Below are 288,358 nucleotides of genomic sequence, written 5' to 3'. Positions count from 1 at the left end.
GATTTACCCGTGGATCTGATCTCAGCTAGTTGAATCCAGTTCACACAATTACATGTTGTTTATGTAAACAGAAGTAATCTACTCACTGGTGATAAGTGTGGTTATATATTAAGGGTCGTTTAATAGTAATTCCAGTATCTAAGTACGCCTGTACTTGTGTTATACACGTTGTACAGGCAAGTCCCATTACAGCGTCCCCCTGTTTTCTGTCACCCTCGCATTGCGCCTATAAAAACTTTCAGAGTAGATACTCCGTATGTAATTAATAAAATCAGGATGGGGTAGGCATGCAGCATGGAAGAAAATATTATAAATTCATACAAAATTTCAGTTTGAAAAACTAAATGGAAGAAATCTCTGGAAAGACTTAGTCGAAGATGGAAGTAAATATTAAATCAGACGTGGGCTGGATTTAGCTGTATCAGGATAGGGTCCAGTAACAGGATTTTCTGAACACGATAACATAATTTAACGAGTTGCATACAAGGACGTAGAATTTTTTAACAAATGAGTAACTATCAGATTCGCAATCACGAGTGTTTAATGGATTTCATTAATCACCACAGGAGACTTGTTACTCTACGTAGGATTCAGTCATGAGATGGATGCAGTGCATCCGTGGCAGCCCAACGTCCCCACCTTGCCCGTGACCTTGCAGCCCGACCTTCAACGAACAACCGGCTGATCTGGATACAAGCGGGAGCTACCGCAGGTGCAACGCTCTATTTGAAATGAAAAAACTGCACACAAAATTACGTACCATGAAATGAACGATTTGAAAGGAGGGCATAACAGTGAGAACGCAGCACTGGAGGCGTGTTGAGGTTACAGGATAGCCATCAGGGCCACAGCTGCTTACTTACTACCACTACAGATACTACACAGCGTGTCCCGGAAGTGCACAGCCACAGGAGAAATAGGTTATTTGGCAAAATACAGAATATAAAGAGGGAAAAAGTTGCTGAAAATCACGTATGTCCAATCTCAAATGTTGGAACTTATTCGTTTAAAATTACATGAAAATATATTCTAATTTTGAAACCAACTTTTGGTGACGAAGTGACATCTGAAGATGGCCGTCTACTGGGTTGTAGCACCGTAAAGTCTCGAAGAAGTTTACCAACGTTTCAGAGGTCCTTGCTGCGTTGGTAAATTTCTACCAGAACAACCCAGAAGACAGCCATCTTCGTACTCACCGCAACTCCTACTATCATTTGCATCAACAGCTTATGATGCGATGTTTTTACAAAAGCGATTTCTCTTTGTCATTTTTCTTGAAACCCCCCTCCCCGCATTTAATCTTGGGCACTATACCTCAACTTCTCACATCTTATTTATAAGGCCAAACACACGCGTTGGGACAGACACGAAGTACAAGAAGCACTGTGGAGTAAAACACGTGTCCTTTCCCACCACGAGCTGTAAGTAACGGATCTCAGATGACCCGTACTCAGTCATGGGTCACCTGCCTTCATCTTGCATTCATCATTTTTAAAGCCGCTTATTTTTTATTTATTTTCTCTTATGCACCTTGTCTTTAATCCTCTAAAGGATAGAGAAACAACACGAAAACCAGGATGGGAGATTCCACGACTCGGATATTACAAGTGATGTCTTTTGGGAAAACAATCGAGGAACCCAGACACATGAAAATAAAATATTTGCGCTTACTGTACTTGTCTCCTTCCGCCCCTACAAGGCAACTAACTAACGTTTCCATCATAATCAATCTAACCTGCACCAAGTTACAATGTCCCATCGACAAACGTCAACAGGTAGATATTTCGGGTAGTTACAGTGCCATTCCAGGACTCAGACGCATGAAAATGGAATGTCTGTGTTTGCTATAATCTAATCTAATTTAATTTTAAGAATTTCTGGTTTTTACATATCCATCACAACACCAAATGTTCACGTCCTATATTTTATTGTACACATTTTGATCTACTTTAACCATCTACCGACGACTGAATTGCTCGTAGTGTTGACGCAAAACTGTTCAAGTGTAGAAATGTGAAGTGACATCCAACTGCATATGTCCCTACCGAGTTTCACGACAACACTGAATTATCTAATTCTGATATGAGATTTAATCGAAGGGAATAAACAGCTTGTTAAGAGTCATTTCAGATCACTAATAAATCACAGGGTGTCAATAAAAATGGACAGCATCTGCAACGTCAGGCAATCACCCCAACAACTTCGTACTTTCTAACTCAAGTCGACCAGAAAAACACGGGAGTCACTTTTGGCCGACCCAACTCCCCTGAAGCCGCCCTCGGCCACCCACACAACACACGCTACCAACTGTCATTCTATTTCGGACCAGTTATAAGTATACAGCACGGTTTACAACCCGTGGGTCGCACGGGACCCCACCAATGAGCTTTCCGAGATCCGTTCACATTTTGTAATATTTTATCGCCCTGTGCGACGAAAAATAATATCAGCCTGAATTAAATATTTAAACTTACGTGAAGCTATTAATATAAACAGCACAAAATAAAAATCGATCACTATTGCCTTATTTGGTGCAAGGAAAGATGTAACGGTACACGGAAGGTAAATTACTACCGAATAAATTACAATGAATATTAGAAGACCAATCGTTGAAGAAAAATATTGAATAAAATGTAAACCAGTAGGATTTGAGGTTTTCGCAGCAATGTAAGTGAAGATGGTCTTCAAGGTTGTAGCGCCGTATAGACCTTTGAGAGTATATCGATGTTTCTTCGAAGTGCCATGAGGATAAAGGCATCAGGTGATCCGAAACTAAAATATACAATAAAAAATAATACACTACACTACAACCCAGAAGACGACAGTCTGTAAAATGTGAACATGTTTGTAACAGTCAGTCAGTACCATTTGTAGCAAATGACTTTGGAAGTTTCAATAAATTGTCAGTTTAGAACGCCGCCACTCGTGAGTCAATTAGAAATGTTAAAAGTAGTCCTAGAACGTGAAAGTTTGCGAACACTTAGTCCATGATTTGTTACCATATAAGAGTTCGATACCATTTTTGGATATTGCGGGGTAATTAATTTAGTCAGTGAGGCGAGAAATTTAAGGCCAACGTCCTTATATTCAAGGTCAATGCCATCAGCAATAGTGCAACTAGTAAGGAGATAACACTGCTCAAATGTTTAGCTATAGGCAAATCAAGCAGAACCAACATTACTACGTAACTCGAGGAATAAAATCTTATAACTAACCGACCCCACGAAGCACAGTCCTTAAGAAGCTGATGGTCACTCAGGTAATCAATAACTTACAATTTATTTATATATAATTCATTTACTACGTATACATGCATAAATATTTTTGTATCTCTATCGCTTTTACTGTAAGTTACATTTTTGTTGGTATCGTCATGAAGCCGGCACCAGTTAGACGTTTTACGTCTAGGGCTCTATCTTCGGGAGAACCACCCACTCTCATCGGTACTACCTGGATATTATGCTGGGTAGACCACAATGCCGGTACGGACCGGTATGGACAGACTGGCATATAATAATAATAATAATCATCCACTGCTTTAACGGTCTACTACTCGCTCCATCTGCATGTAGGTCTCCAGAATGACTCTTTGCTTCAAATTTTAGGCCTACGCTCAACCCATATTCTTTCATTTGAATAGAATTATGATTTTCCTTCTTGTTTCTTAGATCCAAACACAGTAATCGCTGTCCAACCGCGGCGGATTGCGTTCTTATAAAACATCACAACTGGCTAGTCCAAGGCCTTGTGTAAAATTATCGGTTAGGAAAATCGCGACTCATCAAAGCCTAAGTTGTGTGTTCCTTCACTACGCACAAACATATGTAATAATATTAGATACAAAATTTAAAAAAGTGTCACAAAAAGACAGACCGAAATCATAATCTGCTTAGCCAGAAACCGGTTTCGAATGTCAATACAGGTCTCTCCGGAGCACATGCAGATTTTTGGTACGGAAGCGCTCTCTCTCTCTCTCTCTCTCTCTCTCTCTCTCTTTTGTGTGTACACGAATAAAATCCGAAATGACATGAAACCAAATACTGCAAATGGCCAAAATGGACACAAATGAAGACCAGGTTTGGCAGGCCAGAACCGTGTTCTCAATACACGCCCTTCACACCCAAGTTTTACACGTAGGAAAGAAATAAAAAAATGTCTCAATGGGAGACACGACTTTTCTTACGATGCGTTATGCCTAGGACACCAGAACGAAAACCTCCGATGTTTCTGATTAGGCAGTTGAGGAGACACATCTCTTTCAATAGCATACTAATGAACCTAACAGCTGATTTAAAACCCGTCCAATCACCTGTGAACACACGACCAGTCACGAAGCAGCTTCATGACGTCATCAGCCTCCACAGGGCAAGGAGAATGGAGCGCAGTTGCCTTATTTTTGCTGATAATTGTTTTTGAATTTAGTAACGGTTACTGTATCAACTGAAGAGCTTGGGTAGTTCAGAATGATAAAATATATTAGCAAAAATAAGGAGGTAGTCTTGAACTCTTAAAAGGATTTTCCCCGAATTTTCTCGAAGGAAAACCACGAAAAACCTCAGTCAGGATACAGTGGGTTTTTTTTCTGGATCCACTGAACAAAACAGGGTGGACAGGTGTGTGTAGTGCGCAATTCTATGACACATTTAAAGTTAATCTTCTTTCTTATTACGTCTAACTATAGAGAAACAGATTCAAAGTCATATGTTGGGAAACCAGATCGAGTTGAAACACATTGCTTCGTTCGAGTTCACTGACACTCAATAACCCATGAACCAATATAGGCCTCTACGTGATAATCAATTAACTGTGTTCAGAAAAACTGGAATTTCTTTGTTCCTTTATGGTCTACCCTATCTGCCAAGTGAGTGAAGACAGCTCAGAACTAGCAGCGTAGCACAGCTAGCAACGTTGTATTGGTGACTTTGAGCCACGCAGATGAGGGCGGGGACGTGAGGTCCCTCCGTGACCTTGAAGCATGCAATTTGGTGACAGCACAGAACACTTCAAAAAACTCTACTACAGAAAATGTATTAATGATGAATTTCATTCTGCAAACAAGTCGCATTTTTTCTGTATGTCTGTTAGATTACGCTATCCACTCCACGAAAGGATGTTTCCACTTATGTAACAAAATCCTGTTGTCCAAAGTTGAAATGGACGATATTTCTTAAAGATGTACCGAGAACACAGCATGAAAAGGGTTAGTGATAACTTGTGAAAACACCTAAATAGTACCAAAGTTACTTCAAAAGAGAAAAGTGTTAAGTCATGCCGAAATAAAGTCTCTGGACTTGCAAGGTAGGCCTACAGAGTTTGAAATTTTATACCTGAACCGTACTTCTATGAAATGTATTCAATTAACTATCGAAAACATGTGATATTCATTCAGTTACCTTCCTTATTTGGGAAGTTGTTAAAATTCCACCTAACAGCACCAAGGTTTTTCAATGGAATAAAATAGACCGACGTAAAAGACGGATAGCCTTCAATTATCTGTAAGCTTACTTACAACCGTAACACAAAACGAATCGTGATCAACACATATTAAAGACTATTTATGCCCCGAGTCTGTAGGTTAGAACGCCATCTGCAACCTATTATAACGGTAAGGCATAAAGAGATCTTAGACTATCAATTTATATTCCACATATAAATTTCTCCGTGTTCGTGGCATGCCACTTCAAGCAGTCGATTGTCAACTAGAATCATAATATGCGCTAAGCGGTTTAGAACAAGTAAAGCGGTTGGCATTCATTCGGACGATACGTGGTTCGATTCTCAATTGTGTAATGGGCATGTAACTAAAGCCATTCCAACGGCCACAGACAACGTGAAATATAATACGAACACATGAACAACATTCACAAACATTAAACATACTTTCAACAGTAATGTGGTTGTTGTAACACAGTGACAGCGGGAAGAAGTTGTGATCCGCCACGCTCCTGAACTTTCAGTTTACTTTTAATACCAAGAATTTAGTGATTTTTCCACATTCTATTGCCCCACTCCCCGAATCGGACTTTGCCGAGTTCTGCGCACCTTCAATCGACGAGGTTGTTTGACGATCACTGTATTAAGTTCATGGTTTCAGAAAAATAAGTTAAAATCTGAAACACTTATGTCACCAAATGGATACAGGAACTTACGTACAAACCATTGCATCTAATAAATGGATTTCGCAGAAACAACCACAATCCCTCAGAATCGTTATAAAACAGACGTAAGGTAAATGAAGAGAAGGGTTGGTACTTACCTCATGCTACTGCCACAAACACTTAATGAACACACAAACACCTGCAAGCAAACAAAGTAGACGACATAAGTAAAGTTGTCCCGTAGACTAAACTCCAACATATTGCAGGAATAGGAATACATCTCCATGCAACCCTAATCCAGGCACTAGCTTCACGCATCGGTCAAAGCGACCGACAGGAATCACTGAGTCCCACTGAGGAGGAGACCAGTGACTTGTTATATTTTGAGACTAACTTACGTCATATAGACCTACAAGTTCCGTGTACGTTAAATTTGTTGGATACAACAGAAAACAATTGCCGTTTGAAGACATTCCAGACAATTTTTAGGTACGTTAATGGTATATTACTGAACAAAATTTTACATGTCAACCTTCAGTGTTTCAATAGTTACCGCTATTAAACTAGGAGCAAAAGAAAGTGTTTGCAAGGCCGCCCTGTTGTTTTAAATTCTACAAAAGGAAACTTTAATGAAAGCTACGTATTTTTCAATCATCATACATCATTTTCATGATCCTACATTATGTGGCCTTATGTCACTCCCACGTAACAAGTTCGCATATCTGCCATGTTACTGCTGATTTTTGGAAATAAACAAGATGTAATTATAGTGGCCTGAAATAGCACAGCGTCCATACCAAGTTTCGTGAGAATCAGTAAAGTGGTTGCAAAATGAAGTGGGAGACACAAGCACAGAGACGAACAGGATGATGATCTTAAAGCGTTTGTTTTCTTAAAAAAGCAAAATATCACAAAAGGAAAACTTTTTTTCTGAAAGGGTAAATGGACAAACCTGTATACAAGCGAATATGTGAAGTGTTTAAACAGCAAATTAACGTCAATGTTCAACTCCCCTTATAAGCGTCTCAATGAGATTAGACAGACTGTGCATTATCGTGGGAAAGGTCCTGATGCTGTGCGTTGTAGGGCCGGGCCTGAAGTGAAAGGATGTCAACCTCAAGGCAAAGACAATGCAGCAATTTACCATGGTCTTCTGTCGTGTGCATTGCAATGCACGGAGCCCAAATCATCTGAAGTGAACAACGAATTCACTGTTAAACAAGCCCCGAGGAACCGGTAATGTACGTTACGTCTAGGCTTACATTTTATTACGTGTTTCAGCTAGTAATATTGAATGTAGATTTTTTTCCATTGCAAAGGTTTTCTAAACCCTAATCAAGTTATTAAAACGCTTTCAGACTGAACAATTGGGTCTCATAAAACGTGCAGTATTTCCTGACAAGCTGAGCGACTGTAAGTTTCTCAATTAGGATTCTGCTCCATTCGGTTGGTAAAATCTGAGACAACAAAGATCGGGTCTTCAGAAACTCCACTGTTCTACGCGCCGGCAAACATCACTACTTCAGTTGTCTTGTCTGAATGGTTTTTGCAAGGGCATAATTGTCACCAGTAACATAAAACAATGCACGAAATGTAAGTGAGGAAATCCGTGGGTGTTGAAAAATGCCGGGGGTTTTGGGTGTGCCTTGACGCCAGTTGTCCCTGTCGGTACAGTCATCAGAAAAAATTGTTGCTCTTATACTGGAAAAAAACAAGACAATAATTATAGTCCGAATTTTATAACCCACTCCAGACTCTAAAAGAGTACGTACGCTCATGCAACTATCATCGCTGTAAACTCTACTAATAAACCACTAAAATTTTTCAAAGGTGTGCGTGGAAATAAAAAAACATCTAATTCTACATGGAAGACAGAATTCGTGAACTTGGAGAAGCCATGATATTCAAGATACACAGACGTGTCGACTTTAGTGATAGGTACATGGTTGTAAAATGGGTTTCACTGCCACAGAACAAAATATCAGTAAAACCAGTTTACTGGGAGCTTCCTCCTATATTCAGCATTAAATACGGAAATATCTCACTGAATAACCGTTTTCATCCGTACGATACCCCTTTAATTAAGCCTGGGGGTCGGATGTCGAGGTCTGTCAGTAGTTTTCCAGCCCCTAAAGTTTCGTTGCTAGAATATTAGTGAAACAACGGCTTTTAGAACAGAACACGCACGCAAACACAGACAACCAGACACGCATAGTTTAAATAATCCTCTGCAAATTCTTCAATAAGAGTTACATTCTTCTATCACGATGTTAAGAGCTGTAGATATCTGGTATTCTGTGTAGTAACGCTAAGTGAAAATGTAGGTAGATGGCCAACGTTTCTGACGAACATGCTGTTCCCATCTTCAGAACGTTCGTAATATCTACCTTGCAGCGAGCGTAAGCCTCGACTATCTGATTAACAATGCCTGGGTGGCTGAAGTTATCTAATTATGCACTTTATCTTATCGGCTATGCTATGTTACAGCGTATTGAGTACCACTGAACCACGACAGTAAGACGGAATTAATTAATTTTGCGTTTTTCAAAGTGTTAGCCGGGCTAACACGGTTAACGTAAACATTCCGCCCCTAATATTAAAATTGGTATCATTAATAAAACTATGGCGTGGAGGTGTCGAGTGTGTTCAACTGTCTATTATTATTTTCAAGGGTTCTGACGCCTTGTAGTTTTGCACGTGAAACTAACGTGAAGAAGAAATGCATCGCCTTTATCTTCAGGGTTGATTTCAACCCTGAAGATGAACATCCCTGGCATGGCAGAACTACTTTGCGGTCTGAAACTAATTTCATTTTCGTTTCCTTTAAAATTTGTAACTGTGTTGTGTTTCATGACAGAACTGAAACAAAAATTGTGATATAATACTTCCTTCAATAACTGAAACAAGATGGCTAAGTAATGTGGAAATAAACTTCCACGGAAATGCAAGAAGGTGGACGTATGTTGTAAAAGCAACAATAGTGGCGAAATGTGTCAAAGATGAAGATTGAGAAAACAGGATGAATCTGGAGACACCAAAGAACAAAGGGAAGTTGCGTGGAACACACTGATGCTGCAAGGATAACGGATATGTACCTGTTGCCCCAGTGACCTAGAAACTCAGCATCTCCTCTCGAGCTGAGCGCATGACCGCCACTCGCTGTAGGGAAGTTTTATGATCACAGGTTGAAATATTACCTTTTCACTGTACTTAACAAACATTCACTGACGGCGTCTCATAAGAGTGCATAGAATATCTGAACCTGAGGGGTATAAGGCGACAGGCGACGGAGACAGCTGCATAATGAGAAGCCCGACATAATTTGTACGCTTCTCGGTAGATTATTACGATGAAAAAATGAAGGATATCGAGATGGGTGGGACATATAACACTGATATGGTGATGAGAAACATGTACAACATTTTTGTTCAAAATCCTAAAGGGTAGCGATTACCCTGAAAACGCAGCGAAGATATGTGAGAGTAATATTAATATGGATCTTAATAGAGTGACAGGGTATGATCCGGATAGAGCAGGCCCAGGATAAGAACAGATTACGCTTTTGTGAACATGGTAGTGAACTTTGGATTCCAAGAAAGGGACAATTTACTGACAAAGACAAATCAGTTTATCAAGAAGGAATTGAATCCATGGAGTACTTTGTATTTTCAGCACTCTACCTTGCATGATTAAATATCTGTTGGCGTGTTCTTTCACGAAGCGTGTACAATTGCTTCATCTCTAACTACTTCAACGGATATTAACACAATTTAGTACGGAAAATGTACACAAAAAGCAATAAATATGACGAAGGCAGCAAGGACCTCTGAAAAGTCGGTAAACCTCTACCAGAATACAAGACGCAACAAGCCAGCAGACCGCCATCCGTATTCATTACCGTGACAATCTTAATTCTTACACACAAACTAATCAGCGGCATCAGAAACAGAGCTCGCGCCCATTCAGCAGAAGTTATTTCACGTACCTCGAAAGCCTTGAAGGTATCACAAGCAGTAATTCTGGGAGCAGAGCAGGAAGCCATAGAAACCACATAGACGTTGGACAATGAACTAAACGGTTCTTGAAGCCGCAAGACATGGCGGTTTAACCTTCCTGCCTTGTACTTGGCCACACAAGAAGCTTTTAACGGTAATAATAATAATAAAATACAGTTCAGAGTGGTTACCCCATAATTCACATATAAGACTTTGATGACGTTCAAATCTTCTTACAGAAAATCAATGCTCATCTGAATTAAGTCAAACCGTACAGCGGTACTGAGCTATTTCTGGCAACCCTCGGTTGGTTTCTGCTAATTACAATCCTGCTTATTAAAACTTTATAAGGAGCACAAGATGACGTAATCCAAGGCGTGCATGCAACAGTGACTTAAGTAACGCTGTGTATTCTTCACCAGATGCTAACAGAGTGATCATTTCAAGGTCGTACTACGGACAAGACATGAGACACACTGGAACGATGTTAAATGCATGCAAAATTGTATTTGTTGGAACTGAAGGGAGAAAACCTCTTCTGGGGATAAGCACAGGGGCTAACTATGCTAGCCCGCCTAACACTAAACAACCGTTCAGTGTACTCCATATACTGGAAGACAGCAGGACCCTTCTTACAAAATGCCAGATACAGACAGCCAGGCATTGTTGGTCAACTGTCTGAGGATTAGACTCGATATAAACTTAATCCGCAAGTAGCGGCCAAGAAGACAGGAGATTTTTTATTCTCCAAAATGCTACTTGAGATAAGACGACACACACGCTTGACATGAAATGACAAAACATTATTAAAATCTATCTTAAAGAAACAGTGTGTGAGGATGTGGATTGGTGTCGTATGGCTCAGGAAAGTATCCAATGACGGGTGAAGGCGGTAAAGAAACTTGACATCCTTAAAAAGTGGGATTTCTCGACTTGATTATCACAAATTACTATGGTCCACAACGTGCAGGATTATTATCCTGAAGCCTCCCCTCCAACACCTATCTCCTATCATTATCCCTGGTGACAAAATCGGTCTTTTACAATACAGAAAGCAGGTTCAGGAAATAACAAAAAATAACAAGAGTTCCTATTACGTGTTCTGTTGTGTGTAGCACCTGATATAAACATGCGGAATATGAGCAACTTTTTATTTTAATCTACATTCAAAACTGTCTCTTTTTATGTCGACTCGTTAAAGAAAGCGTTGTATAAAAACGTGTCATATGTCAGAATTACTCCAAATAAAACAGCTTTATAAGCTGGATGTTTTATCATCTAAAATATAAAACATGTGTGTTCACAACCTGTCTCTCACCCCAGCGTCTCAATAATGGATTCTGAAACCAGAAATGTGAGGTCTTCGATCAAGAATAGACATGCCACTGAAAAACTGTTAAGGTTAGTGAAATCACGTAGGATATGGCAGGATAATAACGAATGTTACGATAATCCTTGATGCAGGAGAAAGCGTTAGTAGCCTATTGTAACACACTAATATTTGTCTAAGTTATATTTTAATATTATACTCCAATTTAAATTTCGGTCTCCCAAATGGACTCCTATTATCTGGTGAAAATTTATAAATTATGAATATGTATACGTCAAATTGAAGACCTTCAACACAACACGTAGTTATACGACGTGCTTGTAATTTCACAATCATAATGTACGCAACAGGATGCACATATTTCTTGTTCTTGTTATCTCGCTACGGGATTCAAAGTAAAGATTACGAATTACGAAACTGCCCATCCTCCTTTCTCTTTCCCGGTTACAGTACTGTTTTTCCCCTCATAGGGAAAGAGACCAAGTTTCTCATTCATGTAACACAAAACGTAAAAATTATGTTTGTATTTTAATCTCTCGCGATTTAAACGTGAGGCGAAAAATAATTTCATAGGTACATACGCCAATGTCCTCATTCCATGTTTTAGCAGAAAGAATCCTCTCGTCTTACGCTGGTTGAATTTGGTATCGAATGGATTCCCATTTCAAACTCAAATTGTCATCGATTTTTACTGTTTGGCCTAGAAACACAGCCTCACAAAGCAGCAGCTTTTTCATTTGTATGTAAAACACCTTCGCACGCTCCGCCTATCAAAATACCTCTACTCAATTCATCCCTTCAATCTAGAATTGTTCTAAGAAACAAACATTCAAATTACAAAGATTAACAGAATACCCTTTCGGTTATAGTTGTGTGAAACTTCGGGTACCTGAATTCATTGTATATACATACAAATGATATTTACTTGACTTGGAGCGTGTGGATGCGAATCGTGACCGAATATAATAAATAAATTGCCGCATCCATTCCCTTCTAGGCTGCAGTTAGGCACCATTCCAGTTTTCCAACGCTGCCTAATCTAAATCAAACTGAAATATCTGAATCGTGCTTAAAAAGAACATGCTATAATCAATGTGTACTAAGGGCCGCTTTTAAAAACTGGTGAATATTTCGGGAGTTATCAAATGAATGGGGACAATCAAACCGCCTACTTTTACTAATTCTAGGCTTAGACGTGGTCGTTCCTTCGTCTTCCCACGTGCATACACAAATGTGGATTTCATTAACAAACATTTCTAACTTATTTAATTTAATATTAACAGCGGTAAACAAGAGGTTATTTGACACGCGTTTCAAACTTAGCTTACTAAAGTTGAGAAGCGAAAATCTGGAAAGGACAGCTAGAAACATCTAGAAGGGACCCATGCAAAACTTATTACCACGCAGCAACGGAATTTAATGAAAATTAAAAGAATACGCAGGGCGGGGATTCCATTTGTTTAGGATTTTTTGCCTATGTAACGAACCTTGGGTGAATGAAATTATGTAAATTAGATTACATCCATAAAGACATTAAAATCTGAATAAATTTTCATTCTCACTGATGTGAAAGCCCCAAATCTTACAAATTTTAGTAATGTTTGCTACCATTCAGTTCAAAATATTTTATTTTTGTTTCCTGTCTCCAAACAATGGCGGCATAGCCAAACGCGAGGCCCTGGGCAAGATGATTAGCAAGGCCCCTTAATAAAAATACTTAAACCAAAGAAGAATAAATCTGAAATTAATTTAAAGGCTTAATTCTAGGAAGATCTGTTCTTAACTGTGTATCATGAAATATTTCATTCAATAATACCCAAGGCTTGAAAAGAAGGATTCTGTATTTCCGGCATTTTAACAGGTGCCCATTTGTTTTAATTTAATATGGCCGTGTGTTGTAATGGACTTGATCTACGAAGCACGGACTTAAATAATTCTTCTATCTGATCTCTCTCTTTCTCTCTCAAGTAACAGTCTGAAATCTGGTTCTGACTGGCCGGACCTCTCACATGCTAATTAGAATTGGGCAACGATTCACTGCAAAATAAAAAAGTAATCAGTAAGCCGATTGCAACCACGCCTTGACTCCAGTAACATTTCCCTTAGAGGCGTATTCCTTCGGGCCGACCCTTGTTTCAGAGGAGGACTGAGTTTCTCAAGGCGGTTAGGATGAAGATGGCTGTCTTCTGGGTTGTAGCGCCGTGTAGTCTGATGAAGTTCAACGTTTCGAGACTCCTTGCTGCCTCCATTATCAGGGCGATGAGTCCATCTGAAATGTTGAAAAACTTCAACCAGAACACACAGCGCTGAAACCCAGAAGACAGCCATCTTCCTAATTCTTCGGCCATTTTACGAACAATTTATATGCCATTACACACTTGCGCTGTCGACTTAGTGTTTAAAACTTGTTAAATGGGGTCCAGACTATCCTCACGTTCCACAGATACTCATCCCTCTTTAAAGGACGAAAGAAGTCGAGACATCGTACTAGGCTCATTGATGAATCACCAAACGCTATTTACAGCAACTGGTTGGTCTCGATTATCTTTAGATCTTGAAAATTTTCCTGTGCATGCATTGTTCTGTGCTCTAAGAACGTCAAATCGTTACATGACAAGAACACAACCACATTATAAGCTGACCACAAACGACTTCCAAGCAGCGGAATGAACGTAAACACGCTTGGTCATGACGGAACATGACCGGACACGTTCATCTTAGCTGTGTCCCTGCATAGCGCAAAGTTATGAACAAGCATTGATTTTGAACTTCATTCCTCGCATACAGCACCTATGATCCGAGCACTGTAGGCATCTGAGGCGGCAGACAGAGTAATTTTGATCCTTTATGCCTCGTGGCAAATATATGTCCCATCTGATTCAACAATCAAAAAATCTGCATTTGTATTTACGCGTTTCATCTGATTCTTAGTGTAAACACGGATCAGTTCCTTAAACAGCGCCAATAAACTGATCTTTGATATGGTAAAGTGTAGTGTTTCCTTTACGGACTGAATTGTTTACCGTCTTAAAAGGGTTAAACGAGAATGTTATTTGAAACTCCATGTGTAGTAGAGATAAAGATAAGATATCGTTATCTGTAGCCAATAAGCATTTCCCCCCCAAGTTTTCCGTCAAAAAAAAAAAAAAAATTAACGAATGTCACATTTCATCGACGCGTGGTTGCATGCCTCGACGAAGCTGCATATCATTAAGAACTTGAAAATACGAAATCCACTCTGCTGATTAGACACAGGTATCAATAACACGTGTTTCTCGTGCATTTAATTATCGATAAATAAGGCACAGGTCTATACAAAAAGAAAGATGAATTATACACCAACGTGAGGCTACCTCAACCTACAAGCAGTAGGCGACCTCATGACATCCATCACCGTCACATTTGTGTCACAAAAAATTACCTCGCAACAAGCATTGTTTCGTGTATAATAAGACTGTTGTGGTCTGTCACCACCTCTGAGTAGGCGCAAGGCCTCCAACGTATTACAAGGCACAGTCTACATCGAAACATCCCAACCATTTTCCAGAAATAATCTGAAAATCGTACTTCCCGGATAAAAATTTTCTTTACGCTTTCTTAGCACGTATTAAAAGATGACACTTGCATGTTTATAAGCTCGTATGTCTCGTTTATAAAACCATGTAAGTAATTTCGTATGTGGATCTACATCAAGTATCAACAAATTCAATCCGCAGAAAAGCAACCAACGCGTATAACGACGGTCATCTGTAATTTTATTCGCTGTATTGCATATTAACCTTTTCAACATCTCAATTTATGACTGTGTACATTGTTTTATTACATTATAATCTGCTCGTAAACCTAAAAAGGAAGGGATCACTTGTGAGAACAAAGTATAAGATGGAGGATAATATTAAAATGGATCTTAAATACAGAGGACGCGATTCAGTTCACCTTGCTCAGGATAGAATCCAATTGCGGTCCTTGCAAACTGTAAAAACCTTCGAGCTTCATAGGAAGAGGAACACTTAACCAGCTACATTTAGCATCTAAAGGATTCTGATACAGGGAGTTAATGCGGTGTTTTATCTCTCATTCCGATCACAGTTTTAAACACACAATAAATTTACAGCAGGACTAATAATGGGCTCAAAATCAAAGATATAATAGTCAACACGGCATCACAAACCCAGAAAAATAACATCGACAAATTGGCGACATCATTAAGATCTTCAAACGACAGGTTACAGTTCTTTAAAAATAATGCTACGTAAGTTCAGATAGACTGTTCTACCATGCAGAGGCAACTTTATAATTTCTCAACCAAAATGTATAAACACTTCTTGATACGACTGTTAAAAGTGGCAATATTAATGAACGCTATTACAATAAGATACATCTTAAAGGATTTGAAAAGTTGAATGGGTTCTATTAGTTTGTCGCGTAGGTTTAGGTTAGGACAGGTCAAGCTAGGACTTGGCATAGTTTATTAAGTCCTGTGTATCTGCAACAAGTAAAACAAATGAATGCATAATAGCGAACATGTCTTGAAGCCCTGCACTGCAGACTGGAGTTCTAACTCATGACACAGGTTATATACCAATATTCGGATTTCGCACATCCCCTATAAGGCATTCTGCTTTGTACCAGGTCCAGTTTCAATAAGATCTGTCTCCTGTACACAGCACACACACCCTACAAATCACGCCAAATTACGATCCAGGCACCAGAATTACTTGTTAAAGTTAAAATTTATTGGGTAGGTGTAGCTTCTGCTATCCTGAAAGAAGTACTACAGATTATAAGTAAGATAGTGTGCTGGCATCCAATATAAATAATCGAACACGAAGCCTAAATCAAAGGCCCCGGCTGAACCAGAACGCTAACATAAACATTAAACAGGTAGAAACAACCTGACTGTATCGTGAAATAGTAAGTTCAAAACAACTCCTCTTCTCCTTTTGCACTCCACGGAACACGCACTTTGGCCAGCTCCAGGTTTACTTGTCAACAGATCGTTTTATTCGATAATTCAGAACCCTTCGCCATGCGATTCTGTATTTTGGATGAGCTGTCACCTCTACCAGAAGCTAGTGAAGTTTCTAGCACAGAAAAACGCAAAAAGGAACCAAGAACTGTAGTCGGGGCGAATCTGTGAACTCGAGATCCGTTAGAAGCAAAAGGCTAGGGGGTCAGAGGAAGCAACTACTGTCCTTACTACAAACATTTCCCAGCGGCAGTACTTTGTAGCTCGCTGTCTCAATTCCTACGTCGATAAATGTCTTCGGCTTACACAGTAAACGCGTTTGTTATCCTTCTACCAGCGAGCTAGTGACGCAAGCAAACTCATAGATTTTCCCCGACTACAGTATATGTGGAAATCTTGTAAACGCTAGTCAAGTCGGTATATAAAGATTATAATAAAGTTAAGATCATATTTTGAAAATACTTGCTACCATTCATTTAAGAATTGTCCTTTCGTTTCCAACGTAAAAACCTTTACTATTCCTTATTTTATATGAGTATGAAACTTGGTATCTAATCCTAAGAGAATATTGTAGATTTGATATCTTTCAAAACAGGATGTTCACGAAAATATCTGAACTTATACTTGTTAACTGCACTCGTCACCTATTAGCTATCATTCAACGCCTTACAGTTGTCAGGGTAAACACATGAACGATACACGTGGACTTATCATGCAAGTAGACATCAGAAATTTGCACAAACTTCATTTTCGCAAACTTAAGAACACCTAGAAGACAGGGACAGAAGGTAAGGTTACATAAAATAGATGCTGAAGATTTCTGTCTTCTGGGCTGTTTCGCTGTGTAGTCTGGTAGACGTTTACCGACGTTTCACAGTAGCTTACTTCATGTTTATGTCGCCCTGACGATGAAGGAGGTTAGCAGCTCTGAAACGTCGGCAAACTTCTACCAGACTATACGGCAAAAATCTCAGAAAAGTAAGTGCAATTTTACTAAATAAATTTTACTGAAAGTTCGGGCTAATTTCATTTGGATCAGTGTAGGATCCAGTGGTGGGCTTAAGGCTGGGAATTTTTTGGGGCAGCTTAGTGGCTATCAGCTTCTCAAGAACACTGCTCCATGGAGTTGTTTGGTATTATACTTTCACGAATTAATAATATTAATTTTCAGAAATAACCTGGTTATAACCTCTTCTCTGTTTGGTCCTGAAAACATGAAGATGTATGTTTCCTGACTTATGGTTCTGTCTGTACAAAGATCAGGGACTGCCACAGATCATTAAGTGACAACCATGCAGCCAAGATACGGTATTGTTCGCTTGATATCGTGACATTCTTTTCTTTCACATCGTTCCACCTACCCATATCACTGAACTTTCGTGGCTTGTTTAATGTCGCACTACAGTTATTGCAGATAAATTGTTAATCACGGGGCGCGCTGAACTATAAACAGACTACATGATTTTCATCTTGGGTAAACAAGCGAGACAACACGAAAATATTTCAAGCTTATGCTAGGATCAGCATGAAAAATAATTGTTGCATTTACTTTCTATTTTTGAATGTTAATTCTAATTACACATAGCTTTAAATTTGTATTTTAACTACGTCAATATGATAGAATCCTTGTTGAAAAGTCAAACAATCGATAAGAGAAAGAAAACCATTGCTGTTTATGGAACTCGATTCCGTCAGTGATTTTCATTCTGAGCCAGATGAATCCAATCCACATCAACACACTATCTCTCTAATACCAACAGACCCCTTTCCCTAAAATGTTGCAGTTTGATATAACTTTTACGATTAAAATAATACCGAATTTATGACAAAATGCAGGACCACCAAAACTCTCTGACGAGTTCTAACCTTGCCAAGGTTCACAACCAACCACAAATATTAGCGTTTTCCTTTGCGTCTATTCGTGAAGAATAATAAAGGAGGTGAATGTCATATGAAGAAATATACACAAGGTCTGACAATTAAGTTCCCAGAAGAGAAGTTCTAGAAATGTTTTGAACAGTTGAAACGCCTACTCACCAAGTGTATTTACGCACACGAAGACTACATCGAACATGACATAACCATTAGTGTGTAATTAAATACAGCTTTTATGGGGCTATTAAGTGAATTTGTCACACCTCGTACAATACCTTAAATTTTATAGCATTTCTCTCAGACTCTTCGACAACTTAGAATTATATATATCTACACAGATGACAAGAACATCCAATAAACAGAAGGGGCAATTTTAATTCTTGTAACCGGAACAAGCGTGGAGCTATATCCGCCACGCTGTTGAAAGATGTAACGTAAGCTGACCTGATCAATTATTATTCCTCGACTACTTGTCAAATTTGCAAACCTTTTACATGAACTTGGTAATTTATTATGTAAGCTCTACATCAAGTACTATGTAGGGTTCTAGCTGCAGTGTCTGACAATATTTAAACATCTTCGAAATATATTTGAGAATCCGTGTCGCTAATGCCGCCTTGTATTAGATTGTTCTTTAAAACCTCTTAATGGCGGGGCCCTGAAATGTCTCTGGTAAGATAGCAGAAGTGTTTTAAATCGGTGAGGATGGGGAATAGTTCTTTCAGGCAAAGTGGCCGGAGTCTGACAAACAATTTATCTTCCTGCCTCTTCCTAGTCGGACACCACTCGTCGCTTTGAGCCAGTCCTGAAACTCAGGTCAAGACCCGACCACTCTTTATCAATTTCCAAACTCAGACAGAAAGACTCACAGACAAATACATTTCACGTAAATATGACAGTCTTCTAGGATGGGGCGTGAGGTCTGTTGGACGTTCACTGACGTTTCAGAGACGCTTACTGCCTCCATCATCAAGGTGCAATAATCGTTCTCGTGACGAAGGCGGTAATCTCCTCTGAAACGTCGGTAAAATTCTAACAGACCATACGTCGCAACATCCCAGAAGACAACCATCTTCATTTTCGCAGCCGACAGAACCTGATATTTCACATTTTACGTACGATGTCCATGTGCCTACATGATGAATGGGATAGTAATCCCAGGGCTAAGAGCACCCCGGAACGCACTGGGGAGTAGGGTGGTTGTTAACCCAGAACCGATGCAACGGACAAATTCCATGCCTTGCCGGGAATCGAACCCCGTCGTCCAGCACGTACTCGCTCACTTTACTGACAAACTTAGCCTGGTCCATAGGTTATATTATATGTTGTCTTTTATTAGGACTGCTATCATAGAGGAAAAACAATTTCATTTTTTAAAACAACTGTTGACAAATTACAGGCCTGTATTACCATTCGCCGTGTCAGGGTAAGTTAAGTTCTCGCAAATCATTTTTACTGATATTTCAAAAAATTGTAGGGATATGATTATGCAATTTACACATGAACGTAAGGCTCAAGTGACAGTTCTGCTATTAAATATTGACGGTAAAATAGCAAACGTACTTCTATTGTAATTTTTGGACTGGCGAATCATTTACATTGGACAACGTTAACATTCATTTCATTCGCAAGTCCAACATAAGCATCAAACAGCGATATTTGGTTGTTTTCCCTATTCGATCAACTCAAAAGCGTTCTTTTTAAAGTAAACTGTTAACAACGGCAAACAAATCCTCCAACAGGCCAACTGAATTAGCTTGAGGCTGTTACTTCACTGTTTAACGAATTCGTAGAAATTCATTGCAAATAATTAATTAAAAACTACGCCAAAACTTACCTTCAACTTAATTCTTCTTCGATGTCTGAATACACTTCCCACATTAGAAAGAGATTCTATTTCAAAAATGTCAAATTCACTCAGGCTTTCAAATTTACTACTGAGTCATAAAGGAAATATCTCCGGTCAAAATCACGGAACAAGTTAATTCAGGCTTCCATAAATTCTTTCAACTCTTATTTGATACCAATATCTATTAACACGAAAACAGTCCTATTCAACACACACATAACCTCTTGTGTGTCTGTATGGACACACTAAGCACCACTCACTACTCACACCGGCAGGTCTATTCGCCATGCCTTGACCCCCTCCCCTCAACCAATGCATGCTTCTAGCTCGTGCCCATTCAGCGCCACCACACGGCAGGTGCTATAACTATCCCCCCAATTCGCCATTCAATAAAAACAATACCACATTCTCGGACTATCATTAATAATTTGAATGAGAACTAATTAATCATAACACTGCACTGCTGTGTGTTCAAAAATAATCTGCAAGATAAATAATAGTCTGTATCATTCAGTGCAGAAACTGCGTAATGAATAGCTTCATAATTTATTTCAAATCAAGAACGATGAGATGGGAGCAGCTTGTAGCAGGAATGAAGTCATGACATACGCAGACAGAAATTTAGTCCAAGAGTCCAAATTCTTCTGGCTCTGGATACAGATTAGCGGCAAGTTTTTGTGAATTTTGTAATGAACTTACGAATCCCATTGAAGGCAGGCAGTCCAGTAATTATTAACTTCTCAAAAAAAAAGAATGGATCTGTAGTTGGTCTCGAAGATCAACGGTTCAGAAGCAACAATTTGCCATGTCTGCATTCGTAGACGCTCCTACATACAGGCCTGTAAGATGCGTAAATCATAACATAACAAACTGGGAGCAAAGTGGTTAGCATTTCTGCTTCGCATTTGGAAGTTCTCCGGTTTAAATCTCGGTCCGAAAATAGAGTACCCTGACAGCTTTCTATGTGTGATCCGTAGACTTTATTTAACTGCTGTTAGACATTTCAATAAAAATGTGTTGTACGTTTTATTTCACATTTTCTCGTAATTCTTGACGGGCAATTTTCTTGTTTTTAATGTATTATCTCCTATGACTTATCAGGAGTTTATTAACTTAATTTTTTGGTATTTTAAACTGAGATATTCAGATATCAGAAGTTTAACTAAAATTTTCAACATGTGGAAATCGAAGTGTTGAAGAATTGGCAGTTTATGAAACATGGAATGGTGGATTTACGAACTTACATGGACTCCCCTTGTCGCAGCAACTCTTTGTTGCAACTGTACATAGCCCGCTAGAATACTGTGGGCTGGTATTTACTGGCTCGCTCCAATCATTTCGTTTTGGTCCAGCAGAGACTAGAGACAAGGTCATGAACGCTGATGCTCAAGATTTTAGTGATTTATGAGGCCGGAATAGGGGTTCCATTACTGCGTACAACAACAGGGGAAATGTCCACCTGAATTCCGACTAAATTTTATGAGTGTTTTCGTATTTGTTTTACTTATTCTTTGTTTTACACGTGTGAGAGTGTTTTTTATATATGATAAAATGGTAGGTTAATACAATACAACACAAAGGGAAGACTATGCCTAAAATGTATTACTGTCAATCAAAGTTTTATTAAGACGCTCCTCCCAAAGAGACAATACTGATGCAGTAACGGAACTTCTTCGTGACAGAAAATGTCAAAGATAAACCAAGAAGTGGAAGGCTATCAACAAGATTAGAACAGTGTGCAGAAGTCACTGCATTTGTGTGGACGTGACCATGAAAATCTCTACGAACACCAGAAGCAACATGAAAAATGACTATGGACTGAAAGCTTATCGATGACGTTTTTCAATTAGTTTTGAAGACGATGTTCTTCTTAACGCTCCCTGCTTGTTTGAGGTTGTCAAGGCGGTGAAGCAGTCGATGCTGGTAAAGGTTGCAAAGACGTGTTCAGATACACTCCAACGTTTCGGAGAAATATATTTCCTCCATCTTCAAGACTGAAGTCCACGACACAAATGGAACCCCTGAAAACTCTAGACGCGTAGCTACAACACGACACAGACACTGTGCTCGAGGAAACCTGAATGAGAGGCAATACCTAAAGAAGTCTTAATCTCTCACCATGGGACAATGCGATGTGGGAAATGATGTGTTCAAACTGTCAGCTTCTACATTTGTATTCTTTTCTAAAGAGTTAATTATGTTTCTCCCTTGTTGTACATAATTTTATGGTTGCAGATTTTAATTTTAGGACTCCTTCATTATTATGTTTAGCTTAAGGAGTTAGAATGACACAAAATAAATTTGGAAACACCGATAATGTGCTTAGAAACTTCCGCAAAATAAAGTTTGAAACTACTGGCAGTTGTAGAATTTGGAATTTTCGTAATAAGAAGAATATGTTCATAAGAAGCTGTCAATCACAGTTCGTACTGTTTAGTGACACATGTCACTGGTTACAGTAATTCTTGTAGATAGAGTAGGGCTCTCCGTGGATTAGATTTTCCGTATCTGGGGAATGTACTAAAAATTATTGAGCAAAATTAGTTTTGGTTCGTACTGGCCCCATATAACTTCTGCTTTTAAAAATTCATTTTTAATTACGCTTTTTCAGCAGCTCACACTAAATAACGTCGAATGAGATGACAGAAAGCGGTCGTGACCTAACTTGGGGTATTATCCCACCATCTTCCTGGAGTGACTGAGGAAAACCACAGTCAGGATAGCCGGTCTCCGGACCGAGATTTGAACCCGGGGCCTCCTGAATACGAAACAGGAGTGTCAACCACTCGATAACGAAGATCGGTACTTTAAATGAACCACAAATCGAATTTCTTTAATTTTTAAAGAAAAGTTTCTTGCAAGACATTTTCCGATATTTACACTGTTTTTCGTGGTTTTCCTCACTTATACCAAGCAAGTTCAGGGACAGTACCTCAAATTCGGAGACAACCTTTCGCATCCATTCCAAATCATTAATCACTAATCACCCTGTAATTCAGCGCCACATAATCTAAGCAACTAAAAGCGTTGTTAAATAAACCATAAATAAATTAAATAAAAGTTAGATTTTGATCATACACTTAATGAAGTATAACAAAATACAATTCGCAATATTATTCGTTTTAATGTCTGTAGAGTGATTAGCTTCACAATAATAAATTTGTTTCAGCAACAAATTAGCATCAAGATCAATTGAACGTTCCGACAGCAGACGTATCGTGATTAATTAATCCTTCATCAAAGACTCCCTGCCGCTTGTCTTAATAGGATCCAAGCATTTTAAAATCATTTGCAATTGACGGTACCTGAATCGGATCGTTGCACGAAGAAGATACGGAAGAAATGGCTAAACTGTTTTGTCTGCGATGCTATCTCGTTGAATGTTCGAAAGTAACTGTAATCTCTTCCTAATTTGGCCACAGCCAAACTGTACAGAGTCGCCAGTAGCATGCAATTACCAACCCGAACCGGGAAAATAAGACTCGTTGTTCTCTATTCAATTGAAATGAGACGTCATCAGTTCTGAGAAGCCGTTATTGCGATTTGATTAAGCGGTAAAAGAAGCTTTGCCTTCAACAGACAATTGTCATCAGAACTCCCTACTTCTAACGTAGAAATGGGATCCAAACAAACTGCAGATGTTTATTCACGTGGCATTTACGCACTGAACTGTAAAAGCTAATATTCTGAGTAAATGAATGAATATGTGACACACTTCGTACACTGCCATCTTCAGGACAGTAATACTTGCATGCGGATGTGTGTCACTGGTAACGAAAGAAATAATTCTGTACTACTCTTTGAATTGGAGACACGTTATGTCTTCTTTGAGGTAGGAGCGAAACTTAATACTTCCATCTCCAGTCTGTTAAGAGCAAAATACACTCAGGGTACGTATGAATGAATTCAGTTCGACATCCCTTTCCAGACATTCCAAATGTGCTCTTACCGCCACATCACGTTGGTCACTGCTGTACCAACATGGTCTGAGGTCACTTTTGCACCTGAGGTCATTCTAAGTTATCCAAAAGCACTATTGTGTCTTGGGCCATTTTTGCACTAAAGCGATCCAAGATGATTGTTGCGCAACGTTTTCCAACGATGATCCCCGGCCATGCAGGTTGCCTACACCGTACGAAAAACACGACAGACAGACACAGACGGGCCCACAAAGTGTTCCCCGCTCACGACAGAACGTGAAGAACATAAACTAACTCCATGGGACAGTCCTTGAGAAACTTCGGCAGTCAAGGACCCCCCCCCCCCCCGCCTTATATGGAATCAAAAAGTTCATTGCCGTATTCATAACAGTCCGCCACTGGGCTCTATACTCGGGCAGATGAATCCAATCCACACTCTCAGCACCTATAGGTTTGAGATCGTTTTAAATATTATCCTTTCATCAATGTCCAGTCTTCCAACTGTTCTCTTCTCTTCAGGCATATATCAAAGTTTCTGTATGAATTTCACTCCTCTCCATGCGTGCTACATGCCCAGTCCAACTTGTCCTTAGTTTGATCATCCTAATAATATCTGGTGAATAGTACGTACGATGATCAATCCTATATGGCAATTATTGTCTTTAAAGTACTGATGTTAGTATATGCGTTAGAACGGGTGCAAAGGAAAGCATGTAAATTTGCATATCACAGGAGCGATTCGAACTGGGAAACCCTGGCACAGCGTAGAAAGATAGCACGAATATGTGCTCTCTTCAAGGCGTACACGGGAGATCGGGCATGGAAAGCTATAGGTGTCAGATTGCAAAGGCCATACTACCTGAGCAGAGTCGATCATATTCGGAAAGTTAGGAGCAGAAAACAAAGAACAGATATCGGAAAATATTCCTTTGTAAATAGGACCATCCAACTCTGGAACCAGCTACCTGCTGAGGTTTTAGGGACTCTCTCCTGTAAACCAAGTACGTTTAGGAAGAAGGTTAGGAAAGTGATAAATGAGGTGAAGTAAAGGGAATAGATGGGTGGGTGCAGTGAAGGGGGGTAAATTGGGGTGAGGATGGGAAGGTTTCATAAGTGTAGTGAAGTGAAGAGAAGGTCCTGATGAAACGTGTGATTCATTACTGTTACTGACTTATGTCTAGTTGGTATTAATTTTTAAGTTATGTACTTTAGGTTATACGGTTTTGTAATATTATGAGCTGTTTTATTTTGAGTGTGGTGTGTTGTTTTGTTTTGTCTTATTGTTCTTGTTGTGCCTTATGCTTTTTGTGTCTCATTGTTTTTGTTGTGTCATGTCTTTTTGTCTTACTGTATTGTTGTGTCTCATTGCTTTGTTGTGTCTTACTGTTCTTGTTGTGCCTTATGTTTTTTGTGTCTCATTGTTTTGTTGTCTTATTGTTTTGTTGTGTCTTATGTCTTTTTGTCTTACTGTTTTGTTGTGTCTCATTGTTCTGTTGTTTCTTATTGTTATTGTTTGTGTTGTCTTATGTTTTTTGTGTTATTGTTTTGTTCTGTTTCATTGTTCTCTTGTTTCTTATTGTTTTTGTTGTCTTATGATTTTTGTGTCTTATTGTTTTGTTCTGTCTCATTGTTCTGTTGTTTCTTATTGTTTTTGTTGTCTTATGTTTTGTTGTGTCTTATTGTAGGACCACTGCCACCGGGTAAAAACCCATTTGCAGTCAAATAAATAATAATAATAAAAAAAAAAATAATATTAAATTTAGTACTGATAATTATCAGCCCCAAAATTATAATTTTTGGGCTTTGTACCATCGATCTATATTATGTAAACAGTGATTGGGATTTGCCCACTCTAACAGATCCATCCAATCAGATTACCCTCACCTGAAGAGGAGAACAGATTCACCACCATAAACGTGGTGATGGTGTATTTCTCTAATAAATGACAATGAATAAAGTTCGAAAACTATTAACAATAACGTACTATGAGGCTTCCCATTACGCAGTTTTCTCGTCTCCTATGCCCCTGTTCCCTCCTCATTTCCAGGTTCAAACATTACCTTCTAACACCTTCAGTCCAATTTTTTCCCTTAAAAATGAAAACCGCATAAAAGAAGAATGTGACATACGTTATATGAATGTAAAACTTTTCCTGGGATTCTGCGGGTCGCCGATGAAAGACAATTAACAAATGGGTATTGAAGAGAATATTTGGACGAAAGAGAAACAAAGTAACGCCAGGATGGAGACAATGACATAATTTGAAACTTCACAATTTGCACTGTATACCTAAAACTATCGCCATTACGGAGAACTTTGGGTTTTTCCCGTATCCTAGCAACGGCTTGGGTTTCCCCGAGCGTGACAGGAATAGCATATTATACAATGCAGGATGGATGGATGGATTAACAGCGTGATAAATCAAGAAGAATGATAAGATTCACACACCAGCCTTATATTTTTAGAATTGAGACAGAAAGACGAAATATTCTGTTAGATTTGAGGTTTTCACAGCGGTGAGTATAAAGATTTCTGTCTTCTGGGTTGTTGCGCTGTGTAGTCTGGTAGATTTCCACCAACGTTTCAGAGGTCATACTGCCTTCGTCATCAGGGCGATTCATCGCAACAACCCAGAAGACAGAAATATTTATACAAAATATTCTGCCGAAGAACAACTGTTTGTTTTCCCCCAAGATGAAGTGGCCGGTCCTCTCACCTCCTTCTAATGTCGAGATTAAGAATGCGTGGCACTTTACCTCCACTTTTCCATACGTCTTCATGGTGTGGTGCTAATTAACCACAGATTTGCCCTTGATCTTAAGGTCAATGATCCTTCTCTAATGCGTCTTCAATTGATGGTATCTTACAATGTAAAAGGCATTACTTGAAATAGGTTTCATGTGTACCCGTTTCAATGACAGGTAGACAGTAACTCAGTAATTCTCGTTGCTGTACTACTGTCACATAAACTACGTCCTACAAAGAGAAACCCAGGCAATTTTCCAACAACAAACAGGTAAACTGGTCTCTGATTGGTCGATACAATTTATGGTGCCATACTCTACCTACACGGACAACAACAAGACTCTGAACCTGTCTTCTGTGTGGACTGTGCCGAAACTTGATTCCAAGGTGGCACTAATATCTTCCAATACAGAAGAACGATATGGCAGATCATGCTTTATTCGGTTCAGAAAACATTTTTTCTATCTGTTCCCTTTGCATATTCTTTATAGCCTAACTCTCGTTATATTAGATTATTTTAATTCCATACAACGATATTTCAAAATCCAGTGTGTAAAAGATGTGGCAGGAATACACTTTCGTCAAAATCGCGTTTACTTCTCTGCCCCAAACTGAAGTTCTATGTAAAACTTTATTAAATCTAGTAGTGCTCTATAACCTCGGATACAGTGTATGAAATCTATTAAGCTGCGCTAAATCAAACATAACAGCAACAAACAACATTAATAGCAATATATAATGTCATATGACTATGTGTGTGTGTCTGTTTTATGATTCGCTGATCAAGTTCTATGTAATTATGCTTGAAGGCAAAATGTTCTACTGTGTAAATGCTGCAACCTTTAGCCTATTTTTATAAATTCTTCTAAATAAGATATAGGCACTTACGAAACTCAAAAAGGAAATAAATGAGGTACGTGATGATGCGAAAAAATAACATTTCCCTTTGAATTTCAAAAGACATTGAAAATTAGAAATAATTATGACAATGATTCAATTCAATTCATTTATTAGAGTGCTTGGCAACAGCCAAAAGAGGCCACTAACAGCCAAGCACTAACATCATTAGCTGTCGCACAAGTAGACATGATTGCGAAGCAAATTAGAGTCATTATCATTTAGATATGAAATACAAATCCAGAAATAAAACATCCCAAACGCACGTACCTAACCACAAGTACAAGCCAGAAGTGACCCTAACACGAAAGTATTAAAAAGCCCGTATAATAGAAACGTCTGTATGACACAAAGAACATACATAGAAATACCAACAAAAGGTAACACAGCATACGAACCTACCCATAACAGAACACAATGAAGAAATGTGGCACTAAACTTGAGTTTACACAGTTCCAATACTTTTATCATAACAAAGAATTCCAAATACATGGAGCTAGCAAAGAACATCTACATCTTGCTTCAGAATCACACTCCATTATCCCCGAATGCTTAAATCACAACATCCACACAATAAAGATAACTGCATTTTACTTAAAACCAATTCAACAGATTTTCTACACAACTTTTATAAACATATTGACATGTAAATAATTGCTGCAAGACGTACAGTCCATCCTGACAACATTTATCCAACCAACACGTAATGTAAAACCAATACTACTAATAATAACAATAATAACAATGGCGACACATTACATTCCTACAGCTGGCGTGTAATACAAGCCAATAACAAAATTTAAACTGAAAATGTCTTCAAATGGATTTATCACCTTTATACATCAACTCCGAAAATAAAAATTAAGCATAATAAAATAAACATAAAAATATAATTTCTTCAACCCATCCTCAGGGAGAAACATAGATAGCATTACCTTTTAAAGTGGTTAGCTGTTCAAGTCCCAGCCCGGGAGCAGCATATAAGGCTTTCATGTCGTGTTTTTATATTTTAAAACGAAAAGGTTTTCGAACGATTTTATGAAAGACGGAAAGAGTTAATCTATAAATTATCAACAGTTATCCACATGCAATCTAGTGGCCACAACTGAAACTAGCTAGTGCACACAAATTTGAAATCTTTATAAACTGAAGTGCCACCTAGGATTAATACCTTAAGATGCAGAATAATAATTGTACAATCGCGTCAACAGATGGCAGAACAGTTAGCCATGGTGTGCTGCTATTAGGTATCTGCCATTGTGGTACAGATTATATTTTGTCGATCAATACATCTTCATCTGAAACATTTTAAAATATGGCTCATACTTTGTAACCTCTCTGGTGTTTAACAGTTTAACTGTGTTCTGCATTAAAAACATATTCTTTACACAGCATAACAACTACAACATTTTGTTTTGAATAAATGGGCATGACTGCTAATTAGGGAAGCAATTTACCATCGAACGCATTTGAAAGTTGTGTACTGCGAAGTTGTATGTAAAAAGGAAACATTATTTAACTTCACATAATCTTCTAGTAATAACAATTTCAGGCTTCTTTCTCCAGACACGAAAAACTAATGTTGAAATTTTGTGAGAAAGAAAGGTATAATGATGAATAGGACGGCAATTATCCGAACTGCATAGCTGAATATATGAAATACAGCATTTGTTTTCAGTTCTTTAAAAACATCCCTCGAAATTAAGTTACGATACGTTACTACTACATTCTGCATATACAACCGGACTATTTTTTAATTTTAAAATAATTAATTTTAATAACAAAAGATCTTCTGCAACGGTAATTAAAAATTAAGGATGTAAACTTCCAAGATGTTCAGTGTAAAATAATATTCTGAAGACCACAAAATCAACCGAAAAAAATCCCGTAATACAAGAAAACGTCGTGTCATCACTTTAAGCATGCGTGAGAGACCCAGAAGGTACTTTCACGACAGCGTGGTAATATAACACACATTAAAGTTTTAAATTTTGAAGGTCTGAAATCGCAATGGCAGCGTTGAAGCAAAATTCTGACCCAATTTTAATTCCTTCCGGATTTTCAGAAACTTCAACATCACCTGAGTCATCACATGGACAACATTAAGGTAACCGGCACCACGTTCATTCAGGGCATAAAGAAAAGACAAAATACAGACTGGAACGAGGTTCGACGTCAAGCAGCTGGTCCACATCATCCGGAGAACTCGAAAGCGTAACCACCGCCGAAGGTGTGGGGCTCCTGCCTGCCTTCAGCGTCTGGTTGCGAACTTCCGCCGTAATGGGCCGGTGGCTGTGGGACGACGGGATGCGCGCGTCTCTGCTCCGTCGTCGGGAAGGACGCGGGTGCAGAGGCCTGATACACATTCTTGGCAGCGGATTTGCTCTCGTAGTCATCCTGCACCTTGTAGTACGGACTGCCTTCTTGACCACGGAACAGAACATTGCTTCCAGCTCCTTGGTAACCCGCCGTGTAGGATGGTGCAGCTTGGTAATGAGACTGTCTTGGTGCAAAGCCACCAGCAGGTGCAGCGGCTACAGGTGTTGGAGCTTTAGGAAGGTGATCACCCTCCAAGATTCGGAATCCCTCTTTTCCTGCAGTATATTTAACACTGATCTTTTTGCCGTTAGGATCAACGTAGGAGTAAGATCCTCTTCTGGTTCCATCTGGGCTGATGGATTCGCCCTGCTGAAGACCATTATCTGCCGCGAAGGCGTAATTGAAGGAGCCATCTTGAGCCAGGGACTGCTTGTGCATTAGAATGACTGGAAGTGGGCGCTGGGGTTGCTCATACTGAGGGGCGCGCTGCTGTGGTTCATAAGGATGTTCATACTGTGCGTTCACCGACAAAGCGATACACATCAGCAATGCAGACACTCCAACACACAACTGCAACCAATCACACTTCATTACAGACAGACGACAGCCCCTTCTTGAGAAGCAGATAATAGCTCAGCTGATCATAAGATCTCGAGGCTGAAAATCCATTACCGTGTTTACTGAACCCCAGGGGCGTAATGCCAACTTCTTAACAAGAATCTCGCATCAGCAAGCTATATTACTCGTATCTGGAAGCAGGGACAGGGAAGACGTATCGATATATGGATCGTACGTGTATCGATATACTGATACTGGTGTATCGCCTATATAATCTGGTATTTTCTGTGTCGATAACAAAGGGCTCGGATAAAAGTCAAAACTAACAAGAGGCCCGAGTTAACCAGTACAAGTCCCCGGCAACACGTCCTTTCTGAGCCCTGCCTTGAGCCGAATGAATCCACGTCATCCTTTTATAAGGTTCATTTAAATGCCGCGGACGAGTGGTTAACACTCATGCTTCATATCTCGGCCCAATGATCGAGATAATTGAAAATGATGGATAATCCAGAAGACTGATGAAAATGGCGAGAATAAATATCAATTTAATTTGCGATATTATCCAATTACGAAAAAAATGCAAAATGACATAACATTAAGAAACTCACAAACAAAAATTGTGCTTTCCACAAATTTTAAGTTAAAGAATTTATCTGTTATACATTAATAATGGGTATTTTCTTTTGAGCCTCCTTCCTTTTCTTTGACGCAAGGTCAGGCCAACACCGGAACTGTAGTCGAATTCCTTTGTTTTTCAACGTAAGCAAGCGGGGTCTCGATAGAATTATTTCCCTCGCTAAGACTAACGTCGGATAAAACGGATTTCGGATAACCGAAGGTCGGAAAGGATGACTTTACTGTAAAAAGTAACATTAAACTCCCACCGACGCACAAGCTCAAGGACTACCCCTTATCCGCTGTCCATTTACTCAACGTATTAACAGCTACTCTCGATATCTGCAGGCCGTGTTCTCCGTCCGGAATCTGACGACGCATTATGCAGCAGTGACGTAACATGACAATAAAAATGATTGAGCATACTGGAACCAAATAAAGACTTTGCTATGCATGAGACATCCATGCTATACCAATGAGATAAGCATGACAAGGAAGTGTCATCCGGAATTTAGAATTACTGTGATCACGTCACGAAGAAAATAGAAACTCTGTCATTAATAACTGAGCTCACTACGTGACATAACAAGGCAAACACACTCGGTGGACCTTTGGAGAAAGTTAACAGAAATCAGCGTACTGTAACAAGTAAATACTTGTTCACTGACCGTGTTAACACGTAATTTAGTAAAAACGCGAGCACATGTCTGGAATGCGTCGTGTCATGCCTCTCATGTCCCATACGACAGTAGTGCACTTATTAAAAGAAATGTACATTTTCATAAAATGTGGGCGTTTCTCAAACAGCTTCCTGTGATATTTTACGTCACAGATCAGAGTACGACCACGCACCACGAAAAGGTGGTTATTCGAAAGAAACTTGTAATAAATCAGAGCAAATTCGTTGCAGCCAAGATTAGACATTATCAAATTGTGAAACAAATTTTACGATGTCTACTTCGTTGTATGTTTTCACAAACGAGAAATACACGTTAAGTTTAATCTTGGAATTAGTAAAAGTAGACGATCATGTTTATCCTCAGCCATGTGATGGGTCTTTCAAGCGACCCTTAAAAGACAATCATGTGTACTGATGTGAAGAGGGTACGTTCACAGCTCTTCTGCTAGCTAGCGATCGCCCTGATAATGTAGTCAGCAGTGCCTCTGAAACGTCGGTAAACTTCTACCAGACTACACGGAGCAACATTCAAGAAAAGGGGTTTGAATGCATTTAAGCCCACAAAAATAAAGGAAACAACGTTCATGAGGAAATTCAACTCGACCAGAACAACGTACTTTCTAGTAAAAACAATGCTTTGGTATTCAGTGTAATATTGCGCAAAATCTCTCTTTTGTTTCTGTGCACACGTCAACCGTTACATAATTATGTTTTAATTTTCGTTTTTATCCACCACACTAAAGAAAACGTCTGGATGTGGTATTAAAAAACAGAAAACATCTGTTTTGGACATTATCAAAGGCCTGCTTTCGCGGTCAACTTTCATAATGTCTTTTGTAATTTGTCCATACGTCATGGTCGTTGCAGTGAAGGCTGAAGAAATCGAATGCATTGAACAACCTATGTTGGTTTTCATTTTGTATAGTGTTTTTACCCAATCATTGAAGCTACGTTTTGTTATGAACAGTTACAAAGTAATTTTACTGTGAATATATTTAACCGTACCCAAATATGCGGTGTGTAATTTTGCCTTGAAAATGAGAGTTTTGATGTCTATTCAGATATTTCAAGTAGAGTTTGAAAACTATGCATATCAAGAACAACAAACCATTTCAATTTCTAACATGGATTTACTGATTACGAATAAAGCAAGCTCAAATGCATACAACATTTTAATTGTAACACTTCGTGGGAAGAGATCACATGGAAAACTTAAACACAGAGAAATAATCGTGAAGATAAAACTTAAGTGAATACAGTCAAGTCCATCACCAGATAATTATAACCTCTACTTTACATAAAGATCATATTTAACTTTTATCAAAGTCTCAAAAAGAAATTCATCATTAAAAATATTAATAAGATACAGAAATAGACAATAACACACACACACACACACACACACTTAAAACGCAGTTTATACCGACATTCGCCAATATTTTCATGAAAAAACACGAAGGCTTCACTTATGGAGCCTGCATTTAGTCAAACGCGAACTAATTTGTCAACAAGCACATCATATGCAACGACAGTGCAATTAGCCTAATTACTTTAAATCTGTATTTTTTTTATTCAAACCAAATGCTATACTTAGCTCTAAACTGTTTATGTACTGTCTCTGAAGAACACCATAAAATACAAATTAAATAAAAGTATTAAAAAACCTGGCATCGAACGCCTCGATTAAATCCATATGGGCCTGAAAAGTCCTGTCCGCTTAATACAGTATAGCATTTCCCACAGAATACATTAAAAATGCGTACTATAAGCAGTGAGAGACAAGAAATACACAAAAATAAAACTACTTATAAGTCATTCGTAAGTAGACTACATTGTTTTAACAGAAAAGGATTGGAATTTTTAAAATTTTATATAGTCATAAAAAATCATTTAATTTAGTGTTCATATTCATCACGCTCTGCACCATCTAAACAGAAATAAAACTTGTGAAATTAATTTCTGATACAGAGTGAACAAAATGCCGACCAACAAATGCTGTGACATCCCTAAAAAATTGTACGGCGCGCACCGTTTAAAACGGAACAAAATTAAAGCAGAATCAGGTGCGGCCCCATGTAAGAGATTCTCTCAGACCTCCCGATGACATTCGAGTCAAGATCCTCTCTGTTGCTAGGCCGCTGCTCACGTCAATTTCTAAAATAGTTGAATGACGCTAACAAGGAAGTGCCGAATTAAAACAGTACATTGATTGGTAACAACATTTCGGAACACAAGAAGTGTTTGTTAATCACAAATGCTGATGGAGCTGGAATTACTGTGGTTCCTATTTCAAGCAATGCAGTTGCAACAACGGGATACGGCGACAAGAATTCAATATTGTCATTTGTTTAATCGTTTTGTGAGTAAAGGGGTTTGAGATGTAAACGAAATACTCTGTATGCATATTCATCGTACCATAAATGACTTTTAATAGTTATCATAAAGCATATCTGACAACATACATCAAAATCAGTATGATATATCTTAAAAACAACCAAATTCGCGGATATTCTATATTTATATGTAGCCAACAATTTTTATTTGTTAGACATTACTTAAATACAGGCTTACGTCAAATATTCATTCTAAGTTTCATGAACGACACTGCCTCTTCCACATCAGAATTACTCATGCTGTCACCTACAGAAATGCTAACACACTACTTACGTGGATCTCCATGTTCAGCGTCTAACGTGCAACAATGGAGTCAAGACATCCGTCTCGTAGCTTTATATTTCGTAGGTGAAATCATGTCTTTCTCCGTGTTCCAACTACGCCCTTGGACACGAACGAACGTAACAGAGAAAGCAGGAGGCATAAGTAATGTGTAAAAACCGATTCTAACAGTTTCAGCGATAAACCAGCCAAAAATTCTTCCACTGAGTGAAGAAACATTCGTTCAGGCGGTCTTACACAACGAAACCTGATAATATGTATGGCAATGCGCACCAAATTATGTTAAATATGTTGAGAAAAAGCTTCGTATTTTTCTTCCTTGACTTGGATTGGTTGCTATCAAGTCCGTCCGGGTTCAGAAGAGAAGAAAAAATGCTTTAAATAGAAATCGTTTCTCACATCAAAATACCAACATCCGTCGAGCACAGGACATGGAAAGATCTTCGAATTGGAGTGTAAAATTTATTAGCTGATTGTTCTTCTAAGGATTTCAACCACGTGTAAGTAGTGATTCTAACTGACACGACTCAGAGTCATTTTTGAGACTCTTCAGGACCCTAAGGTTCACTACCGTGTTCACAAAAGCCCGGCAACGAACACTATCCAATGAATCCGTCCCAGTCTGAAATCATGAAGAATACTTTGTTACTTTTTGAAGGTGAAGGGCTGTTAGCCTCTCCGCAAAAAAGTCCCAATCTGAAGGATAACCCCTTGTCGGATGTCTTTACAAAAACTGTCACGGCAACCGAAACATCAAACCGAGACTTTAATAAAGTCTTCTTGGGCTATCAGCCGTGTTAGTTGGTGATCAGTCGCCGACGTTTCGAGGACCATCTGCGATTGCTCACCAACTAACACGGCTGATAGCCCGAGAAGACTTTATTAATGAAAGCCGCCGTGAAAGCTTCACATCATATATTAGCGTCTGAGACTTGTTAACATCGTGAGTTAATTGTAACACGTGTTCCAATCTCGTTCAGGTTATACAGTGGAACGGCTATCATAACGTATTCATTATGATCTCCAGGAAGCGTTTCTACCACGTCTGTACTCAATTCGTGTGATATCAGTTTGGCTAATCTCCACTTTTAAAGAATTCTTTCGCGATAATTCGGTTCTACTACCTGAAGTATGAGAACGAATTATAAAGTTTAAGAGTTATTCCCGAACGCTAGTATTACTTGAATTGAACAGTAATTTCTCAGGAACGATTCATTCTATAGAATTCTTCCTTTTACATTTTCGTTTTGTTTTAAGGTTTTATATCCGTTCCCGGTGTTATTATACGCCAATTTTTCCATCATTCTATATTGGATAAGAAATAAATTTATATGGTAGGCCTGTTACTAATAGAATATAGTAGGCCTTCTGCCAGGAAAAGGGAACTATCAAACATGCTCAAACAAGGAAGATGGCAAGATCACTTGCAAATTCCACGCACTGTTACTGGAGAACGTGATGTTCTCACGGAATTTCGCAGTACCTAGAACGTAAAGGTCACACGGAAACAACTCTGTGACATAAAATGACAAAGAGAATTGTAAAAGCATATTTCAGTGACACTATAATCTGTGCTTGTCATTTTGTTTTGTGTTGTCATGGAAACAAGTAAGTACAACACGTATAAGTATGTGGTTCAATCATTGTGTGTGTATAGTATCAAACACGTTTTCTTATATACCTACGTGTGTTTAATGTTTATATTAGCATTTTACAATAATGAATGAAATGCAATGTAATTATGATTCTTCTAATATTAGTTTCTGTACTTCTCCAGAAGTGAGTGTAGATGTGAACTATAACCTAAACCTTAAAAAGAGGTCATTACAAAGACTCCGGAGTTGCTGACAGCTACTAAAATGAAAAGGGCATGGAGAATGATAAAAAGGAAATCAATTACAACTGTAATGCTCCGGATATTGACAGGCTAAGAATCAGGGATGGAAAAGTTGTATCAAGATCTGCTACTAGCATTCAAGATCCAGACAATGACATTACAAAAAACCTGGGGAAATGTTCAGCAATGGATAGAAGTCCACCAACATATCGGTATGTAGTCTTACTTTACAACAATCTATGTTTTAAAGAAAGAATTAAAATTTAATTGATTTATTACAGTAAGCTAGTCACATGTGATTTGGAGTTAAAGGTGTTGTTAACCATGCACAGATGGCACAGTGCCTATGAATCAGAAGAAAACCATAAATTCTCTAAGAAGAGGTCAGTTAGTAACACATCTGTGACCCCAAGAAGAAACAAGCCACCAGACAAGAATGTAAATAAAGATTACTTAATAAGTTTTCAACGCAGCTTAAAGTTACTTGGTATACAACCAAAAGACTTTGGCATTAACAACGAAATCATTACATCCAATCTGCATACATCACCAAGGTATTATGAACAAATCAATGATTGCTATATGTAAGTACATATTTATTTCAGTAATAACGAAACCAACTTATTACAGGGTCGGACCAACATTTCACACTCGTCTTACAAATCGAAGTTTCTCTCTAGAAAATCTGAAGTGTGTGATACAGGATCAAATTGGCGTTTCACAAAGGACCTCTAGAGGTGTGTTCTTGTGGTAAACAATGAATGTTAGATAGAGCATAGTAAATATATTCCAGATTCTGTTCTGACCAACTTCATGATATTTCCTGCAGGAAAAGATTTATAATCATTCTTTCGTCAGATTCAGTGCCATATAAATTCTGCAGTTGAGATGGTACCATTAAGTAAACCAGAAAAGAATTCCATGCAAGGAAGTCTCATGTAACTTGAAAGGATAAATTAAAAAATTACAGACTAATACCTCAGAAAATGCTTATAAAATTATAGACATAATATTTTTACGGGTCCGCAGTGGCCGCACGGTCTGAGGCGTGGGCCAGGCACTTGAAGAACGGGTTGTTCCCAGTATCCAGTATATTTTTACTGATTATCATATCATACTGGTAACATTAATGCACCAGATTTAATATGTTCTATGATTGGCTCAATGTTATAGAACACATAGATCATAAAATGCTATCCAATGCTGTGTATGAAGTATGGTATTTCCAGAAACTCGAAGAGGCACGCAGAAGAAAGAAAGCACAAGACATTAATGACCAGAGGAAAAAAGAACACTCTGAAAAGGTATGAGCAGTCTAATTCACATTCAGAAGGTACATAATTCAAATCCCAGCTGGGGACTGACGACTCAGACTGAAGTTTTTAATGGTATCCCTTTAGAAAAACATAATATATCATTCCTGATTTATCAATCAGTCACCTGATCATTATCTTATTGCTGTTACATAACCTCAAAGATTTATGCAGCCTTGTAAAGTGACCAAATACCAAATCGGTATAGAAAGCCAATTGCCACAGACTTTATTTTAATAATTTAATATTTTGCATATTTGCTACAATATTTAAGAAGTAGTGCATGTTAAGAAAATGTGGTTTTCTAACAAGGTATCATTCCCCCAATGGGATAATAGCATATGTGCATCTCAAGAACACGAGTAAAACTGCAAACATCCTTAGCAGCCCCTGGGATTTATATGTTTATATATTTATTTATTTGTGGTTATTTAATGACATCAGTAACTCACACTATATAACAGGTTGATTAATGAATAATGAATTGGTAAGGTTATGAAAGGAAGCAGTCATGTCCTAAATTATGTGTAATCCTGGCATTACCAAGGCGGGTCTGAGTAGATGAAAAATCTCGGTCAAGATAACCAATCTACAGGCTGAGATTTGAATACAACCTCCCAAATAAAGAGCAGGAGTGAACTTGGCCAAAATATTCAATGCCTGGTATTCAACCCAGGAATCTTCCAAATGTAAAGGAAACACAACAGATATGTAGACTAAATTTATGACTTGTGATTTTGTTCATAAATACTGTATGTACTGTACAATATTTTGTATCTGTGTTAAATGAATGGGGAACATATTCAAGTATCTTGGAACCCTATTAAAAGCAGGTTTTACTGCATGAATATAAATGTATGATTTGGCCTCTTTACTCTTAACTTATCATGAATATAAACATGAATAATGTAAATGTTTGTATATTGACTTCAATATATAATATTTATTTTAAGGTTAAAACAGAGCAAAAACAGAAAGCTGAAGAAAACTTCATTGAATGGAAGACATTAAAAAATAAACAGAAACAACAGCAACAAAAGAAGAAGACCGAAAGTGAATCTGGAAGAGATTTCAGGTTATAAATTCTAATGATGTTTAACAAACTATATTTTAGAAACAACATTTATCCTTTAATAACAACTTGTCTGGCAGGGAGAGGGTTAAAATTTATCTACCATAATCTCTCCATATCAAACCCTTGGAACAGGGGTGTGCAAAATTTTCAGAGCATGGACCACATTAGTAAATATAAAGGTCATTGTAAATCAGTTTAAAATTTTGGTACTCAGTGGCATAATTTATGATTACATTGTTAATTTTTCATTTATTTAAATTAAAACAATGTATTTAAATAATAAGCCTGTATTAGGACAGTTTTAATCTGCTCAAAATTCATGTATATCTAACGCTGTTTGTTTTCATGAGCTCTGCTCTGACATAGGAAAAGACTCGTAATTCTATTTACAAACATTCATGTAAGTCTGCTGCTCAGTTCTGTTCCAGAAACAATTTTAGAAATTAGTTATTCACCAATATGCGTGTGTCTCGTCTGTAAGGAAGGTTCATTACACTGAACAGGCAAACATGCTGTCATGTGTAATACTGAGCGAGGTAGTATAGCTGTAAAATGGGGGATTTAAACGGATCTAACCTTGAAATGTCAAGGATATCTCTGCTGATGTGAACCTGCCAGGCTTTTGATTTGGAAACCCCCCCCCATTTCCAAGGCCAAAAAATAGGTTCCATGGACCACAGTCCAGGGGACCATAGGTTGCATATGCCTGACAGTATTTTTTTTAAGAATCAGGCCCTTCCTGAGAAAGACTGAATTACTTGCATAATATTGTGTAAATTACTTAATTTGCTGTAAGAAGTGTTAATCAGAATCACTGACAAGCATTCTGTTTCATTGTTATCTATAATATGAGATAATTCATGTTATTTTGTTGACAGGTTAACAGATGGGGCAAAAGGGAAGCCAAATCAGGAGGAAGCCTTTCTTTTATGGAAAATAGAGAAAGATAAACTAATCAGACATAAAAAATTGAAGCAAAAAATTCAAAAGGAAACAACAAAACCAGATAAAGAAAAGAAAAATGAAGCAGAAATGGTGGGTTAAATTTTCTTAAAACTGATGTATCCCAAAATAACTGGCAAAACCCAAAAGGTTCAACATTTATAATATTAAAGGACATCTACACCAAATTACCAGAACATCTGATTTTAACCATATATTACTACTACCAGGCAGGATTCAAACCCAAAACTTAACATTTTACTGCAATTATAATGTTACATGTTTAGGTTTTCAAGCTGTGGAAAAAACAGGCAGATAAAACCCTGAAAGAAAAAGCACGAGAGGAAGAAAGAAAAAAGCAAGAAGAGGAAGAAGGAAAGAAAGAAAAGGAAAGACTTAAACAAGAAAGTGCCAAGTCATCATTTAATGCATGGAAGAAAAGAAAAGATTCAGAACTCAGGAATAAAATTAAGGAAGACAAGTAAGTCCAATGATGTAGTACCACCCTTGCATAACCCATTTTTACATAACTAATACTTTTCCCTGTACTATATTTACACATCCATTGTCCAGTATTAATACCATTATTTCCATATCCCTCTTATGTCACCACCTGTTTTATGCTATTTTTTTTGTCTTATTTACTTTGTTTTTGTAACAATGTCAAGTGAGACACTTTGGTGGCCAAATGCATCTCCACTTTTGTCGTGGTGGTGGGGCTTGAGTACCTCAGTGATCCCAAGAGCTATGCTGGCAGTAGCATAGCTACTGGCAGGACCTCCCTAGCCAGATTGGTCGAGGGGGAGAGGTCAGACTAAGACAGGTACCCTGGTCCTCCAGGTTGGGGGATGGTCGCAAGAGGAGAATTGAGGAGGCCATGGACCGAATATGGACCGGAGAGCCATAGAAGAAGAACAACAACAAAAATAGAAAGATGCTGCAAAATTAGCAGTGCCAAGCACAATTAAGTGTTTGGGAACCAGAAAAATATGTATGATTTTAGGTTGTCACAGCAGCAAGCATGAAAGCGACTTGTCGTCTGGGATGCTGCAGTGTGCAGTCTGGTAGAAGTTTAATGGTACCTCTACCATCAGGGCCCTGATAATGGAGGCAGTGTGCCATTTCCGTACTAAATTTAATTTATAAAATAAATTAATTTTTTGTCTATTCACAGAAACTTCTTTTTATTGATCAGAGCCACAAATACTTAACTTTAAGTATCAAAAGATATGAGAATTGATTTTCACTAATATTATCAAATACCAGAGAAGTAATAAGTTTCAGATGTTAAGAAATTGGTTTTTTATTTGTTTATTCCTTTGTGATATTTGTTTAACTTATCCAGTTGATATCTTTCTCCACGCAGGCTGGCAGAAGAAGAAAAGAAAAATGAAAAGTTGATGCAGCAGGCAGAGCGCTTATATGAAGCTGAGCTAGTATTTGAGGAATGGCTCACCCAAATAGAAGAGAGACAAAATACACAAGCAGATGTTATACGCAAGCAAAAGCAAAAAAATGAACATAAATTGCCATGGTGGCCTGGAGGTTTTGTTTCCTGGTAGACAAAAAATGTATGTTTAGAAAATATTTATGCAAGAACTTCTTATCAATAAATTTCAATATAGACAAGTTATTAACTGATTAATAACAAGTGATGTTTCAACTTGTAAATGAAGATGGACACAGGAAAACATTACTGACCTTGGTAATAATTATTTGAATATTATGGTCTACAGTTAATTTCACTTTATCCACGATGGAACCAACATTCCATGAACAAGAATCTTGTAAAGATGATACAATATGTGCGGGCCCCTGTGAACACGGTAGTAACTAACTTATTGTAGTAAACAATATAAAATATTATTAAATAATCATGGTCTGTTCTTCCCTTCAAACCATTTATATTAACAGAAATTTTGAAAAGCACGTCACAAACAGAAACTGTCATTCTGATCGTTACCAGACAAGTAACCGTAGTAACAGAATTCAAATATGACATCAGTCTTACTTATTGCAGTTAGAGAAACAGTGTTACTCAATTTCTTGACTCTCTAGAATATTATGTAGTTCTTTTCCGCTTTGCTTAAGTTTGTTTTTGTGACGTTCCCGTTTCATTCCCATGCATTCATTTGCACTCCTTACCAAGTATTGTATGGATAATCAAATCAAGGAGCAAGAGATTGGCACAGAATGTAGCATGGATGGGGTTTAGACATGCTTACAAAATCGCTATTAGAAAGCCTAGGCATAGATGGGAGGGCAATATGAAGATGGATCTTAGGAAAAGAGAATGTGGAGTGGATTAATCTAGCTTACTATGTAATGATATAACAGGAGCCCTCTCATTTTGTCTCCATTTTATTAAAACTGGTTTATTTCAGTCTGACTTCAACTTAATCGATCCATATTCATGTCAGGGGTGCGTTTAATATCGCCATTGACAGTACTATACACGACAGCCATTTTTGCTTGAATGGTGGCTGGCAAACGTACATATCGTAAGATTATGTAAACTTTCTAACCTGAGAATTGAGTACGCTGATTTCCTGTCGAACGCAGCTATAGATGATGGATGAAGACTTAACAAAGTTGCCCTTGATCCATTGTAGTGCACGAAAATGCAATCGGTATACTGTGGCCAAACACTTTAACACAACACATCGTCGAATTTTTACAACAGCCATCTAGCATTCTTCTAGACTGGTCGCAAAGTGGCGTGTTTGCGCGTTTTCTGAAAGATGTATATCTAATTTCTGAACGCAACCGATAAATTAAATTCAACTGAGTGATTTATTAATTTAGGAAAATAATTTATCCTAAAAGACATCTATAAAACATTATGGCCAAAGGCAATTTATATTAAAATTTTCCCGGTCAGAAAGTTTCGTCTTTTGATCATAAACGGAAGCGTAAATCCTTACTTTCTTATTCTGCTGTGTTTCAACTCCGAAGTTATTCCAGAGATAAGAAATCTCCTTGCACACATGACAGGCGGCCTTAGATGCAGAATGTAATTCAAGGCACATACCTCCATTAAACTACATAGAAAATCTAAAACTTTATACGACTTCCATTTATATTCAGCGTAACCCGTGGTTTTCACTGTTGAAATGGCATAAATAGTTTTGTCTATAGTCTGTAAAGAGGGGAGAATTACTTAAAACCTATATTTGAAATCCGAAAAGAATCGTCTTTCTTAAAAAATAAAATTTCGCATTTAGCATTTGTGGGATTCGGCACTACAATGTAAAGCAATACGCTCAGTCTTCACCCAAATAACTGCACAGAAAATCATAATCGTCCTAGAATTCGTGTCAAATATCATTCAAGGCCAAATATACAGCACTCGCTACTTGTTCTCGATTACCTTTATTTGTGTTCTTCCGGAACGACGAGAGACCAAATTCAGATCCAACAAAGGAACAGGTAAAATTACAGACCGCTTTTTTAATCTTTGTCTCAAACAGCGGGGTTTTGTAAACACGGTAATTAATCATCGAGTCCCATAAGAGGCGGGGAATGTCTTGACTGGCTGTGCAACTATTAGCTTCTCAAGAAGCATGAACGTTTATTAGATAGGAGACAGGATGGTAGCGTTCCTTTCACGAATTTTGGCACCCCTGTTTTGTGACTTGAATTCTTTAAGTAACCCACTTTGCCGTTTGAAAACGATGTGCTGGAAGTGAACTATCACCTTCAAACGTCTGGTTCGAGCAAACTTGTAGGAAATCGATAGCAAAACCATGTTCCGCTTTCTTTACATGGAAACGCCCTCATCTCTATGACATAATTTGTATATTTACGCTGAGAATTTCAACCCAGGTCTTTATCAATTTGTATTTCAGTGGTAACTATGTATACCACCTACGTTTACGTTTTTACTTTAAATGCTGCTCATAGAGCTCTTACCTGGTTTTCAGTAATTTGTTTCTACAAATCATTATCCTTTATACGTATATTTGTTACCGGAACAAAAAAGAATACTACTAGCTTATGTATGACGAACAATTTCGGTTGACAGCTTAATTTAGTTCCAGACCTTACTAAAAGGACCTATGTGGTGACATATTGCAAGAGGTTTTGTTTCGGTAATGCTCCCCTCCCACTCCACAGACTGACCTTCCCTATCGTTGAATTGTTTACCTCGCATCTCAAACATAGAGGAATCAGATATAGGTCGTTCTGAACAGGATAAAGTACAAAGTTTCGTTTCTTATACATACACCATAAGGTTTTTATGTATCAGTTGTATTGGAATGTTTACCATCGTCTTCGTATAGACCAGTGGTATTCAACCTGGGGTACGCGAAGACATCTTAGGGGGTACGTGAAATTAAAGACAATATATATTATTTTATGATAAACACTGAATAATAAATAATGTAATTTATTTTAGATGTAGATTGTATACTACGTATAACTTGAATTATGCACCGACAACTTTGGGGGTACAAAGTTGAAGAGAAATTATATCTGGGGGTACGCGAACAAAAAAGGTTGAATACCACTGGTATAGACTATTACAATATAGTCCTATCCGTGAATGTTTTTGGTGAACCCGCGTATGCTGCTCATTACTACTTGTTCTTAAATTGCTTACGAATCTTTGTGTACCATTTTCTCAAACACACACACACACACACAAATTAAAGGATAACGGGACTTTCTACGTACCTGTAGAGCCCTATTAAATGACGTACAAAAATTAGGAATGTAAATTAGATACAAGTAAAAAGTAGGCCCTACTTGTGAGTGATAATAACATGGTATATTTTGATTGGATAGTTACAATTATAAGCATTATATTATATGATTGTAAACAATTAAATATAATAAATAATATCACATTTTAATTCATTAATAGAGGGGACAGTAAAGAGCTACACATTTTCAGCACAGTTTTGATGTTTTACAAAGTTAAAAATGAGCATTGAAGTCTTGTGGATTGTGACCATGTTTGGATTATGACCAATGTTTCGGAGGAAAGTATCGCACTTTAAAGATAAAAGTAACTTCCACCCTGAAGATTGGTCCTGTAGGTTGTGATGCCATATAGTAGTAATAGTGGTTCTTAACGGAGGGACGTATCGGCTATATATTCAGGGAAAAGATAATTTCTACCCTGAAGTCTTGAGTACAAAGCAACGCAACCCAGGAGGTCGCAATCCACGTACCCATTTTTAGCTGTTCATTCTTTTTTAAGCAACAAAAATATACACAAATCTTGTGATGCAACAAGTGTTGTTTAAATACAGATTATCTATATAGAATCGGATATTTCAGCATAATAATTTAAACATTTCAATACACTCACTGAAATCCATTCTGAATTTTAATTAAGAAAATCTGAGAATCTTGAATAAACAATACATTTCACAAAGAAACAACGATGTACACCTAAATGGAGAAGTAAATTCGAGAGACATTGTTAGGACTCTTGAGTCTCGTATCTCGTATCTGTTCAAACAAAGTGACGAATGAAGAAACAAGAAGTCCTGGAAGAAATTCTGACACCTTCCTTTGAAAATTTTTCCTCTCTTCATAAATATTATCATAACAGTTATACAATTATATTATTAATTATATAGCGTACTGATTTTTAATTATGCAGTTCTCGACGATACGGGCATCCACTAGACCTATCTTAAATCATCACACATTACAAAGATTCATGTTGTCGTATAGTGCGTCATACATTTTGCCCTATATGTCAACGTTGTACATTAATTCCCACGCCGTTCATACATAAAAGTATATTTTACGTAAGTACCCCGTGTTTTTGGTATTCGCCGAAACTTTGAGGTTGTTCTACTTAGTTTCTTCGGGATAAGCTCACCACAGAAGAAAGCAACGAGCAATCCCATTTTGAGGGAAATTCTAATGAAATACTAATGCGATCCTGTATTTTTACATTTGTCTCAGTTGCATACAAAATTGTATGTTAAGATGTCACTATGAAGTTCAACTGAACACTTTCAAAGTTACTTTTTTAAAATCATATTACACGGTTTTTGACAAAGAGAAGGAAAAAATGCCTCTGTGTCTAAGCACCAATCAATGAAAGCATATGGGGCTACGTATCATACACTTCGCTAGTTTCATATTCCAGTCTCTTCACTCCCCAGGGAAAAGCTAGACAGGAAATTGAGTGGACCAGGATATGGCGGAGAAAAAAGAAATCCCTATCGCTATAGGGAATCGAACTCCGTCCGTTCAGCCCATAGTCGGTCGCTAGTCACAATATTTCAAAATTCGATCAGTAGTCACTGCTTAACAGCTGACGGTCATAACAGAAGAACGAACCCATAAATTGTATGTCACAGACGATGTCAATGATTGGTCTGCTACGTGCATAATTCTTTTGATTATACTGCCTTATTTCTATCACATCAAAATTCAGTGAGCACATGTAAACAACTATTTCACTTTGTTAATACATGTTTTGCATTTTGTCAGTCAGTTAGTTAGGTAGATTATATAAAGGTTTGCATTGTTTGAGCAATAAATGTTGTTAAATACCAACTTGAAAGACTTCATATATTTAAATATGAATTTAAGTAACAGCTAAAGTTTAAAGTTTATAATTATGTTATGTAGCTGATTTAACAAATATATATATATATAACACAGCACATTGTTTAATAACAACTGATGTTTCGACTTGTGAATGAAGATGGACACAGGAAAACATTACTGACTTTGGTAATAATTATTTTAATATTATGGTCTACAGTTAATTTCACTTTATCCACGATGGAACCATGAACAAGAATCTTGCAAAGATAATTTAGTATGTGCGGGCCCCTGTGAACACGGGAATAAACATTCGGGTTCATAAAAGACGGGGGATTTCTTGACTAGCTAAGTGTATCTTCTCAAGAAGGACTTCGTCCCACAGAGTTAGTTGGTTTCATATAAAATGTAAAGAAATGCTTACACTGAAAAATAAACACTGTTAACTTTGGTTTAATTTTATACTAAGTTCCTAGATTCATTCTTACACGAACCGTAATATCATGGGGAGCAAACTATGTTGTAAAAGTACATTCGAAATTATTTATATATTATATAAACTGCAGCCTTTTTGTGAAAATGTCGCAATAGTTTTTGTAAACGTAATTCAACTTCCCAATTTCCGTGATGTGGTCCCTTCAAAAGCAAATGTTTTTTTTTTCTCTACAGATCGCGTGACTGGCTATCTGGTTCAACTTACGATCAATAACGAAGGCCGGTTTCATTTACCTTACATTTCTACCGACCGCCTTAAAAACTTATGTATTTAAAATATATATCGGCTTTCGAATATTAAGGATTTTTGTGTAATAAACATGCAAAAAATGCTCCATTTTGATAATATGTTAGAGGAAGATCGTAGAAGTTATCCCTTACCTTAACAGCATATGCGCCTTTAGTTATGATGAATGGTATTTATAACGGCCACCCAGACCCAGGGATCCATAAGTGTAGCTGGCGTCTTCTGGTGGCCGATTTACAAGATCACGCGCAAAGACCTTTTTTTACAGTAAACTTACATTACTCGCTCAATTTTATAAAATGAACTATACAAACATGTTCGTATCACTTTCTCTTATATTACCCATGCACGTTTAAACTTTATACTGTCGGAAAAATGCTGATGAGAATAATCACAAATCGTAACTATGACAAGAAGACGTATACGCACTGGCCACGTTAAACACGGCCATGAAAAGTACACATGGTACATTTAAATGACTATATTTATTTATGTATAGCACTAACATTAATTTTATTAGTTTTCTGCCATGGGAGACATAACAGTTGGGAGTGTATTTTAGTTAGAAGTAATAAAAACATGTTAAATGTGTTATTGGTGTGCATCCAATATCATTTGTTGACAGTGATTATAAATTTTCCATAACAGTAATCAGTGTTTCTTCTGTGATACTCTCCACAGCAACTATTTCTCCCATCAGGACTTCAGCTTATGTGCATTATTCTTGTAGACGGTCCTTTCGTGAATTCGTATGAGCAGCAATCAGAAATTCAAATCCGGTAATTCCAAATTGCACACGATACCAATACGAGGGGTCTGAAAAAGAATGCTTTATAAATTTTAATATGCATCTTTACAGTCATCTGTGTATACCAATGTTAGTATAATGCTTTCATTCACATCAGTTTCGTGTTTATAAATGTTTTCTTCAGTCAGAAAAATAAATGTGTATTTAAATTTTCAAATTTGTGGGGCCTCCTAAATTAGACATGGGCCTTAGACGGTCAAAGTCCAGCTCTGTACATTATTCATGTTACATCTCAGGTTATGAAACCTTACTTTAATTGTAAACGTTGTTTGCATAAGAAAATATGCTTCAATGAAACAACCCGTTAATATTCAAATTATGGAACAATAATTTAAAATTGTGAAGAACAAACAGTCTGCTAAGAATTCCTAGGATAATTAAAATAAGGATGATTTGCTTTCATGATGCTTCATTTATTTATATTTGCTTATCCTCAGAATTTTCTGTTAAAATTTACTCCAGACTGATATATAAACGTGAAGAAAACCAAGCAAACAGCAAGAGAAGATATTTCTATCTCTAAGAAAATAACAAGCGTAAATTTTTTGTGGCTTAAAATATATGAAATGTCCGAAAAACTTCAGGTAGTTATTCAATGACTCATTTTGAGTGAAGCATATTATATCAACAAAAGATAAAATCTCAGCTGTTATATAGTTATTAAAGACGCAACGGAAAGAAAGTCAAAAAACAGATTAAATTATTTAATCGAAGAAATTAATCAGATACACAGGAATGGTATTCTACACTTATTTAACATACACTATAACGTAACATACTTACGTGGCTTGCTGCTTGAAATGAACTCTGGCATTGGCTGCGCACAAGCAAGTCCATTTTAAAACAGCATTGCTGCTGATTTCCGTCTTCTGGGTTGTTGCGCTGTGTAGACTGGTCGATGTTAACCAACGTTTCAGAGGTCATACTGCCTCCGTCATCAGGGCGATGAATGTGCCAATTGGCTACACAGCGCAACAACCCAGAAGACAGAAATCTTCATACTCTGATGACGGAGGCAGTATGACCTCTGAAACGTTGGTAAACATCGACCAGACTACACAGCGCAACAACCCAGCAGACAGAAATCTTCGCAGCATTGTTGCTTTCTGTATTCTTACACGATTGTTCCATGTGAGAACATCAGAGTCCCAAGATGCACTGGTAAGAGTTCTCACGTCTGTAACTTTCCTTGAGCACTGATTCAAGTATTACGAGCGTCGGACACTGAAATGAGGTTCAGCACGATCGAGTTGCAGTCACATATTTAACCTTGACTGGCAAGGAGCGTCTCCCAAAATAAATGGTAGTACTGTGCTGTTAAATGTCCCTCAGGTACAAATGACCCCACTGATGAAACTCAAGGAAATAAGGATAAAGGGAATAGATTCATCAGATAACTACACAAAGGTTATGATTTCAACCGACATCAAAATAACACTTTAAACTCAAAATAAGTCAATAAATAGTCACCTGAAGTTTGGTATATTTTTGTGGGACAATCTGAACTTCTGGACCCAGACGTAATCACTTCAACAAATGGAAAATTACTAACGTGATGTCTGAGGGCATTAAAGCATGGTGGCGCATTCTCAGGCGATGTAAACTCACTTCACAGTTACTGTGAATAAAATAGTTAAAAAAAATAAGGCGGGAGTGTGTGTTGGTTCACTTTACATAACAGAACTGCCCCCTGAAACTAGTGTTTTGAGAGAAAAATAGCAATGTATGTAATATTTGCTGTATTTCCTTACGCTTTTCTCTGAACTAATCGATTTTCACAACACCTTCTATTTGCGGGACGTTAGCTCGGATTATTTAAACGCAAATTTCCACCAACAGAATAAATCGTAAGAGTTCGAGAAACACGGAAATTGCACGTTTCGAGACGTGAAAACAGACTAATACATCTAGAACATCAGAACATCGATTTCTGTAGTTGGAAAACATTAATAGGCCTAATTTTCTATTCTTATATTCATTCTATTTGTTGTGACATTTCACATGGTAACATGTTACAACTAATTACTTATTTAAATCCTAGACGTAAACAAGAGTTAAAAGAAAGTTCATCTCTCTTATATGGACTATATCAGGAAGGAATTTGTTGATCAGCTGATTATCATCATCTTCCCTGCCCCCTCAATTTGTACAAATTTTCTGTACAGGCCGACTGAAACTTTCTCTCAAATGATCTTCATTCCATAAAAACATAACAAATAAATACATGCAACATATAGAGCATATATTTGTTTCAGATTTAGGGCAAAACCAGAAACAAATAATTTATCACATTTAGGTTCTGGAACACTCAACAAAATATCTTCACTAACGCCATTTATGCCTGAGAAATTAGATACAAGAATTCTTTAAAACGACGTCTCCTTCAGATTAAATGCCGATCTGTCGCTCCCTTACCAGATGATCTACTTTAAAGCGACGTAGCGTCTGTCACTTCCAAGTCCGTCGAATCACTGAAGACCTTCAAAGGACGAGTCGTCTAGCGTGTGAAGCCAGTTAAAGATCATCATGTTGCGCTCATACTTAGACAGAGGCTTCCCTCTCTCCCTTTCAACATCTCTAATTGTCAACGGGAGGTTCTTGTTCGCTCTTTGCTTCACAACACGAAGCACTGCGGCGCTGGTAGCAGAAGTTGGAATTGAAGTACTTGTGTTGGGAGTAGAACCAGGAACTGTGAGGTGAGTTGCGCCAGAACCAACAGCAGTAGTTGTTAAGCCTCCAGCAGGGTTGCTGGTACTGTTGACAGTTGCTGCAGCTGTGGCAGCTGTGACTTCAAGTCGGTCTAGGTTAAATTCGCTCTGTGACAACCGTTCCAAAGCCTTGTATGTCGTGAGGAGACGACGCCGGATGTAAGTCTGACGCACCTGCGCACATAGACACTGAGGGTTACACACTAAATCCATGGAGCAGAAGCTAATCATCTAGTCAACGCTATATTTCCGCTTATGCCTTTCGAAATCTGCTTATTTCATTTAGTGCTAACTTCTGCACCTCATATAGCAGAACAAGAAACATGGAGGATACAGTTTCGTGGTTAGCAGTCCACCTTTTATTCTGAAAATCTCGTGCTCAAATCTCGGCCCGAATATAAACTCTACAGAGGCTTTCTCTACGTTCACACACCCACAGCCATACATAACCACGTCTTTAAACAACCAGCCAGAAGGTAACGAAAAGGAGACTACCTCATGAAAAACATCCAATATCGTACCTTCTTGTTGACGGATCTGATAAGATCAGCAGCGGTAAAAGAAGGGGGTATGCTGACGATAGGCGCCGTCGTGTTATGTCCCCCGTGGGGTGACGGCAGTTGCGAAGTGGAGGCCACATCTCCAACAGCCACCCAGGTGGAGCAGGAGCGAGAGGCGTGGTCGAGCCGAGGGTGGTCCAGCAGGTACCCCGACCTCTGCACAGAGTTGAGGGCCAACTCGGAGACGGCACATCGTGGGGGCGGTTGATGCGGCGTCTCGTCAGGCGATGGCAGCTGACTGATGTCGCTCGTGCTGAAACTCTTCTGGAGTCCGAGTGCCGAGGACAGCACGGCACAGCTACGGATCAAGTCGTTCTCCTCCTCAAACCACAGGATTTCCGGAATATCGGCTGGCCTACAGCACAATTAAAATGCTGTACTAACTCGAACTGTGTCATGTCTAGGCCAGATTCTTTAATTCCGAATATGAGGCTGCCAGAACTTCACTAGAGCCTCAGCAGGCTGGATGTGGCACAAAGTAAATCTGTCGCTACGGAAAACACAAACACTTAACAATACCTACTGTTCCATCTCTCCCACTCTTCGTCACTTTCCTCTTAGGTCCGATGCCGATTTTATTTAACAGTTCAGATGCATGGAAATTTCTCCTTACACCATGCCAAAGTGGTAGCGCAGCCCTAAAGAAGTCATTGCCGTCTTGCCATTACCCATTCGAAATATCCTATACGAACTAATTTAAACACTGAAAGCAAAACGGCAAAATATTTTGAAATTTATCAATAAAATATTCGAGCCATTTGTCGCCTGCGAGTCTTAGACGTGGAATCCATATCGTAATGATTACCACTCCTACATATTGTTGTCTTCTCTCAACGCTACGTAACTACCAGAGTCTCCGTCCAAATCTTAACTACTCAGCATTTAATTCTATTTCCCTTTAGCAGCTGAAACACACTTATTAAACACGGGTCTAAATATAACACGGCAAGTAGTAGCGAAGGCCGAGCAGGTCGCAGTGAAAGGGATTTATGGGTGACAAAAAGGAAATTGAAACTACGATGGAATCCAAAAACATCCGCCCTCTTATTTCCTGCTAGGCTAATCTTTTAGTGTTCATACACCTGTTAACTATGTTGGAACAATCCGCGCTAGTTAGAAACTAGCCATCTTTTCCTTGACGTGTTATTAACAGATCTATATATTAACACTGACTTAGTTCTCATTTAAACTGTACAATTATTTGACATTTTCCGTATTCCTGCCATTTGTTTTAATGCTATAAAGGTCTCGGACGCTGACTGCCTCCGTCGTCAAATGGAAGTATTAAACCAAATGTTCTTGATCCATTGGAAGGGGATAATATTAATCAGTGGATCGTCTTAGATCCTCCGCTGTATTCATGCGCATAAGGAAGGAAACTGGAGGGAGGGGGGACCAGAGAAGCTTTTACTCTTGAGGAAGCAAATTTTACTGTGTTGACACGCTGGTGACTGGACAAACAAACACGGGGAATCGATCTCTTGTCTCTGACCGTTAAAAGCTCTCTGGCGTGCCATGAAACTGGGGCAAGTAAACAAAGCTTAAAATACGTTTTCAATTAAACATTGTCGGAGCCTTTGAATAGTCACTGAAACTACTGGAAGTTCGTTTTTGCAGAAATACACTAAGAGGCCTGTAAAAGCGGAAAAATGCACCAGCTTCCAAATTTCAATTTTCTTAATAAATTCTTCAGAATCTCACCTGATGTTCACTTACTGCAAATATTAATACAATATAAACGCACAGTTGGCAAATCAAATCAAAAGAATATACATCACACTGCGCACAGTATGGACACGTGTTTCAAACAAACGTTATGCATATAGACGGGATTGAGCCAGTCTCGAACAGGATCCCACTAGTTCCGTGCAATACAAATACGGTGTAATGTACTGCTACTTACAACCACGACTGCCAGTCCATGCACAAATGGATAACTAAATTGTAAAATTATTAATTTACAATTCTTCCTAACTTCATCGTACACATTGAAGCATTTTAACAGCAATTATAAACTTACTTTGAGAACGTCGTTTTGAATTGGCTATGTATTACTATCTTGTTAGCAACGCAGCAGATGCGAAAGAACAAATCTTCCTCTACCACAGTAATGACTAATTAATTAACCAAACAACTACCTACTAAATCATCTAACTAGATTCTAAGTAACTAAATACCAAATAAGTAATCAAGCTACTGACCAACCACCTTACTAATTAATTAACTAACCAATCAATTGGCTAACGAATACAGTAAATCTCTCCCAAAATAACCGAAGGTTCAACGCCGCTAAAACGAAGGCCTCCAGTCCATTTGATAGTTTTACCTCGTCCCCGTCGGAGACCAATCCTAAGACAGTGTATCCATTTGTGGTCTGCTAAACCAGACCACATTTAGCTCACGACAGTCTCCTTAATCGATCGTAATGAAAATTTTATTGCGGACAGCCATGTATTATACATCGATTGATAAACAGTCACCACTGGTTTTAACGGAGGCTTTATTTATAATGTGCAATGAAGACGTCTTACAATTTGCAGTCCTTCTGACGTGATTATCATCTCTGCTAATGCACGCTGCACCTTCCATGTATACTACAATAAACCTGTTCTTGTTACTCCAGCTGTTCGATTAATCTACTCACCAGACCGAATTTTGTACGTCCCGGAGGGGCATGATCCCAAGTAAAGGAGGAGTGAGCCGGCGAAGGCTATGGTATTTTACTTTATTCATGAAATCGTTATTACGGAGTTAAAGAAAAATGATCGAATTACATTACAACTGAAAAAGATTTGGAAGTAAATTATTGCTTAGTTTGTTTTCACATTTATATTTTGTGAATATGCGTTATAGTTCAATTTTAGTCGAAAAACACAAAGGTAAGATACCATTTGGGAGACCTAGGCGTAAGTAGGAAGATAATATTAAAATGAAGATTACGAAAATAGGGTGTGAGGATATGAACGGGGTTAGGTCAAGATACGGTCCAGTGGCGGGCGCCTGTGAACACGGCAATAAACCTACTGGTTGCATAAAAGAAGGGACATTTTTTGTCTGGTCACCCTGAGGGACTTATTTAGCTTTCTCACATTTTACCACAGATACAGTATAAAATGTTTTAGATCATCTTAATGAAAAAAATGTATATTGAATAAAAATATTTTGCACAATTCCGATAAATTCTATGAAGCTTCGTTTGAACTGTGAAGCTCAGATTATAATGGATTGACATGAACCGATACGAAATTTTCATAACTTTAACTAAAAATCTCTGTACTCAATTTGGTCGAAATCCGGTTTGAGAGACGAAACACGAGAAAGGACAGCCATAGACGTACCCACCTCTCCATTGCGCACTCATATTATACATTTGTCCAAAAACGCATATGAAGACACGTGAACCAACTAGTCCTGAACTCTGACATTACATAATGCAATACACAGTGACCTGCTTTGAATTGTACACATTTTCACAAATGCCTAGGCATTTGATTGGTCTGAACCATGCTTTTTTTCTAATTATTTCACTACACTACTCTACATCTACACATGCAGCTTATATTTGAATTTTGACCCTCTGTCTTCATGTACTGCCGGACATTGAGCATCTACACGTCACAAAATAGGACTTACAGATTTCCAAGTCATCAGAGGACTGAACATCTCAATTGTGGAGTTATACGTATCTCGTAGAGTGACATTTCCCATCTTGTAAGGGTGGATATTTCGACGACTTCTTTGTTTGTTTGCGGCTAATTCTTTCCTTAAACAAAACACAACAAATTAAATTTATGGAACTCTTTCACTAACTCATTCAAACTGGCTGTTCCCCTAACAGCTGGTGTTTATTCATTTGTTCAAGAGATCCTCTCTTATTACTGAAACCGAATATCCACCCCTTTCGTCACAAAAGCTCGCTCATTAATCTTATCCTGAATAAGCTCAAGTCAGTTCACATCCTCCTCACATGTCATTTGCCGAAGATATGGCAAAAAGATCAGCTGATTTCAGAAAAAAACGCTTTGTTAACATCGTCAGTATTTGGCAGCACCTTTTGGTATAAGCTGCCCCCATAATCAGGGCAACGAGTTACTCATCGCTCTGATGGTGTAGGCAGCAAGCACCTCTGAAATACAGATAAATTTCTACTAGTCTTCTTTCGCATATTTCTTGCCCCTGTCAAAAACCGAGCCCTCGTCATAGTCTCTAGCCACATAAATAATACGTATACACTTGTAAGTGGAAAGAAAGTATAGACATGTTAGAAGCCTAGCTAATTATAATAGTTACTAGCGGCCACAGAAATAATCTACAGCTCTGTAAATATTTTATTCTGCATTTGTTTAGAAAGTAAGGTTTAGAATCCGTAGCTGTTAGAAGAATGACGCATAACAAGAATGATCTGGTGACAAAACCACCACTAATTTTATAGGCTATAGTATTAAATTATAAATTGACATCATTGTTAATAAATGTGGTATTTGTAAGACAAGAAATGCGTACAGAATGCTGATTGAGAAATCTTATGGAAATATGTCTGTGGTCAGAACTGTAGAGTGGAGAATCAGAAAGCGCAAACCTTCTTAGATGCTGATAGTCGCTTAGTTTGTCATGAAATTCCCTGTTTTTATAGAACCGTAAGGTACATTGTGTTCACAAGAGCCCACCACTGAACTTTATGCCGAGGCAGGTGAATCAAAGATGGCACCCTCAGATTATTTGATAACTATTTTATTCGTATTGCCTCCTAAATACGTCGAGGTTTCTGAAGTAAGCTTTTAATTATTTATTTATTCGTAGTTTATTCAGCGATGCTGTCAACAGCACACACTAAACGGTCTCAGGTTATAGGATCATAATGAATAATGAATTGTAATGGATAGGGAAGGAAATGGTAGTGGCCTAATTTGAGATACCAGAAACCAGAAAATCCGTTTTCTCTGGACAGTCAGTCTCAGGTCCGAGATAAGTTGTCTCTTCCCTTCAGTTTTTCTGACCAACATTTTGTGCACAACTCTCAACCCTCCAATTCGTTCTACATGTCACTTCCATATCATCTTCCTCGATTTTATTATTACTTTGACCGTTCTTAATTCCAAATATTGTACTCAACGATCTCTATTATTCCCTTGGGGCAGGGGGCTCGGAGGGGCTAGAACGAGCCCCTTCTTAATATTACTCTTTGTTATCGACACAGAAAATATTAAATTATTCAGGTGACACATCGGTATAAAAATATCGATACACATACATCTATGTATCGATAAATCTTGCTAAAGATACAGATCGCTGGTGCGAGCCCCTTGTTAACAAATTGCCTTGGGGTGAGTGAACAAATTCTACATTCATGTGAAGCAACAGGTGAAAACCGGAATTCTGCGAGAACAAATTGAACCAGTACTAATGCACAAAGAAGGCACCAAACTGATGACCTTGTTGCAGAACCTCCTTTTGAAGATGTTAATATTTTTCCCCCGTCACTACAAATTGTTCTGGCGTCTTTGAAAGCTGCTGTCATCACCAACTGATAGTTTACTGTAGCCTTTGCATCGTATTATTTGTTGTCTTTACCGTCTAGACAGACAGCGTAAATAAGATGCAGTTTAAACAAACAAACAAGCGAGGGGCAAGGGGTGGGGGAAAAAGATAATCTGAAATCGACACTGAAACTGTTAATATCGGTGTGTTATGTGCAGAGATGGAATATTCCACGACATTTTTGAATCGTGGAGAGAAACTGGGAAGAAATAAAAAAAACGGGATATGAAAAAATATTCAGCAATAAAAGAGTTAATATTACTTCAAGACTTCAAACACTTTAAAAAACTCTGATAGTTTTATTAAATTACTTTTGAATTGTAATAAAAGCAATTTAAATTTCTTACATTACATTTCCGTTGTTGCCTCAGAAACATACACAATGTAATTCCTACCTTAACGATAAAGTTAAGAGTAAACAGCATAGGGTAATAATACTCAAAAGCCTTCGCCATCTTGCTCAAATCCCCATTTTTACCTCTTAGTTTATTTCCTCCCATTTTATTTTCTGGATAACTGGAGTCCATTTCCCGGCAGAGAAGGAATGAGATTGGTATTTTTGTCTCAATGCCCACACCAGCACCGAGTCCCGTCCAGTCAATTAACCCATGGTACTAATGTCACATTCTCATGGGAGTAAAGAGACCGAAGGGTTGTGTTGAGGTTAAGAATTCGTAAACTTTAATACTGCCACTTCGCCATATGTTTTCTGGACGAAATTCTTAATGAAGCACATCGATAATTACATTTTTAAATCTTAGTATTCAGCCACCTGCTTCATTGACGCTAACTGGACGGGAATGAGTTACTGTATCGCTCTAGATTTGTAGATCTCTTTCCAATCATGGCCAGATTATCTACGTTCGATCTCAACATTATCTTCAAGCGAATCTTAGAAAAACCGAAGTCCTTCTCACTATTCATCATTTCCTCATCTAATTCGACGCTATGTGTTCTTTGTACTTGAAAAAGCGCCGTTAAACAACCTAAGATTCATTTAATTCGTTGGCAGTGTTCCTCCACCTTCTCTTTCCGGAGTGCTTTCTGAATCGCATCCGAGGCATCGTCAAGTAATCATAAACAGCCTACTTGTAAAGTAATTACTTTTTTACTGTAAACACACTGCTTTTATACGCGTTTGGATGTCAAGTAAAGCAGATAATGCACTGTTATGTTCCCTGCATTATTTTATGAACTTTTTCTATGTACCGTCATCACATATAAAAAGTATGACGAATGTAAACAGAGGGACGTTAGTCTTTGCTTACCTCGAAGTGGTCTGACCCCGGCTATCCGGGTTGGGACTAGGTCCCCTGGCAGTAAGTTGTGCGTCACTGTAAGACTTAAAGGTGACAAGACGCATCGCCCGATTTCCAACCCCTGCCGCTTCTGATGCAATGGATGACACTGAGAATAATGAAAGGTCCGTGGTGACAGATTCGTGAGACGGTGAACGTAACATGCGACATGCCACAGTCAGCACCGGGGTCTGGGGCGGGGCTTTTGGGTCACTACTGTCTGCCGATGTCATTTCAGTAAATGAAAAATATCAAGCAGTGGTCACTAACCGTCATGTAATATCACATATACGGTTCCATTAAGGAACACAACACTGTTTTTCGCAGGCTCTTCGATGCCTTCATGTGCTCATACAACCGAACTAAACTGCAACAAAATCGATACTGTAAAGACATCTATTGCTCTGGAGATGAGCGAACGGTGGCGTAGCTGCGGTCGGGTTTTGAACTATACACCCTAGTTATCATTCTCATACACTCTTCTTTTTCCCAGGTGGACTCTTCCCTTCGGGTTTCCTTACTAAAATTTTGTAAGAATGGCTCTTATTTTCAATTTGTGCCACATACCCCGCTCATTTAATCTTCCTTCATCTGATCACCATAACAGCATTTAAAGTAAAGATGTCACCGGTACTCGCCATAACGGCTCTCTGAGTTTGGGGGTGGAAGAGGTGTAGCTTGCACTGTTCCTTTACCTCAGCCTTCGATGGGAATGAATGACCAACTTCACGTCCCCCATAACAGTATTTGGTGCAGAATAATAATAATAATAATAATAATAAAAACTTAGACATGCTAAAAAGACATTAAAATCACACCGAATTACATGTTTTATTCCAAGATTTCTAGCACCACTGGCCCTATAAATGGTAGGCTTACTTAAAGGATAAATAATTAAAAACAAAATACCAATCACAGACCAAAATTAAAGCAGAGTAGGCTAACCAATTAGTGAATTGACTATCCGCCCACGTAAGCCGAAAGGACTCGTACATAAAGTCCAATCGTCGGGATGCTGGACACTTTCACCAAACCACCTCCCGCCCCAACGTTGGAGTTATTTTTGCAAGAGAGAAATATGAAATAACTAACTTGTAAATAAACCGTCTCAAGGTTTATGAATTGAAGAATTTGTAGCAAACTTCATGAAGTAACGGCAAAAAAATGGAGATGGGGTTATTTCTTTTTATTTAAACAGTAAAGAAAATGCCTGTTGTTTTAGACAACGTTTGTTCAAATCTGATAAAAGAAACTTGGATGACCTCAAAATAAAGAGGTTATCTTTCTATACAGATTTGAACACATACAAAAAATTATCAAATGCTAATAGCAGTTACGTTATTATTGTTGCACAAAATAAATGCTGCCTAGAGATGGAAAGTTGTTACTCTTGATGGTAACCGTGATAGGTAGCAGGTGGGAGTTCTGCCACGAAATTTCTTTAATCGAATCGGTCATTAGCAAAACCATATGATTCCACTACCTCAGCTATTGCTGCTTTTGCAATCACCAGGGCTTAATGCATCATTTCTCACAAGAATCACTTCAGTTCAAGCCTATATTGCGCGTGGGCAGTCCTATCCGTTTTCATCAAATGACATGAGTCCTGGACTCATGTTATTTTGGTTGAACGAACTTGGTTTATTCACTTTGTGCTTTGCCAAGATGGCTGATAGTGACTGTAGTTCTGTATGCTCTGCTGAGTTTAAGAGTAGACGGATGGGTGTTGTACATAAAGAGGAGTATAAGAGAGAGAACATAAGAAAAGCGAAAGTGAAGGGACTCCAACGTATAAACTATCAAGGCAGAAATGTACCTGCAATGCAGCAGGGAGATGACTGCAAGTAAGTGTAATCTTCGTTTTTGATTGATTTTCTAGGTTAACATTTATGGTAGCATCTTCTGTGAACAATGTGGAGAAATGTTTCAAATGATGAAATGGGTGTGTTCATAAAAATTCTCCATAGTAATGCAGATATGGATTAAGAATAAAGTATTTTTATTTCCTTACAGATGCAAGAAACAGTGTTTCAACAAAATTTCAGAAGCAGAAAGAATAGGAGTTTTCAATAAAGTATATTCGTTCAATAAGAAAAATGAACAAGATCTTTATCTTCAAAGTCTTATTGAGATACAAGATATAAAGAGGAAGCGACCTCGCAATGAGGACCCAAAGGAAAGAAGCAGTAATTTCACATATAATGTTTCTGTTTTTAACAGAAGGGTTGCTGTGTGTAAAAAAGCATATGTCAGTCTGCATGGAATTACTGAGAACCGGGTTCGACGACTGTGCAACTTGATTTTGAAAGGAGAGGCCCCAATAGACAAACGTGGGAAACATCCATGCCCACGAAGAATGTCTGCTGAAACCTGTCAGTTAGTAAGGGAACACATTGAATCTTTTCCCTTGAAGGAGGCTTGCTGTTCTAGTCATGTACATAAATACCTTGATGCAAGGCTGGATGTACGACAAATGCACGGACTATTTCAAGAAAAATACCCATCTGCAAATGTTTCATACAAATGCTACTTGAAATTTTTTAAAGAAAATTTCTCCTTGGCTTTTGGTAAACCTAAGACTGACATATGTTGTGTGGAGAAGCAACCAAGTCAAAAACTGAAAAGCCTTCACTTAAGTGATAAAGCAAAACAAGTTGCAGCTGCTGAACTAATGGTACACAGGAGAAGTAGGAACTTTTACACTGCTATGAAAAATGTGAAGAAAAAGTGCAGTAATAGTGATGACATTATAGGACTTACATTGGACTATGTGCAGGATATGCCCCTATCAGACATCCCAATACAGGAAATGTTTTATTATAGGCACTTACAGGTTTTCAATTTTTGTGTTCACAATTTAAAAACAGGAAAATCTGTATTCTATTCTTATCATGCAGGTGAAGGGATAAAGGACCCTGATACAGGTTGTTCTTTCTTGTTAGATTATATCTCTAATCATGTTCCAGAAAGAGTGAAAGAGTTGTACCTCTTCTCTGACAACTATTCTAGTCAGAATGGTAACCACACAGTTGTAAGATTTTTGGCTGCACTAACTGCATCAAAGAGGTTCCACAAAATTGTGCATTATTTTCCCTTGTGAAAGAGAAAAATGGCTAATCTGGTACTGTGATAGGATGTATGAACCTCATGATTACATAGTTGTAAGATCAAGTATATCCTCTGGGAGTGTGTACCATCATCATTTGAGGAAATTTACAGTAAAATTTGATTAAATATTATAGTAAGTGCTGGTGGCCCCAGTATTATGAAAAAATTGCTCACAGGCTCTCAAGCAGAGGAATACCAAAATACCAGTTTTTCCCCTGCTGTTTAATGATTCCTACAGCCATATTGTAGTAGCTTCAACATTGACAGGCTGCAGAAACATTAATTTACTTTTGGAACTTCAAAGACACCTCCATTGCCAGTGTAGAAAGGATATGTTTAAAAAGTAACCGTTCCTTGTAAAGAATGTACAGGACATTGGGAAGGTCGTCACTCACATGAACATGAAGGTTTTTATAATAAACTTGAAGGTACATTGGATGACTAAATGTTCCTCACTGCTTCAAAGACAAAATATTGCATGGAGTTTTGGGGAGATGATGTATGACATTCAGAATATGCTGATTATTCACAAAATAAAACAATGAACTATTTTCATATGTATTTATTTACTGATCATTTTCATATTTAGCAACCTTATATGCAAAGGTGGTATAGTTAAGTGGTTAGGCAGGAAGAAGTGGAATGACTGACAAACAAAACAGAAGTCTCCCTTGGAGGGGGGGGCCCCTTCCTAAATTCACTTTGACCATAAAGAAACCCACAAGGACTTAAACTGGACACCCCAGCACTGCAATACTACACAACCATGAGTCATGCAATGTTCCTTCATGATGTGGAGGTTTAATAACAAGAGTCAAAAATTAGCACCACACTATATGCAACATGGTGAACCTTATGTACATACATACATATATATAAATCACACTTGCCAATTACTCTTAGGGACAAATAAATCCTCCATAAAATAAATGTTTTTTTAGTTTTCACAGAAGTGAATTTTGTGGGCTCGTGGTTTAACAAATTACCAATTCAATTGATTTAATGGCACAGTTTTCTTCCCCACATCAATTAAAAGTAGAGAAATCCAGAATAACCTAATACAGGGAAGGAGAAATAATTTAATAGAAAAATTATTCCGAGTTTTAAAATAGCCGTTTGCTGTGCTATATAGAAGTACATGTGTGTAGGAGGCTATGGATGAGTGAACAGTATTTTCTTTCTGTGTTCAGTTTCCACACAGCAGTATATTTATTTGTTTATATTTTATATAACAACACTTTTTCAGTAACTCAGACTATATAGCGCCGAACGAGGATGATAGTGCATTGGAAAGGATGTGTATAGGAGGCAGTCATGGAAAACTTTAAGGAACTATCCCAGCCATAGCAGCATATAACAATTAAATCCACACCTTTAACTGAATGTAGTGCAAACGGTAGTGCCACCATTTTAATGACAGAGACGACAAAATTATTACCACCACTTGCCATCACATAATGTACTGAGGATATGTAGCATGAAACATGATTCAAGAACAAATGACTATGAATGATCGATCACGAACAATTTAAGAGGAAGCTGACACGGTCTTCTTTCTAGTGTCCAAACATTTTTCTGAAAGACAAAGCACAGGTAGCTGTAGGCTAGGACTTGGACCAGGTATACCCCAAATGCAAGACAGCCATTTTGTTGCTGTCAACCTACTAGCATAATGAAGACAAAGTAAAAACTATATAACAATATCAACAGAATATTAATATGTTATTTTTTACTTACCTAAAAATATTACACAACATAAATTGAAACAAATGAGATTAACAGGTCATTTTTAACCAAGTACGGAATTGAAAGTAGCTGTTACTACAATCACTAAATGACCATAGTAGTAGCTCTACATCATCAAAATACAGCGTTTCATCCATATATTTCTCATCACATTCATTCCTCCAACTGATCCTAACTGAAATTATAATATACATCTGCCAACTTTGTACATGCTGCAATGATTGTGCTTAAATTACGTCAGAGCAACTAAACATGTTCTGGCTGCGAGAATGCTTTTGACATTCAAAAGATTTACAGTTCATTATGATTCACACAAAACAAGATGTCAGATCATGATAGTATCATTTTTCATATTAAACCAATCTGCAGATTGCTGCTCAATACCGTTCCTTTCTGAAACAAGTTGTGTTTGTTAAGATACTGGCATGAAACATTTACAGTCAATGCAGATATTTATTTAATGCACTTAAAACATTTTAAATGTTTGTCACTAGCACTAAATACTTGCTAAATTATCAGCAGAAAATTTTAATATAATTTCAGACAGAGAAATTATGGTTTCCCTGTGGCTCAAACATTCACACATTACAAACCAGTCTCTTAGTTCTTTTCTTCTTTCTTCTCTTGTTTTTCTTCACTTGTCTGGCCTGAGGAATCGCTGCTACTTCCGGAACTACTCTCTCGTTCTGCTGCCATCTACAGCAAAGAAACAAAGACCAATGACCCCATTTAATTTAAATCACTCGTGTCTAAGCACCACACTACGGAGGCACACACTGAGCAATCCAGCTTCTGACACAATTATGTATTATTTTACCTCAAAATTCAATGCAAAATCTGATGTAAACCACTACCTGGCGTTAATTAAAACCAACCTTGAATAAAGACGGTAATATAATTTTTGTATACCAGATGTATATAGCAGGAAATGAAGGAGAAATGTCTTCTGGAAGAGAAAACTGTGAACTTATTTATTTATAGTTTATTTAACAACACTTTTCAGTAGCTCAGGCTATATGATAGTGAGTAATGAATTGTAAAGGATGTGGAAGGAAGCAGTCATGGCTTAATCTAAGATACCATCCCAATATTAAACCACCTTTATAACATAGTATGTGACAGATTATAATAACCTTATAAAGAACTAGGCCAAATTATAAAATATGGGTTTCCTAAATTTCCCAATCTTAAGATTTACTGCACATCAATAATGCCACTGAAATTCACACATTGTAGCCATATTTATACATATGACAGCAGTGATGATATACTTTTCAACTTTCCACATAGCACACATCAGTGGAAATTAAAAAATAAAACAAAGACTGACAGTCAAGTGTGGAAGATGTTCTATAATAGAAAACTGGTATATGGCTCAGCAAATTTATTGTAGACGTAACGTTATAAACACAAATGCTGAATGCAAGTACACAGGAAGGAAAAAAGTTGGATGCATGTTCTAAAACTTTCACAGAACACTGAATTAATAAAATCTTGGGCTATCAGCCATGTGGCTTGATACAGCTGATGCTATTTTAAAAAGTGGGAATTTCGAAATGGTTTGTGAAAATGTCCAATTTAATGTGAAACCTTCAAGAATACCTTACATTTAAGCAGAGTATATCACAGTTCTGTTACCTTCTTGTATGCCATCTCAAACAACTTCAATGATGCCTGCTGTAATGCATCGGTCAACTTGCGAATTTCCTCAGGGCTAGTCTCATCCTTCTTGGACACAACCTCTCGTACCTGTGCTATTTGTTCTTGCAATTTATCACACTGCAAAAATAAAATTCAAACACATTTTCAATTAAAATAATGTTCATACCATATTTATTTCTATGCTGTCTCATCCCTAACTTATAAGTAAGATCTAAATAAATTGTTGCTACAAAACAAACTTTGTTAAATATACTATTGGTTGGTGATAGATAAATCATACCGAAAATCTACTCATAGTTTTTGTTTTAACAAAATCAGTTTTTGATAAGTACAAGTAATCAGTGATTAAAACCAACAATCTTTAACACTATCAACAAATCTAAGAACTGTGCCTATAAAAGCACTACACATGCCAATGTACATCCCTTCTATAAACAATGGAACCCTCTTTATAACATTTTCTGAATTTAATGTTTGCCTCACTGACTGAAATGGCATAGACAGAAGTTTGATTTTAGGGGTGCTAAATATTCAAGAGCGTTTGCTATAATTCAGGAGTAAGAATAGCAATATACAGATATAGGGGAATGTAAGTTATAATTTATGCTTTGTAAGCATACATGGAAAATCCAGAGAAAAGTATGTTACACTAAGTACACGAAACAACAATTCAATAAAAAGAATAATTAAATTTATTCACTTGCCTCTTCTTTGGGTAGCTGATCCTTAAATTCATTCATTTTTGACTCTGTATCATGAATGATACCTTCAGCCTGATTTACTGCCTCCACACGTTCCTTCTTCACCTTATCCTGAGCTGCATATGTTTCTGCCTTGCGTACCATGTTTTCAATTTCATCCTTACTCAAACCACCAGAAGACTGAATTACAACTAGAAAATAATACCATCAGAACCATATTAAACCTACATATCACAAAATCGAGGACAGTATTACCACACCCACTATACAGTCCTGATCTGTCACCGTCAGATTATCACCTGTTCGGTAAACTGAAAGACAGCATTCGTAGGAACAAGTTTGAGGACGATGACTCCCTTGTGGCATCTGTGAAAAAGTGGCTCAAAACTGCTGATCCTGAGTTTTACCATGCGGACATACGTGCCCTTGCTCCGAGGTGGCGTATGGCAGTCGAGAGGGTCAGAGACTATGTTGAAAAGTAGCATTTTGTTCCTAAAGGCTGTACCTATCCACTGCGTGTATAGCAAAGTTGTAAAATAAAAATTGAATTTTTTAAAAAAATATGGTGCATTACTTTTGGAGTGTCAGCAGGTTAATGCATGCATAGAACTATATCATCCTAACCACTGCTGGTCCAATCCCTTGCCTCATAAATAGTATTTATGTACATTTCACTCACTTTAAAAAACTCTATGCATACTTACTTTGCTGTTCTTTGCCTGTTCCCTTGTCCCGAGCAGAAACATGAACAATTCCATTAGCATCAATGTCAAATGTCACCTCAATCTGGGGAACACCCCGTGGTGCAGGAGGGATTCCTACCAATGTAAACTGTCCTAAAAGTTTATTGTCACTAGCCATTTCACGTTCACCTTGGTGTACTCTGATTTCAACCTGTGTCTGTCCATCTGCAGCTGTAGAGAACACCTAAAAAAATACATACGTTTCATCATACAGCTTTATTAATATATTAAAACAAGGAAAAGTACAGCTCGCATGTTACTATAAGAACATTAAAGCGCTAAAGGTGTAAGAGACTGTATGGAGCGAGATGCCAAAAACATTACCTGTTTCTGAATATATAAAAAACTTGGTCTCGTATCTTAAGGGAAAAACACAGATGAAGACTTGAGAACAAATCACTAAGGAAAAAATATATACCTTAAACAGACTAACAAGATGAGAAACACAGAATAATGAGTTTCTTAATCAAACCAAGAATGTCATGTCCTGCTGTAGCTGTCAAACAATCTACCAGTAAATACATGTGTACCATGTAACAGAAAACTACCTTCTGAGCTTCAGACAGTAGCCTACCTCAAATACTCAATCAACTTACAGGCAGGGAAAGGGTTAAATATAAATAAGGAGTAAAATCACACTGGTACATACTTGACTTTTCTTTGTGGGAATCGTGGTGTTCCTTGTGATGAGTCTTGTAAACACACCCCCAAGAGTTTCAATACCCAGGGAGAGTGGGGTAACATCTAGTAATAGCACATCAGTGACATCACCTGCCAAAACACCACCCTGAATTGCTGCCCCAACAGCCACGGCCTCATCAGGATTTACTGATCGACTTGGCTGACGGCCAAAGATTTCTTGGACAGTAGACTGTACCTATAACATCACACAATACTTCAGTATCCTTACAATTCACTCAACATCTTTTATCTGCAGTTTATTTAATGATGCTTTTTCAGTAGCTCAGACTGTAGAGTATTCATGTATATCCAATATCTGTTACTATAAAATATTTTTCTAGAATAGCATATGGTATTTGGTAGAGGATGAACAAAATTTTTATTACACTGGCATCTGTTTTACCATATAGGCTGGGGCCACACAACCGTTCAAAGTATGTCCGTTGTAACGCACATCGTGACGTCCATCACAGAATTATTAAGGAGCATATAGGGTACAACACACGAAGCACACGCGTGACACACCCTATATGCCCCTTCATAATTCTATCACGTACGTACTTTGTACGGTCGTATGACCCCAGCCTTAAAGGGAATAGCTTCTAACATGGATGTTGAAGCTGTTCCAACAAGGTTCTAGAGTAAAAAAGTAAAGTAAAGTTTGTCCCACTATACGCCATGTAGGCGTTTGGGGTGAGAGGAGGTATAGCTCCTCTCTTCCTTGATCTTGGCACTAGATGGGGTGAGTGGTCAGCATCACGCCCCGGCCGGCTTTATCCCCGGGAAAGGACCCCGGTACCCATTGTAGAGGAGGCTGGGTGGGCCCCAGAGCCGGTCTGGACGCAGAGGCTAGAGGAAAAATCCTCTGCCCCCGTCGGGGATCGAACCCCGGTCGTCCAACAATAAATTAATATAATGATAATTTAAGAGCACATCAGTCTACTCTTCCTGACTTATCTCTGAAAGTGATCAACCAATGCTGTGTTCTGAACAACAGAAACAGAATGAACCAACAACATGCTCAGCACATTTTGTCAACATAAAAAATTTAGATGACGAAAAATAAAACATCAGTGCATGTTGGATCCAGTTAGATCACTGCTATACTGACAACAAACATTTCAAAGTTACATGTACTGTAGACACTAGACAGAAATTCCACCTGCACAGTCAAACCCTATTACAGTTTCTTCTAGTAAAAAATAAATTGCAGTGTTGGAAAGACTGCAGACCATAAGGAACATAACTATGGTTTATTTCACAATATTAGACTTACTTTGGGCATCCTGGTCATGCCTCCAACCAATAGGACATCCCCAATATCAGACTTGCTAACTTCAGCATCTGAAAGTGCTTTTTGACATGGTGATATTGTCTTTTTAATCAGTTCACCAACCAAGCTTTCAAACTTGGAGCGAGTAAGCTGTAAATGAATATGACATACCAAATTAAGCAGATTTCAGCATTTCTACATCACATAGTTGTCATATACGGATACCTACGAGGTGGCATTATAAATGTATGTATCAATGAAATAACAGAAACATGTTAATACAGTCTCATTTCCTTAATTACACATTGCAGACCAATGGCTTTGGGACTGTATCCCCACTGGCAAATGCAAGAATAACCTAAATTTAATCACTGGCCAGTTCTTTTGGTAAATACCACTTTAGTCATATAACACTTACAGTTCTAATGGCAGTGAAGATGTCAATGTTGATTTCCAGAGTTGATAGGGATATAAAAATTTCAAAAGAACATAATGCCTCCATCTTAAGGGCTGAAGACAGAGGCAATATATTCCCACAATATGTTACTGACTTACAAGTCCAGAAGGGGTCACAACCCAAAAGTCCACTATAGATACTTTGCCATGATCATCCACGTGTGTCCAACCATGGTTAAACATAAATATATTATTATTGCAAAGTTCGCCAAAAACAAAATTTTAAGAAAAATATGTATGTTACATGGAAAGCTGCATAATTACATCATCCATACACTGGTACGCATCGTTTGCACTCAAAATTTGAACAAATTTCTCAAAAATAAACTAATTACACCCAAAAATGAATATAAAACATCACATTATTCAGATATCACTTTCTAAATCCTAAATTGTTTTTTATAAGTGAAAACCACATGTTATCAATGTAAAATTTCACAAAAATCTGCCAAAATATCACTGCTGATGTCAAACTTAAAAACAAAGACACAGAAGACCCCCACACAAAGGCCAAGGATTACCATGGTAAGATTATGTTTCTGAATTGTAATATGGAGTCAAAAGCATACCAACAGATTTTATTATTCGACCATTAAAACAACGATCAGATATGTGAGTATGGTAGCGTAAGTCCCAAAATGATTATTCCTTGCTTTACCTCTCTGCTTATATAGCCCTTGGTGGTCTAGGGGTATGCCAATGGATTCCAGTAACAAAAATGGGGTCTCAGATCAGATAGATCCAATGTAGATTTTCCCACGACATGTGAGTGCTCTAGCTCAAAAATGTATGAAAAGGAGGAGAAAAAGTGTGTGTATTTAAAAAACATGCAACTTTGTAATTATTTTCACCTTAAGATACATATTAAAGAAACTTACTTTGAGATTCATATGTTTTGGTCCAGATGAATCCATTGTAAGATAGGGTAAATTGATGTCAGTCTGAAGCGAAGAAGAAAGTTCGATTTTTGCCTTCTCAGCGGCTTCCTTCAATCGCTGCATAGCCATCGGATCCTTGGCTACATCAATACCTTGCTGTAATGTGCAAGTTCAAGCCTCAAAAATTATGAACATATACTCACACCAGAAACATCTTCCATAAAATAATGTATTTCACTGCTTGAATCTTTAAAGAAATGGCAAACAGGCAGACAGTTGTAATAAACTAAATGTTATATATTGGTCTGTTTTATTGATTTCAGCTTCTTTGGGACCACATCAATTGGAAAAACATTTTTAAAATAAAAAATTGTACTTACTTCCTTCTTAAATTCTGATGCAAGGAAGTTAACCAAAGTATTATCAAAGTCTTCACCGCCCAAGAATGTATCTCCGTTTGTTGATTTTACCTCAAATACACCCTTCTGAATTTCCAAGACTGAAATATCAAATGTGCCGCCACCAAGATCATAAACAGCGATACTGTAATTAACAAAAATATATCTACATTAAAATATATCCTCCTTTCAGCGATCCTTCTCATATCACAGAGGCCAGCCCCACAATTATCTGCCAGAAACCCTTACATTAAAGAGCAATGGTTTTTAGGCATTAATAATACTAATAAATGCATCAAACAAGCACATGCAGCTTCTATGCCAAACTTATCTGTCAATATTTCTTTCACAATATGGACTTACACTTTATCTTCTGTTTTATCCATGCCATAGGCTAAAGCTGCAGCAGTAGGTTCATTAATCACACGCAAAACATTAAGTCCTGCAATCTGACCTGCATCTTTTGTAGCCTAGAAAGAAAGAAAGAAATAAAAATGGAAATGGCACAGAATCACAGTGTCATGCACAGGTCCTAAAAATATATATACCTGTCTCTGGGAGTCATTGAAGTATGCTGGAACAGTAACTACAGCATTTTTTATAGCAGTACCCAAGTATGCTTCAGCAGTTTCTTTCATCTTCATCAGTACAAAAGCACCAATCTGACTAGGTGAATACATCTTCTTATCTGTGCCTTCTACCCATGCATCTCCATTTGAAGCTTGAACTATCTTGTATGACAGAGTTTTCCTGCAATAAACAATAAAAACATTCAGATTTTTATGACACTGTGTGAACAAGGTTTCAGAAGAAGGCAGGCATCTTAATACTCACTGCTGTGAGAACCTCAAATCCTACTTACATGTCTTTTTTTACTTCTGAATCGTTAAATCTCCTTCCTATCAATCGTTTGGTTGCGTAGAATGTGTTGGCAGAATTTGTAACTGCCTGCCGTTTTGCTGGCATTCCAACAAGTCTCTCTCCATCTAAAACAAAATGTCATACAAAAATTATTTGGAGGTAAAACCTACACATAATAAGACAGCGGATTTCAGAAAGGCAATGTGAACATACTTTTCATCACAAAAGGAACAAACACTTTTCATACATACAAAATGTTGTAATATTTATAATGAATCTACAGTTATAAATTCTTTAGCAACAAATTAAATAAATACCCCAAACAAAAACACACACCTTTTGTAAATGCGACTACGGATGGTGTTGTCCTTGACCCTTCAGCATTTTCTATTACTTTCGCCTGTTTTCCCTCCATCACAGCTACACAGGAATTTGTTGTACCAAGATCAATTCCAATAACAGCCCCCTTGACGCCTTCAGACCTATTCAATAGAGCACAAATAACATTTTTAAAAAATATGAATATAGTACTGAAGTATCTATTTTTAAGACCTCCACTCCCAACAATCAAACATTTGTCTCCCTTCAACACAGTCACCACAAGGCATTATGAAACCTGGCAATGAAAGACGTTCATACTGCAAATACTAAATTTACATGATTATAATACTGTTCAGAATTCAGTATCATTATTCCTTGTTTGTTGAGATGGGTAGAATTGAAGATGTCTCTTGCAGACTATTTTTTATGAAATGTACTACCCTTTCCAGCAAATTTCTCCTTTAGTGCTGTCATTCACCATGTAAAACAGTCAAACAAATTCAGACATACACAACACAAACATAACCTCCAGACAATAAATGTCAACCTCACTAAATATCGAAAAGGAGTGTGCTATCCAGAAACAAACAGATTATCTCATCTACATGTATAAGAAGAAGAAGAATAAATTGTGAACTATAAGTGTATGAATGTGACTGACACAAATCAACACAACACACCAGGTTACTACAGTACGGAATAGTACAGATGACACACAAACATGGTAAAATGAGGGAAAGACACATGACAGCCCCCTATGCATCCATCATGATGAAGACTGACCTACCTTAATGGGCATGGCCCCTAAGTAATTACAATTTCCCTGTTCTAGAGATAATTTATAACTAAAATACTTACTTGTGCCTTCTTTGTACGTCATTATGCTGGCCCACACAAGTTGAAGATGCAGTCTAAAAACAATAAGCAAAATCTCGCATAAAATTTTTACAGGACAAACTTCACATAATTTACTACCAACATCAATTTTAATATAGCTTATGAAAATAAAACATATTAACAACTAAATTTCTTTGTCTACAAACTGATAATTTAAACTGGAAAAAGCACAATGAATATATTATCCTCAAAATTAAGTTCAGCATGCTTTACCACGAAAAGTCACACCAGTTAAAGTCAATACTTGAGTCATCATTTCTAACTTGTTCAAAAAATAAGCTCTCTCATTTGCAAATTTACATTATACTAGAGCAGAGCACTCCTTTCGGAGCTCCTCGGGGGGGGGGGGGGGGGGGGCTTTTTAAAATCTTGCTTAAGAAACTAAACTAAACCCCCCAAATGGAGGGTTAAAACACTTGACCAACCCCACCTTCGGGGGGATTGGTTGCATTTTAAAATCTTGAGTAAGGTTAGTTTAGTGTCTCATTCGAGTATTTTAACCCTTGAATGAGCAGTATGACTTGAATGAGTATTATTATTAGTATCAGATTTAGTTGTTGATCTCGTTGTTGTGAAGCGTTATTTGTTTACTCGGCATTGTTGTGTTCCACAACAATGCCGAGTATAAACAAATATAAGGTGACATTGTTTTTTGAAGACGACGAAAATCACAAATTTTTATAATAAATAAAAAAGATTAAATAATGCTATTTTTGTTTGTGAGACTTTTTCATTCATGTAGCATTGTATTTTCTTCGTAATTCAATTTTCTGGTAAATTGAGTTGTTATTCGCAGCCGTCCATATCATCATCCCACATTTTCGATTATCCGACCGTCCTTAACGCCGTTTAGGTCGGATAATCGAAATAACTGAATGTTATTTCTCATCGTAAGACAGAATGTGAAATAACCTTACACGTTCTACAATCCAACCTTTACCTACAAGACCCTCTAAATACCCTCATACTAGTACACAAAAAAACTAAAATGTTAAAAAATTATTATAGTGTCCATCAATGTTCACCTAATCTGAATTTGGAAAACAAGACTTTTATTTCAAACACACGGGTTGGCAAAACAAAATAAGGCTTTATAACTTGCTACATAAATATACAAACGCGTTTTTTCCCCCAGATATTCATCTCATATTCAGGAACCATTTGGCTTTGAAACAAGCACGAGCCGGTTCCCACACTTCGAAAACAAATGGGCCTATATTTGATACTAGATAATGTATTTTGCTGCGTGTATCACAAAAACTAAATGTCTTCGTATTCACAAACAATTAATACAAAACAAATCCGTCACTATTAACAACACTATCGACTCCATACAACCACGAAAAAGACAATATAACTCACCTTTTTCAATAACGTGCTAAATTCTTGTTTACCAACTACATTAAATGTAAAACTTGTGCAGTCGAATGCCTTTTTGCCGATAATTCTACCAGCCAACAACATTTTTAGTTTCGAAGAATATATCGTTTATATATATATATATCACTACGAATGTACTAGAACCTTCACGTGCAGCAAGCTGATGCAATTCCAAGGGCAGGCAATGAATGTCTACCTAATCACAGTTTATACAACTCGTCCACCAAACAGGAACACCAACCTAACCTACGTGTCTACCCTCACATTCCACCACGGATCTAAAATGAACACATACTACATGTAATTCCTACTGCGCACATCCATTGCACGGTTACAAACTACACTTAAACCAATAGAATTTATCAATTTATTGAAACGTTAGTACGTTTTAACATACACATTTTCATAAACATTATGTATTAAAGAATTTATTTTTCTGATTGTGAAGCTAAATGCATAGTTTTTTTTAATTTTTGCCCTATTAAGCAACATTGCTTCAGGCAGTTTGTGCTCTTCTCACACACAGGAAATATTTCTACCTGAAGAATTGTGAAATTGAGATGCAATTACTGTTGCCGACTGTTGTAGCAATGGAATACATTCGAATACTACACTACAAAAGAAAAAAATAACTATAAAAACTTATCTCAGCTTTGGGTATGCGTTTGTCCAACTTTTTCAACAGTAGGCGCATGCATCGATCCTTGGGGAGGGAGAAATTGTGAAAGCTCACACCCTCGCCCACATCGAGGGATCGCGGGGTCCCACTACTGCCCTGGAAGGCGTCAGCAGTCCTGGGCACCAGTGTCAGGATCTCTCCCTTCCTCTGGGCCACAAGCTTGCCGGCCGACTTGGCGTGAATCCAGTCCAGCAATATACGTGTTTTTCACCCCAGAGACGTACACAGGGGTTCTGGGGGGCCTTGTGCGAAGCAGGAGCCCCCCCCCCCCCCACCACCAGAGCTGGACTGGCAACCACCGGACTTGCCAGTGGGTCATTCACCGGGCCCTTTGGCCATGGCAAATGCAAGAGCTTCGCTCTTCTTCTTCTCAGCGATGATATCCTGCTTCAGCTGTCGCAGGATAGCCTGAGATAGCTAGTCATGTTGGACCTTGAGAAAGGCAAGTTCCTCCCCCATCACATGTAATGGTTATAGGTAGAACTAGACCTACAAGATGAACAATTCTACAGAATGAAACAAAAATAGTAAAATATACACTCAATTTGAAACAATGTTATTCACGTAAAGTACAACTTACTGTTTTAAAAATGCTGAGATTTACAGTGACAATATTCAATATCAAGTACACAACTAATAACAGATGAAGAAGGCATTTATTTACTGCAAAACATTTTACAATAATACTGGTTCTGTACCAAGTTTCTGTATTGTATTTATATAATCATATCTGTAATAACATACCCATGTACAATTTGTCATAATGAAAAATACAGAATTTATTCTGCACTTAAAAACTACATCCTTATCTTTACATATTCCTTAATATTACAACTGTGTTTGGCAATGTGGTGCTAAATGTAAAATAGAGGTTGTACTGTATTGTTTAAATTTAAAAGGAAACAAAAATTTAGACCATGTGGACAGAACCTGAGCATTAACATACTGTTATGCTATACAAATTTAATGACTTGAGACTCACTGTTTTTCATGTAATGTAATTCAGTGAAGCTGTCCATAGTTGTACAAGTGATTACCGTCTCTCTTCAGAAAGAAACTGAAACTCCTTATGCAATTGCTGCCCAGGTACTCCAAGCTTCTCACTCAGTTTCAAGGCTGCCTGGTGGTTTCCAATGGAGAACAAATGTCGAGCAAAATCAAGGTCGACAGCAATCAGCAGTGGCTGTGATGTCAGATAAGGAACACTATAAACTAGCAAATTCAATTCTCATCAAAATACATCCTACCTTACAATGCCTAATGCAGGAGCAGAGATTATCAAGAGACAATTTCTATTCAGATTCTGAGATTACATTTTTGTCGCTGCAACTAACTGAATTCTTCACTTTTAATTTGAAAGAAACTTGGGAATGTGCTGGAGATATCCATTAATACTGCAAATAAGATTTCCAAGAGCGAAGAGGATAAGGCTAAAAACATGCTATACAAAAATTGCACAACCCTGTCACACAATCTATAAATATATCTAAAGTGCTAGCTTGAGGCAGTCAGCATCAAGCTGGCATCAAACCCACATCTTGCATAATTTTGGAACTCCGAAAATTTTAGATTTCACAGAGAATAAGTATTATTAGATTAGGGCTGAGGTCTCTTTTGAAATATTCAGGGGAAAACGTGTTTTTCCCTAATCAAATTTAGTTCAAAGTAAAATTGTTTATAAATAAAGAAAAATTATTACAAGAGCTGCATAATCAATAACACAGCTTCAATTTTGTGTTCACTGCTTCTTTCTATAATACTCTTTACTACACAGTAAAACCAATAAAACTGTAACAGGATATATACACACATATGAAACAATACTAGAACAAACAAAACAAAAATGAAGTATACATCAAATTCAATAAATAATAGCTTTAAAACTAAAAATGGCATGCATTTTGTAATATTCCCTTCAAAGGAATAAAAGAAATGTCAAAATGTAGGTTTAAATAAAAATATCCAGCTCCTCTCACAAATACAATGTTATTTCAACTCACAGATTAAACCTTGTGGCGTGATCCAATTCAAAATTACTACCAATATTATGTATCAGTTTAGACATTAGGCAGGACTCTTTGAACACATGATCAGCCTAACACAAGGCCTCTGTCTACACAAAACAGCAGAACAAACTTCCATGGTTACAATAAATATCTTAGGAAGGAGATATATCTTCTGTAACTCTTTTAAAGGATATCTTGTAAGCGAGCTTCAGGTGATATTATCTCGTACTCCTGACAAGCTTGCAACAGGAGTCCAGCTTGGGCATGCAGCTTTTGAGACCCAAGGAGCTCCAACACACGCAAAAACTGGCACATTGACAGCAATACCAGTAATGCTTTGTTCTTGAAACAGAAATAACATGACCACATTTCACAGCTAAAACCAATGAAAAGTGCATGACAGAATGGAACAATCTAGGCCTCGGTAAATTTGTTTATTCCCTTACTAAAAAAGAATACTGAAAATGTTTTACTCTAGGAAAGGTGAAATTCTTTAAGTCATAGGACTTTACACACACACATTACATACATACAACAATACACACATATATTGCCTGGAAAAGTATGCCAAGACCGACTCACCACACTAAAAGTTAATTCGGCATTCCATCCCAAAGTGCTTGGAAGAATCACAATCAACATTAACATCATCCTGACAAATAACATCAAACCAGATGAAATTCCTGCTGCTGTTCTGAGACATTTACTCCTCTGTTAAGTCACATTTCCAATCTTAGTTTATTAACTGGCAGTTTTCCCTCACCATGAAAACAGACAGCTGTCATGGTTTCGTTAAATTGAAATCTATGGCAACTAATCATGTCACTTATTTAAATGCTGTCTACCATATTTCTGTTCACAAGGACAGTCTGATTTTATTTACCTTCAATACAGTACCTCACAATTGTAAAACTATCTCACATGCATTTTGATGCTATAAAATAACACTGTAATCCATCTTGTAGTGCAAGTTCCATATCAGTACACCCTTCCTAACCACACAAGAACTTGAAAAAGAAAAATTCTTTTCTACAAAACAGCGTGTTTAATACTGATTATTAACAGATACTGACCTTCTGCCCACTCACCCACAGATGATCAGCCCACTTGCGCATCACCTCATTGGTTTCATGGGTTGGCAATACTGACTTTGCCAACCATACAGCTGATTCCCATTGGCTGTAGGAAAGCAAATAGCGACAAGCATCTAGACCCTTTCCAATTAAACACAGCAGTTGCACGCCCTCTGAGATATTTCCGTTGGCAATAAGGTTTGTTGCCACTAACTTGATAGTGCTTTGTGCTGCTCCTGTTGACTGGATTGTTGCAATCAAACATGCCCTGAAAGATTAAATAAAACTACAAACTTAAATCAGTCCTTAACAGTCACCACAATGGTTCACTATACATTCAAAGACATGACAGAATGTGAGAAGAAAGAAAGATAAACTTTCAAAAGAGAACCAGTATAATGCAGATAAATGTTTTACATCTTACTTGATGGCATCAGTGTAGTAGCTAGAATTCTCTATTTCTGTCTCCAGCAGCAACTGCACAGCACGGTCCATCTCTCCTAAAAGAAGCAGCTGTTCTATCACCTTCTTGGTATGTTGGTAGTCCCCTCGTTTGCTCTCATGTAGATTTACTCGTTCCAGCTGCAGTCTCTGTTGGCAAAGTATTTGTAACAATACATGGTGCTATAACTCAGAAGACAGCCATCTTCAAACTCACCATGATAACCTCAAATGCTACTGTTATGTATTTGGTTCCCATCTTGTCACTTCCATGTGGGAGCAGTCTCATTTTTCAAAAGTATCTTCAAAAGTTCTAACATGACTGTGATTCATTTATATTTTCTTTAGTTCAAAGCTCTCACTAGTTATGTGGATTATCTGTTGTTTTCTTTCTTTCAATTTTTTCCCCTTCCATATTTGTCTACATGGAGCTACATACCCACAAATCAAGATGAGTAACACCTCCTCCAACAGTTCCAAAATGAGTTAAATTAACCAGATTTAGAATCATTTTGAATGCCTACTCCAATCATTCTCGAGAGAGTCAAGGGCTTCTTACACTATGTCCTCACCTGGTAAGTGTATGGATCACACAGAATATCATAGCATGCATCCAGAGGTTGAAGGTGGGGGTATCTGTTAATCCTTTTTGTGTCAAGCACTGATGGTAAGCCTGTATTTTGAAAGTCATCTGCTGCTGCTGCTTGGTCCACAAACACTGCTTTGCTGTGAACATAAAGTTTCTCAGTCACCTCATAAAAAGCCAGAATAACTAATCTCCAAAATATAATAGCAAGAACATAAGAAATGTATGTACAGCATAACAACTCTAGCATGTTCACAAGGATTTTACTTCTGTGAACAGTGCTAGTGAAGTCAGAGTTATCTAGGATCGAAGAGGTATGTGTTGGCACTAGTCTGGCTGGATGAAGGCATCAAAGAGCATAGATACTCTATGTGGTTAGGAATTCCCCACTTGGAGATTCCCTATTCATTCACTACTGAGTGCATAAATACATCTCAGCCTTCATGTAAATTACTTGTTATTGTTATCTGCTTTTAACCAAAACTGAAATGCATCAATAATTTTTTATAAGACTCTCCAATATCAAATTTCATAAAAATCAGTTCAGTGGTTGAATTCTTATATGTGGACAGATAGACATTGCAGATAAAATTAGGATCTGAAACGTAGCATACATGTAAAGGATTAGGTATCTGAAAAAGTAAAAATCCCAGAAAAGTGGCATACATTCAAATCTAAAGTAATTCTTTGGAGATTACTTCATTTTCTCACATTATAAATAGGGCATCAGAAAGAATATGGCAAAGGTCAAAAATGTTTGTCTTCACAAGAATGTTCCTGAAGAAGCTTGTTCTGTTTCCAATATCAGGCACAGAGTGACCAGAGAAAAAAGTGGTAAAGAACTTTATTTTTATTACATTTTCATACCTGCTTCATAAATTAGAATAAAACTATTTGAAATTATAAATTCAGCCAAAGGGTGCTTATATTTATCTAATAATCCATAACAGAATAATTTTAAGGGAATAAAAATGTTTATTTTTATATCAATATTATAAAAAATTATCCAAATAAAAATTCTGTCACCTGTTCCTAGTCTCCAACTTAGAAACTTGCAGATAGTAAAGTGCCACTGTCCAAAAGTCCACCTCAGCCTCCTCACCAAACAGCTGTGCAACTACCAAACTTCGCTCAGCTGTACCCAATGGACACAGCCGCAGGTACTCAAGTTTCTCTTCATCCATCAGATCCAGCTGTTCTTTCATGACTACATGCACAAAAACAAATAACTGCTGTGTATGGTAATAAGACATTTATTCACACCCTTGGGGCTTTACCACCCAGGCCTTTTCCCAGAATACTTGCATCCTGGGGTCAAGCCCCATGCACTGTTGCTCCTGCACCCAGGACTTTGTCCACCAGGCATGATCCCATGGTCTTGGCCCAACTTGGACTCACTTACTTTGGTGATTTGTGAGAGTATGGGTCAAGAAACACTGCTGAAAGAAGACAATATTAGATATTCCATCATCAGATATTTTTATGACCATTTATCTTCCCCTTCCCTACTACGTAACTTGTACAACGTATCATTACCAGAATTTCCCACATAGCCAGTAGGTATCAAGGCAAAACAATAGAGAATGATCTATTACAAGTGGGGAAAATCTTTCAGTGGTGATCACTCATCCCAGTGAAGGAAATTTTATACTGCTAAAAGAGGCCAAATTTAAAGAATTTAACAAACAAAACATGTTCTGGTGGACAGATTGACAATAGTTATGTATTTATCACAAGCCATGTGAACAGTTACATTCATTATAACTTTCCTACCTTGCAGCTCCTGCTCTGAGAAGCCATCTTCAGTAGAAAAATCCAGTGAGTATGTGTCCTGCCAGAACTGCGTAGACAGCAGCAGCTTAAGATTAGCGGGTAACAAAGATGGGCAGAACACCGGATCTGCAATTATGGAAATTCACTCACTTCCAAATACAATGGTCCACTAAATAGATAATTATTTTCATATTATGACTACTTTGATAAATTAAATGGGCAAACCACTGATATACAAAATTAAACTGATTTTGAATCAGCTAAACAACATAAAAATATCATACCTCTCTTGTGTACCAAACATAAACAATGAAACCTGTTTAAACACAGAAATTAATCACCACTAAACCTACAGCAAGTGTCATTGTCAGTGATTATGTTAATCTCTTTCATCCTGACAGATACAGTGCAACACATGACAACCTAGGGTTCAGGTGTCTGCTATCAATTTGCTAACTTTTATTTATTTTGTGGAAAATCACCTGTATGACTGCATGTTCATGCTCCATACTGCAATGCACCTCCCACCATCATGTTCATGACTAAAACCTTGAAACAAGTGACTACCAAACTTATAGGTTTGAATGACCTCATCAAATCACTAAGTATAATTAACTTTAACAATTTTGTAATTGCAGCAATAGATATTCTTTATAAGTGTACGACACACTTCTAGACTTCAAACCAGACTGAAAAGGCATACTCTTTGGAGTACATCAACATTCCAAAGGTGTTCTTCATGCCATACTGTGTAAGACGTTTTTGCACGAAAATGGTTGCAAGTCATTGTTGTGTCCTAGGTCATTCTTGCACTAATACTATACAAGGTCACTGTTGTTTCTTAGGCAATTCTTTGACTAATGTGAGCACACATCATCATTGCACAAACATATTTTCCAACAAGAGAAAAATCATTTTTGTTTCAATGTAATCTGAGATCCCACTGTTGTGCAACAATTGATACCAGCGATAGGTATTGTTTGAGCCCACTGTTGCCCAACGAGGGAGTAAATCATGTCGGCAGACAGACAAACAGACAACCTAAGGCATGAAGAACACCTAATAACACAATTTGCAGTATAGCCTTGTTATTGGTAATAGCTCACACCTTGAAGTTCATAATCCATGAGTGGAGAATAACTTGTAGACAGAGTCATGTCCATTATCCTCAGACACCCATCCTGAGTGGCCAACACTGGTTTGTCTGATGCAGCCCAGTCTATGTCTAAAACTTTAACCATATCTTTGGGACATTTCAGCTGTGAGATTCTTTCATATTGCTGCAAGGAGGAATTTTCAACAATACTACAAAAGGGACAAAGGATAAAAATACATAATATCCACAGCTACAAGAGCACTTAAATTGGAAATTAAAAGAAGATCTCTGGCATGATATCAAAAGGAAAGAGAATGTATTGTGTCAAAAATATATGGTAAATGTTTGATATTTTGGAGGAGACTTGCGAAATTTGCGAAAGCACCCTTTCTTCACCCAGGCTTATCTTAAAATAAACTGTAATGAAATAATAAAACTGTTTGCTTAGTACAACATCCTTAAAATTACATATTTCCATTGACCAAACAAAATTTAATGAAAATTTCCAAAACTGAACTGAAAAATGATTTTACTTCTTTATTATGACAATGTTACATACATGTGCCCATGTGTACATACACACTGCCCAATGTTCTGCTAAGCTTATTATGACTGTCTTAGTGACTTATGTTTGAGAAATAGGATCTATAGAATAAATTACTACAACATAAATGAGTAATTTTGAAGAAACATTCCATTCACTAAAACAAAAATTTAGGATGCATGGCTTGTAGCTTCTGCAGTGATTGAACTCAATAAAATTAGGATTTTCTTTAACTTTTCTGTGTAGCGGTTACTAAATCCACTGAGCAAGGACCTTCCTGAGAAACTGATAGCTGCACAGCTGATCAAGAAACTTCCCACCTTTTATAAAGATTGCCATGTTCGCAAGATTCCAACAATGGACCATACACTGGACCAGATTCAGTCCATAACCTTTGAATGTTCTTTTCAATTTATGTCCAAGACTCCACGTGATCTTTTCCCTTCAAGCTTTCTGACCAGAATTTTATATGCATTTCTCATCTTGTCTTTCAAGCTACATGTTCCACACATCCCATCTTCCATCATTACAAAAAACATCATTTAAATTCAATAATAGAACAGGATGGACACCTTTGCATAAAGATTTCTTGGCATAAGTCATATTACTCTTGTACATCAATTGATTTCATTTACTCTCAAGATAGCCTTCAAGACCCTATGGTTAAGTTCATCAACAAAAGACTGCCCCTACAATATTTATTACTGAGCATTAAATAAAAGTACAAATACAATTACTAGTTAATTTAATTAAATATATTCCTTGATTGCATCTTCAACTGAAAATTCAGTTACATATGCTATGACATCTATTATTTTGGTCACAAATCTGAAGAAAAGAAATCATTTCCAACACTAGGGGTAGACTGAAGAATAACAGCAACATGCATTTTCAGGAACTAGGGTGGAGCCAGAATAATTTATCTGGCTCTGGGTGGGGTCCAATGGCAGGTTCTTATAAACATAGGGGAATGAATCTTCAGGCTCCATAAAATTATGACTGGCCGACTGACCATCAGATTCTTAAGCATTCTATTCCAAGAAGTCAGATTCTTGTAGGGACTTCATATGCACAAGACATTATCCATTACTAAATTAAACATATCTCTTGCAACAAGTGAATTAAGAAGAAAATCATGTACCTTCTTCACCTCCTTCAAGTCAACAACGTCAACACCATCACTGTAGAGAATAAGGAGCTTGAGATTTCCTTTTCCTGGAGCAAATCGCATCTTCTTGATCCATCCACAACCTGTGTGTATATTCTTGGAAGTGTGGGCCTTCAAGTCCCAAATGTTTAGCATCCCATTCACATCACCTTGTACAATCTGATCATTTTTAAATGCTATACATGTGACTGTTCCAAACCCAGACTGAAACAAAGTGAAAAAAATTCTGGCAGTTTTAACCACAACTTTTCCTTTATACAAAACCTAATCATTTACTCAACATTCTTGCAATTTGGTAATTTCATATACTTCTTCAATGTCACCTGAGTAAATTAATTGGTGACTGGATAAAAACACTTTTAACGAAAAATGTTAAATCATTTTAACAAGACATTCCATTTATGTGTCTGTGGATCCTAAGTATTTTAGTCCATCTTGTTTATTTATGCTACTTATCTTAATACATTTATTTTTATAAGATTTGAAGCATTAACCATTATCTTAATGACTACTGATAAGTTTCAGCTTTAGGATTTTTGTGACTACTACATAAATTAACTTTCTTCCTCAGTCATTGTTTTTATATATACCAATGGAAATTAAATTTGCACATACTAAATATAAAACACTAATAAATAACCTTCAGTAAGAATAAACTGAAATACTGTACCTCAGGTGGCATTTTGATGCCATCACGAACAACGTTTCCTTCGACAGAAAAATGATAAAGCCGACTTTCTGAATCACTGAATACAAAATGTTCCCTGGCAACCAATTGTTTATCAGTGTTTTCTCCTCTACCTGCAACAAGTTCCTATATTACAACATGTTCACTGCATAATGTTAAGGCAACGTAAAGCATCATTTGAAGAGACTCACCAAGCTCACCACCAGGAGCACTGATCGCCAAAGTCGTAGGTTCAGTCTGCTCCTTCTCTTCCACTGAAGCCAATTTCTTCTTCAAGGACTTAAGGTTGTGGATTGGAGACCATTCCTACAGATTTAATTTTAAGGTTTAACCATAGTAGTGGTAATACAAATTCCTGCTGTGGGGCACAAAGACAGCTTTCTCAAAAAATACAATTGAAAATACTCAACTAACAAATAACTGCTGTTTATAGTCTGGAACAGTATCAACTGCCAAAAAATCATCAGGTGCCTGTGCATGGGTTCAGGACTTACTTCTTCATGATCACTAGAATGACAGATGGAAGTTCTGGAAAGAACTTACCACCAGATGATAGTACGTAACAGTAGTCACACTATACCAAAGTCAAACAAGAGTTATTTTTCTATCTCTTGTGTCATAACTGCTGTTTATATTGTGGCTGCCTTGTGTTAATTTGTATTTGCTTTGTCACTGGCACGCAACAGTCAAAAACAATGCTTGGGAAGAATTATTGTAAACATTTTAGATGAAGTTATGTACATATAAAACCAACTAAATGGCACAGAATCTTATAGAGCCTGAACCGGTAGAAGCAGACCCTGAGAGAGCTAAATAAATTAAACTCACCAGAGCGGTGACAAAAGGAAACTTCTTGGGCATGGTCCGCAGTATACATATGTTTCGAAGATCCCACAGCTCAAATGGCCCATCTTTCATTATTACAACAAAGTATTGCCTGCAAAAGTAAAATATATTACTGTAAGTATTAAAGAAAAGAAAAGAAAAGAAAAAAGGACAAACAGAAGAAAGAGCAAAATTAAATGCCTAGTAACAAAAGGTATGATTGTATATACATAAATTGATTTCAACAAGGATGTTGGTGTCTCGTCATCAGAATGCAGGGCAAAATCATAACATAAATATAGCTAATGGATCCTTTGCAAATGTGGCAATTAAGAGCAGATTAAATTCAGGTAATGCTTGCTACAATTCAGTTCAGGAACTTTTGTCTTTTCATCTGCTGTCTAAAAATTTGAACATTAAAATATATAGAACTATAATTTTGCCTGTAGCTTTGTATGGGTGTGAAACTTGGTCTCTTACACTTAGGGAGGAACATAGACTGAGGGTGTTTGAGAACAGGGTGCTGAGGACATCTGGACCCAAGAGGAATGAAATAATAGGAGGCTGGAGAAAGTTGCATAATGAGGAGCTTCACAAGCTGCACTCCTCACCAAATATAATTACACTGATCAAATCAAAGAGGATGAGATGGGCAGGGCATGTAGCCCGCATGAGAGAGAAGAAAAATGCATAGTGTTTTGCTTGTCACTTGGTACTTACTTCAGAGGAGACACTCGTACCATACTTATGGGTGGTTCATCACCCTTATCTGTTCGCAAGGGCAAGGAGTTGCCAGTTAGTGTATCAGTGAGAAACAGTTCATTGCGGACTTGTCCCTGTGTGCTGCTCACATTTGGGTAAGCAAATGACAGGAAATTTGTTAGATTTGCCCACTCTATTCCCCTGTAAAAAAAATCAACACAATACCAACTATGAAAACTAAATTATGCTTTGCTTCCTTCCCTCTAGATACCCACCTCAGTTTTCTTATGCCACCCTTAATCCTATGCTTCCTTTATGCATTTTTGACCTCAGATTCATTATACTATCTTCCTCCCATCTTAAACACAGTCTTCCTCGGGGCTACTTTACATGAGGCTTTTTACAAAAATTTCAGTTTCTTCATTTTTCATCAAATATAAATTTAACCTGCTACAATATTTTGTTCATTACTAGATTTGCCACTTCAGTATTCGATTGCAGAAGCCTGCAATGTATGTCATAATTTTGACATGTATTAAACATGTTTTTTTATTTATTTAAAAAAGTTATGTAAGTGTAAGATTGCTAATGTGATAAATTGTTTAAGGTTGATCACAGAAGAAAATACTGAAATTTATCGATAGAGATTTACATAACTAATTTAGTTAAATTAAATATCTTGCCATGAGAATCTAACGTCTATACAAACTAGCCCAAGGCACATACATCCCATTCATTAAGAACTACTTAATATAAAGGAAAATCAATTATCTGAGAACATCAGAGTAATTAGTACCAGTGGGACAGTGTGTACCTGACAGTGTATGAATGAACACTAAGTTCCTTGTCCACTGTTCCAGTCGCCATATTGAAGATCTGTATGATACCAGTGGTAGTTCCAGCAGCCAAAAGGGGGGTATACTGCTGCCAGTTACGAGTTGTTAGAGGAGGGCACATGCGTATCACTGTGAATGGTGAGGCGGCTCCAGTCAGCATCCCCGTCACAAGCAGCCGCAATGGTGGTACAGGAACACCACAATCCTAGTGAATAATACTACAGTTAAGGTAGTAATATACTAGCTGCAAAATGTCTACTTGAACCCATAACAGTTTGGTTTATTTAACAACACAATTCAACTACCTAAGTCATATAATGTTCTGTAAGAAATGACAGTATGATCATGAACAGTGAATTGGAAAGACTGTGAAAGAAAATGGTGCTCATCCAGTTTAAGATAACAGTTCAGAATATGCCTAAATGTACAGAGGTAAACCACAGATAACATCACTTAGGACAACTGGTCTTCTGCCCAAGGTCTGAACCACTTGACATCCCAAATACAAAAGTATTGGTACTATGTCACTGAGAGTGATTAATTTTGTACTTATCTACATCTAGGGAGTCCTGATTAAACAACTTCTGCATCATGAATCAGAGTAATTTAAAATTAACTCTGATTCATGATGGCAGATGTTAATTAAAACATAAAATGTATGCAGAAAATGTCATATTATATTAATATATAAGATAATCAATTCATACTTCATAATGTTTCACTTGGGCTAAAATTAAATTTAATTACATATTTATGAGGGGCTATAACACCAGACTTCCACAAACTGTGCACATTCAGAATAGCAATTTTAGATGTAGGAATTCAGGCAGACAATAAAGCTCAATAAAGCTAGCAGACACCTAATTATAGTTGCAACAAATGCCTAAAAGGGATAGGCATTTTAAAAATAAATTTCAGACAATGAAGTAAAAAACATTTACATACACCAAACACATCAATATTTTTTTCTTTAAATTATCAAGATGTAACATGAACAGCAGCCTAAACTAATTCAATTGCAAAAACAGCAAATGTTGGGTAGTTAAGGAGAAAAATGTTTAAATCAACACATTTAGTATGCATGCAAAACATGAAACTTCATCTTACATTCATAAGTGGTCCCACTAGCTCTCTGAGGGTTTCTTTGCGTTGGGCACAATTGCTCATTTTATTGGCACAGTCTACCAACAGATTTGATAACATACCAGGGCTAGCCACAAGAGAGAATGGTACTTCTGTACAGGCTGGGCGCATTTCCAGGAATACAACCTTTCCAGTGTTCATGAACAGAGCTAAAATCAGAAATAACTGTTAGGTTTCTGTCTCTTATGACAGAATTCACATACTTTACTGTAAATAGGATTCCTTACAATGTATGTACATATCACACAAAGAACAAATGTATGATGGATATATTCCACGAATAACATAAGTAGGGAAACATATATGCCTATGCAAGACAATTTCTGTAGACAAAAGAAACAGATAGAAATAATTCATACATAACTCCACTGAATGTTTGAACGTTATTGAAGTTGTACAGTAATCAGCACAAATGTAACTTACATTTAAATAACACAAGAATCACGCACCTATCCTCCTCTCACAAACAGGATTGACAGCCATGCCAAGTACCTTCAGGCCCTTTGTCTGTCGTACAACCTCACTCTGACAGCGCTGTTCATAACCCATTTCCACAAACACATCTGCAGTGACTGAACCCATATCTAAATACAGATCACAGAATCAAATCACTTCATTTTGAAAATTAACAACCACATTTTACACTTCAACTTCAAGCAAGCATAACTCTGTTCTCAATCAAGTCATTAAAATTTCTGGGTATCAATTCCAAATGCAGTAAGCGGGAAAGCACAAAATTAGAGACCACAGCTTGCAAATTTTCTTCTTCATAAGATATTTCACCTTTAAGTGTGTTGCCTGACAACCAAGCCTATCCACCTATATCTCTCTTCCCACAAACCCTCTCAATCTCTAATTTTTTCCCATGTTCTGGTTCTGCCTTTATTCCGTGTGACACTTTACCTAACCCACTGTTCCCATCTTTATCTTTGAAATTTTACTTTTAAAGTGTTTCAACTTTAGGTAGTTGGGCTTGATAAGAACCCTAAAAATTAGTGACAAAGCTATAACATCCAGCAAGTTGACACTGGAGATTATATAATAGTATGAATTGTACTTTATAATATGTATTGTATTATTATTATTTTATTGGCCTTTTTGGCTGTTGTTAAGCACTTTAATAAATGAATTGAATTGAATTATTATGACTTTTTCCACATCCTATTGTCATCTCACTGTCTTATGGATCCATGGAATGTAAATAAATTATTATTATTATTATTATTATACCCACCTTCAATAAACAATCTAGCCTCAGAGAGACTTCAGTGATCCAAGGTAGAAGACAACTAAAAAATTTCATTTAATGTATGATTCATAATAACATTCAAATATGGAATCAAATCAAATCAAGGACTGGCATGTTAGTGAATCTGAATGACCTTTATAAACACAAATTTCTATATGGTTATAATCATAGGAAATAACATAATATTCACAAATTAAACAAAAATTATGTCCTTCTGAAGATGACAGTATCTAAAATAATCCCACTTTATGAAATTAAGAATACACATAAATTATTTACTTGTAACATGACACTGCTACCTCTGCTGTATATAAAAGTTTCTCTGTTGAAAACTTACCTAAACTACAAACACTGCCTACAGAGGCATCTAGTGGAGAACCAACAAATGCTAGCTGCCTGCGCCGGAATTTAGCGCTTACACTGCCAGATTCATGAAGGCAATACAAGACTTCACGCTGACGGACAGATTTCACCTTCAATAAATTAACATACTAAATGGTGATAGACAGAAATAAATAACTGGATGATTTTCATGTTCTGTTTCAACTAACTTCCTCTTTCTCTGTTTTCTATAAAAAGTCGAGTGTCTGTCAATATTTAAACCATTTAATGATGTACAATGTGGGGAGGTGGTATCACTCAATGCCTGAAACTGCTGCATTTTTAATTGCTCTGAAGGGTATCAATACTGATTAAGGAACCTTGCTGATATCCTGGAAATAGTATCCTAACCTGTAATAAATAACAGTGAAATGTGATGATAAACACTTCAAGGCAGCATGCCTACATATATTTAATTCTATACCAGAAGCAAGGTTTCATAAAACTGAACCCTTAAATACTTTAACATTCACTGTACTGTTCCATGAAGTTCTTTCATGCTCTCTAAAAACTCAAAATAAACTGTTTTATTAATTTTCAAAGTACTTTTAAAAACCATTAAGAGTTATATTAAACCCATTACATATTTGTGTTATAGTCACAACACCTGTAACAGAGGTGATGCAGTTTTGTCCAATGGAATGATTCCAACTGTTTGGTTGATATGAAGATCCAATATCAAGACTTCTCGAGCATACACAAGCAGAAGGTGATGTCTAAGGGAACGATGGTATTCCAACTGAAGACACTCACTAACTGTCATGTAGTCATCTGGCCTATTTAGACAAAAAATTATACGCTTGATAAACTGTATAAAAATGTTCAGCAAAATAGGAAATCTTGATAGAACAGATAAACAGAATGTAAATGTAATAAGGTGGAAAGAATGTTACAAGCTGTTTGTTTACAACAGGTATTTTCTAAAGTGTAAGTATTCATAGAAGATGACTGTCTTCTGGGTTTCAGAGGTCCTTCATGCCTCCATTTTTGCTCTGATGATGTAGGAAGAAAGGACCTCTAAAACGGCAGTAAACTTCTATCAGACTACACAGTGATACAACCCAGAAGAGAGCCATCTTCGGCCTCACCGCTGTGAAAACCTCAAATCCAACTTTGAAACTATTCATGGCCTTCCTTACCTTTTATTAAATATTTCAATGTTAACTGAAATCAACCTACTTTGGTTTTGTCTCTCCAACCACAAGATCTTTCATCAGTCTCCGAAGACGGTCCCTGGTACGCTGTTTCTCTTCCAGCCCAACAGAGGTCAAATTTGAGACACTGCCACGGGCAGAACTGGCAGACAGATTTGACCGTGGACTTGAAATGTAAAACTTGCGGCCATTTGAGGATGGGACCTTACTGAGTATGAAGTCATCCACAAAAAGGATACAATCACTGCAGAGAACTGGAGAAAACATTTCAATCCATGTTCACAATTTATTCAATTAGGATAGCAGAAGAAGGTTAACCATACTGATGTTAAAAGATTCCACAGTATAAAATATCAATGAGAAAAACATCAGCACAGAAAAAAACTGTTTTCTACCTGAACATGCTCCAGTCCCTCCTGCTCTTTCATTTCTTTTCCATCTACATTTCAAGGATCTCCAACACATAATTAGTTACTTAAAACAAAAGTACATGCTTTAAATAACTGTCAAATTGTAAAAAATAAATTCTAGGTACGCTGTTAACAACTGTGTAATAGTGAGATTTCAGGTCCCCATGAACGCATGTACGTAGTTCGCTGTCTTCTGGGTTGTAGTGCCATATAGTCTGGCAGAGGTTTACCAAAGTTTCAGAGGCAGTAAGAACCTCTGAAACACTGGTAAACTTCTATCAGACTACGTGGTACTACAACCCACGACAGCCATCTACAACTGCGTAACAATTCATCCCTGTTCAGACAGCAAGAAACTGGCTAAGCAGCATCTTCTTTCACTCACAGAAATAAGATGTTACAACACAACAAAATGGAGGTACAGTCCAACATAACAAATTCTAATCCTAATTTATTTAATAATCCTAGCTATAAAAGGATTATGAAGCTCCTTATAATGTAATGTTACACATTTCACACAACTCATGATGAATTGTACTAACAGTTATTATAAACAAACTTACATGCAAGTTTTGAAGGTGCAAAAGGATCAAAGTTGAAGCTCACAAGTGTCTCTGTATATGTCTTCTTCCATAGCTTTATCTTGTTCTTGGTGTCCCAAATAACCAGTGAGTACGGAGGATGGAGAGCAGCAAGCATATGTTCTCCACCATCAAAGCCTGATACCCATTCCATGTCTGCCATAATCAATATCCATAATTGATCAATATTAGTAATCAATCTTACTTTATACTCAACCTTTCATTCCATGAAAAAGGCATTGAAACTGTTAACCAGGAATGACAGAAAATATGTAAATAGGTTCTACTGTTCAGAAACACACACTTTAATTTTTGACCAACATGTATGTGAGTATAATCAGCGTTCCTCTCTTTCTTATTCAGTGAGAAAGTCCTTATTTTAAACAGAGGCACAGCTGAAAAAAATATAAACTGTAATCTCACAAATTCCAAATCAAAAAGAATCCCAAATTTTAAAAAACACAGATGGGCATATGATGGTTATACCAATTCCCTGCAAGACACTCTCCACTCTTGACTCCTTAATTTTTTAAATTTTATATAATTTTAGTAGCAGGTTTAAAGCATGTGGGTGCTGTAATCTTGCTGCCTGTTACAATGAGCAAGTCTTACATAAATAATTCATATTTTAAGCTTTAAATGGACATGTTGGTATGCCCTCCTCTGTCAAAAACTGCCCTACTTTGTAAAACTGTATTCCAGACCAGATATCAATATAGAAATCAAATGAACATAATATGACAACACGTGTTAAAATAAATAAAATACTTTAATTAAAACAGCAAAATTCATTAACAGTAGCTAATATGGAATTTGTTCCTTAGTTTAAGGCAATTTCCAACTAAACAATGTAACAGAATCATACCTTATCATGGCCTTTTCATAATTGTAACATGTTTGCTTACCCAGTATGGGTTTATTTCCTTCCTGCAATACTGCCTTTGGATTTCCTGTCACAACATCCCATACAATTATATGACCAGTTGTATCAGATGACACCAAGTGCAGTGATGATGGCTCATTTGCAGCTTTGTTTCGATTACTTCTTTCCCACAAAACCTGCAGGTAACAACAGATAGTCGTACTCATCTCGGGTACAAAAGCGTTGTAGTATATAAAAATATGACTTACAAGAGCAATGGAACTTAGAAGATAACCACACTGACAGATGAACAATTTAATTTAAAATATTCTGCTCTGAAGGTAGGTGTAATACTGGCTGAGATTAGGACACACAAACTGATATTATGGTGGTAATGAGTATCATAAATGGAGTGAAACACACACCATTAAAAGTCAGCTATAAGAGCAACAAAAACCTTCAGTATCTCCAAAATATGGGACAGAGTATTTTCTGGTGATTTACCTCAGCAGTTAGTGATCATGACTGAAATTGGTATAATAAACTTTATTTATTTGTTCCCATATCTTTACACTCTTACCTTGTTCACCATAGACTTGTGTTTATCAAGACACTGTATTGGCTGAACATTTTTAGTGTCAATCACCACTATTGTGTAGTTTGAGCCATATGCCAACAACCCATGATGCCCCCTGAAAAACATTAAATTGAAAACAATTAAATGATTGTGGTGTCACCCACCAAAGCTCATCTACTCCTCAAATTCAGCACTCCCAGATATTGTAAGTGCATTTCTGGGCAAGAGGATATGATATATTCTATACATATTTTCCACCTTTCACAGAACTGACATCAATTACCTCTTATACCTGGTGATCTTTCTCCTAAGCACTAAGTACTAACTTTCAACTTCCAATGGCAAAGTCAAGCTTCAGAACAGAAAATTTCTATTATCAGTCATTCTTCTTACTCAAATGCCCAAATATTTCCATTTTATATGCTTCTTAATCATTAATGATGTTCATTTTAAAGATACTACTTTTAAAGTGTTTTAATTAGTTATAGATAATTAAAGACAGCAGGTTATGCTTTTTTGCTGCCCATAAATTACTGTCACAACAATTGAATTAATATTTGTAACAGAAAAAAGTACTGTATTTGTGCTATAACATGTTATACAACCTTGGCTTAGGCCTATGAAGGATCTATGGAATTTCAATAAATTATATTGTATTCTAAACATTTAATAAAACATGCAGTGCAAGCACACCATCATGAACTGCATACAATATCAATTTTAAATTAGTGGTTACAAAGTATGTCTAAGAGACAAAAACTTATGTGACATCCAGAATATACAGTATTTCCAAAGCCAATGAATGGTAATGGAGGAATGAAAAAATACAGTTACTAGGTTCAAGTTCGACTACAAAAGGAAACCGAAGGTCTAAAATAGACATCTATGAAGAGAAACGAAAATTTCCCATTGATTCCAAAGTACTGTTTGTAGGTAATTTTTTTTATAGAAAATAAAATTATTCCTTTTAAATGTTCCATTGAAAAGATAATCTTATATGTTGTCAGCTTGTAGCCAGTAGTACAGTATGCCATTACCAGTCTATGGCATCTTGGTTCTGCAAGTTGGCAGGGCCAGTAATTGTACGTGCAGCAACCCGTGGTATATGCACCACCACTGGCTTCAGCTGTTCTGAATCTTCAACTGAAGCATCCCTCTCAAGCATTACATCCTTGCGACCTTGAACTTCTTCCACCTCACCCATTTTATCAATCTGTCACACTGTAATGATTTCAATAATTCTATTACCAGATTTATGTGAACCACAAATCTTCATAAACAAAGCACAGAGTAAAAGCATAATGTCACGAGCAAAAATCAATAATGTTTCCCCATTATAATTTTAAAGCTGTCAGAGAATTCTCCACACAAGTATTTGACACAATTATGATATCATTTTTTAGGGGAAAAAGTTATTTTAACTTCACACACAGGAAATGATTAAAGTGAGAAACAATTTACACTAGCATTACATTTCATAAAAACATTTCTGACCATTTCCCACATACTGTTATGGAATCTGGTTTTTGGCCGATTCCAAGATTGTAAGTATGTAATTACTTTACAACTAGAAAACTGCTAGTCAAGAATGACAGAAAAATCTAAACTAGTATTTAAAAAACATATTCAAAAATATAAACCATGGAAGAGGGTACCCCGCCTTTACCTAACCAAACTTAATCAAACCCACAGAGTAACAAACTGACTTCAATCGAAAGTTCAAATGCAATAAATGTGCATACCGTGCCGTAACTGACTATTTCATCGTTTCCAGAGCGGAATACAACCTATACGCGTGTTATTTTCTGAGAAGCTGAAAGTGCACCGTAAACTACAATCTAACCTCCGTAATTTCACAAGACATAAAACACACAGAGTCTAGCTAAACAAATAAACCCTAATCCTAAACGTCAACAATACCAATCATACCAACGTCATACTGATAACGTATGTACGAACATCACAACATGTACAGGTATGCCAACGAAGACGAACTTAAACGCAGATTCACCGATGAAACAATCACATTCACAGCTAACACCTGTCCGGACCTTATGACAATGCCAATGGACAAAATGACATTCTTTGAAACCTACGAAATCCATTTAGTTATGCAACATTACATCCATCATGGCCATCTGTGAACCGGGCTATAGAGCAGTGCTCCTATATGTCTGTACAGAAACCAGAATAGTGTAACGCAGACGTCGGTAGCCAGCCCGGCATAATAGGTCGTCACAAAATTTGGTGAGGCTGTAAAGAGAATAATAGAAGGCATATGTTGTCAAAAGACCGAAACCAGGAATTTGCACTCTCTGAATACATTTTGCCGGTGCCAGTCTAAAGGTATGCAAGTCCCAAAAATTACATCCGCAATAGGTAAACTGCTTTAAGGCCTATTTTTCATATCAGAACCTACCTATAGCTTACATTATAATGAAGTCTGGCAGAAATTACCAGACGTTTCGAAGGTGCTTACTGCCTCTTTCATCAGGGCGATTACTTATCATTTGTTTGACTTCAGTAAAACCTGAGGTAATCCACTTTACAGATGCTATCTTACTGCAATGCACTGGCATCACTCTACATATCCTAACATAAACACCCCGCCTCTGCCTAAGATTCTCGTTATTTTAGTTTACTTAATAACGTTTAAGAGTTGCATAAATTATAGAGCATTCACTTGCGACTTTCTGAAAAGGGAAACCAGTTTTGCGTGCCGACTTCCAGAGCAGCTGCAGGTGAACTCCACAGTGACGTGGGCAAGACAACACTCTCCTGTGTCAAGGGGAGATATCATTTATTTATGTGAACTTTACAGTACAAAGAAGCTGAGATTGTGGACATGCTGATTTATAACAGACTGTCCTGTTTAAATCCTAAATATTGTGACAACCGTTGCTAAGAATAAAACAGCAATTTTCAGAGACAGAAACGGAAAGCAATACATCGTTTCACGGATTTTACAAAACGAAAGTATAAATATTTCCATTCCTCCAAGTCAGAACATCAGAGTTCCTAACCTCCTGCAGTTTCTGTGCCCGACAAAATCCATCGTTCACATATATTCTGGGCTGAATACTGAATAATTCATTGTCGTTTTATACTAGCAAAGCGTCCCTCTGTATGTTCACTGATAAAAATGAACGCAAATGTCACACTTCCCTCCTGGAACTGCGTAACTCATGGCCAAGCGCTCGACAAGAATCGCTCCATAAAAAAACAATGAAATCAATTGTAAGAGTTAGCAAAGCCGTTACATTTTTTTAGAAACTGCAAAACTTTGTGTCAGAGACGTCAGCTTTCAGCTTCTTGGAGTCACTTGCAATACGTTTGATTACATTTCGACATGTGGGTTAGGTTACAAATGTTCGCTTAGGTTAGGTTAGGTTAGGTTAGGTTTGGTTGGGTTAGGTTAGGTTGTTTGTTCAGTGGATTTTGTTAGGTTAGGTAAGGTCTTGAAAATGTTTGTGACGTTTTGACACTTGTGGCTACAGCTCGTCACGCCGCTACAGTACCTCACGGCTAGTAACGCTTGGTCACGCTTTGTAAATATTCGTCACGTTTCGACACTTTTGGCCACATCTCGTCACGTCGTTACGGTACGTCACGCCTAGTCACGCTTTGTCACGCTAGGTCACGCTTAGACCCACTTTTCAAATCTTCGACGTATTTTAACACTTAAGATGACGTCTCGTAAAGCCTTTATAGCAGGTCACGCCGTGTCACGCTTTGACACGCTTGGTCACGCTTTGTAAAACAACGTCACGTTTCGACACATATGGTTATCCCTTGTCACGAGACCAAAGCAAACGCTGTGGCCTGAAGGCCTGTCTCGTCAGTCCTCACTTCGATGTCTCATTGCGCTTACGTCCAGACTTGTTGGTTGTTGAGTCTCCTTCAATCGATCGAAGCGTCACTCGTTTTTTGAACCGATAACTTGGTTTGTGTTAAGTTGCCACTACTGCGGTAATGAAAACGCTCGCCCGGGGGTTCCTCGTTCAACCACCCGCCGAGATCACGCGCTTCGTCCATCACGTCCCACTGAGCTCCTGAAATTTCCCGCATTCTTTGCTTTCTTGATGCTTTATTTTGTATTTCACTCAGGAATAATAGCAACGAATATTACAAACATTTTCTTTATATTATCTGCAATTACAATCCTCAAGTAAAGATAAATGCCATTTTCCACAACCAAAGCGGACACAATATTCTGCCCCGTTTTCAGCTTTGTATCACATTGGAGTATCTTTCTCGTCTTATACGGATCATTGTATCTTCGTCTGTACCGCTTAAAGCTTTCTCTTTTTTCCGCAACAGTTTCGTTCTTAATTTTCTTTCTCCTTTGTTATCTGGCTCTCTGAATAACAACGACAATAATACCGGAATAAGTTTGTCGAGATGAGACTTTTTTTTACAATGCAGTTGTCACGGTACGTGGATACTATAACCTTTGACTTATAGTTTATAACAATTATAATTTTTAACAAGCTCTCTTGTTTTCCTAGTTTGGAGAAGCAATAGTACACGTTTTACATAAAACGTATAATTTTCCTGTTTTTGGATACTGTAATTTAATCGACAGGTACTGGTTAAATTATTAATCGCAATAGATACGTTCAAACATCTTCTCACACACAATTTTAAGTTAATGGACATTGGTACATTTTACTACTAGCCTCTGAGTTTCGTGGCCTGCAAGCGTTGTACATGTATGCTTACAGCCAACATGTTTTCACATTAAAGCTACGATCCAGTATCTTTATAAACAAATTCTATATACATGTTGACCTATTACTTTTAACGAGTGCTGTAAAGGTGGATTATACCCTTTCGTGTTTTTCTAATGCCTTAGCGATATTACAGTTTCCATTATTCTTGAGACCAGAGCTGCTGTGAAGCTAACCACACTGGAGATATAATTACTGAATAGATTCAACTCCCTTGTCTTGTCTTGTACAATCCATCTCACATGCTGAAACAAGTCAGTGAAACAGCTCTTAATGAGGTTCGTGTTTTATGCTACGTACCAATTTACTGTACACAGAATGGTTTCTGAACAATTCTTTGTAAGTTTAATGTTATGATTCTGTTTAGAGATCATAATGTTTTAAAACAGCCACAATTTGAAGGCGTCCGTGGTATTGTATTCTGTTAGGACGGCCTGTAAGAAAGGAAAAGTGCACACATATGGCACATTCGATCTGTTACTGCCTTCAGATTTTCAATGCTGTGTGAACTAATTGTAGTTAAACTCCCCAATATCAAACGTCATAAGATCCATTAAGCAGTTCTTAATCTGTTACGTGCAAGAAGACATGGAGGAAGGTTAATTTTTGCAACTTTGTAGCGAAAGCGTATAAAACTGATAGCGAAATGTCGGTGCCTGTCTACAATTTCACACTGTGCAACAACCGAGAAGACCAATATCGAAATCTTCACCGCCGTACGAACCATAAATACAAAGAAGGCCAAGAAAACCAACATTTGATATGAACGCTATTCTTACCAGTCTCGCACTATTTGGACTATCGCTTGTCTACTATGTATGTGGAAATTCTAGTTAGCAATTTTCGGTTTAAAAATATCTCCTCTCCCTACTTTTGCTCTTGTATCCTATGGTAGGAAATTGATCGAATAACACATAATTTAATCCCTCACGTAAACTCTTTTTATCGCCATTTTTCTCAGAGCTTGCCCCTAGAGGGGCGCTGGGCCCGAGGCCAAGCAGTCTATGGGGGCCCTCCTTAAGATTTGTACAGTCAAAACACAGAATATATCAAAGTCAGGAATCTATAAGTTTAATGTTATTGGCAGCAAGCTGTAAACCTATATTTATTATAATGAGACAATAAACACCTCTGAAACGTCGGTAAACTTCTACCAGACTACATGGCGCAACAACCCAGAATACGGCCATCTTTATATTCCCTTCTTTTGTCAAACATATTTCCTGCACATTGTGTTTTTTTGACGTAAATACGTCTATAAGGAAGGGTCATTCGGCAAAAAAGTGTAACGAAAAAGGGAAATGAAAAAGTGTAAGATGGTTACCTAGGAAATATCAACAATTTGTAAATATGGACTGACAACAATGATCAGCTTGTATGTCTCGGGTTCGATTCCCGGCGGTGCCCGAATTTATAACTTGTGTTGGGCAAGGCCGTGGTCTAGGCAACACAGAGTTTTCCTCCGGGGGCTTCCCCGGTTTCTCCGTGGCATCCCAACAATTACTCCATTCACACACAGAAGAAGGCAATGGCAATCCACTTCTGGATCATCTGCCAAGAACGTATATGAACAGGTCCCAGTCCGAGAAAAGGATGGAAGGATCCTGTTCATATGGACCTGTCGTCAGACAGAACACTAAATAAATAATATAAACCTTACATTACATTACAATTCATTACATTCAGCTACCACAGACCCATCTTAAGCGTAACTAATTCAAGTTAAATAAGCAATGTCTTAATCAAACTTACCTCAATTGTAAAGCATGTATAAAGGAAATATTTAGAATAAAGCCAATATATAAACTTCCTTTCTGTATAGACGTATTTACTTCAAATTCTCCGGAACCGTAGTTCCACTGTCACTTTTTTTGTCTATATTATTTTAAAATAAACTGCTTTCAGATTAATTAGTAGAAGAAAATAGTTGTTACACAAACGCAATTAGCCACTGCAGCTGACGCAAATATTACAGAATATCACAAAATAGAATAACTCGACGAGAGTGAATATTAGCCATGACGGCTATCTAAATAAAATACACATAAAAATTCAGCCCTCTGCCAGAGATCGAGCGATTAGTTACCAAGTTTTCAATGCAGAAGTCCCGGTCGTCTGTGTAATAAACTATATTATTATTGGTATCGTTACGATGACATGCGACTGTCTCTTTGTGGAACTGGGATTGTGACGGGTCCTTTGTCTATCCTCCAGATGACATATAAGCTGATATGGAGCAGCGGTTGAATGATACTGACATACGAAAACTAAATGACTCAGACAAAACCTAGTGCCACTTTATCCACCACAAGTCCCGCATGGACTGTCCCGTGCGACTAACCACCTTGACAGGAAATAGTAATGTCTCCCCCAACCCACAACACAGAACAACAATAGAAAAATGTTCTTCAAAATCCAAAATTTCTTATAATTACTAATTTTTTAAATATTATTTTTAATACGTGCCGTGGAGCTCCTCAGTCCTTAAGTGTAAACTGTAAAATAGGCCACTACCGGCTCCTCCCATAACTCAGCTTCAAAACCTTAATAATGTCTCAGTTTAAAAATTATAATTTCCCAATGGAAATGAACCTATTAGTCTATTACGCCAATGAGATAAGAATTGGCACTACTTCTTAGTACTTCTGAGTACCTACAGCGAATTTGTGTCCTGTAATGAAGCCAACATAAAACTCAAATTAAGCTGTGTTTGTGTTGGAAGTGGGGAATATGAAAGCGCGTGTTCCGAGATTAATGTTTGGGATGTGAGGTCGAAGTTGATCTACTCCATTACACAGATCATTTGGTTTATATTGTTTACAGGAATAATCTCTGTTTATTCTGATAATCATACGACACCCATAAATACATTCCGTGGACAATATGCGGAGTTATTAGTTGTTAAAGCAGGTGATGTGCATACAACTAGGCTCTAAAGGGTTAAATTTGTAGAGAATATCTGTCGCTTCACAGACTTTTTCTTTTATTACTCGTAAGTAACGTACTCTAACGTCTTCCCCAGTTTATTCCCTGCTGGGATTTCGAAAGAGGCGGAAATAGAACCGAAATCTCCGGGTGGGTCCCTTTAACCACATTGGTTTGCCGTAAGACTCCTGTTACCGGTGATACACTGTGCCAGAGAAGAACATTTGGATTCGATTACTACTTTACGTACACTTCACCCTTGGAATGGAAAGACAGTCAAACTCCCAAAAAGTATTATCTGATTTTAAGTTGGGAAAGAAATAATTATTAGTTACAACTAATATTTTAAAAATATCCACATTTTAAATCAGTGTTTACAAAATTATCCACACTTTCCACGCCGAGGGTAGAACTGAGCAAGGAATCTAAAGTCTCTGCAGCCACCCTGTTGCATAAATTCGTGTTCTTTGAGCCATGTCAGTCCACGACAGAGTCAGAAATTTTGTTAATTATAATCATGACTACAGTATAAGATTAATTTTAAAACTTATTATATAATATAATATACTCCTGTCAGTATTGAAATTTGCGGTTTTTAGCACTGTTGACGTTTCATCAGCACAGACTTTGCACAGCACCCACTGCTAGAACTTTCCATTCCCTACACAAGTCGCGCGTGTCCGACCCCTGATATTACAGACTAATTTAGCTACAGATTTTCGTGAAATTCTGCATAAATGTAACGCCTTTCTTAGTAACCCAACATAAAACCTTAACTCGCCACCTTCAGTTCGAACATGGATGGGAAAGGGAACTTTCATTCATTGCAAAGTCTTGATCCAACAGAACTAACTAATATAAAGGAGGTAGAAAATATTATGCTTTTTGGCGGGAAATTATTAACCATTCTACTCGATATGCGTTCTTGTAATTTTCAGAATAACCAGCGATTATTTTCTTAAACACTGTTAACCGCTTAAACTTTGTAACAGAAACGCGTTATTTTTTATTCTTTTAGGTAAGAAATTAAATTCCAAACATTACTTAGATAAATTTTGCGCTTCAAAATATTAACAGTTCTGATTTAAATTAATTTTACGGAATATGAGATAACACAAGTATAATGCAGTTGATTCTTAACCTAGTAATCTATGACCAAATGAACAACTATGATCAATGCAAGATTTTCGCTGAGGTTTCCTAATTGTATTTCATTTTAAGGCACGAACATATTGATCGGCATATATAATGTAGTGTGAAGTGTTTTCCATGTACCCTACATGTAATGCGATAGAGACTATTCCAACATGTTACTTCTTAGCTAAATGACGTACTCAGGGCAAGAACCACGAACCGGAGAGAACCATAAGTAAGAAACAATTAACGGAAAACCAATGAAGAACAGCGGATTTCAGTTCTTTTGGCTGTATTACGTAAACTCAGCACGGAGTAAGAGTTAATGCTTGAAATAAAAGCCTGCATTCCATTTGAGTATTTTGAAGGACCGCCTTGTTTAAATATATAACGGACTTAACCACTTCATGCGAATGAAGGTAAAACGAACTAATCCTCTTGAAATCGACGCCATCACAAAACAAGCATCTCTCTTTTAGCTATTAAACTTTACGATTGGCGGTAATTTCTGGTGCGACAGAAATATTTCACTACAACAGCGACACTCTAAGTAAGTTTTTAAACCAGTCTGGCTGGATGCAAGGACAGCAAACCCTTCTCCAACGCGAGTTCGATTATATGCCTCAAAATAAATGCCAACAATTATTTTCCAAACGCAGAAAATGCGATTATACGCAATCTTCCATCACACTGTATTCATACGAAAAATATCATTTCTGTTTAAGAAGCTAAAGACAGTCCGATATGATGGACTTTGATGCCTAACTTTGTGCTAATATTTTATATTAATATCTAACATTCCGTTGATATTTTATTTTAAAGTATAACTTTCCGTTGATATTATACTTGAATGGTTAAATTTTCGATCATAATTACCCTGCACAATTAGTTCATAAATATAATTACAATATGTTTATAATTTCATTTTTTATTTACTTTGATTCTTAAAGATCGAGTTCCCGTATTCCCGTTAATCCCATACAATATTAAATTAGTCTAACGCGGATTCACCGAACGCGTCGCTTTCGAATGGATGTTACATCCATCTGCTTAGCTTCACCCTATGTAATTGTATTTTATGGTACCTAAATTTCGTAAGTAATAAACTGTTTAGATTGTTAAGGGGATTTTTATGCTGGATAGAACAACAAATTTTGTATCCCACTTTGCCTCTTATAAGCACTTCACTTTTGTTTTACTTTATTAAATTTCTAGATGGACATGTCCTGTGTTTCATATTTCAAGGGAACGTTCTGGCTGTTGATACGGCACATTAATAATAAATAAGTAAATTATTATGAAGGTAATATTTTACGGGCCTAGATTGAAACACATTCTTTTAGATATCTAACCACTATAAAGGCATTTTCACCAGTAAAGTCTTCAACCATTATAGAAGTACAGTGAGCCTACGAGAAAAATGCGATGTTCATCCAAATTTTACAATAGATGTTTTCCCGACGCGCGTGTGTACATAGAGGCCACATAATTACAAGTAGGGATTTTGCTATGTGGGCTGATTAGTGGAAATCTTTTTAAAAACTTGGAGTTCCAGGTCAGCAGACTTCAGTACGCAATTATTTCTCTACTCTCCCAGAATCAACAAGTGGCGTAAGACAACTATTCTGATTGTGTGTGGTGGAGCATGACAGTTGTAAACTTGAGCTACAGAGAGATCTCAAACTCTGATCGTAGCAGTGAGGCCGCTAACACGGCGTGTTCTCGTAATGAACTTAAATCTTAACCCCAAGCTCTAATTGATTGACCTCTGCCATTATTTCACTATAGGATGAAGTATAAACTTGAAATATGTGTTTAACAAACTTTGGTTTTGCTATAAGTAAATTAATTCTGAAGGTTTGTGACTATGGTGCGTTCCTGAAGCAAACTATTTTTTGTACATTATCCACTGTTCCAGATTAAATAAGACACGGCGTTTCGGAGATTGCGACTGGCTCTATGGATTAGGCCCAACGGAGATGGTTTTACTTGAAGACGGAAATAGATTGTAATCTCCGAAACTTCGTGTTTTATTTAATCTGGGACGATGGATAATGTCCAGAAAATAGTTTGCTTCTATAAGAAAATTCTGTAGTGATCCATCATGCAAGTGTCTGTAATATTAACCTCTGTAATGATTACGAAATAATAATGTTCTGATCTTCCAACTAACGAGTCTTAACCGATTTTCCTAACCGGGGTTTAAGAAACCTTTACAGCACAGAATCGGGCTGTAACACCAAAAGCAGTTTTCAATTCGACAACAACTATTCCGGACTGAAGGTCAGATCTGTTCAAACAGAATTTAGCGTCCACTCGTTTCATAATTGCTATGCAAACAGCAGACTACTGGGGGCGGGGAACGTAGCCGGGAACTCAAATAAGATAATTCGTAAAACTACTTGAGTCCGAAAGATTCCGGAAAGCACCACACACTACATCATGTAGACCAGCATTAACATCTTTGCGGAAGAGTGGCTCAAAGGAAACAACCATGCGCAGCTACTAGTTATTTCACCGATTCTCTAGTTAGGGCGGAGTTTATACAACTTTTGGTTCAAACTTACCCCCGCCAGCTACGGCGGCCCGCGCAACTCCACCTATTTGTATAAAACTGCAAACATGCATGTCGCCTTGCCAGTCCCTGTGTTTCATCAGCCCCTAAATTCGGAGGACATCGCGTCGATTCACTGTCTGTAAGTAAAAACAACGGTTTTTCTTCCCCTTGAATTTAAAACCACTAAACCTCAAACCATTGCTGTCCTGAATGCAACCCCTCCTCTTTACTAAGTGCTATTTTAACACTATTCTTCTTTATCAAATGTAAAAGTTCGTGACGATGGTGAGTTATTTGAATAAAATGTTCCTTGGATATTTTTCATCGTCTAGTAAAATAATAAAATAGAAAATGATGTTTTGGAGACGGGGCTCTATCTCCGAAACATCGTTCTCTATTTTATTATTTTACTAGACGATGGAAAATATCCAAGGAACTTTTTATTCAAACGACTTTACTTTGCTTCTTTAAACATCCCTGCACGTTTATGGTTTCACACTGAGCGTAAGGAGTAAATCAGACAGCTGTACCCAGATATACATCTGTCGTATATAGTTTCTAGTCTTTATAAAACCAACAAAATAAAGATTTCTTGCATTAATGTTTGGACAATATGACACTGCGCGATCACAATATCATTTCTTCGATTTTGTCTACACATACGAGGTTTACTATCCCACCCTTTCTTCCCGCAAAAGAGAATCATTAAACCTAAGAAGAACGTAAACTAAGTAAAGAAATCCGTACACAACATCGCACACGTACGACTTGAGGTTTCCACGGCGGTGAGTCTGAAGATGGCTGTCTTCTGGATTGTTTGCGCCGTCTACTAGAAGTTTACAGGCGTTTCAGAGTTCTTTGCTGTCTCCATCATCAAGGCGATGAAAGAGACAGCAAGAACCTCTTAAACGTTGGCAAACTTCTACCAGCAACAATCCAGAGGACAGCCATTTCCAACTTCGCACGTTTTAATGAAAAAAACTCAGAAACCAATCTCTCATACAATAAACAAATTTTTATGTTCACTTCGCCTATTTCTTGCCCTTACTAACACACTGTTTGAGATGAATAATGAAATTTGCTAGATCTAAATGAAAACTGAATTTTTCGTAAAAGAAACTTCCCAGTGTATAAACTTGAAAATATGATCAGTAGTTGTCTAGCGGTTACAGGCGTATAGACTGACAGTGGGACATACAGAGGAGGCGATTTTAACAGCCGATCCACGGAATTGTAAACACACCTAAAATGGCTTCATATGAAGTTTGTAAGTTGCAAGCACTGAATCTACAAAAAAATATAGAAAAATAATTACGAATTTGGTGGTTACTTTCATGCATTGAGTTAATAATTTCTTTGAAACGACGGAAGAAATCAACGTTATACCTACGAAGAATATGAGAGCAGAATGCTTGCACCGTTCAGTTCAAAATGTTTCTCCTCGTCTCCCATCCAAAAAATTGCAATTATAATTTTACACGTTATATTGCTTGGAAATGTAAAATGTTACTAAAAGTAATTTTATGTTATATATCGGTGGCTGATTTAACGACTATCAGTAGCTCAGGCGATATAGCATCGGATGATATAAAAATTAATTAATATTAACAAAAATGCTGTGAAATTAAGTGTTCATGACTTTATTTAAAGTATCCCAGAAATCCTCAATCAAGACAGCTGGTTTTCGGACAGAGATCTTAAGATGTGACCTGCTGAATATGGAGTACTAACCACTGGACCACGAAGTTCGGTCTGATCTTATATTATTTTTCCTAAACGAACTGATCACGTATCGATTTCAGGGCGTGAATGTTGAAGAATACTAGGAATCTATAAAACACGTAGTGCAGTTTTACACGCATTGCATTGAATAACGTGTTAGTAGACGTTTTCCAACAAGGAATTGTAAATCATGTAACCTAATATATCGATTCACTTGGAGATAATTTTTCGGCTTATTTTAGGACAAGATTTTTCTACGGCCAAAAGAACTTATTTTTACTACTGCCTACAATCAACCTACATCCGCTTGTTGTTAATAATTTCCACAAATTACAGCTTAAAATAGTTCCAGGTCTACCAGCTTGAGTCACGGACCGACAAAAGACATCAATATTTTAGCGATATCGGCATTTTGTCTTAAAACGCTATTTTTTGGGCACATACATGACTGGCGTACACCACAACGGATGAATTTAAAAATTCAATAAAGGGAGACCAATAAGAAAATAATTACGAAAGGGTATTCCGAATACTCAAAGCACTTAAGCCACGGCATATCTCGCTTAATACAGCTCTTAAATAGAAGCGCCTATATGCCAAGTAACGCCATTGAACAACGTCTTTTGCGTAAACCAGCTGTCTATGTGTTCAAGACGATCCTTGTGAAAAGGGGCAGATTGTTGGCATTTGCACTTCATGTAATGAACCAGTCTTCATCATGAGACGTTATTGAGAAAATCGATAAAATTTAATTTTAATTTGATGCAAAGCAGTTGTTATAATGGATCAGAACGTACTCAATTTAAGATAGCTCTGTCTTCGGGGCTGTAGCTTCGTGAATTCCGGTAAAAGTTAACCGACTTTTTAGAGGTACTTACTGCCTCCATCAGCAGGGTGTTGAGTAAACCGCGGGTGAAGAATAGTAATTTTCGTTATTCTGATATCATTTATTTATGGTTAAACAAGTTTTGATAACTCGCCCATCATTTAATATACGGTCTTAGCATGCGTCATAGTTAAACATTCTTAGCGAGAAATGGCAGCGTACTTAACAGACCCTCTTGATCCGTATGTGTCATTTTTCTTCTCCGGAACTACTGACTCGGTGTTGACAAACATGATTCTTACAGGATATACAGTAAAAGTTGTGGGCGAATGTCATTATTGTTTGTTTCGTGTTGGAATAACCCCTACTTTATACGAAACTCAAATTTAAATTATTGATACTCGAAAATCACTCATCCTAAAGAAATTGGTACACCTATGAGCTAATTAAAGTCCATAGCTTTTATCTTTTACGTTAGTGAAATATACTCTTGCAAGAAATGGATTGTTCTTGGGGTAAAACAAATCAAACCTATGGTTGTTTGCTATCATTTTTTAAAGTTTTTCGTGGTTTTCCGGACTCGTGTGGTTTTTGTACATAACTGATCCAATTGTAATGTGTTGTGGAGGGGGGTATCCAAATGCTAACTTGCTTCTGTCTTCGTCAACGGTGTAACAGTATCCATTTCATCTAGGTTGGAGGTTCCAAACAATATACACAGTATGTCCTAAAAAGATGTATACACATTCCGAATAAATGAAATAAAGACCACACCATAAAAAACGTCAGAATTAGCATTTCCACAGTTATCTTCGTGGTATATTTGACAGGATAAACAACTGACTGAAAAGTGTCTACCAAAGTTAGAATGTGTACACATCTTTTTGGAACATACTGTATGTACCCTAACGTTAGGTTAAGATCCAATCTCACCTCAGCCATGATTTAAGTGTAAAGAAATAAATCTTGTCGTTTTACTAATAGCAGCTCCTGATTGCATGTTCCTATTTAGTTCAATTAAGTGGGGAGCTTGATTCCTTCTCATGATCTGGCAAATTAAAACCAATTTCCATCTAAAGCAGAGAACTTTCTTCCGACGCATTTATAACTCACTCGCGTAGAAAGCGGATTCATATCTTCGTGTTCTTTAACCGTCGTTATCTGTGAAGTGTCTTCCAGAATGGGAAGAGATTCCAGATGTGTCCACCAATACTTTGCAAGTAGCACTGACCTCACTGTTCGTTTATTGTAAACACAGATCGACTGTCACAATGCTAAATACATTGGCAACTCATAATTTTTGTTTCCTTGTAATTAGTTTAATATGAACTATTACAAAAACTGTTTAAAATTTAAGCCACAGTTCTTAGACTCTATGTTGTGATGTTTTACAGAATGTAGTGTTAATTTACTTAGATTTTATAGGCCAAAAGTTCAGCTGTTTCTTTATGAAACTAATTCCACGGGAGAAAATCTTTTTTGAGAAATTTCTAGTTGCTCAGCTGTCCAATAAATTCCATTTATCTTCTTATGCTGACTCTGTAATTGGTTCCTGTAGCTATTTACTTAGCACGTTAAAATAAACAATTCAGCCACATTGAATTATTATTTTATTATTATTTCGATTATTAAAACGAACGTAAAATTTTGTTGCAAACCCGTAAATTGTGAATCGCTCTATCATCTTACGGAATAAATGTGAACAGGCCTAGCTCAAAGCCCAGGAAATATTAACGGAAAACCTGACTTTGTGCAGGTGGCGCTGCTGAAAATAAGCGCCCTTAGGACAACACAGAGTCCCGTATTTTAACGCTGAATAAACCAGAGACGAAGAATACAAATCAGAAAATCGGCTTTGATACGACATGTAACTTATTTGTAATGTTTCAGTGCTTTTGTCTGAGACTCGGAACGACTTCATTTCATTCAACGCGCATAACACGTAGTTGCTTTATATAGAGTAAACAGGGATGGAAATGGATTCTATTTGTCGTTGATGTAATTGTATTCCACATAGGCTATTGTCTGAAACCAGATATTTTAAAATATGTCATTTACGAACCTAGCTTGAAGCCACGGTTTCGTCACTCGTGTAATGAAATGCACAGTAGCGCTCAAATATAAAAAAAATTGTAGATTTACAATTGCTAAATTCCTTTCCTAGAAATATAAAATTAAAAAATCTTGTCAAATAAACGAAAATTTTTAAAGCGTTCAATCAAATTTTACCCCATAGAGCGCGTGACGTCTGTCGCAGTTATTCAGCCGTGCAAAAACGTCTGTGTTTATCCTCCGACAGTTTCTGCCTATTGTTGTTTTTATGGACCAATGACTCGACTCCTTTGGTTATTCTTCCTGATTTAGGATCTCGACGTCAGGGCGTAAGTCCTGGGATTTCGGCGAAATGTTCAGACGCATCTCCTCTGCAGAGACTGAATCCAAGGCCATTTGATACCCGTGCGGGATATTCTTTCTCGTGTTTCAAAACCGAGCTTTCTCTTTCAGGAGGCCGGATGAAGTATCTCGTGTTTCAGATGAATAAAACGCAGAAAAAGTCTCAAAATGTATCGTGGTGTCATCATATTCGGTTGCATTCAGTTCCGTCACGGCTGAGAACGCGTAGCCTTTGTGGAGCAAGATTTAGGCAAATCGAGGTTCATAACGGATTAACAATTTAAAATACAGTGGTACCCATATATACCAAGTGCTTAAGCACCACTAACTCTGTATTTTTCTCACAGAGCATGTTCATGATTTTCACACTATTTTAAGAATAAACAGCAATTTTTCCTTAAATAAAGTTAATTAGGTGACCTGTATTTTCTTTGAGATAAGAACTTAATTTTAAGCATTATTATATCGCGTATAATATTATATCGGATTGTTATGTGCTAGGAAGATTATCTTCCATCAAACATGGATCATAAAGTTTGAGCAGGCTTGCCTGCCCAGCCAATTCCCACATAAATAAGACAAATTAAAATAATAAAAATGTAAATATTTTAATTCTATTCCCAAGTAAAATTAATTTGAAAGATAAATTTGGATACGTTTATAGAGTTAATTTTACAAGACACGGTTCGAAGAATTAACCTCTATTCTTGTTGTTTTGTTTTTGAATAATTCATTTGAATTAACAGTGCAAAAAAACGGAACTTAATCACACATCTTGGTTTTTACTTTCTCTTAGTCAGGCAAATGAAGTCAATTCTAGCAGAAAGTGTGGTAAATCAACATGAATGCAGGTTCATAATTTGCATCCCTTCGCAGAGCTAAAAAAGAGGCGACGACAAATTCACCGTAGACATTACTCGTTCAGTTGAAAGATTCATTGAAACTGTAAACAGACGTCTTTAGAGTTGAATAGCAAATTGGGCAGGAGACGGCAGAGCTTTGTAATTTTGAGCGTATTTCACTAAGTATTACCCGAGAAAAAATATCACAAATTAAAACCCTGAGTCCAGAAAACACATATGCTATGACTAGAACATAATTTAAATATAACTCAGTAAGAAAAGAAACTCACTGTAATAATATGACGATGATGATAATACCTAGTCGAAACAACGAACTTTCTGGACATCCTCCATATTCTTAATTTTTCGTTTAAAAACACGGCGTTTCGGAGAACGAACTGTGTCTCCGCCCAGAGATAGAGACTAGCTCTATCGATTTGGCCCAACACATTAAGATTTTTACCTAAGGACAAATACATTCAAGTCTCCGAAACGTCGTGCTTTTAACAAAACATCAAGACGATGGATAATGTTCACAAAGTGTTCGTTATTTTAACACAACACACCATTGTCAAAAACCTTCAGATTTAACAATACCCAGTGAGTCTGCCCCATTTGAATGTTATACAAATTCTTGCTACTGACTTGCGTCTAGCGCAGGCATGTCAAACTCACGCGGCCTGTAAGCCTCATATATCCCTATTAGATATTTTATGTACCGCTGTTTTGAATTTATGTTAAATAAATTGGAAATGTGTTTAAATAAAATCCGCATTTCTGTGTGCTTGCGGGAAAACAGAGGAACGATAAACACATTTTAAACTTGAGATTTGAACTAGTAAACGTTGGCTATTGGAATTTTCTTCACCCAACCCGTGCTAATGCCCCCGAAAGTCACTCCTCTTTCAAGTGATCCTTTTCGGACTATTTTGGTTAGTAAAATTAACTGGTTATAGCAACGCCGAAGTACAGTCGCCATTAATAAAATATTATAAATTAATTAATTCCTTACTATTCAAGAAATAACTAGCGTAAAAGTCGAGTTAAAACCGACGCTTCAGTGTCATTGTTTCTGAGCTAATATTTGAACCTGATGACGTCTTTTTTCTGTAATTATGTCTTAACTGTACCAAAATCGTCATTATATTTTTTTTTTTGTTTCCGACCGACTGATCGTCTTCAAACATATCTCTAAGACGAATAAACGGCTTATTTCAAAGTTCTCCGAATAAGCTTAGCAAACACCGCATCGTCGAACTAATCAAAGTTTTGTCGATTTCTTGCGTGTAGTAGGAGCACAAATAACTTCACAAAGCAGCGAAGTAGAAGTAAATCCCAGAAGGAAGACGCCTGTGTAGGAACGGTAAGTAATTATACATGTAAGGAAATCAAGACAATTATCATGTGTTTCGAAATATGAGTGAAATCCAATGGTCTATTTCACGTTATCTTGTTTCCTTTGCAAAAAGCGAATGAAGAGAAAACATATTGGATTGTTCATATTTTTGTGTTCGTCTGCGACGGCATTTATTATATTTAAATAACATCTGCATCTTGCAGCTGCACTAGCGCCACTACTGTACTCACTCGTACCGAACTTTCTTGTTCAAAAGGTTAAAAAATTCCGATTACTAAGGCTGGTATTCTTAGCTGAAATCTGAGTTATACTGGTTGATTATTCAGGTCGGTGCTTCCAAAACTCTTTTACTCTGAGGCTCCCTTGATACGATTCGAGGACCCGAACCTGTAATAATGACTTTTAGTGTCATTTAGCAATTTAAAAAATACTTATAAACCTTGATTTTATCAAAAAAAGACTTTTCATTGAATTGTATGTTTGTAATTTAATGTTTACTTTTTATGAAAATGTGTATGTATTATAATTAGACATTTCTCTCCCCCCCCCCCCCCCCACGCACAGAAGAAAGTTTTATGGCCACCGTGATTCACACTTTGGTCAACGCTGTTCGAAGCATAACCTATGTTTAGTTATCATTTTAAATATTCCATTAATCACATTCAAACATATTAGATTTCGAATGCTATTTAATTGTTTAGTGGTCAGACATCCTACACGTGTTACAAGTGCAGTGAGTTACTATTATGAAATGCACTTGAAGTGTTTGGTTTTGACAGTTAATTACAGCGAGACAAGGTCCAAGCTTCAAAATACTGTCGCCACCTCATACTCCACAATAATCCTCGAACGCTGCTTTTCACACTTTTATTCGTGTCCTCATTTTATAATAGTTGCATCAATTGTTTAAAGCAGAAAGCATTATTTTTTCAGGTAACAACAGAACACGCCATTAACTCCAGTTGTGACTTGGGTTATGTAAAACAGTCACAAAAGCATTTAATTATTAAAACGTTCTGATATCTGTCATATACGGTAAACAATATATTAAAACCTAATGGACATTCGCAATTTATATTATCAAGTGAGAAAATAACGAAATGTTTGTAGACAGAACTTAATCACATCACAATAAATAACTCACCATTACTTTTTGGACTATAATTCAAAATGACATTTCAATAAATAAAACATCTTCCATTCAGTATGAATTTCTTTGTTGGTGAATAACTGGTTTATATATCGATAGCTCTCTTTACTGCGTTTTACAGTTCAGCAATTTTGAGCAATCGTATAAGAACATTCAATGAATGATCGGATTGCCATTTGGTCCGTAAAATCCACCTTCATCTTCAAAAGAACATAATTTGTATTGTACTACTTTCTGAGTCTGAGACTTCTCTGAATTGTCTTAGTAATAACTTCTAAAAAGCTGTTATTCAAGGATGCGAATTAACAGACCAACTCTATATGCATTAATCTTTTACTAATAAGAAAATTGTATAAATGTTATTACAGTGTTAAAGTGACACAGTAATACGACAGTAAGGAAGTTACTTGATATTCTGAGTTTAAATATATTCCACAAACTTTCCACGGGAGAGAGATGTTAGAGGTCTATGCGAACCAACCGAGGTAGTGTAGCGAAACGTGCTAAGAATATTCTTCTTTGTCTAAGACTTTACATTACAGCAGAGGTAAGGTGTTACATTCTAGCAAACAACTTTTTCAAAATAGCTGTCCTTTGGGACGCAGTACCGTGCAGACATTGACAGATGCTTCAGAGTAACAAACTACGTCCATCATAAAGGTCAGTATCTACCGAACTACACGGTGCTACATCCAAGAAGACAAGCCATCTTCATAATCGTCACCGTCATTCCTTTTTAATTATAATTAATTAAATGCAAATATTCTTTCTGGGAATCGTTACCAATACATTTGCAAACAGTGAAACGTATTGCTTGTCACTTTCTCGTTGATGTCCCGTAAGAGCTACGTTAAACTCGTAGTTAATCTGAAGTACACATGCTAATATCTCGATGTTCCGTATACGCGAAAGTCGAGATTTATCGAGATTACGAAACTGCACCTCAGAGACACGTTTCTCTGCGTTGTCATTATGTTACTGTGCATGTGGACGATAAAACGGGAGGAGCCGGGCACAGAAAGAGAGGGGGCGACCTTTCTCTATTTAAAGAACACGTTTTTTTCTTGAAATCTACTAGGAAGGAAAGAAAAGCTACGAAGACAGGCTGTGTGCTACTGGTACTCATCTGCCACCAGCCATTCCATCCCCAAAAACCGATAATAAGTCAGCCACTACATGATTTAAGAGGGCTGTAATTAAACGGTGAAATGAGAATTCACCTCTTCGTTTCCTTCTTTCCGGAGTCAACAATAAACAACTTCTTTTATTTATCGGCTTAAAAGATGCCGGAATACGTTTTCTTAGAGTTCCACCAGAGAAAGAATCAAAAATATATATTCTAAAGAAAATGATAAATCTGTAATTTTCGAGATGGGTTTTCATATCGTAAGTTTTCACAGCTATTATTAATACTACGCCAGTACATAATTACTGACAGCAAGTGATTTGCATTATGTCGATCACTTTACGTGTGAATGTCATCCTCGTCTCTGTGACTGAAACTTGTAATAATCCAATCGAACATTCTGATTATTCCGTATCGATTGAAACGACCCTGAGATCGTATTCACTTCTGCGATTGAACTAGCGGCCATACTACTTTTAGTAAATTTCCATGAAAGTAGCAACAACATTTAAGCGTCTCCTAACATAAAGTTGGCCAGACTGCAAGCCTTGCATTTCCGTTTCAATATGTCTACGTCCACCCATTAACCCACCACTCGTTTTTCCTCTGAATTTATCAATCCATTAGTTAATCAAGTTCCAGAAAGTTAATTTATTTTAAGTAATTATAAACGTTATGAAATATTTTTCTGTATATTGTACATACATCCATGGAACACAATCCTTTTTTAGAAGGTAAATTCCCTTCGCTAGTCAAGAAATTCTCAGACTTTTATAAAAACCCGAAGGTTAATGACATGTTAACGAGAACCCACATATGTTTTAATTAAGTGTGTTAAATTATAGTTATAATTTTAATTTTTCAAGATTGCTTTCATGGGTCACAGACTTCAGCGACAGAGAAAAGTTGCTATTATCAAAAACATTCTGAGGTTGTATTTACATACATAGCGTACCCAGACCTTAAATATGGAAAACATTCTCAGTGCCCTTAAGCTACTCAGTTTTAAAGACTTTAATTAAATGAGAATTAGTAATGCATTATTCAACGTGCGTACCTATTATATTGTTTAGGTTACTGAATTAATTTAAACGCCACAGAACATTCTTGAAAATATTTGCTTGAGTTATAATCTTAACTCATAAATTTTTTTCCCTTTTATAATTAAAAAAACAGAGAATAATACACTTTTTAAACATCGTAGCGTTGAAATGTATTTAATTATATAACCATACTAAACCACATTTTTAGAATGAGACTATATGATTTACTTTTCATAATTTTTACTTCTTTTCCTCGTGTGAAATAGAATTCTATAGGCTCTTGTGTTCATAGGGCGCTTGGGAACAAGTTGTTGAGGAGAATATTTGGATTAAAAAAGAGATAAAGTGATAGGAGGCCGGCGTTGATAGCCCTGATGATCGAGGAAGAAAGGACCTCTGCAACTTTGGAAAACTTCTGTCGGACTACAACCCAGAAGACAGCCATCTTCACACCAAATACCGTTCAAACATGTCATGACATTATGGCCAGTGTCTGCTACTTTAACCCCCGATAGGGCGCCATTGTTTGGAGGCTGGGTAACTGAGTCATTCTAAAGCACGTTTCCAATACAAATGAAGTACGAATGCGTGACGAATAAACTTTGCTCCGGTTAAAACTTTAAGTTCTTACGTAGTGGAAAGATGGTTCTGGCAATTTCCGAATGTCGTACAATGAAAAAACTTTCGTTTCATGCACTGGGTTGTTACAGGCTGTTTGATTCCTCATGATTTTCATTTTGTCCATTAGCGCAGTTTACTATGCCGAAAAGGGGAGCTGCTTGCTTGTCAACAGAATGAACTTCATATATCTTTATAACTCGGCAATACAGATGCTTATCGTATTTCATCCTGATTAACATGTTAGTGATTAAAGCAAAGGCACATGCTCTCGATCCACGATGGACTTAAATTTCAAAATCCATTAGCTTGATATATTTCATCTTATTTTTGCCCTCTAGCAGTCTTCTTCATTTAGATGTGGCGCGAAAATCCCGACGGGTTTAATTGCGTATTATTTGCATTTCTTTAAGAAAGACGAAATTTTGCCCACTTAAAGGCAAGCAACGATTGTTACTGGCACAGTAGTTTCGTTACTGAGCTGATCTATATTTCCTTAAACATTTTAAAAATGTATAATTCTTGCCTATACTTTTTAACAAACTATAAATAATTAATAATTTTGCCCAAAAAGCATATACATGAGTTTAATATGATTTTCAGAGTAAACAGTGATTGTTTCCTTAAATAGTGTTAACCAAATGGAATTTGTTGTGGTCATGGGCTGTGTTTTCTTTGAGGTAAGGGCTGAATTTTTAAATATCAAAGGATTAAAATACAATCCACTTGTGATAATATAAGAAAACGGAAAAATAACTAAAACGTTTTCGAGTCTTACAGTAACAAAACAAAAAACGTTTTATCTCGAGACAAGAACTGTTGAGAACACTGGAGATTTGTATCTTTATATCAACTTGATGACAAAGATCGTGTGATCAAAAGAAACATTTTACAGTTCATATTTCTTCGTGACATCAAATCATACATCGACTGTATCAAACAGTGTTTTCAGTTGATGAGTTTCCCCAGATGTGTAACATAAAGTGCAAGGGACTCACCCTCAGCGAAAACTGCGCTCTCATTCAGTAAGAATATTTTCGTTTTCAGTTTCGTTCTTGCGAGATAGAATTCCCTCATTATTTTCTCAGCAAAATTTCCTATGACGAAAGGTTGTTATATACAGAGAGAGAGAGTCCGTGGTCTGTAAGAGAAGTAAGAGAAGGGGGACTCAACTTCCTTTGGACCACCGAGGATATCGACATCCGCTTAATAAGGAAATCTGGAAACGGTTTTTTAATTATTATATTTCTTGTGCGCCACATTATGCAAATTGTCATATTCTAAATGCGCGTTGTCTGAAACAATGTGAAGCGTATTTTATTCAACTTCTTAAAAGTAGCATATATAATAGCAACACTAAAACGTTTACCTAACAAAGGACGCTGTGGCGGAAGGAAAAACACTAGCTAGAATCGATTCCCGGTCGCCTGATTCATACCTGGTTATTTTACTAAGATATTTATTTACATAATGACAATAAACAGTCCAAAGGAAATCTTCCAATTAAAGTTCATATGTCGGTCAGGTGATTTCGTGCAGTTTCAAAAGTTGGCATGTAAATAGTTTATTTAAGGAGAAGGAAAAGTTGTCCCTGGTGAAATGTAGGCGTGTGGAGGAGTGAAGGTACAGATATCGATCCAAACATTCTTAAGCTCAGCACTACATGGGGAAAAAACTCGATATCCACTGAAGAGGAGACTGGGTGAGCCCCAGAACCGGTCTGGATGCTGTGGCGATAGGAGACGTCGGTGCCTTCAAGGAATCGAAGACAGGCCTTCCAAAGCCTAGTCACTACGCTGACCTATCTCAACTTTCAGTTACTAATATTTGTATAGATAGCCTACATGTCTATATTTAACATCAGTTTCTGGTATGAGCTGATGTAGAGGTTATTTTGAGAATTCTGACAATGATCTTGTCTGGTTATTTGTGAGAAACAAAGAGTCATTTAGCCTCAAGAACCTAAAGACAAACTAGAAATGACGAACTCATATACTGTACTGACATACATACCTTAAGTCGATCAGCTACCAGTTATAACAATACATTAGTTCCATAGCATATACAACATTTCATAAGCACGCGTCAAGAAATGCCACAGCTGTTATTGTATAGAAGGTACAAAATCCTGCCTTCAAACCCCATTCTGATCCGCATAAATACGACTAACATTTTCAAAACTTGTTTGTTTAAGATATATTTTAATATTCCCTTCTCAATAAATCCTAGTTCCTCAAAGCTGCCTATTTCTTAGTCTTGTGGTTGTAAACCTTCAGGAATCCTTAAGAAGGAGCCAACATGTTCCCGTAAAACTTTGATATGAACCAGAACAATACAAGACGCAACAACCCAGAATACTGCAATATAAACAATTTTCATACCGAATTCACTGTTATGTAATTATATTCATTCCGATATTATTTAAGCTATTAATTTAGGTTCGAATATTCTCTTCATATGTTTTCTAATGCCTGTATGTTCTCGCGGGGGAACAAATGAACCAAATTCAGGTGTGTGCTAATTCACGCACATTGTCGCTTGTTTCTCTGGCCTGCATTATATTTACGGACGCTTGTGTCTGACGTGCCTATAACCTCTTAGGCGAAGAATGAGTAAGCCCTTCACGAGGGTCAACATTATACGGGGTGAAGTGCTCAGGACAATTTGTCACTGCCACTTGTTAACACATTCTTCCTTGTAAGGTTTTTTGGGCAGCACTAACTTCCCTGAAGGGAGCAAAAATGTTGTGAAAATGCTCGCGATTTCAGGGTTGCCAAACCCCTACGGGTTCTTCAAACTCGGCAAATTTTAATTAAATATGATATTCACATAAGCCTACCAAGTATTGGGTACTAATTTGAAAACCCCAACTCGCTTCTGATAATACTTTCGTAAGCCACATCCCATGAAAAATTACTTTATTCCCAACAAGACTGAGGTTAGGTCATGTTCTTTACATTAGCAGAATCGTTACAACATTGGACAAGCTTGAATTCCTCTAAGATACACACCCCAAATACTTGCTATCTTTCTGCACTTCACTCTGAAGATTTTCTTCCTCATTCTAACAAAACTCCTCCCTCAAAAGCATCACTCTTTAGGTCAGTCACCAGCTACAGTTTGGAGTTTCAAAAAATAACTTTATTAAATCACTGTGCATAAAGAGGGAGACAATAAAACTACATAATAATCGCACAAAATCTACTTAATAGATCGACAAATCGGTCATAAGACAATTTTAGCAGACGATGTCCTGCTCGGACACAAGAAAACACGAAATGTCAATCTGGGAATTAGCATGTCTACTCGATATTTCAAGTCTGAAGCTCAGCGGGACGCCAGCCTGACGCTGTATTTGCTGTTTATTGCGACGCAGTAAACGTGTCACTATTGGCTACCAATTCAGAAAATGGAAACTAGCATATGTGGAATTTATTGAGCAAGGCTTTGCGAATTTATTTCGATGCTACACAGATGATACAAATCCTGTAATCTTGGCGATGTTATTTTATATGGTCTACGTAAATGGTACCGACATTCGTAATGTGTTATTGTATTTTTGTAGCAAAACCTTTTAGGGCAAACTTCTGACATTATATGTAATTGACATTTTTAATTTATCTTTTGTTGTCTTCCTTTTATCATTCAAAATATTGGAATTAAAGTAATACAAAATACATACACAGAATCTTTGACTTTTAAATATTAGAAACTCAAATAGAACAAAAGAATAGCTTATTAAATCATATGCCTTTGAGCGTTGAAATTACTTTTATGTCCTTTCGTTCCTACCTTTGTTAAGAAAAACAGTTCAAGAAAAGACTTGCCTGTTGTATTGACTTTCTGTTCTACTGAACATCCTAATTTCCTTACAGTAGGAATGAACAAGGTCTAAAACCAGTGACCTGTGACACAGTGCATTTTATAACCGCGAAGAATTGAGATTAATAAGACTCTAAATAAAGTTCTTTATAAAGTTTCAAAGATTTCAAAAGTACTTAAAAATAGGCAAGTGTTATGAGATTGTCTGTTATAAGAATTATGAGAAATACATATATACACCCTGTGGGGCAAACTGCATCGTTGTTTAACTTTGATTAAAGTTATAAATATGGCTAACATTGTGTTTTGAAGAGTTAACAGAAGTGGCATATTCTTGGAAGATACATTACCACGCAAAACGGAAATGACTTAGTATCACGTCCACATCATAAGTTCGCTCGGCCACCATGTTGGTGTCTCTAGTAGCACGATAATCTTGCCAAATTCAGTTAAACAATTATTGAGGGTCATAGGTCCTACACAAGAATATGATACCTTATGTATATCTAGGTAAAAATATCATTGTCTGAATATTGGCAAATCTAAACTGTGTGAGACCAAACGCGTTATGTTAGTTACTTATACTATGAAGGTACCTTGTTCGAATCTCGGTCGCTGACTGTAATACATGAAAAGATTTCCGTAGTATGATTAAGCTTTTTACAAATGCCACATATTATTAACAAAGGGGCCGTCAAAACAACGTAAAATATATTCAAAATAATATTTTAATTCGAAGAGCTGTAATAAAGTTTCTGGTCGATAATATATTTTCATATATTGTACACCAACTGCTGATGACGTTAATCAAAACATGTTAGTTTTTTAAATAATATTTTTAATATATTTAATATTGTTTTGACGGCTCTCGCGTTGCCTGTACTAGTAATGAAAACGCAGTACATCGCAATTGGATGTTCAATATCAAACAGGGTCGTTTAATTTTTACCGATTTCAAACACGATGTAGGAGGATTCGGCGAAATACTTGACGAATCAGTGATGATTAGACAAATAGCTTGGGCTTGGTTGAACATGTAGCATTCAATGAGAACAGAATTTCCAACGGCAAACCTGAAGGGAAGAGACCAGTCGGGCGTAAATGGGAGAGTGATATTAAAATAGGTCTTAATAAAGTAGGTGTGGACTGAATTTATCGAACTAAAACACAGCCCAGTAGCGGGATATTGTGAACGTTCGAACTTCATAAAAGGAGGGGAATTTCTTGGCCAGACTATCGACTGTCAGTTTCTCAAGAGGAAATATGGTCCAAGGAGTTAGGTACCAGACATACATAAACTGGAAGTTGTCAGTAAACCTGGTAATGAAATTAAGAGAGATGAGAGAATATAAAAATTTGTCGCTAGCACAGAGATGTTCGGAAACTCTAGCAACCAAAGTGCCTTACTTGTCGTGTCTGCGATTCTGTTCTTTCCTTTATTCTACGTTCATGCCTTCAGTTCAACAACGTGAAAAGCTGGAATTTTACTGCACAACGCTTAATAGCGTAAGCGGTTTATGTAAAAGTCGCCATTATCAATTTATGATTGTTTATATCGCTTACCGCACTTCTTCTGTTTCAGATCGCCTCAGTTCCAAACTCGGGGACAAGCAACAGTATGCAGATGTGTCACGTGGTCATAGGTTGTTCCGTCGCTGTCCTCCTCATGATCATAGGCCTTCCCCTGGCTTCGTGCGACTCTGTAATCATTCAAAAGCGGGTAAGAGCAGAGTCATCAAATTCCACATCTTTTATGAACTCGTAGGCTGATTCTCTTGTTTTTAACAACCCACCAAAGAGTCCTGTGTTTTTTTTTATTTCTCGCACACTCAACTAATATCATCAGCACAGGCCACAGACACATTTCCATTACAAATCATAATTGGTTAGTGTTCCTCAGATAAATGATCGCAGTCCATTTTTACAATCGTATAAAACCCTTAAATGCACTCTGTGGGTAAAAGTAGTTACCCCATGTTAAAGCAGGCGGTACACATAGTCACCACATTTTCAGGACCTTACATTAAATGACACTAATGACCTCCCACATCTGAAGTCAGTACAATGTGTTGTTGTTATTATTTATGGTAGATAGAAAAGATCGACAGTGATGGAGCTCCTAGAGGCCTGGCATCTGTTTCAAGTTTTATTTCAATCCCTCAGTCAGTTAAAAGCTATCAGGAAGGAGGGATGTAATATTATACTTTTCTCTGAGGTTCGTTTTTGGGTCTATTTACCAAATTAATTTATGTGATTAATTAAGTTCTTCGTTTGTAATTTATCTTTAGCTCATTATTTCCCGCGGTGCTTTTCTTAGATACTGTACCAGTACACAATATTTTCAATGCTTTCACACTCTTAAACATCGAGTAATAACGATAATAACAAAAATAATAATTATAATTCATCTGGTCCAGATAGGGCCCTTGTTAACATGGTAATGTACTTTCGAGTTCAACAAAATGCCAAAAATCGGAATTTCATGCTGCCAGTGGCTCGATTATCTTCAGTGTCAGCTGAAACCGGTGGTTAAGAATCCGTTCCGTCTGCAACCTGGTGCATGAAAGAACACCGACATTTATTAGTCTTAAAGTTAAGATTCACATCTGTGATTTAATATCTGTTTGGTGTAGTGACAAAAGTCTGCATGTACCAACTTCTTTCCTTCTTTTAGCAGATCGACCCAGCTGATGTGGACCGTATATTAGACCCGAAACGTAAGCGGCCATTCTGCAATGCGTTTACAGGTAACCGTTCAGTGGATATTCTTACATGGGCATGACAATCTTTGTTTACAAAATAAAACGATATTCTGTCAACTTAGAACATCATTTCAGACAGGCCGGTCTTGCAGCTTGTATTCAGAAATCCTCTGTTGAAATCTCGAAAAGATAACAAGACTATATTCACTGGGATTACTTTGTTTATTCTTGAGGTCTAACAGTCAAGTTCCGGAAATAAGCCACAACCACTTCCTTTCAAGTTCGCTCTGCTACTCACTATTTATGATTATTTTCACATTTCACTGGGCTTAAGTAATTATGTGCAATTAATGTCACGTCACTGAATAACCAAACATCCATCTAACCATTTTCATGTCGTCTATTAAAGTACACTGAACTTTTGAAGAACGTGAAACTTTGTTTAAAAACAATTTAGTCCTCTGTAAAACTTCATTGAAGTGTCCTGAGGAGAATTCTTTAAAATGCTTTCTTTTGTCGATGTTGGTCTTCCGAGTCGCAACTCCGTGAGACTTGCAGGTGTTGTAGACAAACGTTTCTGAGAAACATACTGTTTCCATCTTCAGTACTGGTCGAGCTAGGTCCAGATTAAAAAAAAAAGCTCAACTCTGGGAGCCCAAAATAGAGGGCGTTTGTCGTCGTCGTCGTTCCAATAACACCTAGACGACATATTAACCCCAGAGAAACAGTTTAACGCGCAGTTACAGTGCGTTTACTGATAAAGTTATACGCAACTATAATTTCCCGGCTCCCTGATGGAACTGCGAGACTCGCCACCAAGAGCTGCGAAGATTTCTCGATACGAGTCAAGCATCGCTCCATAAAAAATGATAAAACAAACAAACCTATGTTCCAGCAGTTTGTGCTGGAGTCGGAAAGTACCACTTGCGTTCGGCTTTATCAGTGAACTGAATTTTGGAAAGCGCCTAGTAGAAAAGAAAAATATAGGATGAAGATATTAAATATTTAAGAAACTATGATATACAAAGATGATAAATTTATTGAACTACCTCAGAATATGGTCCAGTGGTGTGCTCCGTTTGATATCAGCGGCGTCAAACCTTCGGGATCTTTGACTTAGTTTACACATGTTATTTATTTGGTATACATTTAGGCTGTGGCAAGAAGCGATCTGATGAGTCCATGGGCACTTTGGTAGAGCTGAATTCGGAACCGGCCGTGGAAGACTTAAGTCGGAAGATCCTGTCCGAAACGAAACTGTGGGAGGCAATCCAAGAGGCCAGAGCCGAGCTGCTCAGGCGACGTCAGGAGCAGGTGCGTCATAAAGAACTTTTGTTCCTCTACAACGGTTTTCTTCTTCTTCTTATTTTTTACATTTCTTGTTGTCATCGAACCCGAATATTCAGAGCCATTACCACAAAAACTCACCAATGGACCCTATCCTGAATCAATTCAATCCGAGACATAACTTCTCAACCTATTGTTTAAGATTCATGATAATATTTTCCTTTCCATCTACAACTAGGTCTATCCGAGTGCTATCTTCCCGTCAGAATATAAAATCAGAGTTTTACTGTATTTTCTATTTGTACGTGATCAGCTCGTCTTGCTCGTTTTAACTTTATCGCCGGAACATTAAAGTAGTACAAAGTTTAATAATTCTGCTGGTTAAAACTTAACAGCATATTCCTTCACACAGCAAGGCATTTAAAATGTTTACCCTCGTGCAATGGGAGATGTTTTCTTGGTGGTATAGGCTGACCTTGCTCGTCAGTAAACAGGGAACATGACTGAGCAAGTAGGATTTGAGGATTTCACGGTGGTGAGTTTGAATATGGCTGTCTTCTGGGTTGTTCCACCGTTTAGTCTGGTAGAAGTTTACCGACGTTTCAGATGTCCTTGCTGGCTCCATCATCAGGATCATTAGGGCCCTGATGATGGAGGCAGCAAGGACCTTCACGGCGGAACAACCCAGAAGACACCCATCTTCATGACTAAGCAAGTTTAAACACTGGATCTAAAGAAAACAAAATTGTTACACAAAAGTCAGCGGCAAGACAAGTTAATTTTTATTTCAAGGAAGAAATCTGTGTTTCTTGTATTCCTGACGGGGTTACCCAACGGTGCAGATACCACATAGCATCATTTAATGCCGCCCCATCTTATTTCTTACTCCTTTTATCAACCAAAAGCATGGAGCCTTGCCCTTTGAAGCATTTCGCTAATTTGACTAGCACCAGAATGAAGTTAAAATTTTGTAGATTACACACAGAACCCAAAGTTGGTTAAAATTCGTTGAATAGTGTAATGATGTAAATTGTGAGTCATTTTTAAATGGGGTTTTACTATCGTACCAGTTCTGTGCCACATTTCTCTCCATTCACACGCTCCAACATAAAGCTTAATTTAATTAGTTCTCTATTTTCCCGCTCCCTAGCATTTCTGTATACATGTAGGCCTATCTCAGCTCAACTGCGATAAACACAGACAAACCCTGCTGTTGTCGGAATGGCGAAATTTTTAAGAAAGTTTCTGCATGCCACATTAATGGTACAAGTAAATATGAATTATATGTGCAAATTGTTAGATTCCTGGTGTGAAGAGGAATTAGACTAATTTAATAACAGAATAAACTGCATTAATATTGTCGTACCTCAAATGCGACGCGCAATGCACCACGTTCATTGAATCAGTATGTTACGTCATAATTGCATTGACATTTCATCATCAATGGACTTAGCAAATGGAACATAAGATTTTATTACAGGTGTCTTCTGATTTCATGCATAGTTTATAGAATTTTAATTATATGCATTCATGCACGATACAAGATGAATGTTGCACTGATTATATTTTGTGTAGCTTCAAAATTTCAGGCAAGGAGTCACACTTGCAGCATACTTAAACATGACGTATTTTGCGCCATTTACACTTCCTAATGATGGAAGTTCTAATATAACATGTAGGAATATTCTTATATTATGCATAACTTAACACAAACAGCAAACAGCAAACAGCAAAGGTACCATGGATCGAAAAACGTGTTCCTTCCATATGAATAATCATCACGTAAAAAGCGAAGATGGAAGGCTTTTGGGATGTTGCGCCGTGAACTCTGATAGATGTTGATGGACGTTTCAGATAAGCTCACTGCCTCCATCATAGCCCTTATAATTGAGGCAGTAAAACAGGGCGTGTCCTTGAACACAAAAACCTACAGCCAGTTTAATCTAAATGACATTATCAAAAACTGTTTTCTTACAAATTGCAATAACAGCCTTCCATCCGTGTCTTAATCTTTCAAGTGGCGCTTATAAACGAATGCTTATTTCGTTTGGCCTTAATTAATTGATGTCATACCTAGTATTACTGATATGACTGTTGTCACCAACACTGTGGAACGTTCATCCACTTTGTGGCAGTTGCAGCTGCAGGAGGGTCAGTACGCCACTGCAGTGGAGAGACCTATTCCCTTGTCCATCACCGGCTACCGCAAGAAGAGGTCTGTAATACCAGAGGGTACTGGGAACTCTCTCCTTACCACATCCGAGCCACAGGTAAAAGTGCTTCTTCCTGGTAAAAAGAAAAATTTAAAAGGGTGTGTTTAGTCCTTTAACTATACGCCCCACTGCTCAACAATTAATAATTCTTCCTTTTTTATTTGTGGGTTTCGTATGTCGTAATCTTTGTAATGGTGAGTGTTGTGTTTTCTTTGAGGTACGGACTGAATTCTTAAATAATATTTAGGCGAGCTTAAACTTTAAAGGGTTAATTTATATTCTGCCGCTACGATCTGCAACAGCATTTTGAAAATATCCAAAACGTGAAAGTGCTTATAAAAATGTCAGGGATGCTCAGGTTTGCGTTATAAATTCTCCGGCAGACAGTCTCAAAGGATTCAAAACGCAGCCGATGACAAAGAGTCGGCAACAACAACAACAAAAAGCATGGGAATAAACGGAGTGAAACTACAGTATGTTCTCTTGCGTCTTTCGCTCCAGAATTACAAGACTTCATACAACTCAACCGGTAAAATTACTTATAAAGTTTTTGGAAGCGAGAAGCTTTGTGGAAGACTGTAAACTCTGAACACAAATTTTGTCCACTCCCAAATGAATGCCAATTTGTGTTGACTAAAATGTAATTATTTGGTAATTGTTTACAAATTAAACTGAAGGAAAGGGACATTCAGGGTGCACCCGAGCCCCACAGCATTCACGTGGTCGGCGTTCATGATACCAGAAGCATTATAAGACAGAACGACTGGGGGGGGGGGGGGGGGTGCTTAGTGACCTAAGTGACAGCCAAAAGACAGATTTACTTATTCTAGTTTCTGAGAATTCAACGGTGCAATTTCAGCCACTGTAATACATATATATATCTGCTTTCAGGACCAGTCTACAAAAACTTGGAGCCGATAAGGTGGAGAATATTAGCAACGTCAACAAAGGCAATTTCGTCGCCATGTTCCCGCTGTAACACTGTCACAAACATCCCTATTCAAATTGTTCACCACAGTAAAAAAAATATAAACGTCCAAAGTTTGATGTAAGCTTTCCTAAATCCTGTCTCTCTTTCAGAAAATTTTATGCGAACTTTTACTTTGGCTGGATGTAGAATATGATAAATAACGATGCATACATAACACGTTATTTTATTCTCTTTTTTGTATGTGTCTGTTATTTTGTAAATAAATTTCGATGTATTATTACCCTCACTACACCTCCATACTCTATTTCGCCAATCAGTGAGAATACATTATACAAATATATGTATACTTAAATATATAATAACCCAATACGTTGTCCACATATATATTGTGTAACAGATGTATATATCCTTAAATCTAGACAAAATAAAGTTCTCTCTTATCATCTCTTGCAGTATGTAAGATTTGTCTTTCCACAATAATGAGGAAGTTCTTCTTCGCCTTGCGCCTTGAAGACTCGAAGTTAAGTGCTCATTTTGGCACTTACCTACTATACGGCGCACAAATCCCAGTACAAAATCACATACTGCAGTATTTAAAAGGGAATTATATTTCCAGATATATCTAGATGAGACCATGTCTCATGCCATATCACCTCTGTGTCTTAGGCATGTAGCATACATGGGACAAGAAGAAATGCTCACAAAATTGTAGCCAGAAAATATTAATTAAGAAGACCACCTGAGAGAGCTGGATGTAGATAGAGGATAATATCAAAACGTAGTTCACATTTCGGGTTCTCAACACATCAATTATGAAAACGAATGTCTTTTGAGATATTGCGATGTGCTTGGTTCACTAATCACAAAACAGAAGAACAACTGAAGTTTTAATATAATCGAATTCGGTATTCTTGTACGACAGTCCGTCAAAAATAATCTTAAATATTCACACTCAAAGAAAAAGACAACAGCTATATCAGTAAACGCGTGCGGAATGTAATAATCACGATTATTAGATCAATTGTGGTAAAAGGGGTTTAGAAATTCCTGCTATTTACTAAATCCACGGAGCACAGTTTATCTTTAAAAAAGATGATAATTGTTCAGCAATTCGGTGTGGCAGATGTAAACTAATGACTGTGCAGCCATGTGTCAGTACCATATATTTTAATTTATTTTAAAACATAAGTATGTGTTCAGATTCACCTTACTGGGTATTAATTAAATAAAGTCTTGGAAAAATAAAATATGCAGGCAACTCAGATTACTCTGATCCAGCAAAACCTGTTTTCCGACGTAAAATATCGCATGTTCTTCAATTCTTAACAATTTTATTATCGATAATAGTTTAACGCGTAAAATTCTTCCTCGAAAAAAAATTAGTTAAAGATAATTCCGTTTCGGATTACTTTGACCCACAATGTGTGTTATAAGTTACCTCTGAACTCATTTAATATGAGCTGGGACAAAGCAGGATTATGGAACTCAGTAAGTATGCACACGCACAGAAAATACGAAAAATTTATTTCTTATACTGATACAATACGACATTAAGAAAGCTGTGAAGTGCAACTGTCAAAATTAGAACAGTATCGTGGTTTATTTAATTTTCTATCAAGTGAATTAACGAAAACAAAATCAGGGGAAACTTATATTACTCGTATTAAGAATGAGAAAAGGCAGAAAAACAAATATTAATTTAATTTCTTCAATAAAATATGCAAACACAATAACGGTATGAATTAAGTCAATTCTAATTCGGTAAATGAGGAAAAACACTTTTCACTGGTTTTCGTCTATTAACCTTTTATTGTATGCCATCTGTAAAACAGATTTTCTTCTGTATATGCCATTTCGAGATTTTCATTTGCAGTTGCTTCGTATTTGAAAGAAATAACTAAATGAAAACCCTGCTACAGGTAAAGTAGAAATACTTCACTATTTTGCTGTGGAACTTATTACCTTTATTTCAAGAATAGTGTCCCGTAATCTGCTGTACAACTATTTACTCCGCACAAGAACAAAAATTAAATAAGGCCTATAAGCAAATACGAATACTACCTTTTACGAATTGAAACCAGCAATTTAACACTGCGGTCGGCTACGAACAAAAAACTTTCCACCTTTTTTTACAACATTTGGTCTGAATGTTATACTGAGTCAACATCTTTAAAATAAAGCCACGAAATAACACTAAAGCAGAATTATGTAACGATGCTCGCTAAACGTATGAAAGCTTAGGTTCAGCACCTAATGTCTCAGCTATGCTAATTGAAATTATTCGTAATTTTACGATTTGTATCCTGGTGTGCGATGAATACAACTTTAAACAATGTTACCGTCTGCACGACCTTTTATTCTACCATAATGCGCTACAGGCTTTGACCTCTTTCGGCCATCTTCTGGTGCATATCTAAAACTCATATGGTATAATAGGTATAAAATCATGCTATGCAATTGCTAACCGACTTATGGATCCACGTGTTGGCTGTGCATGTTATGTGTGTGTGCGCGCGTGCGTGCGAGAGATTGTGTGTCGAATTTTAGGCCGGGGGCATGAGTATTGAACTCATAGCTTCTCTTGATTACATTAATCACTTAACAGCTAAATTTGATAAAATTAAAATTATCAATTGACAGTTAATATTAAATAAGTTTAAATGTTTTAAAGGATGCACTCTGTTCAATAATATGTACTGAATTATTACCGGATAGAGCCTGAATTGTTCAAATGGGCAAGTACTGGATAGACTGCTTTCAAGTGTTAAGATTGTGATGTAATCCCGCGTTGTGGAAAACTTCAACGCATTTTGTTCTAATGCGTGTGGCTGGTCTATTCATCGTAATTCTGTCTATTTCGAATGTAATCGGTAGTATTTTCAATTGTCCATTTTGGTATAAGAGACTTATAAGATAACTGCTTTTACGTTTTCTGTAACGCACAATAAAATTGTGTATGAAACAACTTTTTTTTCAATTACTGTTGTATGTGTTGGATTGTCGATGTCATATTTCGACACGCTACGTACAAAATTACGCTATGGTCTTGTGTTGCAGATGATTACACTTTCAAATAAGTTGAAAGTGTAAGATGTTTTTGTGAAAAATGTCGTACTGAATAACACTATTATTTGTAACTAAGTGAACATACATTTATTTATTATGTTCAAGCAGCTTGTTACCTGCTGGAGATGATCGAAATTGGTAGCTGATACGTGCGTACCCACTCGAATCGACAGTTACTGGTCTGTTATTAAGGTTGGATAACTATGAAGGTGGTGAATGGTATGTCTTCACATCCATGCTGTATATGCTAGATTTTGGAACATTAAATTCGCCCTACATTAACTAAAGACTCCAATATCAAAGTTCATCGAAATATGTTCAGTAGTTTTGGAGATAAATAATGAGGACATAACTCACATTATACGTTACATAATGCTTTTAGACATGTTCTCAGCAGTCTCTCCCATAGATAACCTCTCTCTCTCTCAGAGCACGACAAGTTGCACAGCATTTGGTTCAAGAACTTATTGTCTGCATCGCACAACTTAAAATAATGGAAATTAAAACACGCAAAAAGTCACTCAGAAAAGAACTGAATATTGTAGTGAATTCACTGCCGCAAGAAGAAATAAAGAGGCAATCCAAAATATTGTCACAACAGGTAAGTGGCCGCAGCAGATTGACGTAAAGCTCGTTCGTGGCGATAGTATCGATGACTGTCTTGCTGTATCGAACACGTATCTATCATGGAGTTATTTTATACTCCCTTGTTTGTTTGTATTTGCAGCAATCATTTCACCAACCCTGCGGAATAAAATATGAGCTCCCAACAATAACAAACCAAATTAATCAGTAATTTTATGCTCTTGTGCATTGCGGCAGTGAGTCGTGAAAGCCAGGACATATCACAGCTGAAATGTTACTGCTGGCCAAGGGCAAGAAATACCACAAACTGAATTAATGTGTAGAATACAATGATATTTTGGAGAATCTGCATAGTCCCAAATAGTTGTCTTCTTATTTTGTTAATTTCAACACACACTGAACAGTTATAAACCTGGGTCCTGAATACTGGTCACTCTATTTTGTGAACTTTTATCATTTAGAAACGAAAGTGAAAGTCACTCAACACAAATAAAAAATCACCCAAAATTAAATGTGTTTGGCAGGTTTTACAACATCCTCAGTACATAGATGCCAGATCAGTCTCAATTTATCTAAGTTTTGACAAGGAGATTCAAACTGCAGAAATACTGGAAGACATCTTCAGATCTGGAAAGACCTGCTTCATTCCCAGGTGATGTCCAGATATCCATAACTAATAAAATTAATGAAAACTAAACCAGATATGATAAACCAATTTTAACATTCTTTGTGAAAGTGCAAAGAGTGATGTCTACATGTTTCATCATCAAAATCATATGCAGCAGCAAATTATTTCAGTGCATACAAAAAGGTAATAAATAACAGCACAATACTAAATTTCAGTTATATGTAATTTGCAGCATTGTTCTTTTTTTATTCAGATTCTGTGTTGGAACATCTGAAATGGAAATGATAAAACTTCATTCCTTGGACGATTATGACAATCTGCCAATGAACAAATGGAATATAAAACAACCGCCTGATGATGATAATGAAAGGATTAGCATCTTTGACACAGGTCAGGAACATAATTGTATATGATATTTTGAATTACAACAGTATATCATCATTCAGAAGGAATGTGGAAGGACTATGAATATCATTATTAAAGATGGAGATTCTCTTTGAGAGTTGATTTGGAAGTAGATGCTGAAAACACTAAACAGGATGAAATAAATCACAACATAACAAGTCTTTTGAAAATGTTACTTGACAAAGATACTTCCCCACTTACTGACATATTATAATCACACATTTACATTTTTTTAACTTTCTTTCATCCTCTGAGTATGGTAGCACAATGATATATTTATATTTGTTTTTGTAGAAGGAATTCAAAATAGCATTCAGTCTTAAAAAGAGCATAAGCCATAATCAATAGAAACACAATATTACATCAAGAAGTTCAAACAAAAGTTATACCTTTACATTGACAGCATCTTACAGTACAAATAAAATCCAGTAAAATCTTCTGTATAAAATTTCCAAATTACACTTACAATGATCTGAAATGTTATATTCTATATGACAAAACAATAAACAATGCACAGAAAAATAAAAATAAAGCCAATACTGTAACTTAGGCTCTTCAGCAAACCAGGACTTAAGAATATTGAGAACCTAACAATCTGTAAATGATACTGAAAAAGCTGCAAGAATTCAGCATAAAAAATAAATATTAAGTCACTTATAAACACCACACACATACAAGTGAAACGTCCTGCATTTTTATTCAGTGCATTATATTTGAATACTCACTTATGCATTGTATGTTAAATGAATATATGCCTTATTAGCAGAATTAATTATTTCCTGACCATGTACTGCATGCTAGGTTTTACAGTTACATGTGGCTTGTGTTCACTGCATGCTTTCTTGGTCCATAACTATCATATTACTAAAGAATTTATAATATAACTGAATGTGATTACAAAACAAAAATTATAAAAATTCTGCCACGATTTGAATATGCTTTGTAACTTTCATGCAAACAGATGCTGAGATTCTGCAAATACTTATGTTACTTTACTTTTTGTAATGGATATATAATTTTATTAAAGCATAAGTGTACAAAATTTTAATCTCAATGACTCTTATATACTTCCAGTTCTTATATTGTTTCAGCTTATGTTACAAAAAGAAGTATTTTATACATTTCACAGTTCTAACATATACACTGAAGTGAATGGAAATAAATGCAGTACAACAAATTCACAGCATACTACCAGAACATATACAGAACAAAGAATGAAGGGAAGTAATTAAGAATACTGATTCAGTAGTGGCATCAACTGTTCTTCTACAAATCATCAATTTTTTGGACTTTTTCAATCGTTATTATGCTTTCTCAAAAGACTACTATGTTTCGAGAGATGGTTTACTGAGGAAGAATGATGACTGAAAACGTCCAAAATATTGAAATTAGCAAAGAAAAATATCTTTCTCTCAATAGGACTGAAAAAGACACATTAAAAATGATTTTGAAGGACTATTTGTTTAAAAAAGTTTCATTGTATCTGACTTTCCACAGAAAATCTGGATTTGGTTCTGATACCCGGCCTAGCATTCACCAAAAATGGTAAGCGTCTCGGACGAGGAAAAGGATATTATGATCGCTTTCTTGCTAAATGCTTCAGAAAATTTAAGACACGTCCATTCACACTGGGTCTTGCATTCAGAGAACAAATTGTATCAGCTATCCCAACAACTGACACAGATGTAATCATTGACCAAGTTCTGTGTATAGATGACTGAGCCACCCACGGTTTCTCCTAAGTGGCTGTACAAATGAGCCTGCCACATATCACACACCTGTTTATATTCAGATTAACAACCATCTAGAACTTGGAGGAAGTGAATGTGAAATGCTGGAACCACAGACTAAATGCAGGCATCACAAATGCATTAGTTAAAATTGTTTCCTTTTCCTGACTGAGGAAGAAAAAGGTGACAATACTTTGAGGTTAAGACCGACAATTTTAATATATTTGAAAACTTTTCATATTTTTAAAGAAAATATATCAGGACTCTGTACAGTGCATACTACCATCAAAAAAAGTGCTGGTTAAAATGAAAATTCACTGTAATGAAACCATATTCTGTCATATCTACTCACATTTATAACCATTACTTAAAGCATTATTCAACTCTATTGCAACATTATCAACACAGAATTATAACTATTACTTAATACTCTATTTGAAACTCCTGCTTATCCACTCCCAATAACCTGTATTCAACTTGCTGTTTGACTCTGCTGCAGCCTGATACACTCACATCAATAAAAATTACCAAAGGACTGCTGCACTCGTCCACATATAATGACAACCTTACTTAACATGCTGTTCAACACTACTACAGCATTATTCATTCAGAGATGAAATGAAAATTGAATACAAATTCATGTCAGTATGAATCACACAGCATTTAACTGTGACAGTTCTTGGCCTTAACATTTTTATGCTCCTATCAAGAATAAATGGTAGCTCTCAGCCAAAGGCAAGCTGTTACTGGCTGGTTTTTGGGGACTTTCTAATATATATCAAGTGGTATGCTTAGTAGAGTTGAGCCTTCACATTATATTATAAGAGTTAGGTATTATGAACAAATCTGTTGAGAAACTCCAAGTTACATCCATCACACTGCAAACTTACACATTCCTGTTACAGACAGTTTTAATCGTTAATTTGCTACAAACACAGCCACTTACTTTCTTTATACTCTCTAATACTTTCTTAATACTGCATTGAAATCAATAAATATCACTGTCATGAACAGGTTCCACTGTGTTTCTTTTGCACTTTATCACAGATACTTCCAGAATATAAGTACTTAAAGAAATAATTTTGTTAAAAATGTGTACATCATACATAATATTCTGAAATAAAGTGGAATGTATAAATCAGTTTTTGACTCATTAATGATAATCACATTCTGGGCTGATGTACATGAACCTGGGATACTGGGAATGACCCGTTCTTCAAGTGCCTGAGCACTGCGGGTCTCAACTTTTTTTTTCGTTGGTTTTGATCCATAGACATTCGGTAGGACTCCTTGGACGAGGGATCGGCCCGTCGCAAGGCCTCTACCTGTACACAGGACAGCACAACACAGAAAAACGCGGACAAACATCCATGGCTTCAGTGGGATTCGAACCCACGGTCCCAGCGACCAAGTGGCACAAGGCTCACGCCTCAGACCGCGCAGCCACCGTGGACCCCTGTACATGAACCTTCCTATTTAAATCCACTTTATCTGCTCTTCATTCTCAATGGAGGACTGACTGCTGTGAACAGCCTCCAGTTCCAGATGAGGTGTGATGGCTGCATATGGTCTGTGAGAGTAGATGGACATCAGGCTAGGGTAATACTGCCTGTAGCACAGGTAAGAAATTGAAACACCCAGCAGTGAGCCACACAAAACATCTGCAACAGTTATTCAGCACATTGTATCAGGCATAAACTAACAACTGTTGTGGGTTTCATAACATGTAAACTTATTTTGCTGCCTTAAACTCATGTATAAAAGGCAGATTATTAAAACTAGTGCACCCTGAAGTAAGAGCAATAACTGGTACTCATACCACAGTGAAATCTCGATGCATCGTTTTTGATGGGGGAGAGAAATAAAAACGATGAATACGGGAAAACGACAGTTGCGGGAAAGCATTAAAATGAGAAAAATTAAAATAGTGCATTTTTCTCTTTTGCATACACAAAATAATACACACAAAACCTGTTTTAAAGTTACTTCTTTTTGCCAAAAAAAGGCTTTAATGGATAAAACAATCATTTTAAATTCTAAAAACATTGCGTAAATTTCGTTATAACTTCTCAGAAACGATCAGTGCGGGGAAACTGTTGGCCAGGACTAAGATTTTTGAACGATTTATGCGATAAAATGACAGTTCTAGGAACGATAGAAGCGAGAAAATGTAACATTATTTTATATGGGACGTATCTGGGATCGAACAAAACAGACGACGCATCCGGGAAAACGATAGTTCGGGGAACGATGCATAGAGGTTTCGCTGTATACATATTTGTAACATACATTACAGGAAGGTCATTTTCCATCATACATAAATGTTTTCATTTAAAAATACATCTATCTTATACCCACTATTCCCTTTGATTAGCAGCATCGCTTGGTTCATTTTACAGAACATTTCTAGGCACATTCACAACAATGCTACAAAAATACATCTAGCTCCTTAGACTGGTCTTCTGGGTTATGACACTGTGTAGTCATCTAGGTGGTTACCAGTTATTTGGAAACTGTCACGTCCATTTTCAAGGTAGAAATAAATAAAGAAGGTATGTAGTTTGGTTATACATACAAGGATAGCCCTCTCTTCCTAGTGTTCTTAATGGCTACTTTCCTCTACATAAGACTCACATGCTTGTTGACACACTTCAATCCAGAAGATAAAGGTGACAGATTCCTCCAAAATGTTGGTACTAACCTACAGATTACACAGAAGACCAAAATCCAATTTTCAGTCATGAAAATTTCAACCATAACATGCTTATAGGCATGTCATGAGAAAAATATGAAGTGTGTATACATAACTAAACATTTTTTCCCAAAATGAATATAATCAAATGTAATAATCTTATTAGTACTAAAAAATGAAGTGTAATTTTAGAAACATTTTAAAACAAAAAATTCCAAGGTTGTAATGAGATTAATGTATCACAGCTCCAGAAATAATTTTGTTAAAAATGTGTACATCATACATAATATTCTGAAATAAAGTGGAATGTATAAATCAGTTTTTGACTCATTAATGATAATCACATTCTGGGCTGATGTACATGAACCTGGGATACTGGGAATGACCCGTTCTTCAAGTGCCTGAGCACTGCGGGTCTCAACTTTTTTTTTCGTTGGTTTTGATCCATAGACATTCGGTAGGACTCCTTGGACGAGGGATCGGCCCGTCGCAAGGCCTCTACCTGTACACAGGACAGCACAACACAGAAAAACGCGGACAAACATCCATGGCTTCAGTGGGATTCGAACCCACGGTCCCAGCGACCAAGTGGCACAAGGCTCACGCCTCAGACCGCGCAGCCACCGTGGACCCCTGTACATGAACCTTCCTATTTAAATCCACTTTATCTGCTCTTCATTCTCAATGGAGGACTGACTGCTGTGAACAGCCTCCAGTTCCAGATGAGGTGTGATGGCTGCATATGGTCTGTGAGAGTAGATGGACATCAGGCTAGGGTAATACTGCCTGTAGCACAGGTAAGAAATTGAAACACCCAGCAGTGAGCCACACAAAACATCTGCAACAGTTATTCAGCACATTGTATCAGGCATAAACTAACAACTGTTGTGGGTTTCATAACATGTAAACTTATTTTGCTGCCTTAAACTCATGTATAAAAGGCAGATTATTAAAACTAGTGCACCCTGAAGTAAGAGCAATAACTGGTACTCATACCACAGTGAAATCTCGATGCATCGTTTTTGATGGGGGAGAGAAATAAAAACGATGAATACGGGAAAACGACAGTTGCGGGAAAGCATTAAAATGAGAAAAATTAAAATAGTGCATTTTTCTCTTTTGCATACACAAAATAATACACACAAAACCTGTTTTAAAGTTACTTCTTTTTGCCAAAAAAAGGCTTTAATGGATAAAACAATCATTTTAAATTCTAAAAACATTGCGTAAATTTCGTTATAACTTCTCAGAAACGATCAGTGCGGGGAAACTGTTGGCCAGGACTAAGATTTTTGAACGATTTATGCGATAAAATGACAGTTCTAGGAACGATAGAAGCGAGAAAATGTAACATTATTTTATATGGGACGTATCTGGGATCGAACAAAACAGACGACGCATCCGGGAAAACGATAGTTCGGGGAACGATGCATAGAGGTTTCGCTGTATACATATTTGTAACATACATTACAGGAAGGTCATTTTCCATCATACATAAATGTTTTCATTTAAAAATACATCTATCTTATACCCACTATTCCCTTTGATTAGCAGCATCGCTTGGTTCATTTTACAGAACATTTCTAGGCACATTCACAACAATGCTACAAAAATACATCTAGCTCCTTAGACTGGTCTTCTGGGTTATGACACTGTGTAGTCATCTAGGTGGTTACCAGTTATTTGGAAACTGTCACGTCCATTTTCAAGGTAGAAATAAATAAAGAAGGTATGTAGTTTGGTTATACATACAAGGATAGCCCTCTCTTCCTAGTGTTCTTAATGGCTACTTTCCTCTACATAAGACTCACATGCTTGTTGACACACTTCAATCCAGAAGATAAAGGTGACAGATTCCTCCAAAATGTTGGTACTAACCTACAGATTACACAGAAGACCAAAATCCAATTTTCAGTCATGAAAATTTCAACCATAACATGCTTATAGGCATGTCATGAGAAAAATATGAAGTGTGTATACATAACTAAACATTTTTTCCCAAAATGAATATAATCAAATGTAATAATCTTATTAGTACTAAAAAATGAAGTGTAATTTTAGAAACATTTTAAAACAAAAAATTCCAAGGTTGTAATGAGATTAATGTATCACAGCTCCAGAAATATTGTTCAGTAGCTTCTGAACTAATATTCTTCAATGTACAAAGAAGTCATACTTGCCTTGCCAGTGATGGTGATAGTCACATGTTCGACTTAACGCTACAGCCAACGCAATAGATAAAGGAAGAAGAAAGGCACACAGCCGCCATGACTTGCCTCTACCAACTGAGTTGAAAACATGAAGTTTTCCAGCCAGATAAAATGCAATGAATCCCATACTCACAAATGAAACTGAAAGAGAAAAACTGTTTATGATACAACATTTGAGTCTTGTACATATGTGAACCCAGCCGGAAACAAAATAAATTAACATTTATAATTGTTTCTGTTCTTATACTAAATGTTAAATTATTACTTCAAATGACATATATCAACAAACTACAGCAGATCTCAAACACTTGTTACAAAGAAATGAAAACTTATGAATATATGCACCAAATGTTGTAAATTATGCTGTCTGACATAAATAAAGAGATCAAATTGCATTATTCCAAGTAAAAATTTGGGAGAGACAGGGCATGCACCCAGGATTTGTGGACTGAATAACACAAAAGCATGTTTTCAAAAATCCTATATAAAATAAATTAACTTGTTAGAATTTTATGTTTATATAAAATAATATAATAATATGCCCGAATTTGATTTCCACCTGAAGCACAACATTATCCAGCAATGGTAATTCAAATTACCTTCCTCTACTTACAAAAAATTTGAGGCAAAGATATCAGAATTTCATATTTACTCATTTTTATGTTAACAACTATTAATCAAGCCAAGACAAAGCCCAATGTCCAACACACACAAAATGTACACACAGAAAGATGTTTGGATCACTAAAATAATGATCAGATTCTCTTTTGTAACACCCAAACCTGGTTAATGAGGCACAATAATTTGCTGCTAATGGTCATGAATAATTATAATGAACAAACCACAATAATCTTGGTTATCATATGTGAACTGATACTACAGAAAATTTTTCACCCTACCTTGAAATACCTCTGGAAGTTTCCTCAGACAACACAAACATTATCTACTTACAAGAAGAGTGGCCACTGGGAAAACTCTTGCGTCCTTCTATAACAACAGATTCTTGGCCTGTACACTTCAAGTCTGGGTTCACTTCTCCATCAGGGAAACAACGCCAGAAGAAATCAGGTCTTGGCCGACCTACCAGAACATAATGAAATAACAGTTCCCAAAAAGCAACATAGTCTTCACAAATTTCTCATGTAGCTCTTGCAGTCCTGTAATTATTTTAGCATTCCTTTGCACAAAGCACAGAACTTAAATGCATAGTGAGGGTAACCATCTGTCTAAACCGATTATTTCATTAACCCATCATACACAACTATAAAACAACAAAACTTGTGAGGGTGCATGTTTCTACAAATTCAGGTTGCTATCTTGAGGCCTTCATGTTATTCTGATGCAACACATCACAGCACATGGTAAATATCACGAAACAAAATTAAGAAATATTTCCGAAAAAGAAAACCATCATTCAAAAAATTACCTATTCCTGATTAACTGAGTCCAACACAGTTAAAAAAGTGACTCTGTATTTTGAATTTCTGGAACACAAAATATTCAAAAACTGCAAGATCTATATAAAACCAATTAAATACAAGGCTCTTTACTTACCAACAATTAATTTCACAATATTTGTGAATACTCCATTTAATGAAAGTCCCAGAGAACAGCCAAGTATTGCTTGGCTAACATCGGTCTTGTCTTTTTGAAGCAAGAATACAAACAGGATTACAGCAGTTGGGGTAACAAATACAAGTGGCTGCAAAGAACACCAATTTATTTTAGCATCATAAACAAAACATTAAAAATGTAACAGAACAACTATATTAAGATGAAAAACATGGTTTCATCTGAACTTGTATATACAGAAGCATGCAGCACTTATAAAGCGGCATTCTGATATCAATGGGGACACAGCCTTGTATATCATTCCTAGCACTTGCTACCAAGACAAAGGTGAACCATGATGTCTTCATTCATCATTGTGTGAATGATTTATTGCTTTATTTAATTTTAACTGTTTTAACATGTGTAAGATACTAAGAGCTGCTGACTGTAGTGGCACACATCTCCACTGCTTCTTGAAGAATTATCTGGCAGGTATTAACTTTGAAATAACTTGTGAACAATGCCAACATCTGTTGACTCCTCTTTGTGTCCATCTGGAGATAAAAAGTTTTCAGAGAAAGAAGTAAAGGTGCATGAAAGATTAAAAGGGAATGTGGGCAGGGGCAAAATAATTATCTGTTCTTGGTTATTTCATAACTTTGCCAGTTACCTATGTTATGTGGCATAAAATATGTTAGGATGATTTGTAAACAAATCAGAAACAGTGTGAAAGGAAGTACCTGTATTATTCGGGCACCTATCTAGAGGAACAGCAAAATAACTACAACTATGATACTCTCTTGAAGCTTCATAACTAGGAAGCAAACTAACCCATTCCCCTTACCCCATGGAAAGCACACTATAACAAACGAAATGGGGTTTTGGGGGTTAGGCCATAATCCCGGTGATTTAAAGTGCCACCCAGTTCTATTTGTTATTATTACCTACCCATAACAAACTCGTAGGAACATAACTGTCACTCCTTGGATTTTTATATAGCCATAGTTCATCCGGTTGAATCTTTCGTGTAAAAGGCGTTGCACCTTCCAGTTCACTGTAATGTAAAATAAATCATCAACTGATGATGATGAAACCATCATTAATATAGTTTAGGGTTACGTATAAAGCTCAATAAAGGCTTACAAAAATGTAATATTAACTTACATGAAGATCAATGCCAGCAGCGCTCTTACTAAAATTTCAATCCATATACTTCCTTCAATATCTCGTACACTTGGCATTTTTATATCAGTAATTTGAAATAATTGACATTAAAATCCAAACACCCATTTTCTGCATCAAGTGTACCGCTTATTGCCGACTACTTGAACTTTAAAATAAAGAAATAAAAAACACTCCAAATCTAGTGCAGATCTGGCAGCATACACAAATTTTCAAATTGATCTCCTTCTTCATCCAAATCAAATAAAAAAGCTACTGAATCACCGAAGGCCTAACAAAACGTCAAACCTCAAAACCATATTCAACAGATCTAACCTGGAAGTAAACGTTTGATGTGTAACAACATATACGACTTTACTGCCATCTATGAACATGGTATGTAAACTACCGCTCTTGTAGAACAATTGAGAAACCAAATAGTGACGGCGTAGCAAGGCCATAAAATGCCTCATACGGTTAACTATATTATAAATACCTTCGGGCACAGTCGAACAGATTTTCGTTAAATTTGGTATAAAAATATTACTTTTTAATTTCCTGCATTGGTAGTAAAGTGCTGAGGTTCACGAAGAGTGGCCTGTTAGTATCATTAATGGCTTAACAGCCTCCACATTGACAAACAGAAAATGTCCCATGCCTTTAGGTTGACAACCAATGAATTAGGCTTGAATTCAGTCCAATTTCTGGCAATGCAATGAATAACAGGCGTTTGCCATCTCCTACAGAAATGTATGATTGTCTTCTATATTTCTTCTATTGTTCAACTTAAACATTTGTAACTACTGTTTGGCATATATTTTATTCTTACTCAAAAAGAGGACGATAGCCTCTCAGTAATATAAAAAAATGCATCTTCAACCGTTGCCATCACATTTAAATGATGGATTACACAAACACAATATTTCATATAAATTTGAGACTTAATTAAAGATAATACACAGAATTACTACCTTCATCCACCACTGTCTATGTTGGTCTTTTGATTTGTGACAATTTTTTAAACTCTTCTGTCAAAAGAGAAGCAGGATTTTTGTAAAGGGAAAGCTGTAATCGTGTTTTTAAACCCTGATGCAGACAGCTATCTTTATGAACCAAATTTTACTTTATTGTGCTTCAGTATCTCAAATATTAACAAAAGCAAATTCAATGAGATCTGTCATTCTGAGAATTTTGCATTTAGGGCACATCTGTCATCAAACTTTTACAGTTTACTACTGAGTTCTACAACTTTGTGTGTCCGTGGTTATAAAACTAGATACAAATGTAATGACAGCCCTACTTTACTCATATACTTAACCATACATGCATTAATAATTTGCCAAAGTAAAATCAGATGTTCTTGGATCAACATTACCTAATGGCAAATGCCACGACATATATCAAGACATAAAAACACAGCTGATTATCGGTAAATTTCAGTGTGATTTCCTACAACCATCAGTAAATTAATAACATTAATATAAAATTAAATATTAGAGGATAACTACAGTCAAGTCTCAGAATCCATACTTTCATTACTGGAATCATCACATCTCTACCATTTCTCATTAAGCAGCTTTCACTTAAATGTTTTTAGAATTATTATGAATGTTGGTATACAACACATAATTTACCCATCTATGCCTATTATATCCTAACATAACAGTACATTCCAAATTAAGAAATTTCAAAATTCTAAAAACTCCCACATACAAAAATGTCTCTCAAGTGAAGGTATTTGTTTTATGCTTGCACATGGCAATATTTGTTACACATTCAAAGTAGTCAATTATTCAAATGTCACAAGTTATAAGTCTTGAGTACATACAGTTTGTCATGCAAAGATATGTCGGACAGAGATTACAAACCTCATTTGTTTTATAACATTGAATTAAGTGTTATCTCTCCATATCAATACATTTTCAAATCATATCTATACAATTTGGGACAACATATTTTATAGTATTACAGTGAAGCTATAGAACATAAATAACCCAATTTAATCAATTCTGAGACTGCAGAGCTTTCCGAGAGGAAGAGCGCTTGGGTTGCTTTATCTTCAAGTCCTGCAGGTCATCCGAACGATGTTTCTTAAGAACACCAGTGTTTGAGTTTTCCTTATTGTCTTTCTGTAAAGGCAAACGGAGAACAGATATTATATTCTTCAAAACAAAGCACTCATGAACAGGCAACTGTCAGATGCACATAAAGTAATGTAATTGGTAATTGTCATCCACAATTATAACATACCAGGGGAACAGCTTGTTGCAAACAATGGACATAATGTCAGTGTTGGTCCCATTAAAAAACCCATTCTTCAGAAAGTCACCCCTCACATTAAATAGGAGAAATTCAACTCAGAATAAAATAATACAGTCCAGTGGTTTTCAGTCTGTAACCCGCAACTTACTACAGCTACTACCTTTATAACTTAGCATATCTTATAAACAGTTCTGATATATTCTATCTCAAATAATGCCCACATGTGAAAGCAACAAAATGGAGGTGCCTGGAACCCACTTATATTTGTGGAGGGGGAAAAAACACAGCTTTGCAGATAATATGTACAGAAGAAAAGTTTAAGTTGTGTTCCTGGCATGAGTAAAGGTGTAGCAGACTGTGACTACAGTTCCTCTCTTGTGTATGTTAGCAGGCTGTCAACAAATGTAGACTCCGCAGAATTGCTAACCTGCTTTAATGAGCTGGGTTCACTATGATGAGAAGCATTAAAAATTGAGTCTTCTGCACTTATATCAGTAACAGACACTGATCTAAATGGAACATCTTTCAGAGACTCCATGTCTGATCCACCTTCATCACTATTGGCACTGGAGGAACCAGACGGAGAGCTCACAACCTGTAAAACAGTTACATGGAGTAATGAAATTTATGGATTTAAAATTTCATGCCATTTTAAAACTTTGCATACCATGTAGTGTATTAGAATATAAAAATAAGCACACAAACTGTTTACACTATAAATGACACTAGTGCCAAACGTGTTTCAACCTCAAGAGGTCATCAGTGGCAAAAATATAATCTCAAAATAAAGTCATAAACATTCTCCTGTTAATAAAATACTGTAATACATACAAATTCATATCATGAGGCTTCTTCAGGTAGTGTTTTTGTGTTAAGAATTTCTTTCATTAATAATTACAAACAGAATTCTCTTTCACTGATTTTTATCTTAATCAGAATCTAGTGGCTCATCATTCTATCCAAACTCACTTCGGGAATATGCAAGTGAGGCATCACGTCACCATTCATTTCACGGAACCTCGCAAGAATCCGCTCATGTGGAGATGTTGCTGCCAGAACTCTTGGGTATGAAAACTCTCTGCGTTGTGGTGTATTTCCTGTAACACAATAAAATCAGCGTGAAAATACCGGAAAACCTCTAAAAATCAAAATCAAAGCCTGTGTCCTGTCTCTGACCAAGATTAACTATTAAACTTTAACTATGAGCACATCAATTGTAAAGTGTTTCTTGAATTGTCTTGTACTAACACAAATTTCAGAGTGAAAATGGAAATTATATCAAAACTGATCAACATGGAATATATATGAAGTTCTGCTCACTCCAGCAATACCAGTTTCTCTCTCAGGGAAGAGAAACTACATTCTTACAGCAGATAAATTAAACAAGTAACATTTTGTTATAATATGTATGCTATGATAAACTTTAATGTGGGATGCCTGGAATATTTACTTGCAAGCATACTTTATAATACTTGAAAAGGTCAACTGTTACTACAGAGCTTAAAATATATATAATACTGGTATATTATTAGTTTTAAAATGGGCCTATAAATGTATGAAAACAGCAAAAGTACCATATTCTCCAGTGCACAACACTACGAGTTTACGATGGAGAAACTGATAACCTTTTCTAAACCATGCTCTTGATGTCTTGTTTAGCAAACAAATATTTAGCACTTATTAATCTATTACAAGACAATTCATAACAGTTCCATTTTATAATGAACAAAGTAATATGAAATATAGGTACGTATGTTTCAAAGCACTGTTCAAGGTAACATGGAAAACATATAAAGGAAAACACCCATATGGGAAGAAACTTCCAACTTATTTCAGTTTTTCCTTTCACTGCAACCATCAGAAAATTTGATGGATGTTATTTATTTAATTTTCTTTGTTACTTCCCAAAGTATAAGACACACCACTGAGACTTTTCAGAAATTTGGAGAGGGCAAAGTGGCAGGAAATACAGGTAACTTAGTATTCCAACACAACATACAACCAAAATAAATTATAAACTTTCATTTTTAAAACAATATGCCATGTTCTCGGAAGTTTACATTTCATATATATTTAACATAAAACACGCATGATCATGTGACTTGCACACATCACCTGTTGGAATATCCTTCCGCAGCTCTTCAACCAAAAATTTGTCCAAATCCTGACTGCACTGCTGCAGATCTGAGGTGATAGTCTGACTCCAGCCATTAATATAGGAACACTGAGTTTCAAGATCATCCTGACGCTCACGAACAAATGTACCAAAATCCACTTGTTGCTGCTCCAAAATAGCTTCATGAGACTCTGCAGATTCTCTGAGCCCACTTATAAGAGTCTGTAAACATTAATATATTAATATTACTGAGATAACTGTTTGCTCATAAACACAGAATTTGATCACTTTGAACAATCATAAGCATCCTACATAACATACAATGGAATATAGCATACCTGAGTCTGTTTAAGCTCATTTTGAAATTCTCCATTCAAGTTTTCTGAATACTTCCTCAGTTCCTGTTCCGTCCAACTGTAGTGGTTCCTCCAAGCCTGCTCTCCATTTGAAACAGCCAAACGGACACTGGTTTCTACATCTTCTTCCAGCCGTTTTGCTGCAGATATCAGTTGTTCAGACTAAAATCAATTGCATCCAAAATAAATAACTTAAGATACGAGATTAAAACGTTTTGGGACTGAATTTCCTGTATGGAAATTAAGTGCATGGCAATATGACATACCTTGCAACTCATGCCAACATCACCCATCTGGCATAAAGCTGCCATTTTGTCTCACTAGTAAGACAAATTCTGTTGTTTTACAGATCTGTTCACTAAATGTGTTGCTTTGTAAAACTGCTGATATAAAGAAGCAATGTGGGTTAAATTCCAGGTAAAACTCTGGATTACAGCCAAGGAAACACAAAATGCTAGTAAATGCACTCTGGAATAAAACTTGTAGCTGTTTGAAAACACAGGTGGCCAAAGCATTTGGAAAGATATTACACTTCCAGCTGTCCACATACATCTATAGTGTCATAATATAAAAAGTTAATTTGAGGTACACCAAATTATCTTTACTGTTACCACTACAACTGTACACTTTGCATCTACTAATGAACAAATTTCAGTAACAGTTACTAACAAGTAGCAGTAAAACAGAAGAATTACCGAACAGTTTGTTGTATCTTATAACAAGTTAACCTACATAAAAGTTGTACTTACAACTTCTCTGGAGTTGCTGACAGTGTCAAGCAGTTCTTCTGTCTGCGTTTCATAAGCACTGAGATGCTCAATTCTTCTTGCCATGTGCAAGTCCAGCGTAGATGCTGCCTCCTGAGACAAGTGGTCACATTTCTCTCGAACAACAGCCAAGCCACCACTGATCTTATTCTTATTGTCATTGTACTGGTTCTCAAAATCTACATGGATGCCCAAAATACGATCTGCCCAGCTTTTCAATTGTTGAACCTCTGATAAGAAAGTCTATTAAAAGAAAAGTAAATGAAATTAAAGTTGAAGAAGTGTAAAATCCAATGCACAAACACTCCTGTATGCAACATCTATGAGAATATTCTACTCTCAATCAGACTTTGCCAACATTCTCAGAAAATGAACATGCAACAAAATGTATTAGCAAGATAAACAATGTATAACTCATTATGATTTATAACTTTCACTAGAAACATTTCATTGTGGTGAATATTCAATAAAAAATTAATTTGTGGTCTGCCTTTATGACTAGTATAAAATCAGTATCATCCATTCCCTATATCTTTCACTGCTCCCAGTTACACAAGTTATCCTTAATACTCTATCTTCAAAAATGTACACACTTCACTGTACAAATATAAATGTGAACCAGAAGTATTGAGAAATTAGTTTACCTGTTTGAACCCATTCATGGACTTATCCACGCCACGGTATCCTTCCTGTGCGCTCTCCAGTGCCTGCTGCTGTTGCTTAGTATACTGGAACAGGCTGTCTCGAAGTTTTAACAAGCCATCAGTTTGTGCAGTTTCAAAGGTCTTCATAGCATCTAGTTTCTGCTGTAGCTGTCAAAAGTAGTACTGTATTATATTTTAATTTTGAACATAGCTGCCACTGCAAAATATTGCATATCAACAAACTTTTGGCAATTATTGCATCAAATTTAATTTTGAATCTTAAACAATAAGTCAAGATATTTGGCTTTCTACAGAATCTGACAGCTTTTGGGAATTACATTTGCATGCCAATTACCCTCACATTTTATATGTAGTTGTTGGAATTTATCACTATCACATCTTTCAAGAAAGACCACATACTTTGGGTAACTATACATTAAAATTCCTCTTTATTTCTTGCCATACCTGATTAACAATCATGTGATTAAATGCCTGATTTTCAGCCTCCTGGAGCTGAAGCTGATGAGCCAAATTCTGCATTGGAACAAGAAATGTTTCTGTCAAGAACTTGTGAAGATTATTAACCTCACTGTCAGAAGTAGAATGCACAGCAGAGAGATATTCCTGGATCCACTGTTGGCCATTATACACCTGCAGACAGAGAACAAATAATGTGAATCTTTCACAATGCAAATGGCAGCATTCTGATACTCCCATAACTGTTAAATATTTATAAAGAGTCACCACTATGACATTTAAATTTGTTACCAAAACTTCAATACACTGATTAGGAGTACAAACATTGAAGACAGATTAATATTACTGTTTTGTTATCATCTATGTACAAACAAGTCCACCCATTAGACAGATCAGATAACTTATATGGCATTACCTGGTCAGATGTCATCTTCTCCAAATCCTGAATTTGAAGAGTTTGACTGGCTACCAGAGAAGAAATTTCATTGCTGAGAGATGCTAACTCATTGCCTCTCTTCTCAAGTTGTTCTCCTGTTTCATAAAACATCACATAGCAAGGATGAATGTCTTCAAGAACTACATACACAATTAACTCCAACATTTAAAGTGAAACGCAGTAAAGATGATAACATAACAAATAAGACAAAATAAACTAAAAAGTTCAAATTGTGTATGTAAAAACAAAATGTTCTGGGCAGAACTTTACACTTATTTTTCTTTGCAATCTTCAATCTAATAAGAAATAAACCTAATAATTATACATGTAATGATCAATTTATGGACACAGTTTCAACTAGTACAGAATCACAGAATAAGCTACGGTAGCTCAGCCAGTATAGTGCCTAACTGCAGACTGGATGACCAGAATTCAATCCTTGGTAGGGGCAAAATATTTTTCTTCTAGCATCTGGATCCAGTCAAACTCTGGGGCTCACTCAGCTTCCTACTTGATGGGTGCCAGGGGTCTTTACTCTAGGGGTAAAGCACAACCAGAATGTGATGCCCCCATCTGGTGTCAAGATCAAGAATGAGTAGCAGCTATACCTCCTCTCTCCCCAAGTGCCTTCATGGTGTAGTGGGGCAGCTTCACTTTACTTTTTAGATTCCTATTATATTAAATTTGTCAGATAGAGCCTCCAGAGTTGCCATGTATGTAACTGTTAACTTACAAAAAATATTTCATACAAAATTTTTAGGTATGTTTATGACCTATCTCCACATAAAACTTCACATGTCTACTTCCAGTAGGCCATCCAAACAAAAAAGCTAAGTCTAGATTTTGCATGGCTGCCATCATGTTTTACATTCTCACATTAGATGTTAGAATGACCACCATGGTGGTATTACTGATGGCAAAATATTAAAGCATATAAGATGCTAGCCTTAGTGACTGAAACCAAAATTGATGTTACAAGGGCATTACTTGTTTTCTACTAGAAACGTCTGCCTATATTTTGTTTTGTACATACCCAAGTTTGTTTGCAATCCAGAACAAAACTTGGTTAAATCTTGAATGAATTGATTCAGACTGTCCTCCATGTAAGCCACGTTTTGCACAAAAGCTAGGTGAAATTCTCGACTAATTTCTTGATTGACACCTTCTACAGACCTGCAAACAGAAAGGTGTGGAGTATTTCATTAAAATTCTTACAGCAAATTACTATGCTGCCATGTACCAAACAGAAATCTGCAGTGACAATTCCAGTAAGCTCCTTATAAAAATATCCAAACCTTAATCTGCTGTGCCAAAGTACGAGCACACATTGTAAATCAAAGAACAAATAGCATGTTTAAAAATATGAGTATGCAATGTTGATGTTGGTCTACTGCCTCCATCTTCAGTGTTGAATATGGAGGCAGCATGTTCCTCCAAAAGTGTTGGTGGCTACCTACAAGTCCACACTGTATTAAAACTTAGAAGACCACCATTGACATCACCACCATGAGAACAGCACATGTCATAAAAGAGCTTGTGTAAAGAAAGAATGATGAATTTCCTATCTACTTCTGATCTACTCTGTTGACAATCAGGCAGTAGAAATGAAGGAAGCAAAATTTTTGCAATTAGATTTATTGAGTCAGTTTCTTACCTCTTTCGTGCAAGTTTGTCATGAAGCTTCTCAACATCAGATGACGCCATGTCTGCGGCTGCAAGTAGAGACTGAGCCTGAGTAGAAAGTGTACTTTCTGTGTGCACATGCTTCTCAATTAAATGTTCCTTCTCTGTACACATATTTAAAGTGTCACGGAGCTTCACTGATGTGTCATTTAACTTATCCTGTGTCACTTCCAGCTCACTGGATGTTGTTGCCAGTTTCTGGTTGCAACTGTCCAAGGATATATTCAGTTCAGCACACAAGCTCTGAAATCACAAAGATCCTATGGTGTAAGAGACATGCAAAGTATAAGTAAAACAGACAATGTGATTTTCTTTAAAAACTAAAAAGGAATCTTGCAGATGTAACTGCACACATCATCTCAAGTATAAGACATAAAGGCCTTCACCTCCCTTTAATAATACTATAATAAAAAAATAATAATGAATTTGGTTTATGCATCCATAAACACAAGCATCAACATTTTTATTTTTAGTTTCTACATGGCATATCTGGCTAGTTTGAACAACAAATGAATTTCCAATATATCACATTTACTAATTTACTTTCTATATCCCTATTTCTTAAAATACTGTGGGGAAGTGTTTGAAATTCAATTACTACAGAATGGACAAATGTGACCGAAGTCCAATACAGTACTACTACAACTCAGCACTGTGTCTTAACTTGCCTCTTTCTTATCTAACTCTTCTTTCAGAGCTTTCATATGCCCCAACATCTGACTTATCTCTTGCTCCTGGTGTTCCAACTGCATGATCATCTGTGTGTAGTTGTCAGATGCCATGTATACACCATTTTTATCTCGAGTTGCTGCCAGATCCCTGCGCAGCCGCTCAATTTCAGCAGTGTACTCCTGTGACAATAAAATCATGACAACACACCTAGAGACAAGATGAAAGTAACTCTCACACATACAACAAAACAAAACACACATTGCCTATCTTGAGTAAAATATCTTCTTTCTTTCTTTATCTCTCTCTCTCTCTCTTTTTTGTGTGTACAGCACAAATTTCCATGGGGTAGCTCAGTCAGTATAGTGACTGGCTACATACTGAACGACTGGGGCTCAATCCCTGACAGGGGCAGAGAATTTATCCTCTGGCCTCTGCAGCCAGACTAGCCCTGGGGCCCACCCAGCCTCCTATTTGGGGTCCTTTCCAGGTGGTAAAGCGAGGCCAGGGTGTGATGCTGGCCACTCACCCTCATCTAGTGCCAAGGTTAAGAATGAGTAGGAGTTTCACCACCTATCCCCCCAAGTGCCTACATGGTGTATAATGGGACACCATAACTTTTACTTTACAAACTATCGTCCGAATAAAACCAGAATGCACTTGTCAGTACACAACAAGCATTATACAAGCAAAATTGAAGCTGTCCCATTATATGCCATGGAGGAATTTTTGGGGAGGAGAGGCATAGTCCGTACTCGTTCTTGACTTTGGCACTATATGGAGGTGAGTGGGCAGCATCACTTTCCCCCAACAAAAGGGACCCAGGTACCCACTGGATGAGAAGCTGGGTGGGCCCCAGAGCTGATCTGAATGCAGAAACTAGAAGAAAAATCCCTTAACCCTGCCAGGGCAAAGGATAATTACATTTCCAAATACTTTACAGCATCACATCCAGTTGTGCATGGATGCCAGTAACAACCATTTTCAGCACCTGATGTGACAATTGCAGTTTTATAAGGACTGCGGTGTAGACCTACATCTGATCACCACTGGTGGTTTTATTTCTGAAAGCCTGAAGCCTCTACAAGAGGATCACTTTTTAAAAGATAGATCCGTGTTCCAGAAAACTGTTCATAAATCAGGTGTGACTTTAAAATTCAATGCCACATTCCACGTACCAGGCAGATACTGGCACAGTACAGTGGGACATAATTAGACACGTTACACCTAGAAAACCATTACATAACTGGGAGAAAGCTCATCTCTATTCATACATAATTAATCCAAAATAAGGAAGGGCAGCTCAGAAGAAAATGTTCAGCACTAAAAACATGACGCAAAACGCAGAGGTGGGCTAGCACATTGATTATTGCTCCTTCCCTTGAAAGGTTTTTAATTCAGTCTGAGGTGAAAATAAATAAAGATGCTTTGTGAGTTGATGCTTTCATGGTGGGGGAAATATAGACCAGGGCGATCATCGCCCTGATAATGGAGGCAGCAAGGGCGTCTGAAACGTCGGTAAACTTCTATAAGACTACACGGTTCAGCAACCCAGAAGACAGCAAAACGTCCATACCAAGTTTTTTGAAAATCGATCATTTAGTTCGAAAGTTCCTTATCTTAACAAAATAAAGTTGGCAAAAAAGGAAATTTGGGGAGGGGGCTGTCCTTCAAATTCGGTCATTTTCCTTGTTGGTAACCGACGATGGGCGTGGAGCACAAACAAAGAGATCAACACACGGTTAAGAAAACGCGTGGGATTAATTGGATCATATAAAACCGAAATTGTGTCGTGTTCCAACCCACATTCATACTTGTCTCATTCAAGAACACGTGAAAGTAGGAGGACAGTTTTGTCTTTTGATTGTACGCATTCCAGAAACTAGTTTCAGCCAGATACACACTGGTTTTATTAACTATTTATTTCCGGTCCATAAAAGCTAAAACCACGCCAAGCGTATGGAAAACAGAAAACAAAATTTGTGATTCAACCGACAAAATTTATTTATTGTAATTTCTGATAAAGAGGACGAAGTGACGTGTTGTCACTCCAAAAATCTGAAAGTGATATCCTTTTATTTTTAATTGATAAATACAGCATCTATATGTTGAGCTCTAAACTAGTATTTCAACCAACCTACAATTGTGCGTTCCATAACTCAGACACTTTCAAACTAAATTTCCAGAGCTGGCAAATGTTGACGAAGTACTTTCAACCATAAACATGAAAACTTAAATGCCCTCTTAGCGCAGAGTGCATAAACTCAACTTAATGGGAAGGTCGTGTCTGTTTATCCATTAGCACGTTTCATCTCCGAAACTGCTTATCGAATTTCAGTTAAACTGAGTATGATGGGGTTCTACCTTAAAATATGCCAAGCGCATTTAATTTTAATTAGTATCTACCAAATATGAAGCCTTTGCATGCAGCTCAAATTCGAATTTATCGATTTCTTGGGATCGGCTCATCACAAAACTCTAATGAAGACCTACCTAATACAGAGTGTTTCATTTCAAATGCAACCATAATTACAACACACGAACCCCTTGGCGCATAAAACGACGAAACCAAAGCAGCCATGTCCCGTTATTGTAGCTCATACTGTTTTAAATCGGCACGACCTTAATTTCAGACGTTCTGTCGCTCTTTAAGTATTTGTCACAAACCCTTCAGTGCCCGAAAACTTCATTACAGTCGGTGTATTGTTGTCTTATTCTGCACTTCTTTGTCAGGATAGTCAGTGCTAAATATCCACGAACAGCAGCAAACGACTTCGATGCGAAATCATTCTCGAGAATGAACACACGTTCCGCTTGCGAATACGCCATGTTCGCAATTGCACAGCTTTTGCGCAACTGGTGTGAGAAGCGGCCTAGCAACAATGGTGACCTTGTTGAATGTTATGGGGGAAGGTTAAGAGAGTCCTTTACACGAGAGTGGACCTGCTTCTGATTATGTACCGCCGTACGGATTGTTGTTGGGTTGCATTTTAAATGGCACACCCTGTACAGAACACAGAGTTAATTAAACTTTTTAACTTTCCTTTTAACTATTTTCGATAAGACAAAAAAAGTCTTATTGTACTCGCCGAAGAGAGATAATTAATCACTCCACTCCTGATTGGCTGTCAACGGATATCGCATTTTGGAGTCAACTTTAGAGCTATACCTCCAGAATGCAGTAGAGTGATCGGCACAGAATTTTATCTTCGCCACCCCCGTATCCCAAATTGCCCTCGTACCCACCTAACATAACTAATCGGTATTCGGTTCTCTTTATCCGGGTTAAAGCAAAGCTGCCGGAGAGAAGTTAACCACTCGCTTGCATCTTGTGCCCAGATTAAGAATGTGTAAAACTTTACCTCCACCCCCATGCGTGGTACTTAAACATATATTCAACATTAATACGGTAATGAACGAATTCCATGAAAGGCGGGCCAATTTCATGACTAGCCCTCACTGATTTCATTAAAAGTAATTAAGTAGAGTGAAGTGTTAACCGCAGCTACTAGCAACATTGAATTCAACCTGTAACGTCTTAAACTTCGGAACCACAAATTTGTACTTTCTGTTTTCCTAGGAGGATTGCGGAGGTGTATTAAAGTGTGACTGAAAACGAAATGTACGCCGCAAACAGTGTCATCGAGGAAATGCCAATATTATGGGTGGTAGACCTTTACACCCAATATTGACATTTCATCTTTCGATTTAACAGAAAGAAGGCGACGTCAAAGTAGCGAGACTAGAAGACGAGAGAAATAGTTGGTAGCCTTGACCTTTCCCCATACGGCAGGGCATCTCCACACAGGCGTGCCTCAGACAGAGCAACCCACTGACCGACCCAGCAAGCTCTTACCGCGTCTTCATGTTGCCACGTGAATCCTTACCGAGCTGAGGCGACAGATCATGAACACACAAGCCCGAAGTAGGATTGTTGGTTGCCGGGCCCGGGACTTAACCACTGACTTCCGAATTCCAAACTGCAATGCTGACTACTCCACGGCTTTCAAAATACTCTCCAGACGTAAACTATTTAGTTCTAACGCTCCATGATGAGGATACAAAGGATCCAATCATGCAAAATGGCTGGCGTAACACAGTAGTGGTAGTTATTATCAAAGAAACGTGCTGAACATGAATGCAAAAGACAATTTTTATTTAGCTATCAATCACTAGACCACAGCTCTGATGACGGAAGCAACAAACACCTCTGAAACGTCGGTAAACTTGTACCTTATTCCACGGCGCAAAAACCCGTAAGACAGCCATGAGAACCTCAAGACTCACTAAATACAGAACGATTGACGATATTACACAATTAAACATATCGCAGGGTTCATTTTTATTTATTCTTCTCTTATCACATGTTTTTCCTTCTCTTCTTTAACCAATGGTGAACCAAATCAAGGCTTCAAGTTTCAGAATGGAGCACTTTCCGAAAATGTGCAATGTTCCCGGAAAGGCTATATTTCACAAAAATGTTCCCTTTGTATTTTCCATATACTTTTTAGCCCTTCAGTTAAATTCCCCTAGCCACAATGACAAGGCATTTCATATTCCACATTCGCTGAATTCCAATGCTTATATATTTGTATTTTAATTTATTTTCAGGCTCGTTCTGTATTACATTACTATCCGATCGTACTGCTGCATCTATCAGTAAACAGATTTCAGAGTACTGTTACAACTTCAATGTTCAGCCTTAGCATGAATATCAGTTTTCTGTTATTTCAGATCGTAACATCAATTAATGAACCATAACTCACTGCAGAGAGACTGGTAAAATTATATTTTAAACTCATTTCACAATTAAGGATATCATCATCAACAAAGTGTTGATTACGTTAACCATGATACTGTGGCTAAAAGTTTTCGTGGAAGTTCTGTTAAAGAACTTTACGTTCGTTATCTCGAAAAGGACATGCCACATGAAGAAAACAATTCGTATATAAACTTTTTATAAAGTATATCTAGAAACTAAGCTAGTTCAGCATGTTAAGTCGTATCTCGAGTTGTCTAATCTATCCGATCGCAGTAACAAATCTACCAAAAGCTGACTTAACCAATGAAATCGTTTCGAAACATGTCATTCATATCACGTTCCTTGATTACGTCCACATGTATTTATGTAAAGACATCATCAAGGAAACCACAAGGATACAATGCTGTCCTTCAAGACACCATCACAAAAGTAATATTAGCATTTTTCATGGGTGATGAGAATTCATTGTTCCTTGTCGGAGAAATCAAATTGAATGTAACTACTAACACCAAGAAAAGTTTCAAGGATCAAAGCACCTGCAGGTTATATGGCGCAAGAACTGATACAAACATCATTACACGCCACATGGCTTCGTCTTCCTCAATGACAGTAAGTTCAAGTTTTTCCATTCAACAACCGGCAGCACATGCGAAGGGCAGAGAAATGTCTCAAACTAGTTTTCTACAACTTTCACTTTAATTAAATACGAGAACTTGTATTTCACTTACGTAAGTCTCAGCCCCGATTAATTCATTTGTTTGTTTCTTACATTATGTATGGGGTAGCGTGCCAACATATGACAGTTCGCTACAGACGCACTGCACAAGTGTTAATTGGAGCAGCGTAAATTAATACGACAGCCACTTCAGAATGACTAATATGGGACTCTTAAACGCGAGAGAAACAGCGCTAATTCCGACGTGATGGTCTGAGTTCATCGTACTTTAAAACAAAACATTACACGCAGAGTAAGTTGCAGTTTTAGAAAAATATTCTTGCTCCATTAAAACTATATGTTCCACCTGTTTCAACATACAATAAATAACTTCATTTTTTATTTATAGGTTTCGTACGATTCTCACAGTTGATCTGAAGTGGAGAAAATTTACGTTTTCTTTGCGGTACAGACAGAATTCCTAAACAGTATTCAGACGGGCTTCAACTTTAAATTGTTAAGGAAAAAGTCTGACGTATATTTATTCAAGATATTAATTAACTCGACTATTTTAGCAAAACAACGATTGATACCAATCACGCCTACTAGATTTTGGGTTCCTTTCACAATTCCAGCGGTTATTAAAAGCAGCAATGAATAAACAGTGCAACAGAGAAGTCTACAAATCCTGCCAGACAGGAAAACAGCGCATGTTCTCAGCTACTTGTTTTCTTTTGTCTGGCTGACATTACAACATGTGCACTGTTCATCTCAATAAATCACATTCGCTATGCAGTTGTAGTACACGAAGCGTAATCTAATTCAGGGCTCATTCCTCAACTGATGGCAGCGACTCACTCAATAAAACAGTGTTATGTAACAATAAATGCAAATCCCATACCAAGCAGAAAATAGGCATCAAAGACGTGGCCAGTGGTTACTTGTACACAACCTTAGACATGCGTCCTCCTTCGAGACCGGCCGAGTTAAACGTCCGACTCTAGTGAAATTCGGAGTTTTGTCATCTCGGCACACAAGACCTCCCCCTCGTGACAATTTTTAGCCGCGCTTAGAATAAAAACAAAATCACGAAGGCGAAGTTGCAGTAGCCAGGACCAAACCGCACGAAGCTTGCAAGTAGAAGGATTTCGATCAAACTCGGTATGGTGGACCTACGCCAAGTCTAAAGGAAGCCTACACTATTCGGTAGCTAATTATGTTGGCTTCTCATTCAACAATTAAAAAGAGTGGATATCTACGCGCCAGAAAAGTAAGGCCGACATCAAGTACAGTGCGTCCAATGATAAAGTTTAACGCAACTGTCACTTCTGAACTACCTGCTCACCGCCAAACGCTACACGGTCAACTTTATCAGTGAACGTACTGTATATAAAATGCAAGTAACTGGACTAATACCCAACTTCTTCTCACCTTACAGAACATCAATCAATTTCACAAACATATATTAGCACGTAACAGAAAGTAATAAACATTCCACCACTATGTTAAAACAAAATATGGTAGATTCATAATCCAAACTGCAACTTCATCAAATTTCTCACTAAACAACCATGCATTCCAAAAGGTCCTGACAAGTATATCAATTCAATTTCCTTCATCAAACATTTATCCACATATAACACTGACATCACAAACCTTTTGCGATAATCTTACCATCAGCCAATAACAAGTTTAATTTTATGTGCAATAACACCAGTTACAAATACTGCAAACATTAGGACTCTGTAAGCACGATCATCGATTCATAATATTTGTGAAACGCAAACTTATTAACTTCCGAGTACCTTGTGTGCAAAGTAGTTGAGGGCGAGAACGAGGACCGACATGAAGACGAGTACCGTGCTGAGTATCCAGTACGCAGGGCCCATACTAGCACTGCCTCCATAGTTCCAGCACCGCACACTAAAACCAACGTTCTGGCTTAATCAGCTGTTTCTCAACGTTTCATACGAGTAATTCCGGAAGCAAAGACAAGAATTCCTGTACACACTTCTTGTTTGACAACAGTAATTCCTGGTTTCCAATGTCCTGCGATCGTAGACCCTTCTTAACCAGAATTAATGTCGAAAGTCTGAAAGTAATTTTTCGCAAATTTTTCGGCGAAATATAATGTACGATTTCAAATGCGTGCCTTCAATGGTATGACAGAATAGTTTTATTAAATTATCACAACTGTTACAAAACTGTCAGTACTAAATAATACGACCGCTGGAAGAAATAAAAGAATAAATAAGAACGCGTGGAGCCATCACTCCACAGCCTAGCTACGTCGCGGAATTTTCCGAATGAGTGCGAGACACTCCTATTTTTTTTTCAAAGCAAACTGACAAAACCACAAAATTGAAGTCACCTTCACCCAAAATTTGTGGTAGATAAAAGAAAACTGCAAGAACTAGCGCGTTTACTTCTTAACACCACCTGTTGATAGCTTCGCAAATTCACGAACACGACTGTCTATCATCCCATCCTGGCACGACTCCATCGGGAGGCCACAACGCGTACAACCACTGTCGTCAACGAGCTGGTCACAGCATTCCGTTCCGGAGCACCACTCTCGGCAACTGGACCTAGCCACGAGAACCTGCACCCGCCCACACGAACAACTTGCGAGTCCACACGGCACAAAATCAGTTTAATCCTCCGAAGACAAAGCTCATGTAAACAATGCTTTTGAATTCCGTCCTCACCTCAAAGAAAACATCACCATAACAAAGATCAATTGGTTAATGCTGTTAAGGAAATAATCGCTGTTTTCTCTGAGAATCATAAGAAACCCGTAAAAACAGAACAGTTACTGAATGTTGGAGCAGGTGGTACACAGTTACCAGACATTTCACAGTTTAGTATGACCAAGATACTAAAATGCACAGCCGTCTCGCTTTAACCCGTGGTTCATAACGCTTGCTGTAGGCCTATATCATAAAGAGATCAATGAGTCGTTCATTATTAGCTAGTTTCTTCCTACGAAATGTTTAACTTCGACTTTTAATTATGACAACTTGGAAGACAAAGACACAATGTCAGGGCCTTCTCCATACGCGTCCTCAGGCTGCGAATAAGTAAGGCCTCCAGTTACAGCGGGTAGCTGCTGTAGGTTTAACAATACGTCGCGGACAGCCGACAAGGGGTGACTCCATAGCTTGGGACCTGAATGGGGGCTAAAATCTCACCACTGTGAAAAAGCTGCATGTTACGAAATGTTACACAGGGCCACGGACTTGGATTCACTCTCTGAACTATCTAAGCAATGAAAAATAAATATGAGAGTAGGAAGATCCATAATCATGTTCACCAAAAAAAATTTTTTAAAAAAATCAGGTAATACCAGCTGCACTCTTCAAGTTAAAGAAATACAGTTCTGCCCTCTGCCCACTACATTATTACTATCATTTTCTCTTTTGCGGCACTCAACTTTTACATAATAGCCAGTGCAGATCATGGTAATGAAAAAGTTATCAACCCCTGGTTTATGAGTATGCCACATTGACAGAAGGAAATTTCATAAACACTCTGTACATACAAAATGGTTAGCTTTTGGCACATAGGACAAAAGAAGGGGATCCTGGGAAAGCATAAGACATTGCATGGTAAACTTGGTGGGTTATTAAGGCAAACACTTCATATCTCCCAAGGCAGTAGTGCAAACAGCTTAGAATCTGTTCAGCAGATAAACACGCACTCTTCATAAAGTACGGCACGCAGGAAATAGAGCATAATGTGTAACGAAATTATATGCTGTAAATTTTGAAGCAGACACATGAACAGCCATAAACACGCAAGAGGAATGTATCCCTGTGCCTTATGTGTGCAGGGAAACTGATGCTTTCCTTACCAAAGCTCAGGGAGATAAAAACAGGGACTGATTCGGTGACTACCTTCATAAAACAGCTAGAACTGGTTTCGTATGCTGTTAATATGCTACATTCTCTCAAATCAGCGGTCAAAGGCTTTAAAGAGTATTGGCTCACTGTCATGTATTTGCCTGGTGCATTGCCAATCGTTCTGTTTCACCAGTGAATCACCCGACAATTCTCTCTGTTGCTAGTATACTGGAATGTACGCGTACTGCTACAAGCTTGCAAAACAATGCTTCCATGATTCAAATTCAAATTAACAGCTGACAACAGTGATACATTTTTCTGCCTGAGCTGGGACTTTCCGTGTCACATGCTGGCAAAGGCAGGGACCAATCAATGGGTATGACTTCCAGAACAAGATCATTGAAAAACTCTACCCATGCAGAAAAAAAAAATTAAACATCCACGTGCAGATTGCGATTCAAACCAGGGATCCCAGAGACCTAAAACTGCTGGTCTTCTGGAGTGTTCCGTCTGAAGATTACACAATGTTCTCATTCTGTACTGTATTGCAGCAAGAAAAAGTGCTGCAAAGGTGAATCAGAAATTCACAATCCAAGAACACATCAGGCACTTCATATGTTAGAAATAGCATCACATAAATACTGATAATACCAAATGCATATCAGATACATAAAAGTACCTGATTAGACACACAAATTTTTTGTCTAACAAATAATTTTAATGCTCTAGTCTTCAACAGCAAATCAGAATGTTTAGTAATCTGGACATTATATTGCCCTGTTAAGGTCCACGACAAATACATCCTTGAAACACAGGAAACAGCTTATGATAGTTTAAGCACATGGGACTGACTCGAGCAGAGGGAGTCCCTACACATGATGGCTGATGACTATGACAATTTTATTGCTTACAACTGTCAGCCTCCACAGTAAATAAACACACACACACACACACAAACACATGCTCAAGCACAAATACACGCTGTCTTCCCAAAGTATAGATTCATATACAATGTATTTTAGTCCTACCTTGATAAGAGCCTTCTTCGTAAGCTTCTGGTTAATTTCTGGACGATTGGTTATGTTCTTTGCTCTGCATGCATAATCCAAAGTACTAAGTGTCTCCTCCACATTACATGCTGCAGGTGATATTGTTGCAATAATGGAGGTCTTTGTCCGGCCTCCCAAAGAATCTTGTAGCAGCCGAGTTAATTTTGACTCCCTTCAAACAAATAACAGAAATATAAAAATGCAATATCCATTATTGTTGGATACAGCAGCCAAGTGACACACAGTAATACAACAAAACTTTTTTGTTCTACTTATTTGCACGTCTTTATTACAGACATGGGGCCTTATATAGCCTAAAATTTCAACATGTATAATATGCAAAAAGTTTATCAACCAGAAAGAGTAAATGACCATGCTCTACATACCTGTAAGGTACATGAGGGGCTCTCTCCACCAAAGCTGTAATAACACGTCCCAGTGTAAGCAATGACTGATTAATGTTCCCAGCCTCACGAGCTCTCTTGTCAACGGCACCTGACCGACCAATATTCTCACTGCCTGCCAGATCAACAAGGTTTAATTTCCCTGTTTTCAAGAGCTCATCACCTTCCAATGAATTCTCTTTGATGTGTACAGTAATGGAAAAGACTGTATGTGAGCGGCTGTCAAAATAAAACAATTCAGTAGGCAAACAAACTTTACAACCAATCTTCACGTAATCTCTGCATAATTCAGTATTATCAGGAAATAAAACTATATGTTGCAGCTAGCTTTTGCAAAACACTTCTATCACCATGTCTGTTTTAGTTGCTTCAGTATTTAATTTTTTATTAATCCTTTAAAGCCAAGTCCCATCTGCTTACACAATCAATAACTCTTCATTTTATACATATGGGTTTCATATGATTCTCAGTGTAAAAAGGGATTATTTCCTTAAACAGCATAAATCAGTTGATGTTTGTAATGGTGAAGTGTTGTCTCCTCTGCAGAACAGACTGAATTCATAAATGTTATTTAGACATGCTTCAGCTTCAATGAATTAAACTTTCTGTCACTACTTATTACAAATTAGGATCAACCCTCATACTTCAATTTATGTCACTAAAAGTACTTAAACTGCTTTCATAACTCTTCTAGTTTGGTGTAGCACCATGTATAATGTGCTTACCTGGACTGAGCGTTCATCAAAGTAGCTGCCGTCTGTCTTTTGAGAGAACCCTTCTCCAGTATTGCATAAACCTCATTCTTATTATGGACTGTTACTTCTTCCAAACCATGAATGATAACTGAACCCTTTTTTGTTGCATCTTCAAAAAGTCTGTAGTTTAACAAGAAACAATAAGTATTAAAAGTAACTGCAAACTGTGCATGTAAGTATTCAAAGTATTGACATTAGTTATACCTGTAACATGTCCTTACATGATTAACTATTACTTATTCAATAACAGTGAAAAGAGAGTTTGTAAATATATTAAACAACAAAACCAATCTTGTGATAAAATCCTCTAAGGTGACCAGCTGCATCAACTCAAAAGAGAAGACCAGCATTTCAGACTGTCTTCATCATCAAGGAATGTGATGGGTACACAAGGTGCACTTTCAAGCCATATTCAAGTACTACAATGAGGGATTTATGGAATGCAAATAAATTTTATTCTACTCTATTCAGTGATATACTCTGCCTTCACCTTTAATGTGCTATTCTTTTGTGCACGTGTCTGCAGTTTCTGCTGTATAAAAAATTGACACCATAACAACCAGTCGCATATCTCTGATGCTGAGAACAAGAACCCTGCTTCCATAAAAATAACCTCTCCTTTCACAAAGTCCTGGCTGACTTGAGTCATCTAAACATTCTTAAATGTCTTCTTAGTTGCCTTCAGATGATTATGATGAATTTAATTCAGGTCAGTATCAAAAACACTCTCATTCAGTTTCCTCTTCTGTTAATGCTCATAATTTTTTTCACTCCCATTACTGAACCTTGGTGGATCACATAAATATACACAAAGACAATAGGGTCTACTGAATGTGTAGAGATCAGCTACAAACTTAAACAAAGGTAACACAAAGCAGGGAAGTTGTAAGCTGCCCCCATACAGTGTAGACTAAACAAAATGCATAATAAATACAAGGGTGGGAACATACAAGAGGAGAAATATTATTCAAAGTCATCTGATCTAAATGAACCTTTGAACAATCTCTATTTGTTAGCAATGCAATATTTTGTGATCTTATTCAAGTAAAAGGGAAAGGTACACTAAATCAACTTACATCAACACAGGAAGTGTCTAAGCCTCTCTGACAAATTAACTTCATCTTAACACAAATCTTCCAAGCGTTGCTTCCTGTAGGTTTGCATACTATAAATTTGTATTAATTTCTTGTCACCCTGAATTGTGCTACACAAAACACACATTTCATCCTTCTTCGACTGCACATTGTAATAATACATGGCAGAGTATAAATTATAAAGCTCCTCATTTTGGAACATTCACCAGCCTCCTGTCACTATGTCCCCTTCTGGTCCAAATAGTTGCCATCGCAACCTATTCTCAAACATCCTCACTCTACATTTGCAGGAAAGATCAAGTTTTTTTAAAAAAGAAGAGGTTATTTTCCTTCTGGTTAATATAGTATAATTAATTTACCCAAATCCTTCTACAGACTTTCACACAATAATGTTACCAGGCACAAAAATAGGTACAGTAAAATGTACAATAAGGTTTTGGAGAGAACTAAATTCTGAAAGTATAATGCCATGTAATCATAATATATACATATTACTCCTGAAGCATCGTCATACCTGATTTTTGAAGAATCATCTGTAGGTGACAGTAAATCAAGAAGTTCTTCATTGTAAAGCTCTAGAAACGACACTCGGACTGTAAATTCAACCTGCTGAATTCTTAATTCATCAAAAAGATTACTTAGAGTGCGCGGAATAATTCCTGATAGAGGGTCCTATGGAAGAGGCAACATATTTTTATACATATACATGTATATACAAAAACACTACACACATACAGAGTATGAACAGGACAATTCAAAACAAGTAGTGGAGTGAGGCAATTATGAGCATAAAACATTTTCAGAGATACTTAATCCACATTAAAAATTATTTAAATGATAATTGAGAATGCAGCACATTGTCCCTTGTCTAAGTACATCAATAACATATAAACCTAATATCACTTACATAATTCTAGGACACATTTTTGTTTCCAATCAAACATTTTGTAATATCCCACAATTAAAATGTCTCACAGAATATCTCTTTCATATTACGGCTCAGCGAGGACAAAATGAATCCTATATTTGAGAACAATTTTATAGACTTCAGTTATACCAACAACATAATTACATTTATTTTTCAAGTCATTGTTGCAATGAAGGTCAGTTCCATTTGAAACTTTTCAGGAGCCCTGCCAACATTGACACTGAATGCAGAAGAACGAAAGTATTAACTGAAATATTTCCACAGATCCATAAGTTATTCAGATGAGACTAGGATATGAAATAAGTCATAATAATACAGTATATAAACAAAAGTGAGAAATTATTGCCATTGTGTTTTTACCTGCCTTGAATTTTCTATTTTTAAGACTTTCATATGTTGCATGGTATCACTAAAAATGGAAAATCACATTTCTATTCTTCATCATCAAACTCTGATGATTTTGTTCTTCATTTCTAAGAATTGCTATATTTCATTTTGCAACCTACATTAAGTCACACTAGTATCACCACATTACAAGATGTGTGTCTGATCGCAACTGAAAAAATTAAAAATTTGGGGTGGCATCCAGTTTTGTCAAAACTGAACAAATGGTTCTACACTTGAAGGAACACACACACAAACTGAATGGTACTAACCTTTGTTTCCTTAAAAAATAAATGTAGGTTAACAGAAGGATAAATTTAATCATACTTACAGTGTCCCACGTAATAGATGCATCATTTGACTTCTCTCCTTCCATTGTAAATGTTTTTCCTGTACCAGTCTGGCCATAAGCAAAAACTGTGCAGTTATACCCATCAAGGACTTCACTAATTATAGGGTGGACAACTGACATGTACACATCAATCTGAAACATTAACAGGAAGTTCAAGAATTAACATATTTTCAACATATATTGATCTGAATTAACAAACCACTGTTGTTGCCTTCTTATTTTACTGCAAAATTAATTTCCTGTATAAATCATGCATATATGCAAATTTTATAACTAAAACTAAAGTTAAATTAAGACAAATGATCAGAAACAGACCTGAACATATTTTTCATGCAATCTGCCCCACCCCATCTCATCCTACTTCATGCAATCACCAAACTTACATTCAGTAAATACTACAAAGTATGAAGCTCCTCATCTTATTTTTGTTGTTGTGATGGGGTTAAACTACATCCCTGTGTAACTGGGCTGGTAACAGGCCCACTGTCCATCCCCCAGATGATACGAGTAAATACAGAGCAGTCGTGTAATGACACTGACAGGTGAAAACCAAACAACTCAAAGAAAAAGCTGTCCCAGTGCCACTTTTTGCACCACAAATCCATAAATCCCATATGGACTTGCCTGGAAATGAACCATGGCATAATGCCCATACCAAATTCGTCCAGTGAATCTCAAGTTGAATCATGTGGACAGAGAGCCATGACCAGACCTATATGTGCTCATTTCATGCCCATCATGCAAAGGACACATAATAACTTTAACAGTTAACCAATTATTATCTGAACTGAGACATAAATATTTCACACAGTTGGAATATTGTTTTCTTTTGAGTTCATAGTAAACTTATAATCTCAATGAACATTAATGAGGGCTATCTAAAATCACTGCTAACCTGTCTCGAATTAGGTCCAAAGACTCTATCAAATGCAAAGGTCCTTGTGATTTTATCTGAAGGTCTCTCCTTCACAATGACTTCCCGACTGTTTGGACATTCTACAATGTTAAGAGATTTCATGGTTTTTTCCTGTGAATTCAGGTGTCTGAAAATAAATAAAAGAGTATAAATCATATACATCTCTCAAGCTGTAAACAGAATAAAGCATGCAAATTCATAATTCCTTATAATACATGCATTAGCAAATTTGGCTCACTTTATTTAAACAAATTTCATTTGCAGCTATACAAAGTTAATTTTCCATTGCCTGAATACAGAACACAAAACACGAGCAGAAAAATGTTTACACTGATCTTCCACATACATAGTACTTATGTTTCCTGAAAAAGCTCTTGCCACCTGCTATGCTGCCTAAATGATAATTTCCACAAAAACAATAATCTTGCTATACAGAACAGTTTTATTTCCCATTCATTTCAATAAGATAAAAATGGCACATATAAAAGTATTTCAACTAAATGTTATAAATGCTATCAAGACAAAATAATTTGCAATCAATTTAAGTTTTTCTCTTCAAACATTTGTTTTGGTGAAAAATGTGTCAAATTAAATTAATGGATATTAATAACTATTATATGCACACAATTTGGGATACTAAAAAGAAAACAATTTTAAGAACGACTGTTCTTTCAATATGGAACTTCATTAAGAATATTATACCAACCAATCTGCTGTAATTTCATTGACAGAATAAGTTCATGGTAGAAGTAACATTATATCATGTACCACATTTGAATATGAGATATCCAGAGGTTAAGTAAATATTTATTAAGCCATTCCAAATTGCCAATGTCCTGGAAATTTGCAAAATCTCTTCGCATTAGAATATAATTTTAATCTGTATGAATTATGGCTTTGCTAGCTTGAATTAAAGCCAATAAACTCACATTAAATTTTGACAAAACAAATTTCATGAAATTTTGTACTAATAATAAAAACTGTGTTAAACTAGGTGTACAGTATGAGGATAAAACAATTAAAGAAGTAAAAACAACTATATTTCTTGGCCTATAACTTGACAGTAACTTAATTGGAAAACACATATTCACTACATAATGTCTAAACTGTCACATCACTCATGAAAACAAAAACTTTAAAAATACTCTACTTTTCTTACTTCCTTCAATCACATCTTATAGAATTACTTTCTGGGGGAACTGAACAGACAGGAAAAAGTATTTTACATCCAAAATTAAATCATGAGATTAGTAGCAGGTGCTAAAGAGAGAGCCTCATGTAAGGAATTATTTAAGAAACTTAATATTCTTTCACTAGCCAGCGCATTCCTCCTCTCATTATTATCATTTGTTGTAGACAACATAGACAAATTTCAAACAAACTCAGACATCCACAATTTAGGTACAAAATACAGATATAAACTTCATGTCATGTGCCAAACACTGAACTCAGTAGATATGAAAAAGGAGTTTACTATAGAGGAATTAAGCTACTCGATAATCTTCCCTTCACTATGAAAAGTCTAAATAAAGATATACAGTAGTTTAAGCCAGTACTAAAATAGTATCTCCTATCTCTCCCACATCATATAATAATTTACCTCGCCCAGAAATTCTCAGCCATTATGAATAGATGTATGCTTATGCTTTCTTGTGTAATTATTTTCGCAGTTGACTATAATTTACTGTCATAACTATGTAATTTATATTTGTATTATAAACAAGTATTGTATTTATGCTATGACATGCTCTACATCCTTGGCTTGTGCCTATGAAGGATGTATGGAATGTAAATAAATTATATTCTATTCAGCGATGACTGAAGAACATAAAAAAAAATTGACGAATCTTGTTCATAGTATATTCCCTAAAACATATGGTACATTACACCCATCTTTATTCCGGGAAATTTCATTAACAAATTCCGGAGAACATACACATAACTTCAAAAGTAGGCATCTTACCTTACTCTTACAAAAACCTGTATATTTTGGTTTCTGTCCTTCTGCTGTTTGCTTAACATTTCTCAAAGATTTTATACAATATCTTACACTAGAAACGAATCTACAAATCCTTCACTACACAATACGTCACTAGAAACAATAGAATAAACTCACATAAACATGCAATGAAGCCGTATGAAGCCGTTACTTTCGAATTGTTATTCATGCGCCTCAAAAATAATCCTAGAACCAATGATATCTCCTCGCGTTATTCTGATAATATGATTGGTCATCAGAGAATATTCAATTGTACAAAGAATATAAATATAAACAGGGTCCGGAAACGAGTATATACTTATGGCACTCGTAGCTGTAGTTGGCCTCTGAAATAACGGAGGCTATGACTTCTGCCCGAGCATAAGCGAAATCAACCGAACACGGAGCAGTCGAACACACCCGAGTGATTTGTGCTTTGACCCATCAACGCAATGGCGGCGACAGTTAGGATATTTTATAGACTGGGAGGTAAATGTATACACGACGACGATACAGCATTCCTAATTTCCGAATTTGACTTTTGTTTTTGTGTACTTGTCAGTGTAGCACATTCAATAGAGGTTATTAATATTCATGTGCGTTTGCAGATGTAACCTATTTTCAGATTTGTCCAGTCCTTATACAATATAAAAATACGATTTGTTTCGTTATATGCTGTTTTATTGTGTTATATATAAGTAGTGACCTTTGCGTGCAATTATAGACAGAAGGATAGGTGTAGGTATATCCCATGCTTCCTAGGAAGCTGGTTATAGGTAGTATCTGATTTAATATATGAGTATAGGACTGTCTGTGTGCATATTTACATTTTTTATTTAAATAGCTAGTCAACATGGAAATGACCTTTGATGTAAGGGACAAACTTCAAGTATCACCATTTAGATTTTTTTAATATGTGAAATTCACATCTGTTACATTTTATGTTATATTTTTATAAATGGATGCGTTTAATTATATTTTTCAGGACCAAAATTTAATAATATTCGAACAAATTACACAGCTACTCGTGCTAATCTTAAACTTAGCTCAGCTACCAAAGTTATATGTCAAGGATTCACAGGTAAACAAGGAACTTTTCATAGTAAGCAAGCTATTGAATATGGAACAAAAGTTGTTGGAGGTGTGTCACCAGGAAAAGGCGGAAAAACTCATCTCAATTTACCAGTATTTAATACAGTGAAAGAGGTAAATATTACAAGTAATTTTGCATCATTTTAAGAATGTATTATCTTACAGTGTGGCTCATTTTTTAGAATAAAAACGTTTATTAAATTGGGAAGCAGCAAGTGTTAACACTACATAAAAATATTAATAGAATGTGAGAGCATAATTAATTTTTTGGTTTTAATTTATCAGTTTACACTTTTTTGACGTAAATATGTCTATACGGAAGGGTCATTCGGCAAAAAAGTGAAAGGAAAACCTGCAAGGAATATGTGTAAGATCCCTATCAACAAATCGACAACAATGGTTACCTAGGGAATGTAGTGTTTACTTGGCATTGTTGTTACCTAGGAAACGCCATCTGTTTACTCGGCATTGTTACCTAGGAAACGTTACATTACATTACAGAGACATCAGCTTTTATATGAACTAGAGCAGAGAGCTCCTCGGGGGGGTCGGTCAAGTTTGTAAAATGCAACCAACCTTGTGTAAGAAACTAAACTAACCCCCCCCCCCCACCCAATGGTGGGTTAAAACACTTGACCAACCCTCCCTTTGGGGAGGGGGAGGTTGGTCAAGTGATTATAAAGCAACCCCCCCCCCCGGGGGGGGGGGTTAGTTTAGTGGCTCATTCAAGTGTTTTAACCCTTGAGTAAGAAACTAAACATTGGTCAAGTTTTTAAAATGCAACCCCCCCCCCCAGAGGGGGGTTGGTCAACTGTTTAAAAAGCAACCAACCCCCCCTTCGGAGCCCCTCGGTGGGGTTGGTCAAGTTTGTAAAACGCAACCAACCTTGGATAAGAAACTAAACTAATGGAGGGTTAAAACACTTGACTTCTGGGGGGTTGGTCAAGTGTTTAAAAAGCAACCACCCCCCTTCGGGGGGGTTAGTTTAGTGTCTTATTCAAGTGTTTTAACCCTTGAGTAATAAATTAAACTACCCCCCAAATGGGGGTTAAAACATTTGACCAACCCCCCTTCGGGGGGGTTGCATTTTAAAATCTTGAGTAAGAAACTAAACTAACCCCCCCCCCCCTGAATGGAGGGTTAAAACACTTGACCAACCCCCCTTCGGGGGGGTTAGTTTAGTGTCTCATTCAAGTGTTTTAACCCTTGAGTAAGAAACTAAACATTTCTTAAATAGTCTTATGTCGCTGTTCGGAGGCGATGTGCTTCTGCTGGAGCAGTGATCATGCGACTGGCTTGGTAGTTGTTGATCTCGTTGTTGTGAAGCGTTATTTATTTACTCGGCTTTGTTGTGTTGTACTCGACATTGTTGGGTTCCGCAACAATACCGAGTATAAACAAATATAATGTGACATTGTTGATGATGTCATTTTTTGACATACATACATACATAATATAATAAAACATACCTAAGAAACTAATTGTTACATCATCTGTTTACTTGGCATTGTTGTGTTATTACATTACTGCCATCAACAATCCGGTTTCGTTATTGCGGAAAGAGCTGAGCTGTGAATCGCTTGTAGAAGAAGTGCGTCGTAGACTAGATAATTTTGTGCTGGTAAAAAGGTGCAGTTGAACACACCCAAGTGATTTGTGCTTTGATCCATCAACGGAATGGCGGCAACAGTTAGGATGTTTTATAGGCTGGGAGGTAAATGTATACACCATGACGATACAGCATTCCTAATTTCCGAATTTGACTTTTGTTTTTGTGTACTTGTCAGTGTAGCACATTCAGTAGAGGTTATAAATGGATGCGTTTAATTATATTTTTCAGGGCCAAAATTTAATAATATTCGAACAAATTACACAGCTACTCGTGCTAATCTGAAAGTTAGCTCAGCTACCAAAGTTATAAGTCAAGGATTCACAGGTAAACAGGGAACTTTTCATAGTAAGCAAGCTATTGAATATGGAACAAAAGTTGTCGGAGGTGTGTCACCAGGAAAAGGCGGAAAAACTCATCTCAATTTACCAGTATTTAATACAGTGAAAGAGGTAAATATTACAACTAATTTTGCATCATTTTAAGAATTTATTGTCTTACAGTGTGGCTCATTTTTGGTGTAAATACGTCTATACGGAAGGGTCATTCGGCAAAAAAGTGAAAGGAAAACGTGTAAGGAAATCGTGGAACGAAAATGTGTAAGATCCGTATCAAAAAATCGACAACAATGATTACCTATGGAACGTCGTGTTTACTCGGCATTGTTGTTACCTAGGAAAACGTGTAAGATCCATATCAACAATGCAAATAATGGACCGACAATAATGGTCAGCCTGCGTGCATTGTTATATTACCTAGGAAACGTCATCTGTTTACTCGGCATTGTTGTGTTACATTACTACTACTACTACTATGGCGTAACAGCCCAAAATCGAGCCCTAGCCTCCTCTATCTACTTCCTCCAATTCTCTCTATCCAACGCTATCCTTCTCCAAGCTGCTGTTCCAAGGAGATTTCTGGAGTCAGTCGTCACTGCATCCAGCCATCTACCTTTAGGTCTTCCCACTGGCGTCAACAATTAGCTTTCTTTATTGAGGAAAGAGCTGAGCTGTGAATCACTTGTAGAAGATGTGCGTCATAGTCTATATAATTTTGACATTACATTCGGCTACCTTCCTTTCATTGTAGTTATTGCGTAAATATAATTTAAATACAGAGACGTATTTACGTCAGATTCTCCGGAACCGTGGTTCCACTGTCAATTTTTAGAATAAAAACGTTATATAATTGCGAAGCACAGTTTGTAAAACGCAACCAACCTTGTGTAAGAAACTAAACTAAACCCCCCCCCCCCCCCGAATGGAGGGTTAAAACACTTGACCAACCCCCCTGGGGGGTTTGTTGTGTTTTAAAATCTTAAGTAACACACTAAACTAACCCCCCCGAATGGGGGGTTAAAACATTCAGCTACCACAGACCCATCTTAAGCGTAACTAATTCAAGTTAAATAAGCAATGTCTTAATCAAACTTTACTCAATTGTAAAGCATGTATAAAGGAAATATTTAGAATAAAGCCAATATATAAACTTCCTTTCCGTATAGACGTATTTACGTCAAATTCATCGGAACCGTGGTTCCACTGACAACTTTTTCATTTGATTGTGTGTAGGCAAAAGCTGCTACAGGAGCAGATGCCACTGTTATCTATGTACCACCGCCAGGTGCAGCAAAAGCTATTATTGAAGCTATTGAGGCTGAAATGCCATTAATAGTCTGTATCACAGAAGGAGTTCCACAACATGATATGGTAAAGGTGAAGCAACTTCTGCTGAAACAGTCTAAATCTCGTCTTGTTGGACCCAACTGCCCAGGTGTCATTGCCCCTGAACAGGTAATGAACTTCTGTTAGTAGACTTCAGCAATTAATATGCATTTTACAAAAACACTCTTTGCTGTATCATATTCAGTGTTACATGTACCTTTTAGTGATATCTGAGAAATAAGTCACTTTCTACAGATGCATAGGCATGTATACCAAAATATGGATACTTAGTGTGACACCTGAAGTTACAGACTTGCAGCGAGAACATTAATTATCAAAATACTGATGAATATGTTGCAATAGATGATCATATGGAATCTAAGCATGTTTTCATATTTTTAATTATAGCAATCATAATTTAATGATAAATTTAATTAAATCAAATGAAGATATTACATGAATGCAGAGTTATTTAGTTAATACTGACTTGGTGTTTGACAGTCCATATCATAGTTTGCAGTTAAAAGACATTCTCATTTGCATATTAGTTCATTTGCTGCACAGAAATTCACATCTTATCAGCTTACCAGCTTGTAAGTAGCAGGAGAATATCACCTTTGCAAATTCACAGAGGTAAGAGGGCTTAATTGTTATGCTTCAAATCAAGAGATTTAAAATGTGACATCTGTGGATGTTAATACAAAATACATTTATATTTCTATTCAAAGTATATCACTACAGACAAATGTTAAAATGCAGCAGGACAGCTGTCAATTTTCCCAGTGAAGGTGGTGGTAAATTATTAGCTAATTAGCATAGTAATGATGCTACAATTTTATTTACACTAAGAAGACATTCTGACAAGAAGTTATGGTGCATATTTTTATTTGGATGCTGAAATCTGTATAGGTAGGTAGTATAAATTACAGATTAGAGGCATAAGTTAATTTAAAAAGGGCCAACCTGGAACTATCTTGGTAAATGAGAATAGTTATGTGCTTATAAATTCACACAGTATTTTGAAGCTGTGGGAAAACTAATGAGGTATTAAAGTCTGCATGGGGTTAATTATGAAATTTATATTGCTTATCCATTCCTGCCTTAGTCAACTTTTAATGAAGGTGGAATTTATACCCATAACTGAATAGAATAATGATGATAAAACAAAGAAGGGTGAGATGGATGAGGGGGAGATTAGCATTCATAGGAGAGATAAGATTGCATATAAATTTTTGTCAGAAAACATTGTGGGAGGATGGTGTTAAAATGGGCCTTTGAGAAATAGGGTGTGGTAAGGTAGGATGTAATGGTCCAAAGGTGTGCTTTTGTGAACATGGTAATGAACAGTGACACCATAAAGCTAGGAAATTTTACCAGCTGAGTAACCGTCAGCTTTTTGAGAAAGGTCCTGCGCTGTGTAGTTGTGTTATCATTTCAGTTTTGTTGGTATTTATTATATGATCCTGCTACAAGTGAATACAGCTTGTTGTGAGTTTCCATCAAGGAAATGGATATTGTCCCTATCTAGAAATGAGTATAGTTGGCAGTCATACTAGCTTACAGCTTTTGAACTTGAGCTTGTGTTTGGCCATGTACCAGACTTGATTTCAACTTTAACAGAATGTCAATGTTAAGAAAGTTTTTAATTGGCAATTACGGATAATTGTTGTTCAAGGTTGACATTCTTTCCAGTTGGAACCACATTCCGTATTGCATAACCACAGAGGCAATTGGATGAGTTCATGTCAGTCAGCACACTGGAATGCATAACTAATAGAATGCCATAGTGCAGTATTCAAAGCACGAGTGACTGGGAACTTGCAGGAATTCATTATTCTGTAACTGACAGAAACTGAAGGTGTACATATGGCAAATTATATAAGAAAAATATAAGAAACTTAATTTTATAGTTGTCAATGTGAGTGTTTGGGAAGTGTGATTTGATTTTATCATTGCATCTAGGCTGTATATTACCTTTGTTCACCAGTCAGACATTGTGCTTGGTCCTCAAGCAAACCTCTTGCAATTCCTGATATGTACTATAGTATGTCACACATGTGACAAACATTCTGGCATCTTCTCTGCCTAATAACAATGAACCAAGTGTTTAGAAAACTTAACATGTCTTTTTATGCTTTCCTGTCTTGTCCAATGAAATTATTCCTATTCAGCATCTGCCACGAACACATTTTGGTCCAGTGGCATTACAGTATTTTGATATAATTTCTATAACACATTCTTCCAGATATTTTTGACATGTTCTGTTTCCAGTGTAAGATTGGAATTATGCCTGGCCACATTCATCAGCGTGGGGTTATAGGTGTTGTTTCTCGATCAGGAACCCTGACATACGAGGCTGTGCACCAAACTACACAGGTGGGAGTCATTTGCATCACTTTTCAGTCTTCTGTGTATGAAGCTTGTTTGTTACTTGTTCAGGGAATAACACATAACTATCCAGCTGAGAAAGAAGGTGACAAGTACTTGTTAGCATACTGTCTAACCAAATTGCAGACCTAATAATTTGAATAAGTGGCAGTTAATGTGGCAATAATCAGTTTTTCGAAGTCACAATATGAAATGTATCATATTATAGAACTGCTCATTTTTCTTTTGAAAGATGTAATAAAGGATAGTCCAGTGAGAATGTCAATATCGTTTCTGTACTGTCTACAATTTCATTAGCGTAAATAACATTCTCTTTCCTGGAGTAAAAATCAGTGAAAGTTGTTCTTACAGCAAAAACTATATGACATTATTGCTTCATAAGATACTTCTCAAAATAAATTTCTTTTCAGTTACTGCTTGTCTGGGTATTTGACAGAAATAATTATAAATTACCCATATAAATAAAACTACACTGTATAGTTATGGCTACAACGAACACTTCCCTTAAAATAAACAAATGTTAAAACTAACTTGCAGCTGTTTGCTGCTTCATGATACATCGCAAAGTGATGAAGAGGTCAAAACTGTATAGGCCTACTGAATGAAATTTAGCAATCAATACTAAGGCTTTACTGTTCACTGTTATTACATACATTGAAAGCAAATTTTATATACACCTGAAAGTTGCATAAATTAACAAATAAAGCAAATCTGATTTCAGTACAGTCTAACTATAATTAAGACTTACTATTGGGATCATGTTAAATCAATAAAATATAGTCTGTTGTAAAATAATTTGAATTGATAATTTTTTGTAAAATTCTCCGGTATAAGTTATCAAAATGTGTATCCACTATCAAGTTCTTTCATTCATGAGGACAGACAGATGCAGATAAAGTACTTTTAATTCATGTATATGAACAGATGGAAGAGAGATTTCAATAAGCATGCTACAGGATTTTCAATGTGCCCAAAAACATTTCATTAAGAGCAGTGAAAGCACTGCCTCTTAAATCAGCATTGTAGATAGAACTGTTTTCAGGACACCCAGCAGTTGCATGTCAAATCTTACTACCCCTCTTGATTCAGAGATAATATTTTCCTCTGACATTGCTTAACTTTTGTCATCTCATGAATGGCTAACATTTTTGGCAACCTTATAGTGACAGGTTGTTACATTCAAACCTGCATAAGTTTTAAAATTTTAAGTATGTTTCACTGTTATTTTTCTGCTGAATTTTTCATTTACTCCATAGGAATATATTGACTGTAGGAAGTTCCATCTGTATGCACAGTGAGCAGGTTGTCATATTTTGTGTAGAGAAATCAATCGAAAACAAAGTTTTTATTCCTCTTGGCGCAGTGTTACATGGAACTCAATTCTAGAAGAGGAAACATACAGCAGTCTAGAGCCATTCCAGATTTCCTTGTCCATGTCAATCCTGTACATTTTAAATTTTTACATATCAGCAGTATATTCCCCAAGACATGAAATGGCCCAGATTTACTGGAAAACAAGATGGGTGAACACAGCCATCAGTTTCAGGCACTTAATAACACATTCAGTTACATCACACTACATTACACGTAACACTACACTAAATACCTTTCAACACAAACAAGCCGTTAGTGAATTAATAAAATGCAGCAAGAACTTCCATAAAGAAATTCAAAAAGATGGACTGTATGAATTCCACATTTAAACATGCTGTAAGAATGAATTTGTAGTGCGCAGATTCTTCAATGAAATGTCAAATATGCAGTGATACTAAAAACTGTATGCGTTGAAATGAAACTTAGCATAAATGAACTTTACAATATGACCAAATATTTTTTTTAAATTTTTCTTTAAGTGGCATGTATGCTTTCAGGTGGGATTGGGCCAGACAATCTGTTTTGGAATTGGTGGTGATCCTTTTAATGGAACTGATTTCATTGACTGCTTGGAAGTATTCCTCAATGATCCAGAAACCAGAGGTATTATTTTGATTGGAGAGATTGGAGGAATGGCTGAAGAGAAAGCTTCTGAATTCTTGCTGCAACACAACTCGGTCAGTAAAACTATATGAAGGTGGTGATTTTGTTAAAATTAGATTCTTCTACATGTTTGAAACAAACTCTAAAATCAGTCATTCATGCTACCAACAGTCAACTCTAGATGTAACTCTTTTAGGTCCTCAGAATTACAAATGTCATTCAGTTTCATAAAGTATTTTACTATCAGTTATCCTTACATTATGTTTGTATAGCGAGGGCTCCAGAATTTTAGAATTTGTTTTGTATTTGGAAGGTCCCAGGTCTTGTCCTGGAGATTGTTTTGTTTTCTCCCCATTTCCTTCAGGCACATGCTGGGATAGTACTAAATACTAAGATGTTGATTTTCTTCCACTTTATCATTCATGGTTCTCCAGTTTGATTCTGTATGGCCTATGCAGTTGAGAATATGTCATTAATGTATTTTAAGTGACTAGTAAGTAGCTTAAGTTGATGCCATGAGCACTACTACTAATTGATGATCGCAAATACTACATCTTCATATTCCTTATATTGAGACAAGATACAATGACCTATAGTGATGTCTCCATTTAAATATGTCAGGTTTTTACTTGGTTTTCTCAGTTACATGTTCAGGTCCACTCTGTGTCACAGAAAAATAAATAAAACATGAATACATTTGTGTAGGAAGGATATAGCATAATATATTTTAATGTTTTGTATCTTACTTTCCAGGGAGACAAGGCCAAACCAGTTGTATCATTCATTGCTGGACTGACTGCACCTCCAGGCCGAAGAATGGGTCATGCTGGAGCTATTATTTCAGGTGGAAAGGGTGGTGCACAAGACAAGATTAATGCATTGGAAAAGGTTTGTTACTGATTTGCTTCAGTATTAGGTCATTTCGACTGTGAGTGTGAGAGACTGTGCCATAGGTGAGGCAGATTGTTGCCACCATCTGATAGCACTGGGCCAGGTTCACATCCAGGTCATTCTTTTGTGGTGGATAAAGTGGCACTGTTCTCAAGAGTTCTTTGGTTTACCTGTCAGTATCATTCCATATTCATGTGTGTACCATTTGGGGGATGGACAGTAACAACGTAACACAGTAAACTACACGATAAGGATGTAATAATTTATTTACCCAAGGCAATAAACGATGAATGGGCAAAAGATATGTTGCATCAGAAAATGTGCGTATCCTACATGGAAGTCCACAAGAGACCATTTGGGAGACTTATATTAAATTAATCTGGATCTCATGTTTAGTTTGTGAATGTGTAGAATAACACAGGATAGATACGAGTGATAAGTTTTTGTGGTCATGATGAACTTTCACGTTCTATATAAAGAGGAACTGTCGGTGCTCGGGGAAAATCTTGCTCTGTGGAGTGAGGGATAGAATTAACTTTGTTTTATTACTTTTTTTAGGCTGGAGTAATTGTCACCAAAAGTCCAGCCCAAATGGGTACAGAACTTCTGAAAGAGATGAGACGACGAGGTCTAGCCTAAATACACAGCAGTTGCATTAATAACTGCATTAAAATGTTAGATGTTTCTATACATAAAGTTGATGTATAACCTTAAAATTTTGCATACCGTGTAGTGTATTAGAATATAAAGTAAGCAAACCAACAACTATTAACACTATAAAATGACACCATTTGCCATGCGCGTTTCGACCTCAAGTGGCATCAGGGAAATTAATACATTTAGCTGAATGGTTCAAACTGAGTTCAGAATTAAAAATGAAAAGGGTATTATTTGACAAAATATTCGAAGTGACACTGCACTAGATGCTGTTATTCACAGGAGTAGAACTTGCACTTAGCTATTGATCCGGTTGTTCGGTGGCCATAGCTGGTCTCGGCGAGCTATAGTTGCATCGTCTGTACCTGTGAACTCCAGAACCGTGGGTGAGAGGTTCTGCAGTTCACAGGTACAGACGACGCAACTATAGCAACTCCTGTGTCACTTCGAATATTTTGTCAAATACCCTTTTCATTTTTAATTCTGAACCCAGTTTGAACCATTTGGCTAAATGTATTAATTTCCCTGATGCCATTGATGATGACCTCTTGAGGTCAAAATGTGTATGGCAATAGTGTCTTTTTATAGTGTTAATAGTTGTTGGTTTGCTTACTTTATATTGATGTATAACACTGGATTGTCAGTGCTTCATGAGTGTTTAAGCGCATTTCCCAGCTCATTCACCAGAAGTAATGAAGAGTGTTTGATTTTTCCTGCCACAGATGAAGTTATATGAAGATGGATTGGTCAGGATATGATTAAATGTATTCTACAGTGTTTTCCCTCTAAAGTTTTGGAAATGTATTCAAGAAACTGTGTTAAATTATATTGTCCGTGTTGAAGTATTTTGTGTTTTAGAGTTTTAAGTAAGATATTGAATTTTCCTTCTCCATATTATGTGATGTCTGAGCTCTGCTGCTGGAAATAAATACAGAGTTGTGCATTAGTTACATTATCAAGGTCAGTTTACTTTCTTAATATGAAAAAAATGAGAAAACAAAATATTATATAAACACCGATGGTTACAAAAATTATTGACTTTTTTTTCTTCTTTCTTCTGGTAACTTACCACTGAACTTTGTCAGTGTTTAATGTTTCAAGTTCTTGACATATCACATTCTTCATTTGATGGATATTACACCATTTCTTGCAGTATGAACAATAGCAAGGTGAGTGAAGGGACCATGGAGGTCACTCTATTTACCATGATGCCCAATCTCCAAGAAAATTTTGCATGGAGAAGTAACACAAGTGTTCCCACAACAGTGTAGTTACCTTGATGCAGATCACCTTACATAAATATAAATCATGGCTTTGTTCAAACTCGCATATCACTGTGGTTTTCAGAAACTGCAATGGTCAATTAAAATGGCAAACTATCCCATCATGCTAAATCCTGGTCCATTTTATGGATCCAAGAATATTAAGTTAATGTCATATATGGTGATGCAAGTCGTCACTCCAGTGCACACATTTAATTTACTCCTTGACTGTAGCTCCCCCCCGCCCCCATTTATGACAAATTCTGAAGTGATTACAACTCGTCATATCAGAAGCTAATACCAATGACTTCATCTCTTACTTCGGTGAAAAGCTTGTACAACAATTTCCATGGCTTTCCCACTTATTACACCCTGGTGTACCACTTAATTAGTTTCTTCAAACTGCTGTGTTTGTGAATTGCTTGCTTTTTGGTGGTTATATATTTGGAAACTTCATATAAGCTGTAATCACTTGCACCAGAATTCTTATTTGTTATATTATGCCAGAGCAAAATACAGCATTATCATCTAGTATTCTATTCATTAGGTAGTATGGGGGGGAAAATAGTATAATCAATATGCAATTGTATGAAATTTATAGAGGAAAGTGTCAAAAACTGAAAAATATCAATGTTTTGTAATATCTTGGTAAAGTGACTTATGCACTAGCTTTTATGGAAGACAGATTTGGACACAAAATTGAGAAAACAAATGGAGGGAACTGAACTTTAAGATAATGGGGTTGAATACCAAATAAGAGAAAATCTTAAATTCAAGAAAAAATAGGGAGACATTACTGGTGTCATTGTCCTAATTTAGAAACATGTTGAATTACCAATTCTGCCATTGCAGACAAATCTTATCATTTAACCTGCAAGATGCCTTAATTTTTGCATTTTGTACACTGTGGTGCTATGTATACAATTTTTATTCCATTCCTCAAATTATGTGCATTAATAATGGCGGTCCCTAACCAAGTAATGGAATTTGGACTAAGTTCAGAACTACTCTTCACATAAAATGTACTGTGTTATGAAAAGAACAACAAATGTTCTAAAATGCCTGCTTATATTCTATCAGTTTTCAGATGGTTCATAGACCACAGAAAAGAAATTTGATTTGAACACTGTTCATTTGGCATTTGAAGAAGTGTAGAGAATAAGGAGAAGCTATATGAAGACTGACATATATAGTAATGCTTTATATTATTGTATAATTAAGCCTGTATGGTTTTCATTCGAATCATGTTCTTGTATTATGTATAGATATGAACATGATAAACCCTACAAATAACTTAGAAGACTCTAGGCTATAAATATAATTGTTTATTTTGTATGAAGATATTCTTGAAAAGTTCAGTTAGAAGGAAATATATCAAAATGCTCAGTTTGTACCATTGCTAAAAGAACTTCACAGTAAGCAAAATATAAGTTCTTACAACATGCAGAATGAGAAGACAAGAATGTGACAGAATCTTGAGCCTCCTGTCAGATTTTAATGCATTCTTGCATCCATGTGAGTTCTTCCTTGTATAAATTATATCCTGATTTGCAGAGTACATAACCATTCACTTCAAAGTATATGAACTTTTATAATCTTGAGATACAAACACCACTGTCTTTGAAGAGTCTCTGTCCTGGAATAAACAAATCTGCTACATTACACCTGTGAATTGCCAAAAGTGTGCTTGTGTTCAGAAAACAAACTTGCGACTATGAGAAAAGACAAACTATATGCTTTACTCAGTTTTATAGTTTCTATACTCCATATTTTGCAAACTTTTTATGCTAAAGGATTTTTGTTTCTGAGTTACAAAATATAAAAAAAACTCATATTTGAAACAAGTATTTCCAAAAAATTAGTATATTCATTCACAGAAAAGAAGAATGTAGATCAGAAACTCTATAAACAAGAACACAATACTTGTGTCCTGTCTTCTAACAAACATCTTAGTGAACTCATTAATTTCAAAATACTTCTGTCATTTTCTGTATCGGGATTAGTTACATATACCTTTCTTCCATTAATTACTGGTGCAGCAGTAACTCTATCGAGGACAAATCAGTTACAGTCCAGACAATACGTGTTAATATTCTAAGATACATCATACCTCTTCCCTGGAGGAAGATTGAAGTTGAAGTTTTTAAATCTGGCATAACAATGCATCACATTTCATTCAATTTAGAGAAGTAAAACTCAAACATGCAGGATTATTTGTAATGTTTAATGTGCGTATATAAACTACACACATTACAGTAAAAGTTATTAGCCAATGTACTATGAATTCAGTTCACAAGCCCCATAAAACTGTTTTTTGTCATGTACTGAGCTCTTACAACTATTTTTTAAATAAAATTAATGTTTACTCACTACTAATTTTGTGCAGTCATATTATACAGTAAAAACATTGGCTATTTCAACAGGGAGTAATATCCACAATTTCCCCATGACACACACATCAGAGAATAACAGATCATAGAAACCTAAATGCAATAATCAGTTAATTTAAAAAAGTGCAATCAAACATAAGAACAGATAAAGTGTGAAGTCACACCAATCAGGGTTATGAAATTTACACAAAATCACTGCCTCAAAAAAAATATAATTAGGACAGCCCTATTGTAATTATTGGGTCCTGAGGTAGAACTCAGGCTTTGACCACCCATGAATTTGGGATTCTATTGTTTTGGTTGAAATTCATCAACACCTGCACATGTAGTAAGAAGCTTCTGGCAAGAGTCAGTAACCATTCCTAGACTTTAACTGTTGAAAATGCTGCATTACTCTCACATTATCCACATTTATCTAAAACTTGTAATCAGTTTACATTCATCCAACATTAAGAATTTAACATAGCAAGTTACAGTAGAGTAATGGAATCATTTACATTGGTGTGGTATCTAATAGTATTTGTGCTGGAGAGTTATTACAATGGCCAATCAGTAAAATAAATCCACTTCACAGTGATGAAGCCAAATAATACATAATTTTAAAACTATGCTGAGACTTCTATACTTACCTTAGCTTCTTGACTGTATATCTATGGCCTTAATAATCCTGATCAAACTTGTCTCCAAACCACCATACGGCATAACCCATATCCCACTGACGAGAATCTCATTGCTCAAGTAAGAACCTAAATTACATTCATCAAATCTTTCGCACCTTCTTACCTTAAATGACTGCCGAGGCAAGAACTGCACAACACAATGAAAGTGATCTCCTGTGGCTATGACCACATATAAATGGTCACCCAACCTCTGGCCTGACAGATGACTACAAATGACACCAAGGGCCCACTAGAGCTACATGTGGCACCCAACTAACATGAGGTGTATGTTACTGACATACAATGTGTAAGAAAGAAAGAAAGAAAGAAAGAATACTGAATTTCCCTTCACATATTTCTTATTTGGTGGTTTTAATTATTTGTATGTTTTGTTAATTTTATGAGTTTTTTCTGAATTTCGTTGGTTTTTGATTATCTGTACTCTTTTGTTAATTTTATGATAATAAATAACTGAATTCAATTAAATAATTCTAGTAATTCATGCATGTAACAATATTGTTATAGTATCATGGTGGTGACCAATTCAAAACCTACCTACAACACTACAAAGTATAACACTTATAATCAAAACATGGAAGTATGCAGATGTTTTATTCTTGTATGACAGAGTCATGAATGTTCCAAAAATCATGTAACATTACAATTTATACTTAAGTAAATGTTCAATAAACAAACATATGTTAAATATGTAAGAGAAACATTTTACAATGTTTCAAATATCAGAAGTATTTCAAAGTCATTCAAAAATTAGGCATAAAAATATTTAACACATAACAAAACTAAAAACAAAACTATATGCAATTTCGGCTTGCAGACATTTATTCTGTATCTTTGCATTTAACAAGCAAATTTTAAAGAATCATACTGTTCATCAACTCAGACTTGAATATTCTAAGGCTGAGAGAACATTGAATTTTCCATTAAAATGTACATTTTGTGACACTTTTTGTAACCATAATATCCCTTTGTAAATACAGTCAGTGTCTGTGAATGTATCACCCAATACTCATTGGTTTTCTTTTCTTATTTCTATATTAAGACTGTATTTACTCTGGGGAAACTGACATTTTTTATATTTACCTGCTTACAGTATTTCATGTATCCCGGCTGACTCCCTATATGGTACCAATACTACCATTATCATGGCCTGTTCTCTCATCCTTGAATAATTACACTCAAGCCCTGAGCAAAGAATACATTTGATGTTACCTTTATATTCAGTGATAACTTTGCAAGTTCTACCTATAGTGAAAAATAACTAATTTATTATTTTACCATGCTGTGCCGGTAGTTTACTAATGCTTTATCACCTGGTGAATGAGAGTAATTCAAAATCTCTATGTATTGGTCCATCTACATAGTGACAGTTGTGTGTGCGCGCGCACACACACAATAAACTTGGTGCTCAATATTCTCTCTCCATAAAATAATACCACACAGAAAACATGGTCCCATGGACAAGAAAACCCTTGTAACTCAAACTAAAGATAACTGAAGACAATAAGACATACCATGTAAAAACAAAGAAACAGGGAAACAAGAGAATAATAAAAAAAATAAATGTCCAGATGTAGTTGCTGTATGAGCAACAGGCAACATCAAAGTTGTAAACTAACAAAACTCTTCACATCTTGAAGGTCAAATCATTACAGTCTTGCGTAGGTGACAAGTTTCTAAGTGGCACCATATAATTAAAACTTGGAAAACACAAATTACAAAAATTAGACTCTAAACAGATGTAACACAAAAACTCTGCTGCAAACACACATTACTAATGGGACGAGGTGCAAGAAAGGGAAGACCAAAGTTTTCTTAGAGACTATAAGAACAAGTGCACATGAAACAAATTTAGTATTTTTTTCACTTCAATCATTACATATGCATACATTCAAGTATGGATCTTCCCGTTCTAAACTGAATTAACATGACTCAATGAATTCAGAATCATCCAGATATGCAACTGAAAAATGAATATTTTGGTGATATGGTGATGTAAATAAGGATTTCTTAGATACTGTGCCAGAAGACTCCAGAAACACAGGTCTTCCACAATCTGGACAAATTAATGCTCAATGCTTGTTCAAATCAAAACAATCAGAGCGGTCTAAAACTAGTAGTTACGACCTGAAAAGAACCATTATGGGCGAACCCTATTTACCTCTGAAATGCCTGGAATAACATGGAAACAGTGCTAGCTCCCAGTCATCTTGTACACAAATCATTATTCTTGATATCTGTATGAAAGAAATACCGAAACATATCTTATAACCAAATGATCTTTCATCACAACACTTAAATCCATCTACTAGACACACAAATCTGGTGAAGTCAGAGGCACAATTTTGCTTATACTCAATTCCTCAACCTACTGTTATCTGCCCACCATGAAATTACATAAAGTGCAAGAATCCCTGGGTTTTCAATAAGGTCTGGTTAACTGTCATCTAAATATGCTTCTTTATTTATAGGTTTGAAGGATATTATATTTATAACTATCAAAAAAGATTCAATCATACCCTAAAAAGATACTCATTATAATGGTGGTGGATAATGGCTTTTAAATGCTGCTAGTTTGAAAATATATGCTGAATAAAATATATCCATTCAGTGTCTTCTGACACAGAAATAGTTTCATTTTGTTCTGCAAACCATAGCTCCCAAAGCACACTTGTCAATATCAGCACATATTCAACTATAAGAGAGTGCAATTTTAATGGACCTGGACTTGTAACATGTTTCATGGTATTGATAACTTAAAAAAAACATTTCAAAAGCAAAATTTGACATAGACAATTTCTTTATAACTTCTGGTAGATAATCTGATAATGCACGAAGAGAGAGAATTTATGAACACACATTCCAATTAAAAAATTAACCTTCTCCAAAATGAATTTTTTATATATATAAACTTGTATTCTTTGATACACGCTAGAGTCAGTTTTGAAAAACATAGAATATGACATTCACAATAGCTTGTGTGTAGCAAATACAATTATCAACTTCATCGTTAAGTACTATCTAACATATAAACACATTTTTGCAATCACTGTATGAACAGAGATTTAGAGGCAACCCAAGTGAAAAGTTTGAATAACAGAATGGGAGGGGAGTAAATGAAAAGGTTACATACAGGTCAGTGGATTCAGGAAAATTTAAAGTGACACTTCTCTCAAAAGACAGAAGAAGAAGAAGAAGAATCTAAAACCAACTTTGCTCAGACATCTTAATCCCCCACCAACTGTAATTTACACAACTCCTCTCATAACACTCTCATTCACCCATAACGAGTCATGAACTTGAATATGTATGTAAACACAAAAACATTTTTATACTTATCATGAAGTAAATGCAAACAAAATTAAAAAATGGTTCATGAAAATTATAATAAATCCTAGCCATAGAAGACAGACAACATGTTTAATTTGAACTGTGTAAATTAAAGATCCTTACTTTTCCAAAGTTATGAAAATTTACATAATCTATTTCACCTGTATGTTGTCACAGTAGTAGCCGAAACAATAATGGCCATAAGGAATACTCGTGGAACACATTCACTGTCTGTACAATTATAGGATCATCCAGTAGGTTGAACAGACAGATGCTGGAGCAATCAAAAAAGGGCAGATGACATTACTGGTAGGCCTGACTGCTGACATTTGGTTTGACACAAGAGAACTTTCAGGACTGCCCTCACACAAAATCGTGATTCTTCACACGGCCACCATCACCCTCAGACACAAAACGTTTACGGCCCCTAAGAAAACAAGAAAATAGTAATCATCATTATGCCTAAGACACTTTAGATACTAGAGGTTTCAACTGTTTGAACCTTCAGGCAGTAATGACTCAATGATGATTTAAGTGGTGAGAATCACCTGATCGCACAACTTCCACTGTACACCTGTTAATGTAAGTTATAAAGTATGTCTAAATTTAATTACCAATCACTAATTAAAATCAAGCAGGAAGAGGTGACAGGACACAGCATGCATGGGGAAATAAATCCAAAAGATACATTTTGCCCAGGACAGGATCAAGTGAGGAGCTCCACTGAATTCAATAGCAACCCCAAGAAATGGCCCTAGAAAAGAAAGGGAATAGTTTTTCCAGCTAAGCAAATCTCAGCTTCTCAAGGACTGTGCTCGAGTTACTTGTACTGAAATAGAAAAATCAGTAACATGTATCAAGTTTCAGTGGCATCTTTTAAACCCCTTGCTGTTTCACAATTTTTACACTACATTCCTAAAAGAACATTCTTTTAAGGTAAAATCTGAACTCATTATTAGGATTAGTTATGTATATAATAAACAAAAATCACCAAAATTACCATCACACAAATCAAGTATTGAGTACTATATGTGCAAAATACTGTAGCTGCTTAAAATTGAGAAATGTCAGAACAAGCATAAAAATCATGCTATAAACTCAAAATTCAATAGTTAATATACAACTTCACTCTTCGAACTGATTATCAGCTCTGCCAAGACCTAGATATCATGAGGATGCTTCTGTTCATATTTCCACCAACAGAGGCTTTGCAATTTTCCACTCCATGAAGGGGATTATTTATAATAACATCCATCACACAAGAAAGCAGTGATTAGCTGATTCCTCAGACACTGATAAACAATCTAGTGTTTAACACACAATTTATTCTCAGAACTACAACCTTTTGTAAAAATTGTTTTCAAAACCATCCAAGCTACAGGGATTCTGTGGGCTTCATAAGACTGGGTCATGATGTGTAAAAAAAATGAAAACAGAAAAATTTTCCAGCTTCTTTTGGACAAGACAAAATTTTGACAGAGGTATTCACTCATGTAACACCCCACCTCCTTTGTTTTATCAACAAACCTGGATGGCATCTTCTTGATGACCTCATCTGTGAGGAAACCTCCCTTCTGGCAGCGCTCCACAAATCTCTCAAGCACTGTATAAGCTAGAGGAACGTCCAAACATATGTCGGGCATGTCTTCATATACTCGAATAAATCCCTGCATGAGGGAACAAGTAATAAGAATACAAGACATTGCAGTAAGAAACTCAAGGAGACTTCTATCTGAATTGCCCTTTGCCCTTTACAACAGGGTGGGATTCTGAAAAATGCAGAACAATGATTGGAATTCTACTTGTAACAAAGACATTTAGCCCCCTTGTTAAGGGTAAACAAATAGAGGGCCAAAGAGAAACTGAAGCAATAATTAGACTGTGCCAGCAATGCATATCTACACTGTCATTCCAAGCCCATCTCCACACTTTTTGTATGTAACAGTTGAAGACGAATGTCTTCTGGGTTGTTGCACTTAGTTCGTCCATCATTAATGTCTGCATTCCATCACATTCAGTGTACTTAATTTTGGCACTTTCACACCCTTCTGGCCCTCAACCTCATCTATTTCAGAGATTTTTTAAATCATTAAAGCAATCCATATCCCTTTAACTAGCTAAAACATGTAAACATGTTATGTAGGAAATGAATAATGAATGTTGGGACAAGAAAAATAAATGTGGCCTAATGACTACTGTACCTGTGCAAATATAAGCCACGCCAGAATTTTAGAAAGAAAAGAAAATCTCACAACCCACATCGAATTTCTTAAATTAATTTTTCCGCAAGTACCTGTCAGATGTAGCACTTTTTCAAACTCAAGACATAGGTGTTACAGATTTAGTAATAGCTGTGCCATTATTGTCAATGGTTTGTAATGATGATAGTAAAAATAAGCAAGAAATGTGCAAGATATACCAAGAAGTTTAATAATATTACAATAGAAGTAATAAATATGGTTTGTGTTAAATTCAACTTTAATCTCAGACATCACAAATATTTAATAGTATCGCACTTACCCTCTCCATCATGTCTGGGGTTATTATGATGGCAGCATACAAAGACTTGAGCAATTTACACATCATTTCCTCGGTATGGCCATTTATGGCCTCAATTGTCATAACAACAGCCTAGAAACAAAAACCATAACACTAAGTACAGATGTTCAAGTTGAAGGTGTGGTATAATGCAAAACAAAGTAGCTACAGGTACCTCATACACCAGCTCATGGTGAAAGTGTGGCACTTCCAAATCCAAAAGACATCTGGTTGCTTCCTGAAGATCACCTGAAGACAAGTACTCCTGAAGGAGCAGCGTCATCTGACGAGTGAGATACTTGACAGGTCGGAGCCCACCACCCACTCCCCACACATTGTCCAGTCGTACTAGTCCATGCTTCATTGACAGCAGTGTGTCTGCACGAGACAGGGCTTGTCTGGACCGCAGAAATGCATTATTTTGGTTTCATGTTTTCTTACAATTTTCTAACCCAATTTAGTGTCATGTACTGGGCAAAAATGGAGAAACATTAGCAATAGACATAACTAGTAACCACTGTGCCATAATGTTGAGTTCACATGTAAAAGAAAAATGTTTACATCTTACTCGCACATTCACTTATCATGCTGTAAATTCTCCAGAGATAACGCAAATTGTTCTAAACCACCACCCACCTGGCATGGTCACAGTCAACTTTTTCCTTGCAGATCTGGACAAATTTTGGTGGAAGACAGTCATCAGCCACTGCTCGAGCTATGAAGTTGCCGAGCACAATGGCTGCATCAGGCGTGTCCAGCACCAAGTCTGGGAGGTTCTTCAGAAGCATCTCAAAGGCTGTCAAGAAGTAATTTGGTATCATGACAGGATAAGGACTCGGGCATCAACAATTGTAAAAAAAAATACTGAAAAAAACGATGTTTCGATATCTACCTAGACGTTACCATGATAATACCGTAAGACTGGCTTGCCTTACCTAAAATAGGAAGGCAGGCAGAAGGAGGGGGAATTAAGAGGAGAACCAAGATATTCAGAGAGTGGGCACACTGCACCTCCAGACCCCTTTAAATACAGCCCTTTAATCATATGTATAGAAACTGAAACCAACCTCTACCAATATCCTTTTGAGTTACAATGCGTCCATAGAGATCAGAAATGAGAACTGACGTCATTTCACGATGGGACGGTTTGTGATCCATTGCAATTTCCACAGTTAATACTGGAATCTGGAAGAAAAACAAGTAACAATGACTGACTTTCAGCAAGGAACCTGAAATGGGTTTTACTGATAAAGTAGTAAGTATCAAGATATCCATACAGAGAAAAATATCTTCAAATATCAGGTGTGATACAGCTAGCCATGCATCAGAGCAGCACACTGCTAAGCTAATAAACCTGGTAGTTAAGTCCAAATTCCAGCCCTGTTTCGTACCATGAGTTTGCTCAGCAAGGACACGACAGCTGAATATGAGATATCTGCATTCTACTGTTAAGCCATGGACATGCTTGAGAAATGCAAGGACTGTCAACATGCCGAATGCAGACATAACCAAGTATCATATAACAAATTGATCAAATACTACTTCAGAATACAATAGTGTGATGTGTAATGCATAAATAACAGAACTCTCCTATAAGAATACAAATTAAGACAGGGAGTATACAACAACGGGAGAACAAGCTATGAAAATGAAGTAGGAAAAGACCATGATCATCTTCTGAAACTTGAGGTTCCCATGGCAGCAAGTATAAAGATGGCTGTTTTCTGAGTTCATCTGCTCTGTAGAAGTTTACCAACATTTCAGAGGTGCTTGCTGCCTCCATTAGCAGGATCTACTTAATGTTTCATCACAACTTTCTAATCCTCCCATTCATCAAGATACAATTTCCAGCATTTCTTAATATTTTTTCATGAAATCAAACTCAGATACAATAAAACTAGCAGGTAAATGTTTACGTCTTATCCGAGTGCTGCGAAACTACTAATAAATTTAACATCAGTATCTCCCACAGTGAATATTCCAATTTAAAAGTTTATCAACTGCAACCCTTAAACTACAATATAATCTACTCACCATATACCGTTTTGTACCACAGTTAAGTTCATCAAAGGCTAGTGCTGCTTCTGCAGTGTCTCCATGTTCAAAGTATTCCAAAATGATCGGCTCGGCTCCTTTCTGAAAATGCAACCAGTAAAACTGATGTTACAGCGGTTGCTTAAACTAAGTAATAAACTATATAAAGTAATACTAACAACAGAGTGAAGATAAACAAATCCAATTTACGATCAATATTCACAATTACTTTGTAACAGTTGTTAACCTAATTAAATGCAAGCATCATATGGTACTGAAAGCAATAATTCCTAAATCCTATCCAGTTTTTAATGATGTGGCATGATCTAAAAATTACATATTTTCCATTCTAAAACTTGTATTTTCACACGATCACGTGCAACTCAGACTTACTTTCATGCACTTTTTGAGCCAAAGCCGACTAGCTTGACTGCTGGACTCACGTTCACATGCCTAAGCAGAGGTGAACGATCATCCAACCAGATACAGGGTGACGTGTGGTCAGCACGATGAACCCCCAGCCATTGCTAGCTTTCCTGACCGGATTACGCTACCTATTGTAGCTCCCCAATTTCCTCACGATGCTGGGTTGGCACCGGTCCCATACACTGGTCGAAAATCTCATGAGAAACTTCTTTCCCCGAGACTCGAACAAGCGCGCATTCCGTATCACCGGTCCGAAGCATGATGCCTCAGACCGCGCGGCTACGGCGCGGGACACTTTCATGCACACACTTTAAAATAACTGTCCATACGTAACAAAACTTTCTTGTTCAACTACAGTGCTTAAAACCAGTGACCAGCAGCAGGTACATACTCCACATAATCTGAGAGCACAACCATAGAACTCAAACGAATACACAATCAAATTACAAAGCATCTAATATACAGAAAATTATTATCCTCAGAAGTAACCTTAAACTGCTTACAGAGTAAAATCTGTATGCTGAAGCTTACAAAATAATCTGAACTAATGCAAAAACAAACTTCCTGCGCAAACAGTTAATTTAAAATACAAAAAAACTCTTTTCATACCTGGATGTCTTCATCAGACATTTCAGGAATGATGGTCTTGAGTTCGATGTCACCATTATCAATGGAGTCACTGTCATAATTAGGGTCATTCATGTCAACATCTGCTTCAACTAGCTCTGACCCCAACTTCCCCCACACACCCTTGCCCCCAGCACCTCCTGTGAAGGAATATCTTAATCAAATAACATGTACACATTTTAAACGCTGGACAATATTTAAGCAGACAGCACTTCCTGTTGAAAGATAATCTTAATAAATCAATGAATTAAAACTTTTAAATACAGTAGACTTCTGATTATTTGGGGGGGGGGGCAGATTAAACATCTGCATGGAGAGCTCAGTCAATAAAATGGCTGACTATGAGATGAAGATGGGGAGAGGACAAGAATTTCTCTCAACAGCACATCAGGCCACCTGGCATCATGTACAATGGGAGGGGGTTTTCACCACGGATTAAAACGACCTAAGGGTGATACCAACAACTTGGCTTCGTATAGTACCGAGATAAAGAAGACATAAAACATCACTCCCCCACACCCCAAAACGTCTTCGTGGTCCAGTGCTTAAGCACAAGGAAAACTTTACATCTTCGTTATGTGCTGCTAAGATTCGGCGATGAGGCAGAAGTGGGATTACAGAGACCTACTCTGAAACGCGGCCCAGCTGTAATTCGGGACAAGATAAACCGCTCAAGACAAAGAACTGATTTTCTGTTATGAAATAAACAGTAACGCCAATGTGTAACCAGCATGAAATTGTTGTTTATTTCTTGGTTAAACAATGCTTCTTCAATTGCATACTCAAGATACCCGTGAAAGAACAACCAAGACCGATTCAGAAGAGACGGTATTTTTCAAAGAATCGCCCCAATACTTGTCTGGAGAGATCGAGAATCAAACCCCGATCTCTCGAATTCGATGTAGAACTGATAACATTTCAATCGACGGGCAAGTATCCAACCTCAAAAATATTTGTATCTGATTGGTTGTAAATTCCTTTCATGAAACGTTCGTTCAATAACCGCAGCTGAATGAGAAGTGGAAAGATCAATACAAGCTGCCTGGAATACGGAGCTCGTGGGGGAAGGGCACACCCAACAGCTGACGGAGGGGATCCTGTGACCCGATGTATTCTAGATTCTACAACATTCCGCGTGGTACGATAATGCACGACACGCATCCGGGGCTCGAAATAAGGAATTGTAACTGCGAAAGAAATTATTTAGAACGGGTTCATCATCATCGAAGAGTTAGGTTACTTATTTACCCTTTTCGGTCTTAATAATCCAAAAACCTCTTTAAAGGTAATTCTCAGTTCCTTAATCCATGGACGTAAATGGTTAATGTTTACGTAGTCTGTCCCTTTATATTCAGTCAACATGTTAAATTCGCTTCTGTCAAATACACATTCTATTTATAATCCTTCTCATATCTTCGTTTCTTAGTCCAACAAAGTGTATTCTCCCGTTCTAGCCAATTTCATTTCAGCGTCTGTAATTCTGGTTTTGTCTTTGTTTTCACTGTCTAGTTTTCACCACCTTACAAACGTTAAAGCTACGCAAGATATTACAAATTTTTATTCTATGGTTTTTCAGGACTTTTGCTGACTTGAAAATTGTTTTGTTGAGGCCTCCAACTTAAAAATCTGAAACCTAATTGAGAAATGCAATCATGACTACAAATTCCAACCTGCACAAACACCATTAAATGCGAAGAGAACACACCTGAAGGTAAAATATCTCTCGAATTATAATGATGTATCTTGTCTGTTAGTGGAATAAAGTTGGCCCTGTGCTTTAAGCACCACGCCACGAAGACGCCATCTTTGCACTTACTTAAGCAGAAGTCATGAAGGCGTGTGAGAAAGTGTAGTAATATTTCCAAGCATTCGTAATTTGATCACAAAATGGAGGTCAGCTGTCAGCTCCCCCGAACTCTTTGCTCCTGGAGAAAGAGCTACTGGTGACAAAAGGATTGGACGAGGAAAAAGAATCCTTGAGTCTACGAAGAACCAAACCCTGTACCTAATGCGTAATTCAATGCCAACAAGTTTCCAGGCGAAACCCACTTATCACAAACTCATTTATTGGTCAGGCGGTGTGGTTCTTGACTTGTGGGCCGAGAAAATGTTTAATCGTGATACGTACCATGATCGGCCCCATTCCCCCTAGCTTGATCTTCCTCTAATCATTTATTTATCCATTCAGCCATGAAGATGGAGGCAGTATGTTTCTCCAAAATGTTGGTACCCATCTACGAGTATACACGGCGTCACAACCCAGAACATCGTCATCCTCACTGCCGTGAGAGCCTCAAATCACAAAAGGGGAGAAAGTATTCTTGAGTACAAAATGTTCCAGACAAAAATCTGAAATTTCGAGAAAGTGGCGCGGATTTGAATAACGGGGCAATTCTCTGGGAAAATGCCATGCGTTTCGTATCTTTTGAAACAAATGTTTGTATTCACCAGCGTGTCCAGAGTAAACGAATGGAACTTTCCAGTTCAAATAATAAATACGCAATGCTCTGAAATAAAAACATTTTATCTTTTACACTGTTAAGTCCGAAAAGAAGGCGGCAGAGAACAACGGTTGTTTGTATTTACTCGTGTGATACACAACAAGTGGCCTTAAGATTAACCAAGATAACCACACAAACAAGTTCACAAAAACTAAATAATGTATGATAAGCAAGAAGTAAATATTTATCTTACTGCGTCATAAACATCCGCAAACTGTTAGCTATCTTAAAAGCTTACATTCTGGACTCTGCATCACTTTTCTAAAATATACTCCACGCCTGAATATCAAAACGTGAGAAACTAACTGAAAAGTACAAGAAAATGGAAGGAGCGAATTGGTATATGTCACGCTTCCCTCAAGCAATACAGCGAAACAGCTTGTTTATTGGTAACTTCAGCTCCTATATCACATCTGCTTACTCATGCGCCACTGCAAACGGGATTATGCATAAGCAGACTGTGAACAACCGTCTCTCCAAGTGACAGCGCCCTGTCAATACACTCCACTCCATGGAGCACTGTTCTTCAGAAGCTGAAAGTCGCTGTGCTGCTCAGAAAATTGCTCTCTTTATGCAACACATATATAATAGCATGCATATTAATGTGAAAATACATTGGAATGTTGTCTTCTGGGTTGTAGCGCTGTGTCACCAGGGCGACAGGACTCATCGCCCTGAAGAAGGAAGCAAGGACCTCTGAAACGTTGGTAAGATTCCACCAGATTGATTACACGGCGCTACAACCCAGAAGACAGCCAACTTCGTACTCACCGCCGCGAGAACCTCGTATCCTACCTTGAACACGAATTCGACGCTCAGCGAATCCCCGAAATTTGGATTCAGTCACAACCGACTGAGAACTGTGATGTTATTCATCTTCATCTGAAAGAACACTCCTTTGCTACTAGCGCTTCTGTAAGTCAACAGACAACCTTGTCTTGTAGCGTCTCACCAACCGAAAGTCTGAGATTGTAAACTGCTAAAACAGACGCGGAAACCATGTCAAATGTAACAGAAATCTGTATTTTAAAAGCACACTCAGTTACGGGAATATTAAGGAAGGAAACGTTTTCTAGAGAACAGACCGGAATCACAACAAGAACCAGTTATCTTCTTGTCTTGTTTGTACTAGTGAATAAACAATATGGCCTTGACGTTGGCGCTTTCTCGTTTTATATCAAATGTTTTGTAAACGGGTCTCTAGAGTTGTTTACGCCTGATACATACTAGTGACGATAGTTATCAGCTGTAGCAGTGGAATTTACCATAAGCCGGATTCGCATCGGTAAATAAAAGTGACTGGCAGGGCACATGCTCGAATTTCTCTCCGCCACCGCGTTCAAACCTACTCTAGGGCCCACAGAGTCTCCTGTTCAAAGTAACACGGCCCAAACTTACAACAAAGTGACCACTCAACTCCATCTAGGGCCGGCGTTTTGGGCGTAAAGATTGACACCCACTGTCCCATATCCACGTTCTTAGGAAGAAGCAACTTCAGCTTCTTAAAACACGTTGATTTTATTCTTTTTACGCAGCGATATTTGACTCGTATCGGGAAAACCTAGCGCTTGGCGGTGAGACATGCAGTTCTAGCCGGGAGCGTCCAATTTTATCAGTCAACGCACTGTAAATACGGAAGAGAAGGTACACATACCAGAGCGACATACTCGAACACAGATCTCCGAAACTACAATAGTTATCTACGCCCGACTGGTTTGTAACGTCGCAAAACGGCAACCAGCGTTTCTTGTCTATATTACTTGCTGCTTGTTCAACCTGTTTTCGGATAGAGATCTCAAACGGGTATAACAGGCAACAACGATGGCCTCAGTTCGTTATTCAAGTGGCTGCGGCATGAACTACGCTATAACTTCCGGTGTCGCTGTTTCTTTGGACTTCATCCATCGTATGGATTCCCTAATCCACTCACTGAGATCAGCCCATTCTATCAGACTGAGCGGAATAGGCAGATCCACGTGAAGACGGTAGAAGCGCCAACTCCCGTAACGCAGAGGCTTCGCTTGTAGTACACCGAAAGGCAGATCTGGTCCAGAAGAGCAGCAATACAGAATCCAACGAGCAGTACGCATTCACGCCAAATTTTACGTTCGAAGTGGCATCTTTAGACCGTGACCTTGAAGCTTTTCTACACAGGACCACATGGGTTACACTTACCAAACGCCTGTATGAGGGTAAAATACGTTGGAGTACGATAACTTACTTTCAGAAATGGGCGGTTCAAAAGCCAAGAAGTCGCGAACATTGAATTTTTTCAGTTTGTTTTCATGCGCAGGCGTGGGTCTTGTATACGACGATCGTGGGTGCGTATTCAGCTAGAGGCATGAATGTTTGTTGTCGTGCAAGGAGTCCTACTAATTGTCGGAAAACGATTCCGAAACTTCGTATAAGGAGGCGAACACGTTTCTTCAAGAACTGTAGAGCCCTTGAGGAGTGGGGTGTTCCTATATTACTAAAACTGCGTTATGCTAATGAAAATTAAATCAACCAGCAACATGTAAAATTTGAGGTTTTAACAGCGGTGAGTATGAAGATTTCTGTATTCCGGGTTGTTGCGCTGTGTAGTCTGGTAGATGTTTACCAATTCATCGCCCTGGTGACGGAGGCCTCTGTAACGTTGGTAAACATCGACCAGACTACACAGCGCAACAACCCGGAATACAGAAATCTTCAACGTGCAACATTTTCATAAACAATAAACTCTTCTATTTCGCTACAACAGGTTCACAGTAAATCATCGATTTAACCGACCAGTAGGTGGGAAGGGGTGTTTGGTACCGATTGTCCGTTAAATAGTAGTTTTTATGATGCCAGGAATGCAATTTCCACTATGAACACCCATTAAAAGATTAGTAATATGAACTGGATACCTGCAACGAAACGCCAGACGGTGTGCACTAAATCCGAAAACCGTTAAATCTACGGTTTACTTTCTTTTTCACTTAATCAATGGCTTCTGAACCCTTCGTATGTTTCTAATGACGTTCATGGTTCCAATAACTGTCTGCAACAAATAGTGATGGTTTCAATCAAGTGAATGGCTAATGAAAGTTAAATTGAAGTTAGATTCCTGACAAACTCCAATTGTTCATAAACAATGCTGCAGTCATAAACACGATTATGACCTGACACAGCTCACAAACAAAAACAGGTGGCTGCAACATGTGTTCAAATAACGTGTGGGAGGAGAAAAACACGCACGGCACTAACAGTATCACGTTCATAATGGTTCGCTAGTGACCATGGGAACAACGGTGAAACTGAAGGGGAACTTGTATTTCCTACCGCGAGACCTTCCTGTTTGGCCTTCCGCATGTTGACCTCCTGTATGTCTATAGGAGAAAGAACCAGACTACAGGGACAACATAAACTTACTCAAAAAATACGTCTTAAATCACAAGAAATTCTCAGCAATCTGAAAGCATCGCTGGCCGAGACTTATTGAACCATAAGACCTATTCAGGTGACAACAGCAACATCTACAAAACAAATTTCCCAACAGGCAACTTCAAAACAACATACAAAAGGGATGGGCCTGGCACATAAAAAATTTTCAATTCTGCTCTCTAAACGAAAAAAAAATACATCTAATCACTATACGAAGAGTCAGTACATTAGTTCCAAGTCTGGATGAATCTCTGAGGCATCAACTACATTTAATCCGTAAAATTCTCTTGGATTTTGTCCAAAAGATACGATTTCCGTCCTCTACCCTGTTCCTTCACCTGTAGACAGTTGCGAACTCCAGCTTCCGAAACGTCGTGATTTTATTTTATAATACAGAAGACGGACAACGTCCAAAGAAAACAACTGTACAGATTACAACAATCATCAGAAACCTTCAAGCTTCGTCTATTTTTCCCCAGACCTTACTTACGTCTGCGAGAGTTGCTGGCAGCAACGATTACAAAATCAAACACAACTCTCTGGACAGGAAGAAATTTTTTTCTGATTCTAGACTACCATATTCGGAGTTTCTAGCACACGGGGGGGGGGGGCCTCGGTGGTTACTGATATTTTACCTCTGTTTCACTATTTATGCAACAGGGATAAAGCTAATTACAGCAACATACACTGGCCGTACCACCTCAAATGATTCACGAAACATGGCGACAAGACACTGGATATCATTAAATACACAATACGTATCAGCTGGTATTTTATTCCCAAGTCCTATTCCCACGTGTCCACAAACGTGCAACGGGGAGATCATGTACGTTCGTCCGTAAAATTATCAAGAAACTTTAGTTCGTACCGGTCAAACGTAACATCGACATGTGCTCGCGAATGCACCATGTTAGCATCAACATATCTATTGCGCAAGTGGAGTGAGCAGCGGCCTAGCAACACAGTTGACCTTGCCTGAAGGCGGAAGTTGGTAGAGCCTTACATGAACCTGCTTCTGATTTCATATTTTATCGTGGAGTACGTGATTTTGTGTAGTTGCATTTTCAATGAGGCGGAACAGCCATTTTCATACTCGCCTCCATAAGAACCTGAAATCTCACCGTGACGCAAACGTTTCACATTCTACGGTGTTCAATAAGAACGAGTGGAGGTCTGCTTCAACGCCCCCCCCCCCCCGGCGACTTCAGATGTTATTTTGGCACAGGATAACTTCACAGTAGGAAACGCTACATATAAATAGACATCCTAAAACCATCGCAGGTTTGAACACTTACAAGCGAGGGAGGACGAAACAGTGCGCAGTATTGCGACCCACTTACGCCGCAGGTAAAACCTCCCACTTCACGGGCATTGGCCTCACAGATTGATCATAACAGTACTCTGCTGTATGGAGCCACAGTTTGACACCTCAATGGTTTACATGCAACATTTCTGCAAGAGCGCAGTTCGGTGTAACGACTGCCGCCAAAAGGGCGTGGCACTGCTCCCCCATCTGTCAATACACACGGCAATTTTTTCAACTGTCTTTACCGAGATCTCATTCATAACCTGAGCGAAAGTTCGCTTGGTTTAATTGTTAATTGTATCAGTTGATTTATGTTCCGTTGGATCAAGATTTTCATGAACTTACATTCCATGTAATTTGAAACACAAATATGACATTAAAAACTTTTACACACGAGCATTTAAATGCATAACGTAAAGGGCACGGAAATTACTACACCAATAAACATAAGACAGATTTTAAAAATACTGGTACTGCACTCTTTTAAAAAAAAAACAGTACAGAAAAGTGATACCACGAATCATTTTTCTTCAGCACTGTCACCTACAGAAATATAATGAAATAAATTATCTTACACAAAATTACAAATAACTGTATCAACAACTAATACAATGCATACATGGGTAACACCGTTTATTTAATAGTTACCTTTTGTTTTCCAACAAATACACATTTTGTTGTTACACAAACATTTAAAGTGTCACATAGAACCCGTTTATGAACGTAGCGCATCATTAAAGCAATGTAAATGATTCGTGATTCGGAGTATGTACTCGTCGTGAAGCGATCAACTTTGACAACGTTTTAATCTATAAAATGGACGAACGAGACACACCAGTCAGCGAACAGAACGACTGGTTTGAAGCTCTACAACGTCTGCACACCCTAACCTAGAGCTTAAACAGGCAGAGACAAAACTGTCTTCTGGACGTATACCAACAGCGTTTCGGAAGAGCATGTTGCCTCAGTCTTTCGGGATGAAGTGAAGTGATATGAGGTACATCGTAATCAAGACAGATCAGAAGAACCAAACTCACATTAACAAAATTCTACTTATTTAAACGAATTCCGTAATTAAGCTTCACCTAACTACCCACAAACAGGCTTCAGGAACCTGATTCGTTCTTTCGTCAACTGCACAGCCTTTGTACAAAGAACGTCTTAATTTCAAGATCTTTCTTCAAAACATCGAACATCCCAAATTACTATAAATATTAAAAAAAACCCGCAAATTGTCCTAGGTACAACGTACAAAAAATAAGCTCTCACGGGAAGGGACAGTGCTCGATCAATCAAGTAACAATACCTTCCTTTCACAAGATTGGTTCACAGATTAACTCTACTGTTGATACAAACGTTTATCTTTTCATCACCAAATATTTCCTTTCTAAATGAAAGTTGCAATCAACAAGGTCCAGTACAAATCGTGCGTTGTTTTTTTTTCTATTATTTGAATAATGTAACTTTATAATAAAACAATCAATGCAATTTCATGTAATTAGACTAGGCTAATTCGAAGATGGTCACACGATGGAATCCTATCAGTGATACTGTTATCATTATTATCGTTAAAAGTATCATCATAAATATAGTTATTTAAAAATAACTTATTATCTGAAACAAGGAAGGAAGATGAAGTTCCAAGAATTAAAACGAGAAGCTGATAATAGGGAAAACTGGAGAGCTCTTTTTGGGCAGAGCAATGGACCTGTCGTAAGACAGAACACTGAATAATAATAACCTGCGTTCAGATTCTACGTCAAATTTGTCAGATACAACTTCAGACTTTCGAAACTCAGCCATGTATCTCCCTAGCACGAAATGTTAATAAAATTATATTCAGCCGCGCTTGCACTTAAGTATCAAATATCAGTACCAATGTTCAGTTTGACTTGACAAAATCTATGTAGAATCAACAGAAACGTAAAACTGACTTCTTGAGCATGTCTGTACTCGGCAAGAAGTGAGAACTGGTTCTGCTAGGCCCCTGAAACGAGAACACGAAAACTTAAGCACGTACCATCCACCCGCCCTCGCTCATGGACTTAGGATGCTGGGAGCTACAACCAGCCCCAGCATCAATCACTTCCTGCTCTCGGCTGCCCGAAGTATAGCGGCCGCAAAAGAACTCCGAGTTTGAATGACCGTTACAAGAACCCGGCTGGGAGAAAAGCGACAACAGCACAGACGAAGTGATAACCCATACCTTCCTTGTGCTCAATCAGTTGTGAAATTGTAACGTTTAAACTGTAGAAGAGACCGATGACAATATTATAGCGTCCCATGGCAAAATGGTCATGAATCATAGGGAAATGCAAACTTTCCCTTCAATGACTGAGATGGAGAATACATGTCAGGATATGTAGTATCAAGGCATAGATTTGAACCCAGGACCTCTTGAACACAATGCAGAAGTGATAATCACAACAACGCGGCGTCCGATTCTCGTCATTAAAGATATTCCACAATAAATTCAATTAAATCAATGCTAAGCTTTAAAGATTGCATATCAACCAACATACCTGAAGGACACTGTTATCAGAACTTGTAATCACCTGTCTCTGTTTACAGCACGTTTCATTTGCACAAAAACAAAAACACTGATGCCAGCCAACTGTGTCAACCCGCGACTGGTGTACGTGCCACACAGCCAGAGCTCTATGTCGGCCCAAAGGTACCGTGTTATCCCACTATGCCTAATCCCTCAGCATGAAAAAATAGGTAAGCCTGTCATAACGTAAACCTACTCGTACATAAGCAGCGACTGTCAAAAGGACTTCAGACTTTAAGAACGTCTGTCGCCAACACCACAGTCATTTTATATTTTGCGAGATTTAATGTTCTAATGGCGGCGAGTATGATGGTGACTCTTTTGGTAGAATATGACCGACGTTTCAGATGCACTTACTGCATCGATCATCAGGGCTCGCCCTGATGGAGGCATAAGCACCTCTGAAATGCCGGTCAGTATCCCAGAAAACGTTATCTTCATAGGACTGCTTCGGGTTTTGGGTACGGGCCAGGCTAACATTCTACGCGGCTCATGCCTAGAAGATGAAGTTGTACATTTAACTTCAGCCGCGAAAAACTGTCACCTTCACTGAAAATGTCGGCTGTAGCGATAAGAGGCCGCCCGAATTTTACAGAAAGCAGAAAATACATTTACCCTCCACCGCTATCTATCGGACCTGAATCAGCCAAGTGTTCCAGAGTTAATAAAGCGAAAAGTGGAGGGTACTGAAAGACACTATTTGTACCTATAGTTCAGGTGAGATAATGACATGTTTTTCGGCTTGTAGGTCCCCTCGTCCTGGTATGGGTAGACTTCAGAACAAAGGCACGGACAATATTCCATAAGATTAACAATACAAACGCCTCCAGTCTTTTACTTTTTAATGGAAAGCAAGCGGGCAACACATAGGAAAACTTAGAACTACGACTTAACATTCAAATCGATGCTGCTATTTAGTACTTCTAACATTCATTCACAAATAGAGGTTCAACATTCGACTACCGAATGGATCGTACAATCGTTCTGACAATATAATATAATCGTCATAGGCTTTATAGTGTCGTTTCAGTACTGAATTTCATGTACTTGTTTCATATATCTCAAGATGTTTCACATTTTCGTCCACGACACACGAAACATTGAAACTTATCAGAATATGGTGGTTTCAATTTGTAGATGAAATTAATTTGTTTCGTTGATATAAAGCACTGTTTTCAAAAATGTGTTTCAGTAACAGAAAAATGTAGCTGACCTTCATCTGCTGGATGCCAGGCAATTAAACTGCCTCCAGACAGTTCGGCTTGCGCACAAAAGACTACAGTAAACAACGGACTAAACTGGTATGAAACGTGCAATTTTATACAAAACATGGTGCAACACAAACTCTAAGCAACTGGTACGATTTGACGAAACATGGACCCCCAATTTGGCACTCAGTGACCCCTTCCCTTCCGGTTTTCCGACCAGAACTGTGTAACATTCTCTCTCCAACGCGTACATAATGTTAACTGCTGGGATACTTTACATAGGCCACAACTGCTTCCTTCATAACGTCCCTTGAATAAATGGCAGGGAGTTTCTTGTCTACCTTAGCGACCACACAGCAAGCTCCTCTGAAACGTCAGTAAACCAGAATACTCTGCACATTGTTAACACACTGCCAGACCATTACAAGCGGAAATACACCATGACCAATCAATTTAATTCAGGGAAAATATGTCAAATATTCCACGTCTACTCCTTTTGCGGGAGAAGGAAAATAAATCTGTTCCTCCTCTGCTGAACCACTGTCCAGGTCTCCTTGCCAATGGCCGTCACCTTAGCGGTGACTTCGTTGTGGAAGTAAACGAGGACGGTCACTAAGGAATAGGCTGTTAGGATAATACAACGTGAGCACGATCTGGGAACTCAAATCATTCTTATAATACTGACACTTCCTCGCTGAAGAAGGGTGGAGCAGAGATTCGGCGATCAACGAAAGCGAAAACAGAGTTCTGACCCCAACCGCGAAGTTTAGATTCACTGATCCTATTATTACATCGCACGATTTGGCATTAAAACATAAACATGGTGGAAGAATGTGAAACTCGTTACCGTCTGAACAAGAGCATTACGAAGTGAAAGTATGAACAAGATTAATCACTCTCCTCCAATAGCAGGTTGACAAGAACTTGGCAACAGATTATAAAACTCAGTCCCATGTTCGCTTTAAATTTCTATTTTTAACCGACGTGCCTGTTGAATAACGCGTACATATTGCCCGCCATGCTACTAGTGACCTTGGCCTTGCACGTTCGCTAAGGCGACGTAAGTACATTTATTATCATTTAAGGCCAAATAGCTTGCTGGCATGCCAGCTAATTTTCTTCTTACACTTGGCTCATTCGAAGCATGAACGTTAATTAAAACTGCAAGGGCAGATTACATTACGGTGCTGTACAGTCCACAAAAACAGTTCCAACAAAGACCGTATATTTATATTTACAGGGACTTGTGGGTAAACCATGTTTTTAACACACACACACCTACGAAGTATTTAACCAATGCAAATGAACAACAAAAATATATTTTTTCCGAGTGTCCCCTGAAAAAACGGCCTGAAATAATGAAACGGCAACAGGACAAGTGTTAGTAATAAACTCGAGATAGGATATCCGTTCCATATCACTGGCCGTCATGTTACTGCTAGTAATGGAACGTATTATGAATAGCGTAACAATGGCAAACACTTGTCTTTCAATTCACATTCCTTTGAATAAATCTGAATAAACTGTCGTCGACTACTGTGTCTTTAAACATGATTAGTGAAAGCTGCCCCATCCCGTATAATCCACAGTGCTTAAAATAAATTTTCCTTAACAAAAGTCAAAAAGAAATGTGGCACTATCAACACCATGTACCAAGAAAGAAGAAATACATGGACAAAGGTATGGAACTATACTCAATATTCTTGATGATTACTATTCTCAGTTACTTTTTCACATACTGTTCATTACTTTTATTTTTTGAGTATATGTTTAACGCCCAATATGGCTATCAACAGGATCGAATGCAGTGCACTAGAACTGTATCACATATTCTTTTTCCTTGATATTGTCTCAAATAATAATAAAATTATGTTATTAGTATTTTACACAACATGTAGTTCAACAAAACAAAACTACTGAGTAAGTGAATGTATGAAAAAGTGACAAAATAATCAAGACTCAACATAACACACCAGGACGCTACACTACAGACGCTATTGAAAACGGTAAGTATACAGGTAGTCCCTTCATTTAGCTGGTCAATAAATTTTGTAACTTACAAAACATTAAAGTTCTTCACAAAAGCCTACCATAGAAACCATACCCATAAAATTACAAATATGATTCTTCAATCTGTATTTGCCACTCTTTCCAGTTAACTAACATCATTACTACCAATGTAACAGAGTAATGACCTAAAATTACAGCACGTTTATGTAGTGAAGTGGTGAAGCATAAGGACAGTGGCATTACTCATACTGGACATTGGTCTGAGATGGGGAACAGAAAAGAGAAAATTCATGTCAAGGCTAGAGTAAGTGAAAGTAATTCCCCAGCAGCGAACAATGACCTCAGGCAAGCAGCAATAAATCCAAGTGATGTGTTACTATTGGCACTTTACAGATGTAAAAATTAGTCCACCATATACCTACACCACACCTAACAATTTTCATGATTCCCTCCCCAACTGGATCAGAACAGGGTATAACTCCACAACAAAGGAAGGGCCCAGAATCCCTTTAATCTAAACACAAATAAAAATTATTTTTCATGACACAGCCAAGCAATTTTAAGCTATGAATGGAAGGAAGCTGATTAAGCTGATCTTCCTCAAGTGGTACAGACAAATACTCCCTGGTGATATGCCTGACATTTCAGGAAATCTCAACATTTTACAGTAATTGCAGAAACCATCTTACCTAAATTCAATAAAAAAAAGTTCTATGGCACTACTAAACAGACATTTTGATTTCTCAAACATCTCCGGATGAAACAAAATTACCAGATCATGTGCCTTAAGTGAAAATTAAACATTGGTAATTAAAAGATTAAATGCATTTGTGTCCTTTCATAACATATAAGGTGGGGAACAGTCAAAGGTCACTTGACCATGGGGATCTGCAGGTTGCCACGAACATTTTGGAGGAATATACATACTACCCGCATTTAAAGGCCTGAAGAAGGAGGCAGCATGTTCCTCCAAAATGTTAGTTCAAGTCTGCATGGCATTAAAAACCAGAAGACCGTAGTTAAATGTCAGATTTTATAAGTGCTGACCTACTTACAGTTCAATGAAATGACATTTTGTTGCACATGTTTGCCTTGAAAGTGACCATTATCTTTCACATGTAGCTACTATACCTTGAATATTAGAATATTAGCAGTTCAATGGCACCTACATACCATGCCTTATAAATCACATAACATCTTTTCATAGTCTTATAAAGTGCCGGAAGTAGAAATGTCAGCTGCCAGCCCTACAGATTTTGACAAAAAAAATGACACTCAAATTCAATATTCTGGCATGATTTAATGACAACTGTCAAAATTAATGGCAGAAGACAAATATACAAAAGAAGGATCCTACCTGGGAAAGGAACAGGGAGCAAAAGGAACATGATCCTACACTGGAGTCTTGTTAGTTAGATCAGTATAGATACTTTTAATTTTAATTGTGGCACGCTGCCATGGTTTCCAATTACAGAGATGATTTATATTTCAGGTCATCAAACAATAGCCTTTTATACATAAGTACAGGCTGGATTATTTGGCACCATCAGACCTTTACACAAAACATGTTACAGAAATAAGAATTTACAATACTTTCACAGCTATATTAAAAGAACAGCCCATTCACATAATATTAAATAGAAATTATAGATATCAAAGAATACAAATAAGTAAAATTAGTTGAATTAATGAAACTGTTAACAGTTATGCATATCTTAACACCTTGCATTAATAGTTTCTTGATGCATCCAGCACCACACATGTTCAATTAACAATTCCAATAATACAATAAATTTCACCTAAAAAGTTCTTATAACTATAAATTCAGTTTTGTCATTCAAGGGGATGGGCCATCCTTTTAACACAATTGTATAAGTAAAAGATACACACTTCCTACCAAAGGCTTCAATGCAAAGATATGATGATGACATTTTTTTCGCTGGAACATATAACCTACACTCCATGTATAACACATTTATCTATTTATTTCATTAAAGCAAGCCTTCTATTTATACAGAGACAGGGCATTTAATTTTTTCACTATATACATAGATAAATTTGTAAACTTATAAGGTACAGAATGTTTAGATCAGATATGTTTAAACCTGACCTACTGTTAGTAATTTACTCAAAATGGAACCTGCAACAGGGGCATAAATATATGTCAGACTCAATCAGGTAAGATAAACAAATTACATTCTTGTATTAATATAAAAAACAAAATACTTCAACAAAACAATGGAAATCCTCAACTACAGTTTTGGGATGCTGGTGAACAGCATAAGAAGCCATATCTTGGTTAAAGTTGTCTTATGTGACCCATACTATGTATACCCTCAACCAGGCTGTCTATTCTTCCTCTGTCCAGCAGTGCATCAAACACATAAGAGCTATGTATAAGATCCCAAACTTTCATTTTAATACAAAAATTAAAGTATGTATACTTTTACACCTGATAGATATATAAGAGCACTACTGCTGAACTGCTGCAATTTTCTACAGTAATGTGACTAAATTTTACTGACTGTAAAAACCAAACATTCTCACTTTTCACAGCTTAAAGTGGGAGTTAACATAACATATCTATGTAAACAATCCTACAGTATGTACCATATGATTTAAACAAAATTCAGACCCAGACTGTGATATCGTAAAAAACTGTATGTTTCGTCGTATTACCAATTACCGGAAAATCTAATCACATTACAGAAAACTGTACTTGTTCGTCGTTAAGGCATGTGCCTCTTTAAAATTGTGTGAGCCTGTTAGATACACACACTGTACGACTAACAGCACACATGTAACACTAAAAACAAATGTGCTGAAACCTTAGTTATACCAGTTCACAAAAGGCGTTTTACCGTTAAGTCTACAATTATTAACAGTACAGCTATTTTGTAACACATTTTCAACAAATTCCTGAAATGTCGCACGTTCAAATTCTAATAAAAGAACATAAAGCAAACAAATACACTTAGTAACAAGCTTATCGAGAAGGTACTTCATGAAGATTGTGAGCGACGGAACGGATAGCTACTTCGGAAACGTGGTGAGAAAGAGGCAAATGGCTTGCATACCCTAACAATTCATTTTATTCTACTTACAAACATGTAATAATGTAACGCATCTACACATACCTTTCTTTGGCAGTCCCCTCCCGAATCCATTCCGTGGTCTTCGGCTGTTCTTCAAAAGCCTTGTGCCCTGTACTGTGGTAGCACCTACAGTAACAACTTCCTTACTCAGTTGCTTTATAAGTCTCTTTGCTTTCCGTTTAATTCTATGTTCAACAGACACTGAGTCCGAACTATTTATGCCTTCGGCACCGGCAGTTCCAGAAACTTCATTTGCGACGCCATTTTGGTCTTCATCTGGCACGATTTCGGCATCGTGGCCGTTCAAAACCTCTTGCTCCATCATTTTGAAGGAACGTCAGTCTTTAATGTCAGTCAAATGTGTGAATCAGGTACACAAGAATGCTGTTAAAATACAGATAAAAGTTTAACTAAATTGCCTACCGGTAAATACACGCAACCGCACTCCCGTCAACTACATCCACTTCCTACAACGTCATCAAACGCTCTGCGTGTTTGTTTGGGTTTCGGAAACAAACACGTGATATGTGCGCCTGCGCAATAAAGCTGTGCACACCACTTGTAAACAATTCCATCCTTGGGTTGTTCCAGAAGTGGGTGTGATAGCGTTGGGGAGGAGGGGCATTCGAGTATTGTCTATTACGTAATAAGAATACTTCAAAAGAAAGAAACACTTACCATAAGCGAAAATAAACCAGTGTTATCAAGGAAACGTTACAAATGTCATTTCCACCTTCAAAATTAAAGTATCCTTCCTTAATTACTATTATATTTAATAAAGAAACATTTTAATTAAAATGAGCTTTTTAAATAAAATGCAATATAAAATAATTTATTGTTTAACATTTAGAACACAAAATAATTAATGCCTGAGAAATTTAATGGCTTTTTCTACCTTGGCATATTTTGAAGATGAAGCACAATCCAATTAAAAAGGCACTTCTTGAATCAGTGATATAAAAATATGGTACCCTTTGTTTTATTGAAGTGGTATTAGATGAGGTATAAAAAACTTTTATCGTTTTAGACTATCCACACAAAATCTTCAAGAAATGAGACGTTTCAAACTAGATCAAAAATATGCCTCCACAGAAAACAGCAATAGTGAAAATTGAATTGAAATTAATACTGTAGAGAAGATACGAATCCTTTGTCATGGTATTTAATACAGCAGTAGTAGGTGTTGTTTGCTGTATATTATATTCTTTCCTTAATTCATTCCTCATGAGTTTTAGATTTGTGTTTGATACTTTCCAAATTACATCTTCCAAAATTAATTAAGCATATTGTGTTCTGAAACTTTCAGTAGTTATTTCCTTGAATGTTCAATTCATGTTCTCCAAATCAATTTGTTTTCTAACATTATTCATCACAACTCCTCAGTTTCTTCTGTACCTTCTTTCCTAACCTGTTGTTCTCAACTTAATTTTAGTCACTCTCTTGGACATTTTCCTTGGTTGAGGTAACATTTAACATCCTGTATATTTAACAATGACTTAAAATCTGAAATTACAAGACAAATCATTCCACTTCTACCTCTGCATCCATTTCAAGGAATCCTAAATGGCAACCCCCTTCCTTCAGGTATAACCAGAAAGGTACACTTAAAATGTAAGGACAACACCTTAAAAACGTTACACAAAAATATTCCATAAGAGTTTATTTTATTATGATGTATATATCTGGCTATCAATATTTTCACAAATATACTTTATCCCTGACAATGAGAACTTTCTAACAATATTTACAGACCATAATATTTATGAGTTTTAAAAAGTGGACTTTAACAATGTTTCAGATTTCTTTGGCACATTATAAAAGTAAATGGTCAAACTTTTTGGTGCCTTAAACCACAACCATGATGACATACAATGTTTAAAAATATCTTAAACAATTAAATAATGTTCCTACATCTGTAATGTGGTTTAACTCAAATAATACCGAACTAAAGTATAATTTTATGATTCTGGCCATGACTTACACACCTGTTCATATAAGCATAATAAAAGACAGAAATGGAAATTATGCCAATTTGTTTTACTGAACTATCCAAACATGTGACTTAAAGACTTATTTACATGTCATAGCTATGGGAAAGAAGACTTCATTTGTAGTAGCATGTACATGCATAAACATCATTCTGCACAACCCATCAATCTTTCACTTCCACCCTTAACACATTTAATTTATAGCACTTGTTGCACAATGTACTGTGAAAAGTCTAGGGAAAAAAGAGTAGAGTGACAACACTTGTCTTCTCATTCACAACTTCACAAATAATCTGCCCGAACAGCATGATCACTGGACGGAGTCAAATGACACAGATAAAATAAATATATCAAAATTGGGGCAGTGAAAAATTGTAAATGGTCTGCAGTCTGCTCAAACCATAACTAAAAAAGTAGGTTATGCTCCACACAAATAAAAATATAACCAGCCTGATATCCTATGGGAAAAGATAGAAGAGTTTTTCACTAAGTTACAAATGATTTATCCAACAGACAAGTTAATTTGTGTTGAGGACTGATGCATACTTTTACACCTCTGATATCTACTATCAGATAATGTGATAAGACAATTTTACATTCATAACAGGATTGACATAAATCTGTCAACACATTTGGCATATACATTGTAGGGGACAAAAGAAGCTACTACTGTTTTACATATTTCAGTCATGGTGGCAGGTTATATTAAGAGAGAGTAATAGCTTCCAATTAGCTCCCAGAACTGCATCACAACAATTAGTTTCATTGTGTAACAGCAAAATCAATAGCTATCATGCACACACACATTCAATGACTGAATGATTAACAGATAAATTTCTAGTCAGTTCAATATCATACATGCACTAAACATAGGAAACCAATACTATCAGAATGTCACACAACAAAACAGAGTTGCATGATTAAAAGACAATTCAAATCACTGTCACATAGGGTTTCAATATGTACTATTTGAATCATTCAAATTAACACTGTAGATATTACTTTATTCTTGTTAGCTCAATGATGCTATCAATACCTTTACCTCATACATGCTGTGTATGAACTATTCTGTATCTCACCAAAATAATATTTATCCCTTGCATACACAATATGAGCAGTGTGCACATGTAACAGCAGAATTAAATTGCCATGCAGAATGTTACTTGATCAGTGAATACCTGCTTTGCTATACTGTCAAATAAACCAATCCACAATGAGCATAAGTCAAAATCACTACTATAGAGTGGATATGGTCTTGCTATCAGCTGCAGTTCCAGAGACAGTTTCATAACAATAACAATAATGGAATGCAGATGACCAATAAATTGATGACAGTATCTTACCGGCCATTTCCTGCTACATTAATATTTCTCGCAACAAAATTATATATTCTGCAATGGACTACAGATGGAAGTCACAATTATTGGACTTATGAAAAACCTTAAACTAAAACAGACATGAAATTCTCTTTCACTTACAAAACTAAATTTCTTCACTCAATAGGAATATACAGATCACACCTACCTGATAGGGTTGGTATTTTTATACACGAAATGATGGCACAACATCACGGAGACTTTGAAAAGCTGACTGCTGCTAATATACCTGTTAAAAACACATTGCACTCTGGGAAAGCAGGAGTGTTCCTACTGGAACAAACAGATGTACCTTTATATTACTTTAAGTATCTTTTAACTACATTTTCCCAAATATACCATATTGGAATGTGTTTTTAACATGTACTTTAACCTTTATCATCCAGACATCAGAGCTTATTCATGATCCAGCTTACTGTGCATACCACAAAGGCATTAACCCCAAAGTTGAAGTCCTGCCAGCAGCCCAATACAACAGGGGTTTAAATTCCCTATTCTCATATGACAAAGGTTAAGGTCTGCAAAATCTGCAGCCACAACTTTTCTGAGCACAGATTTCAAGTGTTTTTTTAATATACTCAATATATCACATTATACACAAGATTATGCTGACTAGAAGTGAGACCAAGATTCAAGCAGAGAAGTGAGATCAATAGATGTTACAAAGTTAACATCACCAGAACTTTTAACCTTATGCAACTAACACTACATTAGCAGAAAAGATATGACAAGAGAACATTCATTTATCATTTAAAATGACAAAATGCTCAGAAATAACAATACTATTGACCAGAAAAATACTTTTCTAGTTTCATCATATTCATGACAGTATTTCATTACTAAAACCTACGTGTATGAAGAAATATATAGCCTGCTCTTATTGCTTTTACCTTTTGATGTCTGCCACTTGCGTTTATCTGGGAATATCACTCGCAATGCATCCAGGTTCCCACATTGCCTTTCAACCCCAAAATCCTTTAATTTCAGAGAAATACAGTTGATTAGAAGAAAGCTTATAAAACACCATGGAAATCAACAGTAATGAATACAATTAAATGAAATGGCTCAACTATAACTAAAGTTAACTATAATGAATTCTTCAATGCTACCAGACGATTAATAAAAAAATATTGGTTTTTCCACCATTCAACCACATGACACAGCTGGTAGCCCAAGAAGAATTCATTATACTTAATTTTGAACAAGTGTAATTATAAAGTGATGAGAGACAGCATGGCTTAGAAGTGGATGAAGACATTTTCATCAAAAGCAGACATGGAAGTGGAGTCTCCACCCAGAGTTCACATATTTTCTGGGGTCTCAGATAAGCTGGCCATGGTGTACAGGTGCCATCACCCAAAACCCAGATCAGAATCTGTGTAAGATGTTTATGTACTCATATTAATACAGAGTAGAAATGAAGATGTTTCGAAACCTCAATCAAAGCCTCGGACAAACGGACCTAATGGAAGAGGAGAATTGAGAAGGTCATGGATCGAATACGGACTGGAGAGCCATAGAAGAAAAAGAAGAAGAAGATGCATTTGGTCATGTCTATTTCTCTGAATTAAAGGATTATGGTAGAAGACCTACATGTTACTAAGCCTACAATGCACCAAAATCTGTCAGCACACCCTCAATGCTGTTGCTTTTTGGAACAGCTCCATGCTGTCGCCCTGAAGCATATTTGAGCTGCAGTACCTTGGTAAGAAGGTCTGAGTTAGCATTCTCCAAAAGTGTTATCTTCTTCCCAAGTATAGACAACTCTCTATTCTTCTCACGCATTGAAGCCTCTGAACGCATAAGACTGAAAAGAAAATTGTTTTTCAGCAACAAAAATGCTTGCATCTTTTTACGTATTGTCAGTAAAATAAAAAACAAGGTACAGAAATGTTACAAAAAACACACACAGCGTATTGTAATTACAAGCTTAATATTGTGGTTGAGCTGTTGACTATTATTCAAAGGAAAGTTAACACAAAATGTGAATTGTAAAAAAATTATATTTGTGCCCCCTGCTGATTTTGTTTGATGCCTCGCCCTTGTTAACTGAAGAAAGGCAAACTGTTCCATTGATCAAACAATATGATATTTATGAAAATTACTGTGGTATTAATAACTTATGTTTTATAAATTTAACAGTGATTTGAAATCAGAACTGTTTAAGAGTTAAGAAACAGTTTACTTACAATAAACTTGGTGGTGTGGAGAAATACAGCTATTACCTGTTTACAAGTGAATACCAGCTATACTCAGTTAAGTTAAAGAAACAGTTTAATTTAATGTTCACAAGATTAATTTTTCTTCTGTGGCCCTTGACAAAGGTAGTGACAGCCAATGTAACAAACACAAAAAGTTGCTAAACCCTGCTTTAAGCAAAATAAATTGTTTTTCTTTTGTTCTGGGGTCCTCAACAAAGATATGAATGGTGTACTTTGTATTCCTGCATAAAGATTTCTGACCAGAAACTGTATAACTGTTGTCACCTCTGTACTCCCTAGATCTAGGACACTAACAAATCATCATTAAGTACAAAGGAAGAATTTCAGCTTGGAATTTTTTTTTTATCACACCCGGTATTCAGCTGCAGTCAAAAGCAAGGATGAGAATAGTTTTGCCAGCATCAGACATGGATGAAAGGAACCACTTACTTCACCAACAGAGTTCTCTTCTCCTCCTGTACTTGTCTGTAGTCAGCTTCCACTCTTTCTCTGAAATTCTCCTCCGTAATAAGCATTTTTTTCTGCACAGTCAACTGTGATTGTAAATTCTCCACTTGACACTGCAAAGAACTTAATTCAACATCCAACCTATTCCTGGTACAATAAATAAAAACAAGTCATGTTACTACATATCAGATGATGGAAAAACTTCAAGAGAACAATTTAACACAATGAAATGCATCATTGTCAGAAACCTTCAAACTTCAATAACTACTACATTCAAGTTTCACTACAAAGCAATATGTAGACCTAAAACAGGCTAGCATGAAGTGATGGAAAGAAAAGGTTGTGTTTGTGCCAAAGTATTGTATATAAAACAAGCAGGGTAACAAAATTATTTTTCTTTAAAATGTATCAGTGCACACAGAAGAAATCTTATTCTGCACTATTCAAGTGTACTGTAATAACAATTCAAAGTCCAACAACAAAATGTCATTGTTCCTTATGTCAGTCCTAACTGTGTATATGTGAAATGTATTTTTAAATTAACAGCATTAAAACTTCGCTAAAAAAGACGATGCAACATTATGTATTGGTACCTGAGATCTTCCACTTGAGCTTTGCGTTTAGATTTATACTGAATGTGTCTCAGTGCTAGAGCATTGTACTTTTCACTCAATGCAGATAACTGTCCTTTCAAGTTCTCACACTCTGACTGAAATAAAGAGAGAACACATGATGTCATAACCTGGAATTAAACATGTCATCATTAGTGCTCTTACCCGCTGTCCTACATGAGAGATTAAATGCAAACGGTGTGAGTTGCATGGGTGAAGCAGAAATATCAAACTAGCTGTTTGTGTGGCGCCGTCCTAGGTTCCAGCGAAGTGGTCAGGGAAGGGAAGCGGCCAAAGTCCGAGATCAAATATTTTGATATTTTCGCGAGAATCACTGTGCTGGCCAGTAAGGCGCATGTGCAAGAAAGCTCTGACCATGCGGTACAGGGAAGGTGCATGCGCAGGAAGGCCGTGTGCTTCTATTGCGGTCTCTCACGTAGGACACAAGTGATTCCCCGCTTCATATGACACCCCAGGCTGCTTATGCAGCTCGGGTAGCTCGATTGTTATCGCTTACGTAGGACATTGCCTTAGAGTCCATGTTGTTCACGAAGGAAGTCATATGCTCCCAGACTGCACAGATGCTTAAAGCAAAGCACTGACATGTAACAATATGATACTGTATGTCAAAGACACATGTAAGAGATCTGAGATTCTCATGGCAGTGAAGATGTCATATTTGTCTTCTAAGTTATGATGCTATGAGTTTAAATCACTAAATACATCAACGGAGTACCTGCAATTTCTTGGTTTCCTCCAGTCTGACAAGCTCACTCCTTGATGCAGCTATCTGTGAATCTAGAAGACTGGACAGTTTCTTCGGTGAGCTAAATCCGCTAAGTAACAGGCTGGGTGGAGTAGAATCAGCGCTAGGAACAAACCAACAAACAATGAGAATTAAAGTATGATGCAAGAGCTGTATTAGAGTTTGTAAGCAAGCAAATATCAAAATACAAATACTATCAAAAGATACATGTTCACCCGTTATTAAATAACCAACATAAATGAACAAACATACTTTATGATTAATAACACAAAAGGTCACTGTCTATTAAAGTATCATCCCAGTATTTTCCCATGTAGCCATTGTTAAAGACTGAAGATAAATTTTTCTCAGAAGTTTAGACACTACTTTAATATATATGAGTTTTTTATGGCAATGAGGATGATTATGTTCTTCTGGGTTCTAGTGCCATGTAGACTTATAGGTAGATTCCAATATTTAACAGAAACACAGTGTCATTTTCATGGGGAAGACAAGAAATGTGAACATACAAATTTGGTAAAGGGCGGAGGATTTTTTAACTAGCTGAGTGTACTATATTAGCTTCTCAAGGACTCTGCTCCATGGAGTTACTTAGTGTACAGCCAAAAAAAGGCAGTCCTCCAGCTTGAAAGTCTGCCATAAATACAACAACCCTTCACCTTTCATTCTTCTGTATCTAAAAAACAAGCATAAGATTTGAACAAATTCTTTGGTGACCCACACATAAGCACTGGAATGTGAGTTTAACCCAACAGAAGAAATTATGAGATGAAAACTGGATATTAAAAGAATACAAGTGACTAAGGTAATCATGAAAAGAGTGCATACTATCAAACTTACCCAAGACTGTGAGACTTGGCATCAACATCCTTGTCCCCAAATGACAGCGACTTCTGAAGCTCAGTCTCCTTGTCCTCCTGCTCGGTCTCAGTCTGAGTACCTGTTTCCTCCTGACTGTCTGTCTTCTCATGTGTCACACACTCCAGTTCAATGCTACCATTATTCAAAGAGCCTTGTGGGAACATCTTAACTGGCTCACTGGCAAAGGAACGACTCAACTTTAATAAATCTACCTTATTCCTATTAGGTTAGAATAATAAAGTTAAGTTTCAAATTTTGATTTGTTTAAATGTGCTGTCAGCTATAAATGACAAATGATACAGAATCAAATTTAAACCCACAAATCAATCAATAGTCAATCAATCAACCAACAAACCAACAGATTAAAGGTACTTAAAAATGCAAGGGGGGAATTAAGTTTTCTGTTTATCAAAATTTTAGAGCACAGAATTTGAAGTCATGGGTGCATAGTAATTGAAAAGTCCCTCATACCTTTTTTGTTTTTCATAAATCCATATTTGATCTAAATGTGCAAATTCTTAACTTTATTTCTATTTCGCATAGAATTAGACTTCACTCCTCAGCCCTGGACCAGGTACAGTCATTCTGGCACTCACTTCACATGCTTCTTCGCCGCGGACCAAGGTGAGCTGCTTCGTTTTAAACTGTTCCTAGGAGAGTCTCCTCTCTGCTGGAGAGACAGGCTTCTCCTGCAGACAGGTCGTGGAGAGTCACCAGGACGGAACCCTGTCCACAGGAAGTTTAGACCAGAGTGCATTACATGGTCACCTCCATTCACTGTAACATGCAGAGTGATTGGTATCTACAATATGTAACACATCAATTACTGAGATTCTTTGCTATCAGTGACACTGAAAATAGGTCATAGGAACATATAACATACCAAAGTAATCTGTATTATTTGACAACTGCAAATACCACATGAAATAGTCTATTTCAGAGGTCTGTGGGGTAAACACAATACCAACTGCATGTTCTTACTATAGAATTCTTCATGCTCAATATAGAGTTAAAATACAAGGACAGTCTAAAAAGTGATGCTCCCAATATTTTCAAGAAACAAACCAACATCGCAGTGTCAAATAAGCTGCATCATTTAATTTTATTTTCCCACAATTCTGTGTGAAACTTCATATTTCTGTTTCTAGATGTCCAACTGTGAAAATGATGGATCTCTAAAGATTTGTGATAGCAGATGATTCATTGCAGGAACAATAATATTGGACATTGTTCATTGTCTGAGATATATTCGATTTTCACTGGTGTTTCAGTAGCAGATTCTACTCCTACACACAGGTGACTGTCATACTGACACTTTTTTTTTGTATTATTTGTAACAATGTCTAGGTTTCAATCTGACACCTTTTAAATGTTAGGCCAGTATACCAAACACTGAACCACTGGGGTGGCCCAAAAAGGTATTAGTTATAACTACTTATGTTATACATCCAACACATATCAAATACACCTAAGACAATGAACAATATCCAACACAGCATTCTCATTGTGAAAATGGCACAGTATAAGGAGACTATGTCAATGCGGAATAAATGGCAAGCAGCGATTTTCTGACTGCAGAAAATGTTCCACCAAATACAATTCATATGAAAGTTCTTTAGGATTGTTCTGTATATGTTTCTAGGTACCAAGCCTGTACTTACTTGGGATGACCAAGAAATGTCACACAGAATCCATTATGTAGCATTTAACCCACAAACCATTAAGATATAAAACAAACATGCAAACTGTGAGGTGTCATGCACCAAGACCCTCATTATCTACGTGCTCTGATTCTCCTGTACCCATTGGTTCATGCCAAAATGTAATAAAACATGTGCCTCAATTGTGCGACACAAAAGAATCAACTAAAAAACTGTTTCATATATACTGCAAACACTCCATACTGTCTCCAAATATTAGACAAGTGCTGATTATAAATATTAAAAAAGTGAAGATTATAAATATGCAGACATGCAGAATAAAACATAACTATACTTCGCATAAAAATAAAAAATAAACAACAACTGTATGTGCTTTGTATATGACACATTAATAAAATTACATTACTCACACAGACCTAAATGTTTTAACTGTGATTCCCTTTCTTCAAGTTCAGCCAATGCTTCTGATAACTGAAGTTTGTGGAGAAAAACAAATAATAATTAAGCCACTGGCATTCAGTTACAACTTGCAAGGGTTAACATTTCAAAATCTACAGAAGGGTGTGACATGTTTTCTTGCATCACTACTATTCTTACGCACATGTGAGGTGGATTAAACAATGTACAGGAACTGAAATCTAAAACATGTGGAAATAGCTAATTTTAACTTGCAGTTTTATTACTACCTCCACTCTATATGAAATTTGTTACTATCTCATTTCATGTCAGGCAGTCCCGATGCTAAAATTTAGAACTTCTACACAATATGACTTTTGAATGAAGCATTTGTTAACATACATCCATTTTATATTCCAAAAAGGAAATATAAGAAATGGAGAACTTTGTAACTCGAGGTATTTTTAATACAGCAGAAAATCTTCATGCATTCTACTCGCCACACCAGTCTTATGTGCCTTGACTTCATCATTTTACTAATATTTAGTAAAAGGTACAAATTATGAAGCTTGTTATGTATTTCTTCTCCATCCTGCTCTCATTTCATACCTGTTAGATCAAAATATTCCTGTAAGCAGCCTTCTCTTAAACACTCTCAGCATGTATTACCTTCAAAGTAAGTGACTAAACTTCAGACCCATACAATAAAACAGGTAAAATTATAGTTTTGTATATTTTAATGTTCATGTTTTTGCTACAAGACAGGAATACCAAATATTCCGAAGTATGTGCCCCAACTTTAATTGGCTCTTAATTTCTTCATACAATTTTGATATAATTCTGCTACATACAAATATTTGAATCCTACCACATTTCTAAGGCTCTAATTACTATCTATAGAGCCCTACTACAATTTTGTTCTGCAATCTGAATATGAAAGGTTGGTATAAATTAATTAAAAACACATATAAAAACTACTCCTGAACTTTTTTCACATTAATTCCTTTCTTAAACTTTTCTTCACAATGAGTGAAGCTACAATGAAGAGCGCGCACACAAAAGAAATCATAATTTTCATCAGAAATTCTTGAAGTCATTTATTATAAAGATGACCTGGTCACCTAATTATATGCACCAGAATTAGTAAAGCTGTCCAGCTACACCTCATTGAGCTGCTTGGGGAGGGGGAGGGGGGGGGGCAGCTCTTACTCATTCTTGACCTTTGCACTTGGTGGGGGTGGTCAGTGTCATGCCCCAACTGCTCTTATCCATGGGAAAAGGACTCCCAGTACCCATTGGGTAGAAAACTAGGTTAGCCCCAGAGCCAGTCTGGATGCAGAAGCCAGAAGAAAAATCCTTTCCTCCTGCCTGGGATCAAACCCTGGTCATCCAGTCTGTTGTCCGAGTCTAAACTGACTGAGCTACCCCAGCTCTATATTAATATGCACTACTTACCAGAAAATAAGGATATTCAAGATGAAATAATGTATCAAGGTATGCACGCCCAATAATATATATGTTCATACTAATGCTATTACAATAATGGGAAATATACAAACAACTACATCCATATTCACCTTAAAGGCAAGTCTTTCATTATCCACCTCAAGCTGTCTCGAAGCTTTTTCTAATAGCTGCACACGGTCACACATCTCTGCAACCTCTCTGCGCAGCACTTCTTTCTCAGATGAGACCTATATATTGATGACAAAAGACACTGACAGCAACTTTCAATAAGTTAGAACCTCGCATTGGCACAATGCACTGTAAACCCTGGCATAGGTGTGTTCGTAACATGTCCTGTACAATACTGATACATCTCGGTGGTTCAGCAGGCAGTTTCTGAAGAAGGTACAGAGTCCATTGGTGTTCTAATCCACTGCTGGAAACAGAATCACTACAACATAACTTCACGAGCAGTTATAAAATAGTAATACTTAAAAAGTTTTTGTTCACAGTAACTACATTCTTCTAAGTATTTAACTACACACAGGAAAATATTTCATCTGTAAAAAATTTAACTTTATCACTTATCTAAATTTATGACACCCCAGAACAATAAAATGGGAAAAATGGAATCAATTTGTGAGTAGACTAAAATGAGATGTTACACAAAACCAATGATACGGATGAAAAATGTTTAAGAATTTGAAAAGCAAAGAAGACAGAGCCAGGATTGAAACAATTTCTGAAGAACAATGGCTCAAATATTATCAGGAAATTTTGGTAGATGAAAACAAGGAAATGGGTACAAAAAAAGAAATGGTTGGACAATTTTCCACAATTAAAGTGCAACATTTGGACTAGGCAATAAAGTAGACAAAAAAGAGAAAAGCACCAGTAGGTGATGGAACACAGACATGTGTAAGTATGGTAGCAAAAAATTAAAAATAGTACTTCAAAAAAAAACAGAATACAGTGCTAGAACATAAACTTTTGTAAAATGGCTCATTCTGCAAATAAGCTACACTTGTTTTGGTTGTTTTATAACTAAATCTACCTTGAATATCATATGAGAAAACTGCTATTTTCATCCAAATATTTTATACCCAGTCTCTCAATAATTGTAACTTTGGTAAAGGTTGTACAATAATCAAACTAACAGTAACTAATCAAGTGCATGTCACATATTAACAGTGTGTCAGTGTCCTATGAATAAGAATGGCATGATCTGCATATAGAACAAAAAATTTCTAAGTATAGGTGTGCTGCACACACACACACACACACAGTGCTAGATTTACCTTTATTATTTCTGACAAGAGATCTCCTTCTTTGCTCAAGCCATTCACACCATTGGAAATTTTCAGTTTCTTCAGAATATCTATTTCCTCCATTAGTTTTGCTCTGTCAGCAATCAGGAATGCAACCTGGAAACATAAAGAGTTCCACATGACAGGCTGACACAGAGATGGTACTGAAATTGAATACATTCAGAGAGAATTCAAGATGGAAGAATACGGACCCAAATTGAGAGAAATAGACTAGAATGATTTGGTTGGACATGCAAAAAAAAGAAAATATATGAGCATAAGTAAAGTAAAGTTTGTCCCACTATACGCCATGTAGGCGTTTGGGGTGAGTGGAGGTATAGCTCCTCTCTTCCTTGACCTCGGCACTAGATGGGGGTGAGTGGTCAGCATCACACCCCGGCCGGCTTTACCCCCGGGAAAGGACCCCCGGTACCCATTGTAGAGGAGGCTGGGTAGGCCCCAGAGCCTGTCTGGACGCAGAGGCTAGAGGAAAAATCCTCTGCCCCCGTCGGGGATCGAACCCCGGTCGTCCAGCCCGTAGCTAGTCACTATACTGACTGAGCTATCATATGAGCATAGAATACCAAAAAGATTATTACAAATGACAAGTAAAATAAGACCCAGGAGCAGACCATGCACACAACAGTTAGACCAAGAGATGTAGAGAGGAAAGGAGGGTAGATAAAATGTAAGAATCGGCAGATAGACACTGTTAAAAACTCCTATACAAAAGATGACCCACATGCATAAATGACTTACACAACAAAAAGAATGCATTAAAAATCCAAAATTTTTAGCTGACTTTCAACTTCTAAAATCAAAATAAACTCTATTTACTGCAGCATACAGGGTAATCCAAGAAATAAGTTACACTTCTGTGTCAACAATATTTTCATGTTTGCTTGCACACATTTGTATTCATAGGTTACTACTGCACTAAGAATTTGCATCACACTTACAGACAGAAAACCCAAGTAATTATATACATGAGATGTGACCACATTTGGTTAAGAATTATTTTCATGAAAAAAACAATAAATTCAATACACCAATGGTTAAATTTTACAAGTGTCATTCTAAGGCTGTTATCACTGTACATGTGTCTGTGCTTCACGGATTTTTAAATGTTCTTGCCTGACCACTCAACAAAAACTGCTCCTTGATGTTTAAATGGAAAATATAGGCTATCTGAAAACAGACAACCTAACATTTTGATTTTACACAGAATTTCCAAGTTATTTTCATAAAATAATTCTCAGTCCTTTTTTAATTTAATAATTTATTGCAAATTTTACTATTGTTTACACCTAACATTTCAGACATTACAAAATCAAATCTCAGTTCAAAGAGTGGCTACCTCAAGTGCAGCTTTTCAAAGTCTATCTTAATCCTTCAGGCAAATGCTCATATATTTTAAAATATGCCATGACCATTTCACTCTACATCCTTCCAAACATCCTAATATTTGATACTATATAATCTATGCAGTTGATTCATAATTATACCTGTTCCCCCAGTGACTCTTCTGCAATACAATGCAGCCCACTTTTCTCCAATAATGTGGCAAGAGTTGCAGTCTGCTGCTGCGAAGATTCGAGCTTTGTCCGCAATGATAAAGTCTCAGACTCAAGATGATCAGCGCGCTTTTCTGCAAGACCTCGAATATGTCCAATGTAACTCTCCATCTCCTTAAATTAAACAATTAATTGTAAAGTGGTCAGATTTCACCATCACCGCGGGTTCTGCAGGGGACTAGTATGGTCACTAAGATGAAACATTTTTACCTCCATTTCTTCACTCCTAAGATCACGCAGTTTGTCCAGTTGCCTGCGTGAACTTCGCAAATTGCTCTCTGCATCCACCAGCCATCGCCACACATGAAGTAAACGTTCTTCAACACGAAGACCTTCAAAATCCAATCCCTCCTTTTCAAATCTCTGCTGTATCTCAGACCATTCATCTTCACACTAACAAAGAAGTTTTAACTTGAGCAGAGTAGGTTAATGTGTGCCATGCTTTCATATTTCAGGTGTGATTTTGTGTAAAACCGAATGTAATTTTGACTGCTTGTAACAAACACACAAAAGGATATGGACATCAACCTAAATTACCTCGCTACTCTTACGGCTCATTTCTCCAGACCTACTTCAGGTTCTTGACTACTTGAAGACGAACATATAACTCATCCCGTTTAATTAATAACATATCGCTGTTCTTCACTGAAATAAGAAATTAACATGTAATGCACACAGGTGTTTTTATACCTAAACTTTTGCTGCGTTGCGGTTATTGCAAAAGGCCAACGCCGCCCTTTTTAAGAGGTTAAGAATATATAACCGATCTACCACTTCCCTACACCACCACCATCTGCTGCCCAATCCCACGAAATTTGCAGGCGGTAGATCAGTCGGTAGAAAGGTTAACTACTATGAAACCCATAGAAGTTTAAACATTTGGGGTCACTAATACAGCGGTGTCTGCAATACAATACACCATTAAAGCCATTGAAATTAACCCAGATCGGAACTTTAATAGGGAGGGGTGATGGTCTGGTGAATATGAGCATTCTTCCCATATTTATTGTGTTTGTCCCTATTAGCATCTTGAATTCTTCAATCATTACCCACATTCTTAAGATACAGAGAAGTTACCTCAGCATTATTTAGGGTACAGGTTCTATTTCATCGCCAAACACTTCTCTTTGGCTGCACCTTCGATCATGTTTAAAATAGTTTCGGACTTCCTACTCATTTATAGTTTTATTAAATTTGTTAAATGGTTCAGTCAATAGGATGAACATACTACAACTCAATGATTTATTCCCTGTATTATGCACATTAATTTTTGTGTAGCAGTATGACTGACCAACATCTTAATAAGTGATCCACTCATAATGTTGATATGAAAGAAAAATCAAAGAACAGAACAAATAAAACCCACAGAAAAATAAACATTGAACTGTGAGTAACTCTAAGAAGCATTATAATTAAAATATAAAATGTATTATGGGCAGGTTGTTACTGTAGAATATAACTAGGTTTCACCCTATAATACCATCCCATGCATAACAGTGCAATGTATGGTTAAATAAACTGGTACAGGAGTGCCTGAAGATGGAGATAGTATGTATCTCCTAAACTTTGATATCTACCTACAAGTCCACACAGCATTATAAACCAGAACATCAACAGGTTTCAGCTACTGCAATCCTTTCATCTATCACATCATATGATATTAAACACCCTCAACATACAATGCAGTGTTGTTAACAAGCAAACCAACCTGTAATATGCATATTTTAACTCACAGAAATGAAAAGTATTATGGGTCTTGCAGTTATACAATATTTCAACAACTTCTCCTTTCTCATGACAAAGGGAAAATTTATTTCAGTGATGTCAGCTACTATGTCTGGAGTCATGCTAATTCTACTGTAGAATACCATCACATAGTAAATTTAATTAATTCTTCTAGAAGTCACAAAAATTTCAGACAAAAATGTAGTTATATAGTTAACTGCTGAACTGTAAAAAGTAATATATTTACTTAGATCACTAACTTTTATTGCAGAAAGTAAGGATGTCAAATTGCCTGGAAAATGTCCCACTTGAAATTCTCCTGAGCCTCATTTTGTGGAACAATAAATAATGTTCTGCATAACTCTAAAGACTACGTGTTGCAAGTGTATGAAGACACAATGCTTGTTAAGTAAGAGTACAAGAATGCTGAAGTGAAAGTTACAATTTTTTTAAAAAGATAAGTCTTCTCTTCAGTTTGAAAGTAAAATTTTCAATGTTATTAAATCCTAACAATCCTTTACAATTCCATCTCACATACAATAATCTTCAGCAGTCAACACTTCTTAGAAGAATATTTAATTTGTATAGGATTACAAGTAGGAGTAAGACAGTGTGAGCCAGGAGAAATGATAATCACCATCTTTTGTCAGTGATATATATCTGTGGGCTTCTAGTACATGCTGGGTCTGCAATTCTGCAAACCTGAAAAAAACAGAAATGGCAGATTCTCTTCCAAATGTGTTTTAATATGAGTGATTAACCATCATCTGTTCAGTAGGTGAATGTGAACATTCATGTATACCTAAATGGTGCATGGTGAGTTTCACATCCTTACATAGCATGTGATGCTCAATTCAAATTTATACGTACAATACACAGTAAATGTTGTAATAATGAACTCAATGAAATTCATTTAACATGAAAATGTTTGTAAAAACTTGCAGCATGCAGTCACCTTATATGCAAGATTCTAATACAGAAATGTAACAGATACATATCTTAAACTAGAATACATAATAAAGAAACATTTGTGCTGTAATCTTTTCTAAACATTGGTAAAAGCGAACATAACTAAGACTGTATTGAGCATTTTTTTGGAAAGTTATGTGGCAAGATCCAGCATACAAATTAATCAGACATTTCAAAACGACCATAAATAACTGTTTTAAAACTATTTTTTTATCACAAGATCCATTTATAATATTGAACACCTACAATAGTATATTCCAAATAAACCACAATTTTGTATAAACTAGGAAATCTGGTCCATACATGTGTTTGTGGTTTACTTCACTGAAAGATCTGCATAGAAGTTTTACTTACCAGTACTTCTACCTGAAAATGATCAATCTTGGTAACAACGTAGTTATACAAATGGCACAAACTGAAAAAAATGTTCTATGGAGACAGATATTATAAATGAAATTCACACTTTAACAAATGTAAACTGTGCATGATAATGAAATTTGTAGGGTGTCAGATACAATTTAAGGTATTAAACATGCATGATCCACTGCTTGCATTAGCAGCCACTAAAAAAGTAAAGCAGTCCTGCTACACGACATGTAGGTTGCTTGGGGGGAGAGGAGGTATAGCTACTACTCATTCTTGACCTCGGCATTAGATTGGGGTGAGTGGTCAGCATCACGCCCCAATTGCACTTCACCTCCAGGAAAGGACATTTACAATTACCCTGTATTAACAATATAACCATTTTGATTTTATTATCTTACTGGCCATTTGTAAGGCTAGAATGTGAACAAACACTAAATGAAAGAACTTATGTTCAAAAAACACAATTTTTTTGTTTCTGTAAGATGTTTGAAAAAAGTGATTGCAGCATTTTACCATTTTATGTGGTAGTCATTTTGTGTTAGTGCAGAACCTTCAAACAAATGTACAAATTCAGAATCTCTTAAGGACTGTTGCATGATAAGATAATGTCTGTATTTGATAACAGTAGTTTATCAAAGCAGAAAACTTAAGAAAAACTTTAGTTTCAAAAGACCTAAACTTTTATTTTCATTGTGTTGGGGGTACTATGTGGGCTGTGGCCAATTTTTAAAAATTCAAAATCAACCTTTAAACAAGGTAACCATGGCTATATACAACAGGGGATTTAAATCAGCATACTAAGGGGCTGCCAGCTGGACTTAAACTCCACGATTAATGATTTAGTTAGTGTGATACATGGCCACCTGGCATATGAGTAAGCCAGAACATATGGTCAATGATGGCTAGTATATGTAGTACCTTATTATTATGGATCCAACAGATTAAATATTCTATTTCACAAATAATCATAAATGTCCACTAAAGTTCTACAGTAATTACTTGCTCAAAATCTACCTCATGAATGCTCCAAAGTAAAAAAAAACAAATTATTTCACTTCCCATAGCAGGCAGAAACCTGAAGTTTAAAGGAGACCATAAGTGGATGAATTTGTCACAAGCAACTTTTTCAAGACAACGAACATCATCATGAAATTTGAAAGAAATCAGGTTCAAAGATATGACAAATTGCTATGAACTGAACCCAACAACCCCTGCTGTAATTATTAACATACTTCATCCTTCTTCAATACACATTCCTAAATATGGAGTTACACAAAAAATGTGGCCATACATTACATACAGTTTTTATTTGTGAGATGATGCAGAGACCAAGTTCATGCACAAATGGAATATGCAAGGTGTTAAATAAGTTGTAGAACCACTAGCTTGCTAGCATTTTGTACAAGTTATAAAACAGCATAAACAAAATAAAGTTCATGCAAAGTGAAGCAAATACGGATGGCGTTAACTTGCAATTTTTAATGTTCACACAAACCATGATAATGCATAATCACTTGCAAATAAAAATATTTGTGAATAGGACTTTTAATACATAAGTAATATTATTGCTGCTAATAAACCTAACTTTTTTAATACTGAATAAAGCATGCTGTGTTTGGGAAGTCAGAATCCAAGCCTACTAGCTGGTGAAAAAGCAGAAATGCAACAGGTTATATATAGTAGCAGTATTACAGTTATCAAATATATATATTAAAAAGCAGTTATAAGATTTCTTTACACATTGTTATTAAATGAGGTTCATTGGAGTTCATTAACAACATTTAATAATCATTCCTATGGCTAATATACCAAAACTCTTGAATTGAAAACCACATGAATCTGTTTAAATGTGGTCCAACAGCTCATCATATCACACATATTAGTGTCTGATGAAAATGCAAAGTCCACATGACAGGAAGATCGGGTTCCACATTGTTGTGCAACACAGCCCTGAAATGAGGTTGGCATTTTTCAGATTTCTGGACAAAGTCCCCTCTGCTTCCTGAAATGTCATTAAAGGAAATTTGTAACATGCAAGGCATTTTCATGTATAAAATAAAACAGAATTATGATGATGATGATGTCAAATGCTGAATATTAAGTGGTAATACTGTTTTACTTTCATAAGTAACCCTAACAGCAGAAACACGTGAATGCATAACCATAAATTACATTTTCATGTAAATCCTTCTTGATGTCACTTTGACATCCCTGACCTTTTACAAAACCTGGTTACAGACAAAACATCCAAGTCCAGAAGGTATAATTAGATCAAAGAGATGTAAATAGTCCCTAATGTATAACATTTACATCTCACTAATGAGAAAACATTATCCCACATGGAAGTTATAGGTTAAGCAGGACCAAAAGGTTAATCAAAATGACAAAGTTGCAAATATATGCAACAGAAACCTTTTCACACATTCATTTATACCAATATAGATTAAAAATACAATGACATAATTAAGTAAAACATTCCCATTGATATTACTGCTTTATTACTTGATGTCTGACGAAACAAAACCAGGACAATGTTAATTTATCTCAAATGCTCACTGCTTCAAGATAACGTATACAAACAAAATTAAAGCACATTTGTAAGGGGCATCAAGTTTATAACTATAGTTAGGAGCAGGCGGTGTGTAATTTAACACATGCATTTATTAAACAATTTGTTGCCATCCTTACTTGAGAAACTGATGAATTTGGATACAAGGTGCACAACTAATCAAATATTGTAATGAGTGAAAAAATGAATTTACATCCCTCATAAATCAACGATGTTTATTACATACTCAAGAGTTGCCTTAACATTTCCCGCCAAGTAGAAAGAAGGCAAACATTCTAGGTAAAATCTTCTTAGATTTGCAGAGCACCCTGCAAAAATCCCAACATCACTTAATATTTTTGTTTGTATTATAGAGTCAGAAAGAAAACACCATTGAGAAATAAAGAAAAAAACTCTGCATAACACGGATGAACATTTCCCATTACAGCTCATGCTGGCATCAGTTCATACCCTGGAAAAATCGCTCACCAACTTCAAGTACACACACAGCACACAAATAACAAGCTATTTTACAAGAGGCCACAAAAGTTGGTCAGACTGAAGGATGTATTCAACCACACTACAGTTCTCATTCTTATAAACAGTCAAATTAAGTTTAATACTAATTAAATATATCAGTTAATACACATAAAGGCTAATTAGTTCTTACATACATAACCATACATGACAATACAATTCCCCTGTACAAATTCCTAATACAGCTTTTATGCAGTTGACATTTCATTCTCATCGCAGAAGTCCACCAGTCTGACATGCGAGCATAAATATTCAAGCTATCATGAGGCAAGCAAACAAAGCCTTGCCCAACAGAAGATTCACACTCTCTACAATATGCCCAACAAACCATTTAATAAATTCACTTTTCCCCCTCCCTCTATCTGTAACTTGGGTACATTTCTACCCCTTTATCAGTCTCACCAACTTCTGGATGGTTTATACAAGGACTGCAAATCATAAAATGAAAATGTGAGAAGGATAAAGGGGAAATTAAGGAGAGGGGTTAACTTCTAAGAGATGGGACTAGAAAGTAATTTTGGGCGTGGCGTTAGTGAGGGGGTGGTGGTTCTGTAGATTGGTTTCTGCCTTCCACAGGGCGTACAGGCTTCCTGCGAGTAGGACCCGGTGAACTTGCGCCTGCTCCACCTCTTACTGACCCTCCTCGACCTCCGTAACCTCCCCCCACTACAGGTGTAGATGGAACAACTTCCCGTATAGTGCCAGTACCAGTTAGAACTCTCACTTGTTGCTGCTGCTGTGATGTTAACATTCCACCACCCCCTCCCCCAAAATTGCTCCTGATTCCTCCACGAAGGTCATGATGTTGCGGTGGCTGCTGCTGGGTTGCCAGTGATGATGAGGAAGATGCCCCGGCAGGTATCTGTTGTCTAGGTAGTGACGATGCCAGACCTGTTGCTCCAGCCGAATTTCCACTGCTGCGTGACGAAGAACGCTTTGGAACCACCAGAGATGCTGCTTTCTGTTGCTGTTGATGCATGCTGGACTGCTGCTGCGACCCTGTACCAGATGCACCGCTAGTTGATGGAGATGCACGAGAAGAGCCTGAGTTACCATCACTATTGCCCTCACTCACTGGGCTGGACCGGGAGCCCGTCTCCTCACGTTCTTTCCTACTTCCTGAAGCACAGTCCTGGGATGCCCCTTCCAGCAACAAAGAGGCAGCTCCTTCAGTTAATGTGGCCAACACTAGCTCCTGAACAAACAGGCTACGATCAGCACGTTCCTGCTCCACAGACTGTAGTTCCAAATCAGTTAAAGTGCTGTCCATGCACCTACAAACATACAAGAAAGTAAATTTGAGTGTTTAAATTAGTAAGATTAGCAAATCAAGAACATTACAATGTAACAATTCTAAGCACATTATAATAATGTATAGATCCTACTCATCCCGCGCCGTAGCCACGCGGTCTGAGGTATGATGACTGGTGATACGGAATGCGCTCTGGTTGAAGTCTCGGGGAAAGAAATTTCTCATGAGATTTTCGACCGGCGTATGGGACCAGTGCCAACCCAGCATCGTGAGGAAATTGGGGAGCTACAATGTGTAGTGCAATACAGTCATAAAAACTAGCAATGGCTGGGGGTTCGTCGTGCTGACCACACGTCACCCTATCTGGTTGGATGATCGTTCATCTCTGCTTAGGCATGTGAATATGAGGCCAGCAGCCAGCTAGTCGGCTTTGGCTCTCAGGGGGCTATTACACCACAGATTATTATTTATTATAGATCCTACTCATTCTTGACCTGGGCACAAGATGGGGGTGAGTGGTCAGCATCGCGCCCCAGGAATTCTTTACCCCTGGGAAAGGACCCCAGTTCCCATTGGATAGAAGGCTGGGTGGGCCCCAGAACCGGTCTGGATGCAGAGGCTACAGGAAAATCCTCTGCCTCCATTGGGGATTGAACCCCAGTCATCCAGTATGTAGCCAGATACTATATTACCTGAGCTATACCGGCTCCTCTTCTAATTAAATAACGTAACTAAACTAAGAAAGAGAAAGCTGAACTTTCATTGCCATTCTTCTTATTACATTTAACTAAACCTCACCTTGACAGAAGGAACTGAGAATTACTCTGTGCCGCTTGGCTCGAGCTGGCATCAAGAGGGACGGCTGTGGTGGCTGCTGTAGCTGCAGTCGCAGTCCCAGCACCTGCTGAGTTGGCAGAGGAAGCTGTCTGAGTCTGACGCCTGGGCAAACGTTCCAGCTGCTGGCGTGCTGCCTGAAAGTATACAGAAGACAAGCACGAGTTCAGCTGCACACAAGAAAAGGTTGTATGTTAAATGACTTTAAAGTCACCTTAACAAACCAAATTCAGAACATGATAATTAACTCAAATCTAATATATCCAGCTTTATGCAAGCATTTCTCCAGAATCAGATATAATGGTTGTCCCACTGTGAACTGTTTCCCTAAACTGACCAAATTCCCATCACAACAGAAGTAATGTTTACAGTGCCATGACTTGGTCTCTGAAGCTTTATATATTATGATACGGTGAAAACATAAATATAAGACTAGAATTAAAATAGGAAAGGCTTTAACTGAATATCCTACTTTGTAAACCCCATGCATGAAAAGATGTGAACTCAAATCCATTACAATCTACTTCCATCACTTCTCATAACTGCCAGTGAGGACTTGTTGGCCACTCCTTTGTTTTACATAGTATTCTTTTAAAATCATTCTACATGGAAGACTCCATTATTTAAAGAAATAATTTTATTGTAAAGTCTTAGTGATTACTTACATGAACTAGAGTCATCATATACACATAGTACAATCATTTATTTATTCAATCATTTACTTGAAAGCGATGTTTCAGTTTCTGTTATGTAAAGATGTTTTGGTCTGTGGCACTCTATCATTGTAATGATGCATATGAAATACTAGCATGTAAAGTTGAAGAATAATTATTTACCTGTAATAACACTCACTCACAGGAAGTAATACAAACATCGTCATATGAACATGACATGTTTTTTTAACATTACCACTGCCCAAAACTGTTTTGTTTCTGAACCCTAGAACTGCAGAAAACAATGGTGTCACACTATATTTCTAGGCTACATTGCATGTTTACAGCCCTTCAGATCAAATTACCCCCACCAGTTGATAATTTGAAACTGTGCTGTTATAATTCACTAATTTTAGGACAGACTAAATTAATAGTCATGAAACTGCATCTATAAGACACAAAGGCAACTTTGTCTCCTGATGTAAACACAATCCCAACTGAACTCAACACAATATGAGACATGATTAAAAGGACTTACAGACTAAATTCTTTCTTTGCTTAATATACACATGTAGTTACTCCATTTTATTAGGATGACAACTCCAAAAAATGATAAGTAGAGCACACACACATAAGAGAGATGAGAAATATGTACAAATTTTGGTTTGAAAACCCAAAGAGGCCACTCCAAAGACTAAGGCATAGATGCTAGGGGTATTGCAGATAAACATGCAACTCTATTTCACAACAAATCAATTTTGATACAACCCCCCCCCCCCCCCCAAAAAAAAAACCTCTCATTATGCAATTTTCTCTATCCTCATGTTACATCCTCTCTGAGTTCTGCACCCTGTCCTCAAACACTCTCAGCCTACAAATGCACAGAAAACAAAACTAATGTATGAATGAAACATATAAAATGAAGTCATACATAGAAACTTCACTAAAATTCAGTGTACATTTTTAGAAGAATGGCAGAGAAAGGTCTGCACTAGCATCTGAACTGAATGACTAGTATGCTATTCATGAAAAAGAAATGATTTGTCCATACCCTCACCTGCTGTCTCTCAAGTTGGAGCTGCATTTGGAGCTGTTGGAGCTGAGATGGAGTAGAACCCTGACCACCTGCAGACCTTCGTACCCCTGACAACTGAGACAGCAGCTCTGCTATTGGATCTACACTCTCACGACTTGATGGAGACAATGAAGACAAACCACCTGAGGAACTAGAAAACCACATAACACTGTCTTTCAGAAGTCACTGAAATAGTCACATATAATCAATTAATTTTTAATGGAAAATTAATATGAAGAGAAGAATTCCTTACAAATTCGAAATGACTCAAGTTCAGTGTGCAAAATGGGTTTAAAAAACACCCGTTTCTTCTTCACTGCTTCATTCACTGGAACAAGTTATACAATGCAGCTGTTACATTGGTGTATTTTCCACATTTATTTCCAAAGCCTGGCATGAGCACCATGGCTGTTAGAAAACCTTCAATTTCATGCATCTCAACAAACAAATAATACAAAACTCATCAGTAGTAGTCAATGCAATTATTTCCAGAAAACACCAATTTCAATTTCATTAAAGTCTACTATAATTTTCTCTCATTAATAAAATGTACTGTGATGCTGCAGAGCAGAGCTTTTAAAAATCACCTTTTTCACTTAACTTTGTTCTCAGCAGCAAAAACTTTTGAAAAAACACTTCCATGCACTTCATAATACTCACTGCATGTGCACCAAGCTAGAGCTATGGACCATCTGCTTGCAAACCAATCTTTACAATGAATACATCCTCACCTATGTTGCATAATGCAGTGGTATTCAACCTTGGGTACACGTACCCCCGAGGGTACACAAAGACATCTTAGGGGGAATGTTAAATTTAAAAAATATATTATTTTATGATAAACTCAGTATCAGTAATCAGTAATGTAATTTATTTAATTTATTTTAGATGTAGATTATATACTATGCGTAACTTGAATTATACACCAACAACTTTGGGGGTACAAAGTTGAAGTGAAATTATATCTGGGAGTAGGGGAACAAAAAAGGTTGAATACCTCTGGCATAATGCATATAACAGTTTAGAATAAGCCAGAAACAGTAGTAACAGCAAATACTCAGATTTCAAAATTTAAGTTTTTTAACAGCTGCAGTAACTTTCACTTCTTACGAGGAAATTTCTGTCTACTGTCATATGGCATATCCAGATTTTACTAACAGATTGTGGGTTCAGACTGTAACCTCTATAACAGCAAGTGGGAAATTCTGGGCTACAAATAAACAGACTTAACAGACATTATGTATAACAGTATATCTTGTAATTGGAATTAATTACTTAGTCTGTTAATGCAATAACTACTAAAAAAAATATGACCAACACCACCAACTCCCTAATAGAGAATCTTTAAAGAGCCAATTATAAGAACTTGAACAAATTTACAAAATTCTTTAGTATCAAACCTAATTTTCACCAGTCTCATAAAATTTTCACCACCAGATCCTGCATGAAGCCACTTTAATCCAATCTTCATTCTAATGATTAAAATCTTACCTGAAATGCATGTTAGATCGCCTAGCTCGGGACCCACCCACTCCCCGTGATGCATGCGGTATTCTACGAACACCATGTCTTGATCCAGCTGGTTCATCGTAAAGATTACGTTAAGGATAATCAAAAGTTCTAAACTTCTATATGGAAAAGTGTGTGACAAACAATGATGCAATTCCATTTTGGTAAATTGCCCATACTGAATCACCCACCTATGTACAGCAACTTAAATCCTTTAAGTTAATGACTGGCTACTTGATTCTTAGTTTATTTAACAATGCTTTTTCAACAGCACTGGTTATATACAATATATCCCCCCGTTTCCTAATTTTTCAAGTGTTAAATATGGATGAAGGAAAAAGTGTAAAAACACTGGCATGTGAAAGCTATAAAATGTACATGAAGATTGTGGTTATCTGGTTTATAACACTAGATTGTTACAAATGTTTTGATGAAACATATCACCTCAGGGCATAAGTCCTAAAGATGTACAAGCACTTTGGTTCTCCAAAATGTTGGTATCCACCTAGAAGACTATGGAGTCACAAGCCAGAAGATCACACATTTTGGAACTCATAATAACCGAATTTATTTCCTAAAATTTGTGCAAACAAGAAGTTCAGCTCCAGTTCTCTGATATGATTTGAAGACTGAAATTAAATTTATTTTATGAAATTATCTAACCTACTGTTTCATTCTTTAACAACTGAATAAGATGGTTTCATAACATAATTATTACACAATCCACACATAAGCTACAACTAAATGAAACTGTCTAGATTACAGATGGAAAAGCAGTTAATAGCAAATAGAGCCACATTTATTACATGCAAAATGAGAAGCAATAGAACAAAAGTTAACAAAGCAAGTTCAGTTTAAATTTTACTTTGAACCATCTGATACAAACTATGTACACATAAGTACATCTGCAATGAAGATACAAAACCAAAATAAACTACCACAAAAAAAAATTCCTTCTACTATAACGCATATTCAACTGCCAGCATACATACACAAAAGCAACACAACACGAGTATTAATATAAGACAGTCATGCAACAAGAACCACTTAGGGTAAGCTCTCTCTGTCACAAACTACAGACTACATTCTGTTTGTTATTTTGAAGTTCATTACTCTGAAAATAATTCAACTTAACTGAAGAATGCAATGAATTTTGGCAGAGTATTATTTAATGATTAAATGTAATATCCTTCCCACAGAGGTTTCCCCTGCACCTGCCTTCATTTTGGAAAACTGCTGCGACATTTTAATTACATTTATGGACACTTCATTCAAAGCTGTAACTTAAAGACAAGAAAATGTTCCTCTTGGAGAGACAATCACTGGACATTGCTGTCTTCTACTTCAAAAATCAAGTACAAAAGATATCCCTGTTGGAGAGACAGCCTCAGAAAAAATAACAATCCTTCTACTTTGTGAAGATGTAGGAAAGAAGTTGTGCAGAATTGTAACTAAGAAAGTTAAAGCACAGTGATCAGAAAATTAAAGAAAACAATACAAGAAGTTAAATGGCAGACAGCAATCATAGTACATGACACTCAAAGCACACAATAATTGTCAACCTCTACTGCCCACAGAGCAACCACAAACCAAACATTTAAATAATTGCTGCGCTGGGAAGTAATTATACAGAATCCTTACTGGATTAAAGTAATAAAAGTTTCAACATTTTTGCCAGTGCTTCAATTACAAGTCCAAAACAATGTCAAAATATTTGGAAAAAATTATTTTATAGTCACATTCATTAAAATGAGAGTTTACCATACATAAACACTTACAAAGCAATAAACCTGTAGACACAAAGCAAACTGATATGTGCACAGACCTAAAAAAACATACAAAAAATATACCCAACACAAGCTACAGGAATTTCAATATGCAAAATGAAGCAAAATCTTTAGAAAATAAACAATAAAAAATTAGAGGGCAACAATTATGTAAATACTGACAAAAGTCTGACTTTAAATATATGGCAAAAGTACAAGATGAAAAGCAACAGCAAAGCCCACAGGAACAATCAATTTTCCATAACACAACAAATTTTAATAATTTTCTTTACTCTGTTATGTACCATATTATACAAATCCAAAGCACTTTCCTTGAATTTCAAGTATCTTTTATTTTTACATTTACTGAAGCTATTTAATAAATTTAATAGTTAAAAGTCTATACTGTACCCCATCTAAACACAGCACAATATGTTGAACAACCAAAATATTTAATGTAAATGTATCTCCAGTTTTGTCACTGATCATACCAGTCCTTGATGATGGAGTCAGAGATTCTCAAACACATAAGATTCAAAAGTAGAATCAATGTGGTTGTACACGCAAGAAGACTTGCTGCGTTTTATTGTCATGAAAAGATCAGATTTCATAAATTATCAACTGCACTTTTTTTGTTAGAAAACTGTTATTTCAAATTAAATTCATTCAATTCCAGAAACCAACAGAAGTAAAAATGTAAGGAATCCTGTTTTCCCTTGTTTCAGCATTTTACTTCAGTTCTATCCAGGATCATTACAGACCACAACTTAAGAGCATGGAAAATACACAACATTATGGAAAAGGCCCTTCTAATGTAATTACCAAACAAGATAGAAAATTTCCTCTTACATGAAGAAATGAACTATACATTAACTGTATTGTAGAGGCTATCCCTTTCACATAAATTGAAGATCTTGAAATGTCAGTAAATTAAATAGTTTCTCTTATGGCCCATTTTATACTCTCTAGAGATTTATATTCTTAACATAGTGCAACACATTCAAAACAATTTGTTACTCTATTTCAATGCCCTTTAGTACCTTGGAACTGCATAAATATAGTAAGACTCCTATGTACATTAAATTCTAGTTTTAACAAACTTCTGGGCACCTTATGCTATTTTAACTCGTCTGAAAAATCCCTATTACAATTAATTTTGTGAGGAACAGAAAATAAAGAAAGAACAGACTGGCATGGCAACATCTTAACCTTATTTTATTTTTAGCTCAGCATGAAGAGTGTGTGAAATGATCTCAAAACTTAGCGGAGTCCGAACTGCTAACTAACAGACTTTCTGCAGAACTTACCTCATCTTAACAAATCAAAAGGTTTACCACATTAGCACACCACATGGTCTTCTATCTTGAGTAAGTACAGGTAAGTCCACAGTTCCACAACTTATAACCCACCTCCCAAACTAAAATCAATCTCCCATCCACATTTCATTGTCTGAAGCACTCTCTTTTGAAGATGTTTTCTAATTCTTTATGTACTATATTCATGTTTCGCACATAGCTGACCCTCCTATACAATTGCCTTAAGTACAATAAACAAATATATCAAGCTCTTTGTTATATAATTCTCTCCATGTTACTTTCCATATTTCTGGAACTAATATTTCTGGTTTCAATTGTCTTCGATTTTTGTTCTCCTTACACTGAAATGCACATTGTAATGAAACTTGTAAATGTGAAATTATGTAACACTGTTCAAACATAACTTTTGCAGTTATGCTAAACAATATTATGAAATTAAAAGCTTTCTTCAATTGAAGTTTGTTAAAAATAAGAATTCACTGTACAATTAAACATAAAAATATATATTCAAACCTGGCAACATGTACATCTGCTATACAAATGTAGCAACGAGGTATCATAATCTATAAATAGTTTGTGTTGGGCAAGTTGCATTGTAGAGGATATGAGGAAGGATATCAGGTCGCGTGGCCCACTGCGATGCTCTACTGTAAGATGACCTGCAAAGTCATCCGTCACCAAGTTTGGATCTCCACCGGGCAAAGATGCACATACTGGACATACCTAGAAAACAAAAGTCACATTTCTTTATGCTTACTGAGTGCGTAAAACGTGATTGACAACAATATTAACAGTATGTCCAAATTACTAACCTAACAGTCTTTTACATTACCACAAGAAAAAAGGACATTTATGCAACAGTAAGTAAAAGACTGAAAAGTGAACTAAAAAAAGCATGTCTTCTTAATACTTAAATCTCACTTTTCAACTTCTATTAACCAAATTTCATACTACTTTTAATCAGACTCTTTGGTGGACAAAGTTCATCTCACCTTTCTCAATCATGAAACTACAGATGATAAAATCCTCTTTAAACATATTTTCCATTATTCTGGACATCTCTGTGCCTACTACACTTAAATGTACACAAAATGTTGCATACCTTTGTTTTATTAATGCAGAATGAGTATGTTATGCATTACTTCACTCTTTGTGCTCCACATGAGACTAACAGGAATCTGGTAAGACATCTAGTGAGCTCAACAATAAGAATTAAGTGAAAAGCAATATACACCCACTCTGAAAAGGCAAACTTGGTCATGTAATGTTCCAATCATCCCTTGCATTAAGAGATGTAAATACTTAAGTGTATGTCACAACATAGAGTAAAAAGTACAAGAAGATATTTCAGAGACTGGTTCTTATGTCAAAAAAAGAATGCTGATTAACAAAAAGTAAAAAGTTGATTTTAATTAAGAATGTTGACACACATTACAATGTTTTTGAACAAAAGCCAAGTATAATTAACATAACAGCCTTAAACACCACATGTCTACACCACTACCAACAGCATCTAGCAACACTGTAAACTATACCAATTAACTAAAACCCTGAAAATATGTAAACTATAAGCACAGATTGCACTTTCACCATTGCTTTCACAAAAAACATCTTACCCCTTTGCTAAGCCACTGTTTCTCCTTTCTGCTATCACTTTGTAATTACAGTGTTGCTACAGTTAAAAAGATTGAGTAGTTTAGTGGAAATTGGTGCATCAACATGTCATAGTTGTTAACATAGGAAGAAAACAATACCAAGCAATAGTCGGCATAATCATTTTTAAATACACAGTAAAATAATCATAGTATCCGATGTAAGTGCAATGTGGCAACTCTGTTATCTTAGCAACACTGTCACTTTCTTACCCGAGAAAAATGGAAAGACAATGCCAAAATTGCAGAAACAAACACAGCACTCTGGCCCTTCCTTCAGTTTCAAATCTGCTCATGATACTTTTTGTGCTCTTACTACCAAATCACCACCAGTTATATTAAAATTAGTCACTAACAACCTCATCTGGACAAATCAAAATTGAGAACAGAGGCATATGAAAAGCAAGAACTTACAACTTCAAATGATGTCTCTGAATGCTCTGATGTGACGTGCTCCTGTAAGGTTAATTCAGTAAATCCCATTTTGCCACAGTACGGACATGTGAAGGCTTGTGGTTGCTCCACCGTTAATGCTTCTCCTCCATAATACAGATCTATATAAAACATGCATGTTACATTAATGTTGAAACTTATCACTTTGGAAAACTATCAAAATGTAATCAATTCAGAATTCATTCTTGAAAACCCTATTAGGTAATTGTGCATGCATGTCCATGCTTCAGAATACACATTTAGAACTCAGACACTGATATTATTAGAGATACTGACTGCTCAATTTTCATTAATATCTGCATGAAAATACTGAGAGTGGATGACAACCTATCTTGATATTCAGTAATTCACATTCATCAACAATTAGCAAACTATAGCAGTTAACTGAAGTCATAAGAACAAATAACATAACAAATTCTTGAAAACAGAAATAACAGTTGTCTATAAAAAGGAGAGACAGTGTGTAAAACAATTATGAATGATGGAAGTGATATTGTGAACTACTTGAAAATGCCTACAGACACTGGAGAAAGCAAAATAAATATCAGTCTAAATTTTAACTGAGAACATCCAGAATGCTAGTCAGACATGTTACCACAAGTTTTCCAATGTCAAGATAACAGTGTGTATAAATGAAATCTTGGTTGCTAATATTTAGACAGACATAAAATCACAACATGCCAAACATAACTATCATACTTACCAAAATCAGACCTCGTAAGAATGCACTGCATTGGATGCTCCGTTGTGTGACGGGTAGTTGTAGCTCCTGCTTCGTAGCACAATGCACATAAATCATAATCATAGCAAATGAGGCACTTATAGCGCCGCCCACGGAAATTTCCCTTCAAACATGAATCACAGCTAACACCTAAAACAGATAAACATAAAATTAGATCTATATGTCTCTGCAGAACAAATATTTTGAGATTCTAATTTATTTACCATCTTCACTGAACAATTTACAATAAATAACTTGTTCCCTTGACACATTACTTATTTCACATAAAATTAACTCTTGCTGTGACATGTTTTACAGCGAAATTTTGCCAATTTCAGACATCACTAGTATATCTTTTATTTTCAGAGTTAACCAATTAAAATCCTAATAGCTCCACAACATGAAGCTTAAGTATAATATGATCACATACCATGTTTGTCTTTAAACCTTATTGGATACAGAGTTTATTCCTTCCTGTTACTTATGTGTAGTACTATGCAAGCATTGGCATATGCATACAGCCTGCTGAAACCTGCATTGGTTTCAATTGCTTTCATTGCAACAAAAAAATAATAATAACTGGAAGAATCTCTCAATATAGGTATAATAATTTACAAATTAAAATGAAATACATCATAAAGATACTTCATAAAACCATATTTACTGAATAAGGTAGAATAATAATAGCACAGTAACAGAAAAATAACACATGTCTCAATCTTCAGCAAATATCAGCTGGCATGAACTGTTAAGATACCCATATCTTTACAACTCTAGTAACAGCCAGATTATTTTCCCATATCAAATCATGCATCTTTACCACAAAAGCCTCAACAGGTGACAGAGAGGTCGGTCAAAACAACCATCTTAATTGGTGAGTCACCATTTATATTCTCAAAACAATTAAAATATTATTGTCATGCTGAATGCAAGGAACTCTTTTCTTTCATCCAGTTTCAAGCATAATGTGACTACACATCATTAATTTCAACCCAATGAAAAAAATGACCATCCACTATACTTCTGTTACTTCTAGTTGGCCCAAATTGTGAACAACTACATGATTTTGAAGTTTATATATGGTGATTTTATAAAGGCTAATATACTACAATCTTAAATGTTCACTTAAATAAACCCAAAATGATTAAAAACACAATTCACAGTAATATTTTTGGGAGTAAATATAACATTCAGTACAGTACAGTACTGCAATACATGTTATTCTCAAGAAAGAAGTATTGTACAATACTATCAATGAATTTTGGATACTCAAGAAACCAGTTAGGCTAATCCAGGTGTTAAACTAAAACACATGGTGAAGTTCATATTGGTAAACATTTGTCTCATACATTTCCTTTTCAGTTTGGACAGAAAGAGAGATATCACTATTGCTTTTCAACTTTGTTCAAGCATAAAACATTAGGGAAGTTCAAAGGGGAGAAAAAAAAGGGAGAGAGGGAGACTGAAATGAAATAGAATACATCAGCTTTTGATCTGTGCTATTATTGCAGAAGCAATAGCAGCCTTGACAGGTTTCATACAAATGAGATTAGAATAATGAAGTTTCAAGACACAGACTCATACCTTGTTTGATGTCCTCAAAAAACAACTTGGTTGACCCTTGCCCTCAAAGGGTACTCACCACAGTCAAAGCCAGATAGTAAGAACATAAAACATTTAATAAGACTGGGTCTTAAGCCTAATCCTTGTTTGGCAAATAGGTATATTGTATAAATGGCAAGATATTGTAAAGTTCTTCCACACATTTTTACCAATACCATGTAAATTATTATTTCTAAGAACATCTACTGACATAAAAATGAAATGTTATTATTGGTGACAAATCAGTAACTACATGGGGTAAAATTCAAAACTGATCTGAAACAAACGTAGAACTTCTTGAGTTGGGAAAATAAAATACCTGCATTACTGCAACACATTTTCGCCCTTCAATAACGACCCACAGTTAGCACATAAAAAACATAGCATACAATATTTCCCAAACCTTGAACAGAAATGGCCATTTTCCTTCACTTTCAATTATTCTTGTCCACAATATATGAACATCTTTCGAAACACCTGTAGTTCTCATAAATGTTGTGTGTTCATTGTTTTGTTTTATATATGACTTATTAACACTGGAGTTGTGGAATTTCTCTAGATATGGCCTAATCGGTATAAGCTACCTTGATGCTATTATAATACGTTCTGCGTACTAACTCCTGTATGTATTTGAAGTTATGTTATACTTATATTCATTATGCCATTACCAAAACTGTTAACAGCTGAAATCTCGAGCATGATTAGAGCAGCATTTCCTCAGATAAATCTTACTGGACGTGTAGCCTAATCCCAGGCAAGAACGTAGCCTATTCTCTGACCTGTAATAGCACTCACCTTCATGTCGAGACATTTCAGAGAGTACACGGAAACTCCGATCTTATTATTGTTTCTGTTGTTTTCAACAAATTCTCTAGTATCGATATTGGGTAATGATGTCAACTTCTTTCGCTCAATACATTCCCATTCACCAAAATTTACAATACACTTTATCACTAAACCTAACCCAACTAGGCCATAATGACGTCACAATTTCTGCTTTCCCGTCATTCCTCGCTTACAGCAAATAAACATGGCCGGTGTCTTGGGTCGCGTATTCATTTACGGAGGACGAGGAGCGTTGGGTGCTGCATGTGTGGCACACTTTAAGGCACAAAATTGGGTATTTATGATATAATTACATTTTTCTTTGTAAAATAGGCACTATAACAGCATAATTACATATATACAGTAGGATACTACGAAGCCTACTGAGTGGTGAAAGTCGGCAGGATTATAAACTGTCCTTCAGTTATTTTGGCAGTGGTAAAAAATGGATCACATCCAGTACAGAGTCTACAAGGAAAAAAACTTATATATTGTGTTTCTGACAATTTAGTTAGAGTGGGTTTTGATTATTTCACCCCTGACTGGGTGTGCGAGGAAGGTGACAAGGGGAGATGCTAAAGCAGAGTAGCGGAATTGACTAATTTCGCCAAAAATGGTCGATAAATGAAATGTTCGTAGTATTGATACAGTTAACAATATAAATGACCTTGTAGGAAACAGCGCAATGAGAATGACATTTTGTTCCATGATGTAAATATTGGGCTGATTATGGCTACTTTTTGTATAAATGTAGCCAGTGAATTTTAAGATTAAGTGTAAATAATGTTAAACAGTATAATCGTAGCCTGTAATACATTTTAGACTCAAGATTCCTTTCATCAGACTCAAACGAGGATGTATCCTAATACCAGTTTTTACAGCTATGCAGTTAGATAGTGATTATATATGTGAAGGGTCCACAGTAGCTTTGTTTTTTTATCGTAGTTTTAATTTAAACAAGTTTTTCTCTATAATTTGGAAATCACTATTAAATGTACTTTATTTTAAATTACTTCCATACTATAATATTGAATGGTAAGTTCTCCATGTTGGTAAGACATACTGTTTACAAAACAACCAAACTTGGTGGTTCACGTATTTATTCCAGGGAAAGGAGATCTCTGTTTTAAATTGTGAGGTGTGTGTGTGTTATTTGTATTGTCTTTGGGTGGTCTGTTGATAATTTTGTTTCTACAGAGGAATTAACAAAGTTTATATTTTTCTGAATATATGTATATGTGTGAGAATGATTGTACTGTCCAAAATTGACCTCTTTTATGATAAAATTATTTTTAACCATAAAGTTTATATAATTTGCAAAGAATATTTGGGGACAGATCACATTATCTGCAGTGGTCTTTGTGCTTTCCATTAGTCAGACATGCATGGGAAATACCAATATCTCTAAAATATGCTGTAATAGTAAATTTCTTGCAAGTTGTGAATTTGGTAGATCTTAAACCATAGTTTGCTTTATAACACTGTATGGACTTGTAAGTACGTTTTTTTTAGTTGCTTTGTACCCCATATTTATTACTTTTCATAATATCTACAGTATTGAAAATTAGCAAAATGTCTGCAAAAGGGAGAAATGTTCCAGTCTGTAAAATATCAACATCGGTTGTTGTGTACAGTAACTGCATTATTTTTCATGTAAAACACATGCGCACAGTTTCTGTTATACACAGATGTATGTATATGTTGATAATGTAAAGTGCAATAGAATTTTCATTTATCCCTGTTTCAGTGGGTGGCTTCAATTGATCTTAAAGCAAATGATCAAGCAGATGCAAACATACTTGTCAAGCATGATGAGAACTGGGTTGAACAGGTATTTAGGAACCTCCTTATACTTTAGTAAATGCTGAGTTATCTTTATCCTTCTGACATGTTTTACCTTACAACATTGTTGTTTTAAATTGTAATATCCTACATAAAAATATTAAATGCTTTCAATTTATTGGCATTCTCTTATTATTTTCTTTTTTGTTTACTTTCATGTTGTAATTTGTACTGTGACTCATATAGCCTTTCACCTCTGAAAAACTCGAGTGAAATTTCATGTCATATTTTATTGTTTTTCATATAATCAACATGTTCAGTCTTACATTTTCTGGGTAGGAAAAGGATTTATGGAACTTTTATATCCATTTGTTTGTCTCTCTCATAACCCTGAAATGACAAGTGTTTTCAAGAAATTAGTAGGATGATCATGCCATGTTGGTCCCATAATTCCTTATTTATTAGCCATTTGACATCTGTACCCATACTTTCACCTTTATTTCATCATGTTTGAGCCCTTGTATCATGTTAACATATGACAGCAGCAAATATGTTTATTTTAGGAAGTAAATGTAGTGACGCAGGTTGGAGCTTTATTGCATGGAGAAAAAATTGATGCCGTTATTTGTGTTGCTGGAGGATGGGCTGGTGGAAATGCTGCATCAAAAGGTAATTCCTCAATATTTATTTGACTGCTTAAATAAACTTATGTAGTTTGATTCGAATTAATTATTAATCAGAGCTTGCCAAAAACATTTCAGAGCTGGTAAAGAATGCTGATTTGATGTGGCGCCAGAGCGTTTGGAGTTCTACCATTGCAGCTTCAATTGCAGCACAGTTTCTGAAGGACGGTGGGTTGGTGTCCCTGCCAGGTGCCAAACCAGCACTTGGACCAACTCCTGGTATAATGAGGCTTTTCATACCCAGCTAATACAAAATGTACATTTTACACAGTTTGAAGTTTCTTTGTTAATCATTGATATATAGTGTTGTAAAAATGTTTGGAACATGCAGCTTCCCCCCATGTTTATGGCATTTAACCATTTTCTTAACCAGAAGTCATGTGTCCTCATTTTTCACCTAAAATTAATTTTTTATGCATGTGTAAAATATGTTTTAAGTTTTTAAATCTTTGATGCTCAGTAATAAGGGCTTAAATTAATCAGTTTGTATGCATTTAAAACCCTTCTTCCTGACTACCAATTAATAATCTAAAACATCATATCAAGCATTAGGAAACACAAGATAGTACTTTACACAAAGAGTGAACAAGCCTTACTTCAAGTAACTAGGAACCTAATATTCCAGTTTTTATACGTGCTATAATCTGCCTGATAGGTTACAGGGAGCAGAAGGGGAGTGGCATGTTACAACTAACAGTTTTTTTATGTATAACAACAGGGTGGCCCAAAGATTACAGCAGAATTACTATATAAATTACTTCTTTACAATCAAAAAAAGACTGGAAACTGTGCCTGAAAGCAAGGAACATGTCAGGTTCTCACAGTAGCGAGTATGAAGATAGCGGTCTTCTGGGCTGTTCTATATAGTCTGGTATAAGTTTACTGATGCTTCATCTCTGAAGCATCAGTAAACTTCTACCAGACTACACAGTGCAACAAACTAGTACAGTTATCTTCAAATGTTTAATCACTTGTGTGTAGTAGAAATGGTATAAAAATGTATGTTAGATGAAGTCAGACCAGAGTTACTGATTTCAATTATACACAAGTACATTATATTTCAGCCTGCTTTTTTTAATGTTGTCAGCTGTCTTCCATGCCCAAATTTCAGTTTTGTGCTCATACTGTAAAATGTACATATATATTATATAAACTGATACACTTACATAGTGCTTGTGTAAAACTGTCATGTTTGGAAGTGGCTGAAGTACAAACGGTGGTCAATTACATATTTCACTGCTTCTTTTTACCAACTGCAGGTATGATTGGATATGGAATGGCAAAGGCAGCTGTTCACCAGCTCACAAAGTCCTTAGCTGCAGATAATAGTGGACTTCCACCAAACTCTCTGTCAGTTGCTATCCTTCCAGTGACCCTCGACACGCCAATGAATCGCAAATGGATGCCAAATGCAGACTTCTCAACCTGGACACCACTTGAATTTGTAGCAGAGTAAGTACAGAGCAGCAGCAAGAAATTAGTAAAAACAAAGGCTGCTGCAACATATAAAAGCTTGTTTTTTACTTTAGAAGTTACTTAGCACTGTACAATTTGAATTCTGACAAAGTACAGTAAGGGGTAGACTGGGAAGCTATTCACCTATAACTAATAATTTATTTTAACATTTTGCCATATTTCAAGAATGTAAGTAGCGATTTTTTACAAATCTGTACCCCTAAAACTATATTGTCACATATCACCATGATAACCACTTCAACAAATAATATTACCCTAGCCACATTACTGATTAAAAAATGTAATGTCATATTGTGATATACATAATTAGAAGTCAGGAGAAGGACTTGAAGGTTATGTAGTTCATCCATTATCAGATTTTACACGTCCCTGTCACTGAGCATTTTTCCTAATCTTGTTGATCCTTGTGGTTGCATTGTAACTTAATAACATAATATGCCTACTAAAGCTTAAGCAATAATTCCAGATTATTTCTTCGGTGGAGCAGAGGAGAAGAACGTCCCCCAAATGGCAGCCTTGTGCATCTAGTGACAAAGAATTACACCACGGAACTATTATTGGTCTAAATGGAAACAAATGCTTCCATTTATAAAAGTTTCTGGTGCTGAATCTACTATGTAGGGTCCAAGAATATGAAGGAATTTCTATATATATTATATGTATATATAATTTGTTCATAAATGCTTTGTGTTTTTTAATTGGTGCTTGGGGAAATTATTTACTATGCAGTTATTAAATTGAATATGTTTAGCTATTAGTAAGTCTGAAAATACTCCAAAATAAAATGTCACTGTTCTTATGTATGTATGTATGTATGTATGATGCATTAATAACCATGATGTCCAATAACTATTAGAACAGCATAGTGTGAAACCTCCATTATGTACATTCCATGACATTTCCTATGTAAGAATGTAAGTTAAGTTGAGTCATGTTTTCAGTGTTATCTGTATGTAATCCATTATATATCAGTTACTTGCATTTTATTTTTGCCTTTGTTTTGAATGATATTTCAAATGAATTTTCCATTTTTATACCATTTTGTTAAGGAGAATAATATATATTTCAATTGACTTTATGTGAGACATTAAGTGCTAGTTCCTGTAATATGCCAGATTTATTCCCTGTGATGTTTGTCTTGTAACTAGAATATTGGGCATCGTTCAACACCATTAGAGATCTCAGCCTAGAAATGTTCTGGTTGTGAAGGCCTGTGGGATGGATGCAATGTTTATTACTGTTAAAATGATGTTGGATGGTTGAGGAAGAGAGATAATTTATATTGATTGCACAATTGATATTTTGGACAGCACTGAAGTAAAATAATGTATTTTGGATGGTGAACCGCAGGGTGAAATATATTTTTGTGTAAAGGTGTTAAGCATCAAATAGTGTTTTATTATAATCACATAACCTCAGTCCTTGTAATCAGTAGATGAGATGTTGATTATGAACCCTGGGCCACACTGGTTTCATAATATTTCACATCAGTAATGTAAAATGTTCTGCATATAGTATAAAATCCAAAGTCACTTATACATATGGATTCCAGTTGCTTCCATCTTCTGGTTGTAATCCATTTGTCACTAACAATATTATATCAACAATCCACCAAATTCCAACACCACCTAAAGTGAATAGTTTTCCAACAGCTGTTCCTGTTTGCCCCAAACAAAATCTGTCCATACCTAAGAAACCTAATAAAATACTGTAGATGAGGGTGTTAGCAAAGTAGTGACCACTATACCTGTAACAGTAATTATCAGCGATTAGATACACATATTCAACAAAGGTATGATATTTGGAGGTCCTGTTAGCCCTTAGCACTGCTCAACATATGAAATGAGAAATTACTGTAATCTGATGTACAGATGATTGTAGAACTAACAGATCTGAAAATTAGCCAAACTCGCAGTGAAACATCTCAGCAGCAAGAAGAAAAAAGTGACATGATCTTCCAATGTGATAGAGAAACAAAATGCCAAAATTGCTGAAACTGGGAGAAAGAAAACAATGTAAGAATCCAACATCAAAAACATGGTGTTCAGTTTTAATTAGTATCGATATAATTATCAATTTTGAAGATTTTCCTCCAAAACAAACTAACATTCTCTCCCAAAGTTCTGCAATATACCAAAGAGACCTAATCTCTGGCTGGAAAAGTGAATTCTGCATCATAACATGTCTTCCAAGTGAACTTTCAGAAAGGCAACAGTTGGCCAAAAGCAAACACAGTTTTAGCACATTCTACAGACTTGATTCGCCCCGCATGACTTATGTTCACAAAACCAAGGCTTCCTCAGGGAGTCTCATCTCTAAATACTTGAAGGCATTCGACACAATGTAACAACAGTATCAAAAACATGTTTGGAAAAATATGTAAAGTAATGTTTCAGAACTGATCACAAAGTCTTGAGGTAACCTCATAAGTCCTTACAAATGTAATTAAAGAATTGACTCATCAGTAGTACTGCTGCAAGTACATCATATGTTGACAAATGAAGGGATCCAACTCCACAGAAACTTTTATTTTATTTTGCTTTGTATAAAAGTTACCCAACAATATAAAAACACTTACTTGATACAGGGAAAGCCATCCCGTCCAAAAGTTCTTTCACCTTCACATTCTATGTCTTGTAGTACTGTGCAGTTTCTCTTTCCTTTTTCAACATCTTCATATCTATATCCACCAAACTAGGGTGAGAAAAAGTACTCATATATAAACATCATATTCAGAGTTATTTTGCACAGTGAAATTTTAATGTTATCTCAAAAATCTGAATATAAATCTTGTGAAATGTAGTACCACACACAAGTACAATAATTTTATAAACAAAAATTACAATTTCTTTCTCCAAATTTCAAGAGTGATCTTGCAATGGAATCATTATTTACACTGTTGCATTTGTTACTATTGCACACACATTCATGTATCATTCCTCAGTTTTGCTTTATGAACATGTCATAAAATTTAGTACTATATTCAGTATTACAGATTTTACTTTCCAATTGTTAAATTTTTCCAGTTGTTTTAGGTTGTTTGCCATTTTAATTCATTACATTGCCTGAATTCAATAATATTATTGATTTAACAGCAATGTGGCTAATGTAATGTTAGACACACAGAAATTTGGGAAAATAAGTACAATGGAAACATGGGGAGAAAGGAATAATTATCTTCACAGAAGCTGATTCCAATGTCACCTGTTTCTGTTTGACAGTAAAGACTGAAACAGTATGAGCTATTTTACCTTAACACAGCCATAACCACCATCTTCTTCCTTTGCAGTTTTATTACCCTTATGATCTATTAGAGGGTCACAATCAATGAATTCCAATGGTCTGTGAAATAAAGAAGACATTGGTAGTTACGTGGACTTGCTGATAACACCAACAATAATAATAACCAAGCTAAGAATATTAATCTCATGGCTTCAGTAACAGTTGTGGAAAAGGTATTGATTTTAAACAGCAACCACAGAGTGAAGCCACTTTTGTGCTTGACATGTGGTGGTCCTGCTTGCAGTTTGTGTCAGAAATCCCAAATTATATGTAGTTTCCCTCTCCTTTGTCATTACATTACAACCCAGAAGACCACAATTGATAACCCTGCAAGAGTGAAATGCGTATGAACCGTTGGGCATTTAATTTTTGGAATGTTTCTACATTTCCCCATCTTCTAAATGGTAAATGGGGGGGGGGGGCACCAGTGTGTTCAATGCAAAATGAAGTCTCGATTTTCAATACAATCGAAATTAAAATTATGAGTTCTGTGCGACAAAACACTGTCTAGTCTAGTTCCTTCATACAAGTTACTTATCGAATTTATAATAAAACAGGCTGTGCAGTGACAGAAGAGGATAAAATATTCTTACCCGCTTGATTCACTATCCATAACCCGTAATACTCCACACCAGTATTAATCGACGCTACATATTTCACGAAATGAATTGTCATCGTCAAATGTGTGTTTATTATACATCTAAGAACGGAACTCACAAACTTAACCTACAAAGGAAAAGAAATTGCGGACAGCCCAATTCAATATACTTACAAAAACGAACACTTTACTAAAGGCCCATGTGGGGGATACGTTAACTCCGCCGCAGTTGTCTTACATATACAATAAAGAATAAAATATAAACAAATGAAAAGATTTTTATACATCACGGATGACCTTCCGTGTATCATATTCCACCACAGACATCACCTACGCTTACTACCATAGCATCTGCACACAGCCCCTTGCAACACAAGGATGAAAAGGCGAAACAAACACTCGATATCTTAATTATAAAAAACTAAGTTATAAGTTTATAACAAAAGAAAATCGAGAAATCAGTCAAATATTGTGCTGATATAGATTGTTCCGCACAAATAAAGTGATTTTTAAATTAAAGTGCTAATAATCTATGTCCTTCGGGTTGTTATGTTTTGGACAAACTGTCCTGAATCCATACAGAATGTATTTGCTTCAATAAACAAGAAATGCCACATTGTTTGCCATAAGCACAGATTTTGAATGTAGAATGAGTAAGAGAGTGATTTATCAGTGAATTATGTGCTACATAGTACATATCATTAATTCTATACTGACTTCTTAAATCATATATTCGTGTGTATTTTAAATCATCTCTGTATCAGATTAGGATCTCATTTGCGATATGTATGTACCCATTCACTTGCATAATCACATCAAGATTAGCCCTAGCTAAAATTAATCTGCAATCAAAATGAGTTTGTTGGCAAAGCAAATAATTACACTTTGAAATTTCGCCCTCTTAATCGCCATAATAAATTTAAAATTGACGCACATAAACAAACACAAAATCTATAAAGAAATTTTGTATTTAGGCACACATTGTTTCTTAGTATTGGTATTAAAAATAATATAAATGAAAACGTAGAGACGCAAGAAACTTGACTTCGCTTGATTCGTGAGTTTTAGGGGCCCCTTTTTTGCCTATAGGCAGTCTATATTTACTGTAAATTTGAATTATTCGTAAGTACCCTTTTTATAATTGTTGGGTGAGATGGTGGGGTACGAAGATGTGAGCTGAGCCAGGGATCTGAAAATGTCACTGAATTAGTGTCAACAGAATCTAATGTATGACTCGCAGTAATTCCTTTTATATTACCCTAAATTGTTTTTTGTTATTATACAAACATAATATATAAAGGGGGAATTTCTGAAAAGTTTCATCCCAGCATAGTAGACTACAGTGTATGTTATTTGACCAGTAGAGTAGAGTAGAGTAGAGTTTATTTACATTCCATAGATCCTTCTTAGGACCAACCAAAGGATGTAGAACATGTCATTTCATACAATATACATGCACTTCAGAACTTTCAACACACGTACAAGAACGTATTTCATTTCATTACGACTGTTCTCATGGCAAAGCATGCAGAGCTTAATTTGGGAATAACATACTCAATGTGTTTTTTCCAATTTAAGGTATTGTCGACTTGTAAGCCAAGGAATTTGTTTGTTTCAACTTCCACAATTAATTTTTCTTCAAAACCTATATTTAACCTAGGATATGTCTTGTGCTTAGTAACAAATTTTATGAAGTTTGTCTTTTCAAAATTTAGTGCCAGTTTGTTAGCTCTAAACCATTTGTTTATGTTGGCAAAGACATCATCCATGATACTTTCAAGATAGATCAACAATAATGATACTTGTATCATCAGCAAAAAGAGTAGGTTTGGATGTAGAGTTTATAGTTTCCGGCAGGTCATTTATATATATGAGGAGAAGTAAGGGTCCAAGAACTGAACCTTGTGGCACTCCGTGATTTACGATACCCCATCCTGAATAGGTATTATGATTGGTATGGGGGCTTTTAATTTCTACTTTCTGCCTTCTATTATTTAGGTAGGATTTAAACCATTGTCCTGCTTTTGGCAGGAATAAATACTCATTATGTGTAGAGGCTAATTATTCAGTAATCATTTACTTGATGTCTAGTGAAGTGTGTGGAAATAATTACAGAACTGTATACAAATTAATTTTGTATTTTAAGCACAGATAACGTATTATTTTAAGTACCGCATATGAGGTAACGGTACAGGGATGTACAAGTCTGTGGTATAGTGCATAATGCGTACATTCGATGAAGCTAACTTCAATCAGATATAATTTTATTTGTACTTGTAGGTCCTAAAATGCCTACTGTTTACATACGTTCTAGGAATTATGTTTTTTTATAAAGGATAGACCGTTAATTATTCATCATCGGTAATAATATTATTATTATTACTATGAATCTCATGGGTACGAAGACGGCATCTATTGATACAAATATGAAACTGGTAACGCCATATTGAGCGAATGTTGCCCGTAAAGCTTGGGGTAATTTACTTTGTGGTTCTACAAGTGTTTGAGGAACTATTTCTCATATAGTGTTAGCAACTAATTTAACATAGGTAATAATCACTATTTAAACATTGGGAACTAGAATGAGCTGCTCGGATTCGAAAAAATCGAAGAAAAGAAAGAGCAGCAAAAGTGGAAACATGGGTGACGTTCTTGGGAAAGAATGCGGGGATGGAGAGAAAGATGAAATGCCGCAGGAAATGTGCGGTGAAGATGTTAGAGAGGAGGCCGATGGGGCTCCCAGTGGAGATGAACAGTCTTCTCAATCTAGTGGAGAACTGGATAGCTACGAATTGAAACGGCCAGATGAAATCAAGGTGAGCTGTTTGTGTTTGGGTATAGAGTAGCAAAAAGTAGGCTAGGCTTAAATTTGCAATTGAGTTATAACAAATATTGTATTTAGGTTCATTGTCCAGAGTTTTGTTAATTCGCATTTCTCAGTGTCAGTTTCTTGTGTACAGCAGTTGAGAGATGCATATTTTATAGGCAAATGAAAGGTAATGAATAGCAAAGGTTGTAGATGAAAATATTAAAACCATTGCTAAACCTAATGTTGATCATTGTTGAATTTAGTTAGCATACTGTAGCCATTGTTAATGTGTGCTGTTAATTATATATTGTTTTTGCAGCATTTCTTAATATTTGAACCAGATCGCAAGGAAGCAACACTGTTCATTTCACTCTTCAGAGGTGCAATGCAGTAAACCCTCGATTTAATGGCCACTGTGTTATATTGCCAGATACTTTCTGGATGCAAGGCTTTAGCGGATATTCTCAATTTTAACGGACAAAGACTATTGAAATTGAAAATGTCCAATAATGACTTGGATTTTATTTTTGTGTTTAATTATCTGTTCACACTAGTGGTTTAATGAACCGTATGTTATTGTAGGTGTCTGGTTAATGTTCCTAATCTGTTTAATGAGATTTTTAAAGGAGATTGTGGCCTAAGGCCACATTACTGGCATAAAAAATTGCAATTTAATGGACAATTGACATTACCAGACACCCATTTCCTTGCTATTAGTGCATTAAATTGAGGGTTTTCTGTATTATGAACCATCTTTGAATATGTTATATCACTTAACTTAAATTTTTTTCAAAAGCTACCTTTATTTATTTATATTATTATAAATGCATTCTTTTTCATAATTATTTTCAGAGTTATTGCAGTATCAAGTGTGTCGTAATTTTCAAACATTGCTGTACTCATTGTATTTACACTAATAATTTTATATCTAGTCTGTCATTTATTAAACACTGTGTTGTACATCGGTAAATGCTTTTAGACACACACACACACACATATACACTCATACTTATAAGTATTTGTAAAAATATTGACAGTAGCATTACTACTACTACTACTATGGCGTAACATTAGTGCAGGATAATTATGAGACAGGAAGTTGAGTTATGAGGTAAGTCCGTGTTATAATATTGGCTGCAGTGCGATACAAAATGAATGGGAAAACAGTGGTATTACAAGTTACAGAAATAACAGGCTCTCACTACCTGTGATGTCCTTGATGTATTCACATGAGATGTGACATTAAAGACTAAGCAAGGTGGTATAGTAGTAATGATCTAGACTTATATCTTTGAGGAACCTGGTTAAAAGTTTGTTATGGCATTTGGTTGTAGTAACTAAGGTTTCTTATTGTTTTTCCCAAGACCATGCAACCTCTCTTAACCTCACCTACTGACCATTCATGATCATCTTTCCATCTAATTCATGACATAAGCTGCAGCAAGATCGTGAAATAACCTAAGAATTGGTCATTTTTATTTTATTTTCCTTTAAAATGTTCATACTTGGGAATGAAGGGTGTTGGTAGGGAGATCTTGACTAGCTAATTATAAGCTTATTAAAGAAGACTGTATTATTGATTAAGTTCACAGAAATCGACCTTGTAATGAACTTCTGCCTCTAGAAGCTTTGCTATGAAAAGCATGAGCTTGGTGCAGCATGAGAGTTAAAGGCTTTCTCCCTGAACACACTTAAATTTTTGAAAGATCATGGCCAACATTATTACACACAGAACCAGAAAACAGCATCTTCACTGGAAACCATGATAACTTGAAACTGTAATTATCACCCAAGGAATTCTACAGGGTGATCCTCTCACTAGGGGCTCCAAAATTTTGGCCGTAGAACCTCTGTTTATGAACAAATGATCAGATGTTGTAGGTACATACCTCAGTCGTGAAACTGAATCTCATCACATTGGGTGCTGAAAGTGGTTGCCTGTGGAATCCATGTACCGGGTCTACAATTTATGCTGTAACGGCCTTGCTTGCATTGCGTGCTCGGCCGAGTGCACTGTTGGTGTGGGATAGCGATAGCGTGTTCTTCCCGTGAGTCACAGGCGAATCAGTTTCAGTGCCGCTAGTAACAGCGAACTACGAATATTTCTCGTCACTAACACATGTTATTACATTAATTTTCTTACCTTAAATCACAAAAGATGTTCAAAGTGACTTCCTTGTGCTTGCAGGCAAGCTTCACATCTCGTTAACATGTTTCGAAATACTTGACGAAGCTCTTCTTGGGAAATTGCCGAAATGAATTGTGGTTTCCTGTTCTTCTTTTTATCCAAAACTGATCCCGTACTACAAAATTTTTTTATTAATCTCTCTATCGTGGGCCTGCTAGGAACACTTTCACCGGGAAAATGTCTGCGATATTTACTGCGGCATCTTCCGTAGGATGAATATTTGGCATATGTTTCGACTAAGAACACACGTTGCTTAATACTGTACACCATATTATATATATTATATATATTATCAACGTCAATCCGCGACGAGAGACGCAATGAAACTGATTCGCCTGTGACTCACGGGAATAACACGCTATCTCTATCCCACACCAACAGTGCACTCGGCCGAGCACGCAATGCAAGCAAGGCCGTTACAGCATAAATTGTAGACCCGGTATAATGGGATGCTGTGTTCCAAATTGGCAAAGACACATGTTCATAGCCATGGCTGTACTTTCATGTCAAATGTTTTCTTTAATGTTGTTAATCATGTAAGAATTGTTTCTGTAGACCTTTGCCTTAATAGGTCACACAGGATGAAACCTGGAGGGGTTGAACACTACCCTAGTGATGATGATGGCATTTCCAATCCAGAAGACATCTTTATTTAATATCTCACCTTTAAAATCTTACAAACAAGTGCAGAATTTACCCTTCTTACCTGAAGCTGTTCATTAAAGTTGTTTTTACAGTTCTTCAAATACTGTATCTCTCGTGGATATTATAGTGTGAAACATGTATAAATTACATGTTTCTTTTATTTTATAATTACCAAACAAGAATAGTGAGGTTTTTTAAAACATATGAAACTATAAATGAACTTGAAAATGTGAAAATAATTTACTAATGAATGTGAAAATAAATATGAAAAGTATTGAAGTAACATTGATTTGATTGCTGTCACTGGCAGTTACTCTGAAGTAGGAGTGATTTTAGTTGCTGTTTACATTTTACTGCCTATATCCAACTTAACAAGTAGCTGGTAACTGATTAGGCTATGGATGGGCAGCAGTGATTTTAATCACTCTTTTGTGAAAGAACTGGCAACTGCCATGTTTGGTAGTTTGATGAACAGTAAAATGGAAGACATTTTGATTTCTCTGTTTTTATTTGCTCTTATTGTAATTGTACTAGAAACTGACATTCTACCGTATGTTTTTACCGTTTAAAATTTCGGAAAATTAGAAACAAGGTGTACTATTTTTATAACTTTTTAAGTTTAAAAGTAATTTTAAGTTTATGTCCAAATCTGTCAGTGTATGAATTGTAAGAAAACTCATTAATACAGCGTCATTAAACATTAAATCCTTTGTAAAATTGTATATGAATAAATATAGTACTAAATAAATTTGTAAATACATTAATTCATCATTTCTCATGATAAGCAGTAAAAATGTTTTCACATTGAATTATAAAGTAGCATTTCTACTTCCCAGATTCTTGTCCCATCTGGCCATCCTTTCCCCAGTTTGTCAGGCCATTGGCTGGCACCAGGATCACAGTCACTGCTTAAGTGACATTTACTTACAACTAACTGAGGAGTACATGGACTTCCAAAGGTGTTTTTTGTGCCACATCACAAAGGTTGTTGTTGCACTAATACAATCTGAAGTAATTGTTGCTTCTTATGTTACTTTTACACTGATGTTACCACAGGCCGTTGTTGCACAACAGTGTGTTTCAGTGATGACCTCAGTTTCCATTGTTGAAGAAAGGTGGTATATGGACATGGATGGGCCTTAAAGGTGTTCTTTGCTCACACCAGAGCATGAACACCTAAAAATAATGAGACCCCTCATCTCAAATATACTCATACACATATATTTATATTGTTTTAGGACATGTCACGTGATTCTTTTTCCCTGTTATTTATTGGACATAATTTTGAGATTGTGTACTTTTTAGATTTTATAGTTTCTAAAATGAGTAAAGTTAGCTGGCAAATGGCTTGAACATTTACAGCTCAGAGCCTTAAATCCATAATAATCCTTTTTCCTGTCCCCTATATTGTTAACATATGTGTCATTTTTTCTGGATCTTAATATTTGTCATGAAGCCATGATTTTCTTTTAGGATGAAATTGTACAAGCAGATGAAAGTTCAGCATTGCCAGTCATTTCTACAGTAGCTGCAGCAAGCCAGAGAGAGGAGAAGCCATGTACGTGTGAAGCCTGCAAGGACAAGCGGTATGTTCATATTGTTAGTTTTTGCAAAAGGAATTCTGCAAGGTATCCAGTTTATCATAAGACAAGGTCCCATACATTGTTATTGCAAGCCTTTCACATGTCAGCTTAGTAGAAGCTGTTTATTTGCTGCCCATTCCCCCCCTGCAGCAATACCTACCTTCGTTCAGAGTAGAGTTTTGAAGTGCTGACCAGGTTCTTTGCACACCTCACATCTTAGAAAAAATGTCTGTAGACACTGTGAAGTTGCCTTGAAATAATGAAATTTCCTGCAGATTATTTTTACACTCACTATTCAGTAGTATATTTCATTCAAGCCATGTTATACAACACTTAATGGTTGATTGAGAAATGCATTAACACACACAGATAAACAGTATGATCCATGGTGGAAGTATATTATCGCTAACTGCTACTGCTACACATGTGGTGGGTTGGGGCCCAGCTGGCTGCCTGTTTGGCCACACCACATAGTCTGGCAGAAGGAAATCCACTTTGTATTATTCCATAAGGCTCAAAATCCCGTAACGGCACATGATCACCAACCAGCCAACACTTCGCTATTATGTAGATAGAACTAAGGTCCCTAAACAGCATTACCATGGCAGTGATTCAGAGATTATAACAACCAACACACACACACACAAATATTATTCGAAAGGCCCGTAAGTGCTTAACAGCAAGTGGTATGTGGCTCCATATTTAAGATGTTTTCACAAGTTGAGCTTTTCTGTAATACACAGATCCCCAGCACCTAAACTTCTACCAGACTGCATAGCGCAACAGCTCGTCAGACAGCCATATTTGCCAGAACATATTGTACATTTGTAGACGAGAGTGTAAACTCACGTTTATACCCACATTTATAGGATGCAAAAGTGTACTGAAAAGTAGTGTATATTATAATATGAGCCTCAGTCTACATGTAGATTTCCAAAGTGGTGTCTTCTCTTTGGATTTTCTGACTAAAATTTTGTGTTTTTTCATTGGTTTCCTGTATTTATATGTATTAATAAGAGGTCTTGGCAGAATTACTTTTTATGTTGAATTATTGTTTCAGAGAGTTAGCAGCAGAACAGTTGGAAGAAATGCGTCGATTACAGACTTATTGGATGGAGCTTCGTCAGTACATCCGTATGGTTTACCGTATGGCCATGGAAGGCAGAACAGTTGAGAACAATGGTGCAGAGGATTATGAGGTCAAGATGAAGGACTTGGTTCAGAAGTGAGTTTAAACTCTGTTAACCCTTTGAAACGTGAGTTACTGAAAGGGATATTCCTTATCCTAGGTTGTGTTTTCATCCATTTACTGGTGTGGGGAGACCATGATTTATCAATCATTTCTTCTGAATATGGAATATTCTTGTCTTGTTTGTGTGTGCATACACACAGGTGTGCTTGTGCATGTGTACTGGGTCTCAAAGGGAAGATTCTGTAAAATTGTGTGAATTAACTTATAGCATATTCTGGTCTATAAATGTTATTCTGTTACTTAATCTTGTATTTCATTGCAGGTTGTGTGCTCGTGATCCACATCAGCTTTTTCAGAGGCTTGAGTCACAAGTGCAGGAATTTGTAATTGAGGCCAAAGTCCGTCAGTTAGAACTTCTTCATCGAGAGCAGCAAACTCCTGAATTGGCTCAGATATTCCTCACAGGTAGAATCTGTACATCTGTGGATGTGGAGGAGAGATAAAAGTAACTTATTAGAATAAGTACCTTGATTAAGTCCTAGTTTGGTATGTTGCCTGATCAAAAGTATCCAGACACCTACGCGAAACTGTCCTCTAAGTGTCCCTCGGATTTGCTGCCCAGTAGTGGACATTAATACGGGGTGGGCCCACCCTTGGCATTTATTACAGCTCTAACTCTGTGGGGAAGACTGTCTACCAGGTGTTGGAACGTCGCCGGGGGAATGGCCGACCATTCTTCCTGCAACGCTGTAGCAAGCGTAGTTAGTGATGTGGATCATTGGGGTCTGGTGCGCAGTTGCCTTTCTAGATCATCCCAAAGGTGTTCAGTAGGATTGATATCGGGGCTCTGGGCTGGCCAGTCCATTTCTGGAACCTTATTGTCCACAAACCACTCATGAACAGACCCTGCTTTGTGGCAGGGAGCATTGTCATGCTGAAACACACAGTTATTGTCTCTGAACTGGTCTTCTACCGTAGACAACACGCAGCTGGTCAAAATGTCCTTATATCCTTCCACCTTTAACGTGCTCCATAGTATTACGAGAGGACCAAGTCCCTTCCATGAAAAACACCCCCACACTGTCACCCCACCTCCGCCGAATTTCGCTGTGGGCACTTTACAGGCCGGCATGTAGCATTCACCTGGCATTTGCCACACCCAAACCCTCCCATCGGACTGCCACATGGTATAGCGTGATTCTTCACTCCAATCGTCCACAGCCCAGTGGCCGCCCTCTTTACACCACTGAAAGCGGCGCTTAGCGTTCACAGGTGAAATGTGCAGTTTATGGGCAGGTGCCTGGGCTTTGAACCCCAGTTCTCGTAACTCACGGTGCACAGTCATGGTGCTCGGTGCACAATTAGTGGCACTGCGGAATTCATGGGTGATGGTATCACACGATGACATGCGATTTTCCCGTACCACCTTCTTCAATGCTCGACGGTCCCTGTCGGTCAACACACGTGGTCTACCCAGCCGTGATTTTGTTGTGGTTGTGTCTTCCCATTTCCACTTCACAATCACGTCCCCGACGGTCGATTTGGGCAACTTGAGAAGGGTGGAAATGGCCCTGATGGATTGCTTACTGATGTGGCAACCAATAACCATACCACATTCGAAGTCACTGAGCTCCCTTGCTCTACCCATTCTGTCGGTATCGCATAGCACTGAGCAACATCGAGCCCTCTGCCTCCTTTTATAGCTGCAGCGGCGGTCGTAGTGATATCTAGACTCAAGTTTACGTTTACAGAGGGGTGTCCGGATACTTTTGATCAGGCAGTGTATATGTTCTGATGCTGTAAAATTGTTTTATTAAAAAACATTGTGGGTTAAGCCCACATTGTGTCATACCATTGTTAGAAACCTTTAAATTTAAATTTTTTTCGTTCGTTTATTTTTACTCATCTCTTTTCACGCGTCACGTATCTTTTAAACCTTTCAATGACAAACTTTAGTATACCCATTTTCTAGTCAGAGCATGTATTATATTGTTTGGGGAGGAGGGGGGGTGTGCTCTCTATTCCAGTATGGCCACAAGGACTTGTGATGACAACTCTGCTATGTTATGTTGTACAGGTCTTCTGGAGGGATATGACAAACTTTGCCTTGCTGCAAAGCAGCTAGCCCCTTTGCTACAGCAGTTGGAGACTGAACACTTGCAACGATTCAACCTTACATGGGAGGTCCTTAACAAACACTTGTATCAGAGTTGTGTCTATACTGACCCTCTTGTACAGAATAATCTGCCCCACTACATAGGACAGGTGAGCAAAGAGATGGTAACATTGGGATACTTTTGATTGTTGGCTATATAAAATTGCAGGTGGTGTTTGGTTTAGGTGCAACTAAAAGAAAGAAACTAATTCAGAAATACTTGGGCTTGTGTATTTGTAGACTTGCATGCAGAGATTTTTTATTCAAAAAGGAATTGATGAATTGGTATTTAAAATTAAAATTGTTCCAAAATCATGACTTTTTTCCCCATAAGTGTATCATATAACCTTTTTTACTGTTTTGGTCTGTAAGCATTAATTGCCATGTTTTTTTTAAATTGATGCAAACTTCCAAAATGAAATAACACCTTGTCTGTTGACCATCTGTGTTTTTCAGTTTATATCAAGTTGGCTTTCAAATTGTCCACATAAAATGTTCACAATATTATGACTTTTTGCCAAGTTGTCAGCAAGGTTAAACACTTCAGTCTACTTTTTTAAGGAAAATAAAGGAACAAATGTTCCACAACGCTTACTATGTTTTGCCTTGACATTGAAGGTGCTTATGTGGAGATATTGAGCATCATCATGTTGCTTTTAGAAAACCTGAAGTATTTCATAGCAAAAAATGTAGAGCAGATTTCTTGCCATTCCAGTTACGTAACATGTTGCCAGGGAAGAATCAAGCCTACTCTGAGCTGGTGCACCACTACTTGGCATTTGATGATGAAATGACCCTTATTGGAGCTATGTGGAGGGACACAGAGACGCTTGTTCATGAATATAAGTAAGATTTCTGTTTACTTGTGAAATTAGTTCTCTCCCAAATGTGCTCTTTGACAAAATTGGTGCTGACAGTAAGTTACTTCCTGTAACATATTTTTTGAGAAGCTGATAGTTACTCAGCTTTTTAAGTATACCCTACCTTTTGTGAGACCCAAAGATTGGTTACTGTGTTTAAAAGAGACTGTCACTGACCCCTAACTACTAATATTTGGAGGTATTATTTTGTAATTGCCCTCATTCATTGTCTGTTAGGCTATTGGCTGACTTCTTTGTTATTTGAACTACATTTACAATATATGCAACTCTGTATAAATATTAAGAAAAATATATATATATTAATTATACCAAAGCAGCTCTTGAGAACTGTGGTTTGGACCACACATGTGACCTTGTTTCAAATGTAAGAATGATGTGCATAGTATCTGTGAAACAGTGTTTAATTTATTTTGGTTACAGTTGGACTTTTTATTTCACTTTAAACTCTTTACTTTAAGGTTGGGCAATTTCTACCTTGAACCCCCAGTTGAAGACTTCAGGGCACCGTAGCATAGAAACATACAGATTCATATCAGGTACAAATTAGCTAATTATATTACTCCAGCTCATTGCTTAAGATTACTCTTATATCTTATGTTCTAGTCAAGAGCAGGCGACCCTGAAAGCTAAGCAGCGCATGCTAAGGGAGGACTGGGAGCTGTTCAAAGCACAGCGAAAGCTTATTCAGCAGAAGATGTGGAATAAGACTGCAAGGTGCATATGAAATCCTAACATGTCACATTCTAAGTAGAATTTGAGGTTCTCGTGGCGGTGAGTACAAAAATGGCTGTCTTCTGTGAGTGAATCACCCTGATGATGGAGGCTTCAACAACCTCTGATATGTTGGTAAACTTCTACCAGACTACAGGGATCTACAATCCAAAAAACAGTCATCTTCATGTCACATTATATTTGAGCTGATTAATAAAACAGAGTGTCTCGTAATTATCTATTCAAAATTAAGCATTTATTGCAAACCATTATGTATTCAGAAATAAAATTACAAAATTTAGTCCTCTATATGTCTACCTTGTCAAATCCAGCAGAAGTTATAGCTGTTTTCAAATGGCTGGCTTGTATCTGTGAGCATCTATTCTACGTTTTTTTATTATTATTTTTAATATGTGCCCCTAGATAAGACACGAACCCCATTTTTTTATAGTGTTTCTAAGGGGAAAACATTTTTGATGAAAAAGTAATGCATGATATAAATGTGACTTTTCCCACTTTTAAAATCATCAGTTTCTCATGGACATTATATCATCACAATCACCAGTAAACATCAGAAATTCAAGAACAATGCAGTTAATTTCTTGTGACATCTCTCAATTACATATACTTGATTAAGCTTTAGATTGCAACTGTTATAAGAGGCACAAATATGTTTATTGGTTATTCATCGAGAAATGACAATAAGTTTTCCCACACAGAATACACCATTTTTGTAGGCTTATTATACCACTATATGGTATTTTTGTGCCTTTATATGGAAAATTAACTCTGATTCATGATCACAAGTATTCATCATCAGTTTAAATGGATGGCTCTTTGCACATGTCACTGTCATTTGCTTCATATAAAACACTTTGAAGTTGTGTGTAATCCTTAACGTTGTCATCATTACTTGCTTCGGTTTCACTACTGCCACACAAAATTTCAGTAATAAACTAATTCAGCACTCACGTCATTCTTGAAAGGTCAGTCATCTTTAAATGACTGATGGGAATACAGTGAAACCTCGATGCATCGTTTTCGGCGGGGGTGGGAAATAAAAACGATAGATGCGGGAAAGCATTAAAAATTTTAAAAAAAACAATGTTTCTCTTTCAAAGTTACTTCTTTTTACCAAAAAAGTCTTTAATGGACAACTGGTTTGTCAAAACTTTACGTTTTAGACCAAACAGAGCACTTTCCACGTTCAAAATGCTTTCCTCGTCACGTTCACTAATATTAAGCGCATAAAAGAACGACTTCACTTTCGCCAATGCAGCGTGTGCTTCGGAAAAACTCGGCAAAGCTTCGGGCTCGCATTCGTCGTCTTCTTCTTCCTCACCACTCCAACCCCCTTTGCGGACAATAACAGGAAGAATGGAAATACTATTACTGCCGAACTCAACGAAACGTAGCTGTAGAAGACCCTGAACCGCTGGAAACGAGATGAACCAGAAGAATGAAAAGTGCTGCCAGCCTTTCCTTTGTACTTATAATAAAAGCATTTGTGAAGAAATTCACACTGCACATGCCATCTGGCATCGCTGGAACGAAATATGAGTGCACCCAAATTAAAATCGTAAAATTTCTGACAATGGGCACCGCCATTCACTCCAACTATCACCCCTGCACCGCTGACCCTCATTCCAAAAGAATGTGCTGGTTGGGCGATATAACAGGTTACCGCTACTGCGTATTCCAAAAACATTGTGCGTCTTTCGGTAATAATTTATCTCAAAACCCAGCATTTTAAATTCTCAGAAACGATCATTGCAGGAAAATTGTGGGCCGGGACTAAGATTTTTGAACGATCGATGCGATAAAACGATAGTTCGAGGAACGATAGAAGCGGGAAAATGTAACATTATTTTATATGGGATGTATTCGGGACCGAACAAAACGGACGATGCATCCGGGAAAACGATAGTTCCGGGAACGATGGATAGAGGTTTCACTGTATTGGCATTTTTTTCTGCCACAAAGAACATTTTGCATTTTCTGTAAGATTTTACCACAAAGCAAGAGAATAAAATGTCCAATGTTATCTGCTTTGTTAGTTTGGCCTGGAATTTAACAGATGGTGCTCTTGTGCATAATGCTTTAAATTTATGCATGGATTGTGCATGATTAAACACTTTTGTGTTGTGGTAACTATGAAAACTTGAAAAGGTCTCCTGTGCTTTAGTTTTCAGAATATTGAAAATCAGGCAACAGTACCCCATCTAGGCTCTTTATTTGCATATTGATTTTTGATTTATCTAAACCAGATTCAGTGTTCTTGATATACAAGTTGTCCCAAAAAGCTGTATGTTCACATTCAGTGAATAAAATACATTTTAATAAACTAAACCATTGTATACATCAGCAATGGCACTTAGTGAATCTAGTGTAGGTGTTCAAAATGAACACCATTTGCTTTATGGCACAGTTGACAGCAGTGAGCAGTGACTAACAGACGGCCACAGAAGTTGTTGTCTTTGTGGGCAGCATGTATATGTATACGAATGAGAGAAAGGTGCGTATAAAATTGCGGTTGTCCTTTTGCAGTGAACTCCGAGAGTTTGATGAGCAGTTGATGACGCTGGCTAGTCTTGGTGGGCCTTCACCAGGTCCTGGACCTGGTAGTCCCAGAGATAGTAGCCCTGATGATGTTGGAGGTACAGGAGGGTACTGCCCTGGCTGTAGCTCTCGCAGGGGCTGTCCATGTGATGAGTGTGCTGTCACTCATCTCCTGACCTGTGGTGGCCTCATCACACCACCCGACTCCCCAGGCCCACTGTACAGGTACTAGATGGTTGTGAACAAAAATTGTTTTGCTCCTTTTTGGATTATAATAGTCTGCATTTAGGTGGTTACCAACATTACAGAGGTTCCATTTGCTACCATCTATATTTCTGCTCAGAAGATGGAGTAGATTGGTTCTTCCAAAATTTTTGTAATTACCTATAAAACTACATGGCTTTATAATCTAGAATAGCACAGTTGGAATTTTCGCTACTGTGGAAATCTAAAAAGTCATATATTTTCTTTCTTGTTACAGTCATAAAGTGGATGTCATACAAGAGTATCGCGTCGAGGGCGAGGGCAGTGAGCAGCCCCCAGAATCTCCATTAGAACCTGATGTTGTGGGTGAAGGTGCAATTGGAGGAGGAGGAGATACAGATGGCACAGAGTTAGCTTCAGCTCAGCAGCAGAGTTGCGAGTGTCATGTGTGTACTGCCCCACTCATGACTCCTGTAAGCATTGTGTTCGAGTGCAATCGATGTGTTCAGCTCTGGAGTTATAATAGTGTTGTAGAAAATATCCCCTTTCACCATATAAATTTAATATTTTATTTTATGTATATAATTTTTCAGTTTAGTTTTACATTTCAGTGTATTTCATGACATATTGTGAATATGGAGATGCTCACTGTTACTTCAGTTCTATAATTAAAAACAATTGGAAAACCAGTTTCAAACAATAAACTGCACTTTTTCTGATGCATGGTTGTGTTTCAGAATATGGTTCTGATTTCTAGACTTATTTACTTGATAACTCTCAGGCTTTTGAAATATGTTCTAGAACCCATATTCTACATTGTAAAGCTGCAAAGTTTGAAGTTTGGCATGTTGAGTTACTGGGGAAAAAACACAGTTTCCCACTTTTTAAAAACTATCTATTTTGCCCCACACCCATGTATATATATATATTGTAAGTTAATGGTAATTGAGATGGTTGATCATTACAATTCCTCATAAATGTGTGATTAAGTTTTAGTTTAAATAAATTTTGAAGTCTGAGCAGTATTATTGCTGCTTGTTTCAGATGGATCTTATGGAAAGCTACGAATGTCATACTTGTGTTCCTGGAGGTACATCAGCTGTCAATCTTAACCTGCATGCTGGTGGTTTTCATTTGTACCCACATATCCATGGTACTGGAGGAGGTGAGTTTCTTAATGGACCTTCATATTACTCTGTTTGTGAAGTGTCTTATGCCATACGATTGTAAGGATTCTCAGGAGAACTGAATTATTTACTTTCTTGCATGAGAGTCAATTTAACTGTTGGTTTATGTAATGCTTTGAATACACTTCTTTTATTATTGCTGCTGACTCTCTGCAACTCACAGCAGCCATCACAGTGATTGTGCATGGTTTGGAAAGCAGTGCCTCGTAGCCATAAAATATTTTCCCCATACTTCCATTGGAATGTGTTGTTTTCTTCTCTCAGTGTCGTGTTAAGTAGATGAAAATGAAAGTGTTGGAGCTCCTTTTATGATTGTTTCAGTTTTTTATCCATTTGTATCCATTTAAACTTTATATTGTAAAAGAAGTGAGTGTTTCGTTTTTACAGGTGGTGATGCTGGCAGTTTATACCCACATCTATACAACATTCATCCATCTCTTCTCACACAGCTGGGACCTAAACATTCACACCTTGGTGTTCATCTTCAGGATCAGCTTCAAGTAAGAATATAATATGAACCAAAGAACTACATAGAAGCATTAAAAACATTGTATAGTAGCAGATTCCAGATAGTGTTGGACCTAAGGTTTTTTTTTTATTTATTTATTTTTTTATTTATTTTAGTGCTTTCTGTATTTTGGATCTTTATGCAGAGGAATTTTAATATAAACAGAATAAGTAATAAGAATTATATGTTCGAGTTATACTTTATCTACAATTCACAATTTGTTGTTTTATATTCCTGTTTCACTCTGATAAATCATTGATTTCACACATATTACTTCAAACTTCGTGTGCAAGTCTAAGCACTTGTGTTTCATTGCCGTAATTGAGGTGGAACACTTTTTAACGTAACACAATTCAGAATCTTAAGAAATGAAGTCCTAATCAGTAGTCAAGCAATAGAATACACAAATAAAACAAATAGATTGGTAAATGTCTTTACATTAAATAGAAGTGTCTTTTGGTGTGGCATCCTGTGTGTGTGCATAATGTACATATTACATGATTATATTCAGCATAATTTTGTTGTTGCAATCATTATCATTTCATTTTTTTCTATATGGCAGGGCAGATTGCAGCCATAGAATGAAACAGTGGTGCTAACTGTTTACACCAAAATATTCACACTTTCTTACTGTGACTAAGGAGCTGTTTATACTCTAACTTAACACATTGTGTTTTCCATGTGGTATGTTTAAAACCACAGGGATATAATCCAGGATTCTGGCTTTTTGAAATTGTAGATTTTGTCTTTTCACACACCTGCATCTCTGATCTTTTTCCTCTGTGGGTCTCATATATAAATATTAAGTTTGCTGTTTGGCCCCTCCTCTTGGTTTAAGACCTTGTTCGTATATTTCAAGATACACATTTTATGTTATACTGCCATAGACAGGGAGATGCAAAGTGCTGTGTGTTAAATGATGCTGGTATAGTTATTCATGGCAAGTTCCATGAAATTAGATTTGAAAGTTTCTGCATTGTGATAGAATTAGATCCATTATAAACTTTTTTTCTGTTATGAAGGTTCAGAATTGCTGTGAGTCACAAGGATGTTGTGAGTTTGCAATTCTTTTGTTTTTATAAGCTCATGCTGGAAAATGTTATGTTACAGTTGACAACAGGTGCTGATACTAAACCAGCTCATGTACTTTCATCTCAGCTGACAAGTCCTGCAGTGTCAGCTGTAACTGATCTGCTGCCACTAGATGCTCTTCCACCACCATCAAGTCCTCCCAGTGTAACCACGGCTGCAGCTACTTACTCAAACCATCCCAAATCCACTACCAGCTCTGGAACATCACCATCTGCCCTTAAATCACCCACATCTGTGCCACAGCCACATAAACAACCTTCTCCTGGGATGGTGTCAGTTGCCACAAAGGAAAATATTCCAGTCTCTACAACCTCAATAGCAAAAATGGGAACTCCTTGTAGGGAACACAGTGGCAATGGAAAAATTCCCTTACAAAATCTGCAGAGTTCTGCTTCCACACAGACAAGCCCTAATAAAGCAAAGACTCACTTCCAACAACATGGAGTGGCTCAGCAAAAGTCACCTGGGGGGTTAGCCACCCAGTCTGCGGTACCACGACAGCAGCTCTCTCAGAACTCTGTGAAAAGGGGCCCTTCTATTGCTACCTCACAACAGCCATCAGAAAATGGTCATCATCATCATCCTGTGAGTTCTGTCCGACATTCCACGACACAGACTGCTAGCCAAGCAGGGCATTCACATGCCCATAGTCACCAGCCTCTGCCTGATGTGGTGAAGTCTGCTGCCACAAGTACGACACCACATCGAGCAACAGCTGGCTCTATGACATCTAAGGTTCCTGCTCATTCATGCCACAAGAGCCTCAAGAATGGAGGAAGTATTGAGCCAATCAAGCGGGTCGCGTGTACAGACTGTAAGTTCACATTTTATTGGATGCTGCATTCTGATAATGAAGTTTGGGTTTATAAGGTACTTCTTTAAAGGCATGGCTGGAGAACTTCTGTCATAAGATGTTTTTGTGGCCCGCATTTGGAGTAGTAAAATGTTCTTTAATATCAGTCTTGTGTTGTAAAATGCCATTGATTGAGAAGAGAACCTTTTGTAAGTATATTTTGCAGATGTCCTGCTGTGAAGCCCCTTTTGACTCTGCATTAATATATTCAGATAAGTTAATAATTCAATTATTGGTTACTCATTAGTAAGTAGTGAGTAGTGAAGAAGATAAAATAAGAAGCAGTAAATAAGGAGGTTCTACGTAGAACTCATGAAGGTTACTTTCCTGTTACATTGATTTCTAGTCCTACAAATATTGTGTTATTAATTACATATTTATAATGCAATATTAAAATGGAGCTAGTGTGCTGGACCTATGCACTGATGTTCATTTGATGAAATTTTAGTTGAGTCAATTCTAGATATGTTACAGATTGCTGGTAGCAGTAATAGTAATTTTCTTCCAGGGAAAACTGATTACTAAAATACACATTTTTGTCAGTGTTAAACTTGTCAGACATAACCTCAACGTTTTGCACCATCACCATGCTTTTATTGTTATTATTTTATACTGAATTTTTAAGCATGTTTATAGTGTGAAGTATCTTCATATAAAATTTTAAATGCGTAAGTTCCATGGTAACTTATTTTTCAGAGTTGTTTCCATGTCATTTCAGGACCGTATATTAAATTCACTAGTGGTGCTCACACCTCACAAGTTTGTTTCCACCATGTCGTTATTACCAATTGTAGGAAATTAGAAAGTACTTTGTTTTGGTGACTTTCATTGCCATAACATTCTTACTATAATTAATAAAAATTGGTCATGTAGTTCAAAAGTTTGGTGATCCACACTCCCAGAAAGCATGGTAGTCTCAGAAGTTTACTGTTACCCCTTAAGGAAGGAATGTGTGCTAGAAAGATGGGAATATTGATGTTTGCTTTCAAATATTGAAAAATGGTCCTAAATATGAAGATGGCTATCTTCTGGGATGTTGCAGCATGTAGTCTGATGAAAGACTCTCAGGTTACAAGCCACCTGAAGCAGCTTGTAACCTGAGAGTCTTTCATCAACTTCAGTCACCGTGCAAGCTTCATTTTATACAGCTTGTAGTCTATTAGGTTGTTAGCCTTGGTTGCACCGTAAAAAGGAAGATGTTTCGAAACCTCAATCAAAGCCTCAGACAGACGGACCTAACAGAGGACCAAATGGAAGAGGAGAATTGAGGAGGCCATGGACCGGAGAGCCATAGTAGAAGAAGAAGAAGAAGTCTGTTAGGTATTAAGAGTTGTTTCACCGGAGTGTACTGTATCTATCATCAGGATGATGGAGACAGAATGCCTTTCTGAGATATTGATCAATATTTACCAGTCTATACATATGCTGCATTGCAGAAGACAGCCATCTTCATACACACGGCTGTGTATACCTCAGAGTTCACCAAACTTAAGTATGTTGGTTTTATTTATAGACCCTGACAGTGAGGTGGTTGACCTGGAGGATTCGTCAAGTCAAGATGACACTTGCTCAGAACGTTCTAGTTCAACTACTACATCAACTCAACGGGATTCTCGTCACTGTGATTGCTGTTACTGTGAAGTATTTGGTCATGGCATGGTGAGAGCATTTTGTGTATAAATTAACTGGTGCTTTTATTAAATGCAGATATTTTGTTGATGCAGATTGAGGGAGAAACTCAACTTTATTGAACCTTCTATGAGCAGAACTAAGTGTTCTATAAAATACATTAAATTCTGTAACATCAATATCTATTGTAAGATATTCCACAGCTATAAAGAAGTGTAGGGTATTAATATCTCAGATACAAATTGAGTTTAAAATATAAAAGGTAATGTAGGTATTTTGCACGGTGATGATGCAGGGTATTTATGCATACATATGTTGCACCTTTTATTTAAAAAATTGTGTGACCTATGCAGTCAGTCTGTTCACATTCATGAAATTCCAGAAATATCTAATGTATCCTTTAACTTCACATGAATCTCGTTGCATAGCTAGTTTCTTTGCACACCTCTTCAGCGGGCATAAACAGTTGCAGGTATTGGTAGCATTTGCAAGGTATTTTAATTTGAATGTTGTTGGGATTTTAAAAAAAAATCCAAATTGTACTGCCTCTTAAAGCACAGTTTATTTGCAGAATAACCAAATTCATTATATTTTATGCTTACACAATGATTTCAGAACTGTGGGATGTTGATGCAGTCAAACATACTCCCATGTATTAAGTATGACATATAATGAGAAATCTGTTTCAACAAGCATTATTTATGCATAGTCACTGCCTTATTGTTAAGTGTGGGAATGGGTTTCAGTTGTGTGGAGAACACTGTATCATTACTTTTGATATGAAGAGCTCTTTTGATTGCTTTTGCAGTTGAATAAAAATACATCTGCCAGTGTGGTGTAGTCACTATTTCACAACTTTCACAAAACAAGTCTGATCATTTTTCCATATCACGTAAAATTGTGTGTAGAAATTTCTTTAGTCACTACTGCTGTTCAAAGTCAGGTGTGTCTGACAGACAGCTCAATACTGTCTCTGAGGGTCACTTTTGAATTGAACGTATCCAGTTATTAGCTGTTGGTTAATTTCAGCATAAGCAAAGACCACCTTATGAACCCATCCACATCTGTCCATCTGTCACATCTCAGGTACCCCCAGCAAGGCGATCCCTTAGAAACTAGGTCACAGTTTCCCCCCCCCCTCTCTTTTTCCTCCCCCAGGCCTGTGCTGCATTAGGTGTATCCTCCTTTCAGGTTTTGTCCACAAGGCTTTCTCTGCCTGCCTTCTTAATTTCTGGGCCTTGCCCTTGTTGGTCTTGGACACCCTAGGTTTTTCACTATCCTGGGTTAGACCACATGAGCTTGCCACTCCCAGGGGCATACTCCCTTTTGGGGTATTCCCAGGCAATCCCTTCCAGGCTTTATTTTAACTGGGCTTGTTATCCCTGGGGCTTTGTCACCAGAGCTTTACCTCATGTGCTCCCTGGCTCTTGGCCCCCTGCACTTACTGTGTTAAGGGTTTGGTCCCCAGGCTTCCAGTATCCCAGGTTATCATATCAATTAGGAGACTATTACTGCCACCGTATGCAGGTGCCATGTTTCTAAGGTTTACATGAGTGTGTTTAAAGTATGAATTTCTGCACTTATTAAACTCACATTTGTGAATCAAATGTATGTAAATTGTTAAAATACACAGTCTCAACACTAGATTAATGATACTAAAATTTGTATATACAGTATTCTTTAATTAATATTCTGTTATTAATGGTAATATGAAACAAACTTAATTATCTCCTCTTTGATTTGGGGTTCGCCAATTTTTAACTTTTCTCGCATTTAATTGACTGTACTAGATTTCTGCTGTATCTCACAGGCTAATTACAAACTGACAAATTGTGAACTCACACACAGAGTATGATCATCTCATAAGCCTATTTTTTTGCCATGACTTGAATACCTTGTTCTCATGAAAATGTAGACCTGATTATTACATCTTCTGACTTCATTTAACATCACTCCAGTTTGTGCATTATTTTGTTTCTGTTATTTCATCTTAATGTGCAATTTTAACAAAAGCATAACGTAATGACAATATCATACAAAACACTAACAACCATATGTTCGTCTTATTGCAATTGCTGGGCTGATCATTTCTTCTGGCTCGCTTTAAACTTCTTCTTAAGAATTTCAGCACTGCATTTCATTTCATGACGTCTGACTGGAGATTTTTAAGTGACACATTACTTCCATTGTTTTGTTCTTCGTGTTATAATCAACTAAGCTTCATTTTAAATGTCCCATTTTGGGGTCTCGGATAGTAAACTGCGCGTGACTTTTCGATTTCCCGTGTCTCCATTGTCCCAGAACTTGTCATCATATGTTGATCTTTATTCCATTGCTCTGCACTGATTATTTCCATATTCAACCACATTTAACTTTAGAATATTTTTTTATATTCAGTACTAACCATTCGTACTTACTTGTGTTACTGCAGGCAATAAATATGCAGTTGAAGTTGGGACCAACAAAAAAGTGAAAGGGATTATTTCCAAAAACAAATGGCATCACAGGCATATGAATCATGAACTACGCCATTTGAAAAATGTATGTGATTTGAAGCAGAATGACGATTTGTAAGGTGACGGAAATTCAGATTAAATATTAGCCAAAAACTAAAGGTACCAAATTTCCTATCTTAATACAGGTGTGAAATACTGGTAAAGATTTGGTATAGCATTGATATCCAAATTCTAACAGTCTGTGAAACAGCAAAATAACGTATTTACCTCACTAACATTGGACGTTCCTGTACTGTGTGATGTCTGACTGAAATACTAGTCTGTAATGTACTTAATATTGTTATTGTTTGAAATTGTATAAAGACTTCTATCATCTGTTGACATTTCAAACTACCTTTTTGTTAACGTTTTATCCCCATAGAAATAACCAGTAGAATACAACACTCTTCTGCTGAAAAATCTCTTGAATATGTTTGCATTTTGCAACAACTTTTTTTTATTATTTTGCAATGAAAAATTTGTGTTAAATTTTGTAGTTGTGTGTGATTTTGAAAATAAGTAAGAAGCTCTTTGAAGAATTATGAAAGATTGTGGGAAATAGCAGTGGTAAAAATGTTGTTCAAGAAGATCTTCTGACCCATTAAACCCCGTTGGTAACTGTATGTTCCACCTGTTTAAAAAAAACTGTATATATTTATTTTGTTTTTATGGGTTTTGTCTAATTCTCGCTGTAAACAGCAATTGTATCATTAAACAATATTAACCATCTAATCTTTGTAATATTGAAGTGTAGTGTTCTTTTTGTGATATGGACTGAATTCTTATGTGTCATTCATATGAGCTTCAGTATCAAAAGGTTAATTTTAATATCATTATTAATTGGCCAACTTGCAATAAACTGTGATCATGATTGAAAGCGGATAGAGGAAAGTTCCATAACACTACTGTAGACCAGCACACGAGGGAAATCCAAAAGATATTGCTGGAAACATGGAGTTCAGGATTATGAAACTGCTTAGGATCAATGATGATAAGCAGGTGAAAAGCATTCTCTTAGTTTTCTAATGTATGAAACGTGTGCCATAATAGAGTCATATCGGATGCAGGTCCCATTATGGCTGAAGTAATTGCTAATCCCGCTTTCCTAACCTCTTCATACCTTGTTTATGTTTAACTCAGACGCGTAATGTTAAATACTTATTTCATGTTTTTTATTTGGTACATAACACACAGGTAACTGGACTGTGACAAACATGAGCGTAATGGAGGACTCTGTTCTTCTTTTTTAAAATTAGCACCATCTGCCACATTCTGAAATTGGCAGTCGTTTTCTTCTTTTCAAATTGGCATTGAGTGAGTAATTTGGCAGATTAGTGTAAATTAAAGTATGTTGGGAGCATTTCTCAGTTTGCATAAGAAGAGTCAAAACTAAATTTTGTGTTTGGAAATTTACACAGGAATTTGTAGGTTGGTTCTCATCTTATAATATTAGCATTATGAAATCAGGCAGGATGAGCTTTATGGGACATGTAGCATGCATGAGAGAGATTGATGTGTACAGAAAACCTAAAGGAATGAGACTGCTTGGAGGGAGATCTGGGTGTCGGTGGGAAGTTAATATTAAGATGGATTTTAAGGAAATGCAGTACATGTAAGGGTGTGGATTGTATTCAACTTGGATTCTCATAAAGAATTGAGCTGCATGGAGTTAGGCATGGTTTATCTGCTTACCTTTCTTGTTTTTGTTGATTCTCCATTTTCCCGTCAGTCTGCATCAGATCCTCGCCGAGAAAGTTATATGAGACATTTGTTATGTACAGGTTGGTCAGAAATGCACCTATCAAGTTTATTGCTTTATTTCGTCTAAGAGATGAGGCAGTTTATTCAAATACCATTTATATCAGCATCTCAAGCTGTTTATATTATGATGTGTTCAGCATGTTTTTATCAAACATTTAGAATATTGGTTTTTGTCCTTTCTGTTAAAGACTCCATGTTTTGACAGTAATTGTCCAAAATTGATCTTGTCTTGTGAAATTTCTTGACTAGGTTTGAAATTGTGTGCTTGTCAAGTCCAGCTTTGACACCAAGCTTTACTTGAACACTCTTCTGACCTTTTCTGGGCTTTTAGATGACCGAATATACTCTTCAGTGATGAATATCGGCTGCTTGTTGCTGTCAAATTTGAACAAAAACAAATTGGTTGAGTACTACACTGTGTTGTCAAAGTTTCTTAAAACTGTAATCACTTGTTGCGGAAAAAATTGAGTTTAAAATTGGCAGGTACATTTTGGACCATCTTGCAAGTGTTCCTTGTGATTTATATTATCTATTTTTAGCTTAGAATTGTTTTATCACGATCCGTCATGAACGTGGTGAAATCTGACGTCGGATAAGTGACTGCAGTTGAGAAGAAGCTGTGCTGTTTCAATTGTCATTTCTAACAGCATGTAAATAGACTTCATTCATCAAAGTGTGCAGCTTTGTATGTTACTTTGTAGGATTTTTCTGAGATTTGATATGAGTGACTAAAATATAATTGCAGAAAGAACGCACGAGGGTTCTGAATGTACAGTTGAAGCATGAAGCTGCAGTATCACCTGCATCACATGCCAAGGTCTAGAATGGTGGAGCTTTACCTCCATATCCCATGTGATATTATGAATTGGCATTTTTTGGATGTAGGTCTTGTACCAGGCACGGAGAATTCTAGTGTGTTGTTATTTTCTTACAGCCGTCTGTTGCTCCGGTAAGTCGTAATTATCAAGAAATGAGAGAAAGACTAAGAATCCTCCTTACAAAGAAAAAAGCAAAGTGTAAAATAGGTGGTACTGGTGCCAGTGGTGCAAATGGGACAGGAAATGCTACGGTACCACAAGTTGGTACAGTGCCATCAACCGGGACAACAGAAACTGCAGTGAAAGCAAGTACAGGGTCTGCTGGTGGAGCCTCATCCACACCTTCTCCAGCAGTCTCAGGCCCAGTTCTTGCAAAGCAGGACTCAGTTGATTCCCTTCCACAGCCCATAAAGGACCCTAGAGACCTAGAAGCATTGCTGGACTTCATAGAGGGGAATCAGTCAAGTAAATGTAAAGATGCTAAGAAAGCTGCCAAGAAAGCAAGACAGAAACAGAAAAAGGTGATTACTTTTTTATTACCTTAATTTTATTGGAATTTGTGTTATTATACAGGCAGTGAATTTGTTAAGTGGCATGACTTATGAAGAGAACTTAATCCGAAAACAACTTTGTAGTGAAATTTGAGTATCGGAAATTTTACTGAATTATGGTTCTAACACCTTTAACATTTGGAAGTTGTTACTTTGATGTTTTTTGCATTTTTTAATTATTTTTTTTCTCTCTCCCCAGCTGGAGGAGAAGGAGAAGAAAGATCAGGAAGAGGCAGAGAGACAAAGACTTGAAGAGCTTCAAAATAAGACACCAGAAGTTACAATTACTGTAGTAAATACTCCTGGTTCACATGGTGTCAGTTCTAACCTCAAATCTAACACATCTTCAAGTATCTCTGGAAAAGGAAATAAGAATTTAAAGAAACAAGATTCAGGGCTAGTAGAGCAGGGAAATTATAGCAAGGCAAAGAATGTTGGTGGTCCCGGGGAGAATGCCACCACCACACAAGTGAATTCTTCAGCTTTGCAGCAGCCACCTCAGATGGTAACCATTAAGAGAGTGATGGAAGCCAACGGAAGTGAACCCACCGTAACTATCACACTGAAGGGGGCCACACCTGACAAAGACAAAGTCCTTTTCACCTTGGTCAATGGGCAAGGTGACTACCGTACGTCAAATAAGTTTATTTTCATTATTACAATCATAATATTTATTGTTAGTTTACGAATTGGCATTGTTGGTTATCAGTATCTACTAGAAAAATTCGTGATTTGTCGCCGTCAAGAAATAACGTCATCAAACAAATAACAATTCACAACCACATTTTTGTGACCCGCCTTCGTTACACTTTTTTTCCAAATGACCTTGATAGACGAAAGGAGCGCTTTGCTCTAGTCAAGTAAAAATCTCCAAGTTTTGCTAGTAATATGTCAGAGCTCTGACAATTTAAACTTCTGCTGTACTAAAAAACCTAGATGTGTAGTGGAAACAGTTTTAGTGTTATGTGTAAAGATTAAAATGCTGTTTATGAAGGGAATTTCTTAATAAATGAATAACAAAATATGTTATGTTCAAAGCCATGCACAAACGAAAGTTTGATTTGTACCTACTTTTAGTTCCATTTTGTTACAGTTGCAATATTTTGTGGGGGTTGGTTAATTACACTACTTAGAATATTGATATTTCTGCTTTTATAAAATAAGATTTACTTTGATGGCACTTTCATATGTTGTTGCAAGACTGTGTGTGTGTGTGTGTTCAGAATAAGTTTTTCTCCATTTCCGTTTTCTGTTTACAGTTTGTCAGTCACAGAAGGACAGTAAGGTGGGGGTGCAGACATTGTCCAACCAGAACTCAAAAAACAGTCAGTGTAGCACAAACAGCAGCTCAGCCAGTAATAAGAAGAAAAAGAATAAAGGAAGCAACAATTGCCCTCAGCAGCAGAACAATGCATCTGTGGTAGCAGCAACTAAATCTCAACATTCCACTGCCAAAAATACTAGTATGCTGAAAGTTTCCTCAGGAGCAAAGAATAGTTCTGCAGTAAATGGTGGGGGCAGGCAGCAAACATCGTCTGTTAATAATAAGTCCAGTATGTCACAGCAGCAGCAACCGTCTTCATCCGTTATTGTTAATCATGCAACAAATGATATGCTTTCAGTGATGTCTCCACTCAGTCATGCTCCATCACTGAATCAGTTCACCGCAGCAACTGCCATTCAAATTAATAATGTCATAAACACAATCTCCTCTGCTGGGAAGGCGCCTGTCGTATCGTCTTCATCGGTTGCAGCTCAAAGGTTAAAATCTGAAGCCTCTTTACCAGCTTCTGGCTCGCGATCATTTAGCTTAGAAAACCTTAAGTTGCCACCTGGTATAACAATTACAAAGGTTGATGGTCCAACTGCTGCAGCTTTAAGGAAATCTCAGTCAAAACCTTCAGAAAGTTCAAAACCCACACCCTCTGTGGCATCCAGTCACAACTCAACCACAGTCATATCTGGTCCAACAGCTACGTCCAGTTCCAACAGGCTTGGGGGATTTGTGGGAGGAGGCAGCATATCTCAAGGGATTGGTGGCTCAAATGTCATTGTGGTCGACACTGGAAAAATGAAGGAAGAGCTCGAGGCAGTTACCATGAATGGCGTTGATTCCAGCCTCAGTAATGGTGGAAACAGTAAGAAAAAGAACAAGAAGAAAAATAAGAACCAAAATAATAATATAAGTTTGAATGTTAACGGTAATGGCCAGTTGCAGCGACAGCAGCAGATCGGAAATGGCATTGCTGCAAATCAGGTAAATGGAAAGCATCTAACTGGTGTTGCAGGGAAGAATCAGAATTTTCAGAATGGTACGAATGTACACGTTCAGAACTGTGCTTTAACAAAACAAAACATACGTCCGCAAACTCTTGCGATGAATGCCAGTCAGTTGGCTCAGCAACCAGCCATCATCAAAGTGAATGGTTCAGTGGTGACTATTAGAAATCCAGCTCTACAGCAAGCCATGGCCACTAGTGGTAGGTTCCCACAGCAAGGGAATGGACAGGCAGAGATTCTTGTTAATGGTGAAGTGCCTACCAGCAAAGCAGGAAACAAACCTGGCAAAAAGCCTGTTAATTCACCTATCGCAAATGGCGTTATGGGGGTGAAAGGAAAAGAAAATGGGTCAGTGCCACCACGATTTGCAAATCTTGACAATATGATGTTGCGGAATAGGTTGGCCCCACAAATTGAATACAGTGGATTGAATAGCATACCAGGGCTTCAAATCAGTAAGGTGAGTTCACCAGTTGGTAGAGTAGAGGAGAATGGGATAGCTGTCCGAGGATCTTCAAATATGCTGCCACCTAGGATGCGAATTCAGCAGCAGCGGTCACCGCCATCTCAGATGACAGAAATTAGAAAGGTGAACCACAATCATATTAGTGCTCGACAGGATGGATCACTGCCGCAGCATGCCTCGTCGGCGAGGTCAGCCATGCGTGAAGCCATGGCTGCTTCAATGGCAGCTGCCAATGATGCAAAGAAGAAAAAGAAGAAGAAGAAGGGAGCCGGTGGCCAAGGCCATTCAGATGACTGGAATCTTGTTGGTAAGTTTTTGTCACTTGGACGCTGAATTTATTGTTTAACAGTCAAAGGATTTATTTGGTTTTGATTGTAATCTTTGCGTGATTCCAAGTCATTTCAGAAGTTCTGGTAGTTAGTGTAAACATAATTAGATTCCTGTCTTTGCTGTTGATTACCTTATATTAAGGCATCATCCTTCATGTTCCATTGTGAACGGTATTCAGCGTACTGATCTGCAGTATTTTTTTTAAGTTTCTATGAAACATTTGCACAAGTTTTGAAACAAGACCCTGAATTCGGAGATCTCTGTTATATAAAACCCATTTTAACCTGTATTACTGAGTTTTTGGGCTTTATCCATTGTGTGGTGTTCTAGGAACTTGTTTCAAAAACTGGATTTGTTTTTGTCCTCGGGCATAGGGAAGAGGGCATCTGCTCAGTTGGGACTGTTTGAAAAAGCTAACCTCAATCACTGTGGTTATATTTGATTGGGCACAGGCCTCAGGGTAACATTAACAATACATAATCATGGGTGGAGTGAATGGGAAAGAAATTCTGGAGATGGGAGACAGATTAAAGATAAAGGTTAGGAGGGGAGGAGCATGATGATAGGATGGACAAATGAAAGGAAATTGGTAGAAAGGGGAGAGGGGGGAAAGAAGATTATATAAGTAAGTTTCTCTGTTAATATTACTGTACCTTTATAATATTTTTGCTATGGTGTTTTATTACTTTAATAAACACAAGGATTCTCTAATTCTGAGGTGCAGAATCCTTGAGAAACTAGTATTGTATTTTACCTACACAGCGAATAATATTTTGAAGTGCAGAGATTTTTTTAATTGGCAGTAAACAAAGCATTTGCTAAAAGTTGTTAAAACTAGCATAATTACGTTCTTTATGCATCATATTCAATTTAAATTAGTCGCGTTTGAAAAGATTATAGTTCAATCTTCATTTAATGTGTTTTACTTAAATTTGTTATATTTAATATTCTCTCTTCTGAATTTCAGAGAGCGTGTTTGCACCGAAGGATATTGATCTTGAAAATGGTGATATTGATGATGATGAACGTGAATTAGAAGCATTCAAACGATTTTGTTTCAATTCTGTTCCACCAAAACGCAAGGAGAAAGTGCATCTGAATATCAAAGATATTGTTCTGAAGAAAAAGTCATCTGCTATTGGATGCAGCTAAACATTGCACAATTACTTGGGTGTAGTGAAAACATTTTGAAAGACAGAATTGCCTTGATCTGAAGTGACTTATTATCGGAGAGAAAGTTGTTGGTTCTAGTAATTAAAAAGGAAGTTGTTTTATTTATACCCTGTGATCCATCATATTTCTTGGTGTTTGTAATTTTTTAAATATTCAGATTACAGCATTTTGTGGCCAGAAGTAATTTGCAAGAATGTGAAGGCCCGACTTAATATCGAATTCTGTATGGCATTGATTGAAGTGATGCTGAGTCTACAATTGATGCAGATGAAATGAATTTTGAGTTATTCTCAGCTTTTCACTGTGGAGTGTTGTACGTAGGACGCTCAGTGTAGGATTCGGCATCCGAGATCGTGACATGATCCGAGAGCTTCACGCATGCACATGGCTGCCAATAAAAATAATATTGAATTTGAATATATGTGTTTCTTTAAACAATCAGTTTTCATTTGAAATAAACTTTCATCTTGAAAGATGTGTTACTTTGGTAACAAAATGTATTTTGCTAATGTCTGCACAACAGTGCTTCCTTGAGCAGGTTAATTTGCATTTTGCTGATTGGAATGCCGTAGTGGATGATTGTTCGATTAAAGTTTTCAATACTTTTTATTGTGTGCGATTATTTACCTTGTAGATAAGGCACTTGTGGTTTCTGTATGATTTGAACAAAGACAGATGTCAGTTTGGGTAACTTTGTATAGGTTGCGTAGTTTACAGGAAACACGCGCACGCACATATATGATTTAAATTAATGCGTACAGGTAGTTCTTACATGCTGAAGGGAAATGGAGTTCCATGTGTTATTACTCCAGTTAAGACATGTTTTCAGTCAAGTCATGGCAGTCAGGATTTTATACATGAAAACTGTACATTTTAAGAGTGGTGACTATTTTTATAGTACCATTACATTCTCATTGCTGCTCTTGGTGTTGATTTTAGTAGCGCATCATCGTGTGCAAGCCTGGCACCGAGGCGTCAGTATTGTAAAGTGCTGAGAAGTAGCACATAACCTCTTCACAGTCCCAAGACTGACAAACTAACAAAATGTTGGGTCAAAAGATGATCCCAATTTTTTTACATGTGAGGCTCGGAAGAAGAGCCAACATCTCCAGTGGTCTGTGGTATTGTATTTGTTATACAAGACTTATTTAGTCATTAGAATTGGTAAGATTAAAATTTACCAACATAGACAGGAGCTCTCTTTTCTTTTGTTGTACAGCACCATCCTTTTGAGTCAAAAAAAAGTGGAAGTTCATAAGAATGTACGTTTTCACGACCATTCCACTTTTCTTGATTGCTCCTTCCTGAACACTGCTTGCATTGTATGGGTTGCAGAGTCCCATATGCTAAATATAAGAACTATTCCCTTCATTTCAACCCTTTGGAATAATGAGAACATCTGTTTGTACACATTGGTGATTGTGTTTACATCATTCACGGGATTCATTTTGCCATGTCTGAGCTAAGCATAAAAACATCTTTAAAAGGTAATGTATTTAATGGAATCATAACTGTAAAGAAAGACCATTTGCCCTTGTGCTTCAAAACACTTTAGGATCAAGTACCAGCAGATAAATATGTCACTCATTAATTGCCAACAAGAAAAATGGCAGATTACTCATACAGAATTGTTATATTGATCTCATGGTATGTCTATTGTCTTGGACTGGGATGGCTTGTTTGAATTCCACATTCGGTATTGTGTGGTTAGAAATTTTACAATGATCTTATGCCTCATTCAAGGAGTCCTACATAAAATCTAATTTAATTAAAAGGAGAAATGTCCATAGTGCCAGTTAACTACAGTAATTAGTTAATTGGCAGTATGAACATTTCAGTGTGCAATGCAAGAAGAACTACAGTAACTGTTCTTAAAGCACTAGAGAGAGATTTCTCAACAAGACGTGTGCATCTACATGATGCATCGCCGAGTAGAAGTCCAGGTAGACCGTCATAGATCATGTTTCATGTGCAGCACGAAAAGTTTGGCTGCTGCTGTTAAAATATTACTAAAATGAAGGGAAAAGCGTCTAAAAGAATAAAAAATGGACGGAAAAATTGTAGACTAAGAAAAGGAGGAGAGTTTATGGAAAATTATAATGAGAATTGAGGACTGAACATGAAATATTTGACAAAAACTTTTACTTTATCCCATTTATTTTGGTTCTTACCTTGCTTATGGCATTTTATTCTTGTTTGTGTAGAAGGATTTTTATTTCTGTTACCGAGAAGCAAATCAAGCTACCGCAAGTAATTGAAATTTATGAGCAGACTACTAAAACTAGCCAGGGTAGTGAACTTTTAAGTGTTTAATCAAATAGAGCTAGAGACGGCCACTAGAGTGCTCTGCGAACTGTTTACACTGTCAACTAATGTAGAGCGGTACAGACGGTACTAGGTTTTAGATTACGTCTAGCCCATATGTGTGGCGGCCAAGGACGATAGAGTTGGTAAGAGCTCTCTCATTGATATGTGCATTACTAGATTGATTCTGTGAGATTTGACATTACCTTAGCTAAAAACATTCACAGCAAACACCACCATTAGAGTAGTAAAATTTAAGACATTACGCTGGTCTGTCTATACATGTCGTTAGGATAAGGTAGACAAGGAATACTTTCAGAATTTTGATGGGAAGCCCTGGAACCATCGCACGAAGTAGGTCTGCTTCATTTTATTGTCTTTCCGGTAGAGTTAAATTGTGCTGAAAAGGCAGTGTAATAGTAATTTGCAAGGGAATTAGTGGCTTAAACTGAAGCAACATTTTAATTCTGTATGAAAATACATTTCCCGAGACAAATCTGTTCTGCTGTTTAATTAAACTTAAAGCTCGTCTTCTTTTCCTCAGCTTGCTGCCTTGTCTACTCGGTATTCTAGGCTTTGCCCTCTGCTATGACCGAACGGATCTGTCGGGAATATCTTATTGTAACAAAAGTTGACAGACTAGAAACGGTAGCTCAAAGTCTCCGGTTTAATTAAAGGTCTGCACAATTTTGCTAAGTAACTAACTGCACGGGATAATGTTCTGCTTAAGAAACAATCGCTGTTTTGTCGAAGCCGAGAATTCATTACAGTATTCATGAGAACCAACCGAATCCACCCCACATACCTGTTAATTAAGACTGTTTATAATATTATCCCCATACGCGTCTAGGGCTCCTTTGGATTTATAAATTTCCATCCACAGATAAAAAGTTAATACACCGTACACAAATACATTATTGCAAGACGAAACGAAGATTGAGTATATCTTAAAGGTTTTCAATTCAATTCAATTAATTTATTTACGTGTTTGCCAACAGCAAGACACCAATAACAGGCAAACACTGATAAATATACAATAATAATGAAATAATAATGAAAAATATTACTAAAAGAGATTAATTAAACTTGTACATGTACAGTATTAAACATAACAGCCAATTACAGGGAAGCCAGAAAAAGAAACAAATTTATACACAAATAAAAATAAATGAAGAAATATAAATAAAAACAAATAATCCACCTAGGGAGCACTGATATAATTGTAGAACGTTAAGAAATACTTTTGGCCGTTATTCGTGAAATTGCCACACTTGTGAAAGCCTTGTCGTTTAACAGACGTAGAAAGCTGTACTTTAATGGGATCTTTGCTGTTTTGAATAACTTGTCATTTTTTACGTTTCTTTATTGCAGATTCAAATCTGTTATCAATTGCTAATCACACTTTCAGATGTCATAATGCACGGACTCGAAAATAATTTATTCGGTGTTGTAAATGGACATTTAATTTGAGTGTTATACAGCCTGAAACAAGGGACACTAACCAGAATTAACATCTCTGGACACCCAACGCTATCAATTACATCGAAATATTCTCTATAATTCGGAGATGAAACGCGGATAGACAGAGTTCACTTTTACTATGTGTTCATTTCGTGTATTCGGTGAATGAAAAAATTTGTGTCTGGTGAGGTAAATGTTTCATATGATCGGCCTACATTCCTTCCTATGACGTATTATTTTTGGAACAGCGATAAATGTTATCTTTCTAGTACATGAATCAGCCAATAGTTATATAGAGGCTTACTGTATCAATGTTTTTTGAGTAAACACCTCTGTCAGAAATATGGACGTGATTTGATTAACACTGCAATAAAGCAAGGTAAACACGCCCACCCATTAATATTAAATGCTTTAGTTTACAGTTTAAATGGTTTTAAATGCTGTGTTGAACTTGTCAGAATGAAGTGGTTAGATCGAAGAAAACCACAGGAGAATCAGATATTCGAAATAGCCTAAGTTTTTGTGTGCTCTAGTCAATTAAAATTCTTTCTACCCTTCAAGTTGCTTATCTACGCATTTTTGAAGGTGTTAACATGGGAATTGAAGTAAAAAACATTTTATATTTTGAGCATATTGCTTTACGCTTTGAAGCTAGTTTCAAACGTTTGCGTTTAAGTGAAGAAATATTCGTAGGGAAATGCATCAGTGTTTATCAGTATCAGAAGGAAAGAGACCTGGATGTAGGTGGGAGGATAATATTAAAATGGATCAAAAAAAAATAGGATAGGGTGGTACGGACTGGATTCATCTGACCCAGGATAGGCACCACACGGTAATGAACCTTTGGGTTTCATAAAAGTTGGGAATGTCGTGGGTGGCTGAGTGACTGTTGACCTCTCAGGAAGGACTCGGCACCACGGAGAAAGTAATTAATATGGAGTAAATAATTAAGTGTTTATCAGCTGATTTAAATAGTATTTTTCTTGCATAAGTCTTATAGTGTCGATAAATTACTCATGAAATTCAGCCGTAAATAGAATTTTGATATTCTTTTCTTAGGTGCGTAAAAATATTGTTATTATTTTGATCTGTCTGTCCACCTGTAACAAATCAAAAATAGCCAAACAAATATTCACGAAATTTGGTATTGGAGACTTATTAAAATTTGTATACGCTTTTAAGTTTTGTCAAGAATAATTGACACTTAATATGAGTACCTACGTGCGTCTTTTCTTTTTTTTCCCCGGAAGCGACTAGTTAGAAAATAGCTCCTGGGGAGTTCCCGGCCATTCACAAAAGTGATGGTTAAATTCTGGTGAACGCATCGTCATTGTTTTGTTACTTGTTTTTTTAAACACTGGCAAATCTTTTAAGAACAATTTTCCCCAGAATTCTTCCGAAACTTTTCTTATTTACAACCATAGGAATTTGGAAATCAGAAGGGAAGTTGCTTCAGCTGTTTCCAGCAGAACTGTACGCAGTGGAAAGAAATCGTTTTCATTGCGAGCCGAAGGGGGGAAGGGGGGAGGGGGGGCGCCTAGAGACAGCGAAAGTGAAGTTGACAGTGGAGTCTGTAGAGTAACGCGTGGCGTTTTAGGAGATGGTCGGAGATAATGAAGGGGAAGAAATGGAGCCAATAAAACAGACAAGGGGAGAATTTCTGTAGACAAACAAATGTGGGGTCCGAGGGCAGAAAAAAAAACATCATCAAGAGACGGAATGGAGGGGCTAAATTGGAGCCAGTTGCTCCAAGTTTTCGTTTGCAGTTTCGGAATAACATTTTAGCACTGCAAATTGTTTGTTATTGTTTTTACAAGTTCGCTGCGTTTTGTTATATTCTTTGTTGTACTTTCGTGAGCGAGACATTTTTTCACTGTATGAGCTATGTGACTGTCTTCTGTCATTTAGTGGATTCGATAAGTTATGTTAACAAGCGACAGTAAATAATTTAAAATAATCTGAAATATGACACGTCACAGTCTAGAATTATGGAGTAATTTTATGTTGTAGACAAAATCAGCATTTACGTGAATTAGCTTCTTGTTTATCATACAGGGTTTTGGTGGGCAAACCAGAAGGGAAAAGACCACTGGGTAGACCTAGATGTGTGTGGGAGGTTACTATTAAAACGGATCTTCGACGAATAGAATGGTGTGGTAAGGAATGAATTCATCTGGCAGCTGTGGGTCCATGGTTCGATTCCCAACACAACAGCAGCACCCGAGAGTAAAACTGACCACTCACCTCTATTTAGTGCTGAGGTTAATAATGCTTGGAGCTGTACTTCCATTTCTCCATACATCTTCAGAGACAACTTTACCTTTACTATGGACTATTAAAAAATATGTTTAAAACGTTTACGAATGAAAATATTCATACATCCTAGTAGACATTCCTAGCCCATATTTTGGATAGGTTCACGGTGAAACAACGTGGATTACCGAGTTATCTGCTAGTAAGCAAACATTTTGGACGTTGAACGTCATAATTAGCTGTAGTTCGCGTAGTTTGTTTGGAAGTTTGTATTTTTATAAAAATCTAAATTGTTTATTAATAAAACAAATCACGAGGAATCATTTGAGTTAATTAAATGCAATCATTATGAACCAAGCTTCTGTTCTGCTTTGTCTATACGTGAGTATCTATAGTTCCGATGTGCAATGTTTACACTTGAACCTGAGATTCTGCTGAGCTGAGGTGATTCATACTGGTGTCTTGGATACAATAAATAGTTGTCAACATGGCGGGACAACAGTACGTCAGCGTTATTTTGTTGCACGCTTCAGTGCTGTACATTTAAGGCTATTTCACAGCAAACCAATTCTCCACATCTGATTTCTTCTTTGTTTGGAAGCACATCTTCTGGGGAAAAGATAAAAGAACCTCCAGTACTCTAGTAAAATACATGCGATTAAATGCATTCCATCTCGTTCACTTCCCTTATCGAATTGCCCTTCTGCTCGAGGGAGCTTTTTGAGTATTTGTAATGAAAATGTTCCATCTCCGCTGCCAGTGGATCGGGAGTAAAGTAACTGCTGTTAAGAGCTACAAGTGTTTTTCGAATTTTATTTATGGTTAAATTATTTTTACTTACGCCCAAATCTCTAGTGACATACTAACCTATTTGTGCTTATATGTCAATTAAAGTAATATTAAAGTAACAAATAAATTTAACACAAAGCAAATCATGGGACAGATTAGCTCAGTTTTTTACGAGTGTTAGAGGCACGCACTCCGATTATCGGCGAGAACACCGACTGCTCTGACAGTTTTCATGGTTGTCTTCGTCACCGTAAGACCTTTCTTGCACTAATGTGAGGACAAGCTGGTGGCGGTGAGTGATGCCCTGAAGATGGAGGTAGCAAGGACCTCTAAAACATTGGTAAACTTAGGCTACACGGCATTAAAACCTGGAATACAGCCACCTTTCATGATGGTTTTCGCGATTTTTTATTCGCCCTGTATGTGAAACAAGTTTTAATTTAATTCATATAAAGCCCTTTTACTCTAAACTCTGTACTCCAAGATCATTATCGTAAACTACAAGTTTTATTGTGCTGGGGGACTTACTCCCATTTTCACCCCTTGTGTAGGGTTGTTTCGCTGGTTATGGATATATATATCTTACAAGGGTACGGGCAGGCGGCTGTGTGTCGGGATGATTGTGGGTAGAAATGACAATGCAAAAGTTTTTGAATGATTAATTCATTACAACTTCACGCAGTTTTGTTACAACCCCAAAGCATCCATTGCAGACACGTAACTGGTAAGTTACATTCCAGCTAAAATTTCTCTGTTTACTTTTTCATTTACGTCGCAGAATATCTTCAACATTCTGAGTGTAGCCCTTATAAAAAAATATTACGTTGGTATGTCCATTGAACTTTATTCTACAGCGATTCTGTTATTCTTGCAAGGGAATGAAACTGACATAAAGTGGCTGATGTACTGATCCCTTACGTATGCATGATGTTTGATGAACTGAAATTAAATATGCAGGACATGGTCGTGGCCTAAGATATTATTCCGTGACATCGTTTATCCTGTATTCGAACCATCTCATCACCGTTAAAACTGAACTTGTTCATTCGCTAAAATCTGATTGTATGCTTTTCTCAAGAAACCTAAATGGGGGAAGACAACCAAGGAACAGAACACACGGACTACTCCCCCCGTACGTTTTCCATTTTCCCTTGCCATCATGCTATGAAATAACTCGGATATATTTTGAGTCCAATATAACTGGTTGCACAAAAAACTTACATACACTTTCGAATATGCTCTGTCGGTGTGAGCGATATTCTTTTCTTCCGTATCCGTTACTGATGCTATTTAGTGGTGATAAGTAATAGGGTGCTCACAAATAATGGTTATAAATGAGCAAGAGAGGTATAGGTATTAGTCTGTTTGAGGGTACTAAGAAAAATCACGATAATCATAGGATAGTGCTATACGAAAGCGGAACATATGTTACGGCTGTGCTAACCGGCTGGATAAATATCTCAGTCGAGTTTCTACAGGCAACAGGCCCATAGTATCAATTATCATTCAGAGTCCTCCAACAGTGGGAACATTTTTTATAAGAGACAATGTTTTCAGGACAGTATTTAGCATGACGTCACGGTTTCGAGGTCGAGTCAGTTTTCCGCTTAGACAGACAGTACAGCGTTACTACGGTGCGAGATCTGAGCTGTCTTCACTCGCCTGGGCTCCGCTGTTCTTGCTGCAACGATGAACAATTTCGTTGTGACCTTGAGAATCATGTAGTTTGGTGACGGCTACTATAGAATCAAATGAATGTAAGAAATATATTATCTTCAGCATCGACAGCTAATGCCCCTTGTTGGGGTTCTAAATTGGCGTTCCTTTATGTTTGCTCCACAAAGCTTGTAGACGTGTATACAAAATATAGAACGAAATTTGAATCTGAACTGCGTGCGAGGGAACAGACAGTAGATGACAGCATAAATCCCTCTTCCTTGTCTCAAACTTGTATGCACGCCAGCACGGCTTTCCTTGTCAGAGCTGCTTACACACCTTTTAACCCGGACTGACGTGGGCAAAGAAATATTAGACCAAACCGCGTGGGTTTTCCATCATCGGGGCTCGTTTTGTTTTTATCCCATGTCGTGTGATACAAAATAAAAACTTACACTGTCACTCGGTTGTTAGACTGCTGAACATTTGTTTCTTTCAAATGAGTTGTATTCAGCAGGTACTCTGTTCAAATCTCCGCTCAGTCAATCGTACCAAATATCGTGATAGATTTGTCTTGTTTTCCCACTTTTACAATTCAGAAACACTTGCCTATTTAAATTCATGTTCGCAACGTTTCTTCCTTGCAGCTGAAACGTCATTATAAACTGTAACCTTAGATTCAGTCAATCTCTTTGACTCTGTTCGTTGAGCGTCGACCTTCTATTATCTTCGAGATTTCGTGTTCGATAGTTGGCCTTGCGGTCAGAGAGTCTGAAATTTATATGGAGGCAATGCGAAATCTGTGTTCAGCTTCTAGTTTTATAATGTTTAATTTAGCTGCTGAACCAGTGAAAGCTTGGAGTCTGAAATTTGATATAGAGATATATCATAAAGGGGCCAAAAACATTTATGTAAAGATTTTTATCATTTTGTAAGTTGGGAATTAAGAAAATTGTGGTGATGCAAATTTTTAGATTTTGTCTTGACAGTTAACAGTCAGGGGGACGGGATTTATAGCAAAGTTAAGTTGCGCACAGAAGTAAGTCCTTAGAGCAGTATGCCTATAAATGTGAATTTATGTTTTCTTTCAGCCACTGTACACAGACGGGAGCATTACAGGATAGGGAGATCCTGAGCACTTCACGCCTCTGAAGAATGTATTCGATTGAAGTTGACTGCGCTATTGGTTGTACCAGCAGACATGAAATAAACGAGGAAGATAGATTCGTTTGGATTCATGTTCCAACGCTTGCAGTGCTTGGACGAAGAAGACCTCTGGTAATTGCCATCAGGCGGGTTTCTATTGAATCTTAAAAAAACAAAATAAAAAAAGAAAATCAATTGTAAATTTTGCCCCTGTATTTAATTAAGCACTCAATAAATATGTATTGGGGAGTGGAGGTATATCTCAGCGTGTTATTAACCTTACCACAAGACAGACAGCCAACTTTACAGCCGAAGAAATACCCAGCCTGCTCATTGGTTCCCAGAATCGGTCTGTACCTGGTGATGAAGAGAAAAGTAGCCGCCAGGAATCGAATCTCAGCCGCCCATTCCATTTTTGTGACAGTGGCAACGCTTCTGCTTCGTATGCGGATGTAAGAGGTTCGATGCCCGTGACAGTGCATCCAGATGGACTGTTTTCATGAGCAGCATGGTCATTCCATGAATCTACGGAACCAAGCACTAAGGACGCTGGAACGGGAACTAAAAGTGAAAAACTTACTGTGATAAAGACACTATTTGCCCAAGTATATGTACATATTTAATATAAGAAGGGTGTGTACATTTATTTTAACTGCTAATAAATCTAGCACTTGTTTAAAAATTGTTGGTGTAAGTTGCAGGCACATGCGAAGAACAGACAAAAGAAAGACGAAAGAAATGCAAGGTAAATTAAATAAGAGAAAATAAAAATAAGTTGAAAGACAAATTCAACTGGCTTTTTCATCTTACTACGAGGAAGTAACAGTTAAATAGGTTTTCAGCGTTTGGCAGTCAGGTGCGCGCAGTGATCCGACGTGCCACTTTGAGGACTTACAAGAACTTCAGCACAAGACGGAGGAAAGGATTGAGTGAGCGACGGATGAGCATAAAACGTTATTACGATAGGAATTCCCCTTCTCTGAAGGCTTTAAGAAGTTGATCCCTCTGCAGGATCAGTAATTCATCAAAGTATAGTCGTTACTGAAAACATTGATCCACGCGCCGCCTCTCCTTGGTATAGATAC

The 288,358-nt window shown here is 36.9% G+C and overlaps 18 protein-coding genes and 1 long non-coding RNA gene across 50 annotated transcripts in view; 8 read left to right on the top strand and 11 right to left on the bottom strand.

The window, feature by feature from the left end:
- LOC110839369 (leucine zipper putative tumor suppressor 2 homolog) overlaps positions 1 to 42,344 on the bottom strand; it is a 62,899-nt gene extending 20,555 nt beyond the window's left edge. For 2 of the 6 annotated variants that reach the window (XM_087344999.1, XM_087345003.1), the window contains exons 1-2: positions 20,105 to 20,404; positions 6,257 to 6,297 (exon numbers count right to left, since the gene is read on the bottom strand). The gene's annotated coding sequence lies outside the window, so the exon portion shown is untranslated. Of the gene's footprint in view, positions 1 to 6,256; positions 6,298 to 20,104; positions 20,406 to 42,217 lie in introns of those variants that run through there. The other 4 variants (XM_087345000.1, XM_087345002.1, XM_087345001.1 and 1 more) reach the window with 4 other exon arrangements.
- Positions 27,774 to 43,536, bottom strand: LOC110839343 (uncharacterized). Of its 2 annotated transcripts, none has more exons than XM_022083460.2 (2): positions 42,218 to 43,536; positions 27,774 to 30,567 (listed from the first exon to the last, which is right to left on the bottom strand). In XM_022083460.2, exons 1-2 carry the CDS (start codon positions 42,377 to 42,379, stop codon positions 29,872 to 29,874), a joined length of 858 nt encoding a protein of 285 aa, XP_021939152.1. In that variant the 5' UTR covers positions 42,380 to 43,536; the 3' UTR covers positions 27,774 to 29,871. The 2 variants fall into 2 exon arrangements, with proteins under 2 accessions (XP_021939152.1, XP_021939153.1); XM_022083461.2 differs by lacking the exon at positions 42,218 to 43,536 and adding an exon at positions 34,517 to 34,685.
- Positions 36,022 to 41,566, top strand: LOC110839342 (uncharacterized). Of its 3 annotated transcripts, none has more exons than XM_022083457.2 (9): positions 36,022 to 36,133; positions 36,303 to 36,574; positions 36,695 to 36,916; positions 36,993 to 37,099; positions 37,536 to 37,666; positions 38,629 to 38,750; positions 39,629 to 39,785; positions 39,980 to 40,173; positions 41,059 to 41,566. In XM_022083457.2, the coding sequence occupies exons 2-9, from the start codon at positions 36,396 to 36,398 to the stop codon at positions 41,252 to 41,254; spliced, it is 1,308 nt and encodes a 435-aa protein (XP_021939149.1). In that variant the 5' UTR covers positions 36,022 to 36,133; positions 36,303 to 36,395; the 3' UTR covers positions 41,255 to 41,566. The 3 variants fall into 3 exon arrangements, with proteins under 3 accessions (XP_021939149.1, XP_021939150.1, XP_087201139.1); XM_022083458.2 differs by lacking the exon at positions 36,022 to 36,133 and adding an exon at positions 36,138 to 36,152; XM_087345013.1 differs by lacking the exons at positions 36,022 to 36,133; positions 36,695 to 36,916 and having other exon boundaries at positions 36,188 to 36,574.
- A 3,880-nt stretch (positions 43,537 to 47,416) lies between the features above and the next one.
- Positions 47,417 to 58,276, bottom strand: LOC110839345 (uncharacterized). 3 transcript variants are annotated; one of them, XR_015534131.1, is made up of 5 exons: positions 58,133 to 58,276; positions 57,833 to 57,971; positions 50,988 to 51,381; positions 48,542 to 50,640; positions 47,417 to 47,766 (listed from the first exon to the last, which is right to left on the bottom strand). XR_015534131.1 is itself a non-coding variant. In XM_022083465.2 (3 exons), exons 1-3 carry the CDS (start codon positions 58,093 to 58,095, stop codon positions 50,227 to 50,229), a joined length of 1,071 nt encoding a protein of 356 aa, XP_021939157.2. In that variant the 5' UTR covers positions 58,096 to 58,276; the 3' UTR covers positions 48,448 to 50,226. The 3 variants fall into 3 exon arrangements, 1 of the variants encoding a protein (XP_021939157.2); XR_015534130.1 differs by having other exon boundaries at positions 57,833 to 58,276; XM_022083465.2 differs by lacking the exon at positions 47,417 to 47,766 and having other exon boundaries at positions 48,448 to 50,640; positions 57,833 to 58,276.
- Positions 58,277 to 59,282: 1,006 nt separating this feature from the next.
- On the top strand, positions 59,283 to 61,521 carry LOC110839347 (uncharacterized). The gene is made up of 2 exons (XM_022083469.2): positions 59,283 to 59,706; positions 59,876 to 61,521. The coding sequence occupies exons 1-2, from the start codon at positions 59,333 to 59,335 to the stop codon at positions 60,960 to 60,962; spliced, it is 1,461 nt and encodes a 486-aa protein (XP_021939161.1). The 5' UTR covers positions 59,283 to 59,332; the 3' UTR covers positions 60,963 to 61,521.
- Positions 61,522 to 62,673: 1,152 nt separating this feature from the next.
- Positions 62,674 to 73,168, bottom strand: Hsc70-5 (Heat shock protein 70 cognate 5). The gene is made up of 14 exons (XM_022083468.2): positions 72,950 to 73,168; positions 71,549 to 71,601; positions 70,706 to 70,851; positions 70,371 to 70,494; positions 70,057 to 70,258; positions 69,872 to 69,978; positions 69,491 to 69,653; positions 69,111 to 69,266; positions 67,780 to 67,926; positions 66,472 to 66,699; positions 65,784 to 66,006; positions 65,083 to 65,270; positions 64,355 to 64,495; positions 62,674 to 63,412 (listed from the first exon to the last, which is right to left on the bottom strand). Exons 1-14 carry the CDS (start codon positions 73,049 to 73,051, stop codon positions 63,317 to 63,319), a joined length of 2,076 nt encoding a protein of 691 aa, XP_021939160.1. The 5' UTR covers positions 73,052 to 73,168; the 3' UTR covers positions 62,674 to 63,316.
- A 1,115-nt stretch (positions 73,169 to 74,283) lies between these two features.
- Positions 74,284 to 119,675, bottom strand: LOC110839348 (WD repeat-containing protein 11). 4 transcript variants are annotated; one of them, XM_022083471.2, is made up of 24 exons: positions 119,551 to 119,675; positions 92,779 to 92,962; positions 91,745 to 91,856; positions 91,208 to 91,361; positions 90,285 to 90,458; positions 89,337 to 89,565; positions 88,765 to 88,933; positions 88,114 to 88,249; positions 86,977 to 87,111; positions 86,492 to 86,676; positions 85,363 to 85,589; positions 84,567 to 84,749; positions 83,850 to 83,958; positions 83,213 to 83,327; positions 83,004 to 83,134; positions 82,307 to 82,537; positions 80,634 to 80,805; positions 79,526 to 79,651; positions 78,779 to 78,959; positions 77,739 to 77,892; positions 77,150 to 77,316; positions 76,726 to 76,993; positions 75,847 to 75,994; positions 74,284 to 74,831 (listed from the first exon to the last, which is right to left on the bottom strand). In XM_022083471.2, exons 2-24 carry the CDS (start codon positions 92,943 to 92,945, stop codon positions 74,680 to 74,682), a joined length of 3,825 nt encoding a protein of 1,274 aa, XP_021939163.1. In that variant the 5' UTR covers positions 92,946 to 92,962; positions 119,551 to 119,675; the 3' UTR covers positions 74,284 to 74,679. The 4 variants fall into 4 exon arrangements, with proteins under 4 accessions (XP_021939163.1, XP_087201119.1, XP_021939164.1 ...); XM_087344993.1 differs by lacking the exon at positions 119,551 to 119,675 and adding an exon at positions 93,709 to 93,795; XM_022083472.2 differs by lacking the exon at positions 119,551 to 119,675 and adding an exon at positions 93,671 to 93,689.
- CCAP (Crustacean cardioactive peptide) lies at positions 119,576 to 125,565 on the top strand. Of its 4 annotated transcripts, none has more exons than XM_022083482.1 (5): positions 119,576 to 119,707; positions 120,665 to 120,734; positions 121,843 to 122,003; positions 124,112 to 124,246; positions 125,081 to 125,565. In XM_022083482.1, the coding sequence occupies exons 1-5, from the start codon at positions 119,606 to 119,608 to the stop codon at positions 125,108 to 125,110; spliced, it is 498 nt and encodes a 165-aa protein (XP_021939174.1). In that variant the 5' UTR covers positions 119,576 to 119,605; the 3' UTR covers positions 125,111 to 125,565. The 4 variants fall into 4 exon arrangements, with proteins under 4 accessions (XP_021939174.1, XP_087201123.1, XP_021939175.1 ...); XM_087344997.1 differs by having other exon boundaries at positions 120,662 to 120,734; positions 124,124 to 124,246; XM_022083483.1 differs by having other exon boundaries at positions 120,662 to 120,734; positions 124,118 to 124,246.
- A 3,089-nt stretch (positions 125,566 to 128,654) lies between these two features.
- LOC110839353 (5-formyltetrahydrofolate cyclo-ligase) lies at positions 128,655 to 132,675 on the top strand. The gene is made up of 4 exons (XM_022083480.2): positions 128,655 to 128,787; positions 129,296 to 129,423; positions 129,653 to 129,789; positions 131,302 to 132,675. The coding sequence occupies exons 1-4, from the start codon at positions 128,680 to 128,682 to the stop codon at positions 131,523 to 131,525; spliced, it is 597 nt and encodes a 198-aa protein (XP_021939172.1). The 5' UTR covers positions 128,655 to 128,679; the 3' UTR covers positions 131,526 to 132,675.
- On the bottom strand, positions 129,964 to 139,527 carry LOC110839352 (phospholipid phosphatase 5). The gene is made up of 6 exons (XM_087344996.1): positions 139,152 to 139,527; positions 138,936 to 139,041; positions 137,991 to 138,138; positions 137,388 to 137,516; positions 136,407 to 136,577; positions 129,964 to 135,064 (listed from the first exon to the last, which is right to left on the bottom strand). The coding sequence occupies exons 1-6, from the start codon at positions 139,226 to 139,228 to the stop codon at positions 134,880 to 134,882; spliced, it is 816 nt and encodes a 271-aa protein (XP_087201122.1). The 5' UTR covers positions 139,229 to 139,527; the 3' UTR covers positions 129,964 to 134,879.
- A 422-nt stretch (positions 139,528 to 139,949) lies between these two features.
- On the bottom strand, positions 139,950 to 165,908 carry LOC110839349 (kinesin-like protein Klp61F). 2 transcript variants are annotated; one of them, XM_087344994.1, is made up of 19 exons: positions 165,816 to 165,908; positions 163,679 to 163,826; positions 162,763 to 162,915; positions 161,634 to 161,791; positions 159,996 to 160,145; positions 159,253 to 159,489; positions 158,846 to 159,038; positions 148,558 to 148,740; positions 147,861 to 148,132; positions 147,240 to 147,379; positions 146,186 to 146,301; positions 145,759 to 145,944; positions 145,294 to 145,461; positions 144,632 to 144,892; positions 143,865 to 144,044; positions 143,526 to 143,748; positions 142,380 to 142,507; positions 141,838 to 142,005; positions 139,950 to 141,277 (listed from the first exon to the last, which is right to left on the bottom strand). In XM_087344994.1, exons 1-19 carry the CDS (start codon positions 165,821 to 165,823, stop codon positions 141,152 to 141,154), a joined length of 3,198 nt encoding a protein of 1,065 aa, XP_087201120.1. In that variant the 5' UTR covers positions 165,824 to 165,908; the 3' UTR covers positions 139,950 to 141,151. The 2 variants fall into 2 exon arrangements, with proteins under 2 accessions (XP_087201120.1, XP_021939165.1); XM_022083473.2 differs by having other exon boundaries at positions 165,663 to 165,907.
- A 99-nt stretch (positions 165,909 to 166,007) lies between these two features.
- Positions 166,008 to 179,593, top strand: Scsalpha1 (Succinyl-coenzyme A synthetase alpha subunit 1). 2 transcript variants are annotated; one of them, XM_022083477.2, is made up of 7 exons: positions 166,008 to 166,166; positions 166,663 to 166,883; positions 169,950 to 170,171; positions 172,314 to 172,418; positions 174,302 to 174,481; positions 175,161 to 175,295; positions 175,857 to 179,593. In XM_022083477.2, exons 1-7 carry the CDS (start codon positions 166,130 to 166,132, stop codon positions 175,935 to 175,937), a joined length of 981 nt encoding a protein of 326 aa, XP_021939169.1. In that variant the 5' UTR covers positions 166,008 to 166,129; the 3' UTR covers positions 175,938 to 179,593. The 2 variants fall into 2 exon arrangements, with proteins under 2 accessions (XP_021939169.1, XP_021939170.1); XM_022083478.2 differs by lacking the exons at positions 166,008 to 166,166; positions 166,663 to 166,883 and adding exons at positions 168,308 to 168,483; positions 168,610 to 168,830.
- A 1,266-nt stretch (positions 179,594 to 180,859) lies between these two features.
- On the bottom strand, positions 180,860 to 205,818 carry Pdcd4 (Programmed cell death 4). 3 transcript variants are annotated; one of them, XR_002546442.2, is made up of 10 exons: positions 205,358 to 205,818; positions 189,222 to 189,379; positions 188,187 to 188,288; positions 187,220 to 187,337; positions 186,789 to 186,948; positions 186,328 to 186,550; positions 186,135 to 186,245; positions 185,142 to 185,281; positions 183,776 to 184,041; positions 180,860 to 182,521 (listed from the first exon to the last, which is right to left on the bottom strand). XR_002546442.2 is itself a non-coding variant. In XM_022083476.2 (9 exons), exons 1-9 carry the CDS (start codon positions 205,638 to 205,640, stop codon positions 183,978 to 183,980), a joined length of 1,359 nt encoding a protein of 452 aa, XP_021939168.1. In that variant the 5' UTR covers positions 205,641 to 205,818; the 3' UTR covers positions 180,860 to 183,977. The 3 variants fall into 3 exon arrangements, 2 of the variants coding, with proteins under 2 accessions (XP_021939168.1, XP_087201121.1); XM_022083476.2 differs by having other exon boundaries at positions 180,860 to 184,041; XM_087344995.1 differs by lacking the exon at positions 205,358 to 205,818 and adding an exon at positions 197,100 to 197,139 and having other exon boundaries at positions 180,860 to 184,041.
- A 1,142-nt stretch (positions 205,819 to 206,960) lies between these two features.
- Positions 206,961 to 220,746, bottom strand: LOC110839357 (uncharacterized). 4 transcript variants are annotated; one of them, XM_087344990.1, is made up of 13 exons: positions 220,508 to 220,746; positions 220,181 to 220,363; positions 219,902 to 220,084; positions 218,388 to 218,513; positions 217,221 to 217,337; positions 215,658 to 215,718; positions 214,183 to 214,363; positions 213,566 to 213,763; positions 212,696 to 212,828; positions 211,942 to 212,057; positions 211,331 to 211,495; positions 210,381 to 210,486; positions 206,961 to 209,654 (listed from the first exon to the last, which is right to left on the bottom strand). In XM_087344990.1, exons 1-13 carry the CDS (start codon positions 220,526 to 220,528, stop codon positions 209,526 to 209,528), a joined length of 1,719 nt encoding a protein of 572 aa, XP_087201116.1. In that variant the 5' UTR covers positions 220,529 to 220,746; the 3' UTR covers positions 206,961 to 209,525. The 4 variants fall into 4 exon arrangements, with proteins under 4 accessions (XP_087201116.1, XP_021939178.2, XP_087201117.1 ...); XM_022083486.2 differs by having other exon boundaries at positions 215,664 to 215,718; XM_087344991.1 differs by having other exon boundaries at positions 209,512 to 210,486.
- A 1,674-nt stretch (positions 220,747 to 222,420) lies between these two features.
- LOC110839338 (Potassium channel modulatory factor 1) lies at positions 222,421 to 239,926 on the bottom strand. Of its 5 annotated transcripts, none has more exons than XM_087344989.1 (8): positions 239,744 to 239,926; positions 237,329 to 237,496; positions 236,587 to 236,726; positions 235,139 to 235,243; positions 231,421 to 231,518; positions 229,906 to 230,080; positions 228,166 to 228,338; positions 222,421 to 227,389 (listed from the first exon to the last, which is right to left on the bottom strand). In XM_087344989.1, the coding sequence occupies exons 1-8, from the start codon at positions 239,757 to 239,759 to the stop codon at positions 226,645 to 226,647; spliced, it is 1,620 nt and encodes a 539-aa protein (XP_087201115.1). In that variant the 5' UTR covers positions 239,760 to 239,926; the 3' UTR covers positions 222,421 to 226,644. The 5 variants fall into 5 exon arrangements, with proteins under 5 accessions (XP_087201115.1, XP_021939143.1, XP_087201112.1 ...); XM_022083451.2 differs by lacking the exon at positions 239,744 to 239,926 and adding an exon at positions 239,617 to 239,737; XM_087344986.1 differs by lacking the exon at positions 239,744 to 239,926 and adding an exon at positions 239,617 to 239,737 and having other exon boundaries at positions 229,912 to 230,080.
- Positions 239,927 to 239,948: 22 nt separating this feature from the next.
- Dhpr (dihydropteridine reductase) lies at positions 239,949 to 245,103 on the top strand. The gene is made up of 6 exons (XM_022083454.2): positions 239,949 to 240,068; positions 241,521 to 241,604; positions 242,119 to 242,224; positions 242,317 to 242,457; positions 243,498 to 243,690; positions 244,181 to 245,103. The coding sequence occupies exons 1-6, from the start codon at positions 239,979 to 239,981 to the stop codon at positions 244,278 to 244,280; spliced, it is 714 nt and encodes a 237-aa protein (XP_021939146.1). The 5' UTR covers positions 239,949 to 239,978; the 3' UTR covers positions 244,281 to 245,103.
- On the bottom strand, positions 245,092 to 248,063 carry amrt (TM2 domain-containing protein 2 amaretto). Of its 2 annotated transcripts, none has more exons than XM_022083455.2 (4): positions 247,769 to 248,063; positions 246,966 to 247,056; positions 246,293 to 246,408; positions 245,092 to 245,461 (listed from the first exon to the last, which is right to left on the bottom strand). In XM_022083455.2, the coding sequence occupies exons 1-4, from the start codon at positions 247,903 to 247,905 to the stop codon at positions 245,248 to 245,250; spliced, it is 558 nt and encodes a 185-aa protein (XP_021939147.2). In that variant the 5' UTR covers positions 247,906 to 248,063; the 3' UTR covers positions 245,092 to 245,247. The 2 variants fall into 2 exon arrangements, with proteins under 2 accessions (XP_021939147.2, XP_021939148.2); XM_022083456.2 differs by lacking the exon at positions 247,769 to 248,063 and adding an exon at positions 247,590 to 247,728.
- Positions 248,064 to 250,014: 1,951 nt separating this feature from the next.
- On the top strand, positions 250,015 to 278,269 carry LOC110829488 (uncharacterized). 3 transcript variants are annotated; one of them, XM_087344984.1, is made up of 17 exons: positions 250,015 to 250,410; positions 254,710 to 254,822; positions 255,880 to 256,044; positions 256,334 to 256,476; positions 258,089 to 258,276; positions 258,882 to 259,012; positions 259,651 to 259,761; positions 262,306 to 262,542; positions 262,799 to 262,994; positions 263,566 to 263,686; positions 264,096 to 264,208; positions 265,327 to 266,122; positions 267,675 to 267,820; positions 272,981 to 273,385; positions 273,615 to 274,035; positions 274,675 to 276,468; positions 277,459 to 278,269. In XM_087344984.1, exons 1-17 carry the CDS (start codon positions 250,177 to 250,179, stop codon positions 277,641 to 277,643), a joined length of 5,499 nt encoding a protein of 1,832 aa, XP_087201110.1. In that variant the 5' UTR covers positions 250,015 to 250,176; the 3' UTR covers positions 277,644 to 278,269. The 3 variants fall into 3 exon arrangements, with proteins under 3 accessions (XP_087201110.1, XP_087201109.1, XP_087201111.1); XM_087344983.1 differs by having other exon boundaries at positions 273,615 to 274,044; XM_087344985.1 differs by lacking the exons at positions 250,015 to 250,410; positions 254,710 to 254,822; positions 255,880 to 256,044; positions 256,334 to 256,476 and having other exon boundaries at positions 258,155 to 258,276; positions 258,865 to 259,012; positions 273,615 to 274,044.
- Positions 278,270 to 279,963: 1,694 nt separating this feature from the next.
- LOC110829499 (uncharacterized) lies at positions 279,964 to 288,143 on the top strand. Of its 2 annotated transcripts, XR_002542987.2 has the most exons (3): positions 279,988 to 280,114; positions 287,219 to 287,405; positions 287,618 to 288,143. It is a non-coding gene; the product is annotated as an uncharacterized LOC110829499 (long non-coding RNA). The 2 variants fall into 2 exon arrangements; XR_002542986.2 differs by lacking the exon at positions 287,618 to 288,143 and having other exon boundaries at positions 279,964 to 280,114; positions 287,219 to 287,533.
- Positions 288,144 to 288,358: the final 215 nt, after the last annotated feature.

Source organism: Zootermopsis nevadensis, unplaced genomic scaffold (genome assembly GCF_977971745.1).
Source record: "Zootermopsis nevadensis isolate Lab colony 2312 unplaced genomic scaffold, Znev_1.0 Znev_ptg000008l, whole genome shotgun sequence".
NCBI classification, from domain to species: domain Eukaryota; kingdom Metazoa; phylum Arthropoda; class Insecta; order Blattodea; family Termopsidae; genus Zootermopsis; species Zootermopsis nevadensis.
This window is presented reverse-complemented; position numbering and strand designations above follow the sequence as displayed.

Bases quoted from the DNA above. Each gene is read 5' to 3' on its own strand.
- LOC110829488 (XM_087344983.1), top strand. From the start codon at position 250,177: ATGAGCTGCTCGGATTCGAAAAAATCGAAGAAAAGAAAGAGCAGCAAA. The intron at 256,045-256,333 runs GTGAGTTTAAAC...ATTTCATTGCAG, and splicing joins ATGAAGGACTTGGTTCAGAA to GTTGTGTGCTCGTGATCCAC. The intron at 258,277-258,881 runs GTGAGCAAAGAG...TTGCCATTCCAG, and splicing joins TGCCCCACTACATAGGACAG to TTACGTAACATGTTGCCAGG.
- Scsalpha1 (XM_022083477.2), top strand. From the start codon at position 166,130: ATGGCGGCGACAGTTAGGATATTTTATAGACTGGGAG. The intron at 166,884-169,949 runs GTAAATATTACA...GATTGTGTGTAG, and splicing joins TATTTAATACAGTGAAAGAG to GCAAAAGCTGCTACAGGAGC. The intron at 172,419-174,301 runs GTGGGAGTCATT...GTATGCTTTCAG, and splicing joins CTGTGCACCAAACTACACAG to GTGGGATTGGGCCAGACAAT.
- Pdcd4 (XM_022083476.2), bottom strand. From the start codon at position 205,640: ATGATGGAGCAAGAGGTTTTGAACGGCCACGATGCCGAAATCGTGCCA. The intron at 187,338-188,186 runs GTGAGTAGATTA...TTTTTCTTCCAG, and splicing joins GTGGTACAAAACGGTATATG to ATTCCAGTATTAACTGTGGA. The intron at 185,282-186,134 runs GTAAGTGCGATA...TCCCTCATGCAG, and splicing joins CCCCAGACATGATGGAGAGG to GGATTTATTCGAGTATATGA.
- LOC110839352 (XM_087344996.1), bottom strand. From the start codon at position 139,228: ATGCCAAGTGTACGAGATATTGAAGGAAGTATATGGATTGAAATTTTA. The intron at 138,139-138,935 runs GTAGGTAATAAT...TGTTCTTTGCAG, and splicing joins TTCCTACGAGTTTGTTATGG to CCACTTGTATTTGTTACCCC. The intron at 136,578-137,387 runs GTAAGTAGATAA...TTTCTCTTTCAG, and splicing joins TCCCAGTGGCCACTCTTCTT to TTTCATTTGTGAGTATGGGA.
- Hsc70-5 (XM_022083468.2), bottom strand. From the start codon at position 73,051: ATGTTGTTGGCTGGTAGAATTATCGGCAAAAAGGCATTCGACTGCACA. The intron at 71,602-72,949 runs GTGAGTTATATT...TATTGTTTTTAG, and splicing joins TTAGCACGTTATTGAAAAAG to ACTGCATCTTCAACTTGTGT. The intron at 65,271-65,783 runs GTAAGTATGCAT...ATTATTTTCTAG, and splicing joins AACAGGCAAAGAACAGCAAA to TTGTAATTCAGTCTTCTGGT.
- amrt (XM_022083455.2), bottom strand. From the start codon at position 247,905: ATGATACACGGAAGGTCATCCGTGATGTATAAAAATCTTTTCATTTGT. The intron at 247,057-247,768 runs GTAAGTATATTG...TTTATTTCACAG, and splicing joins TTAGTAAAGTGTTCGTTTTT to ACCATTGGAATTCATTGATT. The intron at 245,462-246,292 runs GTAAGTGTTTTT...TTACTGTTACAG, and splicing joins GATGGCTTTCCCTGTATCAA to GTATAGTGGTCACTACTTTG.
- LOC110839338 (XM_022083451.2), bottom strand. From the start codon at position 239,647: ATGCTCGAGATTTCAGCTGTTAACAGTTTTG. The intron at 235,244-236,586 runs GTAAGTTCTTGC...TTTGTTTTCTAG, and splicing joins CAGAGACATCATTTGAAGTT to GTATGTCCAGTATGTGCATC. The intron at 231,519-235,138 runs ATATCCTTCCTC...CGTAATCTTTAC, and splicing joins GCAGTGGGCCACGCGACCTG to GATGAACCAGCTGGATCAAG.
- LOC110839343 (XM_022083460.2), bottom strand. From the start codon at position 42,379: ATGGCTGTTGTAAAAATTCGACGATGTGTTGTGTTAAAGTGTTTGGCC. The intron at 30,568-42,217 runs GTTAGAAAGTTT...GATTGGTTGCAG, and splicing joins TCAGCGTACTCAATTCTCAG to TTGTGTGTTGGAGTGTCTGC.
- CCAP (XM_022083481.1), top strand. From the start codon at position 119,606: ATGCAGATGTGTCACGTGGTCATAGGTTGTTCCGTCGCTGTCCTCCTC. The intron at 122,004-124,111 runs GTGCGTCATAAA...ACTTTGTGGCAG, and splicing joins TCAGGCGACGTCAGGAGCAG to TTGCAGCTGCAGGAGGGTCA. The intron at 124,247-125,080 runs GTAAAAGTGCTT...ATCTGCTTTCAG, and splicing joins TTACCACATCCGAGCCACAG to GACCAGTCTACAAAAACTTG.
- LOC110839357 (XM_087344990.1), bottom strand. From the start codon at position 220,528: ATGAGCCGTAAGAGTAGCGAG. The intron at 212,829-213,565 runs GTAAGTTTGATA...GTTTGTTCCTAG, and splicing joins GCCAAGTCTCACAGTCTTGG to CGCTGATTCTACTCCACCCA. The intron at 211,496-211,941 runs GTACCAATACAT...TTATTGTACCAG, and splicing joins GCTCAAGTGGAAGATCTCAG to GAATAGGTTGGATGTTGAAT.
- LOC110839342 (XM_022083457.2), top strand. From the start codon at position 36,396: ATGGAGAATGATAAAAAGGAAATCAATTACAACTGTAATGCTCCGGAT. The intron at 37,667-38,628 runs GTATGAGCAGTC...ATTTATTTTAAG, and splicing joins AAAAAGAACACTCTGAAAAG to GTTAAAACAGAGCAAAAACA. The intron at 40,174-41,058 runs GTAAGTCCAATG...TTCTCCACGCAG, and splicing joins AATAAAATTAAGGAAGACAA to GCTGGCAGAAGAAGAAAAGA.
- LOC110839349 (XM_022083473.2), bottom strand. From the start codon at position 165,721: ATGTTAAGCAAACAGCAGAAGGACAGAAACCAAAATATACAGGTTTTT. The intron at 159,490-159,995 runs GTAAGCACATTA...TTATTTTGACAG, and splicing joins TTGATGAACGCTCAGTCCAG to CCGCTCACATACAGTCTTTT. The intron at 142,006-142,379 runs GTGAGTTTGGAT...ACTGTTTTACAG, and splicing joins CTCACTTGCATATTCCCGAA to GTTGTGAGCTCTCCGTCTGG.
- LOC110839345 (XM_022083465.2), bottom strand. From the start codon at position 58,095: ATGACATCGGCAGACAGTAGTGACCCAAAAGCCCCGCCCCAGACCCCG. The intron at 51,382-57,832 runs GTAAGCAAAGAC...ATTGTGCTGTAG, and splicing joins CGGGGTCAGACCACTTCGAG to GCCAGCCGATATTCCGGAAA. The intron at 50,641-50,987 runs GTACGATATTGG...CTATGTGCGCAG, and splicing joins TCAGATCCGTCAACAAGAAG to GTGCGTCAGACTTACATCCG.
- Dhpr (XM_022083454.2), top strand. From the start codon at position 239,979: ATGGCCGGTGTCTTGGGTCGCGTATTCATTTACGGAGGACGAGGAGCG. The intron at 240,069-241,520 runs GTATTTATGATA...TCCCTGTTTCAG, and splicing joins ACTTTAAGGCACAAAATTGG to TGGGTGGCTTCAATTGATCT. The intron at 241,605-242,118 runs GTATTTAGGAAC...TGTTTATTTTAG, and splicing joins ATGAGAACTGGGTTGAACAG to GAAGTAAATGTAGTGACGCA.
- LOC110839353 (XM_022083480.2), top strand. From the start codon at position 128,680: ATGGAAATTAAAACACGCAAAAAGTCACTCAGAAAAGAACTGAATATT. The intron at 128,788-129,295 runs GTAAGTGGCCGC...TGTGTTTGGCAG, and splicing joins CCAAAATATTGTCACAACAG to GTTTTACAACATCCTCAGTA. The intron at 129,424-129,652 runs GTGATGTCCAGA...TTTTTTATTCAG, and splicing joins AAGACCTGCTTCATTCCCAG to ATTCTGTGTTGGAACATCTG.
- LOC110839348 (XM_022083471.2), bottom strand. From the start codon at position 92,945: ATGGGTGAGGTGGAAGAAGTTCAAGGTCGCAAGGATGTAATGCTTGAG. The intron at 83,959-84,566 runs GTAAGTACCAAG...TTACTTTTGCAG, and splicing joins GTACGAGTGTCTCCTCTGAA to GCAATACTTTGTTGTAATAA. The intron at 76,994-77,149 runs GTAAGATGTAAA...TTAATCTTTCAG, and splicing joins TACTACACTGATGCCATCAA to GGCATGTTTGATTGCAACAA.
- LOC110839347 (XM_022083469.2), top strand. From the start codon at position 59,333: ATGATTCCACTACCTCAGCTATTGCTGCTTTTGCAATCACCAGGGCTT. The intron at 59,707-59,875 runs GTAAGTGTAATC...ATTTCCTTACAG, and splicing joins CAGCAGGGAGATGACTGCAA to ATGCAAGAAACAGTGTTTCA.